Source organism: Leptosomus discolor, chromosome 1 (genome assembly GCF_034619465.1).
Source record: "Leptosomus discolor isolate bLepDis1 chromosome 1, bLepDis1.hap2, whole genome shotgun sequence".
Taxonomy (NCBI): domain Eukaryota; kingdom Metazoa; phylum Chordata; class Aves; order Leptosomiformes; family Leptosomidae; genus Leptosomus; species Leptosomus discolor.
In genome coordinates this window covers 74,784,461-75,023,437 of record NC_141391.1, presented here as the reverse complement: position 1 = coordinate 75,023,437, position 238,977 = coordinate 74,784,461, and the positions used below count along the sequence as shown (strand labels likewise).

The following is a 238,977-nucleotide window of genomic DNA, read 5'->3' as shown; positions in this document are numbered from 1 at the left end:
TGTAACTTTAACTGTGGTCATGAAATATGTTTTCCTGAGACTTAGTTGATACTTCAAAATAGCGGTGAAAGTACTGTTTATTGTTAAGATGCCAGAATTTTGAAATTCATTAGCTTTAAAGGCCTCTATTTTAGTGCTGAAGATCTCTTGCAATAAATGGTCCTGTCCCGATCCTCTGTCTCGCTGGAAGTTCTGGAAGTCAGGCCCATGCCCTGTCCTCCAGATTTTTTCTGTCTGCTGATGGAAAAACGCTGAGGTTTTTTTGAGTCTTAAAAGATGCAAAACCCCAAAACCTTAAGCAACCTCTTTTATCTTTGCTGCTGAATTTAATTTCTCATGAGGGTAAAGAGTGGAGAATCTAGTACAGAAGTGCTCATGTGGTAGTCTGCTGTCTTTTGCCATGGTAACACTGGAGCCCTGTAGGCATCCACCTTGATCAAAGAGATTCTGTAGTCAGCTTTTCAGGAGATGTGATGGATGAGTCACGCCCAAATGCCACAAGTCCAAGGGCTGAGACGAGGTTAATTGCCATTCTTGAGTTTCAAACCCTGTTTCAGGAGCATGTGAACTACTACAACACGGAGAAGTTTTATAACTTGATTAGGAAAGAAAAAGAATGCCAAAGAGTTTTTATTCCAAGAAAAGCAAAAAGGAAGTATCTTTTACGTAAGGAGGCCGTTTGTGTTGTTAATTAGTGAACTGTGTAAGAGAAGTTTTTTAAGCCTCCTCCTTTGCTTTTCCATCCTAACAAAGAGTCTCAGGCACCCTTTTACAATGTGAAATGCTTCTCACCTGTGGCCTGACTGACAGCCAGTTGTCCTTCTTGAAAAGCCATTGTTTCAAGAGGTCAAAAAATGGTATTTACTCTTAATTGGCTTTTAGATGCAAATTCCTAGTCTGAGAAGGAAAAAGACTCAACCCTGCAAGTAAGGAATGAATTGCTGGTGCTCGTTTCCCTTCTTACATTACTTCCCTGTAAAACCAAAGATGATGGTTTGATTTACTATAAAGCTTTACTGTTATGAAATTGCACAAGACTGAGGGAAAAATCCTTTCCCATGTTCGAAATTACTCTTTGTTGCCTGGCTAAATTCCTGATACTTCTAAAACCATGTAATGGCTGCTAAACGACCTGTGGATAAGGAGAGAAGGTCGTTGAGTCCAATTGGGGAGTTTAGGGGACACGTGCTGTTTATAATCATGATATTTGTTCTTTAAGACCACGTTAGTCAAAGAAGTCTTCAGGCCAGCATATACAGGTACTTGCCTCTCCTGCAAACATCTTTATCAGCAGACTATGTGCAAAACTAAACCATGCAACACTTCTAGAAAAAAGGGAAGCAGTGGCTTCCCAAGATCTTGTTGATACAATACTTTTGCTTTTTAGTTTACAGAAAATGTACAGATGCGTAGTTTCCTGTAGATGTTGCCTTTCAAGGTTAATCTCCCAATTAATCTTATAGTTAAACATTATGGTGTTAACTAAAAGATGCCAGCATGGTTCTTTTTACTCAACTGGGGTTCAAGGGTGTGATTATGGTGGACTCCATATTCTGTCGTGGAGTCATGTCCTTACCTTAAGCGAAAACTGCAGCAAACCACCACAACTGTGAATGCGACACACAAACTATTTGTGAATTGATGCACCTAATACTTGAAAAAGATTCTGCTGATTCGTGTGTTTGTCTCAAATATGAATGTTGATGGTATGTCTGCAAGGCACCATCCTTCAGCTTTGCATTTAGTCATCTGATGGCCAGCGAGTAAGATTGTGCAAAGATCTCACAGAAACACAGAGTAGAATTGTCTCAGTTGTTTCCTGACTGTGATCATCCTTGATCAGCTCTCTCCAGGGAGTTTGGGTGTGGTGCACTGGCTTTGTGACCTGAAAAAGGTTTCAGCAGAAGCATTTTGAGAAATTTGTTTGGAGGACGTGGAGTCACGCACGTATAATACAAATACAATACTTTACGATTCTCATTTGTAAATGGGTCAGTGTTAAGTGAAAAAACCCTTAATTCTCATTGGGCACTTGCATATACTCGCTACTGATGGTAAGCTTTAATAGGGACAGGGTACAGCGTCTCTAGAAAATAAAGTCTTTTTGTTTCACTGTGACAACTTTGTCAGTGTGTGGAGTCAAAAAGTGTCAATGTGGTTCAATCTCTGTGCTCAGCTGGGCTTTGTTATCCTATTTAGCAGCAACTCATAGGAAAAGAAAAGGCAAGGAAGTGTAAAATCAAAATGCACAGAATTGGGATGCTTGCAGCCATAGCAGGCTGCTCTGCCTTCTTGCTCCTTATGAAAAGTTTGCCCTGTGGCCAAGACATGCTTCTTCCTGAACCAGCGTGCCATTTCAAAGGTCAAAAGGGGGAGAAATTAAAAGAATGACCAAGTAGATGATGCTGTGATTTGTTTTCCAAGAAGATAGACCTCTGAATTAATCCTTCCCTGTCAAGTATTTCACCACTATTTTGAAGAGAAGGTGGTCATTAGCTTCAGAAACGGATCTGTTTTGAGCAAGTTCTTTCCATAATTTCTAAGTGATAGTTTTCCTGATGTTTGTTCTGATATGCTTGACATTTATGGCATGAACATGTGATTTGTCAACCACAAATTGTGAAACCATTCTAATGCTTTGACTTCGTAGTTAACAGATGAGCCAGGTTTGCTTTATTATGGCTTTTGATACTCTACCTTCCTTTGTAATGATCTTTTGTAAGTAAACTAAGACGACCTCTTGAATGAGGTGGAGGTAAAGCTGCAGGCAAAATATGAAGGTCCCTCCTTAACTGGAAAAACTTTTTGAGTAAGACTCCTTCAAGTGTCCTTCCTGATTCTGCTGCTTCTCAAGTTTTTCATCGGTTTCATCACATTTACTTAGAACTACCCCTAAATATAAACTAGAGAACAGGGTCCATGTCCAAAAATGAAGCTGACAGGAGAAGGGCTGTCTGACCTGAACAATGCAAAAGTCAGAGGTTATGAAGCGCTCTGCATAGAAGGAGGAAGAAATCAAATGCATGAAATACCTGTATGGGGAGGCCGGTGTGATTTGGGCTGGCCTGGGTGAGTTGTTCTTCCTCCATGTTCCTGTAGAGGATGTGGAATTCCAGGGGGGAGAGCTGGCTGGACAAAAATGGGAAAGAAAAGGACTTTTTGTAGTGCGAATTGGGCACTTTCCTTCCTATGATCCTTGGGGCTGCTGCTTCCTGGCCGAGTCACTGACCAGGCTCCAGTCTGTGTCACTCTGAGCAGTTACCCATGCAGGGTAGAGCCCAGCAGTATTTTTCATTTTGGAACGAAGGAAGCCATTTTGGTTGCACATGCAGATCTACTGTAAAATGGGTAGCAGGTAGCAGTAGGAGAGACTGGGGATTTAGGCTGGTGGTACCAGAGAACAGTCCACAATAAAGTAACTTCATTTACTAGCACAGACCTGTTGTGCGATGGACCATACTACAAGTACTAGAGGAAGAAAATACCCTGTACGATAGCCAGTATGGTCTAGAAGCCAGATACCTGGGAGGACATTGGTCCCCTTGGGTGCATGTGACCTTAGCAGAGTGACAGGAATGTGGTGGGACATTTTATGTCTGTTACAGTACTGTCGAGGGATGTTAAGAATGTGGTTGCCTCTTCCAGCCACCCTGGCCCAGGACCCTCCTGCCTAGCTGCTGAAGCCTGACCCAGGGGCAGCGATGCGGCTGCCTCTTTCCCTTTTGCAGGTTCAACCAGTGATGAAGTTGTGTGTGTATCCCAGAGATGCACATGTGGGCATGGACACACGCAGGATGCTGACATGACCAGTCCCACCCCAGTGGCTAGGGGTTAAAGACCACCACCCACTCCAGTAGCTGATGCTGAAACCCCACTTTGCCAGTGGCTGGCACCAATTTTCACTCGCACCCACGCAGGTATCACCGGTAGTTGGCACTCAGTCCTTGCGTCACACATACACGTGGGATAGTATGTGATCACACAGAGAAATAGTTAATAAAAGATTTAATAAGAAGGTATAGGAAGACAGGACAGACTACAGTGACCAGGTGCAGAGCTCAGCCAGACAAGCATGCTGACTGGCCCTGTTTTACACATGACCAGCCCCCTTCATACACTTTTGTGTCTGCCCCCTCTCTCCCTCCCTGCTTCCCTTCCCCTGTGTGTCCTTTACCAGTGAGCACAGTCCCACCCACTCCCTCCAACACGAGACCCTTAGGTTTGCATCCCTACCAGTTGCAAAGTCCCAGTTTGCTCACAGTTTCTTGCTAGCCCGTTAGTTACTTTCACTGACCAGCTTTATTTCTGTGTTTGTTAATGCTAACTGCTCAGGTTTCAGTGCTCTGTGTGTTTATATCCCTTACTTTCCTTATCCTCCTGACTAATAAAATAAGTGTTCCCATGCTCCACACATCCTTACCTATTAGTGTGACTGGCCAGGTTTGTTCTCATCCTGATCTTCCCTATCATGTTGGTCAGGTTTGTCTTTATCCTTGTTTATGACTTCTTTGACCAGATACCCTCCAAAGAGCAGACATTCTCCTTCCACATACCCTTGCAAGTGTGGTCAGACATGATTTATTAGTTGGCTGAGGAATTAGCTGTATGGTGCCCCATCTGGAGATGATCACTGAGGCGTGGAGAAATGGACATCCAAATGTCAGTATTGACAGCAAGCCTGCAAAGAAACAGATTTGTACCCAGAGGGGTGAAATGTTCTCTTCAAGAGCAGTTTCACAGTGCTGGTGTGTGCCTGACAAGAACTGGGTAGGCAGTTGCAAGATATGCAGAGAGGCACAAAAGTGGCCAGCAGACTGGATGTGTGTTTGGGGAGGGTATGGCCTGCAGGCAGTAGGCTAATTACTTGGGTCCTGTGTAATAAGACAAGCTCCTTCCTGCAGAGGTGAAAGCTATGAGGACAGGCTACAGGACCTCCAACCATAGCTCAAGGTAGTCTCAGGCTGACAGGATTTGTGTGAGGTCTGACAGACTTTAAGCTTTTTCCAAAGGTTTCTACCTGTGGGTGTAGTGGACAAATTTTTCTGTATTGAGAGAGGGCTATACTGGCAACTCACACATGGATACTGGATACTGGCTTTTCTAGATACCGTGACGTACATACATGAAGCTGTGGCCTACAGCTTCATGAAGTCAAAAATGTTTGTGGTCCCTTTATCTGTAGTCAGAGCCAAACAATGTTGCAAGGACTTCCTAATTAGGCAATGCTAGTGGACAGAAGGATGTGAGGACCTTCAATTCGGCAATGATGAGCAGTTACAAAAGAATCAAGTACTCCTCCAGGGGAGTTTCATTGGCACTCAGTGGCAGAAAGTTCATTTCTAACCTGATAATGAATAAAGCCTTGGCTGGAGTACTCCTGGATGTTCCCTAAGACACAAATGTTCTCCCTGGAGAAAGTACAAAGGGAAGCACATCTCTGGCAGTGTTAGAAAACAGAGACAAAGGAGAGTGGGAAAAGAAGAGTGGGAATGTCTGTTGCAGAAATGCTGGATAAAAACACCATAGTAGATCTTTCAATATGTAAAGCTTTGGGATGAAAAAGGGAATGATCAGTTGTCCACAAATATCCAAAGCAGGTCGAGAAGAAAAAATATCCTTACAGCCAAGATACTTGACACCGCACCCCACACCTCCCACATTCTAACTTGAGACACATTTAAGCACCAGTATGCCCAGTCTAGGCAGATCATGAATTTTGGTCAATAAAAGTTTTTAAAGCCTTGTTAGACATCTCTTGGTGATTACCTGAACATACTTGACCTACCCTCAGTCAGGCAGCTGCCCAAACTGGTTTCTGGAGTTCTCTCAGCTTATTTGTTACTCCTACAATGCTCTATTCATTATTAGCTTCTCTGAAAATGAATTTCTAGTAAGTAGAATAGACTCTGCAGTGGTACCATGCCCGTCATATTCTACCCAAGTTGCCTTGAAACATCCAAATTTACTTTAGACAAGACCCTTGAAATCTTTATCAGTTACCACAAGTGAACACACCAAAGCTTTTCAGCTGCCTGCTGTTCCAGTGTGGACCTGCAGTGGCTCAACAGGATCTTTTTCAGTAACAGCTTCCTTAACCAGATGCCAATTCCTCTGCATATACAGTTCTCCCTGACCCCATCAGGGCTTGCTCATCGTTTAGGGTAGAGACAGGCTGCTGCTCTGAGCTGCAAGAGTCCTCTCATGTCTTCCTGCAGCTCCAGCCATAGTTGTGCGTCTGCTGGGAGAATGCCACAGCTCTGGCTAAACCTAGTGTGGTGGGATGAGTGGTCTTCTCTCCCCGAGGTGAGCCTAGTGCCCCACAGCACCCCATGGCAGCAGTGTTTCTGGTTTATGCCCTTACAGAGCGACTGCTCACAGCTACATCAGCTAACGGCGGGTGCTGACCCTCTGTTGGCAGTGCTCAGTTTAGTACGGCAGTGTGGATACGCCTGTCGGCCTGGGGAGAGGAACTAAATGGTGGAGCAATGAAGCAGCAAATGACAGTCCTTCACGCAGCTCTGGAAGCAAGCGGTGAGCTAAGCTGTCTCATTGGCATTTTGTTTTTTCAAGGACCACGTCTGCACTAAAATACTGGTGAAAGCTGTGCAGAGGGGTTTCCCCTCCACCTGGCCCACTCCCTGGCTGGGCTGTGGTGCTGCTCTCTCTCTGGGCAGGGATGACCAGTATGTCAGACTGATAAAGTGATTCCTTCCTCACCCTCTGTCCAAAAGATGTTGGTGGCTGTTTTTAAATGGAATCGTTTCCTTTCTCTGCTTTATTAGGTGGCTCCACAAGCAGTCGCACTGGCCTAGAAAGATGAGGCTGGGAGAGCAAGGACCACTAAGCCAAGCCAGCTCTTGAGTCCTTATTGAGTTCATCGTTAGTAGTCTCCCAAGACTGCCTGCTCTCCTCCTGGATGCAGCATCTGCCTGCTGGCCGTGGTTGCTTCTTTTAAGGCCGCAGGGAATGAAGCCCTGCTGAGCTGTGAGAATGCTTCTTGTCAGGAAAGCACAACCTCATGGACAGCTGCCGCTTTGGCTGCTGGTGAACAGGATGTGTTGAGGCTGGAGGCTGGATGGTGTGGGGGGGAAGTGGTGGGAGCACGTGGCTGCATGCAGGGAATGGTGAGGAGGGAAGACTGCCCCTGTCATCCGCAGCATCTGGATCCTCCTGGTGCACCCCAAGAGGCGGGGAGGCCATGGACAAGAGATGCCCCCTTGTCCATCAGGTAAAGCAGGTGGTGCTGGGGGAGCCCCTGTAACACAGGGGGACCTGGGCACTTCTGGTGTTTTGGAACTGCCTCGTTTTATTGTTTCCAATCCATCTTTTTTTTTTTTTTTTTTTTTTCTTTCTTTCTTGGCATTTCTGTCTTGTGGAAGCCTTTCAACTTGATCTTGTTTGCAGACTCAATGTTTGCATCCTAGCCAGCTCCTTTGCTGGGATAATCCAGCATTGTTGGGTCAGTAGGCTGGAAGTCCAGCTTCAAGGCTTTTACTGCCAGATTAAAAATGCCATGGCCCCATGGCATGGATAACTAAGTGTTGTGTAACAATTTTTTTGGTTTTACCAATTCACGCTTGCTCAAATGATTATGTTGGTGGGTAAAGTAGGTGTTATCAAGCTCAGTGTAAGATTAATTATCATCTGTCCTGGAGCCGCTATGAAGCTGACCCAGATTTTGTATCGTGGGCCTTGGCTACTCCAGTGGAAATGCCATCCTATGGCCAGGTGCTTTGTCCTTCTAGTTTGTTGTATGCAAATCCAAATTGTTTGTTGTGAAAATGACGACTATTTTGAATGGCAGTAGTCTGTTTAACTGCTTTTGTGCACTGTCAGAAGACAAATATTGGGCATTATATGCGTCAGGGGAGGAAAGCCCCTGGGAGTAAGAAACGTGTTTGCTACAAAATTCTTCATAAAAACAGGCAAGTACAACTCCAGGTGACAGTCTTTCCTCCAGGTGAAATCGTTTTTGGCTTCAGACCCTGGGTTTGCCTCTCAGTCTTGGTTCAACAAATAAAACTGCCTGCATGCTGCAAGATGTCACCAACATTTGGATGTTTGCTTTCAGACTGGTCTTGCTTGGTCCCAGGCAGTTTGCAGTGGTGTTAAGATACCCATGTATAGGCATGACCAGGGCAGGAGAAGCTGGTGGGAAATTTTCAAGCTTCCTCTGTGGTTAAGGCACAGGACTGGAAATCAGGAGATCAAAGTTCTTGTGCTGTACAGAAAGGCTATTTCAACACATAGGCTGCATTGATAAAAGTGATCTTGTAGGAGTCCTGCCCATATTTCTTTGATGGGGCCAAGCCTTCAGTCTTGCCAGGCGGTGCACTGCGGAGAATTGGCTGATCCCACCTAGAAAAGGCTGCCAACCTGAAAAGGGAGCAAGGACAAACAGCAGGGATGCTCACTGGTTCGGTAAACTGTATGTTGCTATGTCCATGACAGTAGCCTCAAAGTGGCAAGCACTGAGTGGGAAGAGGAAAATTAAGCAAAAGTTGACTGTGCTTATTTGTGTTACACTGTATGAAAGAGCTGGGAAGGATGTGGTTAGCATAACCATGGCCAAGAAATGCAAGTAGGATTGCCCTTATATGTTTATAAACAAGCTAATGCTGATCTGGGTATTGTTTGCCAAAGATCTGAGAGTTAGAGAATGTAGAGATGACTAGTAGAAAAGAGTTTGATCAAATATTTGTTTCCAGTAGCTGGCTACAGAAATGGCTCACATGCTCAAAGGATGATTTTCAGATATCTATTTATGCAAGGCTTTGAGGGGAGAAGTGGGGAGGACAAAACTCCTAGCTAGAACTTGCTTACAGGCTGTTTAATTTGAAAGATATCTGTACAAGCTGTTTCTCTCCATTTGGGAGTGGTACAAACTGTCTTAAGACCTTCTCATCTCTTACACAGTAGTGCCAATTGCTGCTAAGGCCTTATAGGAGATGGTAAAACAACAGCTCTGTGGCACCTCTTTGAGATTCAGGTTACTTTATGGTCTCAAAATTACTCTGAGACAGCAGTGTTTGCGGGAGTAGTCAGTGCCCCCTGTACCCATAAAAGCCTACATCCAGCTTTCCTGCTGCTTTTAGCAAAGAAGTGAATTGCAGCTACTGAGCACTCATCTACTGATGTGGCTGGTCTTGGGGTCATTTAATGAGTTTTCAGAAACTTCTGTTGCCTGAAGAAGAGAGCATCTCCTAATAATAACATCATAACCATGCCACTGCTGTGTTGGGAGGGATTGCAAGGTATCTGCTCTGAGTTAAACATCAGCTAGCCTGAAAAGCCACCTTGGGGATGACAGACTGCTTTGAGAAGTGGCTATATTATGTGGGAGTGGGATTTTGGCACAACAGGGGTCTTTCATATGGTGAGTTATGAATTGTCATAAAGTGAAATGATGCTTTTCTGCCACCGAGATGCAATTTGAGCCAACATTGAGCAGTCCTCAGCACCTTTGTGATGAGACCCATCCTTCAGAGATGGGCACTTGCATGCAACTCAGAAAGTAAGGTCGCCGACGGTCCCTGGAGGACAGCCCTGGTGATGGTGCAGAGCTGGTTTCTTTTTGATATGGTTTTTGGTCTGATGGAATTACATCGGTGAATAGTGTTTTTACTAAATTGTTCATTGGTCAACATAATCCTGCAGTTTCTCTTTTAGGATACTGGACCCTTAAAGAAGTAAAAGGCACAACTCACCCCTGATGAGTTACCTCTTGAAGAGACCTGACAAAGTCTGTAGCCAGCACAGAAAACCAATATAGCAGGTAGAAAAGGAGAAGCCAAAATAGCCAGTGGGCATTAATGTATCTGAACCTTTTAACAGTCCTGTTGATGTTAATGTGGTTTTTCTGCCATTCCCAAAGACACGAACATTCCTTTCCCATGGAGAGTAAAAGGTCAGAAACAAAAGCTGTGAAGGGAGATGAAAGAGTGTCTTGTGAATTACACTTCTCCATTCAAGTCCGATGTGGAGACGAGGATTTATGGTGAGATGTTCTTATAGGTGAGCTTATGGGAGCTAGCTATGCTTTAAAGAGCCTGGAAAGAAAATTCTTTTCAACAGTTTGGCAAATGCCGAGTTAAGCCCTGCAGAGGGGTTTTTGCCCTGCCTGCAGAGATGTTTCTGCTCAACCAGACTAACACAACAGATTCTGTTAAATGGGGCTTGGACACGTTGGGTAATGTGTAATAAGGTTAAAACTTTCCTAGCAGAAACATATATAAAGTATGTGTGTATCATTAGTTATCATTATGTATTATTGTTAATTGTACACATACATGACAAAAAAATGGGAGAGGAGTATGTAACTTTGATGGGAAGAAAAAAACCTTGTGAACCACTACTAAACTTTCCTGAAAAATCATAACAAATACCTTCTTTTACGAAAAATTCAGAAAACTTTGCAGTTTAAGCGAATTAGTTTCATGTCTACTAGAGACATAGTCTCTGCTCTGTCCCGCACTCCCCTCCGAAATAACAGCTCCATAACCCCATTTAAGACTGAGGTTCGCCTCTGCATGGACACCAGCTTAACTATCCTGGAGTAATTATTTTTCTTGCTTCACTGCAGACCAGTGGAGGGTGGGGAAGTGGAGAGGGGGCACACGTGGTTACTCTGGAATACATGTGAAGACTGGCATAGGTGCAGAGAGATGTAGAGTTTGGAGCCACTCAGTATTTGTTTATATAGATGAGAGATCCGCATAATGATTTGTCTTTGTAATTGCCTCAGCTGAGTTACCATTAACCATAAGGATATGGGATGACTTTTGAACATGAAGCTCCTCTTGTGCAACAAGTACTGTCTCATGCTTGCTTTGATGTGTGTGATCATGCATAAAAGGGTATCTGCTCTTGTAATCGCATCTTCTTATACAGAGAGTCACGTAATGGTCCTAGTAGCCCTCCCGGTGTCACCTGGATGCTGCTCTCCTGTCCTTGTGCCCCTGAAGCAAGGTATAGATGTCCAGCAGCTCCCTGGCCTGCAAAGATGGGCAGCGTTTGGCATGCGGAGTGGCTGTGACTGCTGGGGGCTATGGCCGGGAGCAGGAGCAGTGTTGGGCAGGCAGTGAATGCTACCTTTCAGGGCCCAGAGCTGAAAGGGTACCATTGTTATCTGCATCCCTCCCTGACTGCATCCCATGACCTGGTGCATGGAGACTTTCACAGTGGATCCAGGCACAGACAACAGGGCTGGGATGTGCGCTCTTCTCCTTGCTGGTGGTGTGCTGTGAGCAAGGATCAAAAGTTTATGGGTTCTCTGCTCTTACTTGTGGACCCTCCCGCTACTGGTGAGGCAAACTTGGTGCTGGGCTGACCAGTGTGAAGAAAACTGTAGCTTGATATGAAACACTGAGAGACATCTAACATTAGCTGTATAGAGTACAGGGTAGGTTTTTTTAATATCACTGGGGACTGAATGACAGGACCATCAGTACTGTCTTAACCCTCACCCTGAAAAAAAATGTCACGAGATTGGCTGCCAGAGACGGATTTCCTCTGGTTTTCCTTGCTGCATTGTTGCCTGGAGAGGCTGCTTGTTCCTGTGTGCTCCAGAAGGTGAACCTTTCATTTAAGTTATCTGGTTAATTGAGTTTGGTTTGTTCAGCTCTGGCATACATTGGCACAGGCTTCTCAGATGCTCGGTTCTAGATGGCAAATTGACATCTGGCTATTAACTTGCCACTGAGTGGGCAGAGTGGCTGGAAAACTGCACTGTTCCTGTTGAGTAGCTACAGAGGAAGCCAGCCACTTGTCACACTCACTACAGCTAAACAGTTTGCAAGTATTAACTATAGACTAGATCTGCCCACCCCCCCATGTCTTTACCTTTTTGACTTTCCTTTCTGAAAAAAAGTTATGCAATTTCAGGTTGGTGTTCAGCAAATGGACTTTTCTGCCCCTGTGTTTTCACCAATTCTGCTTGCTCCCACTCCTCTCACCATCCTTCTCCCCTCCAGATCTCCTCCATTGCAGACAGGCCCTCACAGAGGTAGGAAACAAGAAGAAAAGCCAGGAGCATGCAAGTAGAAAAATGGTAACTATAGGAGAAAGGAACGGAAGAGACAGATGAGGAAAAAGCTGAGCCACAGCTGGATACAGGCTTGTCTGAAGCTGGAGTGCATTTGCCTAGTGCAGCTCCAGGAAACATGGGGAAACAGGGTGGTGTGTGTGAACACTTGCCTTAAGGGGATCAAATTGTTCCTGGTTAAAAAGACCCCTTGCAAAGGCATCTCCCTCTTCCTGTTCATTGTGCAGGAGATGTAGGCATCTCCCTCAGGAAGACTTCTAAACTGTATCACCTAAGGCTTCATCCATCCTAAATCTGGGTGTCTAAGATGGAGTTGTCCACATGTGAACTCAGTGTCTAGTCTCCCCATTTTGGGATGTGGAGGCTTAATCAATACAGTCGATACAGTCTGGAGAGTTTTTAATCTCATCCTGCAGAGGACAGCTGGTTGTGGTCTGGGTGTCCCTTCTTAGCCTCTGCTGACTGCATTGACCCTTCATCTCCAGGGACTACATGTGGGAGTTTAGACCTGGGGCTTTTGCATAGACATCTAAAATCTGCTGACACAAACCTCTGCCTAATTTAGGCTGGGATGATTTGGCCGTTAGAGGTGTCTCACTCAGCTTTCACAAAGCAATGGCAGAGGAGTGGGAGCAGTTAAGATGGTGGGTGGAGAAGTCACCCCTTCCATGAGTGGAGTGGACCTCCAGTGGACTTTCCCACCGCCATCCTCCACCCCAGCTGCAGGGGTTGGATGGGCAGTGCTCTCCAGCCTGGAAAGTCCATCAGGAATGTGAAAGCCTCTCTCTGATGGTCTGAGCTGTGCGAGTTTCACACAACAGCCAGCCTGTTTGCAGGCATGTTATTCCCTACTGAGAAATAGGTCTTTCCTCCACCTCTATACAGGGGAGACTTGCTTAGAATTCATGGGCTATGATCTTATTTATTTATCTATCTATTTATTTATCTATCTTAACTTCAAAACCAGAATTTTCTCCATAAAAGTCTTTATGGGGGTATTGGAAACCCTATTTTCGCTCTGAAAAGACAGATAATGAAACCAGAACCAAGCCTGCTTTGCCACCCAGCTCTGGTCAGTTCTGTGGTAACTGAGAAGTTTCAAACCTCAGTACTGGAAAAATGATCAGTTTGAGTCCAGACCCTAGTTAGCTCCTGTTGTGCTCTACAGATCTCTGGATGTGAAATCCTAAATCAAACTGAGCAACATCACACCTTCTCTTTGCAGTATTTTTAATATGTGATTTCATAATTTACCAGTATTTTTTGCGTAACTTTTTGTTCATGTTGCATATTCTTCTGCAAGTGCGAGGTATGATGTTCCATGTAGGGTATCAGAAGCATGTTGAATGTGTTATTTTCAGAGACTTGTAGCATATACTAAGCACCACTTTCTCTGGAGCAAATATATGATGTTACTTTGCCTTTTCTTTTTTTCTTTTCTTAAATCTACTAGTAGAATTAGGGAAGCAAAATAATTTTTACTAGCAATATAATCAAATCCAACAACATTTTGTCCCCAGCGTTCACGCTTCCTACACCCAGTGTATTCCTGGAATGAATGAGAACATCACAAACCCACATAAGCATAGCAAAGGCCACAGATTTGCTAATTACCTGCCTTAATTTGGAGTGCTTCTGCCAACTCCATCATCCATGTGTGTGCTAGAATGTGGTCTTCAGCGTCCTGTTCACCCCTGACAGCCTGAACGTCCTCTAGCCTTTCAGTGTTCATCTGGATCTTTTTGTTGACACATTGCTTTCTGCTTTCCAATGTTAATTTGTAAGCCTGTGTGGAGAAATGCCAGGGTTTAGGCAGAACGTTGTAAGGTTCGACTTAATCAAGTAAGGCAACATGCTTGTCTTGCCCCGTATAGAGTAAGGAAGAGAGTTGAGCAACTTTCTCATCTGACAAAGAACAGAAAAAGGTTAAGAAAACTTAAATATCCACTTATCCCTTGTACAAACCTTGCAAGTGGAGGGAACAGCTGAAAGAGAAAGCCTTTGCAGTGGCAAGATGGTTCTGTTTCAGCTATGGAGTGCAGAACCAAGCAGGGAAAGAGTTTCAGCACAAAACTTTGAAGGCCATGGTGCTCGCAGTGAAATCTTTGCTTAATTATCTAGAAAATGAATATTAACATCCCTGCATATGTTAATGATAATTATTGAGATAATGCTATACATATATGACTATGTTATTCAACTCTTCACCTAAATCGTGCTATATGTAGCCCATGGGAGGAGAAACAAAGAATTAGAGGATAAAAAGAGGAAAATATGTAGTAAAACTGGGAGAAAGAGACTGAAGATCTAGAAGAGATGGTTGATGTGCTGTGCTCCTCTTCTTCCACCCAAGATAGGGATGCCTTCTTGGTAAGAATTGTGCCTTTGCCCTATGGCGAGGAATAGCCGGGAAAACTTGGCCAGCATTATTATAGTATATTAGCACTATTGCAGTAAGTGCATTTATCAACGGCAATTCCAAATTTGTTATACCTGTCGACCTTAATAAATTATCTGTTTGTAACTTTGTGAAACTGTTTCAGTGAAAGTCCCTAAGAGGGCTCCGACAGGCAAAAGTTGACTGTAATATGTGGTTTGCAAAAATGTCCCAGCGAAAGTCCCTGAGAGGGCTCTGACAGGCAAATGTCAAATCCGTACTCTTAACACGATGGCCTGTCTGCCCCTGCTGTCCACTGGTCATATTCTCCTCTCCGCCCCTTCCCCTCAGCCAACCTTTGATTGCCTTGCTAGGAACAGACTTTTTAAACAACTGACTGGACTGGCTGTATTGATTCAGCCTTTATACTTCAGCCTCTGTGTCGATACCTGCATCTCTATAACCCATAAAGCCATTCCCCTGCTTCATGTTTCTGCCGCAGCTTTGATCAAGACCTGGTTGCTGGCCCTACAGCTCTGGGAGGTGAGCCCTGCCTGGCTTTGTACACTTTTAAGTTCCCATTGCTTTTGCTTCATGGATCTAGGAAAATAATAATAAAGCCTAAATGTGTTTTTCTCCCATTTCTCATCTCACTCAGACATCAGCCTCAGTTTCTCAGGATGTGACTCAGGGTACTGAAGTGCATCTGGTGTCTTTTTCTGAACTATGGAGTCTTTCAGGTCTACTCAGCTGCCGTTTATCAGGATCTGCAGCTAACCTACTTCTGAAACCCCTTTCTACCATAAGGTGCTCATCTGCTTCCCAATTTTGTTTTGCCCTATGCATCCTGAGTGTCTTGAGTTTGCCTTTATCTGTTTTCCCTAAGGATACCTTAGCTTCTATTTTTGATGCTGGGCAACTTTCTTCTGCTACAGACTGGTAAGAATCGCTTCAGTTAAGTTCTTCAGTACATTCTTCTGGGTAGACTTGGCTCTTCCAGGCTTTTTATAACCTGGGAGGGAAATGCTGCAGCTCCTTCCAACCCAGTGGTGTACGCAGCTTCAGAAAGCCTGGAAGAGCACGTGGAGTCCATGGCATCAGCAGGAAATTGCAGTTTCTGTGTGCATAGTGGCCTCCAAATTATCACAAATTTATATGCAGATTTTATGTTCATTCTACATTTACCAGAAAATGCCCTCACTTCTTTGGCTAGGTCTCCAGTTAAAGGGTTATAGGAAAAAGATGCAAAAGCATGACTTTAATTTCCCATTTCGTTAGAGTGCGTGAAGTTGCTTATCTAACATCTAAACTTAACAGGAAACTTTTATTTTGACTTCTTGGGATTTCTGCCTGGCCTTCCACTGTAATCTCAGTGGAATCAGTGGCTATCTCAGTGATGTAGCATAAATCTTAATGGAAATGTAGGTTAAGTGAGATGAGGGCATTTGGTAAACTCTTCTGGCAAACAGAATAGTCTGCATCTCTTTGATGTGTGTCCTCGTGAAATACTACAATTACTATGCAGATCAACAAAGACATTGAGGTGCTGGAGAGTGCAGAGAAGAACAGCAAAGCTGGTGGAAGGCCTAGAGAATAAGTCTTATGAAGGGCAGCTGAGGGAACTGGAGCTATTTAGTCTTAAGAAAAGGAGGCTGAGGGGAGACCTTATTGCTCTCTACAACTACCTGAGAGGACATTGTAGAGAGGTAGCTGCTGGTCTCTTCTCACAGGTAATTAATGATAGAACAGGAGGGAACCTGCTCAAGCTGCACCAGGGTAGATCTAGGCCTGACATAATGAAAAATTTTTTCACTGAAAGGTTTGTCAGACATTGGAACAAGCTGCCCAGGGAAGTGGTTGAGTGACCATCTCTTAATGTGTTTAAACGTTGTTTAGATGTGGTGCTTGGAGATATGGTTTAGGAGTGTACTTCATAGAATAGGGTTGGTGGTTGGACATGATGATCTCCAAGGTCTTTTCCAACCTGAATGGATGATTCTATGATGTCTTTTTCACTCCTTACCCTGTTTGCTGTCTTCTGTGTTTTACATCACCTGTATAGAAGGAAACATCATCTTTTTCTGTGTTTTTACAGCATCTCCTGCTTTGGGATCCTCAGCCATGGCTGAAGCATCTAAGCAATAGAAATGCAAACACATTATTATAAAGTTGTAGGTGAATGATTTATCTTAATAAAGGGATTCTTTTTCGTATCAGAATAATCTTTGAAAGGACAACTGGATTCGCTTGTATGCATAAAATTAGATGGAAGGACACCTGTACATTTATAATCTATGTGTAAATTAATATTTTCATGGAAATGATGTTTTCTGTGATTAAAAAGCCAGGTCTCATGCTGGCAGATCTATTGTCACAGTAGAGCAGTCAGGGAGCAGCTATCCTGTGATACTGGGGATAGTTGTAGATAGATTTGCATTCACAAAACGTGACCAGGCACTTCTTAAGTTACAGAGGTGTAAAAACTCTAGAGCCTAAGCTATTGTCACCTTGGTGTTTGTAGACAATCAGATTAAACTGGAACCTATTCTACAATAAAAGGTCATCCATTATATGCTCTCTACAGCCTATGGAGGAAAAAAAAAAGAAGCTTTGAAAAACACTTTTGGACAATTAAATACCTCCAGGAACAGCACAAATGGAACAGTTTAGTAGAAACTGTACAATGGTTCACCTTATCGTATTTCCTCAGCAGACTTGTGTGGTAAGCACCTCTGCCGAGCAGGAAGAGAAAAGAGACTTGATGGACATAAAATGAGAACGTTGGAGGTAACTATTGATGACCTTATGGATAATCCTGAGGGAGATGGAAGTACTCATCTCTGCCTTGAATCTTAGAAGGTCAAAAATGATTACTCATCTTTCAAGAACAATTGCTTCTTTAGGAAGGCTCAGCTAGTGGATACCATCGTTACTACTTAATAACATGCAGTTCTTCAAGGCAAAATGTCAATAGCATCATTCTCTTTGTGATGAATTAATTTTGTATTATTTTCCTTTGTGTTATTCTGCTTGTGGCTATGACATTAATGTGGCATCTGTTTCTCCAGTTGGCATATACTGTATGGGGAGTGCAGATTATATTATTTTTTATCAGTTTTTGTCTGATACAGGCAAAAAAATTTTGGCTGGTGTGGTGCTTAATTAACATTGCGTTAAGTACTGCAGTGTAATTTGTAAATCTTCAAAATTCCAGTATAAAGAATGAGAATGAGTGTTTGTCAAGATAATCTTTTTAGTACTTTCTGATGGCAGAAAAAGTGAATTCCCCCCCACCCCCTTTCAAATATGACCAGTTTTCATAGCAAGAATGGTTAAATCTGCTCTTTTATAACTTCTGTGGCAGTTTAACAACAACTCTGTTCTCCTCCTGCTTCCTGATCAAACTCAAGGCAGTGCCTGAAGTGTCTGCTCAGTGAAGCTAATCGTGATCTGTGTGCTCTTTTGCTCTTTGCCACTTGTTACAAACATCTCGGGCTTCGGAGGAGCTGTGTTTAGGCAGAGAGTAACGAGTGCTGGGAGTAAGTCAAGTGCTAGTTCCCCACCGAAATCACGTGATGGCAAATCTGGGAATTCCTGCTTCGTTTATGAGTGTGCACAGGATGCAATGTCACTCACTCCCCATCCAGAGATGCTTACTACAAAGAACTGAGCTGAATTCCACAACGACAGTCATTTACCGAAATAAACTCTCTGTTCAGAAAACACCAGGCATCTTGCAGCTCCCTCAGCTGAACCAAGTCTTTTATTTTTAACATCTGTGCACCTTCTTTTTTTTTTTTTTTTTATTTCAGAGGTTTCTATTTTCAAACAAAAGAACCACTTCAAGAATTCTTCAAAAGAGCAGGTAAAATGAATTTTTTTCTACAAGAAATGTTTTCTAGAATAGTTTAATGTAGTTCTGTTATGCTGAGAGGAGGAATTTTAATATGTGCAATAAAATATTACATATTAAAAGTTAGTCAAACTTTGGAAATCATGCAGGGTCTCTGGACAGCATTTATATGTACCTGAGCATTCAGCATTTTAAAACATCAGTGCGACACATCAAGTATATGTTATAATGTTCAATGGTTCTTTCAGTTACATTTCCTTTTACCTTTACATTATCTCAAATGTTAACCTTTCCCAGAATATTAAATATTTAAAAGATTGTTTTGACTTGCTTTGGATTATAGATTCTTTAGGGACTCAAACTCACTGTGATTTTTAATCTATATTTTTTTTTCCCCTCCTATGCTATTTACGTGCAAAGGAATTAGCTCAGGCTTTTTGGGCTAGATGTTCTGTAAACCGTGAACCTTTATGATTAAAAAGTATATTTAGGTCTGTGTCTTGAGATGATAGCACATTGGTGTTGTGGAGTGAATACAGCCCTCAAGTAAACTGATTTAATAAAAAAAATGAATGAAGCAGATATATACCCACATCACTTTTCTGAAGCATTCCTTTTCATGGATTTTACTCATGTTGGCTGTATTTGTAACAAGCTGTTGTGATATTTCCTATCATCTTGCTGGGGTAGTCTGCCAGCAAGAGATCAGACTGCAGACCAACAATGGACTGGACTGTTCTGCTCAGCCCTGCATTTGCTGCAGGAGGAAGAGGGTGAAACTCTCCCACTTACTGAGAGCTCGAGATTTTATGAATTAACTGTGAATGTTTGGTTTTCAACGAAACCTAAGCAAGAGGTCAGGGGATTATTCACTGAAATGTAGCTACATAATTTTTATGGGGAATTTTCATATATATTTGGAGGGCTTTTTGAGAATAAAATCTGTTACTCATATAAAACAGATGTTGAAGAGCTGCAGCTTTCAAGAGATGTGGTTCAGCTGATGTTTAGGAACTTTTTTGTATTTCTTAATGCACTCATAGACAGAAAACAGACAGTTGTTTGCTACCTGAACTCTTTCAAAAAATGTTGGTCTTCTCACATGGTGCCGTCAGAATTCCTGGTAGTTCGTGAGGCCAAGTCCTGAATTGCTGCTGAAAGCTTAGCTTTCAATGCAGACCTTGATCTATTTGTAGGAGGCTAATTTGGACCTCATCATTTCTCTGTTGAGGCATCCATATGCTTTCTTCTGAGTTAAGCAGGTCACTATGAGTTAGTCTTAAACATCACTGGAACAAAGAAGGGAAACTATGGATGACAGAATTGCTGAAATTTAGAGCTGAACAGATCCTGGTGAGTTAATAAAAAGAATTGTCTGGGTTACGGGCTTTTCCTACAGCTGCATCTAGGAGGAGAAATGGTTCCTCACGCACCGCAAGCCTTTGAGGATGCTGTTTGAGTAGAGACAGAGGAAAAATTTAGGCTTGTGGCCATGTGAAACTGATGTCAAGGGACAAAAAGGGAAGAGCAGAGTGTCAGTCTAAGGGATTTGCGTATGATTTTCCCTTCAGAAGGTGTGATAAATAAAGCTATAGCCTACTAGGAGAACTTCTGCCTTCCTTTTCATTGGTAGAGAAATAAAGTAGAAAAGGAATAAAATGTATCAGGTAAGAGGAGCCTTGTTAGTCCAGGACAATGCAACAATTATTTCTACAATGTTTCCCAATAACAATAGCTGCAGAAATACTGAGAAAAAACCCCACAGTCTAATGAATATGTTTTTTTTTCTTACTGTGACTGGGTGCTTTTGCCAGATCACATTTTCTCCTGAGGATTAACTTTGAACTGCTAATTAAAAGTTATTCCTAAATCCTGTTACAGCAGAAAGCCTTTAGTTTCTTACTGTTAAGATTTGGCCATTGGCTCTCTCAGAGAATAGATTAAACTGCTGGGGTTTTGGTAAATTACTTTTGTAGAATAGCCACATAGCCAATATATTTTTTAGGGGAAGGGTAGAGACTGTATTCAGTTTGGGTTATTTCAGTCAATTAAAAACAAAGGGAAAAAAATCTGAAATTGAGACAAGAGCAAATATTACCACATTGTGTTAATAGTGCAATAAAGTTTGCCTATCGATACAGTGGTGACCCAGTTTCTTCTTCAAGAGCTTTACAAAACCCCATCAGCCTGTTCCATTTGCAAAAGAAAATTACCGAAATCTGTGTACCAAAAGTTGGATAACCTTTCCTAAATTTTGGGGCAAAGGAGCTAGAATACTGCAATAATCCTACTATTTTCTAATGGGCACACACTGTGTGTGTCACTGCTATGAGCAGGGACAAATGGAGCATTATCTCAGAAACCGCCATGTGGAAATGGTTGGCAGATGTTTGCTTTTTTAATGTGGTCACTGTAGGATCATCATCTGCTCTAAAATCTATGTGTCCAGCTAGGAACAGATCAAACAGGAAAGAGGAATGAACCCACTGGTATTTTAATTTGCCTGAGAGAAGAAAGAAAACATTCTGCGTCCATTAGAAGAGCTGCATAGTGCTGCCAAAACCAACCAATCACTCTAAGATGTGTTGAACATGAAAAATGTATTCAGCCACAAACCAAGATTTGGGCTTTCATGTTACTTGCATTTCCATCCTTTATCCCTGATCCTAAACCGGTGATCTTGTTGAAAATACTGAAATTCTTGATCTCCGAAGGAATATAACTGTAACCAGCATTTTCCTATCAAAAAGGGCACAAAAAGGGGCATCTTTTCAGAGGAAAAATGATAGATAGAATGAAATGAAAGTTGCATTCCTGTTCAGAAAATGAACGGATGAACCTGCTTCTATGCAGGGTACAGCCTCTTATGGTTGATTGATGACTTTTTCTCACATGCATTACCTCATTTTGAAGCCATCTTCATGACACCTATTGAGAAAAGACTTAGGCTGGCAGAAATCCTTCTGCATCATTCAGTTCAGTGAGTGCAGGTACCAGGCCTGCAGTATTTCAGGACCCTATAAAAAAGAGTAAAACAAGTACTGAAGAGGGGACTTTGGTAACTGGTAGCATCAGCCACAGTGGGGATTTCCGGGGCTCCGGACTTCTCTCTCAGAGCAGCTGGCTTCTAAAACGGAGCCTCAGTAAGTGCAGATGTTCCCAATCCAGGGGCTACTGAAGTCTCATAAAAGACTCTCATTAACTATGTGGAGGACAAGGGTATGGAGGCATCTGTCCTCTACAGGCTTTTTTAGTCTGCTTGCCATTCACCAGCCTCCCCCCGCCGTTGACAACAGATACCCTTATCTTCTTCCATGGTCATATGTCACTTCAGATGCTCGCAGTGTCAGCTAGCTCAGCTCTGTAGAGGTCTCATTTGATGCTCGCTGCCTTTTACTAGTTTTCATAAACACATGACTTTTTTCACTCTTTTGGGAGGGCTAATTATTGTTGCATTTATTTGATCTATGAAACTACCAGCACACCCTGTGGATGCTGTGCTTGAAGTCTCCTCTGACCGTTTATCTTCTCTGACATCAACTGCTTGTGGCAGAGAACTTCACCTCTTTTACATGTATCATCACAATTATTAGTTTAATTTAACATAGAAAATCGATCTGCTACATTTCTGTTTTAATTAAATAAAGCATCTTGGCATGATGAGTGTTGTAACTTGTAATTTCAAAACTGACAATAGCATTGATTATTCTTTTTCAATAGATGGGGCTATGATCTCTCTGGTTGCTTCACACGAAGGGACAGGAGGGGTTTTTTGTTTGTTTCATTGTTTGGGGTTTTTTTGGTTGTTTTTTTTTTTTTGGTGTGTTTTTTTTTCCCAGTGATTTCCAGCTATTGAATCTTGCTTAGCCCCAACAAAATGGCTTTCTGCTAATATTGCTGTGTGTTGCAGCTTGCAGCTCAGCCACCAGAGGTTTGGATTTGGTGAATGAGGTAGTGCCCCATTCAGGTACTTCCACAGCTAGGCTGCAGTTCTCAGAGATTGCCTACACAGAGCTCTTCTCCAGCAGGATTAGAGTTGGTGCCACCACTTTTCCCTGACTGAAATAATGACCCCTGAGAAATGCTTAGTCAAATATAATGGAGAGAGACTTGCTCATGCTGGGGTGCTCCAGGGCTGCCCCAAAGCCAGAGGCTTTCCCTGGTCTCAGACCTTGCGTTGGACTGTGCAGTATTTTCTTTTCCATTGTTCATGGATCATTTGTTAAAAATCTGGTTTTTTAACCTGTCATCAGACCAGGAGGACTTGAAGCATACGTTTTCCTCTCAGTCCAGTGGCAGAAAGCTAATACGGTTGCGTGACTTCTTTTGGATTCGTGGATTTGTGATTAGCATGGACTTGTTAATTACTGAGCAGGGAAGTGGCTGTCTCACGAGGCACAAGGCACAGCTGGGATGTATTTTGTGCTCTGGAGAAGCAGCAGCAGGGTGAGCACAGCAAAATGTCTCTTCCAGCTGCACAATTCGGGAGCTGCTTCAGCAGGGGTGCCGGGAAGTTTACAGGAATGGAGTTTGTTTGAAACCAAATCAGAGTAGAAATATAGGTGTGACATTTGGCACCAGTCGCTGTTCCCTGAACACCCTCAAAGGGTGTTTATAGGTGATTTTCTCTCTGAAAGATGTTTGAGAAGTAATGAAATTCATCATTTTGAACTGCTTATCCTAGAAATACATTTTTGTTACAGCTTTGTACATTTATACGTCTGTAATTTGGTTTTTAAGCAGAACAGCTCAAAATTGGTTAAAATGCTTCATGAGAACAACTTTTAAGTCATAACACAAACACTGCAAATATTTAAGATTTTTTCCATTTTCTGGGGAACAGGGCAGTGTTCAAGGTGAAAAATGCCAAAAGATATAATAAGTACAAATTGGAGAGATGTCGCAACTGTTCAGGATCTAGCACTGCAAACTGCTCTCAAACTACTGCCTCTCCTATGTCAGAAATTAATCATAACATATAAGCAATATGCACAGTTGAGGCAATATTTCTCCATCTGCAGAGACATCATCCAAAAATTGTATGATTATGAAGGAGCCGTTTCAGTGCTTGCACATCTATCCCTAGAGACTGATCTTTACAAATGGTGTTGGTTAATTTTGGTCGTTGTGGCTCTTTACAAGGACACTTAATTTTAGTTCCTGGAAGAATTCCTTCTATAGAAACCGCTGCAAATTTCACAACACTGTGGAGCTCTCATGATGGATAGGTAATTTAGAAATTTGTTTTAATCAAGCTAACCCAAGTTCTGTAGGCAGAAATATTTGTCAAAACAGTATCATCTATTATCAAGAACGTTCATACTATAAAACACCTTTGAATACTTGCCATTTGTGTTTAGGAATGTGTGTGGGAAGATTTCTGGTTCAGGGGGCTGTTTAAAGCAAGAATAGTTTCTACCTGTTTGGTAGCTCTGGCAATAGGTTTTCTTTTACCTTTTCGAAGATACAATGCACCTTCATAAATCTCTGTTAATCATCTTCTAATTTCCTGATTAGGTAATTAAACTTTCTTGCTCTGTCTCCTCAGTAGCAGGGAGAATTTTACCTGGCAGTCGTGAAGGGTAGTGGGCTAATTACAGGGACTTGAAAACAAATATCACTGGAAAAATTGGAAAAAAACCCAAAGTGGGATGTACATGGATGAGACAGCTGTGTGCTTCAGAGCTAAAGCTCCTGAAAACTGGCGAGGGAGGGAGAGGCAGAGACACTTCAGCAGTGCTTCTGTAGGAAATGAGGCAGTTGAACACACTCACTCACTAATAGGCACAAGAAAAGCTATTGGGAGAGACTTAAATACCCTCAAACATGGCTCAAGCTTCAGTCAAGGACTTGACTTTTTCAGCAAGAAACTCAATCTGTTACAATCTGTTGAAAGCAAGAGCCCCTTAGTTTTTTGTGCTGGTGTTTTGTACTTGCTTTTATAACTGCTGATACCTTTTTTCAAAATTGTCAGTCTTGTGCTTGTGTGCCCTTTCTTGATTTACTTTAAAATTTCATAGTGCACCTAATGGGGTTAATTTAATTTATAAACCAGTGTTTCATCCTGCAGATACAATTTCCTGTTGAAGGTATTTTTCCTGGTGTGTTACACTAAGAAGCGCAGAAGCACAGGAGAGAAAGTGCTTAACTATAGCCAGCAGTGGACAGTTATCTTTTATCTGAGCTGGAGCTTGGTGAACTTGCTGCCCATGGATGACTCTTCATGCAACAGCTCGAGGGAGGCTCTGGAAGAGCAGGGAATCAGGGCGGGTTGCTGTAAGCGTACAGGGAAATGGGGGTGGGTGTGTGTGTATCTATTCATAAATCCCTGCCTCCTCCTGCAGTGGGTTTTGTGTCCAGCTATTCCTCAGACCATCTGTGTCTAACCAGGAATGCCTCATCACCGTCTGAGGAATTTTACATAACAGTCAGGCCAGTCAGCTGAGGGACGAACGTCAGCCAAACGTTCTCGCTGCTGTCATGTGTGCTGGGGTCTGGCCCTTGCCTGGAACGGTTTGCTACAGGCGTCACTGTCTTGTTTGAAGCAAACATCCTTCTGGGTGGCTGGGGCCCAGCCTATGGTGTAGTTTCAGGTGGTGGCTTGTGGGGATGGGGTGGAGGATAAACCTTTCAGAAGTGCCTTGATAAAATAAGGACCTATATTAGATTTGAAATCTGACATTAGGGATTGATAGGGAGATACCCAGTTCTGCCTAAACACTTCTGGAAAGGGAATTGGGCGCCTGGTTCTCAGAAACTGTGAAACTTCAGAAACATTTGCAATTGGTGTTGAGATGAAATAAAGAATTCAGGAATAAGAGGCAGTTGAAAACTCCCTGAAGGACAGTCTGTTTGTTGTGCTGAGCTCAGCCTTGGAATACACAAACTCCACATTTGTGTCTCCTGAGAGCCATAACCTACCAGTTACTGGGAGCCCATTCCCTTCTTATATTGGGTTCACCTACTTAGGGGATGCCTGTCCCAAACACTGAGCTGCTTTGGGTACCCCAAGTTATATATTACCTTCATCTATTATCTGCCTTAGCTAGCTTTGAAGCCAGGCCTGGCTTGAGCAGGAGTTGGACTAGGCAATTTGCAGAGGTCCATCCCACCCTGGACTGGCCTTGACTCTTTGTCCTCCTTTGCAGTGGGGCTTCAGGTGGCTTCATATCTTCAGGGGAAGAAAGAAACTTCAAGCTGCATTTTACCCACAGGAAATGAACACCCTGACCACAGGCTGACAAGTCTCTTTTTCTCTGACCCGAGAGATGTGTAGAAACTGGTATAGCTCCCGTAGCTTGTACTGGTAGATATTTACAGCAGAATACCCAAAGTCAGGTCAAATGCTGGGCTGGTGGGATATTCAGATGCAAATCCCATTTTGGGCCAGAGATTTTAATCCAGCTTCCCTGTATTCCCAATGAGCCCTTGGTCTTTCTGATGCTTTAAGGTCCCTCATTCAGATTTGTTTTAACCAGAATTTCTGCAGTTGTCCAGAAAAAAACCTTCTTCTAGTAAATTATCACTTGCAATAAAGCGTCATGGGCCAGGAGCTTTTTGTAACACGAAGTTGTGAGTACTTGACTTTTTCACGGGTTCAAAAGACAGCTGGACAAGTTCATGCCATGGAAGTCCAACAAGGGCTATGGCGAGGAAAGCCACCATCATCTGCTCAGAGCTGCAAATCCTTGGAGACTGGGGAAGGTAGGACACAGGACTTAGGGCGAGGGAGGGTAGCTCTGAGCTATCCTGGGATGGCCAGTCTGTAAGCGTGGCCATGGCTGTCTATGAACAGATTCACTGAGCTGTGCTTTAACCTTAATCTTGCTGCACTTCAGCAGCAGCACTATGGTTCTTCCTCCACACACCGCATTCCGAGTGATCATGTATCCTAATGAAAGTCTTACAATCTAATGTACATGTTTTGCAGAAGAAATGTTTTTGCAAACACTTCTATATCTCTGACTTCATCTGAGGAAGGGAATGAAAGGAAAGTTTCTTGTGTCGTTTTGTATTTACGATTTTGTTAGGCTGCAGACTGTTCATCGCATATGTAACTCTGGGCAGCAGCTCTTGCATCTTGCTTCTGCCTGCCTTTGAGGAATTTTCCTAGTTGAGTAAAAATGAAAAACAGGAGCTGGAAGGAGTTTAAAACAAGTAAATGTGAATTCAGACTGAAAGAAGCATCTTTGAAAAAGCAGATGTAACAGTCACACACACTCATAACCACTTACAATTAGAACTCCTACTTGCTTTAAGAATTTAAGGGCTGTTGCTCCACGTCTGTATTCTCCGTGACCCCTGGCACATTAGCATTTCATAGAGAGGGACTGTCAGGCTGTTACAGAGCACTCCTTCCATCCTGAGCACTGTACAGTGCTGTAACATTTTCCTCCTGAAGAAGGAAGCTGAGTAATTGCAGTGAACAGTATGGCCTTTGATATCAATGAATAATCTAAAGGATTTTTTTTTAAAGTACCATGTGGTAATGAATTTTCTTCTTTTTCTCCTTGACATTTTCTGTGCATCATCCTTGTTAGCTCTCGAGACCCACAAAGCAGTGAAATTTTTCATGCCATCCATGACAGTTTTATCTGGATCTGCCCTGGTGGAAAGGATGCCTTGCCTCAGTCCATCCTTGAAGAGAGTTGTTCAGATGTTCTTAATCGGTGGTGACTATAGCTGCAAGTTTGTCTTTGTAATTTTTCTCTTCGGGATGTGGGTGCTAATTTTTGCGCACATTTTCCTTTCCTCCATTTTATGTGACTACTCGTAGATGCCAGCTCCAGTCTTATTGGGCACATTTTAATGTGGATCAGAAGTGCATGTCTGAACCAAATCTCCCCACCAGCTGCCTGTGCTGTGCTTTAGTTCATGTGGTGGAGCAGTCTCAGAGGGCACAAATTTTACTTTTGGCTGAAATTAAACCAAGAGATGCACTCTCATGACTGATGGGCATTCAGTCCACTGGACCAGACTAGGGCTAGTCCACACTAAATCTTTCTGAGATGTGTATGGTGTGGAATTTAGGTCCTCAGCACCAATCGTTTGCCCTACAAATTCATTCCTATTGTGAGCCACACTGCTCAGTAATACAGATGTAGCCACAGACAGCTTGGGGAATACTTTTGTCTTCTTTTATTACTACTTGGGGCAACAGAGCCAGTCCAGGGTGATGTATGAGATATTGCAATGTGCTTCTGTTCCTGTCTTCTCCTGGTGTTTTTCCAGCCCGGAACAAATTTTGTGCTTCTTTCTTTACTAGGTCAGTTCTCTAATATCTTTCTTTGGTCATGTTGACAGCTGCTTGTGCTTCCCTTTTAGACTGGCTGTGTGCAATGCACTCAATCGCAGTTGATGTTTCAACTCCTAACAGAAAAATGAAGTCTCTGAAACTCCTCACCAGGCAAACCATGCTTTGCAGGGGCACTGGATGCTCCAGCTAGAGGAGAGAAAATCTCTTTCTCAGTAAAGTAAATGGTAACTGGCCATCAAAAAACTAGAGTAACTTTACATACAATCACACCTAACTTGGTCCTGGGTTGAGCAGGGACCTGATGTATCAGAAGACACTCCTCAAACACTCCCTTTTCTATTTTCAAGAGATTTCTCAGCAGCTAAGTACTAATTTATGCCGTGCATCACTTGGTCACTTGTCTTTGGCCAGCATGGGACATCTTTGGTGTTGTGTACACACACTCTAGCACCCATATGTGCCAAATATATGAAGGTTATAACTTCAGAGTGTGTATTTTTTTATAAAGGCTGCGTGGTCATAGCACCCCAAGAATACCACTTTCTGCTAACGCATTCTGTGCATCAGATTTCATTACACAGCCTTTTTCTAGTGGACATACAGTCTGTTCAAGCGCTAGAACCCTGTGTATTTGGTTTGGTCTCTGTAAGGAAACCATCCTAGGTGACATGTCCAAGATCTTCATGAAACTCCTCCATGTTGCTGCTGATGGACTTGCAATACTGCTGTGGCTTAAGACTTAATCTCAAATGACTACAAATTTCAAATGTCTGATGAGATAAAGTTTATTAATGTAATGTTTAAATACAGGAGATCTGAGACAGAAGTTTTAAAAGGTTTTCTTGGAGCAAATCAAGATGTTAGTGGCACTGACCAGAGGTGACATGTTCTGGCTGGTAGGGCTCCATTTTAACCCCCTGCCCTTGCTTCCTCAGGCTGCACATGCCAGTCGACGCTCATTCTCACACATGTAACAGGGATACAAAATGTATGATGTGCAGGCTTTTGAGTTTATGATCTCTGTCTCTCTTGAAAGAGCCTGGAAAAGGGAAAGCATTGAGGGGGTCCTTTTGTCTTCAACAATCAAGTTATAGACTGGTTATAGAGGAGACAGAGCAGGGCTTTTCTTAGAGGTGCACAGTAAAATGCAAGAGGCGACAGACACAAGCTACAGTAAGAAAAATTCTGCTTGCATGTAAGGAATTTTTTCTGATGCTGAGAGTGGGTTAGCACTGCAACAGGCAGAGGGAGGCTGAGGAATCTCCATCCTCAGAAATATTCAAAACCTGACTGGACAAGGCCCTGAGCAACCTGGAGCCAGTTTGGCATTAGCCTTGGTTTGGGCAGATCTCCAAAACTCCTTTCCAACCTGTGGTGGTTTGACCCTGGCTGGATGCCAAGTGCCCACCAAAGCTGCTCTATCACTCTCCCTCCTCAGCTGGACAGGGGAGAGAAAAATATAACAATAAGCATGTGGGTTGAGACAAGGACAGGGAGATCACTCAACATTTACCATCACAGGCAAAACAGACTTGACTTGGGAGGAAAAAATGTAATTTACTACCAATGAACTTAGCGAGGAGTAATGAGAAATAAAAACAAATCTTGAAACACCTTCCCCCCCACCCCTCCCTTCTTTCATGGGCTTAACTTTGCTGCCGATTTCTCTCCCTCCTCTCCCAGAGTGGTGCAGGGGGACAGGGGATGAGGTTGCGGTCAGTTCATCACGCTGTTGTTTCTGCTGCTTCTTCCTCCTCAGGGGGAGGACTTCCCCTGCTCCAATGTGGGGTGCCCTCTCACAGGAGACAGTCACAGAATCACAGAATGTTTTTTTTGTTTCCCCTTTTCCAGTCACTGGGAAATTCACTGTAATGCCATGACTTCTCAAATATGATGGATAGTGGCTTAGCGACTTCATTCACCAGTTACCTCAGGTCTTCACCACAGGCCACGGGGGACTTGCTGCTCTGGTGCCTGGAGCACCTCCTCCCCCTCCTTCTTCACTGACCTTGGTGTCTGCAGAGTTGTTTCTCTCACGTATTCTCAGTCCTCTCTCTCGCCACAAATAATGCCACGCAATAACTTTTTTCCCTTCCTTAAATATGTTATCCCAGAGGTGCCTCCGCTGTCACTGATTGGCTCGGCCTTGGCCAGCGGTGGGTCTGTCTTAAGGCTGGCTGGCATTGGACATAGGGGAAACATCCAGCAGCTTCTCATAGAAGCCATCCCTGTAAACCCCCTGCTACTAAAACCTTGCCATGCAAACCTGTTACACAACCTGAATTATTCTACAGTGCATATCACTTAGTTAAGTGAGAAAGCAGGTTGCTGTGAGCTTTTTACCGGCTTTCTGAGTATTCAAAGGAAGAAAAGCCACTCTATGTTAATTTTCTAGAATCCCTTATTATGCCACGCCATGAATTAAAAGAACAGCATGAGTTAGCAGCATCCTCCACAAGGCTGTTGGACAGTCCCTTCTTGTGCTTGGGAGAGCACATGTACACATGTGGGTGCTGAGGGGCAGAAGCCCACCTGGACAAGTGAGGCTGCCTTCCCAGCAGTGTAGATGCCCAAGCACTAGTGCCTCTGGGTCCCACTGACCCCACCGATCTCCCCTTGGCGCAAGGGTCCCTTTTAACAGCTTCCCAAGGAGAAGCAGGAGCTGAAGAATTTCAGGTTTGAAACAAGAGTTGTGCTGACAAGAGGAGCACATAACTAAGCTCCTCTCCGACATGGCCTATTGGAAGGCATTTCTGCCGTTTCAGCAGCTTGGGTCTGGGAGGGGAGCCTGCAGGCACAGCACTCATCGTTGTCAGCTTTCTCCTCTACAGGGTGGGTGATTGATCTGCTCCACTGGGGATGGAGTCATGAGCAACAAAGACCTGGAGATGTCCTGTTGGCTACAGGGCTCAGAGGAAAAGAGCGGAGTCATTCTTCTCCTCCCTTGGAGGGTTCATTTTGGGAGTCTTCTGCTTTTACTGCTGGAAAATCCAATTAAAATACAATGTCTGGCTAAACTTGGTATCTTCGTCGCAAAGGCATAATGAGCTCTTTGCATTTTGTGTGTCTCTCAGCTAATGAGTTCTCTGCTTTTGTACAGAAGCTCTGAAGACAGATTTTTATTATCTTTTTTATTATTATTAAGGAAAAAAACGATAGTCTGAATACTGTACCTCTCAGACATCTTGCCCATGTCAAGGGCTGCCAAAGCATGTGGAGTGTGATTACAGCTTCCTATTTCATTGCTGAAGTGGCTCTATAAATAACAATGTTCAATGAAAATTGCTGGCAGAAGCATTGCTTTTTAGGCATGAAAATGTACAAAAAAGTCTCAATACATGGATGCTTTTTTTTTGCCTAAGACTCCTAAAGGTTTTGTAAGTCCAAAAGGAACAGATTACTGTAAGGATTTTTGAAACAATTTTTTCTACAGTGATAACCATTTCTGTTTTCCCTGGTTGTTATCAAAGATCTGCAAAGCCAAGGTCTAAAACCACATTCCAGTTGATACTGACACTGATTTATTTCCTCAGCTGGAAAATTAATCTCAAATGATTTTGAGATCATGGACTGAAAGAAAATTTGTACAGCCAGACTTTCATAGCATTCAGGGCTTGAGAAGGACTCTTGACTCCAATCCTCACATTTTTATTGCATGTTTGCGCATTTTGGCCAGTTTTCTAAGTGTTGGACTGAGTGGCGTGCCGTGTCTAAGCAGGTGTCCCAGTGATAATTCTAGTCTAGAAGACATTGCCAGGCTGCTGTCCCCAGTAGTTTGTTTCAGTAGTTAATCAATATGACAACTTAAAAAAAGTCATAAAAAATGTGCTGTATTTCCTGTTTGAATTTATCTAGTTTCAGCTTCCAGCCATCAGTTTGTGTCATGCCTTATCCACTAAGTTCAAGAGCCTTTTAATACCAGATACTTTCTCTCTGTGAAGGTGGTCTAGTAACTGTGTCACGGGTCTTTTCTTTTTTCCTCTTTTTTTTTTTCCCCAAAAACAGTGCAGATTGAATACCTTCAGTCTCTCATGGTGAGGCATTTCTCCAGTCCTTGTGAATTCATTTCACTGATGTTTTACCCGCACTGCCTTTCTTCTTCCAAATTCCTTTCCAAAAGGGGAGGCCCAGCACTTGATGAGTAACAAATTCTCACATAAAGGGAAAACAAGAATCTCGCTTCTTACCCATTGTTTGGGCTTACACCTTCAAGGATTATATTTGTCTTTTTTGCTACATGGTGCAGGAGATTGTGGGCTTGCTTTTTCTGTTAAACGCTGGAACATTTTACAGGGCCACAGCTCCTTTCTATATAGTTCCATTTTCATAGAATGGTTTGGGTTGGAAGGGACCTCAAAGATCCTCTAGTTCCAACTCCCCTGCCGTGGGCAGGGACACCTTCCACTAGACCAGGTTGCCCAAAGCCCCATCCAGCCTGGCCTTGAACACTGCCAGGGAGGGGGCAGCCACAGCTGCTCTGGGCAACCTGTGCCAGTGTCTCACCATTGCCTATGTTGAGCCCATATCCAGGGCTAAACTGTAACAGTTGTTCTATTGTCCAACAAGCCCTTACCAGCCAGTAGGGGGTAATTGGGGGGAAAAAAAAAGAGAGGAGACCCAGGGGTTGAAGTAAAAACAGATTTAATGAAACAGCACCAATACCAATACCGGTATAGAAGGTTATACTGAACCAAACAAATACGCAGCCATCACAACCGACAGGAGAGCAGTCCTCAGGAGCAGGAGGAAGGCCAAGGAGGAGCCCATGAAGAACTCAGCCAGAAGCCCACAGGAGCTCCCCTCCTCAGCAAACCTTCCCCCTTTATAATGACCATGACCTTACGGTACAGGCTACACCTGTAGCTAACCCAGGTCAGCTGCCCTGGCTGACTCAAAACTGCTAATGGGCTGCCTGGCATATCTGGGCTGTGATTCTATCCCAGCCAAAACAGGACAACCACCCTCACAGTGAAGAACAATTTTCTGTAAATAGACTGCATTCGTTGCTCCTGTTGTTTGCATAGGTCTGTTTGCAGAGATGCTTGTTCTGAACGGGTCCAAATGACTGCCTTAAAAATAGTTTATGATTGTAAAAAATTCAAATGGCAATGCTGTCCATTGAGCAAATGGTATCTCAATAATTTTGGGACATATAACTCTAAGCTAATGGGAAACTTCTCACACCAGTTCCAGCAATAGTTGGGCTAAGCAGCTGTTACTGTTTCTCCTTGCATTTTGAAAGGAACAAAGTTATGCATTCTTTCACAAATGCTTTCCGTGTTTGTCCGTCATTCACAGATTATAGATACCTTTTCCCCTCTTCATGTGAATTGGTTTTGATTAGCCACCTATTCTCTGGTCTAGAAGGTTAGAGGTCCAACTTTTTGGCTTTAATGAAACAGAGGATAAACTAATTATTTCTTTTTGGTAAAAAAATTATTCTGCCTCTACCCACAGATTGCTTTGAAAGTCCCATAAATCAGAAAAAATGCTTAACATATTGAATGCAGTGGATTTCATGAACACTTTCAAAATGTTGAATGGAATAAACATAACTCTTTTTGGACTTTACTAACCAACAAATTAGTTCAGCTACAACTGAGCATCAGAGAGACTTGATTTACTTTCAAGTAACTGGTATTTATCTTTAAACAACTTGGATGTCAGAGTTAATAGTGCAGATTTTTTTGTTGCTCTGTTAACTCAGAACTATTTTTGCTGTGAAGTAACTTCTGTGAACTTTGATAAATGAAAAGAAGACTATTTTATCTAACAATTATCCATAATCTAGCAATTATCTTGTATGAGGCAAAAGAAACAAATGTCTGCAGTTTGATGTGAAATTCATACATATCTTTGAATAATATGTCTCCTGAAGTACAATCAACGATTAAATTAAAGACTTTGGGATGCACAAAAATATCTAGTCATTGTCTTCCACTTTCTTATGACTGCTAGGGTGAGATTTCCAAATTGTATCTGGCTAAAGAAAACTCTGTATTCCAGCGAAATTGCTGCAAAGTTTAGATAGGTCAAATTATCTCTTTGAAGATAATAGTCCTTATTCCCACCAACCCTAACATTCATTTACACTGCTGTGACAGTGAAAATAGGATTTAGAGTAAGTGTAAATGTGTCTTGCTCTAGCTTTATGGTAGTGAGAGGAGTCATTAGTGCAAGTGCCAGGCCCAAGAGTTCTGTCTCCTTTCCCCCTTCTTATTTGTACCTGTGTCCCACAGTGGGAACAGAGTGTCATGTCTAGAAATAAGGATAGGGACCAAAAGCAGAGTGGAGCCAACTGTCACACAACAAGGTGATAGTTTCTTCTAGCCCTCTCTTGAGCTCTAGGACCTGCAAATTACATTTTTCAGGGGCTATTTTTCAACAGGGATTTTTAAAGGGATAGTATGATGATGGAGGGCTAGAGCCAGAGATGAAGCAAACTCATCTGAACTTTTTGAAAGCTTGGAGCTGGCTGTGCCCGTGGGTCTGTCCTGACACAAGGTAATCACAGTGCTCATGCATTCTCAGGGCAACTTGCTCGCAGCCAGTGTGCTGCCCTGCATGACAGCCAGAGACACTGTGGGATGTTTTCACTTCCATCTGAGCTGTTAGAGGCTAAAAAACTTCGAATGAGAATAAAGAAAGAAAAGGAAAGGTGGGTGCATGTCTCCTTCCCCACTCTGTTTATCTGTCACAATGTCGCATTGCTCTGTCAGTCAATGGTGAGTTTTTGATTGTATAAGGCTGTCATGTCACGTTGGACTTAGCATCTGAAAGCCAAAAATACTCGAGGGACTGGAGGATCATGTGGCTATTCTTCCAGCCAAGTTTCCCTCAGATCTTTAAGCAGCTGCTTCAGAAATGCATTCTTGATGCAGACCTTCTGGAGACTTGGAGAGATTCACAGAAGGGCTCACTAATGACTCTTCTGTGCAGTGAACTTTCTGCCCAAGGACGCACTGTCTTCCATGAGTGCCAACAAACACAATCAGTCATTGGGCGGTAGTTTGCCTAACATAATCAGAACAGAGATGCCACCTTCATTCCCCCTTTCAGGGAAACACACTCAGGTGTACTCTCACACATAGGCCAAACATTTTGATGAGCAGAGGTTGTTTCTGTTACTACTGTGAAGTACTTCCTCAAAATACCAAAATAATTTACAGCTTTTCTGAATGAAACCTACTGGACAAATGTTATTTAGCAGGCAAGGCACACCTTAGCCCTGAGACAAGCTTAAATGCATAGTAAAGCTGGGAACAGAAAATCCCATCTCTCGTCTCCAGTTCTGTGGCAGCAGCTAGGCTGTGCCTTCACCCCCTCCTCTTAAATGCTTAAAGCAATCCTGAGTTGCTGGAATATTTAAATTGCTTGATCACTTTGGAGATTTTCTTGCTCTTCCTTTTTATTGTGGTAAGAAAGCTCTGTTTCTGCGTTATATTTGAAATATCTTCTTCCCAGGGATACTTAAACAAAATAATTCATATTCACATTCCCACCAACATGAAAAGAGTGTCTGCTGTGGGTGAGGGAGGAGGAAACACTGTGGTCTGCAAGGATCAGTGCCAGAAAATGGAAGTGCACTAGCCTCAGCATCACTATACATAGACCTCTTCTTCTGCTGTGGATTGGGGCTGGTCTGGTGTTCCTCACTTCCCACCGTTCCTATGCCCATGCTGCCAACATGAAGGGTGCAGTTTCTCTGTGTAATTTTGACCTTCTGGCCCTCAGATTGCATCATTCAGCCTTCCCCTAAGAGTCACAGACTCGCGCAACTTCTTTTTGTAACCAAATATTGCTCACAAGCTAAGCATTTCAAGCCTATTTCACATCTTTGAAGGGCTTGATCCAAAGCTGAGTGAAGTCAGTGGAAAGACTTTCACTAGCCTTGGTGCATTTTGGATAAAGCCTCGAGGCAAGGCTCACATTCCATACATTTTAGCTTGGATTTGGATTTTCATAAGCTTTAACACTCCAGAAAGCTGCCAGCTTCACAAGTCTACATCCCATAGCATGTGCTTTCAGCCTCTTTGTTTTGTAAGAATGTTTTAAAGCTGAGAGAGAAGTTAATGAATTTGTCAGGACTGTAACATGAACCAGTGCCATCAACAGCACGGAAACACCAGTATTCATTGAAGATGCTATCTTTCCTTTGTGCGTGATTGTTTGCATCTAAGAAATACGAATGTATGTAAAAGCAGGCTCATTTGCGACATCAGGCAGGCAAAAAAGCTGTGTAGAGCAGCAGGGTGCTAATGGGGTGCCAAATCCAAACCAGAAAGTTCTAAATATGCCTGTTTTCATTTTCACCCTTGCTTACTCAGTGTAGGCTTGGTCAATTTTTAATTCATACCAGAGCAGGTTATTAGAATAGCACTGAAATTTCTAATCCAAACTGAGGCTTATTAGCTCAATCAAGTCTGACCATGTCCCAGCTAAAATCAAAGCAAAACTTCGATAGGAACAGAACCAAATCCCTTTGGTTGTCTGGAAAGAAGAATAAGTACTAATGATGCCTGAAATCAGTATAGCTACGTCCATTTACAGGGTCACCGTCTGGCTCCTGGAATGCTTTGCTGTTTGCCATGACTGTCTCAGAAGAGTATTATTTTTGCATTCATTGCTTTGTAAAACAGGAAGCAATTTTGTCCTGTGGTGATGATTAATTTCTGAATATAGCCATGAAACTACTTGGTACAGGAAGGAAAAAAATTTTAAATAAAAAAAATATTTTTTACAAAGTAAATCACAGAATCACAGAATCACAGAATCACAGAACGGTCGGGGTTGGAAAGGACCTCTGGAGATCATCTAGTCCAATCCCCTGCCAAAGAACGTTCACCTACAGCAGGTCACACAGGACTGCATCCAGGTAGGTTTTGAATACCTCCAGGGAAGGAGATTCCACAACCTCCTTGGGCAGCCTGTTCCAGTGCTCTGTCACCCTTAAAGAAGGCAGAACTTCCTGTTCTCCAGTTTGTGCCCATTACCTCTTGTCCTGTCACTGGGCACCACTGAGAAGAGCCTGGCCCCATCCTCTTGACACTCACCCTTTAGGTATCTATAAGCATTGATAAGCTCCCCTCTCAGGTCTCTCAGCCTGTCCTCATAGGAGAGTTGCTCCAGTCACCTCATCATCTTAGTAGCTCTCTATTGGACTCTCCCCAGTAGTTCCCTGTGTTTCTTGAACTGGGGGGCCCAGAACTGGACACAGCACTCCAGATACGGCCTCACCAGGGCAGAGTAGAGGGGGAGGAGAACCTGACTCGACCTGCTGGCCACACTCTTCTTAATGCACCCCAAGATGCCATTTACCTTCTTGGCCACAAGGGCACATTGCTGGCTCATGGTTAACTTGTTGTCTACCAGGACTCCCAGGTCCTTCTCTGCAGAGCTGCTCTCCAACAGGTTGACCCCCAGCCTGTACTGGTACATGAAGTTATTCCTCCCCAGGTGCAGGACCCTACACTTGCCCTTATTGAACCTCATTAGGTTCCTCTCCGCCCAGCTCTCCAGCCTGTCCAGGTCTCACTGAACAGCAGCAAAGCCTTCTGGTGTGTCAGCCACTCCTCCCAGTTTTATGTCATCAAGAAACTTGCTGAGGGTGCGCTCTGTCCCTTCATCCAGGTCGTTGATGAATATGTTGAACAAGACTGGACCCAGTACTGACCCCTGGGGAACACCGCTAGTCACAGGCCTTTAACTAGACTCAGCACCACTGATCACAATCCTCTGAGCTCTGTCCTTCAGCCAGTTCTCAATCCACCTCACTGTCCACTCACCTATCCCACACTTCCTGAGCTTACCTATGAGGATGTGGTGGAGACAGTGTCAAAAGCTTTGCTAAAATCGAGGTAGCCAAAATCAACTGCTTTCCCCTCATCCACCCAGCCAGTCATGCCATCAGAGAAGGCTATCTTTTATAACAAAACTCTGACTCTTTTCGAGCATTGACTATGGAAATGGAGCTATACAAAATACTTAACTGGCTCCCTGAATGTCCCCTCTTTGGTTTAATTATCTTGGATGTATTATGGCCAGTGTCAACAAATCACATAGCAGTTATTTTTACCTGCAGTGAAATAAAAACTCCAGCAGGCTATGAAAAATTTACATTCATTTTGAAGACTATAATTGTATGTACTATACTGCTTTGTTTGCTAGTTGTAATAGTAGCTGCACCAAAGGGCATTTCACAAACCAAGCTCCAGTCTGGTAATACTAGGACAAAGAGACCAGATAAAAACTGCAAGTTTATCTCACTGCTACCTCCATTTGCACTTGGGTCCTGTAGGAAAAAGATCTATATTTTATTCTGCTTTGCTGCATGTTTGGAATAAAGGAGAAACCAGCAATATCATGAACTCTGCTCTTCTGCACCTGTTGGTATTATCTTTTTCCATGGTACAGCTGCCAAGGCATAGGAAGGCTCTAATTCCTTTGTGCAAAGAGACTTCTTATCATCATCTTTTCTGTGAAGTAAATTTAGGCTAACAGCAGACAGGAGAAATGTGACATAAATGCTTATTGCTTATCATTATTCTAGCTGCTGCAGCAATTTCAAGCACCTGCAGTTTATCAAGTTAAACTTAAGAACAATTGACACTGTAGAAATAACAATCATCTAGACATGTCATTCAGGAGGCAAAACCATGTTTTTTTACTGCACTTTGTTTTAGGGAGCTTGGCGGTCAGCTTGAAAGTCTGTAGAATAATTTGTTAAGAACTTGTATCATTTTTTAGTAGAGAATGGGCATAAAAATAATAAAACCCAACCCCTGATATAGGTATTCCTTTTCCACTTGGCAACCTGAATCTTTTTTTTTCTCTGAACCAGCTGAAACTAACCAGGCTTATTTCATGATGTCAAAATATAGTGTCAAGTGACCAAGCCCTTCCCACCATCTTGATCGTTACTAAAAAAGGAAGTTATAAAGACCTTTATATGCAGCAAATAACAGGATAGAGCACTGCTATATACTTAGTCTGACATGTCTGAAGTATAAAGAACCCAAAGTAAAAAGAACACCAATCTGCAGTAATCAATAAAGATCTCTTGGGAGACATTTAAGATTCCAGAATACTCTTTCCTGACAACCTTTCCTGCCTAGGTTGTTGTCATCCTGTGCTGCCTTCACTTGCAGCAGCTGGGGAGACCCAAGAACCTCACAGGGGCTGCAGGGCTGGGTGTTTCTTGCCTGTCTCTACCTCGAGACCTCAGCAGTTACCCACAGAAGCTCTTCAACGTGATCTGAGAATGTGAGATCTCATTGTCTTCCCATGACCAAGTAACGATGAGTTATGAAAGTGCAAAAGAGAAGCTTGTTGTGTTATTATTGATGTTCACCCTCCCCCTTTACTTACTCAGCTTACCAGCAAGAAGTCTACTTCAGCATATACACTGGTTCTGTGATGTGACAGCATTGAGTAAGTCTTCAAATGACCAAGCCCCAGAGTTGGTCTCAGTAACCGTACAGCATTACTTGGTGCTACACGTTTTGTGTTCCCAGTGACTGCAGTCCTTGATGCCAAGCTGGTGATATTTGCCGGAAATTAACTCACTGAAGCTGAGATGTCTTTACAACACTCATCTCACGCAGGCCCAGGTCCCTTGGTAGTCAGGGAGAGGCACAGGCACTTCTAAAACATGGTGCATTGGCCCCGTCTCAGCAGTCCACTGTAGCATGAACTGGGTGGGAGCCTGGTGGTCAGTGCCTGTCTCTCTCCATGGGCTCTACAGGGGCCTGTGATGTAAAGGTGGTGGTGAGGGGGAGGCTAACCTTACAATGTATTGCAACTTGGTTATCTGTATCTGATTAGACACTTTAAAAGGCTGTCTATTCATTTGAATGGGCTTCGTATTGACTGCTTTGATGGGTGCAATAAGAAAGGAAAAAGGAAATTACTGTTTTATCTGGATTTTTTTGGTAGCTAGCCTGTTTGGCATTATGACTGCAGTGCTCCCTGCTCCTAACAACTAAGCTGATAGCTCTTCACTTACATTCTTCCTTCAGCAAAGGCTCCTTCTAAAAGGCTCCTCAAACCAACTCTTTAGACTAAACACTGAGCAAGAGCAGGGCATTGGCACATAGACATTCAGGGACAGAGTGTTTTCTCAAAAAAAAAAAAAAAAAAAAGCTAATTTATGGGGATCTTTTGCATAGGGTAATGCTTACCCGGGGAAGTGAATCCTCAAACAGGATGACCACTTACTGTCCGGATGATGATGGGAATCTCTGTGTCAATACCATTTTCAGCTGAACTAGATGAGATTCCCTAAACTGTTTTATTTCTGGAAAATTCTTAAAATCCAGCTCCCCCTCCCGCAGCATACCAGCCCACACCGCACCGCCGGCGTGCGGCTTGCTCCCTGCGCCTCAGGGGCGGCCCGGGGCCGCGGACCCTCCTCTGACCCCCGGCTTTAAAAACAGGCTCGCCTCTGTGTGGTTCGTTGGTTTGGTTTGGTTTGGTTTGTTGTGGGTTTTTTTGTGGGTTTTTTTGTTTGTTTGGTTGGTTTGTTTGTTTGTTTTTGGTTTTGTTTTTGTTTTTTTTTATTCCCGAGGAAAACCCGTTTCTGTCCGGCGGTCAGGCCGCCAGCAGGGGTCAGCCTGTGCCCGCGGATGCTCGGGGTTGTCACCGGGGCCGGTGACTACCCGAGCCCGCCGGCGGCACTGACACTCTTTCGGCGATGTTCAGTGCTGCCCCGCAGAAGTAGCCCGAAAGCGTGCCCGGACGGAGCGGCCCACCGGTAGCCTCCCCCCTCCGGCCCCGGGACGGACGCGCTCTCCCTGCCGCAGTTTGCGGGCAGGATGGTTTTTAAAAGCGTTGCCACGTTGTGCCAACACCGTTTCCGTCTGCTCAGCCGCGCTTACTTGCCGTACTCACTTCTCAGCTACTTTACAGTGCAGCCTGATGGTTTTGCGCTTTCTTGGGATACAGCTGGATGGTACTTTTTCTTTCCGGGCTGCTTGCTTTTGCTCCTGTGCTGTGGTTTGCTGCCCAGAGGGTTGCATTGATGCAACCATCTGTGGGGCTGCACTTTAAAAAAGGAAAATAACACAGGGGTGTTTTTTTTTCTTTTGTCCACTAGTTTGCATGTGGTTTCTCCACAACGTTACTTTTCTCTTGTCTTGTGGCCAGCAAATGCTCTCCCCTCTGAAGCTGTTTGAATCATGGCTGTACAATAACGTTGTCCAGCCTCCCACTTACTTAATCGTTCTGACTCTCCAGCCCAATTTGCCCATCCCATTCCTCACCAAGGACTTTCTGGCCCAGCCACCACCTCACTGCAATGAAGGACCTCCATCCTGCAAGGCCTCCGCTCCCATATCTCCCCGAACTCTGCAGCTGTCTAGTGAACAACAGCTCCCAGGAGGCAAGGCCATGTCTCCAGGCACAGCAGGTGCTGGATTGCAGCATTGTCAACTGAGCGCAGAGGAGGCTGCGGACATCACCATTTGCAGCAGAGTCCAGATTTTGACTCTGAGCACAGTAAGGTTTTTCCTGTGTCCTGTTAAACTCAGAGTCCCCATGTGAAGCTATGGTACTGGATCCCCATCAGCCCTGTTGAGCTCTGTGAGCGGTGGGGGAGACAAGCAGCCCAAGCACTAACAAAGTCAAGGTCGTATAGGTGCACCAGGGCCTGCTGCCTTAACACAGCTGTAAGGTCTGAGCAGCAGTCTCAGGGCAGCAAGGTCTGAGCAGCAGGGTCCAAGCAGCAGGGTCTGAACAATAAGGTGTCAGAGATCATGCTAAGCTGGCAAGTCCATAAGAGCTGTGCTCCAGCACGGGCTGCCTCCCAGCTGCCGAAAGCCACCAAAGTGGCAGCAGAGACCATCTTTTCTGGAGGTTTAGGGATTTCTGCTAAATTCCTGCAAGACGCTGCAGCTGGAGCCCTTCCTCACTTTCCTAGACAAATGGGTGCCCATCCCAGATTGACAACATAAAACATGAGGCCATGGGAAAATGGCTCCATGTTGCCTCACCTGCAGATCTGTCCATGTGGTATACAGATTAGGAAAGCACATTCCTCTTCGGTAGATACCCTCCACTTGACTAAGGAAATGCAGCAACTTGCTGGAAGCAGTGAGGTTCTGCCAGGTCATAATTGTTGTATTTTAAACACTTTACGACTGATAAGAGAGAATATAAGGTATCTGGGCTTTAACGGTTTGTAGGGCCTGGGAGCCACCACCTGGCAACAGCTGTCATGGGAACAACTTGAAGCAATTTCTTCTTGGGCAGGCCAATGGAGACAAAGCTACTTATAGCCCACCACCATGTGTCCACCTGCCAAATAGCCCTCCCTGCAGCCCTGGGCCAAGAATTCATGGGGGATGTAAGTACGGAGCTTCACTCTTCTTAGACATGAGGTTCAGGCAGTCTTATTTGTACAGTTGGTGCATAATGATAAAGGTTTATCCACACCCTTCCTCTTGCTGATGATGGGTGGCAAGAAAAGACAATCCATGGAAGAGTCAGTAGTGACAACATGCTGTGGCCTGCCCTGCAGCCCCATTCTACACACCACGCTCTGTTGTCTTCCCACACAGTCATGTGAAGGAGGGCTGCTGTTGTGCATAGTGTTGGTCTGTGCAATCCCTAACACCACCCTATGGGATAATGGGGATCCTATATGTAGGATAGGCAGGGTTTTTGTGGTAAACAGCTGCACTGGAATATACTGTGAAATTCTGGATGTCAAAGTGATTTGTTACACCCTGTATGCCCAAACCAGTCTTACCTCCTGCCTATAGCTAGAAACACTTTCTGTTTACAAGAGAAAACACACCAATTAAGAAATACTGAGAATTCTTGCTTGCACATCACAGGATTAGACACAGTGGTACCCTTTCTTTACTCAAAATAAATAAATATAAATTTGTTTTGGCAGAGGTAGCGTGGGAGGATGTGTCTGTCTGGTGTCTTGTTTTTCGATTACAGCTCTAGGGATAGGTTTTCAGCCGTGTTTTCATCTACCAGTCCTGGGACACCACTGTCCCCAGGATGGCATGGTCAGGGATATGTGTGGCAATGGCTGTGCAAGGACAAACCTATGATGGGAGGATTTCTGAGATGTAGCGCTGAAGCCCTTCTCCGTTTCTCTGAGCCACAGATTAGTAATAACAACTCTCCTCCCTGCTGCTGAGACCATTTTAAGGTGTCTTTGCCATAGGAAGCCAGTACAACACCACCTGTCAGACTTGTGGGGAGGCTGTCGGGAGATGCATATTTGGAGGGAGATGCATATACAGAAAAGTGCCCCGGTCTCACGTCTGCCCTGGCACACTCTGTCAGTGCAAGGCTGTGGGAGGTTCTTCGCAGCAGCTCATACCTGTGGCCTCTGCAGTTCTTCTGGCACAGGGGCACACTGAGAGAGGAGTCAGAGCATGAGACAAGTTTATTTAGTCACAGGTGCTGTAGAGAGGCTTCCCAGGCAAGTGAGACTTGGCTTCAAATTTCCTTGGGAAAGAGACTCTCTGGCAGTTGTAAGCTCTCAGGGCTGAGTGTGAGTGTTGCTTCAAGAGCCATGTTCTCCTTCCCTTGGGTAAGGCAGGTGTGCGGGCATGCTGTGATCAGCAGCACCGCACCCTCCCTCTTCAGCTAGTTATTTTTTATAACTTGGGTTTCTGCTTGGTAATGCGAAGGTGACTTGGTGCAGAGGTAATATTTTGTCCAGTCTTGTTGGGAGAAAGGCTTTGATGGGTAATAAGGTGTGCAAGACAGAAAACATGCTATTTCTGGGCATTGCCTGGAGCAGATGTGATACTTTGTAGCCTCAAGGCCCCTGAGATTAAATTTTACTTCCTTTTTGATTGCAAAAATGCTATGCTGTGCTTATTGATATGCAGGAAAACAATGTTTTGCATGGTGATGTGTTACCAGCTACATTATTTGCCTCCAGCATTTTGTTTTGCAACCAAAAAGCAGGCTACAGAAAGCTTCTTAAATAAAAAAATGTGCCCTGTTGATCTTATTAGCACCTGAAAAGTTGAAGAAAAAATGAACTCTGCACCAGTACTTTAAAAGCGGATGTTCAACTGCTTAGATTGGGATGAAAGGGATGAAAAGGGATAACATACATGGCTTAGACTCTGTATTAGCCCTTTTATGTCAAACTCCAGATGGGTGGTTACTGGATCACTTTCTAGCTGTGGCTAAAAAAACCCTTGCTGGTGCTTGGCTCCAGAGAGACGAACCCAAAATAAACTTTCCCAGGCTAAAATCTCTCCTTGCCTTCAGATGATAACATCTCACCTATGTCTCATTGCTGATGGAGGCATTGCAAGATAAGAAAAATGAAGAAGAAATAAAAGTGAACAAAAGCTCTGTAACTACAGAGAAATATGATCATTTGAGAATTTCTTGAATGGTAAATGCACTGATGTCTTAGAAACTTAGATACCATGGTGATAGTTGCCTTAGCAATGTTTTAGCTACGTAGGTAATCACAATCAGACCTGTCTCTTGTGGCAAAATGATGCTGTATTATTTTATTCTTTTGCAAAGCTTTTGTGAATGTGCGATAAAGTGGTTTGTGGTTTTGTATGTAGGCATCAAGTTTTCCCTCAAGCTTCTTGTCCTTGACATTATTTTTTTGTTTCACCTATGTTAATTCTGAAGATAAATGTCTTTCATGCTAAGGCTTTTTACATATGAGTGCCTGACTAATTCAGTCCTTACCTCAGGATAAAAAATTCCCACTTTTGGAGTGGGACAGGATCAATTTTTAGAGGTTGCGTTCAGGTTTTCATCTTTTAAAAACTAGTACAGCCTTAGTTGTTGTAGGTTTACTGCTCATGTTTCCAAAGCCTGACATAAATTAAAAATATGTGTGTTTTCACAGCAGACACTCAGACAACCCAAATATTATGAAAAATGGAATAAGTGGGCAGATGTCTCAATTATGATTTATGGAGTCTTAATAATACCAGTATGTAAACATATAAAGTGATATTGAAGACAAAAGCAATTATCTATTCCATTTGGAATTGGAAGTATTCGCATTTCAAAGTTATTTATTAGGAAGGAAGGCTGTTGGGATTTTAGAACAGGCAAAATTGGCTGCCTGGGAGGGCAGCAGGCTACCAGAGGTGACAAGAAGGTGTTGGTGGGGCAGTGGTGGCCCCTGTGCGGTGCGCTTTGGCCCTCCCTCTGCAGCCTCAGATCCCATGGTGCAGGAGTGTCAAGTCTGGCTTTCCAAGACTTTCACTCAGGATTTTGTCTTGGATCACCAAAATTCAGTGCTTTCTAAGCCATGGAGAAGCCCTGGAACAGCTCAGTGACAGGGCATTTGGTATTACATCAGCCATGCTTGTGCTCCTTACACCAGGTGACAAAAGGGCTTGTACCTTTATGGAAATATCTAGGGGAGAGGTATTATCCATTGAAAACTGAAGTGTCTCCAGTGTTTCTTGATGTCTGCAAGCCATGTCTAAAAATGGGAGCCCTGTGAGGCCAAAAGCTGCCACCTTCTTTCTTTCAGTAACTTACCAGACTGTCCCTACATTCCCTTTCTTTTTTGTCCTTTTCAAGAAAACCAAGAAAGAACAAGTAAGAAGAGGCTTATTTATGCTGATGTTTTCCAGGCTGTTACTCAGACTCATAGAGCAGCCGAGGTTGGAAGGGATCTTGAAAGGCCATCTGGTCCAACCTTTCATCGGAAAGGGAGCCTAAATGAGATTACCTGGCACCTTGTCTAGTTGTGTCTTGAAAAGCTCCAGCGATGGGCACTCTGCCACGTTCCAGGGGATGTTGTTCCAGTGATTTTCATTGTAAACAAATGTCTTTATTATCGAGATGAATCCTATCCTGGTGCAACTTGTACCCATAGCCCCTTTTCTTCTTCATGTGGCTCCTTGTGAAGACAGAGCCTGTTATCTTTGTAGCCACCCTTTAAGTACTGGAATGCTGCAGTGAGATCCCCCCTGAGCCTTCTCTTCCTCAGGGAGAAAAGACCTGACTCCTTCAGTCTTTTCTCATAGGGCAGATCCTCCACCCTGTTGGTCCTCTTCGTGGCCCTCCTTTGGACTCCCTCCAGTTTACTGTCATCTTTTTTCAATTGTGGGGACCAGGACTGGACACAGTACTCCAGCTACTGTGTAATGATGGGAAGAGTCAAGTTTGTTGATCTACTTGTAAGGACAGGTGAAAAAGGTTAGGATATGAGAACTAAGGGCATTGGGAATAGAAAGAAAAAGAAAACATAGAATCATAGAATCATAGAATCATTCAGGCTGGAAAAGACCTTTGAGATCATCAAGTCCAACCCTCGACCCTACTTTACCAAGTACAGTCCTAAATCATATCTCCAAGCACCACATATAAATGAACGCAGGACTGGGGAAGGAAATGTTACCTTGGGAAATTCTGATCTAGATTTGGCTACCAAGCCTGACTTTGCTTGCCGTCAAGGTCTGCATTTGTGGCGACTTGTATGTTTGTCTTTTTTTTATCGCGAGTCTCTGTTCCATTCTAGCCTGCAAGGCCATGAGAGCTCAAAACTGCACAAAATCATTAGCTTTTTGTTATTTCTGTTCCTAGTGATTTCTCCTGCTGGGAGCAAAGCAGAGCCTCTTCCCTATTATTGTGCTATTTTTGCCCTGCAAGTCCACCTGTGTGTCTGAGATGTCTGCAGGGAGGAGCAGGTATGTGCTCCAACAGGGCTGCTCTCCCCCGCTGCAGGGATGTCAGAGGCTGACGGGCTCATTTCCTGAGCTCTTACTCTCCTCTGTGGTGGCTTCAGCACTTTACACTGAAATATTCCCGTGATTAGACTCCACAGCATGCGCTTAAGAAAGGCCGATCTTTAACTCAGTCTTTGTGTCTGATTTGTGCACTTTGTGGCATTCTGAAGTGTTTTTTATAATTTTTCATACTGAATTTTAATGATGAGAGCATAAAAGCTTTTTGACCATTATGCATTAAGTTTTATTATAATCACTGTTAATAATCATATAATAGAACCTAATTTTCATCAAGGTTTGATTCACATTTCATAAATGCCTCTGGCAACTGCTGGAACTGCACATTGTCTTCATAAAACTCGAGTATCTGCTCTGCTTAATGAGGGGCCATCAGCTGCGGCACAGCTTCAGTGTGACAGAAGCTTTACAAGGGAGCCCAAGGACTGGTAGGAGAGCAGTGGCTTTGGCGAGGCTACTGCCACTGCAGCTGCCAGAGAAAAGCCATGTCATGGTGGTGAAGCAGTGTTAGGAAGATGTTCTGCACCAATGGCTCCTATGCCTCTGATGTGTAGGTGATTTTGGCTTATTCTGTGACCAGTGCGTGTTGCTCTGAAATTTGTGGGAGAAAATCATTGTAGATATGGAAAAAGTAGAAAAGCAAATTCTTTATGTATTTCAATGCTTCTTGTAATGGCTAATTTTGAAGTTGCAAAGATGTTTAAAACATTGGAATTATTCCTGGTGGAAATAAACTGACAAGAGAAATATCCAAAGGCACACAAAAAAATCTTCTATTTGGCATTTTTAACACGCTTGTACTGAAGTAAACATCAAGTCAATTCAATTTAGTCCTAATATATTTGTTTTCACTTTCTTTAGGAGAACACCCCCAGGGACAGATGTACTTGGATAACAAAGATGACAGTATGATTTCTAGACAACAAGAGATGGAGCTAAATCAGACATCTTTACATCAAACCTGTTTATCTGTAAAGGCGGCAGCCAAACCTGTGACCAGAAGTTGCAATGAGCTACAGCTGTTAAAAGAGTATCATGGCATGGTAGCAAGTCTTGGAGAGCCACAGACCCTCTGTGAAAAACCAGCAATAGGGGAGGATGGCTGCATTGCTCTGGGGAAGGATTTCACTCCTGTCCCCATGCAGGGGAGGTAAGAATAAGGACAAACAGAATATTTTTTCTCCTAATCCAAATTAATTTTTATTTCCTTGCAGTGCAGATATATATGTTCATTAAGTGAATGTCGTTTCTCCCACCCACATAGAGAACAGGAAGCTTCATGGGACATCAGAGCAGCCTTAATTGCCACAGGGGGAGTCATGGATCACCAGATTTCTGAACTTATCTTGGCTTTAATAACAGCCATGGGCCAATTTTGCTGTGTTTTCAAGGTCAGATACATGGCTTTTCTTCCCTACTTGTTGTCACAAAACACACAGAAACAAAGCAGTTTTCATGTCCCACCCCTCGTGTCTTTCAGTAAAATGCATCGTAAGGCCGTAAACTGAATCACTACAGCTTAAGGCTGCGAACACCGAAATGGCACTAATAACGCAGCTGTGACAGTTGACACATCACATATTAAACACACAAGGAGTGTGTGTTTCTTGTGTATCCTCTCCTGCACCAGGAAAATTTCAGGTTTGGGGGTGGGTACGCTAGTCTTTCCTAGCTGTTGCAACAGATACATCAGCAATTCTTTTTCATGTTTAGAAATATTTTATAGACCTCGAAATGTTGCGGGGGGCTTTTTAAACATTTCTTGTTCACACGTTCGCTTTGTGAAACACCTTTGGTAGCAAGATGGAGCAAGCTTTTCACCAGCAGCCACCACAGTGTGTGGAAGGCAGCCAGGGTAGACTGTCAACCTTTTTGAGTAGTTTTGAGAATTTATAGAGGTCACTTCAAAGTGCCTAAGGCAAGAGGAGTGCTGTACCTAATCTGAGCTCCTGCAGAGCACAGGTCTTGAAGCGCTGCCTGGGGATGTCTGCATTGAACAAGATGGCTTACACTGCAGTGGTGAAGTAGAGTGCCAGCACAGTTTCCGGAACGTAATGCTGGAGATTTTTGTTGCGCTGCTACGTATCAGGAAAAAACAGGGTAGATTTCAAAGCAGTTTAATGTTTAAATCAGATTTTTTTTAAACTAATTAAAATGAAATAAAGATGAAAGTACAATTTATTTAATTATGTAATTAAAGTGGATCAGAAGCGTAACGCAGACCAGAATCCCGGGTCTTACCTGTAGTCAGTTAGATTTTTCTTTTGTGAATTCACAGGTTTGGGGCATTTTGCTAGGTTCCCTAATCTGGACAAGGGTGCTCCAGGCTAGCTGGATGAGCTTTGCTGCGCCCCTTACTTACCTGCAGTGTGTATCCTATAAGTCTACAGCAAACCTAGTCAAGGTTTTATATGCATCTGAAAGTATTTCTGTCAGAGTGAGAATTGGAAATCATTATAGCTATGCTTTCGAAATATTAAAAAAAATAATCGAATTGACAGCTTGACCACAAAAGCCATATAAATCCTTTAGAAATGATTTTTGGAGTATTTGAGGATTTATTGTGTTGACTAAGAGTTTTACTGACAGGATCAGATCTTGTAAAATTTCTTCAGTTCAGCATGTGGTGAGGGTGAGTTAATGTCACCTTGTTTCGAAAGAGCACAGTAAGTAGAACTTATATGTGAGGATGGGAGGAAGGCAGGGGAAGGGAAGGTCTAGGTGCATCTGGAGACAAGGTTTTTCTTTTGTGAATTCACAGATATATCTTGCTACCAGGTGTGTTTACCGGGGCTATTTACTATCTTGTTAACTATCCTGGTGCAGGAACAAAAAATACAATTGTGTTCTTATGGACCGGCTCTCACCCTTCTGGCTAAACTTCTTCCTGTTATTTTCCAGTGAGTGATGTGAATTTGTGTACTGGCAATACGCAACTTGCTGTCAACCTATGAACCACAGTTTGCAAATCATTGTCACAGGTGCCAGAGATGAAAAATACTAAATCACGGGGGAGCCCACCTTCCTGCAAGTGCAGGAAGATGCTTCTGCTCTTTTGATAACACTGTTTTCCTGTTGAGTGAACAGTAGTCACTGTATGTGATTTAGGAATGGATGTACAATTAAAGAGCCATCCCCATGCTCCCTTACAGAAAAATGTATATCTAATCTTCTGTATCAATATATTAGAGCTCAGGAAAGGATCTTTTGAAATATCTCCTTGTTGGTCTTTACCTCTCTTGCTCTTCCAATATGATTGGTTTTGCACGGAGATGAATCTTCTCTGGCTCTTCTTGGCATGTGTTTTAGCCAACATACATTAAGTGCAATTAAAATACTGGTGTGATCTGTGTGACCCTTCTAGTATGAGTAATTACCCTTAAATCATTGGGACTACTCAAGAGAATGAAGATAAAAACATGGATAAACCTTTGCAGACTCACAAGTTTTTTGATTAGTTTCATTAGAACGAGAATTAGCTTTTAATGTAAATTGTTCTTTTGCTTGCAAAAGAAACTACTAATGATTAAAAAACTAGGAGACCAAATTCTTTTTTTTTTTTTTCTCCCCATAAAGAGGTTCACTAAATTGGCATGTCTGTATGGTTTGTTTTAATGCATCTACTTAACTTAAATTGCTGAATTATCTTTCAGGGATAAGATTCCCAGGTTCTCTAAATTGTTTAAATGTACGCTGAGACAAGACTTTCCAAAGAATCTATTTAACAGAACAGGGGTTTTATCTTGGTTGCTAAATCTGCCTTTAAGCAAGAGTTCTTGAGTTAAGCAGGGCCGTTTTCCCAGCATAGATGTCCACCCTATTTGGACCGAACATTTCAATTTGACTGCAGCACAGTCCTGCAGGTATTTTGTGGTCAGTGTGTGTATTGTCTCGTGCTGTCTGTCAAAATACCTTCTCATTTACTTTGCATGTTGGAGAACAGCACCTTCTGACTCCAGCTTTTACTGCATTGCCTTGGGCTTACTGGCTTCTGTGTGAGGAGGTCTGGATCATCCACAGTGCTCACTCCAATGACTCTGTCTTTCCAGAACATCTTTTGCCCTGAAATAAGCCGGTCTACCTTCTTGTGAGCAACATACTTCCTTAAGTCTTGCTCACTGCAGGAAATGCAGGCATGCCTTCCTGAAGCGGCCTATGAATGAGCTCCAGTGGTGTCCAGTGGGAATGCACCTGGCCTAGGTGTACATTTACAGTGACCTGTGGTGCAGTTTGGTCTATCGGATATACAGGTTTTAAAGTACTGCAAAACAGCAGTGAAGTCTGGATTTTGATTTTACACTTCTCATTCTCCTCAGCCTTTAAACAATGGATTGACCAGGCTTTTTTTATATTACACTTACATGAAAGTGGCTTTTGCACTTGATAGGCATTGGTCCAAGCCACCTTCCTGAGCCCCTTACCTTGCAGGAAGATTTCATGCTGCTCTGTGGCAGCATGGGCAATGCTTTTCAGGTCAGTCCTGACATCTCCAAAAGCACAGGCTAATTCCTTCCATCATGTCTCTGGACGTACATAACGTGACCACAAAAAGGCCCCTTGGTTGCCTTGGTCTCGTCATCATCAGTATTACTTCCATGGGAAAAGCCTAATGGCATGGCTTTACATCAACCAAATATGAAATCCTCCTTTGTGATCCACAGGAAGGGGTTGAAGTCAGATTTTTTTGGTTTAGAAGTCAGTGAGATTCAAAGGCTATTTATAGAAATGAGACGAATGGTAATTCTTAATCCCATGTAACCAATTACTTTGTGCTGCTATTTAAAACTATGTTACTGAAAAAAAGAAGGGCTTTCATTGGAATATAAAAGTGGTGGAAGGTGGTGGAAAAGTGGAGTAATAGAGTAACTAGACCCTGTGGCATTCATTTCATATTGCCTTTTGGTCCCTTTCTTTGATGTAATTGCTGGTTGTACCTCCTTTAGGCGGTTAGATAACTTTTTCTCCTTAGGAAAAAAAAAGTTTGGCACTTGTGCATTCATTACGTTGTTAACTTTTCATGAGAAATTAGACTGTGAAAGCAAGATGATGAAACCAAGCCCTAGTGTTACTCCACTGAAGTTATATTTGGATGAATTTGGCCCTGGAATTTGCTGGTCATTTCATATGACAGTCATTGGAAGTTTTTTTCTTTAATCATCTCTGGGATAACAGAAAATAATCTCTTTTTTGGAATCTGCTTGAATTTGTGTTTCATCAAGCAAAACTGTTTCTCTCTGCATTTCTCGGGTCCCTCAGTTTCACTTACGTAATGCTCACTTATGTAAGAAAAAGTAAAAACAATCAATGAAATCCAACTCTTCCTTTGCCCTGAATCTGTGGTCCCAGGATCAGTAAGGAGATTAGTTTGCAATGAGAAGGTCAGTGAGTTAAAAACATTTATTGAATTCTCGGTTTGCAGCAATACAATGGAAAGATTGCCATTGTATTTCCTGTTAGTTGGAGAAGCTGGGAGACAATATGCTATTGTGTTGTGAAAAGTCAATATGAAAGTGAAGTTATGCCTTTAGCAGTGAAGGATTATAAATCTCAATTTTGATTTTTAATTATGTTGATGCATTGCTACTTTTAATGGACATTTATGAGACTTAGAATTAGATGTCAAAAAGACATGGTTACTGTCTAAATAAGTAGAATTTATGTGACAATTTAAAAGCTTCTGCAAACAGGGGAAAAAGACTGAGGGAAAAAACCCTCAAAACCAATCAGAACACATTTTTTCTGTGTTCTAAGACTAATTTTGGTCTTTGGCTGTTAGAATAAAATAGGATCATCTTCTGTTCAAGAGTCAAACAGGAGAAGCGATCATTTTCACATCATAATTGCATGTTTGTGTAGGAACCATTCTCATTATTCATGTCAATCACACAAACATTAGGGAAGAGTCCAGGACAGATAGATGACTTCACAGCAAACTGCCACATTCATCATTCTTGTGTGGCTTCTGGTGATGTTGCGTGCTGCCTGAATGGCGATGTTTCTGGCTTTCTTTCCATTTCTTATTTGTAGTGAATGTTTCTGTGTTTTGATTCCCATGAGGATTTTATTGTTTGTTCACTGCAGTGTATAGTATTTGAAACTCATATAAGTCATAAAAATAAAGTTTTAAAGTCAAGACTTTACTAATTGATTTAATTTGATTCATTTGGATTTGAACAGAGTCTCTGAAGCATTTGTTGCTAACATGGAGGCATGTGGCCTCCAAACAACTTGTCATGATCAAAATGTGCAGGGGCATGGGACTGCTGAGGCTCTTGGCTGTTGTCCCTCCTACATCACAAAATACCATTCAAAACCTGAAAAACTCAAAAGAAGCAATAAGAAGCTCTAGCAAACTTTTAGCTTGAATGGTAGGAAGCATAACAGAAATACAACATTATGTACAATAGGAAAATAAGTTATTGGATAGTTCTGCTGCCCCCTTCCAAGTCGCTGTTCCCCATTTCCTAGAAAAAAGCATCTTGGAGTGGTAACAGAAGGAAGACAAAAAATGTGTTTTTGTGGCATAATGTATGCAGAGTGTTTGGTTTAATTTAAGTAAAAGAGGTATGTTCAGCAAAAGACTGATTTTAACCTAGGTTATACTGTTAATGAAACATACAGAAACAGATCTCACTCATGATAAATTTCCCTGTGTTCAGAGTTATTTAATTTCTCTGTTGCTGTGTACTGTTCATTTTCTCAGCGCTTATTTTTTATATTTATTCACAATATCTCAGATTGGTCAGGCACTACAATTTCTGCTCTGTTATGGGTAAACTAAAACCGTAGCTCTCCCATGTAGCCACTCAAATGCTTTTTGATTCTGACAGGACATTTTTGTAAACAAAAATCTGCCACTATTTGTTTTTTGTTTCTAAGTGCTCAGTTGAAAGAATTAGGGGGTGCTAATTAACTGCTTCACACTTTTCTAACTGTCAGGCTAAAAACTGAATTCAGCATTCAGTGAAAAATTTGCTGTGTACCAACCTCCAAAGATCAAATGTTTCAACTGAGTCCCTGTGACATTGCACAAAACTGTTTAATTTTGCAAGCAGCTGCTCTCTTCCTGATGGTTAATAATATGGCTATGCGGGGTTTGCCTTCATTAGACCTCCTAGGCCAATTGTGGAAAGATGCCAGTAACATACAAGCTTCAATCCTCTTTGGGGTTGGACAGCTGTTTCCTCATGTAAACCTCTGTTTAAATGGGGGAAGGCTTTTAATTTCAGCAGTGATTTTTTTACATTATAAGGTTGAGGGGTTAAGCCAACCAGACAGCCAGACTTTGAAGAGAAATGTGTTGCACAGGACAGTCACAGTTGAGTAGGAGGGCATGCATGGGGCTTAAATAGAAGACATGAGGAGTAGCTCTCCATGTAAGATGAAGCAAATAACTCAGTCACTCAGTATCCCTCAATGAAGCTTTTTCTTTGAAAAGCCATTCTGTGTGCTTCATTCCCAGCTGATGTGCCTATGTGAGAGTGGCAGCTCTGACATACTAAACAATTTGTGGGAATCAGAACTTTGCTCTAACGGGTGGTAAAAATATACTAATTAATACTAACTTAATTTTGTCCCTGATTTTTTGCCATGTATGTGTGCAAAGCTTCACGTGGGGAGCAATCGAGTCTTTACTGACAGTGACGGGGGAGAAGGAAAATAAAGCACTGGAAATCCATGGCCCTTATATGTATCACTGCATTAGGTGGACATGCTGATAGGCAGTCACTGTGACACTGTTGTTGGGAGGTAAGTGGTCTGCATGATAACATGGCAACTTTTCCATGGGCCCAGACCCTGTGGCTGAAGGAGAGAGTAAGACAAAACCTGAAACTGCGGCCAAAAATAGTTGAGAGAGGGAGTCATGGACAGGAACCTGGTGTTTGACAGCAAGTTTGGACAATTTGGCTTTAAGGCTTGAACCTCAGTGAGCCTGAGGTAGGGCAGGAGCCTATGAACTTTGCAGAGCATAGGAGGAGAGAGCCCAGGACAAGGGCAGCTTGGTTTCACGGTTCAATCAAAAAATAAGTAATGCCAGTGGGGCTCCCTTACTGTAAATGTCCTGTAGGAAGTGGATGTACAACCTCCACTCTGCTCTGAGGGACAATAAACACACACCTTCTAACTCTTGAGTAAGTGTATGGACCACTAGACTTCAAGGCACTCTTATTTTTTTTTTCTATTTCAATTCATCACTCTAAAAAATAATGAAACATCAATTGAAACAGCAACGTAATTCAGGTATTCCATCTTCTAAGTTAATTTCTTGATAAACAGCATTGTTTTGTTTATCTCCTCCTCTTGCTTCTCCTTCCAGTGACTATTGTTTTGTTGAAAATACAAGGGCTTGAAGGAAGAGGAGAGGAAGGGTTGACAGGGTACTGTCTTTTATAGTAGTCGGGGTAGTCAGGTGAGAGCTTGGGTAGCTTAGTTCATGCTGAGCATTTGCCGGGAAATATTACCTCAGCCTCTGCCCAGGCTACTGGGGAGCTGCTGCCAAGCATGGAGATAGGAGAGAGGATTCTGAGACACAGATGAAAGGAGAAGTGTCTGGAAGGAGAGATATCAATAAAATTCAGAGACAGTAGGAATAGTGAGAAGGATGAATGGAAACCCTTCCATGAGGCTACAGAGTGACACGGGGTAAAGCTAAAATACGGCGTGAAATACGGAGTGAGAGTAGGGTGTAGTGAGCTATGGAGTGAATTAGATAAAAGCAAGTTAAAGTCGTGATTGTAATCCTAACTCCACCCAGAACTGTAGTTAATGAAAGAGTGCAAAAGTGACAGTCGCAAACCTTGGAGTGAGGCAGCAGAGTTAACGGCATTCCTTGCTTACCTTGAACGCCTTGCACTAATGAGTACTTACAGCTTGATTTTCCAAACAAAAGTAAGACATACTAACAAGATAAAAACATGGAAGGCCATGACCTCTCAAAAATTAAAACAAAACCAAAACCAATCCCACCCTGCAAGAGGTACTGAAAGAAACCCTTCCTTTTTTTTTTCCCCATAGCTTACTGTTAGGAGCAGATGTTTTACAGCATACTTCTGCTTGGTGATGGAAGTGTGTTTCAGTCTGCCCGACACTTTAAATGTCTTTCCCATTAGAATTAATTAACATCAGAGTGGTTTGGCCTCTTGTGTTAGAAGCACTGGAAATCATGCCTTAGCCACAGCAAAAATTTCTAGGATAGTGGTGGTCATATATTTAAAAACTGAAGTTCATGTTAAATTGAATGTAGTTGATGGAAAAATAGATTAATGCAGATGGAATAAATTAGCCAGTGAATTAAAAAAAAAAAATAGGGTCACAGTCTGTAGTCTGGCAAATCATTTGGCTTTTTTTAAAACCTGCTCTTCATAAGGAGCTCAAGTGATTTACTCTCTGAAATACGGCAAAAGCTGATAAATGAGTCACCAAAATGCTTACAGACAGTGACCAAGCAAGCAATTGTCTGCTTGATAGGTACTAATGGGACTGCAGGGGCAAGCTGCAATAATTGTGCTAATGGACCAGCAGAAGTCAGAGACCATGCCGAGCTCTGTCCACAGCAGGTAGGAGCTAAGTGAAGGACTGCACAGTGGTCTGGAGCCAGCTCTGTCAGAACTGGGTAGATTCAGAAGTGATGCACTGGGGTTTGGTGGTTTATTTTTTTTCCTTTGTACGTATTTTTATGATTTCTTTTGGGCAGAATGAAACAGAAAACAGATTGTCAGTTACAGCAACTCAGAGTTTTCAGAAGTGCAGGAGAAGATACTGACTCAGTACTGTCTCTGAATTAGCATCATTCAGAAGCAGCTGTGAAAGGCTGAAGATTTTACTTGCACTTTCTGAGCTACTCACTTTTCTGTGCTAGTCGATAAGGACAGTAAACACAGTCCATCTGCCATTCACTCCCTGGTATCCTCGAGCAGAGCTTCTAAAAGGACTCCCTTGCTTGAAGCGAAGCTCTGGCAATGGTGGAGTATGAAAGCATTTCTCTCAGGTGGCCATGCTGGCAGTTATATTGAACTGTATGTCTGGCAGGGCATTGCACTTGCTGTTTGAGGAGGAAGTGGTGTGCTATTGACGAATTTATTGTAGGAAGTCTAATCCTGGACTAATATAATGCTTTCTTGAACCGGGTAGGTAAACGTTTCACAGCGACTTTTCCACCCACTCTTGTGGTCTTATGTAATTTATTTTCTCTGCTGCTGAGAAAATAAAAAAGTAAAAGCGGCTTCAAATATTCTTTTGTCTCTGATCTTTCTAGGGGTGATACGAGCAACTCTGCCTTCTCAGCCACATCAGTGACATGTGAGCTGCAATCCTCTTTAGGAGTCTATTAACAGCTGGTTCATCACGTAAACCTCTTACTGTGAAAAGTATGAACCTGAATTTAGTGAATCTGTCTGACAAAAGGAAAAGCATACCCAGAATGGAGGATAACAAGGAATGTACTTCTGTTTTCTCTGACATGCCTTTAATTGTAAAAGCTAAAACAGCAGGGTTATGTCACAACATTACATAAATACACAATTTTGTTGCATTCATTGGCAGCCCTTGGCTTCTTTGCCGAGGCACTCTGTGTGCTGTATATTGTACTTCCAGTGCTTTCCGGCACAGGCCAACGAGAGCAAATGCTCTATGCAGAAATGGCACAGTGGAATTTGTGCATTTTAGACATTGTTTTTGGCTCTGTGCCCAAAAATAAGCTAAGCCAGAACTGTAAGGAACAGTGATGTTTCGAAGTAAAAACTTTGAACATTAGCATGTGGAAAACCATTGTTTTTAACCACAAATAAAATGGCAACAAGCATCTAGTACAAACCTTTTCATAGTTGTATGACAGTATTGAAGAGGGTTATAGGGCCAGAAATATTCCAGCTAGCCTATTTTGACAGAAGACAGACTGTCCTTGGCAGAAAAGAATGATAGATTGTCATAAGGATTTGTATGTATGGGTATCGTGCTAATCACATTTTGAACCCATAGGTTTATCCACAAAAGTTGAAAGAACTCCACTGATGTCATTAGACCCATCATGCTTTTCTCAGCTGGAAATCTGGTGTTTGTGAGACAGAACACACAAGAACTCCACATCAAAAGCAGTTAACAAATGTACTGATTTATTTACAATTTAGAGTAGGACTGATCATTTAATTTTCGTGATTATATCAATCCAACAAATGTTTCAGGCTCAAGCAGACAGAATAGAGAAAAGAGAAGTCTGGCTTTTCATACTTGTTAAACACTATGTGAATCCAGGGGGATTTAGGTCATACATATAGTCTTTTGAGATCCTCAAATTAAGTATTGACATCAGCTTCCTTATATACGATGGAATTTATTTACTTGCATGCAGAATTAATCATCAGGATCCTACCCGTGTTGCATATATATCTGTCTAGGGACAAGGCCTTCATAGTATCAAGGTCTACATCACATTTAGTCTTCATTAACATGAAAGTTGCAAGTAGGAGCATATCTTGTCTTATTGAGATTACGGTGTTTGGTTATTGACCCAAATAAATTAATGTATAATCTGGAATAACACTGGGAAGCTGAGACTCTAACCATATCTCTTGCAATGAGGAATAAATGTTGATGGAGTCCATCCTTTCCTTCTAAATCAATGGTCTTTTAAAAAAATTAATATGTCTACATGCTTTAGTCTTAAGTTAAAATCTGTTCTTTTAGCTCTGCCGTGTGACATGATATTTTTTCACTCCAGCCCACGCTTTTCCCTAATGCTTCTGGAGGAGATAATTCCTGTAGCTTTAGTTCTTCCACTATTCTGATTGACTTTCACATTGCATAACCTTAAAATAGTACAAAAAGATTTATTTTTTTCTCTGTGACAATGTGCTATGGACTTCTGCTTCTCATAAACATTTTTGTTTGTTTGTTTTTAAAACATTTCTTTGCAATTGTAACCTACTTCTAAGTGCCATGACTCAAATGTAATTCCATTATTTGGGCTTTAAAGTGTTATTTTTGTGTAGAGTAACAACCATTATTCTGTGTTGATTCTACTTGGCATATTGTAGTCTGTGCCCAAAAGCAGCAGAAGAGCTACCTCTACATTAACTTTTAAGAATAACGTCTGATTATGGGCATTTTAGTCTCTCTCTCTCTCTCTCTCTCTCTTTTTTAAATTCTTTTTTGTTACTTTGTTTATTGCTCTGTTGCCTAGAGTATCCACTTAGCTTTCTCCTTTGCATTTCCATATTATCAGAGTATCCTTCAGTTTTTCTGCTAAGTCACACTATACAGATAATTTATTTTTTTGCAAACTGCCTGTGCAGACTATGTTAAAAAGACATTGGTTAGTGCAGTGGCTGTTTATCTTAACAACAGTTTCTGGAGCTGTTTTATTCAAAAGATAAATGTGAGAAGTTGTGTTTTGTTAGTACTATACTTTACCCTGTGTTCAGGCATCTGATGTGTGTTTCAGGCTTCCCTTACTTGGTGGTGCTGTTGATTCAAGAGCACTAAACCTTTTTGATCAATTTGAGTTTATAATCAAATAGCTGCATAACTGCCTGCTCCAACACATAGCAAAGGACAAGCTTTGCACTTGTTTTGGATGAAAAGCCTTTTTTTTTCCCATGCTTTTTAAAATGCTAACAAGTGGTTTGGATTGAAAATGGATAGATTATTCAGATGCTATATCTACCTGAAGAAACAAAACACTTGTAAACTTTCTTCTATCTTTAACTGTCTGAATTATCTATGCTCCACAGCATCTCTGCCAGGCTGGGAGCAGTAATAGAGATCCTTCATCTCAATTCTTCTTCATATCTGCAGAAATATCTGTTATTGACACAAATATGTATCTGTCTTGCTTCTTTAATGGGATTCATTTGTAAGAACCTGCTGATTTTTTTCACCTGTCTCTTTGTATAGTAGCTTGGAGCCTTCTGCCTCAATAAGAGGAAGAAGACAGAAAGAAGCTGGTGACAATGGGCAGCCATGCCAGCATGGAGTTTCCCCTTTTCTGCAGAAATTGTCTTGCTGAAGAATTTTTTCTTTTGAAGTCAGCGGTACTGATATTTTTCCTTTTCTCTTTTGTTTTCCTTTGGGAGAACAGCATGAGGGTTTATTTATGTAACCTCATGTCTGGATGGCCAGAAATTTTCATGTGTATGTGAAGACTTATTGTCCATATGGCTACTGAGCAGAATCCTATCTTTTTTTTTTTTTTTTTTGGTGATCAATGTCCAGGATTTATTTAGCTTTGGGATGGTGATGCTTTTTAGAACATGCATAGCAAATATTATGGCATTTCTCATTAAGAATATGCTGTTTTAAGAGCAAGATGGAAGGAACTCACCTCTGTGAGATGATGGAGTAAGCAGTGTCACTCTGTAGAGGGCTAAAGGAAATGCAGTGTCTGAGAGGAAAGAGTCTGGTATCTGTGCGTCTGGGAGGGAAGACGTACATCACTGCTATCAAGAAATATGATGTATAGTTAAACTGTGTTGCCAGAACGAAACCATCTGCCATGTAGGAAAAAGGAATTTCCTTCGGAATGCTGAGACACATGATTTTGGTCTTTTGACCTTTTCAGTGCACAGGAGCATATTCTTACCTGGAGAAGGATTACAGCTTAAATCAGGAGGGAGGAAAGTGGAAAGTGGAAATGGATTTTTTTTTTTTTTTTTTTTTTTAGTGTGATCAGTTTCCCCAACTGGGGGGAGACTTGCTGAATATAGTTTGCCTGCATGAGAGAAGGAAATTCTCAGTGTTTCTTTAGAACATGTTATTTATAATCCCTGGGGGTTGGGGTTTTTTTCCTTCCTGTTTTTTTTTTTTTTCTTTTAGAATCTCAGTTGCATATGTTTATGGACTCAGATCTTGTGTTTCAAATTTGTCTCGCATTCGCACTGAATCAAAAATCTGTGTTTTAAAGCTGCTTGTTAATATAAATTAGCTGTTTCTCTGACATTGTAGCCTTAAAGTACCAATAGACATCTGAGGCCTTTCAAGGCAGAAAAAGATGGTAGAAAATCAGAACCCAACACTGGTTCCTGAGGCTTGTAAACTGCATATGTTAATATGTTACAGTGATCTTAATGAAGGGTTATTGCAGGGAAGACCACCATCTTTGTGCATTTATCCTGGTATAGTTTCGCTGAATGTTCTCCAAATGTAAAAGTGAACATTGTTTTATTATCAGCTACCTTTCTATTCTGTTTAGTTTCTTTAATTTGTTCCTCTGGGATTTTTAGTGCTTTAAAAATTTTTTTCCCTGGTATAATTCAGGGTGCAATGCAATGACTAGTGATGTGGATTTACATTGTATTGGCAGTTACTTGTTAGGAATTTATGAGGAAGTCATGTTTGGTAGGACTTGTTGATAGTTCTTTGTATTCCTAATCAACACCGAATGACTTTTCTTGCCGAAAAGTTTTCTGCATAAAAATTACATGAAAAAAGTACTTTTTGGTATGCTGTGATATAGACATTGTGTAAGGCTTATGCATTATATAGCGAAGAAGTCTTTCTGTTATCTCAAAGTCTATTCTTCAGGTTCCTTGTATAGTCAACATGGGAAACAGGGAGGATGAAAATGTTTTGGAAAAGTCTGTCTCTTACCAGGGACTGTAATTGTCCTAGACGGGACTTTTAAGTGGCAAAAGGTATATGAAAAACCTCAGTGTCGTATGCTCAGCCAGAACCTGAAAAGGGATTCTTATTACCTCCATTATAATTAAAATGATGAAAAAAATAAATATAGTGGAAGGACTTCCATTACAGCAAAAAAATACCCACTGTTTTATCAACTTAATAGTGTTATTTCAATATATGTTAGTTATATTTCCCCTTACAAATTATCTTAAGATTTTACTGCTCTTTCTTCTCTATCTACTCTAAGTACTGTGTTTCATGCACTAGCTTTAGAGCAAATTTTAGCATTTTTTGCTGGGTCCAGTCCACTGAGATCAGGATCTATATAAAGGCCATATCTATATCGTAATACCTTATGAGAACATGACTATTTACCAGATATGATGGTTCTTGAATTTTCCATGTTCATTTTGTTGTGACCAAAGGACAAAATACAAGTCCGAGCAAGCTTACAATAGTTGGGTTCATCATCTGTTTTTTTAAAACAAAGCTTAATTCGATGACAACTTGAATTTTTTAAGCTGTGTGGTGGCCTGCTGCTTGCATTCACTTCCTCTCTCTGTAACATGTCTCCAGGCCCAGAAATCCATCACATTCTTTCATGTTGTTAACAAGCTTTTTTGTACATCTGTCTGGCTTTTCTTTTTTTAACTCTAAGCAATGGAGACACTGTTTTTAGTGACGAACTTACTTTTTTTTTTCTCTAAAAGCTGCATCTATGAATAATGTTATCTCCAAATTCTTGGAATGAAACATATGAAAATACAATTTTTAAATAAATTTTTTAAGAAGAAGAAAAATAGCTTCTTCATGACTTCATCTTTACGTATAGCTCTCTAATTACTCTTTTCAATCTCCAAAAGTGGGGTGAGTGGCATAAGAGTGTATTATAAGACTATGCAAGGCCAGAAGCATAATTATGTGCGACAGCTTGTCAGTACATTGCTTGGATTAAGGAAAACTGTATCAAAATAATCCCATCTCATGGTTGTGTTGGAAAGCATTCCCTCATCTGGGAAGTGGTCAATGGTTTTCTTTTAACAGTGCTTCCTCTTCTTGTATCAAATTCAGCTAGTCTGAAAGTGAATCTTCATACTTCACCATAAGTTGCCCCAAACCTTTGAGACTACAACATCATATCACTGTGATGCTTGAAGAATAACCTTTTCTAGAGATGGTCACATCATTCAGTTGTTTCTTAGACCTACCCTTCTATTTGTGTTTCCATCATCCAAGTGCCCCATATTGTATCTTTAAGAGAGTCTGGTCAGATATAAAGTTAAAACATTAAGTTGTGACCACTTCCTTAAATTTTGAGATTCTTGCAATTGCCTCACAGACTGCAAGAATCTGTGAACCCCCCTTTATTTGTCATAAATTCAGTTAGCATCAGAGCTGGTTAAGCTAAAAGTGCATCGTGAATGCCAGAAAGAAATGCTGCCATTTAAAAGTCAAGCTTGCAGAATATGCTGAAGTGCTACAAGTCCAGTCGTGCTTCAGGCATTGCTGATAAATTGCTTCCCTATAGCGGAATCGTTTTTCGGTATGCCTCACAGCATTTGAGAATAATACCTCTTAACAGGTTATCTGTGTAATCCATAGAGAAACTGGTGTTTTTGCGATTTGGACCACTACCAATACTGGCTACTGCCACCTATTTCAAATTTGCAGCTTGCTGGCAGTTGCCAAAAGCTAAACTGATTTGGCGGCACCTGCTTCTGAAATGTATTTTCTCCTTCAGACTGTCTGCAGTTTTTGCATGCTCTCTCCTGTAGTTTTCCAATTTTTTTTTTGCTGAAGCAGAAAATGGAGAGGAGGAAACAGCAGCTATGCCTTTTCAGTGCAACTTCTCAGGCCTTCAAAGGGTAGGCTTGTAGGTTTTTGGACCTGCTCCATCACTGTGGCCCTGTTGGATAGTCACGAAGATCTGGGCTGGCTTGGGACCCCGTCCGTGTCCTGTCCCTGCTCCCTCACTGGGTGCTGTGGGACAGGCCCTGGCTGGGGAGGTCATGGCCCTGCCAGATTCACGGCCACCCTCTGCTCCTGGCTCCCTCCCACAGGGCAGCCATGGTGCCCTGACATGGGAGCAGAAAATGCATGGAGAATAGCTTAGTCCTCTCAGGCAGTCTAAGGAGCTTCAGGGCAGCTTATGGATTAAGTCCTTTCTTTTAGCTTCACCCACTGCAGTGAGGTCCTAGCCTGTTAATCACGTCCCAATGTCGTCTTGATGGAGACTTCCCTGACAGAAGCAGGCAAAAGAGGAAAAGGGTCTACCAAGTCCTGGAGATACCTGAAAATCCATTTTTCAGGAAAGTACAATAACCCTTCAAAGCCTGATTTGATTTAAAAAAAAAAGAAACACAGGAAGCACTCTATTTTCCAAGCTATTTCTGAACTTAAAATTGCCCTGCTTCTTAAAATAGCAGAATATTGCACAAATGAAGGAGGAGAGACCATTACTACATGCTCTTGCAGGATGTGTTCAAATCCAGCAGAAGTGAACGAGGAAAGCAAATCATGTGTGCCCGATACAAGGAACCATTTCTGTCTTGGAAAAGCTGAGCACACATTTCACTACATCTTTCTTAAGCATGTTCTTTATTTGCCTTGGGGACTTGGCATGGCAGACGCTTCTCAATATGAGATCTGCCAGATGGCTGTGCCTCTTGCAGTGTCTTGCTGTCAGGTAGTGCACATTGCCACAGTTCTCTGGGGAATCCTGTACAGTCCTGTCTAATAGAAAATTAGGAAAGTCAAAGAGAAAATGAGTCTGTATTAAGTAATGCTTTCATTGCTAAATTTTTCTGACATCTTAATGGTGCCTGCTTTTAAAGGGTCTAGAGGTTATTTGCTGATTTAGTTGAGGCTACATAAAGCAGTCATCAGAAATGTCTGGAGCCTGTTTAGAGATGTGAGCTCTGGAGTCTTCGATGCTTCCCTTGACTCTTTGTGTATCAGTTGACCATACTTCATTTGTGATGGCTAGTCATAACAGTTCCCCCATGATGTGCTACCACTGAGGAGAAAACGTAACAGAGGGTTGTGTCTCTCTGTGGGCACATATATATCATAATGTTGACAGATGCATGTATACAGCTGCTTAGTACACAGTAAATGTTTGAAAGCTGAATGCTATGGTGTTGGTCAGCACAGTTTGTACCATGTAATCGCTGTTCAAAAGTGGACTTCATCAGGAACTGACAAAAACCAAATGTAGCGGAAGATTGCGTATCAAGTGTGGTCAAAAACTGGTCTGGGTTTTTTCTGTGGTTTGTTTTGTTTTGTTTGTTTGTTTATTTTGTAAAAACTTCTCTGTTATTTTCAATTTATTTCTGCATTGTCCTTGTTTACAGTTACGGTAAGAGTAATTAGTCAGTACATACAATTTGCATAAATGTTCACTATTCAGGGAAGATGATGCTTCTGAAATTAGGCTTTAGCCTATAAGAATGTAGAAGTGATAAATTAAAGTCTTACTGTTGTTACTAGTCTCCTGTATGATTAATTATCTCTCATATTCTTACTCTGGCCTCCTTCTCCTCTAGGAAACTCTGCTTAAATTTTTATTGTATTTGTTATAATCTCTTAGCTTGGTAGTATCCCCAGACTTTTGTTTAAGAGGCAACCTCACACTTATAATGGTTTTAGCAATTACTAGTTCAGGGAAATATGATAATTTTTTTTTTTCTAGAGGAGATTCTGCTTTTAATTTTTTATACAGTGAAATTTCTAATAAGATATGTTCAAAACTGTTGATGTTCTTGCATAATATGTATGCTTCCATATTCACCTCTTCTTCAATTCTGACCAAATCCTTTCCGTAGAAACGAGAATTATTGCTTTCTGTTGTCATAGAAATAGCTCTTTTACTGATCATTGCGTGCATGATGTAGCATATGGCAGCTGAAGCATTATATTATCTGATGTTTAAAATGTATGCTTTTTATTATAGGGAGTGAAAACTTAATGCATTTTGTGGCATGATTAATCTTTTCAATACAAGGCTAAATAATGGGTTTCAGACAAACCTAGTGATTATTTTAAGTGTTTGCCAGCTAACTAGGATGAGTATAGTCTTTTCCTTTTTCAGGTTTTTGTAGGATGCTTACTTCTTTTGGTGTCCTCTGCTGTAGTGTATTTGGGATTGAAAGATTGCTTATTCCTCAGCAACAGTTCCTACCACAAAGTCTTCCTTTCCCATTTGTTTAAAGTGGCATGCGTAAACATATCAGGAAATGCCTGAAAATGTGGTCAGGGGGCAGGTCTGGTGCTCAATGGCAGGAACAGAGTTCACTCTTTAGACTTCATCCAAAGTCCCCTGAAGACTTTGGAATTTATCACCTGCAGGTAATGGGAAACAGTGGTGTGTTGTAGGTGGAACCTGCAGCACACTTCAGCCACTGACTCTGAATGATGTCTAGGGAGTCATCATCCCATCAGTGGGAGCAACTGGAGTTGTCTAAATCTCTTCATTCCCTCTCCTGCTCTCCCTGTACCTCTCCATGTGGCCAGGAGGGCAGGGGGAGCCTGCTTGTCCTTAAAATGCTCAAATGAGTGTAGGAGATTGGAAGTCATATCTCTTCTATACAGCTGTAGAGAAGTACAAATTGCCACCGCAAGAGTGTAAACCTTGTTCATCCATGGGAGCAGTGGCACAGCCACAGGTTGTGGGGGTTTCTTTAATAGACGCCAGGACTTGCATTTGGACCCTTCTATTTTTTAATGCTGCCATTGAGATCCTTCTCCAGCTGCTGTCAGGCAACTGGAGCTTCCTCTGTGGACACCTCCAAGACTTGGCAGAACCTGCTGTATCATCTGGGGTGTGGACAGCCCTCCTACAACACTGGTTCCTCTTCTGGGTTGCTATGGAGACAGTCAGAAATTGTAATTGCTTGAAAGATTAGTGATGGGGAAGTATGACTTTGACTGCAAGTAACCAGCTCAGAAAACACGCTTCCTCGGAACAAGCCTATACTGCTGCAGAGAGAAAAAAAATCTGTATATATGACTGTCACAGCATTTGCCATGCGGTTAAGAACACAATCTTCTGTTTGAAAGATTTCTCTTAAAAAAGAAAAAAAAAAAAGTCCAGTTGTAGCAAATGTGAGAATGAATGTATCCACAGCTGTGGTTGTACAGGAGGCAGGACATACTCTTCTTTTTCTGATGTCAGTTCTACATTGATATTTCCATATGAGTGATGCTTTGTAAGTCTTTGAAGAAGTCAGAGGAGTCCTTGTCAAATACTTTTTTGCATCACTTTTGGTTTTAGTTTTCTCCTATCACTTTGAATGAAAGGGAAATAAGAATATTTTTTTTTTTTCTGTGAAGATCTATGTGCATATCTACATATAGAGGTATACATCTGTAAATGCAATTATTTCATGTCTCTTCTTGTATTTGTTATATAAAATGTTAATAATTTTTGAGTCTGAACCATGAGAGAAGAACAGTGGACACAACTGGTGTCCAGCTTACCAGCTCCTCACCCGCACATAGTATAATTCCAAAGCAATCTTTTCATCCTATGAGTTTGTCTATCCAGAAATTTGTCTATCCAGAATGGGCTAAAGAACTTACCTGGTGATTAGCTCCTCGGAAATGTTGCTAAATTGCTCAGTAGAGATAGATTCCACTCCATTCTAGCATGTAGGTATAATCAAAGTTTTGAGCTCTTTTGATTGTGAGGAAAAATTCAAAGTGTAAATTGATCATAGGTTTTGAAATGTGTCACACTGCTTGCTTTCCTGTATTTACAAAGTGTCACAATTGCCAGCCACTTGCAGGGCACTGCCGACTTGCTTCTCTATTGTCAGGGGGGTGGTCTTTAGACTTTCCTAGGTTTTCCTTGCAGATGATCTCTGTCATATTTTAATTAAGTGGATGACCAAATCGCACTGATAATGTGGAGAAATATGAGAGGCACAGAGGCGCTTGCGCTAGATTCTTTGTTCAGGGATGACTTTCATTTTTATATTCTGTGCTATTTTTTCATGTTTTTCCAACTTGTCTTTCTAGAGCTTTCAGCCTTCAAGATTCTTTTATACCCTAATTAGCTTTATTGCTTATATTACTCTCGTTCTCTAATTAGAGTAATCACATCACAGGGGAGTAGAGGCTCTTCTGCTTTTCTCTAATTATTTTTGTTTTGTCAAGCCTGGCTGTTTCCTGCTGGTTATTCTTGTCCATGTGTTTTTACTCTCTGCAAATTGATGTTGTCATGTATTAATTGTTTTCACTTTATCTGAAGACCTTTTCCGTTTTTAGTGTATCGGCCGTTCTTGGCAATCTGTGAAGCTCTACAGTTCCATTTAAAAGTGTCAAGACCTATACCAGCAATAGGGGATAACAAATGTGCAAAAAGAAATTGAAGATGATGCCTTTAACTACCCTTCCAGATCCTTCATCTCAGGTTCTGTCATTGAAACCACCTTCCATCAAATCTTTATCCTCTCTTTCTGGTTGCCATTGCTGTGGCTGCTTTGCCCTTCAGCACTCTTTGCATACTGGTCACTCGCTTACGGTGGTGGTGAAGACCTGCTGTGGTGGGGGATTGTCAGTAGATATATGTATGCCAATGTAACAAAAAGCAGTCTTGGTATTAACCTCTAACAATTACAAGAAATTGTAAGTTTTTGTAGAAAGTTTTCTCTTAGCTAACCTCAGATTTTGCGCATGTCCTAGGAGGAAAAGAAGAAAAGTAAGTGTGGGAAGGTCAACGGTGTGTGCAACTGGAGGTTAGACTGGAACAGCATATGTTATTTGGAGCATTTTTTGTAGAACATGTGGCATCATTCTGTTTAAAAACAGAAACAGATGATTAGTTTTTGCTTAAGTTGAATTTCTGAATGTACAAATTCAATGTCCACCATCAGAATTTTTATTAAGAATGTCACTTTTGGATGCAAAATTTGAATGTAGTGGGATGCCAGGATTAGCCAGGAGAATATCAGTAATTCTCAGTGGGCACACATTTAAAGTCCTGGTAGTGTTTTTGCTATCCTTATGGATTCCATTTTGTAAAAGCTCTAGGTAATCTTTTACAACTGAGGCCATGATAAGATTAAAATAGCACTTGCTTCAAAATATCGGTTTTCCCACTTAAACTTTCTGTGTGAATGATATTCTCTTATTTAAAAAAGGAAGAACTTTGATAGCTTCAGAGTATGCAATCATCTCTTCACAGGTGAAGTGTTAGTACAATGTAGCACCTGAATTGTAATCTGCCCAACATTTGACCCAAAGTACTGGATAATTCAGTCTCTCTAACCCATTCATTCTCTTCCGTTGAGACTGCAAATACAGTGCTTACAGGAATTTGAATGAGCATTGTGGCCGCTCAAGGCCGAAATAACCGTGTCCAGATGCTCCACACCTGGCACGGCTTTTGAATGATAACACTACTAAACAAGCAAGCTGAAGCATTAACTGGAGGTTTTAATTTTACAAATCTGAGTTCACGCATGCCTCTAAATATTGAAAGAAATTCCACTGTCTTCCATTGTGTTATATGGTTACATGTACAGATCCTTCTTTTTGGACTGGCCTTGTATTTAGAAGATTGAATTACCAGTCACCTTTGTGTATTTATTTGGTTGCCTATGATTTCATAATTTCTTCCCCTTCACAGTCCAGCAATAGCTGAAGACATTTTAGGTTCCCTCCAAGTGTCTCTGGGAGTAATGAGATCTGCTTATTGACTGTATGGCTAGCAGATTTCTTTGGGACTTTCTGGTGGTGGATGGCTGCAGTTTTAGATAGAATAGATCTAAGCGCATCTGAATAATGATGGTTTTGAAGGTAGAGGTCTCTGGGAAAGCCCAGTCTTGAGTGTTCTAGAATTGCTCAATTATTTTATCTCTCCCAGAAGCCTGCTCCAGAGCCAGACCACTGTGTTTGTGCTTGATTCTCTTCAGCTGTTTCATAAGCTTTGAGATTTATATTTTGGCAAAAAGCTTCTTAACGATGCTAAGCTGCAATATGGCAGGAAGTATTGTCTGTTAATTGGCTGCAGCACCAGGACCAAGACTTGACAGAAACTGTTTGGAAGGGATTGTGCTGCAGGAACGAAGCACTTGTATTTCAGATAAAGCTCTCTTTCTTAATATGAAGGGTGCTGAGCTTGTTGTAGAGATCAGTAGATTTCTGGTGATCCATGTCTCAAAGGACATTTACAGGACAGAAATTATCCTATTATTTTGTGTTTTATGAAGTATATTGAGGTGAACTTTTATGAATATATGTAAATATTTACCTTAATAATTTTAGCTCACTAATTTTACAGCGCAGTTATTCCACTGTAAATTTAGGCATCTATAATATAAGCATGCGAGTGTGAGTTAGGTGTCTTGCTCTTTCGGCATTCAGAGGGAACTTAATTCACTATTTTAGATGCTGCTTTTAGGATAAGATAAATTTGTTTTATTTCATGCAGTAGAGTCACCCATGACTATAAGGAAGTAACTATCATGACTAGTTCAAACTTAATGAAAATCTTCATTTAGGTGAACATAATTCTTAAAGGATATTTAACTAGTTAGATGCACTTGTAGAAAAATGTTCTGAAGAACTGTAGTGAATCATTGAACTGCAAACTTACTGTTCTTTTTTTTTTTCCCTCCAAAGATATCACTTCAATTTTTCCAAATTGTTCAGCTCAAAGTCAAAAAACACTGGCTTTACAGAGAAGACACCACTACTGAAGGTTTCCTCAGAGGAAAATGGGTGAGTTACTTTCATTTTACTTGAAATATTTTTTTCTAAGCTCTCTTCTATTTAATTGTGCATGGTTCTTTCTTATATCCTGACACCAAACCTGCTGGGAAATAAAATGAATGGCAGAGACTGTGAGCAGAGAATTACTCTGGAGGACCTTGAGTGGAAAGAAGGGGCTGTAAATGGGGAAAGGGAAGGATGTAAGGTCTGAGGTCAGGGTGATTAGAGATCCCTAAGGATAGGAAACTGCAGGACGTACGCTTTGATTTCCTCCATGTGGTGTTACATCAGGTGCACTGAAAGATACAACAGACCTGTAGAAAGGGTCCTTATAGGGGATTTACACACCAAATCCTGAGGTACATCTGCCTGGTGCATCAGAGAGCTGGTTCCCCCAAGTGCACCTAAACGTCATGGGGTCTTTGTTCCCGCTCCCCAGTCTACCCAGCTGTGTCACAAAGGGGAGCTCCGCCTGTACTGAATAAATCTCTTTCTATGAATTTTTCCATTAAAATCTCTCACAGTGAACCTAAGGATATGCAAGGTCAGTTGCATCTACTACCTGTTGAAATAAACCCCTGTTTTGTTTTATTATGTTTACTGAAAATGTGTGACAGGTTGCGGTACATGGCTCTTCATAATCCAGATTTTACCACAGATGAAGATTCGTGGGACAACAGCTCTGCAGAATTTGAGCAAAGATTTCAATTGGAAAGTGAAATGACAAGTTTGTCCAGATCTGCTTCTTCTGAGAAATATGAAATCTTGGACAACCTTCATGTCAAGTTCAATTTATCAAAGATGAGGTCTGAATTCAAATATTCATCTATTTCCCCCCCCCCCCCCTTTTTTTTTAATAATTTCTCCAGGGACTAGTTTTTAAGTATAGATGTCTAGAAAATGATTTATTTTCTGCAAATGAATAAAGTAACACTCCATATTTAGGCCATATCTGGCCATAAATAAAGTCTAGTGAAACTGATTACAGCCTCTACCTAATGATCAATAGCCCCTTGTTCTTACAAGGATCAATCATAGCACCTATTCTAAATTTGTAACTAAATATCTTCTATATTGCTTTTCACATTTCTTTGAAACCATTTCTTAAAAGCCCTTTGGCTGATTCCACTGCTTTATTCTTCAGTGCTTTGTTGCTTTTATGAAATACTTCAATTAAAATATGGATTTAACACAGTCTTTCTGTAGTCATTATAGTAGCTTTTCACATACATGCAATGCAAAATCTGAGTATTTTTCTATCTTTAAGTACATCTACTCTTTACCTCGGAGTCTTTTGCTTCGTTTGAGTAAATCGAATCTGTTAATATATTAAAATATACCAATGTGATAAAAGCTTAAGTTCAAATTTTCTCAGAATGTTTTTGCCTGGGATTTAACTAGCAAACCCTTTAATCTTGGATACTAATTCACTCTGCCCCTTCCAGAGTTTCAACACTTTTTACTAGTTTGGTTTGGCCTCTGGAAATAGCTCTGCAGATTTGCTTGGACCCCCCACTGCACGTCTGCATCACCGTGTTAATCCATGGAGTCTTTCCAACAAGAGGTCTGGGCATCTTTTCCCAAACTGTATGTTGTCTTAGCTCGTCACTTCACAATTGTTTTCCTCCTTTCATCGTGCATATGGTATTGTGTGCAGCGCTGCTTTCCTGCTCTGCTGCTGAAAAAACAGAGCAGGAGAATTTCAATGGCTGCAATTAGTGCAATATGAGCAGATGTGAAGAAGTTTGGCAGGCGTCTTTCTTCATGCTCCTGGTAGCTTTCCCTGGTATTTGACGGAACAAAGGCATCGAGCGGGAGTGTAGAATCCATTGTTTCCAGTACAGCACAGGTTTGTAATCTGGGGAATCGCGCATTTTTCTGGCAGAACTTCCTGTGAAATATTTTCGTTGCTGTAGTGTGGGTTGTACATATGGGGCCAGCTTCTTGGCTGTTGTAAATCACCATAACTCTGCTGAGGTAACAAATGGAGCTAAACTGCCCAACACCACATGCAGATCAGACAAAAAATCCTTTGGTTTAGACCAGGGGGTGAAATCCTTCATAGATTTATACTTCATGCGTTTCCAACTGAAGACAAATAAGATTGAGCCAGAGGCATATATCAGCACAGGATTTGGCACAGGGTTTGTACTTGCATCACTGTGCCAGATTAGCGCTGTAGGAAGAGACAGATTGCAAACCACGGGCGAGTCAAAGGCTCATCACTTCTCGACTGTAAGCTGTTAAAAGCGCTGCTTTCCTAATACAAAATGCCATGAAAACAAACAGACAGGAGGAAAAGTGTCTTCTAAATTCTACATTTAATAAAATAACCATTTCCAAAAGCTTTTTTTTTAGATCTTGCCAGCTCCTTTAGATGAGCTTCTGTTATTTACAGATAAATGGCTATGAATTTATAAAGGATTAATTAATTAATTTTTGATTTCTCTTATGTCTTAAAATAAATTTATTGCTGTTTCTTGTTTCAATAATAAATTGAATTATTATTATAAACTATGATTTCAAAGTGCAAACAGAAAATATCAAGTACATTAAAACTAAACCAATCTAATCTGGGCTTTAGTAATTCATAACACAATAAATTCTCAAAAATTCCAGAGTAGAACCGTAATGTAGAGATGGGGAGAACAGACAAGCAGGATAGAGCATGCATGACTAAGCTTGCACTAGGTATTTTCCATAAATCACACAATACCAAAAGACATTCTCAGTTATGAGGTGCTGATAATGGCTTTTTGTTGTTATTCCTCTCTTTTAACATCCTTGTTATCTTCTTCTCCCTCTCCACCACCTTATTTTTCAGCAGAGCAGGGCTACCTGGTATTTCTGGAAGAAGCCGGGTAACTGGCTTCCTTCCACTCTTCCTCTGCCTTCTCTAGATGTTTATGCTGCAAAGTTTGTGTGAAGTTGCTCTCACTGGTATTTCATAGGGTATTGTAGAAACTTTGTGCCAGTTTGTCTGTGGCAACATATTTTTATTAGCTGCTTTTTTTTTTTTTTTTCCCTGCCTGGTTGGAGATTTCTAAAGAGAAAGGGGTCTTTAGAGAACAGTGTTTCAAAAATGGGTCTCCAGTCACTTATGTTGCTTTCAGCCAATGAACTTGATTTAGGGACTTATTTCCGCTGTGATTAAAAATTATTTCTGACTCTCTTCAGACTACTCTGCTTTAATATTTTGCTTTATAGCATTTGTCAATTCAGCTATTCATTGCACTCTTCCCTTCTCAAGTAATTATCCTGGTAACTTGAAATGTTTTCCTTCTTGGTTGTCATCAGGCTTAAATCAAACCTTACATTTGTCTTTCTGCCAGAAAAGCAATGTTTGAATGTTTACTTTTGAAAAAATGGAATACAAACATCAATGCCTCCAATTAATGAAAAGATGTAATATGGACAAATCACCAAAAAGAGTTCTGTAAATTAAGATATCTGTGTAATATACGGATGGGCATCCAGAAAATAATTAGTTAAGAGTTGCCTTTCATGGTAACATTAAAAAGCCAGTAATTTAAAAGTAATAAATCTTAAGATATCTTACACAAGAACATGCATTTTCAACATCCACATTTTAACTTAGAGTTATTCTTGCTTAACCCACTCAGTAATAAGCTCTGACACTTCAGAAAATTTGATGGCATCACATCTTCAGAACTAGGCATTCCTTCAAAGGGCACAGATGTGCTATGGAAAAAAAAATCTAGTTTTGCTAGTTGGTTTATCTAGAGATGCTCATGAAGTATATTTGGTTTAAAGAGTGTTAAAACCAGGAGATTCTTAAAGCTTGTTCTTGTCTTCAAACTGTCTTTTCCCAATACCTTTCAGGATGTATATTAGACGTCCTGTTTTAAGGAAGCCATTCATAACAATACCCCTCTATGCAACAAACTGTGCTTTCTGCTTGGCCATGCCACCTTCCTGCAGTGGCAATGCTCCTTTGCCTCCCTGGGAGAGACCAGGGCAAGCTGATGGTACTCTGGGCCTGTCAGGAGCTGGCAATAGCAGTGGAGAAGTGGCTCCAGGTCCCAGCACCACCTAGTGCTGCAGCTTTTATTCGGCTTTCCCGAGGCGTAAAACCTCCTTCCCGTGCAATGAAAACCACCTGGCAGCAGACTTGGGGCAGGAGCCCTTATAGTCACCAAGGCTTCCCAAGCCCCTTCTGACCCTGCATTGTGGTATCCATACTCTGTCGTGATATATTATTGCCCATGAGTGCTTGCGATGATGCTTCCGAAATGCCAGAGCTGTTAAGAGAACACGAAAGATTTGTTTTAAACTGGCTGTATAGTAAATACATGTTTCTTACATTTCAGATGCTGTTTAAAATTCCTAAAAGTTTCAGGCCTTTTTGTCTTTGTAGTTGTCTGCTCTGTAAGTATTGAATTTGCAATCCTCCCCTGGCCCCCATTTCCTTAGAATTAGTTCAAAATGAGGTGTGATATTTGATTTAGCTAGTAAAAAAATGTCTTGAGGGTGAGGGCAAGACAGTAAAAAATGAAAATACTCTGCAGTGCTTCATGCCTAGCCAGACTGCTGGTGCACTAGCCACCACCCTGGACAATATGGTCGGGTAAGCAGTTGAGTTTGAGGTGGCAGCTTAAACTCAAATTTGTATGTCCTTTACAGCTGGTTGTTGAATTTGGGACAAGGCTTTAGATGCTGGCGAACATCTGAGGAATGTTTATATGAAAAGCCGTGCTCAGGAGGATGCATCAGCAATGTCAGTGCTCCACAGTGTGAAAGGGAGAAGGCCACTGGGAGCTAGGCAGCTCCTTACTGGGGCTGCCGAAGTGCTGCCCTCCCCTAACAAAACCTTCAAAATCCGCAAAATCTTAGACTGCAAGACTGGAGAAACATTTAATAAAGTTGGAGTTTATCCTCTTAGATGCTGTGAGGAACTCTTTTTTTTGACTAGCAGGGCTTCTGTATCAGAGACAAAATAGATGACACTGCATTTCTTCAGATGTGGCTGTTGTTTTCCAGGTAGATCTTAAAGATTACAACTTTCTCCTAAGAGACAAACTTTAGCCATGAGTTTATGGAAGGATTAATCCTTATCCTTGTTAAGTATCCCAGGGCTGCTTTTCAGCTGTGGTGGAAACATACCTGAAAATACTGAAAGCAATCTTACCTTAAAGAGGTTTTTTTAAGTATTTGAGATAGGCTTAGCAGGTATTTTCCAGCTTTTGTGTTATTAATGAATGTCTGTCTGTTTTTGCTTGCCCTAGATTCTATTTGGCATTTATCCAGATCAAGGTGTGTCCTGGCAGATGTTGGCTGTATCACCTCTGGAAAGCTTCTGTATCCTTCTTTCATCGAAAAAAATCCTGAACCGAAGTTTGAACTGGTTGAAGGGGTGGGTGTTTTCAGTGATATACCCTGGGAGGACTGGGTGTCTTCAGAGCCTGAGCTGTACTTAGACCTGTCCTTTGACACAGGCCTTAGCCATCCTCCCTACCAAGTGATACTGAATAGTGCCTGTCTGGGGCACCTTGTGGTGCCCTTCCAGTCCTTGTGTCTAGCCTCTGCATGAAGCCAAGTGTGGAAGTCGGTTGCAGATTAAGTGGGATCAAAGCACAGCAAATATCTGGGAACACGGCTAGGACATGCGCCTGGCTGCAGCAACTTTACCCCTGACCAGTTGTATACTGTCATCTGTAACATATCTGTAGTGTATACTTGGACCACAATGTTACCCAGTGAACTCCTTCATAAGCAGGAACCTAGATGATTCATAGATATGTTTCCAGAACAGCTTAGCCCAGCCATATGTATGGATTTGAAGATCTGTAGATATTTTTTAGTGGAAGTGCAGATTCCTTTACAAATTTTCCATGTGAAATTGCTCAATGGTGAATTTAAGTCCACAGACCACCAAGAAAATGTTCAAAAGAGCAAGCAATAGAAAAACCCAAAATAAGCGTGATTCATCACAGGTGAAAAGTCTTTGATGGATGAACATTCAGTTAGTAAACAAACAAAAACTTTTGCAGATAAATTACATTTCTTGTTCCTGCTATATTTCTAGTTTAATCAGTCTGGTCTGCAATCTGCTTGGCTCTTATTTCACTAGTGTTAAAAGATGATTCATCTATAGATATATTTCACAAGCTCCTGGGAGGTGTGTTGTTTTGAAAAGGTGCTGTAGGATTTAATTTTTGAAATGCTGTGGTTTTTTTCTATTTAATTGGGCAGTTCCATGGCTTTTAGCAGGGAGAGTCCATTTTAAATAGCTTCGGTTATTAGCATTCTCACTGTCACCAATAATGACGCAATATAACATGATAATTAGTCGGGTAAATGAAGAAAATATTAGTGCTTGAGGGCCATTTATAATTAAAAGTTGAGACGGCTTTTTGGAGGAAAGCAAGTGTACATTTAACACGACCAGTGACAACTTCAACTGTAAACTTCCATCAATATCTTGCTCATGTCAATATTTTCAGTCCTCCTTAAAAGCTCCTATCTATGTGTGATGTTGAACAGCACCAGGGCTGTCATGGCCTAGTCTGCCAAATGAGGGTGTATTGGCAGTGAGCCTTTAAGTTCAAGTTTTAGTCAACTGTCATAGCATATCTTGAGGATTTCGTCTCTTTCTGCAGATTTTGGATTGGACCCATAGCTGCTGTGTTGTACGCACTGACTCTTCAACCAGTTATTCCTTTTGTTTGTTTCAGGGAAGTGCTGGTGGGACTGGGATTTGAGCACAAACAGGTGTTACTATATTTCACATTTTACCTATTTTGTCAGGATGCTTTGAGCCAGATAGCTGTCAGACAGTCAGAATATAGCGTTCCCCTTTCTTACCTGACAGACCTGGAGCTGAAGCTTCTTAGTTTGTGTCATGCGTGTTGAAAACTGTCCTGTCCCCTACCTGAAGTCACTGAGCTGGGGAAAAATATGTGAAAGGCAAGCAATCCAGCAAAGCAGTGTTTCATTTTCAAGGTGATTCAAGCAGAAAGGTCAAGGAGAATAATTGCTTTTCTAAAGGAGGTTTGGAAAAGGCACAAGCAATTCTGGGTGTCACCTCATTGTTGCTGCCGGTCTTCATTTGCACAGGAGTAAGCACATGTAGTTGTCCTCCACTTTGTTGCATAGTGGAGAAGGTATTCACCTTTTTGGCTAGGCTTGGATAGTGTTAACCATTCACACAGCAGTGTGAAGATGTGATTTACACTGCGGTATTCCCAGTGGAGGTTAGGTGCTACTCCCTGAATGTCTGCAAGAGTTTTATGGTAGGCTGGCAGGTGTGTTGCAGTAGTCCTTATCACAAAACCCTTAGAGATTATTATAGGAGATATATAATTGTGTGCTTCGGGTGGAAAATCAGTCTCTTAGCTCATACGATGCCAAATAATGCAAATGAACACTCTTTACCTCTTGCTTATACCTCAAAAGCTGTTAAGAAGTATTGAATGGATACTAACCACTATATGCTCTCTTTTTAAAATTCCTTCCTCTCATTTCTATTTCTTTCCAGAAAGGCCCATGCACATTGATGTGTGCGTTAAGGATGTGTGCTCATGCATACAATGTGTCTGCATACGCTAGAAAAATCAAAACAAAGTTTGAAATAATGTTAAAAACCAAATCCAGTGATGCTCTTTGGGCTTCATACCCTTTGTGATCCTGCTGTCACTTAGATGTTTGTGGTTTTTCTGTCATGCCCATTAGATCTCAGGCTTGCTTAGAAGCAGGACTTTCTGTCTCTAGTGCTGCAAAAAACCTGCATCAGCTGGCGTGGGCGTGACCTGCTTTTCATATGACATGTCTTTAGCACTTTTCCACTTGCTCTAGTTCCCATTTGTTTATGTTTCTGTACCTTTATGTCTTGTTTGGATTTACTTTAGCTGGTTTTCTTCCCATTATCTTACTTTTAATTGGCCCACTTGTATCTCCCTTTGCTTTGCCCATCCCTGTGGGTACAAACCTCGTATGTAGCACTGAGGTGTGTTGGCTGCAGTTTCTGAAAACATCTTGCCTTCTGTGAACTAAGAGATGTTTTTTGAGTCTGTAAGTTGTGGGATTTTTTTCTCTTCTTTTTTTTTTTTTTTTTTAATACTGATTTCCCTGTTGGTACCAGATACAAATTCAGTGGATTTAGTACACTGTTTCAAAATAGTGGTAATATTATTCTCTTTTGACAACACTTGGGATTTATTGGCTTCTAAATTCTAACAGTCAACTCTCTAATACCAGCAAGAAGTAAGTTTGTAATCAAGCCTGGCTAGAGGACCCTTTTCTGCAGGAAGCTAGATTCAATATCCCTAATGATGTAAATGTGTGAAGCATTTTCAGATCTTTTGCTCAAAGACTGTATTTTAAGTGGGGAGCATCAATAATTAACAAGACTATGTGCCTTTGGAAAGCAGATTACAAAAATAGAAGAAGAGACGTAGAGTCCGAATAAATTTCAGCGTTTCTTAGTTTAGTTACATGTACCTATTCTAAGACATGAACATTTATTTTTTCAGGAACTGTATGGCCATTCAAATGTTCAAGAAACTTCTCCCCATTAACTAGTTGACCAAAGAGTGAATAAGAAATATTGTTCTTCTCTACAGCTTACATAGGTTTTCAGACTTGAAGAATCTTCCAAAATGCTAAATATACTTTGTGTTCTTTCCTTTGTTTCTAATAAATTCTGCCCTGATCTAAGCAAAATTAAAGATTTTTCTCCAGCAATGGGGAGCAGATGGCTGGAGCAGAACTGTGCATTAGTTTTTTGAATTGAACTAGGCTTTATGAAATATAAAAATTATTGGGCATTTGTGGATGTTATTAAGGAATTACATAGTCAAACTCTATGCTACCTGTCATTTAAAGAAATAACTGTCTCCCTGATACAGTGCCTTCTCTTCTTTCACTGTACCTGATAAAAATATTGCTATTTCTACACTCCTCAATAGTAGAAATATTTTCTTTTTGCAAGAAAAGTTAAATCTTCTTCCAGTGAATTTCTGTGGAATGGGTCTCACACCTACCTCATTGAGCTGTGAATTTCCATCTTTACTCTGTCCCTGACAAGTATTTCAGTAACAATCTTGTTTGCTTTCCTCTCAACCTCTGTACTTGTGACGGTTCCTGTTATAAGCAGGGGAAAGTTAGATCAGTCTAGGTGAAGCAGTTTAATTTTCCTTTTTCAGACTGATTGTCAGAACTTCTTGTTCTTAGACCTGAAACCTGATAATAACTAGGGGGTGGCTTGTGAATTCTTGCTGAGCCTGGCCAAGGATCTTGCATTTTTATAAGTATATTTTAAAGACTTTCAGTCCTGATCTGATTTTTTGATTTAAATGTTTGATATCTCCACAGTAAAGTTTTTGGAGCAAGGTTTGACATTTTGCAAGGTGTATATTTGCACAGCACCCAGTGTGAAGGGTTCCTTACCCACTTGCTCTTTATGTGCAAAACAAAACTTAATGAAAATACATCATCTCAAGTCATGGCTGAACAGGTCCCTGGTCAGTACAAATCAGACAAAACTGGAGCTATCATATTGACTACTCAGTGGCCATTTTCACTGATTTACCTCTCTCCTCAGTAGCTCTGAGAGATTTCAGCACATCCAGTGCTGGATTAAGATCTCAAATTCAGAAATTAGAAGATGTGTCTCAATAGCAGTAATATGTTGAAATTTACATCATAGGCTAGACTTCTTATTTTGTTTGGATTCAGTGGAACTAGTTCACAGAATCACAGAACGGTAGGGGTCAGAAGGAACCTCTGGAGATCATCTAGTCCAACCCCCCTGCTAAAGAAATTTCGCCTGGAGCAGGTCTCACAGGAACGTGTCCAGGTGTGTTTTGAATATCTCCAGGGAAGGAGACTTCACAGCCTCCCTGGGCAGCTTGTTCCAGTGCTCTGTCACCCTCAGAGTAAAGAAGCTTTTTCCTCGTGTTGAGGCAGAACAAGAAGTTAGAACAATTCCACATATGGCAGTTGGTAGGGAGGCACTAGACCAAACAGACATAAGATGCATAAAAATGCTGAACTTATTATCAAATTCCTTGCTGAAGTTGCGTGAGTTTGAATGACTGGTGCAACTGTGTTAATCACGGAGTAAAAAAAGGTCACTAGGGAAACTCATAATCGTGCCATAACCACTAGTGACACTGAAAATTACCTTTCCTGCTCCCTAAGCCAGAGGTATATGTAGAAAGAAAGATTGTGAGACAAAGAATATAGTCAGGTCTTCAGTTTCCATTGAGGTCCTAAAAATGGGTTTTTCTCCCAGGGAGCATAAATTAACTTAATGAATAAAATAACCTCTGTAATCCCTTTAGTTCTTTTTCCCCTTTGATTTTTTTTAATTTATTTTGTAACTCTAGTTCTCTATTATCAGACACTCCTCTGTCATTTTTGTTTGCAGAACACATTTAAAAATTATTTATATTTGTTGATGCTGTTGGAAATGTAGTAAGCATTTTGGTCTGCAGGCAATGTTCAAGCTGCTAAGTAGATGGATGAAGATCAGGACCACATGCAGAGGCAGGGAAATAAGCCGAATCTCAAGACGTCACTGAGAAAATGCTGTAGAAAAGAGTTTACGATGGACTCGCAAAACTTCTGGAATTGGTGGAGCACAGAGAGAAAGGATGGATCCAGTGTAGGCAAAAATAGACTCAGAATGCTGACACTCCAAAAAGAGAGAAAAAAAAAAGTTATGGAGCATTCTTCAGATGGGGGAACCAATAGGTATAGAAAAACATGTGGTTCAACTTGATATACTGTTAAGGAATGATATAAAAACAACCTCATAAGCTACAAATAGGGATAGGACATCAATAGACCCAGTTAAGGACAGCAAGTAAAAACAGATGCTGAGACCCAGGCAAAATTCCTTCTTTAAAATGGTGATATCCTAGAGAAAGTAGCATGAGTGACCTGGTCATAAATCAGGAATAATAGTATATAAAGAAACTTGGTGAAAAAAAAATCAATAGACATAGTATTCTCAAGGTACATTTTACAGTAGGCAGAGTAGGTGATACAAGAAGATGTTAAAGAAAGCATAAATTCAACTGTATGCATGCAAATATAACAGAATCTCTGTCAGCCACAGCTTTTCAGCTGACTCTGCACATACTGAATTAATGGCATGATGGAGGGTAGAGCAGGTACTCAGTATTTAGGGAGTGACTCATCTCAGCTACACCTGAGTTAGTTGTCCTAGGCTCTCTTTACAGTTAATAGAGAGCAATGGTTCCTCTCATGAGCAATTCCTCTCATCTTTGGTGGTCTAAAATAAAGCAGTGAATTCCATTGTAAAATCACCTCTTTTCACTGATTTTAAGGGAGTAACCAACTCTGATGTAGATGTCCACAGTACAGAATTATAAACTGTGGTGAATGAATACCAGTTTAAATACTTAGCCACCGCATCCCATGCCACCATGTTGTCTACATAAGCTACAAAAAGTAAAGTGTCATGAAGTGACTCTCACACACCCTTCAATACCTTCTAGGAGCAACTAGTCAGAAAACCAAGATGAAAAAAAGCAGCTCTTGGTTTAGCTCTGAGCAGTGGACCCAATCTGGTACCAAATGTAAATACAGCCAGCCACTGTGTAATGGTGCACAAAGCATACACAAGCCCAAATCCCTTGACAGGATAATTCACAGGAGTAATATAATTTCAAGAATGGAACAACATAAAAATGAGGCAGCTTAGCTGAAGTGAAATAAAAAATAACAGCTCTGGCTGTAAATCTTGTCAGGGAGATTTTTTGCTTTAAAGGCACACGCTGGAGGCCACATTACAAAAAAAGTTCAGAAAAGAAAAAGACAAAAAGTCTCAGCATGGTTAAGTTGCAGAATGAAAGGTGATATTAGAAGTATAAAGATAATTTTCCCAAAAGTTAGTCACATCTGAATGATTAAAATATAGAGGAAATCACATTCTGGCAATTTAAGTAAGATACAAAACCAAGATAAGGCAGAACAAAAATATTCTGAAGAGCAGCTTGATTAAAAAAAAAAAAAATCAGATTTTGATTCATATAAGCATGGCTGAAGTTTTCTCCTGGTTTATTTTGATTCCACCTTTCATAAAGGCTGTGATCTGCTGCCATCTAACAATGGAATGATGGCAGAGGCTCTAAATATTTTTTGGAGAAACATAACTCTGATGAGATGTCAGGGCCTCAATGTGGACAGGTGAATGAAGTTCAGTTCCACTTGCAATCAAAGGAGAACCTGTTTTGCTAGGGCTCTTTCTGACGGTTTTGTAAACACACAGAAAGGAATGGAAAAACTTCTTCATTATCCCTATCTTTACAGGAAAAGAAGGAAGGAATTGTTTCTCTTGAAAATAAGTTTTAATTTTTTGCCCTTTCAATTTTAAGCATCCTTTATAATAGCTTCTGAATGTGTCATCTAGGTAATTATAGGATTTCTTTTAAAAGTATGGCTTAAAAGGAAGGTGCCATAATTATATGCACCTGAAGCTTTTCAAGACATAAATTACTTGCTACACTCCTAATAAAAGGCAGACTGTCAAGATGTGTCCTGAATCGTTGGGTTAGTGACTTTGGGTCAGCAGGCCTTTTAGAAAATATAATTGATGTCTCTAGTTAAAGGTATAGCTATAGGTCCAGTCAGGAATAATATTATGTAATAATTTGGACACAGAAAAACTGTGATGCCAAATCACCTTCAGAAGAAGAAAACTGTTGTAATTTGTATTTATGCTTACTAATGGCTGTGTGTGTAAATTCTCCTGACAGGGGCTGGTCTCCTGATTTGTTGCATCTGAGGTTATTTTTTTGTCCTTTCCTGTGTGATTCCTTTAAGCAAATAGATGCTTGGAAAGTTCATTCTTAATGAATGGCATGTGAGTGACACTGGTGGTGATTGTTCTGCTTGCTGTGGTAAGCAGGGTGAGATTTACATTACTTTGCAATGCATTGGCTGCTCATCTGCCACTAGATATGCTAGGGTCTTTTGTGGGTTAGTGTGAGAGACAGCTCTTTTCTAGATCCAGTTCTCCTGCTGGGAATATAGACAGATGGAACAACTCTTTTAAAGATGAAGGACCCCTTGTAATTTTACAAAGCTTTCCCTGTTAGAGACTGGTCTACTATGGTTGGCCCTACTGGGGCTTGCTGGAAAGTAGGGTACAGCACTGCCCTGAGTCCCCTCTAACTACACTGTGGTTTTTCCTTCTCCTGTTAAAACTCTGAGTTCTGTGGGCAACAAAATGTCTTTCTGGGAAAATCCTTCTGGTAATTATATGATCTTGTACATTTTTTTTGCAATAGATACACTCTTTGTAGTGTGCTCAATTAAATGTCTGATGTTAAAACTGTTAAGACACTCAAATAGGTAATGAAGTCACATGACTTCAACAGAACATACATGTGTAAAATCAACTCTTGTTTTTTTCCTTCTTAGGATTTCTTTTTTTTGTGTTCTGTTGGTGATGTCTTAGCTTTCTATCTGGTCACAGATAGCAAAACAATTACAATATTGATCTATTACAGTAACAAATGGATTGTGAAGGGTCGAAAAGCTCAGGCTTTCCCTCTTCCCCAAACTCTCAGGGATGCTTCTTTCTCAACCAGGCCAGAAGTGGACTATCACTAGTTCAAATAGTCCTAGATGGGACTACTAGGGCCAGACTTCCAATGCATATGTGGATCATGGGTGTCTGATTTCTCAGTTACATTAGACTAGGAATGTAGTTTGACCACACCTGATGCTAGATATCCAAGAGAGAAAGAAAGAAAAGATAGAGTCTGTGAGTACTGCAACTGAGAAGAGCTTGAAAATATGTCTTTCAGATGTTTGAAAAATTGTGAGTAAAATCTTTACCAGAAAGCAAATCCTCTGGCTTGAATAGGATGTTGATTCTGGTTTAGTTTTCCCATGTTTGGAGTTTCCTCAGTGTTTTCCCCAGTGCAAATTCTGTGATTAAATTGCTGAGTTAATGATGCAGCCTTTCATCTAATACAAGCACTCAAACAGCCTTACTTCTCTGTCTCTCTATATATTTCTGTAAGCTATTTTGGAGCTTTGGAACATCTACAGAACTGAAAGTACTGGTGATCTCAAAAGTCACTAGGAAAGGACAGTTGTATTTGTTCTGAATCAGTGACTCCTGTTTCCTTAGGAAATCTGGCCAAAACAGTGTTACTTGGTGAGGATGTGGACATTTATTTTGTTCTTTTTGTAGTTTCTTAAGCATTTTAGCTGAAGAATGTGTTTTTCAATATAAGTTGACTAGTCTTTTTTTTTTTTTTTTTCCCTTCTGGAGTTTGTACAGCCTATACTAATTTTTAATTGAAATTTACGCCTTAACAACTTTATTAACAGCTATGAATCTGACTGATTTTCGTGATTCTGCTCTGTTGAAGTTAGACATGGGAGGCCCATTTGTAGTAGATGTAGCAGATCAGCAAACAGAGGAATACGTTGTAGTACAAATCAGCCAGGCTGAAGATGCTGGATCAAGGAGGAGACGCCAGCAGCCGGTGATGGTCTTTAAATTTTTTTCATATTTTTGAGATGTGTTCTACCACCTGTATTTCCATCACCATTGTGTGGATTAAGTGGTCGTGCTTTTCCCTGCTGTGAAGTGTGTCAAGAGCAGCATTAGAAGGCTTATTCTCATAGGCATAAAGTGGCATTTTCTTTTGCCTCTATAAGGCTTCCTTTGGCTTCTTATATTAAAACTTTGTAAAACTTATGCTCCTTGACTGACACTTAGCATGGAAGTTCTTGTGTTTAAAATTGGTAACATTTCAAATGTTGTCTTGAAAGGAAGAAACAAGTGTGAAGCGCCTTTTTGCACCCACTGAAACACATTTGCACATTTTGTCACAAATTGTTTTCTCAGACGTGTCACATTTATTTGCTTTATTTCTCTTAAGGCTTTCTCATTGTTGATGCTGTTTGTAACAAGTTCCTGATGCTCCATCCTAGAGAACTTGGTGAAGGAGGATCTTTTAACAGCCTGTCATTGTATATTGCTGAAAAATAAAAATAAGCTTCATCATTTAAAGAACAGCATTGACATACAAACAACTGCCTCTCATTCTGTGTACGTGACAGGATAGCCTGCCTCTACCAGGGACTGCACAGCTCAACGATGCTATCAGTATTCACACTTACACACAATCTCACAGTCTGCAGCAAAAGATTAGGCCCACTACCTCAGCACAGTGAACAACACCGTAATGGCAATTACTTTCTTAAACCACCCACTCCCGTGATGAGGAGTCTGCTGTAGCCTATGATGCTGTCAGTGATCCCCAAGCAGCCTTCATGCTGCTGTGGGGCAGCCAGCGCACAGCTGGCTGCAGCAGCCCACCTCTGCTGGCACACCATCCGTGGTCTTGACATGGCTGAAGGAGTAGGTAGCCAAATTAACCTTTACTGCCTGCATGCTCCTCGGGCATTTCTCTGTGTCAGATATTCCAAGCTGCTGATCAGCAGTTTTTATTCTGCACTTTGTTTCCTACAGGGTCAAGACAGGCTTAGGATTTAGGCTACAATTAAACAAATTTGAAGGGTTTTTAAAGTTCATCTTCTTTAAAAAAGAGACAATATCTGTATCAACATTTAAATAGTGAATTTGGCTAAACTTGCATGACTACCAGTGTGTAGTAATGTGCAAAGTTTCAGAAAGTGTTTACTTTCTGAGATTTTTTTGTTTCTTTTTGCCAGAAGATCAGCAAACAAGAATTTTGTTTACTGAAATTCTACCGTGTCCTCATCATAATGTCTGTGGGTATGATGTTGTTCCTGTGCTTTTTATCATCTGTACCTCATACATGTTAGTTTTCCTCCCAGGCAGTCTTTGACAGTGAACCATATTGTTGTCTCTGAGCCTAGATGCCCTAGATGTTCCTTACAGCCAACGCAAAGTGTGATTTGGCGTTCCATCTCTGGAGCACCTCCTGGAGCTGTCTTTCATTTCATTGATTGAGTGAGGGATTGAGGATGAGTTTTCTCCAGCCTCAGTGCCTGAAACATACCTAATCATGTGGAATTAATTTAGGCTGGTGTGTGTTATGCCCTGTCCATGCAAAATTCTTCTAAATGGACGGGAGAGAGAACAAACGAAATAAAACCCGAGATCGGAGACAAACCGCTTTCATTGATTTTCACTAATATTGCCAAATGTGACTCTCTTGCAGATGGTATACAACTGGTCTCTACCCTTAAGTTCAAGAAGAAATCAGCAAATCATCACAACTAGAACCTTTCAGATATCAAACAGGTTGGCTAAGAGACTTAGAAACAACCCATTGAAGTAGTAATTTACATAGACTTGAATATGAAGGAATAGATAATGTTTTAAAAATAATCTATGATTGCCTGTTTCAGAGAGGCAGGAAAGAATGACTTTTTGCTGCTTTTTAAATGGATTTACAAGGCTGGGTTTTACTTGAGTTACTTTCCAAACAATGCTATTTAGTGGGATACAGTGAAAATGTTTGGAAAGTTGCTTGCAATTGTAAAGATATAACACATATACGTATATTTAAAGGTGTTAGTATAAAACTAATGCATAAATAAAACTAACGGCATTTCATTCCAGAAGTAAGCAGAACTTCTCTTTCTTTCACCAGAGGCACCATCTTCATAAACATTCAGGCTTTCCTACAGGAGCCTGAAAGTGTTCCTCTCTCCATGAAGCATCAATACCTTCATGCAAATATAGAGGCACAAGTAACAATTGCATCCGTTATCTTAGTAGGTGTCTACGTGCTGATCATATTGGAAGTAAGTGAGTTTTGTACTTTGATTTTATTTTCCCCCTACTTTGTAAATGGAGCACAAGGAAGGGTTACATTTTTGGGCTTTAATATACTTTAAAAACGCATATATGAATCCTTGCTGTGCCACCAGTGTTGCTAATGGCATGAATAAGATATATGTGAGGAAATTGTTCTGAATTGTAACTGATTTTGGCAAGTTGTCTTAATGTTACAGTCATCTTATGTATTTTCCTATGAGGACCTATTTGAGTTTTAGTATTTTAACAGGATTACAGTTTGGCTGTGAGAATAAGTTTGGGTAATAAAAGGTGTGGAAGATCTGGTTTTAAGCTAATTATTTTTTAAGATAAGGTAAAGGAAAAGAAAGCTTTGGTAATTCCCTTCTCTAAGGCAAATTCAAACTACGAATTTAGTGTACTTTTAAAAGGTTAAACTGTGCACACTTTTCAATGAGTGACATTTAGAAATTCTTTTACTGTGTTATTTAAAAAGGAAATGGAATCTGAGTTAATATGAAGAAGTCAAGGGACAGGGAACTTTAAATGTGTGTTACAACATCATTCTGAAGCCTTGAGGTACCAAACTCAATGAAAATGCATTGCATCAGCACCCAGGATGGAAAGCATGTCAGACACAGTGCAGGACTCAACTGACTTCTCTGAACTGAATACACTTACTGTCTGATTATCTTGAAACAGATATGGGGGGGAAACTTTTTTTTTAAATTCATGTGAGCATCCACACTGTCAAGGAATTCTCCAAGTTGAATCACACCTGATTTTTGCTAATACGAAACAGAGGAGAGAATCAAATCAAGTCTACAAGATGAACCATAGTAAATATGTCCAGCATGCTCATTTTTCTTCCACGTCCCTTGTGTATTTTAAGTTTTTCATCCTGTTACCCATTGAAATGGTAAGATAGTTGAACACGTTCTAATCAAATATCAATAACGGGTGCATACAACATGACAGATGCTTTAGACGTTTAGATTACATCGTTTAGCAGTGATGATTTATTTATGAGGCTTAAAATGCCTCTATGTACTTTATAAATGAGCAAAGAGATATAATACTAAATATGGAGGGGGATTGGACAAGATTTTACCATAAATACATGTAGGCATGCAGCACAGCACCAAAAGAATCTTAATAATTTTACATGCAGCTTTCATTTGCAAAAAAGAGCAACTATGCAATTGCAAAACGTCAGGTTTTTAATGTATGTAAATGGTGGTTTTATGTTTGCATCCTAGAAAGCTGCTTTGGAACAATTCATGTGTTGGAGGAAATAAAGGCTTGAAAATGAAAAGCAAAGCCAAGGAAAGCGTGCATTTTCCCGTTGTTTTTAAAAAAAGCGCTTTAAAACAACTCATTAACTTATTGTTTCTGTGAAAAGATCAAGGAAAAACTTCTGTTGTTTGCAGAAACATTACTTCTGCAAATTCAAAGGTAGAAACAGATACTTATAAGTAAACTTTTTTTAATTGTAAAATGTGGAAAGTCACCTATTGCATCATGATAGCTTCTTTCTCCACAGCATCTGAAGGAATGACAAATGCCACAACTCGAGTAAATTTTGAGCTATAAATATATGTGCTGGAAATAACTAACGTGGAAAAAAAACTTGACTGTTATTTGGTTCCCTCATGGATCTCTTGCAAGAGATGGATGTTAATATTGTTAAAATATGTAATAGTGGCTTACCTTACATTCAGTGTTTGTAACTTTAGTGTCTGATGTCTTGCTTTCTCAACACATTGCACTCCCTATTCCATTAGCAGTTATCACTGTTAGAGAAATCAATTGGTGTTGCTGCAGGAGCAATCTCTCATGGATTTTCATTTTTAGTGTTGCTGCTCCCCATCTTTTATCAGACTTTATTAGCTTCTTGTGTTTTATTCATTATCACTGGTCATACAGGTTCAACTTCAGACAGTGTGGGCACCCAAACAAGTTTTAGAGCAATATTTTCACGTATTTTCTTACTATGATGAACAAAGAGGAAGCATTTTGTCTATTACAACCCACAAGACATACCCGAAGGCATGCCTCTTGCCCCTCCTGCACAGCCCTTCTCCCCAAACATGATTTGTACATCTTGTGCCCACAACCTCCTTAATCCCACTGTCCTCATCTTTTAATCCTTCCTTCTCCTTCTCACTTTGCCCTTTGCTACCTTAGTCACCAGGAAGCATGCAGGAGAACAGGCTGCAAGAGCTTCTGCCTCCTGCAGATAAAGGTGACGGGAAAAGCTGATGAAGTGTGAGGTTGCAGTTGGAAGATGGAGTGTGTTTACTGCAAACTGTCATCTTCTCCAAAATTGCACCGCTGTAAAAACACAGGGTGAATTCTACTCTGAGGCAGCTGTTTGCCTCTACGTTGGGATCAAATTTCTAGGATGTCAATGTATGTCAAGTACCAGTCCTTGTTGGTGGAGAATTCTTACTATCTCAGGATGTGCTATTCTTCAGAAAACACATTAAGCTCTTGAACTTTGTTTCTTCAGACAGTTATTTGAAGTGTTATTTCTTTTGAAACTGGTTATGTGTTGCATATTCATAAAATACAAATATGTTTCTGGTAAAAGAAGATGTCTCCTTTTCGTCTTTAATTTCTAATGATTTCTTTTTTTATGCTTACCACAAATATGGGTATTTTCTTACTTCACAATCCTACCCTATCCCTTGAAATTTTGGTATATTGCTTTTAACCCTCTTTAGATGACATCTCTTAGTTACATCTTCTGTTTGAGATCTGTAGGGTTTTAAATTTTTTTTCCCCTGTAATCATCCTTTCCTTTAGTAACTAGACATTCATTCTCTTGAAATTGATTTTTTTTCAAAAATTCATCAGTTCTCTCTTTCAATTTCAGTCTTCTGATCCCCCTTCTCCCAGAGGAGAATTGAGAAAAAAATTCTGCTTCTTGTGGTATTTTTGAATTAATCTAATCTATATTATTTTATAGACTGTAGAAAACAATGAAGTGTTTCATTTTGGTCTTGGAAGCCTACACTGCACAGGAAATTAAAATAAGTGTATGTTAAAAAAAAAAAGTGTGCCAGGTTTACTTTTGTTGATCTCATCTCTACAACCTGACCCTTCATGATTACTGAGGCATATAGGTAAGATGGGCTATAAGTATATTTTCTTGTTGGTCTACAGAGACATCTGGTGTAAAGTGCTGATGTACAGAGTTCTATGCTGATGTTGTTGTACTAAATTAGTTCACAATATATTTCAAGATAGGTTCTTTCCAGTTTTGATCCTCAAAATGTGCAGCCTCTTTTGATTGAGAACTTAAAAAAATGCGAACAAAAAAAAACTTAGAAAATTTTATTTTTACACTTTTCTGGACCAAATATCTTTGTTCTTTCAGCTAAGTGTGCATTTTGTCTTTTGCCTTCTTTAATTTCCATTCTTTTTCCAGCAAAACCTTTTCGTATATATATAACTAAAGTGACTATTTACACCTTGTTTGCTCTGATACAATAAGCAGTGGTGTATGGTTGTTTCTGGTGGTACAGCATAGTCAAGGGAAAGTAGTGTGGATAAAATCTCACTGTTTCCTCTCTGCATTCCAGTAAGATATCTTTGATTTCTCCCCTTTTGCCTGTATTTGTGTACACAGAGAATGGGATAATACACTGGTTACCCTGAAAAGATATGTATCTGCCTATCTATATCTTAAAATATCTCTTAATATTTTAAACTTTTATTGGTATTTAGAAAAGTTTCTTGAGTTGTTAAAGCTCTTATTAGTGATTATTAACTTTATATTTGCAGCTTATGTTGGAGATGAATTAATTAGAAATGTTAAACATTTATTATTAAAGGACAGAGCTCACTGATTTGAATGAATAATTGTGTGCACTTGTCCAATATTTTCCTTTAATAATATTTTTTTGTGTTGTGGGTTAAAATGGAGTGTTAGGTGTTTATGATACTTAAATGAGCCAGCAGAAAACAATATGAAGGTAATGGCCTTTTAAAAGCTATTTTATAAAACATTTTATTTAGTCAGGAGAAAAGGCAGAATAACATTCATTTTATAAAATTAAAAAAAGAAAAAAAAAAAGAAACTATACCAGTAACATATCAATTGGCAGAAAAGGGATACCAGCAAGTATCAGAAATTCTGTGAGAGCCTCCATAGGGCTTGTTTTATCACAGTAGCTATCACTTAGTTTCATATCCTGTCTTATAGCCCCAAGGAAGATCATGCCAGGATCTTTCAAATGGCATTTTAATGATTTGACATCTTGAATAACATTTGCATGTCTGTATTCCTTCTTAAAACACAAATACTTGAAAGTACAAGATCTGGTCTTAAAAGTTCTAGCTTCTTACTAGCATGAAATATGAGCTTATAATCACAGTTTTTATTACTTTAATGGAAGTGGAGTGTCAGTTTCTCTCCATATTACTTTTCCCTTATTAACTAGCTTAAATTATGAATAAACATCCCATAAGCTTAATTTCTTTAACTCAAGGCAGAGTGATTTTTCATAGCATCTAACCAGCAGAAATTAGCTGCAGACAGCAAAACTCCTATGTGGTTCAGTCTGACCCTTTTTCTAGCATTGTGGGCTGGTTGAACCAGTGTTTCGTCACAGGAAGCATTTTTACAAATGAAATAAGATGTTTGTTATTACTGCTGTCTACGCTCACACAGTCCAGTTTTTGCTTATTTCCAGTAATGAGGCTATTTATTTCCACACGAAAAAATTATGCTTCAAAGAAGGAATAGGAGAATAGAAGAAATAGTCACTGGTATACGAAACACGATACTAAGTGATGCCAATAGGCTAATCTTAAGGGAGAATTTTTCCGATGAGGAAAGTCACAGAAACTAGTGATCAGCTTACTCAGCATGGTTTCTCACTTCTCATCCATTCTCATATTGATCTGTCTTTAAATATAGACAAAGAAGAGTGTGGATTAGAGTGTGCCCACCTTCACATACATCCTACCAAAAGATTGGTAGCGAAGGGACAGAAGAAAATCCATAGCCTTTATTGGAAAAGACAGTGTAAAACAGAAGATTGTGGCTGCTGCTCTCCCTGGCCTTTGTGGGAGAGAACATATTCCTTCTGCTATTGCTTTCATTTGTGCTAGGATGGAAAAATTGTGAAGAGGAATTAAAACACTGCTATAGGAGTTGGCACAAAATTAATGGCAGATAATCAGAACAAACCATCTATCCTCCCTGGTGAAGAGTCCAAACCATACTTCACTGGGGCAAGAACAAAAGTTTGCCCTCATCTGCCCTCCTGTCTGGGTGAGGGAGGGAGCAAAAGAGCCCAAGATTGGCGCAGAGTGGGAAAACCAGTGCCCCTGGGTGTGCTGGCCAGCTTTCAGCAAGGCAAGGATGCTCTCCTGCACACTTTTCCTTTCTTGAGAGACTACTGGTCCTGACTGGGGGAGAGAGAAGTCTGCCTTGATATTGTCTTGATTATATGCAGCGTTTTACAGTGAGGTAGAAATGGAGCCAAGAGGTAGGGCCTGGAGATCAGACTTCCCAGCCCAAGGCAGAAATTGTAAATGTTGTGAGTCTAGGGGTTGCACAGAACTCGAGTCCAGCATAGTGAAACCTAAACCATAAAATCCATTACAAGAGCTTAGCTTGAGGAAAAATCTGTCTCCCTTTGGAATAGGCTGGCTGCGTCCTTCCTAAGCAGCATGTGGTTGTAGGTCTGGTTTTGAATCCTCATAACCCTAAAGCAGCATTACCTTTCAAAAGTCTACTCTTTTTTTCTTCCTTTTTATTTCTTTTTTCCTCCACCTGAAAATGTGCAATACAATGAAGGCAGACTTGAAGTCCCCACAAATAGCACTTTTAGGCCATAAACTGATAGTGTGCATTGGGAATGGTATCAAGGCACGTGGAGCAGATGGAGGCAGCAAAGCCTGCTGAGACAGGTCCTGGAGGACTGGATTGAACAAGGTGATCCAGACGTAGGGTGGATTCATCTGTCCTGTCCCCCAGAGTGAATTATTCTCCAAACAGTATGCTAGATATTCTCCCAGAGACAGCAGCCCGTAACCGAGCTAGAGATTAAGCAGTATGGACTATCAAGGCTTACCATCATTCCCTGCATTTCTCTGATTTAGATGGAGGGTGTGACCTCTGTGCATTTTGAGAGGCTCAAAATTACTTTCAAGCAGCTGTGCAGCAGCATTACAAGGTGCTCCTTATGAGAAGCCTTGGATCAGTACCCCTGAGGTGCAAGGATTTCTACTGCTTGTGTAGAGCAGAGACCCTGCCACCAACGAGGAGGCTCCAACAGCACCGAGCCAGCACCAGTTACGTAAACTACAGTAATTTTTACCTGCTGCAACTGCAACAAAGCAAGTGTAAAGGAAGCAGAATGCTCTAAGACAAGGACAGGATAAATTTAAATTCAAACAAAAATACAGTATAACAGCACAAGCTGGGGCTTGTTATGTTATAACAATGGTTTTGTACTATTAATCCAACATGAATATTGACTTTACACTGGCTGTTTCCTGTCTAATTGTTAGGTCTATCTTGGTAGAAGTCTGGCTCTCCTCTGACTATGTGTGTTTAAGGAAAAATACCTTCTTTTGGGTGCTATAGTACTTCTGTAGCACATAAGTTGCCTTAATTAAGAACTTAACTGGAGAAAATTTCCACTGGATGGTGCTGCTTGCTATTCTAAGGACCTGGTAGGATCGTCGGCTTTAAAAGATGATGTCACCCAGGCTCCACTTTTTGCAGAATGTTATTTTTTGATATAATAGGAGTCATATTTTAAACACTAAAGTGTAAAAAATTATTTCCAAATGTCCATCTTCTATTTTCTATTGTCTTTTAAAACTAATTTTGATCTGTATTTTGTTCAATTTGTGAAAGACTGTCGAACACAAGTGTGTTGCCCTGCCTTGCATACTATGTATATTGTGGGTTGTTTTTTTTCCTTTCTGTTTGAGACAGGCAGTAGAACATTAAATTAGCTTAATTGAATGCTACTGTTCAGCTTCTACCCTGCCTAAGGCAACCAGAGGGGTAGAAAGCCATGAAGTCTTAAAATTTTAACAAGTTGTTAGAACAGACAAACACTTCTAATGCACAGAAACAGGGCCGAGAATCACTTAGCTTCTTTTGGGGTGTCAAATGATGTCTTCCTTCAGCAAGAGCAGGGGCAAAAGTGAATGAATAAACATGAGGGAGTGTAGGGGGCAGGCTTGGAGGGAGATGAGATGGCATGGTCTACAGAGGAAAAAAAAATCCAGAGAAGAAAACTGGAGTGAGAAAGAGAGAAGATGTCAGGGATGAAAGACTCACCAAATGAACTGTTGGCTAGAGCAGAAAACTCCCTGTAAATGTAATGTGAGTGCTGCAGTTTGCCGTACTGTTTTTCATTGTGCATGGCTATAATTCTGTATGGTCATATCACCCTAATATTAAAAGAAGGCTGACAAAGATTCGCACAGGAAAAGCAAAGTAATTTTGCCCTTTACTTTTGTGATTTTCTCTGTGCAACTTCTTTACTAGAGATTCACAATCTCATTAGTCTTGAGGATGTTGAGATAGCTGGGGAAATATAGATGGTGACATCTTCTTCAGAAAATATTCTGATATGGCAAATACAATGAGTGTCTTGCAGTCCCCGCGAATGATGCTTTTAGGACACAAAAAAGAGGGTGTGCATTGGGAATGATATCAAGGCATGTAGAGTGGATGGAAACAGCAAAGCCTGCTGAGTTAGGTGCCGCAGGAATGGACTGACCCTTGCAAAAGGGTTTTGCAAGACTGAAAGTTTGTTGCCAGGTTAGCCTGTTGATAAACAACAGCTTTGGTCATGTCAGCCCACAGCAGTAGTCTGGTTTATCATCTTCTAGGTAGCGATATTAGTCCTTTTCTGGCTCATGACCAGATCTCTCTACTGTAGTCATACAGCAAATGGGTTTTGTAGCTAAAATATTACAGGAGTGAGGTGCCTTGACACATAAAAACGATCACCATCCTGTCTTTCCACAGAGCTTCACTTTCTATTAATCTGATCTGACTCAAGGCCCTGATTTACAGAACATCAGCTCATTCATCTCTGTGTGCCTCTATCCATTTTCACATTAAGACAGAACCCCCAAATTCATAGCAAATAAAAAGACTCAGTTTTAAAATTTGACTTTGAGGGGCTCTCAAACTATCAGATGTTACTGGATATTCCCCTTCTGGTGTTTCCTGGAGGCGTATAAAAATAATTTTCTTACATCGGAGCCATCCCAACAGGTAGAGGCTGGAAAACTCCTGTCTGTGGCTGTAATAATATAGATATAGCAGACCCCTCTTTCCGATATAAATATTTGCTAGGTACGATGCTGTACCTTTTTCTTCCTAGTTCTCAGTAGTAATATTCTGATGCAGGAGGTTGTTTCAAAACCAGACACAACTTAGTAGTCAAGCAGTCATTTCAACCCTCACCACATAGGAATAAACCCTCTTCTGAGTCCTCAGGCCAACATCTGTACAAGTGCTGTTTCCCTCCTTTCTTCCTGGCTCTACACTTTTTTCTCCGGCTTTGCTTTTCCCCCCAAGTTTCCAAGGCATGAAAATGTAAGGGTTTCAATAGTCTTGTTCATCTCATACAGTAAGGGTATGTTTATGCTTGCATCATTTGAGGGCTACTTTGAACCAGTCAGTTCAACGTTCCATACCAGCATGAAGCTTTAGCCCATCCAGTTTTCTCTACAGAGAGCAAGCAGTGATATCACTGAGGAGGAAAGCTCATAGACAGTGAAGAGATTGCAAATTGTACACATTGTTCATTCAAAGCCTTTGATAGAGCTATGGAGTATCAAATACTTTTGCAGAATCTAGAATCGGCTTGTAGATTTTCTATATAGAAGAGGGGAATGAATTAACAGAAAATAATTTTATCTCCTTAAGTCTCTCTCTCTCTCTCTCTTTCCCCCTCTCCCCCTTCTATGCATTGTGTTTTACAAGTAGAAAGAATTGATGCCAGCTGGTGAAACTTACTGTAGTTACTTAATCATAGAATTTCAGTGCTCTTTCTTAGACAAAACTCTCAAGATATCCCTGCCTTCCTATTTCTTCACCTGTTCAGTGAACATACCATAGGAATAAAAGTGGACTTACACAGATATTAACTTGTCTTGGATACCATGTAGTATTACTTTTAATCACCTTCTGTTTAAGATAATCATCATGTGTAATGTCACCTTATACTTTGAAACATTGCATTAGGAAGTGGTAAATTGCTGTCTTCTATGCCTTTCCCTAAGGCAGAGTTGTTTATACCATGACTTTCTCCACTGACATTGAATCAGAACAAGTAATTTGGCACACTATCTGAGTGAAAATGGATGTTATAGCAGAATGTCACAGATGGGTGCTTTCTTACCTTGGGGTTGTGTAGATGTTCTTCAGGAGTTACACAGTTTGCTGTAAAATCTAATGTTTCTATTTAAAAAACCAAGTCTTTTAGCGTTGGGAATTTGCCTGTGAAAAGAGCTTATTGAATGTATGCGGAATGTTATTTTCACAGAGTTACAGGGAGCAGACATTTATTGTGCAATTAATAACAGTGCATGTTACTACTAAAATATGCAGGTAACGTTTCCAAGTCCACAGACCTCTCCAGTCGGTGCTCTTAACTGATCTTGGGCACATATTTCATGCATATGGCAGTACTATTATACTGAATCACCACTGAACTCTTGTAAAAGTGAGTAAGCTGTTGGTCCAGGTTTTTTTTTTTTCCGAAGTAAGACATATGTATGCACAGTGATGCAGTTTTGACATATTTTGACTTACAAAACTAGATTAATAATAAGATTCCTAAAAATTTAACCTAGCGTAGTCTCATTTTATGATTCACATGTCTGCATGTATAGAATACAAATAGATAGTGTCCTAACATACAGATGAAGATACAAATAGCTGTTCTTACTGTCACTGATTTTTGTGATGCTTGTGGTGACTTTGGGATCCTTGATGCACATCATCATTCAGCGGCTGAACCCTACATGCTTGCCTCAAGAGCTGCTTTAGTCCACCCCTGAACACTGCATCGGTATAAGACATACTTCTAAACTGTGTCAAGCATCTCTCTTTTGCTTCATTAAAATCCCTGCAGAATTTGCTTTCTACTGCTTAACTAAGTAATTCCAAGGCAATTAATTTTCTGTTACCATCCATTTCGCGCTAGTTGTTGAGATACATCCCCTCTAAGGGGTTCCCATGTGCTGGGAAGAGCGCCCTGTGGCTGCAGAAGCTGCAGAATTGCTTCTGCAGAGCTTGTGTAGGGAGCAAACTGAGGGGAGGAGGGTGAGGAGGTAAAGCATTAGCTGCCATCAGCAGCTGAAGGGGAGGTATGTTGCTATGCCTTCACTAACTGCTACTGGTTACACAGTGTCTTTAGTACACACGAGCACGAAAAACAAGGAAAATATGTTTGGCTCCATTGACCTTTTTCTGTTGTTCTGGTCTCATCTGTACCTGACTATATCCTGTATTTCTAGTCTATTGGTTTATATTCTGTCCAAATTGTGCTATTTTCCAGAAGTAAAACAAGTTTTCATGAACTGAGGATTTGATGCCATTCAGCTTTGAAGGGGATTTACCACGGGGCAGAGTTCAAAGTATTGCAAGGCTTTTTTGACCCATGATGTTTTCTAACGTAATCCCAAATTTTCAGTTATATTTCTTGACAGAGTTAGAAAAAATTACCTAAATTAGTTAGCTAAATTAACATTATTTTTCTGCAGATTTCAGTTTTGATTTCAGCTTCTCATATCAGTTTCAGACTTCAGCATTAATTTTCCAAACTGTAAGTGGATCAAATACGTGTAACATGAAAGACTGAATTTTTCTCTTTATCCTGCTAAAACAGCTGGAATAGTCCAAGGCAAAGGGGACGATCAAAATTTATAGAGTAAGTGACAGCAAGTGATAAGATAATCTCCATCAAGGGGTCTGACTGAGGAACATGTTTCCAGAGGCAGTCAGGCTAATACTGTCTTGATTATATTTAGGAAAAACAGCTTCTTTGTCTTTGAAAAAGAGCTCTTTCACTTCTGAGGATATCTTCTTTTAATCCAATAAACCCTTATTAAAAAGGAATAGACATAAAACATGAAGTCAGAAAAAAAGCTTTTCTAGAGCAAATTTTGCTCCCCTTCTCTCCCTCCTTGTCCCCTAAGAATAAAGAATTGAACTAGAGACTTGACTTTATAAAGTCTAAGAGGGATCGGCTGTTGATTTTATAGGGAAAGTCTCAGCTACTCTGGAGGTAGGTGAAAAATGCATAAAACACATATGTGGATATAGGCTTGGGAATAACGTCCTTCTGTTGAAATGCAGAAATGATGCCAGTCTATCAAATGAAAATTAATTTCTCTGTAAAATCAGTAGTTTAATGCCACAGGATTCACTGGAGAGAAAAATGGATAAGAAATGAATTGAGGCTGCATTTGAAGCTTTACATTAAAGTCACTGACAGTCATCTTTTAACAGCAATTTATCACTTATAAAGAAGGACTTGTGGAAATAAAATATTTGGTATGATGTATCATTTATCAAATATCTTCAGAAGCGGATTTTGGAAATATGCATACCCTGGATTTCGGCTGGGAAATGTATGCTCTGAAATAGCATACAGGTCACCGTTCAATTGGCTTCTAAATAATTTTCTTTTACCTCCTGGAGCACTGTACAAGACAGTGTTTGGAATTTTGTATCATTTTTATGATGACGCTGTTGCAGTCTACCAAAAGATTTGATGAACTTTCTGCAAACACTCCAAAGCACTTTCAGATAGACAATTAAATTTAAACCTCAAGAAGGTCTAGGTTTTCTAAACCGAGTTTGTATTATAGGCTTGGAAATGTGCATCCTTAATTAATATCAAGCACAAAGACTTTGTGGCATACATGATTTGAGTTGCTTTCATTTAAAGTTAACTCCTGAATTAAGAGTATAGAAACTATCATACAGAATCAACAATGACCACATTGTGTTTAGCACACAGCAGGCAATCATAAGACAAACTTTCTACAGATAATTATAAAACAAATTTGCTATAGAAGCTTTTCCCAATCTTTGTTCATTCTGGATTGACCCTGTAGCATGGCACTATGATGTTGCTATCACCATACCCACATTGTTGATGTTATTTTCAAGAGCCTCCATTGTTGCAGTTTTGGATGTTTTCACTACTTATATAAAATTCTGTAAATATCCATTCCGTTTTTTGAAATATCTTCAGCTCTCAGCTTAGTGATATCCTGTATCAGTGAGCTCTACGACTGAGTCATGCATTGTAAAGAGTGAAATCTAGGCTTCATTGTTTTCAGTAGTAATTTGGATTGAGATAACTGTCCATTTGTAAAAGGCAAGCATCATCATTCCTGTTTCATTAAGTCAGAAGCTAGGCATTCTTCAGATAAAAATAAAGATGATGTTGATGGTGAAGATGCCCCTTCTGCAAAGAGATATAACGTTTGTAGTTGCGCTGGGAGGTGGGGATCTTTAGCATGCGAACTAATAGATTAAAAGCTTTGTATCTTCCTCTTCTGTTCCGTCTTTTTTGTCTCAATGGCCATTGCTTGTCCTTTTATGAAAACTTTCCAGGAAATAAGGCCAGGAACTTTTATAAGAAGTGCTAAACTTAACTGAATCATTGAAATGTGGGGGTCCAATTGCGGGGTGGAAGACGTAAGAGCAAGAATAAAGTAAGGGATCACTCTGGCATGTCGCTTTGACAGAATGAGAAGGGTAAAAGAGGATGGGAGCGTGTGAGGAGGTATTTATATGCGAGAGAGTGGAAACAGAAATGCAGATAAGAGACAAGTTGGAGAGAGAATGAAAAATGGGACAGAAGAAGAGTTGTTATGAGATGTTCAGGATGGAAAGAATTTTAGTGTTGTTTTTTTGTCAAAGGAATGAGCAATGCATAGCTGAACAGTGGTCCAGGCAAGAGTTTATCAGTGCTGAGAGATGGATTTTGAAAAAGAAATGAGAGAGAGGAAAATCTAGGTACCATAAAAGATCCACAAGAGGTATTGATTACGTCAGTGTCTTTGATGAGGACGTGTTGTGCTGAGTCTTGTACATGAGTTCAGTTGCCCTTGCTACCGAAGTGACTTTTGGCACACCATTTCCTTTTGTTTCTCTTCCTAGCTTGTAAACTGAAAACTCTACCCTGTCTGACTGATGCAGCCAACCCAAATTTACGATCTTACAGCTAATTCCTATTTGAAAGAGAAACTTGTTATGAATTGAGGTTCTGTCAGTGTAGTTGTCTTTGCTTAGCAGAGAATGCACAAAGGTATCCACTTTCACAAGCATGAGAAGGATCAGGTGAATACAGTTGATTTGTCACTTAATCTTTCAAAATGTCTTTTCAGAAGTCCAACAAATTTCTCAGCTTTCCTGGGGTTAAATCTCTGTGTTGATTTATTTCTGAGCTCTTCCAATTCTGCCTGAGCTCTTGTTTGTGGATACATTCTGAGATTTCATTCTGAAATGATACTCAACATCCTATCAGGCTTCAAAAGGGTTTGGATCAGATCCGTACTATTTTTCAAAAGAATAATAATGGAATTTTACCTAATATAATGCCTTCCAAAAGTGTATCAGATGGAACTGTGGTTCGAAGCGTGTCACAGCTTATAACCTACATCTCTTAATTTTCCATTTGTAAGCTTTTAAAAATGCCTTTACAAATATATTACTTATTTGGGATTTGCTTTATGTGAAAAGAAAATTAAAGAGTAATTCATTCTTTCCTAAACCTTCCCAAAACTCAACTTTTGAATACCCACATGCCTCAGGGTTTACAGAAGTCTGCTTTCTGTTACTGTATAACTTCCACATGGTAGTTTGCCAGAATGAAGAGTTTTACATTTGACAAGTTATTTGTAATAGAGCTTTGCGCCTGAAGAGTCTTTGTTCATTCTTCAGGATATACTTTCGTATATTTGTCTTGAAAAATCACCACGATGACAGATGACTCCATTTGTACAGCATTTTTTCTCATCTTTCTGCAGAAATTAAAGCAAATTTCACCCATAGGTGACAGCAAACTCTTGGAACCTGAAAATGCAGTCAACGCAGTGTATGTAATTAAGTATATAATGGTGACATCAAAAATGCTTGTGTGGAAATACGCAAAAAATCCGAAGCCAACCAAATCTCAGAAAACCCATGATATCTTTCTGAAAACTGCAGAAGAGCTATCTAACATGGGTGGTGATTAGATGAGGAGAAAGCCTTCAGTCTGAGGGTGGCTGAGGATTCCCCAGTAGCTTCCCCTTGAACTTTGCCCTGCTAAGAAGCTTATCTTCCCTAACTAACATCTCTGCTTTGTCTCTTCTATTGGGAGAGAACTGTAGGGTCTAATTGCTGCACCTTGTCGGCAGCCACAAGAACTACTGAAAGTTATTGAATGCTTCCCATCTCTGCAGAATCAGAAGGGCCATACATATGCATTCATGTCAACGCTCTGAAGCTGGAAATCAAAGATAAGATAGCAACTTATCAGTCACATTTCTGTGGGAGCTGGTGGGAGCTGTAATCTGTGCTATGTGCTTTTGGGTCATTAGGGCATAAAAACCTTGGTCTGATCTGCTTTATCATTATGAATAAGTTATTTTCCAGTGCATGTTGAAGAAAAACATAGAAGAATAAGACAGATTTGTCTTTAGACTCATAAATTAGTCATTTATATATTTATTTTTCTAGTCATTTGGTAAATTGCTTAGTTGTTTACCATTTACTGTTGAAAATTTATTTCAAAGGAGAAACACCAAAGCCAAATCTTTCCTTTTTTTCTTTTCCTTCACTGGCAGGCAGGAGGGCCTTGAGATATCCACATCCTATTGTTTCTTATCAGCAAAATATTTCTTATAAAATTAGCAGCAAATGAAATATTTCTAGACTGCCTTATTTCTTTCTCAGAAATAGTTCTGACTTGTGTCTGAATAATATTTAAACACATTAATAGTAAATGCTATTAATTAGATTCAGTCTTTTGTAGTATGATTTTCATTAATTACATTCTTATTTTAACTGAGTTATTTTACACAATCTGTGATCTTCCAGACATGGTGGATTAAATAACTACAAATGAACACTTGGAGGAAAAAGCACATTTTCAGGGCATGCTTGCTCTTGTAGTTTCTCCTTGAAAATTTTAAGTGCAATCTATTAATTAGATACATAGATGTTGACAGATGTCCATATACTGCAATAATTGTTGTGTGTGAGATAGAAGGCAGGTGTACAGGCTTGGCAGATCTATCTGTGCCCCAGACCACAAACTGGACTTGGAAACTCAGTCTAGTATGTCTGGGTACATGTAGGATGTGTCTGCCCCAGGACTGAGCTGTTTGCTTGGGAATTGCTTTGTAGACATGAACAAGCACCTATGAAGAATGAGGTGGATCACCTCCTGGGCACAAGTCTTCTTCCCATGTGAAGGGAAGCCAACACAGCAAGGCTTTTTGATCCTTAAGTCAGGGAAGGGTCAGGGAAGGTGAATTGCTTTCCTTCTTGGGTGACCTGTGGGCAAATAGAAGAAACTGGTGCTGAAATATAAGAAACTGGTGTGAAGTCCCTTCTCTGCCTAGAGATTAGAGCTGAGACTTTCTAGCAGGGTTTCACACAGGCGTGGCTTTTTTTTTTTTTTTTAAATAACATCCTAGAGTGAGGCAAATTAATCAGTCATTCTCTGGTCAGGTCTTTTTGGATGGGAGTGGGGTCGAATAAGGAAAAAAAAAAACAACCCAAAAAAGTCAAGAAAATAATCAACTAGAGGAATTTTTATCCTTTTCCCTTTTCCTTTTTAATAGTAAGGAGATGTTTAGAGAAGTCTCTGGTCAATTCTTACCCTTTGTTGCAGATTGTTCACAGGACCCTCGCAGCAATGCTGGGCTCTCTGGCAGCTTTAGCTGCCTTAGCTACTGTTGGGGAGGTAAGTTATCAAACGGTAAGTGCTCACTTTGTTTCTGAGTTTAATATCACAAATTTCCATGTTTGCCCTGTTGTGATTGGGCATGTAACAGAGCAGTGTTTTTTGAGAGAGAGAAGTGGTAGGGCAGATATTGGGATGAGGAAGCATCTTGGGGAAAATAATTAAACCTGGGGTATATACCAGAACAGAAAAAAGTCAGTTGATGCTATTTTGTTCTGATTTGCAGGAAGCTGAGTACAATAATTTTCAGCTTAATTCAGAGTTGCTTTAACGCTGTTATTTTCAGTAATGTTAGGTTACCAAGCGAACTGAAATAGAAACGCATTACCTTATACTACCCTAAATAATTACACCTCATGATTACACCTTCCAATCCTTTTGTTTTTTCCCCTGCTTACTCTAGTTGATATTTAGTGAAACCTCTGATTGATCTTCTGTTTTTCTCATAACTGGTCACCATATCATTGCTAAGTTCCCTTAAATTCCCTCCAGTTTGTTACCAGGTGAAGTGGTATGCTTTTGGTCTTTTACCGAAAAGGAAACTGGGGTGTACCATGTAATCTGGTTATCTTTTATTTCTGTGACACTACATAAGGAACAACTAGATAAACCAACAGCCTAATGTAAGCTTTTGATAATGACCCACTTAGGATGCCAGCAGTACTTTAAATTAATAATAGTAATAATAGTAGCAATAATAGTAATAATGGCAATAAAGAATCCTTTTTGTGTACCTTGTAGGAACACTTATCAATTTCCATCATAGCTTATTTAAATGGTTCATCAATTAAGTGGAGTTTATATTTCATAGCTAATCACAAGCTAGCTGTTTCAAGGCATTCACTGGTGATTGTATTTTTTTGATTGCAGAGGCCAAGTATGGTCAAAGTGGTGGAGTGGATTGACTATGAGACACTGGCGTTGTTGTTTGGAATGGTAACTAAAATGTATATTTTGCTCTAAATGTGCTCAGTCACTTTCAACATAAAGATGTTTCCCTTTGAAACATTTTGTTAATTGTACTTTACTGAGATATGTTTTGATGAAAATTTGGGCCTTAAGACGTTTATCAAAAAGGAAGATGATCAGACCTCTGAAGGAGCCTTTTGAAAATGTTGATCCTTTTCTATTTTTTTCTTAAATCTGTAAAATCATGTTGATAATATTCTAAAAATAACCTTGAGGTCTATAAATGGAAAGACCTGTTTAAGTGCCAAGTATTATCACTCTCATTTATCTTGTTAATTCTGTTTACTCAAAATCTTCCTCAAACACACTCTGCTGGAAAAATGGTTTCCTTTGTCTTAGTCAGTGATATGAAAAAAACCCCAAACAAACCAACCAGAAATGGAGGAGAAATATCTGATTAGATTATAATCATACATTACTTTAATCACTTTGCACAGAGCTATTTATGGTAAAAAGAGTTGACCAAGGGCTATTAAACTCTAAACATGAAATATACAACACACAGAGACAAAACTACAATTATCTGTTGCCATTCTGAGCTTTTCTTATTTCCTGATGCTGCTCCCTGCTCCCCGCCTTCCCCACAGAAAAAGAAAGGAAAAAAATAGTCTGTTGGGGGCAAAGATGGAAGGATGGGAAACCTCTCAGAAATGTGGGAAAATGCAAGTAATCCTTGGAGCTGATATCTTCTCCACTCTGTAGAGTGCTACCGCAGAAAGCAAACACTTACTGGCTTTTCTTGACTAATAACATAAGTGAGATACATTGAGTACTTAATGTATGATGCCCATTTAGTCACTACAAACAAAATTCCACCAGACTAGTTTGCAGAACTGTTTAGATAGAGAACTAAATTTTACCATATGACGCATTAACAAGAGATATCTGGTGGTTGTAGTGGAAATCCTAATATGAAGCTGATCAGATTCTCAGAGCTGAGTAAGATAAGAAGGGCTTTTGTCAGGATTACAAACTATACCGCTTTGTTTTTGTGTAATAATTCAGCTGCAAGCTATTCTCTTTTTCTTTCTCTTTTGGTAGATGGTTTTGGTGGCCATATTTTCAGAGACTGGATTCTTTGACTACTGTGCAGTAAAGGTAGGCTTGTTTTGGTACTCTTAATTATCATTAGATTAATCAAGTTAGTGTTTAGTCAGATCTGTTACACCAAACAATACCTTTGAAGAACCTTTCTTAGAGCAGCATATACTTACCAGTTTAAAAATGACTGTGATCAATTTGTAATTTTGAAAAATCTCTTAGGGATGAAAGGAAGCCCTCAAGGCAAAATTCTGTTTTTACAGGAGAAAGGTAAAGGCCGCCAGCAGGGTACACAAGGATATGGACAACATAAAGCTGAGATATTCCACTGACTTCCCCAGCACTGCTGTTCCTCTGTAACTGAAATCTGTATTTGTGCCTGGCAGTGGGAGAAAGGAAATATGGGAACTATCATTAGTTTTATGATCACACATGAGAAATGGCCAACAGACCTTTGCACAGTAGCAGAACCAAAGATGGCATGAAAAGGGTAATTCCGATGGATTGGTTGTAAAACATGTATTACCAATGGTAAGGGATGACTTCACCTGCTGCAAAGCTTAATTTTCTTGAGAAGAGTGGAAAGAAATAAAACAAAAGTGACAAGGAGGACTGCTCTGAGCACAGAGAAAACAGGAGTGAACACAACCCCTGCCTACAGAGATGCCAGACTGTGTAGCCCCAGCAGTGCTGCTCTGATCACAGAGAAGGTGTCCCAGCATGTGCAGGGTATGGGAGGTCTGAAGCACATTAGTCCACCCAGACATGCAGGCAGAAGATGGGGGCTCCGCCCTGCTCCTGCCATAGACTCCATTCATTTCTGGAAGGGCAGCATGGTTTCTCTTCAGACTTCTGCCTTTGCATGATGCAAAAGTTTGCCCATTTCCACAATTTTGTTTTCTTGCTAAATTAATTAATGTGGGAGAGGGTGCTGTTGGAGGTGCAGTGCTCTGTAAATGCTCTGAGCTCACTGCTGCCTTATCTTTGGCGAAATTGTTTTGCCTGTAATTTTTTGAAAACTAAGCTGGAGCAATCTAGTCTCTTAATTTTGTTTCTATTTGTTTGATTTTATTAGGCTTATCGGTTCTCTAGAGGCAAGGTGTGGGCCATGATCACACTTCTGTGCCTCTTTGCTGCAATTCTTTCTGCATTTTTGGACAACGTTACCACTATGCTGCTCTTTACTCCGGTAACCATAAGGTACTTTACTGTTATGGGTTTGGACTTGTTTTTTTATAGCCAGCAATCAGTAGTAGACACGCATGCAAAATGCTTGTTTGGACTTTTTTTGATCATCTAAACGGAAATAAAAACTTCAAATACTCCTATTGTAGTAGGGTAAAGAGCTAACATTTTCAAAGGGATTGTCTGCCGTTTCCCTTTGTGTTAATAGCAAGCACATATCTGAAGCCTGTTATACTGCCTTGGCAGATAACTATTCTGTTTTTTTTCCCTATCTGAACTGCAATAGCATATTGCACCAAATGCTCCCTCATACACAAATATTTTTTCATGTAAGCAGGGAAAATTTTTTAATTAAAGCTGCCTTGTCCTTTACTGGATAATATCTATATACGATTCTAGATAGTAATTTATGTTTTAGTGAAGTTGTTATGCCTTCTAATACTAGTGACAAATACATTTTAAAAATCTCCAGATTTTGCAAGTGGAGTTTATTCTAGATTGGGAAACAGCTGGTGAACGAAAGTTCCATTTGTCTTCTGCCTAATTACATTTTAAAGAGATCACTTTGCCTTACTCCAACCAATAATTTTACCTCTAGCAGTAAGCAACACTGGAACTATTAAACACCAAGTTTTCTTTAGCTGTGTTGCAGAATATTTTGGATTAACTATAACTGGGAATGGATTGAAATCCAGATGTCAGTGCATCGTGAACCACCATTCACAGGCAGAGCTACTGTAGCATTTGTTCTGTTTTCAAAGAATTATAGAACAACCCAGGTTGGAACGGACCTTGAAAGATCATCTGGTCCAACTTTTCATGGGAAAGGGAGCCTAGATGAGATTATCTAGCACCCTATTCAGGCACTTCCTGAAAACCTCCAGTGATGGGGACTTTACCATGGCCCTGGGGAGGTTGTTCCAGTGGTTAACTGTTCTCACCATAAAAAAATATTTTCTTATGTTGAGATGAAATCTCTTCCAGTGCCACTTGTACTTGTTGTCCCTTGTCTTCTCCATGTGGCTCCTTGTGAAGAGAGCACCTCTGTCTTTGTAGCCACTGTTTAAGTACTGGAGTGTTATACTAAATTTTTACTAAGTACTTCAGTTTTACAGTAAATGAGTTTGCAACACTGAAGAAAGGGAAACTTACTATAAGGAAAACGTTTGTGTTTGAATCACTATCAAAGCTAAAATAAAATTTTATCTCACCTAGTAAAACCAAATAATTGCCTATTTCAAAAAGCTTCATGTTGGGGGTCACTTTTTTGTTTTTATCTTACTGCCATTGTTTTCAGCCCTTGTCTAAAGCTTCACTGTGTTGCACTGCACTGTCATTGCCATGGAGATAAAGCTTGCAGAAAATTCTACTGACTCTATGACTATAAGGATTTATATTTTCGTTAATAAGGTGTGAAACATGATAGTTGCTTCACTCTGCATTTTGTAGTAAGCTGATAAAAAATGAGTAACTACCCCTTTTTAGCTATAGTTTATTTTCAAGATTCTTTGTTATTGGGAACTGGAAAGGGCTGATGGTTGTTCACATGTGGAATTATATAACCAGGGTTAAGTAAACTGTTAAGTTTATATATATATATATATATATATATATATATATATATAAACTCTGAAGTTAAAAGTTAAGGTTGTATCTTGAAACATTCAGAAATCAAAGGCTGGAGAAGTTAAGATTGTAAGTGCAGTTGTGGTCTTGTCCCACAATTGGTATAATTGGGACAGTTATACTACAAAGTACCCCTTAACTGCATAATTTTATACTGTTGGGGAAATGGTGTATTTTTGCACAGTTATTTTGTTCTGGAGGTTTTGTGTGCTGATGTATGTGTCATCTGACTGTTTTTTCCGAGTTTTAAATTGACAGTCTTGGCGACAGCATAAATGTATCAAGTTAAGCTTTTATGCAATACACTCTTTTCTCTTGGAAGTGCAGGTTTTAATAATACAAACTGAGACTGAACAGTAAAGCTCAACTCTTCTGTCAGGGAAACATGTGACAGCACTACAGTGAAAGCAAACCTGAGGAAGCGTTCTTGCTGCCCACTCTTCCCCCCATCCCATATTAGGTAGAGAGGGCAATAATTTAAGAGTGGCCTCCATCTTTACACACTGGAGTAACATTTTGATAAGCCATGAGCAGGAAAGCAGTTGTTCTTTATTCTCAAGTGCTCAGGTGTGACTTTTACTTTCAGCCTTTAATACCATGGACCAAGTCTAGAGTCAAAAGTGTACTTCAGAAATGAGCGGATTGTGCAGATCTGTGCGTAAATGTAATTTGTGTGAGTTAAAGTAATCTGTGTGAAGATTACTGTGTGTAAGTGGGCTCTGAGTTGAAATGGATCATGAGGTTACTGAGTCAATCCCAGTTCTTGCCACAGCACGTTAAGATGCTTCTTATTAAAGAAGCATTTTACTTTTTCTTATTAAAGAAGCTTCTTACTAAAGAATCATTAAATACTTTTGAACTGCTAAGAATATTTTGCGATTTTTTTACCAATAAAGAATATGTATTTTCTACTCTTGTTGCATTACAAGTAGAAATACTCATGATAAAGCTTTAGAGAAGGTGAAAAATAGGAATAGAATAAACTGGGTAAACCTAGGCTGAAAGCTGAGGTCTCTAATAGACGATTCATGACTAATAGGCTGCCTGCGCAAGCCTATATCACTGCTCCCCACAAGAAAGTTAGTAATTGATGATGAGTGCAGAGCCTGTGGCCGCCCAGAATAGTTTTCCATAGGGCAGTATAGCCTGGGGACCATGGTTTAAAATGTTGTACGAAGCTGAAAATTTGAAACACTATTTTCTGTGTAGTTCAGCACTTGTAATACTTGATTACTTTTAACGAAACGCTTTTTAAAATGCGTCAAATTTGTAACGATTATTCATTGCATTAGAAATGTAAAAAAATCTATAATTTTTGCATTTATATTGCCACAATTACTGTAGCACATATCATGTAGAACAATTAAAACTTTAACAATATACACATACAAAAATATTATGTTTAAAATCCTGCCATTTTCAGTGAAATTCTGTATTTTGTAAATTTTATATATTTTAAAATTTAAGGTAATTTAGTTGTAGGGTAAGAGGTTAATTTTATTCTCTTTATACCACAGGCTCTGCGAAGTGCTTAATCTTGATCCTAGGCATGTCCTGATTGCAGAAGTAATCTTCACAAATATTGGGGGGGCTGCCACAGCTGTTGGGGATCCTCCAAATGTGATCATTGTTTCAAAGCAGGAGCTGAGAAAGAAGGTAGGTACTGTGAGCTGTTTGGCTACTAAAATTAAGTACTGATGTTTATTTATGCAGTGTTGAACCTTCTCTTCTGCCAGACAGCGATATAAACAGAACATAATCCACTTTTTCTGCCACACTGTTTCTTTCTTAGTAGGACGATCAGACAGAACGGAGTGATCTTTTGGGGACAAAATTGTGATGAAGAATAGATCTTTTGATATTGACTGAGAATACTGATTTCCTTCTTTTTTGGTGGTGGTGGTGAGGATTTCCTTGTCAACGGCAAAGTGAAGAAGGAAGCAAAACAATGTAGGGCTGAAAAGAGAGGGCAGCAAGTTGGGAAAAAAATGTGAAAATGAAGATGAAAATCCAAACATTTTTTTTTTCGGAATAGGCTTTCTCTGAAAAATTGAATATTTAAGGCAGACCAATTCCTTTTCAGAATTTTCAATCCAGAAATAACTGTCCATAAGCAAAAATGCAAAACGTGAGAGGCTGTGTTGCCCCTATAGACACATGTCATACACGACTTTGCTGTAGATAGAGACTTTGTCCTTCAGCCACAGCCCGAGGTGATGTGGAGGGTGAAAGGAGAGCGGGGTCTCCTCTCATGCAGCACAGGACACAGCTGCCAATGTTTTGGTACCCCCAGGCTGCAATGCCAGATTTTGACTTCCAACACTTGGCACTTCTATTGTTTCATTTTGCTGAGTGACTGGTGCCAAAGAGAAGGCTATGGTGGTTGGTGCTGAGTGAGATTGCAGGACTCTAGACGCCTGCCAGTGGGATCGTCCCAGTCCTGCCATCTCCTCCCATCCATATGTCCCTGTTTGTCCTGCGGACAGGCAGAACCACTGCTGGTGGGTGTTCACGTTTGCAGCCTTCAGCTTCTTCATGGAGCTGGCATTTGTGTGAGTATCCCATGCTTTCAGCTATCCCTGCCACCCTCGAACAGGAAGGCACCGAGTCCCACTTCTGCCTCTGACACTGTGCTCCCCAGTATCCCTTGGTGTGCCACCTGTCTCTGGTGCGCTGTGGGCAGCAGGGAGGCAGTCTTCTCAGGATGCAAGGGGCAGCCCCTTCTGGGACAGGGCAGCTCTGCTCTTCTGCTCCTGCACCATCGCTGCCAAGCAGCACGATAGAAGGGGCAGTAATGCAACAGCAAGTTTGTAGGGACACCAGGAATGTGTTTTCTGTTTTGGCCAGCTGTCATAAACACACAAAATAAATAAATTTAAATAAATTTCATGCAGTGTATGGGATAGTGTGAAAATATCTGTGCAAGTGGGATGAGGGAACTGTAGCATAAAATTTAGATTTTTTTAATTTAGAGTCAATTATGTTTCTATTGCTGTACCAAAAAAAGATATCTCCTAATTAACTGGATGCACTCAAATTAATTAAGTACTGTCTAGGTTGGAAAATGTCTTTGAAAGTTCGTAGTATTTAATAAATTGGATGTTTACCTTCAAAATACTTGAAATATGCTGAGATTAGGTCATTTGGATGATGACTTTGGAGACTCTGGCTGAGGATTTGATACCTAAATTTTACATCTTGAAATGAGAAATACATGCAACTATTTAAACATTCTTTTCTAAAAGCAAATAATTAACACCTGCCATGCAGGTCGTTTTCCTAAACACTCAGAAACTCAAAATCTCTGTAGAACCTTTAGAAGTGGCTATGAACATGGGAAGCAATTAAGCAATCACATTGAAAGGAAACAATTTTACATTTCTCTTGAATGAGATAGTGGTAATTTTAGGAGGACTCAGATGTATAAATACCCTAGCAAATGTGACATGGTAAATTCTGTATTTGAAACAAGCACAAAATCTTTCCAAATATTTTCACTCTGGTTTGTTTTCAGATCATTTGTTGCATCACAGAAATAAGGACGTAACAAAATAGGTCAGATTCAACACAGGACCATAGGACCTGTACTGCTTTTCCATATTCTGAAACGTTATACCTATGTATATAAATAAAAGATGGTCAAAGACCTATCCTTGGCTCTGAGGCTGAGTGATATGGACAGGCTTATGTCTTCAATGCTTAGGGCTCACCCCCTCTAAAGGAGATTTGCCTGGGAGAGCGCTGGCAGGAGTAACAGGATAAAGCCAAGAGTGAGGGCAGGGAGGAAGCTGGACCATCTGGCCTCTTACAGTCTGTGCTGTTGAACTAATAGCTCGATTCCTAATTTTGTCCACCTGCTCCAGCATGCTCTCTTTTGTTCAGAAGAAGAAACGTAGACACTGTTGTCTTGTTTCTGGAACTACTTCTAGCAAAGTCTGCTGTGAGGAAGGGTTATGTGGTCAACCACAAACGTGCCTCTAAAATGCATGGGGTGTCTGCTATATTTGTACCAACTAAAATGTATTTTTTTTTAAAGGGCTTCAAAGGTAAAAGTTCTTGAATGCAATAATGGCATTTTGGAAACAGCATTTTATGCAGTATTTTTTATAGGTTCTAGTACGATGTTTTCTACAGAAGATACCTGTTTTTTACCTGTTTTTAACATTAGGGTCATGTTTTTGCCCATCACGGTTTAGGGCTAGGCCGGCCACTAACAAATGACAGATGCTCTCTGTTAAACCCTCTCCCCTCCCAGAGAGGGAAGGGCGAGAGAATAAGTGGGAGAGACTTATGGGTTGGAAAGAAAACTAAAACAGCTTTAATGAAATGATAATAATAAAAAGAAAAGATAATAAAGCTAACTAAAAATGGTAAAATGTACATAAAACTGATATGGAACACAGCCCCCTCTGATGACGATACATCACAAGTGACGCCACAGGGCTGGCACTGGGGCAGTCCCAGGCTGGACTCAGCAGCAGATGGGAAGGGAATTGGATACAGGGGCTGGATTCAGGCACTGGATTCAGGGATGCATGGATCAAAGACAAAAGATCGGATGGAGTCCTCCTTGGATGTCGGCCATTAAAAAAAGAGAGGACTTGACCCTTGTGATGCCTCAGCTTTATACCGAATATGACACATACGGGATGGAATACTTAGCTGGTCGGTTTTGGGTTACCTGTCCAGTTCACTCATCCCCACAGGTGTGACCTTTCACTTAATTATGACACTTTCACTCCCGGCACCCCAACATGGGGCACAAGATTTAGCAGTGACCTTGGTTGCTATAGGAGCAAGTATAAGCAAGAGCCTTTCTGCATACCATTGCTTGGTATTAACTATAAACATTAAGCCCTGTCACTTCTAGAAGCAGCCAGTGTCTGGAAAAACACGCTGTTGATTTCAGAAAGTGCAGTTACTTAGAAGATACTTAACTGAAAAGTAAAATCACTGAACAGAATTGGTTCTTTTAGCTCACGCCAGAATATTGCCATTTTAGGAAATTCTTCTCCTTGATATTGTCATTGAAATTCCCCTTTTCATCCTCTTGCACTTCCTTTTCAGTGATATTTTTGTGTAGCGAGCACAGCAGTACTTTGACAACTGTCTATGTAGGAAACTGAGTCATGTATTGCACTATGTAGACGATCGTTTTTTCTGTTTTATTGGGTGTGATCAGGAGAACAACTTTACCAGTCTTCCCAAACTTTTACTGTTGTACAGCAACCTCTAAAAGCAGCTTAGTAAGATATTATGCAAGTTTACACTTTCTTAGGAAACCTTGCTTTTTAAATCAATACAAAATGAAGTGCAGCCCTTTTACTTTGAGTGCTGTTGTTGGGTTATAACATTAGAAACATTTTACTCTTTGTTTAGTGCTGGAGAGATTTTTCTCCCTAGTTTCTGGGGAAAACTGATGTCATATTAAGAATATTTTATTTGAAGTATGTTTGAATAAATAAGCTTTTTGTTACTGTTTACTTGTTAAAATGTAGGAATAAGTCTGTTTATTTGTCTTGAGATGCAAATGGACGCCAAAATGTTTTTTTTCTTTATAGCAGTGGCTAATTTATAATACTGACATATTCCCTACCATCATGCCTGGAATCAGTGGAACATTTGCATAACAGGAGAGGAAGATTTGTTGCACTCTTACTCGTTATTAGTTGGAAGAAGTTTCACAAAATAGCATTTATGTTGTGATTTTAGGGAAGGAAAATAAAAATTTTCATTAAGAGCAAATGGAAAACTCATTCAGTGTATAAAAACCTTTTTTTTATTACCTTCAGAGTACTGCTACTGACTGGCCATTGTTAGCAAAAATTTTTATCTTGAAGAGATATGTGCTTCAGGCTTTGGGAACCCCACTTTCGTATGCACAACAGGACATGAACTGGTTCGAAATGATCATTGCTTTCAGAAAGGTTGAACATTAAGTCCTCTGCATTTGGGATCTTCACAAGTATCTACAGTCACATCTTTGAAATCAGAAGTTGCTTGTGCTCTAAGCTTAGGTTTGTGCTTAGAAGTTCTTTAGAGAATGGGTGGTGAATAAATCTCCAGAGCAAAATGACGGTGTGAACACAGTGTGCACTAGTGTATCTAGCTTTGATCTGCCTAAAAGAGGTACTGATAAGAGCGAAGGCGGTTTTAGCATGTGCTAACTGCTGGATTATATCCTCTTATTTACTGTCTTTGTTAGCATGTCATAAAGTTTGTACTGTTAATCTGATATTTGCTGAGGGTTTTGGGGTTTCGGCATCCCACTGAAGAGTTATTCCTGCCATTTAACAGGAATTTCCTGGAAAACAGACAGCCATAAAGTTGTACTGTTCTGTCTTTCAGAGACTTTCAGCCTTCATGCTGAAATTTAGCATGATGTGATATTAGTTGTTTATACTTCATGAAAAATTGTGGTACCAAAAATTTATGAATAAAAGTAGGTAATTCTGAAAAATGGAAGAGACAAAATCCTATATACGAATCTATAAAGGTATTTCAAGCACTGGCAGACTGTGAAATGGATTCCCATAGTTTACTAGGCTATTTTTGTTGACTTTGCTGGATACAAGCTTGTTAAAACTCTTAATCAATTTGTAGAACTCCTACCTTTTCTGTCAATGTTTCATTGATTCCTTTTCTCAAGGAAAAATGAAATTCTGGGTAAGGTATATGAAATAAAATTTACGGGTTTATGGCTTTTTTTAAGATTTTTTTTTTCCCTGTCTCTGCGTGTAGTAAACATTAAAGAGCATAGAGCAAAAGAACAAAGCAGGTTTGACAGTGTCTCAAATAAGCATTATCTTCATTTAACTGTGTTAGGCCATCAGTGATTTCTGGCTCAGCACTGTCATGAGCAGTTCTCCCCCAAGACAATGTAGATCTCAGTCACTCAGCTGGAAGGAAGTTTAAATCAGCGTAGAAGTAATAAATTACTCTCGCTCTCCCTTATTTTATTAGTTTTAAAATATTAAGTAAAGAGCACTCTGGCTAGAAGCACAGTATTTTCTGCTCCCTGAATTGCTGCACCTTGCTGTAAGTTTTGCTTTCTCTTTGCTCTAAAATGGCAGATTTCTTCTGGAAAGGTCTGAATTACTGGAAGTTAATTTCACACCTTCAAAAACAATTAAAAATAATAATCAGGATGATAGAAAGTTAGTATTTTAGGAAAACAGTATGTTACTTCCTCCTAATATGAATTTGATATATTTGACTTTGCATTTAAAACTGTAAACCAAGGAAAGATGCCCACTCTGTTTCAGCTCTGAATCTGTACAGTGAAACCTTTAGGCTGCTGTCTTGTTGTAACAAAATCTTTAGATTTTTGGTCGACTGGGGAACATAGAAATTTAACACAATCAGCATAGCCTCAAGTAAGGGACATTTGAAGCATGTATTGTATTTGTCTGATGGATTGAAATCTCCTGGAAGAAAAGTATTTCTTGCCTATCATGCATGTCAATTCTATTTCAGTCTATTGTGCAGGAAAAAGAAAATCTTTATGAAAATGACATTTTGTTGTATGCAGCAGATACGTGGAGCACTTTAGTCTGTTTTCACAATGCTGAATCCTGGCCCCAGCAGTGCAGAGGACTCAGGAAGTATAAAATGTGTTATCCACAGCCACAAGGGGTATGAATGTAGGCTATCTGGAGACGTTGCATGCCCTTTCTAAGGTGCGGGAAAGGGAGCAGGAGCAACTGATGAAGTAACTGTGCCACTGTCTTGCTATCGTCTGCTGCATCGTTTGTATCTGTGGTACAATGTAAACCCTTTTAGTGTCTCCAGAGGCTACTGGTTGACTACCAGCTAACTGACAATCTCTGGTGTGAAATCTGCCTTCTCCTTCCCTGAAAGCACATTCTATGTGCTGCAGAGAGGCTGGTGCTAAGCACCCAGCCCAAAGCATCAGGATGAGCAGTGGTCTGTTTTTCACTGTGGGCCCTTCTGATACCAGCTGTAACAAGGAGTGCACTCAGTAGTTCTTAGCCTCCTCGTGGCTACAGGGTACCAGTTGTCCAAGGGTAGTGATCATCAGGATTCATTTTCACTTGCTAGTTTTTGTGGATCAGCGCGAGGAATTAGTGGAAGAGGAAAGCTGTGAGCAAGGGATGGGAAGAGTATTGAATCCAGCCTTGTGCTATCACAGGCAAAACTGTCATGCAAGCTTCTTCCTGAAATAAGCACTCTCTATGTTAGAAAACAATTTGTTTCAGCTGAATTGGAAAGCTGTTCTGCAGTTGCAGCAGAGCAGCATGTTTTCTTTTCCCCCAGGGATCTCAGAGATAAGAAAGAGCATTGGGGTGATATGAAGTTTATCAAAATCCTGAATCGCAGCCCAGCTACTCTCTTTGAAAAGTTTGGGTAAACTCCTGGATAGGATGTGTTAATCCTGATATATTTTACAGTATTCTGATCTTCATCTCATTTCAATTGCTTCCAACTGGCAGTCAGACCTGAGACCTCCTTCTTAACCTCAGTATTTTAGTTTGCCTTCTAGGTTGATGTGATTTTCCTTTTCATAGAGAAATTAGTTTTGTGAGTTTCAAATAACACATTTCTCATGGTGTAATCTGTGTTTGAGAAGCTTCTGCATTATGGCATTTCAGTAACAAAGCACAATCTTTTCACTCCTAAATTGGTGTGATATTCAAAATGTAGAGGCCAGTGACTTTGTAAATCTTTGCATTTGTTTGCAGCAAGCCACTTCCTTAAATTCAAGTTCCATTAACATGTGATGGAGACATCACATATTGAAACTTAAGATGTTTCCAAGGATTCTTCGGGTTCATGTTTCTCTTTTTTATTTCCTACATTAGCAATTATCTTTATGCCTGAGTGTCTCTGCAGAAAATTTCTGCCGGCATACTCTGCCTGGTAGCTAGCATCCTTCTTCCGATGTGGGCACATCGCTGCCAGCGTAAGAAAAACTTCATTTCTACTGCTCTTTACAAGACTAGGTTGGGTGGAAAAGTAGTTTTCCTAGTTCTGGTAATTCTGGTTTGAGTATATTCTGACCACCCCTAATTGCTTTATTGCTCCTCAACCAGCTGTTTCCCAGTCATTTTGTTCTGCAGAGGATAAAATTTTTTCTAGTCAGATTTAGACATTGCTATTTTGGCTGGTGTAGCTTCATTGTTTTTACAGCTTAATTCCTTTCAGCTTCCTACCTCTCCTTAGGTCATTTTAGAAACCATAAAAAATTGAATACTTATTTTGCATACTTCCCAAACTGTTTAGTGGCACGTTGTCAATACTTGAGAAATTTCTAAACCAAGGCCAGTTCACCTTGCTTTTAAGGATTCTGTTTTTTCTAGTCAAAGTTTTCTGATCTTTCTTTTCTTTTTGGCTATAATCTTAGAAGCAACCCATACATAAATTAGATTTATTGTAAATTTTAAATGGCCATAATTAAGAAAATATACGAGGGATGCAGAGTTTTTAAACTTTGGGGACAGGTCTTACTAACATTGAGCTTTTGCAGAATTTTTTTTTTTTTTCTCATTGCGATTTGTAAATTTCCTAGAGTTTTGAAAGTTGATTTCATCCTTCATAGAAATGTCTCCTGTAGCTCTGAATCTTGACTTGATGCCCAGAGGCCAATCTTTCTGAGCATTTATAAAAATTGACTTGTAAAGTCTGTCTTGCAGAGATGTCAGACATTTGACTGGCTAACCTATAATGTAAGCAAACAGAAAGAAGGTATATTATTTTCCTTTGTGGTATCATGTTTTTCTGTCCAATTCTTAAAATAATCTTATTCAAGTTCCTGAAGAGTCTTCTTTCTACTTTCATAAAAGAAATGTCAGTAACTGAGTTACAATGAAAAGCTAGGAAATGAACAGTTATGCAGTTTCACCTTTTAGTGGCTGGAAAGAAGAATAGGCAAGGAATCTACTATTAAATAGCAACTAAGGATGATTTTCTTCAGCTCATGAAGCTGAAACCTGTTTTTTTTAATAGGATCAAATTCTAATCCTAGGTCTGTGTATTTATGTTTTGGGATTTATTTAACTGTCTGCAAACTATAGATTTTTTTCAAGAGCACTAATCTTGATCTGGCTGTGAAAGTTCTTTACGACTTTAATCAGCTTTTTGTGTGTCTTTTTATTATGCCCTGTGGTACAATAGAGAAATATTTTTTCCTTTTTTGATTCAGAGACTTTTCAGCTGGGACATTTCCATATAAATTCTTTTAGTGGGAGACAATATAGAAGAGTACACATATAAGGTAGTAAGTTCCCAATAGACTTAACACACAGGAAGTAATATCAGCTGACGCTGCATGGGAAGCTGTTCTTAATATGTGTTGGCATTACAGAAGTGTCGAAAGCTAGCACATGGGTATTTGGTAACAGGCAAGAGACATAGAGGTGTGGCACAGGGAGATCCCATGACTTTCTAGAGTCTCTGGGAAGTCAGTGGATGTTCTGAAATTTTAATTTGGGCAATCTGAGTTATTGAGGGCTCAGACCATGTTTTCTTCTCAGTGTCACAGAGCTGCTCTGCTGGGATCACGGATTCAGACAGCCTGTGCTTTGTGAATATAGCACAGTTCCTTGCTACCAGAGTGCTTGGATGTGATCCCCCTTGGAGCTTCATGGACAACTTCTTTTGGACAGGCTAGTCATGACTACTTAGGAAGATCCCAGCCCAAAGGCTAACCCTGATCCACTACAGTACGCGTAACATGGAATCATGGAATAATTCAATTGAAAGGGGCCCTGGAGGTCATCTAGTCCAACATCCTACTCAAAGCATACCTAACTTCAAAGTTTTAGGGCTGGTTGTCACTATTCATTCTTATTGCTTAAAACAGTAGCTTTTTAATATATTGTGCTTAACCTTTTTGAGAATTCCTTAATTAAAGGGTTTCCTCATGTAAAATGTAAAGAAATGTGTCCATTTATTAATCAGGCAGAAAAATAAACAGAATATTGATATATAATACTTTCATTGTAGAAGAATATTTGTGAATTTAGATGAAATCCTAGTTCAGATAGAATTATTGTAAAAAATTTATGTTGTCATCAGTTTAAAACAAAAGCTGGTCATTAAATTTTAACTATTCCTGTGATTCAGTGTGATTTTAAATGAATTTACAGTGATTTAAGTGAAAAGTGAAAGTTAATGATCCAGTTTGGTGGGTTTTTTCTATCCATGTCAGGAGCACTAGATGTATTTCAGATTAACTTGTAATGCTATTTTTTTATTCTCTGGATTAAACTGTAATGTGGCTTGTCTCCTTGAAACAGGTGAAGTAGAGCATATACTGTATTTGGAACTTACTTTATTGCTTTATATTTATTATTGATTGGTAAAGTAAATAACTAATTTTTAATTTAGGTTTTAATTTTTATTTCCAGGGATTGGATTTTGCAGCCTTCACAGGGCATATGTTTGTTGGCATCTGCCTTGTTGTTCTGGTCTCCTTTCCTTTTCTCAGACTTCTTTACTGGAACAAAAAACTTTACAATAAGGAGCCAAGTGAAATTGTTGGTAAGTGTGAGTATAAAAGCATTTTTATTATCACTACATTCAACATGTGATAAATAGAAACTGAATAGTGCCTACTACAATGTTGTCCTCAGATGGAAGTACCCACTCTCCTTCAGTCTCTGCACGTTAATTATTCAACTAATAATTTAGATTTTATTTTTAGTCATGATATTTTTCTGACTTTTAGAAATTGAGGCTTTTCTGCTGCTAAGGTTGAGGTGTTGACATGTATTATTAAATATCTTTCAAAATTTAGAGGGATATTTTGCGTCATTTATAGCCATAGGATTGAATACCAGGGTGTTCTGTATCACAAAATATAACATCTGCTCAAGGTGCTGTGTTCACAACCTAGCTTTAGAAATATCCCAGGTTTCCCTTATGACAGGTATAGTGCACTGATGCATTCCCTCACCACTGGTTTTCTTCCACTGTTTTTTTTCAACAGTCTTTTCCTGGTCTGTGGGCAGTAAAGGGCATTTCATCAAGAGTAGAACTTTCCAAGTTCTTTCCAGCTTGCCTCTGTGGCCCTTCCAAACCTAAATTTCACTGGTGTATAATCTCCAAAATTCAGTAGGACTAAGTCTATGTCTTTTTCAGTTTGCTCACCTAAACAGGCTCTGGAAGTCTTCATAAAGCTATTTCAATGATTGTTGAGTATGTTGGTCCCTTTTTGTCTTCATGCTTTTATGCCTTTCTATTAAGTTGTTTTAAAGTTTTCACTGTTGTTTTCAGGGTTCTCTTTCAGTAATGAAACTTAATAATAACCCCCAAATGTTCACAATTTATTTATGAGTATGAAAGAATTCACTAAGTATAATTTCTTAACAAGCTTTTTACAAAGATAGTTAAGTATAACTGTTTCTTCCCTGGGACTGATATTTTTTTCACTTCTGGCTGCAGCAGACTTAAGATCCAGGCTTCCACTGACTGCAACAGATGTTTTAATGTGCTGTATGACATCTCTGAACCTGTGTGCATGGGATCTGTTTAGCAAGGGCAGGACAACTTTTTGATATGGTTGATATAACGTGGCTCTATTTATAATCTGTAGAGAAAGATAAGCCCTTCTAAACACTAATGTAGCTGTTTACAACAGAACAGATATATTGCAGCCCCATAAAGTTTACTTCTCTTTTTTGAGTGTAAGGGGAGTCCAAGATTACTAACTCAGTGGTAGAGATCTTCATGATAGGTAACCAGTTTAGGCAAAATGAGTACCACTTGTAGTGACTTGCCTTGTTCCAGGGAAAAATAGCTTTAAGACTATGGTTTTATCAAAAATACAGAAATCCTCTCCTCTGTGAATTGTACCGCGTCTCTTGAATCCTATCTGATAGAAAGGTCAGCGAAGAGACTTCGCTGCTTAGGAAGTTAGCTTTTATGCAGACATTTGGTTTTGAGGGTCTTCAGCATCCATTTAGCACAAAGTGCACTCAGCCTACCTAGCCTATATACATAGCTCTAGGGAACAAAGGCTTTCCCAGTATTAAGAACAAAAGTGTTTCTGAGGTCTAAAGGTGATACTACCTAACCATGTTCTAAGTGAATTGAGAATTTTCCTTATATATATTTTCTTGGTATGAGACATGCATTTTCATTACTGTGCCTTTGTAAAACAGCTGAGGCTTTCTACACCCTTAGAGATTTGATCCTAAGAGTAAGAGAAATGAGGCAATGAACTCAGTCCCCAAAATGCCTAGATATTTCCCTGAGACACTACAAAGTAAGATTTTTCAGAAAGCCATCAAGAATCTTCTTTTCCTACCTTCTTGTACCAGGGAATGTGCGGCAAGAAGTCTTCCTTACCTGTTAAAGGAATGTGTTGACTATATACTTCTGGGCCAAAGAGAGAATATACTTTATTTACCAATAGGACTCTTCCGGCTCACCTCAGTATATACTGCATTTGTTTCTACTCAAATAGCTAACATTTTATCTTGGGTGCCAGGAATGCCTTTAAAGAAAGTAAGTAACTGAAAACTGGCAGTGTTAACATGCAGAACGGGATGCTTTCCTCTCCTAGTCATAGATGTGCCATAAATTTGTCAATTTTAAATAATTAATGTCGAGTTTTGTCTTATGGTAAGACATCATTACCTAAAATAAACATCCATCAAAACCTTAATAGTATGCCTTGGAAACTGTATCGTGGGTGAGCATCCTCCTACTTGTCTGGTCAAAGTTACTCCTTTGAAGAGAGGTGAAAACTCTAGGACATAAACAATATCCACTCCCAAGTTGTCTTCAATAGACTACTGAAGTGCACAGTCTGAACAGGTGGGGAGTTGGCTCTGATTGCTCCTTCTCTTCATACTGGTGGATAAAAAGCTGGATGTGAGTTGGCAATGTGCTCTGGCAGTGCAGAATGCTGGCTGTATCCTGGGCTGCATCAAAAGCAGTGTGACCAGCAGGCTGAGGGAGGCAATTCTCCCCCTCTACTCTGCTCTGGTGAGATCCGCCCTGCAGTGCTGTGTTCAGCTCTGGAGTCCTCAGCGCTGGGAAGACATGGACCTGCTGGAGCAGGTCCAGAGGAGGGCCACAAAGATGATCAGAGGGCTGGAGCACCTCCCCTGTGAAGACAGGCTGAGAGAGCTGGAATTGTTCAGCCTGCAGAGAAGAGAAGGCTCCGGGGAGACCTTATAGGAGCCTTCCAGTGCTTAAAGGGGGCCTGCAGGGGAGGTGGGGAGGGACTCTTTGTCAGGGAGTTTAGGGATAGGATGAGGGGTAATGGTTTTAAACCAAAACAGGGTAGACTCAGACTACATAGTAGGATGAGGGTGGTGAAACACTGGAACAGTCTGCCCAGAGAGGTGGTAGAAGCCCCATCCCTGGAAACATTCCAGGTCAGTTTGGACGGGGCTCTGAGCAACCTGCTCTAGCTAAAGATGTCCCTGCTCACTGCAGGGGAGTTGGACTAGATGGCCTTTGAAGGTCTCTTCCAACCCAAACCATTCTGTGATTCTGTATCAGAATGCTAAAGATAGAGCAGGTTGCTACCTGTTCTACACAGGGCCCAAGAATGAGCATCCTTTGTAGAAGAGATCATCTCTGGGAAAGGAATTATCTTTTTGTTGGGGAGGAAAGGAACCTTTGCAACCCCCTAGATAAAACCTTTTGTAGTTATGTATTATAATAAAAGATAATTGCTTTTCTTTGTTGCCTGGAAATATATTATTAAATCTTTGGCATTCAGCATTTTTTTGTAACTTCCCGACTTTCTTATTTAAAAAGAATTAATTTGCTTTTATTAATTTCTTATTTTCTCATAAAAGTTTTACTTTCATGGGCATTTCCATGAATAACTAGAGTTATTATATACTTAAATTATCTGTAAAACTGCTAACTTGCAAGATGTCTTGAGAGAATTAATATCTAAACAGTCAGAGAATTCATTCTGCCAACTGTGAGCAATTTTGATCCTGACATAGTAGCATTATTTTGTGAATATATATTTTAGAAAATAGAATTGTTTTTTTTTTTTAATCTATAAAATTTTAAAGCATGTATTTTGGATTTTTAGGAAGTTGACTATGCATAAAATGTTGAGGTTTTTTTAATTTGAATAATAAAATTTATACACTGACATAGTATTTTTGCTAGTGAAACACTGTACTACTGAAACATTAGCTGGCACATTTCCCTCAATTCATCTCTCTGTGATCTTTGTTACTTGCAGCTTAGTATGTTCGGCTATATCAATCTCCTAATCAGTACACCATGTGCCCCTATAAACAGCTGCTCCTCCATTGCTGCAAAGCTAATCAGTAGCTGTTCATTTAGGGGAATTGCTGAAGAGCTAGTCTTTCTATTGAAATTTTCTGTGATAAGGGGAAGAGAAAGTGACCAACATAGCTCCATTAGGAAGTAGCTGTCATGGTTTGGATTTGCAGAATGTGCTCCAAGGTGCTTTCAGGACTCCTTCAATCTCAAGGTGCAATGATTCCATGATAACTTCAAAAGGCTTGTTTGAAGCAGCTCTTTTAATCGACTAAATAGCAACTTTACCTCTCCCTGCCCCCAATTAGCAATTAAACAAGGTATGTGAGACTTAATTTGTATATTATTCTTCCCAGATTTTTTCTCCTGTATGCCATGTGCTTTAAGATTTTTTCTGTTGCTTTGGGCTACACAGATTACTGAGAATGGATAAGCACTGATTTTCAGAACAGACAGTGCTGTTATTTTGACGATACATTGGCAGACTAATTTCAATGCTGCATGTTACCAGTGTCTTTAAACTGTTGGCTTTCAGACTGAGCTGCAGCACTTGTGCAGCAGAAAAAACTCATGATCCTTCCCCAGGAGCCACTACCTACCTGCAGTGGCTTGAAGTGGGGCATATTACAAAAGAAAAAAGAATCTGAAGAACTCAGCCATGAGAGAGAAAAGCAAATGTTTTTTAAGAATGAAGGGGTATATTGAAGATTTTTTGTGTGACTTTCAGCTGATAAACCTGCACCTTGTTCTATGTGATGCAGAAAAAGATGCTGGGGTTAGGGCAGTAAACTGAGAAGATTTAAGAAATATACGTATGTTATGACAAAAGAATATGTAAGGGGAAATAATAATATATGAGTGTAAGAGGAATTACTGTTCTCCCCCATTTGAAACCAAAGGTTTTACTTCTCTTAAGGCTTAACAATGCATTATTTAGTCCCTGGGAAGTGTGACAACACACTATTATGTGTATCCCTAGCTGTGGAGATGTGGACCTCCATGTTTGGGAAGGTTGCTATCCCCAGAAGAGTGGGTGGCCCATGGTCTAGTGATAAGTATTTGTATTGCTGTTTTTTCCAAAGAGGAAGAGCTTTCTCTTAGCACATCTTATTTGGCACTAGCTCCTCATTTCTCCTGTGTTGCTTGCTCCAGTTTCTGATTGTTTCACTGGCTGAAAGAGAGACCCACTGTTGAAGTAGGAGTGGTGATGCCAGGAGAGAGGGGAGCAAGTTATTTCCTTTGCCTGCAGCAGCTGGGAAAATACTGCTGTGGTAGTATGACAGTCAGCATGTAAAGCCGACAACAGAAGGAATTTTCTAGTTAATCATAGTCATGTGTAAAGTGCTTGATGTGTGAAAAACATGGTGCTGTTTCTCACAATGTGAAATGTGGTAACCAGATGAGTACGGAAATCTGTTCTTTCTTCCATGTGGAGCTTTACAGCTGCTTCTCTAAGAGAAGTAAAAGGAGAGGAGGAGAAAAAGAGGTACAAAACCAGCAGTGAAGAGGTAGAAAGTCTAGAAGAGGAAAGAAGTAGGGGAGTAATAATTGTTGGTTGTCGGATACGTGCAACTGACAGGACTGTGCTGCCTGCAAGATGTCCAGGCATTGTTCCTGGACTTAAGAGTGTGTAATGCTCACACCAGGCTTCATTTTGCATGAAACTGTGCACAGAATGGCAGAGCTAAGGTGGTGATCAAAAGAGAAAAAAACAGGTAAGACTGAAAAACTCATTTAGTGCTTAACGTCTGGTGAGTTTCCCCCTGTGTCCTATAGTGACTACAAATGCCTGCCATAGTACTTTGTGCTGCAGAGGCATTGCCAACTTCAATCGCAGCTGAACAAAAGGTATAGCTTGGTGCCATCATTATTATTTTGTCCATGAAAACCCCCTTGCCTTTTGCAGATCTGAGATGCCTGCTTGGGGGAATGGTCCGCAGGGCAGGTGGCTGTAGTTAAAGGGTTAAGAGCTTTGTTGTTTTCTTAGGGTATGGGATGCCTGGCTGGCCTCTGCATCCTCTAACCATGGTGCATGTCCTCATGCCATGCCCTGCAGCGTGATGCACAACCTTTTGGTTTGATGCCGGGGAAGAACTACTGTGATGACTTGCAAGACAACCCCAATGCTGCTTCAGATGTTTTGAATTGAAAAAAGCTCGCATCTAATAATAATGTCCAGGCCCACAAGGACACTGCAGGGGCGCAGAGGGGACCCAGGGTAAGGTGTTAAGTACCATCAGCACAGCTACATGTGCTGCTCAGAGTCAGAGAAAAGTCCTTAGCTCTATTTTAGTTAGTAACATATTTGTAACCGTAGGAACCATTTCTTGCTAGAATCAGTGAGAGGTACTTCAAGCACCCAGCTGGTTTAAGTACATGAACAAATCTCAATCCTGAGATGCATCCATACCTACATAAGTACTTTACTAACTGCCGGTAATTATTGATATTTTAATGTAACGTTGAAAGTAGTGGGCTGTCCTCACTGGAAAGTTGGTTCAGGTGAGGAAACCAACCGGCAGATTATGCAGAAAATAATGTCTGAAGAAAGGAATATTTCGAAATATTTTCAAGCGTTCAACTCCAAGCTCAGTCTGGATGGCAGTTTTGCAATATGCGTTGCACTCTACTGTCCTCACCCAAAATGCTAAATTTATGTGAATATATGGGAAGCATTTTTGAACCTTGAAGAACAATGTGGAACCAGTATTTTTTTTTTTCCTCTTCTCTGCGCTCCAGTTGTATATATTAACAATGAATAGTTAACATTTTAACTCTCCTGCTGTGGGTGATAGCACACTAAACTAAAAGATGCAGCTTTCTTAAGAATTATCTTGGGATCTAAGATCATATCTTTCTGGTACTTATTGTGTCTTTTATCTTAAAGAACTGTGAGACTATCAGTCTCAAAGGAACTAGGTAGTGATATGGTCCCTGCAGACTTTGTGTATACTCCTTTTGGGGTTATATATCAGGATCCACGAGGGTCATGGTTTTATGTTTGAAAATGTAAAAAAGAATAAATGTGACTTATTATTTGCATATTCAATACCTCTTCTAATGATCAGGAATGAAAATAAGTGTAGTCATTTACTTTACACAGATTCAAGATTTTTATATTTTTAAATATTTTTAGGTAATTTAATGTTTAAAATCCTTTGTATGTCCTTTGTACTGCTTTAGATTTGATGGAGTACTCCCCTTGGAAAGAGGAAAATGTTAATCTGTCTTTTCGTGTTTTCAGATGATAGAAATAGTATTCTGACATTGCAGAATAAGGGAAATATGACAATCTCATATTATTTACTAAGTACCTTGATAATGCAGCCACCACAAGAAAGCAGCTCTAACAATACTTTACCTGCCTTATGCAGAAAGTGTAATACAGTGGCATTTTGAATCAATAGAGCAGCACTTCATTATTTATTATATGCTTTTTTTTTTCAGGGAAGGAATTGGTACAGAAAAATCACTAAAGGGAGGTAAAAACCTAGGAAGTAATATCTCCTGTTTCTTTTACAGAACTTCTTCCCCTCGATTTTTGTATATGTACCACAACTGTGAAATTTTTGTAGAAATATACACTGTTTTGTCAAGACCTGGCCTTTTCATTAGCAGTATTTTGGTGAAGTTATGACAGCATTTTTCACTTTACTCTGATGGCTCTGAAGCTCGTAAGATCTTCCTGATATACAGAGCTTAAGAGAACAATTTAGGTTAATTTAACATGTGATCTGTTCGCTGCAGAGAGCTTTCACTGTGACGATATTTCAAATAAAAGTGTAACCTTGACGGATTTTTAAATTATTGCTGTCATTTTTATTTATCAAAATGACTTGAACTTATTAGTCACCTTTTTTACTTCTAAACCAGTTGCTAAAAGACATGGTGAGATGAAAGTGTGCTTCATTACTTTGCTTTTCATTTTGTTCTACTAAAAGCATTAGATGAGGCACTATCTTTTGAATTATGAGAGTTGTCCTCTTGAGGCTGTATCTTTTGATAATTCTTTTTTCCTTAATAGGACTGAATACTGCCAGGGAGGGAGCAGCCACAGCTTCTCTGGGCAACCTGTGCCGGTGTCTCACCACCCTCACAGGAAATAACTTCTTCCTAATACCTAATCTTTCTGTTTGAAACCATTACCCCTTGTCCTATCACCACACTTTCTGATAAAGAGTCCCTTCCCATCTTTCCTGTAGGCCCATTTTAAGCACTGGAAGGCCACCATAAGATCTCCCAGGAGTCTTCTCATCTTTGTGTCCCTCCTTTGGACCCGCTCCAGCAGATCCATGTCTCTTTCCTCTGCTGGGGACTCCAGGGCTGAACACAGTACTCCAGGTTGGGTCTCACTAGAGCGGAGTAATTAAAGGAATAACTTTGCTGTTCTAAGTCTGACTTATCCAGAGATGTGCACAGAGCCCATATCACCTGAGAGAGATCCCATCCCTCATTCAGGGACAAACCAACTGAGGGGTAACATATGTCTTTATCATCCACCCTGAAATGTTATGAAAGACCAATCCCTCTTTAATATCTTCAGATGACTCCATCTGAGTGTATGTGACCATCATAAAGGTATTAAATTGACTATTTCCATATAAAATGCAGGGGTAGGGTTGCAGTGTTGTAGATTCTTTCAGTAGCTAAAATTACAGGGGGAAACCCAAAGCACAGTGAGGAAAAATTCCAATTACATTTTGATAGTGAAGGATACTTGCTGTTTTGCAGCTTTCTGAACAGCCTAGCTACTGGGGCTGTGGCAGCCTGCCCCAACTTGGCCAGAAGACAACTCCTGGGAGATGACTTAGGTGTCTGCCGTCCTCTGAGATTTGCAGTTTTCTTCCCGGGCTCCAGCTGCTCTGCTGCAGGGATGTGGATGTACTGTGCTGTGGATGCAATCTCATGCTGGGCAACCAAACTGGCATTAGGGGCCTCGGCGACCAAATGGGGCCCCAGGTGCTGGGTTTGGAGTCAAAAAGCTAACAGAAATGCTCTGTATGGCTTTATGCAGCGTTGTGCAGATTTCTTGCACTCCTTTGCAATTATTTAGCTGAATAAGGTGAAGTGTGTTCTGTTGCAGTTTTGAAGACCTTGCAATGTTTATACCTCTGCTTATCTTTATCCACTATTGATGAACTGGACTACTCAAAGGAACAAAACCAAGAATATTTCAGGCATTTTTTTCCAGAGTTAGAGCCTTATGCTTGTGTCCTGTTGAGCTGGACTATCCCTTGAGGTAAATTTTTTTCTACACTTGGATTTCACCTTTCTGACTTAGTTTCCATGCTTTTAAAACAGAGATGACACTTACTTACCATCTAATAATGCTTAAAGGATTAATTACAGAATAGGAGGGATTAAAGAAATTACTGAAAGTTATAGATATTATTAGTAGTAGATTAAGCTATAATTCATGATACTTAATTTACTTTTTGGTTAACATTTAAACAGAAATATTCTTGTTTTGAGAAGTTAGCTAAGAAAAATAGTTGATTTACAGAAAATAGTTAAGCTACAATAGCATGTGGAGAAAAAAACTAAACCACATTCAAAGGAACATGCTTTGCATGTTGTTAGTCATAGTCCAGAAGTGCAAACTTGTGTTGCTTGCAAAAAGGTAGTTAACATATTTAGTGCACTTGCAAGTTAAAAATTGCCATTTTATGATAATTCTTATCATCTCATCAAGGTTGGTCATGGTCTTCTGAGTATCTTCAATTAACAAGACTGGTCTTTTCAGATTCTGAGACAGGGAATTAATTACACTCTGTTTTTGAGGATGTTGTCTTTGTTATACTGGCAGTCAAGTGGGAGGGAATATGTGATTACTCTAAGCGAAAATCAATCTGACTATTAATTGACAGACTGCTGAAAGAATATGTATTTTTAAACGAAACAATATTTTCTAAAATGCAGAAAATGTTTTCTAAAAAGTCACAGCTCAGGTCAGTAGCTGAAACTCCATTAAATTCAATGGGTCCAGGGTGTTGTATCTGTGGTCTCTATGGCAAAATACAATAAATGACAAAACCAGAACCGATTAGCAGCATAGGGTTTACATGTTTGCTGATCCTTTATTTGATCCTAGAACTAAGCCAAAAATTAGTCTTTTCTTGTTGGAAATGGACTTTCTGGGAAAAAAAAAGAAAAAAAAAAATTGTCAGATAGTAATGCTAGGAATATTGCTGTAGTGCCTTGTGGGCTTTATGAATGCACCATGTTCACAAAGATTTTGTTACCATTATGGGCTGAATTCCCTGACTGAGCTGCAGTTCTGCTGTCTTCCTTTAGTTCAGATCACTGCATACTAAACTTTATTTTGCTTCTATCACTTCAACTGCTGCTACTACAGTTGCAGTTAGATGTTAGCTGCTTTAATGACAAACTGCCATGAGAGGTACAGACAACACACACGTACCATTACAATTGTTAGCAATAGACCTAGCAGTGGTAGGATAAATTGGCTAGCAGTCTGATAAAGCTAACCCTGTGAAAACTCTGCAGATTGAATTTTGTTGGGTGAGTGAGTGGAGTGATCTCGCCCTGATGTAACATGATCGTTAGATCCCATCTGAGGAGGGTACAGGAACTTGTGGACACGGGGAAACTGTGAAACCTTCCCATTCAGGGGCAGCCAAATGCTGCCCTTATGCTGCCTTAGCCATAATTTCAAAGTGATTGATAAGACCCTGCAGTTAAGCCCTTGTCCATGTGTAACATAGTATGTCATAAAATACCAGATATTCCCAAACTCTAGGGGTTACTGCCTAAAAGGATTTGCAAACCTGAAATGGGAGAAGTACAGAAAGGTCCAAAGGTTTTTGGCCGTGTTCAGTGTTCTCACTGACCTCAGGGTCCTGCTTTATATTTCCTTCAAAATAAAAACTACTGCTAATACATATGTATCACCTGATGCCACAATGGGCTATTAGAATAACAGCATGAATGAGACAGATAAGAAAAACATTCTGTGGGATGATCTAGAAAACCTCTTCACAAATAATTACTGCAACAGGAATTGCAGTATAAAAGACGTATCAACTGTTCTGATTTTCAAAGGACATTATGCTCTGAAGTAAATTCCACAGCAGGTTTGATGTTCACATCCTTAGGATGTTTAGAAAAATAATGAATGAAAAATCAAAGGTGCACTTGCTGTACATAAAGGCAAGATCAAAGCCATACGAAAACACACACGTATTTTTTAAAATAGACCAGAAAGCACAAGGCTAACCTTGTTGAACCTGGAGACTAGACCTGTGGCAGTTCAGACATGGAACAGAAATGTGCAACACAAGCCATGCTGCTTTCCGCTCTGCAGGTTGGTTTGTGGCACAGATACAGTGTTGTTAGCTGACTTTTTCTGAAGGACAGAAGATAAAGATTTTTTGTATGAAAATACCTGCTGGGGGTCTGCATCTTGGCTAGATAATGAAAGATTCAGCTTTCCTCCATCAGCAAAACCCTTGGCGAAATTTCATTTGGAAAGGATAGGGGGAAGTGCTGTGGCAGGGCATGATCAGAAAATGTGTTGCAGCAAAGACAAGCTATCAGAAAGGAGGCTAGCGATCTGGATAATCATGCTTCATGACCATTTGCCAGAGAAAAAGGCAAAACCACACTCTTTCTCTTGGACTGATGATGAAAGACAGTTTCAAAGCCACAGTCCAATTGACTTGAAAATTTCATGAGAAAGCAGTACAGAAAGGACTGTCTACCTACTGAAGATGTTCTCCCCCTTCACTCACTTAAATTAAATACAAAAGTTTCTGTATCTTGTTCATTCTAGGACAGCATGTAGGATCATAGAAGTATTTTTCACCCCAAAGGGCTCAGATAACTTTTTCAAAGGAAAAAATTTGCCTGGGATGTTACACAGGAGAGTGTGCAAGAAAGCCACATTCCAACTTTTCTCCATCTGGTCTTGCTCATCTATATGGGAAGAAAAAACTTCCCATTTCACAATTTCAGATCAGTTTCAAGGTGGATGTTATAAGGAGGAAGTTGCCAACTGAAATAGCTTGTTGCCCCGTTGACCAGAAACTGTGGAGCTGAAGCAGACCCCAAACATTTGTTCACTAGTTTCAGAAATTACTTTGCAAATTCAGACTTGAAATTTAATCCTGCCATCTTACTAAAGAAAAATGTCACCATTTCTGAAGTTTAAAATATGGAGTTTTGCACAGCTCTCATCTGCTTTAATCCTCAAAAAGGGTTGTTTTGGTATTTTTTTTTTCTTCTGAGGAGCAGAAAATCAGCTGTGGCCTAAAGCTCTGTCACTTTGTTGTTTATATTCCGGAGGAGAACGGAAAATTACTGCTGATAAATTTGTACGTGTCACAAATGTTGATGGAAAAGTAAATGATGGCCAGGACAGGGTCTCCACACAAAGTCTTGTGGATCCTTTGATAAGCAGGATTTATTCGTGAGTTAATATAATTTAGTGTCAGATTATGTTCCTGGCAAGAATCACCAAATATATTACAAATTAAAGTGGTAGATTCTGAACTTCTTTGATATCTGTGCTTCAGGTATGAATCCCTTCTTTGAACAGCTGAGCATTAGTCGTTTAATAACCTGGGATAGTCATTGGGCTCTAGGGTGAATTTACATTTCTCGTCTTGCATTGTAAAGCTTAGGCAAAGATTACCATTTTGTTGCATGTGTGTTCATCTATAGACATGAACCATACAATATGTGAGTCAATTGCTGGTCAGATCCCTTTTTTGTGTAAACTATGCAGACTCTGGACATGCTTACTTTGGCTCTTAAATGTTTGAGTTCTGTCAAGTCTAACTCATTCTTATGGCAAATCTTTTCATGATTTAGTCTGTATTATCATTAGAAATACATAGTCACAAAGAAAGGGGGGGAATTAAATATATTTAATATTCTTTCTGATAGTAGATACCATGAACCACTAGGAATTTGCAGCGGTAAGTGTTAATGTTGCTGCCTACATCAAAATGTGTTTAAATATTTCCTATGTTACTACATAATTAATTTTTTTAATAAATAGTGCATATAGTTTGTATACATGGTGCAAGGACTTCCACATCCATTTCTTACGATAAGAACAATTTGATGATTGAACAGGGATCTTAAGATACAAAATCTTGAATTCCTGATACATTGTCTTCAACAACATGAAATTTGACGTGAACAGAAAAGAACGGTGAAGAAACATACAGTTGCTTCATCAGGAAGCATTTGCATGGTTTTCGAATGAATATTCTGCTTTTATTTCTTTAGTGATTTCCTGGAAAATCCAAAGCTTTTGTTTGACATACCTAGACTAAGGTCCTTCCTGAACACATGCATTTTTGGTCATTCTCCAAGGCCTTGACATTACTCGAAAAAACATGAATCCAAAAGTGCTGAAAACCCTGACAAGATTTTGGAGGCTGTTTTCAAGTGTTATTCAGTCTTGCCTGAACTTACACAGGATCAGTATCATTTAGGTCAGCACGCAGATGATGGCAGCTGTGTTTATGGATATTTTCAGTGCCTAAGAATTCAGTCCTCTTAGGAAACCTTAAAAAATATTATTAAAGATTATTCTGTAAGACAGTGATAAGTTTCAGTTTTGCCTTACATTGATAAAGTTGCTTGTATGAACATAGAGTGAGTGGAAGCATGTTGCCCATTCTGAATACAGTGACAGAGAATTTGCTGTAATTCCTAACTACAAAGTGACTAGTATCTTGTTATCAGTATAATAATGTATATTGGCGGGTTTTTTTTCTAATGAAAAATGAGTGTGCTACACTTTTGGCACTAAAGCTTGTGGAAGGCATGTGCGAACATCTGAAAACAGTACTTTTTCCTTGGACAAGGACTTTGAGATTAATTTATGCAAAATTTTGAAAAATTTGTGTTTCTTTTCCGTTCCCTTCAGCTCTGCAAAATGAATGGTAAAAGCAGCTTCCTTTCCCTGTTGGGAAATTGTTCAAATAATTTTAACAGCTTTGAGTCCAGAATGTTACACATATTTTGTGCATTTCTGGTTTCATACATATTATACCTGCACTAAGATAAGCGATTTTGCTTCTTCTTAGAGCTGAAACATGAGATCTATGTTTGGAGATTGACTGCACAGCGCATTAACCCAGCCAGCAGAGAGGAGACTGCTGTGAAATGCCTCTTGATGCAGAAAGTGCTGACTCTGGAAATGCTCCTGAGGAAGAAGCTGAGGACATTTCACAGGTGAGCAGGGACCAGCATGTCCCAACTCCCCTGCTCCGGCCCTCAGTGAGGACAAGCTGCAGGCACAGGCCATTTGCTGTACTGGTAGGGAGTTTGTGTTCATCTCAGTCTACAGCCAGGAGTGATGGTGTGGCTCTGCTAACATCAGGGGTAGTATTTCTGTTTGCTTCAACCAGCCAAGGGCTCACATCTAGTAATTTTAGGCAGAGCTGAAATTGAAGGCTTTCACGGATTTTTCACTGGGATGAGACCTATATTCTTAGCTGTCTCTTGATCAGACTAATGTCGGGGCAGATATGAAGAGACACCCTCATCCTCAGTAAAACATGAAGTATTTTAGGACATAGCTGATGTGTAAGGCCTGGAAAATATATATCAATAAGATACAAATGTAAAGGCATAGAAATTTCAGGTAGTTTTTCGGTTTAAAAAGGCCACAAATATGTTATTAGACTTTTCCTTGCAGCAGTGGCTTCAGCATAGTAAAATCATAGCATCATCATAGAATGGTTTGGGTTGGAAGTGACCTCAAAAATCATGTAGTTCCAACCCCCCTGCCGTGGCAGGGACACATCCCACTAAACCAGGTTGCTCAAGGCTCCATCCAACCTGGTCTTGAACACTGCCAGGGATGGAGCATCCACAACTTCCTTCGGCAACCTGTTCCAGTGTCTCACCACACTCAGGGTGAAGAACTTCTTCCTCGTATCTAGTCTAAACCTGCCCTCTCCCAGCTTCCAACCATTATGCCTCATCCTATCACCGCAGGCCCTTGTAAAACGTCCCTCCCCAGCCTTCTTGTAGGCCCCCTTCAGGTACTAGAAGGCTGCTCTAAGGTCTCCCCGGAGCCTTCTCTTCTCCAAGCTGAACAAGCCCAACTCTCTCAGCCTGTCCTCGTAGGAAAGGTGTTCCAACCCCCTGACCATCTTGGTAGCCCTCCTCTGGACTGGCTCCAACAGCTCCATGTCTTTCTTATGCTGGGGGCTCCAGAGCTGGATGCAACACTCCAGGTGGGGAATCACCTCCCTCGACCTGCTGGCCACACTGCTGTTGATGCAGCCCAGGATAGAGTTAGCTTTCTGGGGTGCAAGCACAGACTGTTGGCTCATCTTCATCTTATCATCCACCAGCCCACCCAAGTCCTTCTCCTCAGGACTACTCTCAATCCACTCTTTGCCCAGCCTATATCTGTGCTTGGGACTGTCTCGACCCAGGTACAGGACCTTGCACGTGCTATAATTTGTTTTTTTACCAAAAAGTTCAAGTGTTCTTCAGTGAACTGTCGCATTTGTAAAATAAGTTGCCAGTGACTTGCTGTGTTTTAAAACCATTTCATGATCAAATCTTCAGTTTGAACCTGAGTGCAGACATAGTTAACTGTTTGTGTATAGAAAAGCAGTTTATATGAACTAGGACTAACAAAAATGCTAATCTTATTTTGTTTATATTCTGGCAAAACCAGCTGTTATGGTGTGGCAATTGATGGCTGAGAGTAGCAGTGATAAATACTCTGAAAGTGAATTCATTAAAATGAAACTGAAATAATTACTCTTCATTAATAAACATGTTAAATAGGCAATATGAGCAAGGACATGCAAATATGATTTCTTAAACTATTCCAGTAATAATTTGACATTTGTTTACGTAATTTTTGCTGATATCGTGCACTTTGAATGGAGTGACAGTATTAATAGTTAAGGACAAAAAAGTCTATTAAAATCACCCTCTTTTAAAAAAATTATAACAGTTTATTAAACTTCACAACACTCTAAGGAAGACAATTCTGAAGTATAGATAAAAATTGTATATTGGAATGGGGATTGGAAAATAGATATAAATACAAATAAAAATTACATATTGGAAATGGGGATTCTTCCAGCACAGTACATTTACAACAATGTAAAAATTCATTAGCTTTAACAACAGTGCTCCTGAAGTGCAAACCCCAAGGCTTTCTGCTGGAGGGCTGACTATGCCGATAACACAATGAAGTTACTTGGATCTTAAACACTTCATTATAAAATGCAAATGTAAAATATATGTGTTCTGGCTAGTTGATGTTAACACACAACCCTTGTTTTATCACAGCAGGGCACACATCAACTCCTGAAACTATTAAGGGAACTACATATTGCATACACCCAGATCCTGTACTGAGGTCCATACTCTGGAAGCTAGCTTCTTCCAAGCCTGTGGCACTCTTCATGAACCGAAGGGTTTGTGTATTAGTGGAGCATGTTACAAAAGTGATCTTAAGTGAATACTCATGGGAATTCTGCTGCTGGCTGTAAGGTGGCCACAAATACTTTGTGGTATGAGTTACTCCATATGGGGGAAAAGGTGATCTATTTGTGATGAGAGCGATTTATTCCAACACTCTTGGCAGAGCTCTAATTTCATTCTGGAAAAAAGCAGGTGTCGCTTTCTTTCAGGCAAATTTCGCAAGAAGATAAAAACTGGGAAACAAATATTCAGGAACTCCAGAAAAAAGTAAGTAGATGGCATGTTTTCTCAGTATCCTTGTAAGTGGACCTATGCCTTTATACAGAAAGAGTGCTTTGAATCCACTGCAAATTTAATAACTCTTGTGATAGCAGAAAAGCTGGCAGGCAGGCTGGCTAGCTTCTCAGTGGGACAGGGTTACTGAACCACATTGTGAGGTTTTGTTAGTTTTTATGCTTTTGTTCCTTAGAAAAATATTGTTTAAAGGATCAATACATGATTTAGCAGTGTTTTCTTAAATTTTTAATCCATGTCCAGAAAGACTCAGAAGGTGTCAATAGGTTGTTTATAACTGTGATGCATGATGATAGAGTCCTGTACATCCTGCTGATGTACCGAATACCAACTCTAATTTCTACACTGTCTGTGACTTGCCTACTTTATTATTCAAGTAGGGATGAACCACTCGTACAAACACTGTTCTCTTTGCTGTGCACACATCAACACTGCCTAAGTCTTTATGCTGAAGCTGAGTTTGATGAGATGTAAACTCTGTAGTGGGATTAATTTCACCTAAATTTAATTGTCTAAATGTCAGATCCTCTCCACCTCACTGGCGTCACTAATGAATCCAGGCCTGTGTTTGGGAGCTCAAGTCCTTGACTGGGACTTCACTGTCCCATGTGTCACACCAAAACAGAGCAAAACTAGGATTTCTTATTAGGTTTTACGCCTTTTTCAAGGCATTGCATAAAAGACATTTTTAAAAACAGAGACTTGTACTTTAGTAGAGCTTTAAAATGTGTGAAACAAGAGAAGGACTCAGGCTGGGAGAAGATGATTCCCTGGGTTGGTGGCAAGAGTGAGATAAGAGCAGAGAAGCAGAGTTACAATGGAAAGCATTAGGTCTGAGAGTGAGGGCGTGAGGAGATAGGCACAGGGATGCAGGAGCTGGGCACAGAGGTGTAGAAGCTACATAGAGATTATGGGCTTGGCGTATCCATGAGAGTTGTACAGAAGGCATGAAAGATCTGACCTCTAGCCTAGTTTATAGGTTTTCAAAGCGTACTTGCGAAAAACGGTGATTTTGTCCAGTGCCATGAAACCACAGAGTGCCCAGAGTGCCCTCTGTAGTAGGAACTGTGTTTCAACCTTACTTCTCCTACTGAAATGAAGTTGTGAAGGGGGTAGCTGAGCACAGCTGAACGTATACAGCAGTTGCTAGCTACTTGTACCCCTTAGATCACATTTGGTCACATATTCGTGGTTTTTTATAGATATGCATGAAATGCTTCAATTAAAATATTTCTGTCTTTTATGCTGAAGAGGAATATACAGTACAGGAACAGAAGTATGCACTGCTTTTGTGAACTCTATGCATAAAGGATAGCTTCTTCTTTAATACAGTTGTTTGTTTTTTTTTTTTTCCTTCCTGTCTACAGCACAGAATAACAGACAAAATTCTTCTCATCAAATGCCTGACTGTGCTGGGATGTGTTATTCTTATGTTTTTTCTCAACTCATTTGTTCCAGGCATCAACTTAGATCTTGGTAAGTTTCATAGTTTTGTTCTACCTAAGTAAAACAAACAATATTTCTGAAAAAAGGGTATTTCTGAGTCTGGATCTTTTCAGAAAGCCATTTTGCATATGTCTCTGGCCTTGCAATCCCACCAGGTTAATCAGAACAGCAGCTTCTCAGAACAGGTTTTCAAAATGTAATCACGTTCCAGTCACCCCAGGAGGAATAACAGAGAGTGCTCATGATTTTTCTGACTTTCCAATACTAATGAGCTGGTTAAACATTACAGAACGAGCAAATTCGACCTTGGCATCGTTGTACTCTAGGTTTGAGTGAATGACCAATATGCGTTATAGAGATCAGAAAATAATCACTCCATGCAAGAACAAAAAAGTAGACTGGCATTATTTCTTAAGTATAAATAACTCTGTGTGTAACTTCCAGTCTCCATTACTTTATCACCAGAATAAATAATTTCCCAAAATAAAATCAGGAAGACACTGTATATGTGTGAAATGAAAGTAGCTGTAGTCACACTTTCTATGTATAGAAATATATATATGTGCAGGTTTTTATCAGCTAGTTGTGTACCTCTGTGAGGACAGGTTACGTGTATCCTGAAAACAGAACTAACTTAAAGCTCATATATAGCTGAAGGATAGTCATAAAACCTACCTGCGCATTGCCCTGTAAAAGGTTAAAAATATTTTTTTGTCTGCTAAGCACTTGAAGGTTTTGGAATTTCAGATTTACGTTTTTTCATGCAGTCTGAATTCTCCCACTGTGTACATGCATCCCAGTGGTTGAAAGATGCAACATGCTTGAAGAGGAATAGCTCATAATTAATAAATCATTGATTGAATCATCATATACAGAGATACTACATTGAAATCATTTTTTTTTTATGCACAATATAAAGCTAGTTATAGCTGTACAATTGTGATCAAGTTGCAAACAAGACCTTCCACATCTAATGCTGCCAATTCTGGTGAACTGACTGGCTTAGAAAGGTACCAGTAGCAGAAGGCTATTGTCTCTGCTGGGACCTAGGAAATCACCAGTGTTATGTGTTGCCAGCACCAGTGGGAGGATATGGGCTACTGTGTCTGTAGAAACGTTTTTTAATAGGTATAGCTTTGCTGCTAAATGCATTTTTTCCAGGGACTGATCTTCAGCCCTCAGGCCTTAAAGGCGCAGGATAGCTTGTGTCCACATTGCTCAGACCTTGTCCCTTCAGAGCAGACTGGCTGTGTCTCTGCCATACAGCAACTGGCCCTGTGTTTCCTCTTGACATTGTATATATGGGTTAATTAATTTTTAGATTTGCAGCAAGGGCAGTTTTATGGCCTGATAGAGTTGTGGTTTAAGATTGTGAAGCTGAGGACCTATGTTGCATTATCTGATACTTGTGAGTGAGTTTGAGCGTGTGAAACCACCAGGGATAATGTTGGAGTAACTGCACAGAGCAGAGAGACCCAAACCTCATCCAGGCTCATCCATGCTGCTGTTTGGGTGTGATCCCTGAAATGAATTGTCTCCAGAACTGCACCTTGGTTTATTTTTATCTTAGACGAAACAAGCTGGGTCACTGCAAAAGAGTCTGGGAGTAAAACAACACTTACACAAAGGGGACCAGGGCCTTGCTGTGAACTTGGGCTAAGCAGTTATTTAACAGTGTCAATACACCCAGCAAGATCTTGTTGGCAGGCAGTGGACATCCTGGTGCCCTGGAGCAGCATGAGGTTAGGAAAGGGGCCATGTCAGCCTCGCTTTCTTCCCCATTTCAGCCAGTGCCACAGCTGCTCTGCCAGCTTCACTTTCCCACAGTATTTGCCATGGAAAAAGGTGATTTCAGCCCATAAAGATTATTGGCTGTTAAGAAGTTGAAAGGTATACCGACATATTATAACAGTAAAAGTACTATATTACTAAGGTGTAGGAAGATGCAGAAATTGAAGACATTTGAAGGCATTTGAAGTCATGGTGGTTAAGAACATAAGAAAGGCGTTCACCCAGCAATTTAAGAAATCAATTTTCACCCTTACTTTTCTGTCTCAGATAAGTGGGCACTGAGCCATGTAGGATTTCTTGAATTAAACCCAACATCTATAAGTCTTTTTGAAAAGCCACCGACTGTCAGTAAAGACCACATAGCACTGATCGCATATGCTCTTGATGAGGTATTCTTTCAAAACAGTAAAGCAGTTGGAGTCAATACTGGAAGAAACTTAATAACTGATGATTGTTTTTTGCCCTACATTATGTCAGTAAAATAAATGAAAACAAATAGCATATTTGGTCGTACAGGTTTCTATTATTCACTAGCTGATCTTCAACTACAACCTTGGAAGTAAACAGGGGCTGTATGTGTTCTGTATAATTTCTCCCTGTTCTGTATTCATGGCAAACCTGTCAGATTAATGAATAGATGTTTTTAAAGCACACACATAATTTCTATTAACAATTAATGGAACCTGCAAAATTCTACTGAGATCTCATTGGCGATTCCTGAATTCCACGATCTTGATGACAGCTGTCATTTATTTATCATTACTGGAGTAGTGCTGCCGTGAGTCTCTATGGACTTTAGTCCTCCAGTGCATGGAAATGAATTTCCTAAAATACAGTACATATTATACTCTGATGGTTTGGGTAACTTTGCTCAATATGTTTCCCTCATGAAAATGAAAGTAGATTGTAGTGTTTAATTCTCTACCAGAATAATCTTTTATACAGAGGCTACAGTGTTAGAAATCTAATAACTTTTAATTGCATTTGGTAGAGTGAATTAGAAAGATTATAGAATTCTTTATCAGTCCCCAGCCTTGATACAATTTTTCCATTATGAACTCGGAATCATTAATATAATGTGAGGGAACTGACATTTTAATTTAAATAATAAAATTTGCATACTTTGCTTTTTAAAATGCAGAACACTTCCCTATTCAGTTTTCTTCTACCTATTCGTCAATTTATTTAATCTACTTCTATGAAATATCTATGTTAATGAAAGATTAGTACTGTGACTTTAAATAAACAGATATGTCAAACTTCAAGACTTCCATAGTGCTTTAATTTGGCCCCATGGGATTTTACTTTATTGATAAAGCATTGATAAAACATCTGAGAAAAGACAACAAAAGATGAAAGTAAAGCCCCTTTGAGGATTGCACCTGGCTCCTGTTTTGACTTTAACTTTTAGGCAGACATGTCTAGAGCTTTGAACTCTAAGGAGATATCCCAAAATAGAGAAAATATTTTAAAAGTACAGTAAAGCAAGATTTTGTTGAAATTTATACTAGATTTTTTTTTTTAATAGAGGATACTCAAAGTGAATGGGTCATAAAGACTACACAAAATCAATTTGTAACCTACTTCTTTCTGCTTCTGTGGGACAGACCCTTCCTCTTGCATTTGGTTTCAGTTAGTTCAATGAGTTGCTGAGCTGCTATGAACTCTATGCAGTTCCTTCTGGTATCCATGAGGAGGGACCCATTACCTCTATGGCCCTGCTTTTGTCTGCCCCTCTCAGTGGTCTCTGCATGCAATGCAAGCGCTCCGCTCCTTGCAGACCCCCTTGCTTTTACTCTCTTCCACCTCTGGACACCCCTTTCTCAGGTCCAGGCTCAGTAGTTTCTGGGGCAGTGAAGGTCTCCTCCTCCTGTTAAAGGGTTGCAACAGATTCTGCTGCTCTCATCTTCAAGAAACAAGGTGCAAATCCAAGAGCAAACAAAAGAGATATTGACTATTTCAGAGAAGAGATACTGTCTCTATTTTGAGTGCAGACTGATGGAAGCTATGCCAGGAGAAATGCAATTGTATGCTTGCCTTATTTGTATATTCATTCCCACATTATCATCACTACTTTCCCTGTTGGAGACAGGACTCTTGTGTAGGTGAACCTTTGGTATTACCATCTATGGCTGTTCTCATGCTCCTTTGATGAATTATTTATGCAAGGGGACGGGGAGAGAAGTTTGGACTCACAGAATTCTTCCATAATTCGGGACTGCTATTTGCTCCAGCCCCAGCAGAAGACAGAGTTTCACATTGTAAACTGTGAGGGAGCTATCTTGGCTTTTTTGCTTCTGCCAGAGGGGTTATGTCTTCACACTATTGCCTCAGCCCATTCTAGTATCTTTGGTGCCATGGATGTCTGTGATGTTTCAGACATCAATATTTAAGCTAAATATCTTCAGCTGCCCTTAAAATAATATCCGGAGGACGTCAATAATCAGTAGAGGTGATCAGCAGCTGTGATTCACCTGATTTACTTTAAAGGTCTAATTCATGAAATGATTCACCTTGCACTATGTCACTTGACTCTTTATATACCAGAGGGCATCATCTCAAGCTATACAAAGTTTTAGTCGGAGATACTTAAAAATAAAACCCACAACAGCTAAATAGACATTTGGCTTGATTATTTGGGGATTTCACTTCTAACTAAAATCAGCTTTGGTATTATTAACCAAAGAAGTGTTAGCAAATACTGCAAACTTAGGAACTTTAAAAAGATTTATGGTTTTGGTCTTTTAGCTAACCAATGTGATCACTATGACCTTTCTGGGTAGTAGGACAAGTTACATAATTCAGCACGCCATGCCACTTCCGTCAAGCAAAAATCCTAGGTATAAATTTTCCCTGTCATACTTTCTCTAAAGCTAAAATCTCTCAATATTTGCAGACAAATGTTACCTTGTTTGATGAGACCTCATTTATGCAGTTAAATCTAGTTTCTCTTTGAAAACTCTCTTGTCTTCTATATTCACTGTGGTTTAACTTCTGACTGTGGGCTTGGTCTGTAAATTCTGTTGCAGACACTTTTGAGGACTTGAAACTCTCTGTTTGCAATTTATCTTAACTAGTTATAGCTTGTATCGTTGAAACATTTTAAAACTGTGACTGAAGTAGTGGAAAAGTAGGGAAAGAGTTGTTTTCAATTAATTTAGCCTGACTTCTGTTTGTTTGGTAGGCCATGTTGTGCAGAGATCCTTTTTATTTTATTGCCAGGGCATTAAAGGAGAAATGTGTTCAGTTGCTGTAGACACAAAAGACTCTTGTTGTTTTGTTGCTCCTTTTGATACCAGTTGTCATGTTTTCTGACTCATTTCCATAATTTACAGAAAAAATAGTTGAAATTCACATGAGAAATTAAATGCCTTAATTGGAAAGAGCTTGAGCAGAACAACCCCCCCCAAATTATGTCTACAGAGATTGTTATGGAAATTATAGCAAAAAATTTTGTCTTAACCTGCAGAGAGGAGTGACAACACAAATTCAAGGAAGCAAACTGGATACGAAGCTTATCCCATATAATTTCTCTTGATTTTTGTCCTCCTTTTGTTTAAGTGGACATGCTCAACATTCAGCTTACACTGTGATTTACACAGGTGAACCAATAGTTATAATAGAGTTGGGACTGAGTGGCACTTGTCTGGTAGCTTGCTTAGTGATGAAGAAAGGGCTGCCCTGCCTCAGAGAACTTCACAAACTTGCTTAAACTTGCAGTTGAATCACAGAATGTCAGAAGTTCTGTATCAATGTTTACTTGGCTTAGAAACACTGAAGCTATTTCTCCATTACTGCAGCATACAAATATTTTAGCAACTAACTTAATCCATTTTCTTTTCGGCAACATTTTCAATAAAGAACTTGCTGCAGCAATGATTCTTCCCTAACAACTTTGACAGACATCGGCAAGGTTAGTATGTGTGAAAGCTTGTGCAAGAGTTAGCAATGCTGTAACCGGTTACAGAAGCCTTAAACTTGGAGATCTTTGACTAAATTATTTGATACTGTAAGCTAAAAAAGAGCTAGTCTTGCACAAGTGAAATAAATGTAGTCTGCATGGTTTTGTTCTGAACACGCAGCCTAGGAAGCTGCCTAAGAAGAATCCTAATAAGCTTTTTCCCCTGGCTTTTACACGGGCCCTGGGAGAGAGAATGTACGTGCCTTTGAACTTGTGTGAAGAGGTTTCTTTAGAATGGTGGATATGGTTTTAAACTTGAACCACTCCCCCACAGCTCTGTGAGAAAGATCGTGCCTTAAAGTATGCAGCAGAATGTCTCAGGACCAAAAGATTTATAAGTGGTTATGGAGAAGGAGCACAGGGCTGAGAAATGTGTGGACAGATCCCATTGGTCTGAAAGGGTTGTTAACATCAAAACATCAATAATACTCTTATTTTTACGCTTTAAAATGTTGTTCTGGAAAATTTTTCTCATCTGCTATCAGTGATAAATAGACTAAACCATGTTATGCTACTACCTTGTATGATGATGGAGTTGTATAAATCTGACACTGTTTACAAACAGTAAAATTACATGTGCAGACACAAACAAACTTGACTAAAAATTATTAAGTGTTTTTCACCCACAGAGAGAGAGAAAAAAAGAAAGTATTCGTATGTTGGAAATGTTTGGTTTCAGGTTAATTTGTACAATAGTTGAAATGAAAGGTTCATTACAGAGCTACTCAGTGTTACTGAGGAGTTGTTTTATAAAATGTTTGAAAAAACAGATCAGTTTAATAAGCTGGTGTATAATTGTTTAGTGCTTAAGAAAACAGAAAATCCTGATGAGGCAGACAGCTATTAAGCTATAAAACCTGGTGAATGACAGATTTAAGAAAGCATAGGCTTAATGCCAAAAGCCACACTGTGAAGTTTAGCAGATCTTATATTTCACATCCTGTATCACTATATCCTCACTGTAAAAAGTGCACATTTACACTTTAATTTGTCACTGAATCTAACATTTATCTCCAGATTATCTAGGGTCTGTGATATTAATCAGTTTTAGCTGAGGAGACCTTGTAGGTATTGACTGCTAAGTAATGGCTCAAATGACACTAAATTATCAAATGTATTTAAAGCTGTCACTATCAATATTTTCTTTTCCTTATGGGGTTTGGTTTTTTTTTGTCTCCTTGAATTGTTTATTTTATTTTATTACTTTGTGAAGCTTTCCAATACATCTTGATAAATTAAGGAACCAGATGCAAAACCTGGGAAGCAACATTTATGGACCTTTTCTATACTAAAAATATCAGCTTGAATAATGTGGTTGCCTAGAAACTCCTTCACATCTTTCAGTAAAGTACATGGTTTTAGTCCCCAAAACGTTTGGATTAGGAATGCCTTCTCTGTATACAGCAGTAGGCTCCTGCTTTTGAAGTATCAGTGGTGATGTCATGTTTGTGATATTGTGGGGAAAAAAGTGGAACATTCCTTATACCTGGAGCTAAGAATTTATTGTTAGTCTAATTAAAAGTTTTATCAGTGTAAGCAAAACACAATAAACAGATATTGTTAGTCCTCTTACAATAAGGCTAACATTTACAGTCCAAATTATCTAATTAATAGAAAACAAAACACATCAACAATATACAGTTAAAACCTGTAAAATAAAAAATGATGAAAACTAAAAAACCCCGAATGCTCCCAGTATCTCCCCTTTCTATCCTGATGTTAGGGTCACCCTTTGATGCTCTGCAAGGTTCAGAGGTATAGGCTGGGAGGAGTCACAACAAACTATTGATATCTTCAGGTCTTTGCTGGGATGAGTGTGATAGGTGTGTCTTCCTCTTCTTTACCAGGGGATGAAGAGTGTTGATGTGATGGTTTCTTTCTCCCTGTTCTTGGGTCCGCTTGAGAACATTTTTACAGATTTTCTAAAGATTTACACTTTTTCAAATTTGGTCTCCAGCTCTGCATTATAGCCAATTTTATCATATGTAGTGTGTTGTATGTATGTTACGTTCCTGTTTGTTTTGCTTTTTGATACCTCTAAAATGGGTTTTGACCATCTCCTAAGTTTGCTCTATCATCTATGACTAACCACTGTTGAGTCGGTGATAAACCTGGGGCCTTTAATATCATCCTATGCACCCCTTTTTAGCTGCAATTACTCATCCTGTGCACTCTCATCTGTGGCAACTTCTTTCTTCTCTTACTGTTTTCCGTTAATGCTCCACCTACGTGAAGCTGTGACACTGCTTTCTGTGACTAAAGTGGTTTCTTTAGTTCCTGACCTGGTAATGGTAAACAGAGCAACATACTGTAACATCTGACAAGTGCACAGTCTAATGTGGTAAGGCGTAGTAAGATTAGAGCTGTGGTTTTAAGCACTGGTCTTTGAAAGTCCTCAACCCTTTCTTGAGACCCTTCCAGGTCCTCACACTTGTGCTTGCAGGAGCTGATCTGCAGCCCTTTTCCCCAGGTGGCTTTAGCTACAACTGTCAGTGCGGTTTGACATATTTGAACTCATCTAGCGCTCTTCACCTCCCTGCTCTTGCTTCATTCATCTACTATTTTATCTGTTCTGGCATGCAATGGTGTTGGTTTAAGTTGTCTAGTACTTTTACACTGAGGTCAAAAAGAGCACTGCATGGGACTGACCTGCTGGCCTCTAAGTATGTAGTGTGGAGATTTGATTGCACCATGAAGATGTGAATTGTTGTTTTAAAATAAAAATGGACATAACTGTATTTAAGAAATAGAGTACATCTTTGATTCATAGTGATTTGAAAAAATTCCTGGTACAGTGTGTATGAATATGAGTTAAAAATATGAGTTAAATGTGACAATATACATTAAAAATAAATTTGACAATTATTTTGTAATAATGAGAAAGTTGGAATGGAGCTAAATTGATGTAGTCAGCACTGATTTGGACTCAGTTTGTTCCAGATCTTAGTTATACCTGCTTAGCATAACACTTAGCTCCTGAAAATAAGAGAACTCTACTTTCCATGATCCTTGCAGTCTTAATTTCATTTAGGATAGTTTTGAAAAAATTCTGCACTTGAAATTTCAGTCATCTTTACGAGCATGTAATTAAGCATGAAATATGTTCTTTGTCCTTGCATCTGCCCATACACTTGATAAAAAAAACCAAGAACCAGTACGTGTTGTACCTGCTAGTGTAGATTTCGTGCTTTATTGCTCACTTTTAGAAAAGCTGACCTTCCCTCTCTCTCGATATTTGCACCTTCTCAAATTACTTTTGGTTCATGAGAGTCCATGAGGCTATGGCAATAGAGTATGTTTATTTGCAGTGACCTCTACTGCGATAACTGTAAATTTTTTAGGCTTATGAATTGGTGCAATATAAACAGGTATATATCTGTCAACACATCTTTTCTGTAGATGCAGCGCCTAGCAGTGCCAGGGTTTCTTTCTTACAGTGTTCTATCTTGAATGCTGTTCTATCTCATCTATGAAATTGCATTTGGAGAATTAATGAAATTAGGTGTTGACATCGCAATACAACGGTGAATGTGATTTCTGCATTCTGACCTCATGGTATTACAGCTATGCGACAAAGTCAAGCCTATCCTTTCCTAATGCATGTGAGCTGATTTGTGATTTCAGAGCAGCTAGTTCTCTGCCTCTTTGTTTTCTTGTATGCTTCTGGTTTTTAACATTGCAGTCACCTTCTATCAACATAGGTTTCTGTTTTCTTTTGCCTTGCGTGGGGTTGTAGTTTCCACTAACATTTTTCATGTTATTTTAATCCTCTTGCATTATACCAAGCATTTCCTGTTGTGGTGCAAGCTGTCCCGGATTGTCACCATCAAAGTTCTTTCCCCAAGGAATACCCTTATACTGTACTGCTACAGATAGCACAGAACAACAGAAAATGATTTCTCTAAAGATAAGCCTATGAAAAGAGATTGCTTAAAAGGCCAGCAAGTTGCTTTATAAGAGGGCAACTTTATAAAAAGAGAATATTGAAGATAAAACAATGCTTATCAGTTGAGAGTAAGTATTACTTATAAACATTCAGCATGATTTCAGAACGTATGTTTTCAGATATGGCTGATAAAATAAAACAAAAAATTACAGAAACTGAGTTACAGGACATTTTCGTTCACATTCAGAACTACTGATGAAACACATTCCATAAGTAGAGCAAGCACTACCAGAAATATGTTTTTGATTTAACTTTTTCACCTCAATATTTCTATATGCTTGTATAAAAGTATGATTGAGTGTATGCTTTATACAACATTACAATTACACCATAGTATATAAACGACCGGCATACGTACCTATGCTAAATTTTGAGGGGTTGTGGAGTTAATCAGATGTCTTCTGATTAAGCTGTGGGAATGCAGCTTCAGTTGCTGCACAAACAATCATTCAAAAGTAAGCACCAAATGTGTTTTAGCTGGTGAGCCTGTAATGGACATTGTAGGCTAAAAGGGTTTCTGCAGTTCACAAAATGTTGCTTTTTTGACAAAAATGGCCCTCTGGAGCAGTCTGGTACCTACATGAATACTTGCCAGGACCCTTTTAATCTTCTGAACCAGATATCCTGGATCCTTTAATTTTTTCCTCAAAAGTCAACTTTTCTGACTGTTGATTGTGCTTACTTCTTTGCCTTGGTTTTCCTAATGGGTACATACCTTCTTTAAAATATATCTTCTCAGTGTTTACCACGGATGAAGAGAGCAGAGGTTGCTTCACAGGATTTACTGTTTATAGCCCTGGTTCTGTATTTCAGTGGGCCATTAGATTCAGTTGTGATCCACTGTATTTCTTGAGTCTTTTCTGTAGGACTGTTAGGCATCCAGTTTCTTTGTCACCCTGGATTTGTACTGTTTCAACTCTTCCTACTTAAATGTAGTACTCTGAGCCTGTCTTTCTTGAGCAGCATGCTGTTTTGCCCAGGCCTGCATTGAGATCGTGACATGCTATCCTGGCTTTGGTTTTCAGTGCATGTCTCAAGTGACTTTTCAGTTTCCACAAAAGAGAAATTTCTGTGTACCCTCAGTATTTATAAATACATTATTTCAAATTCTGTGTATGTAGAGCAAACATGCAGTGTTTACATGTTCACATTGTTAGGAAGAAGCTTATTATGCTTTTCAGCTGGTAGTAGGTCAGACAAAATTATTTTTACTAAGGAATACAAGGTTTTTTTAATGAGCATTTTAAAGGCCTATAGATTACACAGTAACTTTTTTCTTTTATTTCTTTCTCTTTCACCTACCTTCTTCCCACATATTCCAAACTTCTATTTGATTCTATTAGATTGTTTTCTATTTTCAAGTTCTTCTGCTTGATTATTTATTTTTTTTCTTTTTTCCAGTAGGATTGAAATTATATTCTGCTCATCATGAGATATTTATTTTTCTAAAGTTGCTTTCACCTACTGGGTAAAGTGTATGAGAAAAGCAGAGCACTCAAGTTATTTCTACTACACATTTTTTCTGGTCCCAAGCAGAAGACATGGGAATCTTTTTTATGAAGAATGAATTATAAATGTACAAGGTGCATTTTATAATAAAATTTCATTTTATTTTTCCTAAAATAAATAGAAACCATCACTGTCTTCAACAGGTACTATATCAGTGCAGAAATTGAATTTATATTCATTTTATCTCATTATGTTTCCAGAACATCAGCTGTTGTGAAACAGAAGCACTAAAAGGCCGTAAAGGAAGTGGTCTATGGAAATATAAATGGGCTGTGCTTTCACTACAGTAACAAAAAGATATTTTTTGAAATTATTTCTATTTCTCTTCCTCCTGGCCCTCTTTTGTGGCCTAGTAAGCTAGAAAATAAATGAACAGAGAAGCCAGTCTTTAACCTATCCTAGTACTTTCAATTCTTCAAAAGGAAGGGATGTTTCAAATTGAATCCAGAGCAAATGCAAAGATAGTCAAACAAATGAAACACTTATATAGTATGTTCACTATCATGAACGTACTTAGAAAGGCCTTGGAAAAGCCTTAAAGCTTGCACACTTAGAAGGCAGGCTGCTACTAACTTTGTAGTTAACTTTGATAAGCCCATCAGCAGAGAGTAGTTAATCAAGCACTTGTCGCATGCATTAACTACTGTGGCCTTCAGGCTTCAGAAGAAGACTTTTCTCTCGTCCAGCTGCGGGGTGCTTGAAGTCAGACCGTGGTACTAAAGGGCATCTTGCATTAACTCCTGTAAATTTCTCAAGAGACTTCCTCTTTCCTCTCCTCTTCTCTGTGTTCCTGAGAGATGGATAATAATCCTCCTTGCAAGAACAGCAAGGAAAGCAAATACACTCTGAACAGACTGTGTGTAGATTGAAACAAGCTCTATGTAGCCAGAACTGGCAACTGATGTGTTTGAGGCTCCAGAGAGCTGTACTTGCTGGAGCACTGTAGGAGAACACATCACTTGCCTGTCCATATTCCCAGGGAACAATATTGTTGGGCAGGGCACTGTTCTCTCATGCAAAGCTGTGTATGTGGAGCTAATGCATGCTGGTAATGCTTGTGGTGCTAGAAAACGCCGGACTCTGTCCCCCTCTTGTACAATTCAACTATATTTAATTAGCTTTAGCAAATAATTGTTACTTCCATATAGCATTTTCAAGTCGATTTGTTTTTGTTGGAAGCAGGAAGGTAGAAACAATGCCAAGATATTATCATAGTGTTCCAGAAATATTGAGAAATTTAATTCTTCACTTTGCTGTACTTACATACAAAATGTATGTGTTTAAATGTAATGGTGTCACATTTGTACAAAATAGCAGTGAAATTCTGCTACTAAGCTCCTGATCTGCACAAATCTACTTCCCCTTGCAGTATTCTTCTAACAGGAATTGCCATAATCTTTATTTATTTAAGGTGCAGTTGAGCCCACTGTTCTTTACTGAAATTCATAGAACAGCCAAGATGACAGACAGAAGAAAATTAGACAGTTCATTTCCATAACCCCTTTCTTTCCATTCAAGTATTTAAATTACATGGACAGCTTCACTTTGTTTTTGGAAAGACAGTAAATTAACTAGCAAAAAGGTGTGGTAGACTGGAACTGACAGTTCTCTCTTCACTTTTTTATGCTACTTTAGGAACTCTGGGAGCAATCCTGTCCCTGTCATTTGTAACTGTTTGTTGCAAAGTCTGTACCTTACCCAAAGTCCGGTGCACAAAAAAAAATTTATTATTTTCGGTTTATGCTAGTATCCAGCATTCGTACTGAGCAGCACAGAGTGTTACGACTCTTAGCTCAGTCCTGGATCTTTTCCAATGTGTGGAAAAGTACCATTCTTCACAAGAAAATTTGGGACCATCTATTCCTACCCTGCTGTCTTTTGTGGTGGTTTTTGCTCTCCTTCTCCCTTGCAGTATGATGCTTATGCTTGAGCTATTTTTGACCATGTGCTCTGATTAGATCACTGTGACCAAAGTAAGGAATAGACTTGCTCAGCTTGCAGCATGACAGCGTTTCTGTCTTTGGAGGTGAGCCGAGCAGGCTGAGACGTGGTTTTTGGATCCAGCGAGGCACTCAGACTAGGTTTTACTCAAAATTTCTATTGGGAACAATGTAGGAGCTGAAGCTACAAAATTTGGGATGCAAAATTCCTTTATTTTTAAGCTCTCTACTTAGCTTTGACTTTGTTTCCACCTATATCGTGGTGTTTCTACTGACAAGACATTAAATTTCTTAATTCTTCATATCTGCTCCCTTACAAGGATTTCCCTGCATATCCTTGTAGATGAGGTTTGTGCCAAGCTAAAGAAAAACCAGATGGCACTTGGAGATGTTTGAGAGGACAGAAAGAGGTCATCAGCTGAAGAGCTGCTGTCACTGAGAGCATTTGTTTTTGGAACGAGACAATGAAAGAAGTATGATTTCACTGCTGCACAAATACTGCAGCAGAAAACAAACCCACCTCAAAGCATAAAAGCTGGAGCTAGCGTCAAGCTAGCTGGTTTAGCTCTCTACAAACAGACCAGATGGAGTAACTCCTGAGCTGCTGGTTTTGGCATTTGGACACGTCTAGTTGACTGCACTGAGCTGCAATATTTTCAGGAGATGTTCCTTACTGATCACAGTTAACCTGAAATTCTCATTTAAATGTCACTGAAAGTTCCTAAAATGTACTTGAGCAAGCAAAATACATTTCTTCCATTAGGGAGTACTTATGTATCCTGGTTTGAGCTAAACCAGAACTAATTCTGTTCAGTGATTCTTTTTACTTTTCAGTTAAGTCTCTTCTAAGTAACTGCACTTTCTGAAATCAACAGCGTGTTTTTCCAGACACTGGCTGCTTCTAGCAGTGATAAGGCCTGATATTTATAGTTAATACCAAGCAATGGTATGCAGAGAGGCTCTTGTTTATACTTGCTCCTATAGCAACCAAGGTCACTGCTAAATCTTGTGCCCCATGTTGGGGTGCCATAAGTGAAAAGGGTTGCAAGCACGTAAAAGTCACACCTGTGGGAAAGAGCGAAGTGGACAGGTGACCCAAAACCAACTGAATGAGTATTCCATCCTATACACATCATACTCAGTATAAAGATGAGGGATCACAAAGGTCAAGCCCTCTTCTTTGATGGCTGACATCCGAGGAGGATTCCATCGGTTCTTCTGTCTTCAATCCCAATCCGTGCATCCCTGAATCCAGTCCCTGTGTCTGGTTCCCATCCTGTCTGCTGCTGAGTCCAGCCTGGGACTGGGCAGTGCCAGCCCTGTAGCATCACTGGTGACATATCGTCATCAGGGCGGTTGGGTTCAGTATTGACTTTGTGTATATGTATATATATATATATATATGTCTATGTTTCTTTGTTTTCTTATTTTTATTATTATCTTTTCTTTTATTGTTGTTTCATTAAAGCTGTTTCAGTTTTCTTTTCCAAACTTTAAGTCTCTCTCCCTTCCCTTTCTGGGAGAGGAGAGGGGTTAATAGAGAGCATCTGTCTTTTGTTAGTGGCCGGCCCAGCCTCGACCTGTGACACTGTATAGGATTCTTCTGAGAAAATATTTAATGTTTACAGTTTCATGAAGAGTGAGAACATTTGGTGTCTTTATTTCTTTTATATTTAAATAGAATTTAAATGGAATATAGCTTAATTTTAAACTGTTGGATATATTTGGATCTCTTTCTTCTTTTAACTTGAAGGAAAACCATTTATGTATAAGCTGTAAGTTGAATGGGCTAAAATTTTATGAATCAGTCTTCTATCTCTGAATTTTCTTACAACTGTTGAAGGCTTTTGGAAACTGCTCACTTTATTCATCTATCTACTTTGTAGCAGGGGCCCAGTCTCCCAATGTCACATTTGGTATTTGCTTATACGTTTGTGACTCAAAAGTTGTTTGCCAGCAAAGATAGTTATTCTTCTTTCTTCCTCACTTCTGCAATTCAGTGAATCTATCACTTTCTGACTGTGAATATATGAAATAGGAAGAGGCGTATGATATAGTCACAACAAGAGAGAGAAGTAACTTGAAGAGGTGGAAGGCTTTATTTCCACCCTATGAAAAAAATCTTAAACTATGCATCTTAGCCTTTTGTAGATATAAAAAAATAACCTGCTATTCAGGAAAAAAATAAAGAAGAAAGACAGAAAGAGGAGCCTCATTCTGAGGAAAAAAACACCCAACCCCCTTTCGTTTCATGTCTGAAATCCAATTCTATTGTTGAAGATAAATGTACCAGAGGAATTAAACAGCTCCAGAAAGCATTTTAACTGTGCAGATAGAAAGTGAGCCTTGCTCAGACAGGAGATTTGGTGATTAAGTTCTCTGGCTGATTGTGTGTTTGATTTGTATTTTCTCTCAATCAGATACCTAAATATGTGCCTTAAAACACTTCAGGCTGTATAGAGGGATCCGATATGGAGAGAGCCTGTTTTGCTATTTAAAGTCAGCCCCTCTTCTCTTCAAAGAAGCCCCTTTCCTCTGTTTGTCTTCTAGAGCAAAGTGAGTCTTCAAGGCCCTGGGGCTGCAGCCAGCCTTTTGGGAGCTTCAGAATCCTTCAGTCTACCTCCTAAACACCTAAAGTTTTCTCTGTGACTCAAACCCATTAATTATTGGGGGGAAAACAAATGCCTTATTTTCCTTTTTTTCTTTTCTATTTTATTTTAATTTCAAAGCAGAGACCATTCATCCTGTGGTATCTGTGAACCTTCCCTGCTACAGAGTCAGAGCAAAAGTGTGGCAAAAATCTTTGAAAATCGCAATACTGTAACTTTTATGTTGGTAGCACGTAACGAGTCTGTGAAGCGTAAAGTGTTCTCTCTTTTTCTCGTGCAGGCTGGATTGCCATGCTGGGAGCCATTTGGCTGCTAGTGCTAGCAGACATCCATGATTTTGAGATGATATTGAACAGGGTTGAGTGGGCAACCCTCCTTTTCTTTGCGGCATTGTTTGTTCTCATGGAGGTAAGATTCTCTGATTTCTAGAGCCTGAATTTTAAATGTGAATTATATTCCTGGGCAGAGGCCTCCTGTGGATTCAATCCTGATGGAATATTGTAGATTAAGTGTAGTTATGGTAGTACAGAGAGAAATTGTAGAGTGGTAGAAGTTGCCTGTACCTCTTTGATATTTAATTTTTCGCTGTAAGCTTGGTCTCACTCTCTCTCCTTCTGCTGCATTTGCTGAATATATCTGATACAATCATTTTCATGTAAGTAGAATTTTAGTTTCCAGGTTTGTTGGCCGCCTGTGTGTGCAGATAGTTTATATGTATTTATGTGTTTGTTTTGCAATTATTTAGAAAAGTGATAGAAAAAACAAAAGAACAAGAATAAACCACAGTTGAAAACCATTCCTAATGCTGTCTGCTACATGCTGGCTACCAAATGGCCTAAGCGATTTCATGGGAGTATGCTTTGAAAGGATAATATCTCTGAACTTCAGTTTGCAATTGTAATTTAAAAAGATGTTCAGTACTTGAAATGCCTGGATATCTTGCTGTGTAGTTTCTTTGTGTTTGTCTACTTGACTATAAGAAACAGTCCAACCATGTTTGTTTTTTATTTACTGTTTGGTGCTTTTGTATAGCCTGAGAGGATTTTTTTTACCCCAAATATTTGTACTATTCTTCACAAGAATAGTCACATTCACTTGTCAATTAGGCTTCTAGAACGCTCAGTGGTTTTTAGTTGTTATATGTTTGGTTTAAATGATGTAATAATGTTGTAGAAACATGACTGATAAAACCCAAGTGACCACTGGTACTGCCATGGCTAGTGAGTTGTCTGAGTAAGCAGCCTGGGAAAAGCCTGTAATAACAAATTTGCTTGCACAGCCTCCTCCCTCCTCACTCCTCCCAGTAATTGCAAAGAGCCCACGAATTTTTAAACTGGGATCTTTTAAAAAAAAATCACCAACAGTAGAAGGGACAAAATCTGAAGTAAATACAAACAGTGAATAATTCAACTAACTCTAATTAATGCCTAACTGGGAGTAAAAATCTTGTAACTTCCAAGAAGATGAATGGAAACTCTGATTATAATTAGGAGGCTTGTTTGTGAGCTACTAGGTCTAAAATTCATCAGGAAATGTTGATTTATTGTACTCCCATTAGTACAGGCAATTTTTAGTTCTCTATGTTATCAGGCTCTATACATCTTTGCATTTTCTAACTCTTATAAAGAATCCATATTGAAGCCATGTTTATTTTGTCTGTTGCTGCTGTAACAGTTTATTAGTTGCATTCCCTGATGTATTTATCATTCTAGCTTGGATTGAATGGTTTTGATTTGAGTGCTGTGTGACTGCACAATAACATAGTAAAACATGCAGGAAGTTATTTGCCATTTACTGCCAGACTTCAGATATGACTGTTGTAATTCACTGAACTTCATTTTTATGTTTTCTCAGGTCACCAATGAATAGTTTGCTAATGAAAGAATATTTTTCCTGGCTCTCTAGATAGCAGCACTTTAAGGTCATGAAAGAAATTTGTACACATAATCAAGAAAAAAGTGGGAGACATTAAATTTTTCCCCATAAACGAATAAGAAAAAATGTTCTAAGTTTCATTGTTGCTAATTTTGATCTGAATCTATTACCCTTTGGATTAACAGGAGATGACAGTCCTTGCCAAGGCATTTTTCTTTCCTTTAGGTTAACAATGTCAAGAAGAAACAAGTCAAAACAAAGATATACATCAAAGTATAAGAATCTTTCCATGATCTAGACATTCAGAAGTTGTCAGCTCATATTCTTCACCCTTGGTGATCCTTCACCTTGGATGGTTCCCAGCCTGAAGCTATTTCCTACTGCTATAAATGTTCCCTTTCCTATTACAAGACACATTTAAAAACTTGTATGGGACTTATCCTGCAAGTCATTTTGCAAAATGTGATTTGATTTCCAGAGTCACAGGGGTGGTTCTTGGAGGTTCTGTCTTTGGTTGCTCATGGGTCCAGTCTAGTAGATCTTTTGCAATGAAAAAGTTGGAAATCCTTCATAGCTCTCTTGTTTTCTATTGTGTCCTTCAGGTATTAGAATCATAGAATCACAGAATAGTTTGGGTTGGAAGGGACCTTAAAGATCATCTTTAACCTCCCTGGCATGGGCAGGGACACCTCTCACTAGACCAGGTTGCTCAAGGCTCCATCCAACCTGGTCTTGAACACTGCCAGGGATGGAGCATCCACAACTTCCTTAGGCAACCTGTTCCAGTGTCTCACCACCCTCAGGGTGAAGAACTTCTTCCTCATATCTAGTCTAAACCTACCCTCTCCAGCTTCCAACTATTATGCCTCATCCTATCACTGCAGGCCCTTGTAAAAAGTCCCACCCCAGCCTTCTTGTAGGCCCCCTTCAGGTACTGGAAGGCCACAATAATTCATTTCTACAACTACCTTTTTGGTCCTTGTTCACAGGTGGCTTTACAGGATATAAAATCATTCTGCTTTTCCTGTCTCTGTGACAGAAGTTCCTGCACCTCTCAGGGATAAAGTATTCTGTTCACTTTTGTAGTCGAAATCGACATTTTACCTGAATCCCTTCAGGCAGAGTTTATTTACAACAGTGATCATGACATAATGTCCATAACAGGGTTTCATGCAAATTTTTGTGTATAAATTAAACTTTGATCTAAAATGGTACATGCTTTTTTCTGCAGTAACATTCTGTTTTGAGCTGTCAGACAGGAACTATTATGCTTGAAGACACCAATTAATACAGTAATATTTATTCCTCTTAGAAGACACTGGAAGATCCAGGAGACCCTCTGTGCAGTTTACACCCAGGGGAGGCCAGTGGCAGGGTACTAATTGCTGACTTTCACTTAGGTGCTTGCAGGCGATTGGCCTAGGTACTGTAGAGACATGCTAAAGTTGGTTATGTGATTAGTACTGTCATCATCTCGAACTTGATGAGCTACCTGCAGACTGACTGTCTTGCAGGAGTGGTGTACATGTCCTTCATTTCCTTCCCACTTTCCTGAATATCTCTTTTGTAGTACCATATCTGGATTCCAGAACAAATTTTGAGTGTTACTGAAAAGTAATATGTTCTGTTAATAGATAATTACATAATAAGGCAGCAATGTTAACTGCATGTAACTCTGGCCTCTAATTGTTGACAACTATGTGTTAAAAAGTTTATTTTGAAGAATGAATGCAAAGCAATTGCAGAAAAAAATATTACTGTTCATTAAGAATATTGCTTTTACATACATTTAAAAAGTCACTGTTATAACCTGAGTTGATAAAGTAACACTGGTAGCTTAGAATGAAAATGGTAACCTAAAAGGCGGGCAATATTTTTAACAGGGCCTGTTATGATGGGACAAGAAATAATGGTTTTAAACTAAAGGAGGGTAAATTTAGACTGTATATAAGGAAGAAATATTTTATGATGAGGGTGGTGAAACACTGGAACAGGTTGTCTAGAGAGGTGGCAGAAGCCCCATCCCTGGAAACATTCGAGGTCAGGTTGGACGAGGCTCTGAGCAACCTGATCTAAAGATGTCCCTGCTCACTGCAGGAGGGGTTGGAGTAGATGGCCTTTAAAGATCCTTTCCAACTCAAACTATTCTATGATTCTACGAAAATTACCAACAAAAATTAATTTCTTCATAAATTTTCTCTTGGGAAGTTAAAGTAATGAAAAAATGTCCATTTTAAAAAAAATGTAAGGCGTATGTGTATGTATTTAAAAGTCTTATCACTTGTTTTCTATGTGCTGCATCTTTAAATGCAGATATACTTTTTCTTGTGAAATGCATTGTTACGTAATTTCTGGGCCAAATTAATATGTGGTGATGCCCAGACCACTATCATTCTGCTGTCACTTGAACGAGCTGCAGGTACAGGAATTGCTGTTCTGAATGACAGCCCCTTTGTCACTCTGACATTGCTGTGTCTTATACCACACCACTCGGTGCCTATTAGGATCTTTGTCCATCTCTGTCATGGAATTTGACAGCATGTGAGTTGAATGACTTTTTTTTCCACTGCTGTCTCTGAAGGGCTCTCTGTGACTGCCAGGTGTGTGGGCTAAATGGAGTTCTGTTGTGTGAATCCTGACTTCCGTGTCTCTGTGTGGGAATGGAGTCAGTCAACGAGGTGTTGCAGCTGAATGATTCTTTGTCATGGCAGAAAAAATGAAAGAAAGCCAACCAGCTTGGTCCAGCCTGAGCCAAAAATGATGTGATTTTCTCCCCTGAGAAACTGAAAATTAATAAAATAGTTATATCTTAATCAACCCGAAAATAGTACATTGTTCTGGACACCTGTGAGAAAAGAAAACAAAATCAAAGAGAATTAAAGACTAGTTCTCATGAGTTTAAATCACCCTTTAATCTTGTGGTTTGAGGCATTAGATCATTCTCCTGGGGTGTGAAGACTCAGTTTGTATTCTCCTGTCTGCCCAAAGAGAGATCAGGACCATCACCACTAGGCTGGGGTCTTCCTATGTCTTTTCATCCATGGTATTAACCATGGTTGTATGGGGTATCATCTAAGTATCCTGTACAAAAGGGAATGGCTCTCATAGGGAGGACAGAGCAGTCTGGTCCAGGCTGTCCCTCAATCCAATGCTTACAGGGCTCACCTCCTCAGTTCAGGTGCCTCACTTGGGCATTGGAGAGCTGGTTTTCCTCCCTTTCAGATGCTGCAGCCTCTGTGTCAATTTCCATTCACCCAAGATCCCTGGCCTGGTTTTAGCAGATGGATGCTGTTGTTTTTTTTATGGGTCAGAGAAAGCTGTTTAACAGAAACACGTATTTTGTTTTCCTATTTCTTCATCTGAGACTGAGCACAAGATGCCTGATAACATCTGACCTTTTAAAGACATGATATACTTCTATCCATATTGTGGTTTTGGGGAAGCTGTTTTAAAATCAGCTATGTTCAGGTGTTCAGAAAACATGTGTCCGCTGACAAATGTCATCTTTAAATTTGAGCCATTTTCTGATGCCTGTGCCCCACGCTCTTAGGTAATCCTACCAGTTATTCCAGTACAACTAACCCATTTCTGTAAAAACAGCTAGCCGATTTCTGCCACATCTTTTCTTTCCACCAATTGCAAAGTTGCTGTAGAAGCTACATGACATGAATATCAGTATCTTGTGAATGGGAAGAAATAGTTGTATTTACTTATATCTGCTGAAAAAAGATGTAACTGCATCATTGTATCATCACTAATGAGACACTGGCACAGGTTGCCCAGAGAAGCTGTGGCTGGCCCCTCCCTGGCAGTGTTCAAGGCCAGGTTGGATGGGGCTTTGAGCAACGTGGTCTGGTGGAATGTGTCCCTGCCCAAGGCAGGGGGGTTGGAACTAGGTGACATTTAAGGTCCCTTCCAACCCAAACCATTGTGTCATTCTATGATCAGGTACTTCACTAGTTGATATCAATGTCTTTTCTCTTTTTTTAGGCTTTGGCTCATCTGCACTTAATAGACTATATAGGAGAGCAGACAGCTTTGTTAATAAAGGTACGTTTAAAATATTTACAGTTTTTTAACAGGTAAGGAAAATAGTTTTACTCCAATACAATAATGAATAATACTTTCATTTTGAATTTAATGTTAATGATTGCATTCTTGCATCAGCAATATCAAGAAAGCATGTCATACTTTAGCATGGGTGATATTTCATGTGTATGTATCTGTCCACAGCCAGAACAAACACAGCCATAAATACAAAAGGGCAGCCTTTTCTGTAGTCTAAAACCCAAAAAAATACGAAGGTGATAAAAATGTAAACAGTTGAAGGTGAGAATTCACAGTTGCACAATGTATTTCATGTGTGAAATCTAGGTATGAGTATTAAAAATATCACCCTCTGTATTTCTATTTGTCCAAATTTTCTTGGAAAAAGTAGTTGTGTTACTAAATGTTGGACTATTTTGTTTAAGATGCTTTTTCTGTCTCAAAGCCTAAAGGAATAATAGATATTGACAAATTAAAACTGTGAAGAACATGCAATTATGCCATGATGAGGGGACGGAGCAATGCGGATCTCATCAAAGTTGTAATTTGATCTCTCTCATTTCCAGGTGGTTCCTGAGGACCAGCGCCTGGCGGTGGCCATCATTTTAGTGCTCTGGGTGTCTGCTTTGGCCTCCTCCGTGATCGACAATATCCCCTTCACGGCTACGATGGTAGGTTCTGTTCAGCACTTGCACGTCTCCTCCTGGTGCTGGCAAGGGAGTAGAGCTTGCAATTTATGATTTGCTCTTTTTTTTTTATCTCTGTTGTGATGTAGTTTACTTTATCCCCTGAGACCGAATCATTATTACAAGCTTATTCATACCATTTAGGCATCTTGCTGATAGCAGCCACAGGTAGCTGTGGAACTAGAGGCACTGTTTTGGTTGTGTTATTGTACTTTCGCTCTTACATCCACATCCATAGCTGTAAAGTAAAATTGTCTTTTTGATGGAAACTGTCACTATCCACCTGCTATAATCAATGTTTTCCCTCTATATGCTTTGTAGTTATGCTAATGCTTTTTTAGCACTTGAAACTTTTATTGCTAGCTTACTTACCTGATTACTTTAAAAACCAGGAAATAATGTTAAGCATAACAAACGTCTATCAGCCGCGGAGTTTTAATATCAGAAAAATATCAAATTATAACAAATCAGGGCATGGTCAGATATGTTTATTCAGTCAATTTATTTGTTTAAAGTGCAATAATCCCTTCATTATGCCATGAGAATAATTCATTGTTACAGCTTGTTCTCAGCTAAGTATAATTTTTTTGCACCTTTTTTCTGCCATTGTTATTGAATGGAACATATCCACCCTTAACGTGTGTCAAGGTTTAAGATGCTGCTTACAGGCACATGACTAACTGGACAGATTTGTGACTGCTCTATAATTATATGTTAATTTGGTATTTTGGTTTGATTACCGTGGCGTTTTCTGTGGAATTGTATTGATTTAACAACAACAGACCGCAAGTAACAGGCATGAAGTGAAAGATTGGTTCAGGATGAGTCACCTCCCAGCAAACACTTGAGGACTATTAAGCAATAATGCAGAAATCTTAGTTTAGAAGGTTTTGCCTTGTATCCAGCTAGTCTATGAAAACTGGCTTAGAGCAGTAACAAAAAGCTCCTACATGCACATTGATTAAAGGGTCTTTTACAGGTTTTGAAAGGAACTCTCTTTTAAAGGAATATGTTTTGGGGACTGGGATTGAAACACAGGAACATTTTGGGATGCCTGAAGACCAATTCTTTTGTATCTTTGAGGGAAGAAAATACAGATGGACAGGAAAGGATCTTTGCCAACATTTTGGACTTCTTTTTCATTCTGTTCTGGACTGAAACTAAGAGATTGCTACAATTTTTTTTCTTTAAAAATAGGCTAGGAGAAGACAGGAAGAAAGAAAAACGCTGGCATATTCTCACCTATGCAAAAGCAGTTATTAGCTGAGGTGTTAAAACATTAATGTGTCATATGGCAGACAAAAGTCGAGACCTAGCATCATCTAGCTCAGTGAATGGGCTTGCACTTTGGTCTTTGTCATTCTACATCAGATAATACAGAAAATTTCTAAGTAACTAAGTCCCAAGTTCTTATGTAAGATTGTATAAACTTTCATTTAAAATTCTTTCTGTTTCTTTGGCATTTGTTTCCTACTGTTAAAACAAGCACCATTTGGCTTTGGAAGGCTATTTATCACTATATATGTCACAGTTATGAACTTCTGATGAAGAGTATTACATGTATTGAACCCAGCTATTTTATAGAATGGCTTTTCACTGGTCAGGGTCTAAGTGTGTGTGTGTAATAAACACGCGGTGCAACAGGTATTTCTTAGATCTCCTTTTATTTATTGATGCTATTTACAGAACCAAGCTGTAATTATTAAAAGCAGATAACTAGCCACACGGGAAATTCTCTTATTCAGCCACATAATTCACTCACACATTCACACAGTTACCCAGTGGAAGCAACATCTTGGAGTTCAACCCCAAGTATGTACTCAGAAGCAAAGGATCATGTTGACAAACTTCTATATATGAGTTTGGTTTCATATGCCCTAGTGATATAGAACTGTGGGGCACCTCCTGTGATGTATCCATGAATGATCCTCTCCTCTCCTGGAAAAGAGTTGCAGCTTCACAGCTGAGCCTGCACTCACAATAATGTAAGACATATGTATTGAGCCCTGCAGGGCTCCATAAATCTTCGGTGGTAAATGAGTGTCTGCACGACAACGGGGCAATCTCTTTTGTGTTTTTTGTAGTCATAGACTCGATGGACCATTTTTTGAACCCAGAGCTACAAAAAATCAGGTTTCATAGATACTAGCTGTATGCTCTGACTGAACAAAGAATGTTTGGAGGATGGTTTCAGAGACCTCTGCCAATAGTGGATTTTCTCACCCCAAGGTAGTTAGCCACTGACCAGTAAGAGTTAGGGGAAACCAGGCTCACAGGGTGACTTTGTTTGACTTGTACATGGATAGGGATTCCTGAAATATCATGCAGAAATGATGAGAGGCTTGGTGGCAGCTCACAGCCAAGACACCAATGGTGTCTCTTCTGCCTTAGAAAGGTGAGCATACCATGATTTTTGTCCCATATTCCAGGGATAAGACAGTCCTGCCAGTCCCAGCTCTTTTGGTTGTGAGCCTCCAGCTGACTGTGGGCAAAACTACTGTCATGGCAAGTGTGTCTAGAAAGTCATACTGCTCTGTTGCTTCAAGAGTGAGGAGGACCAAGAAGACAGGCATCATCACTGGCTCTATTGCCCTCCTGTGGATGCATTCCAGGACATTTAACACTCTTCTTAAATTGTGGGGCCCAGAACTGCACACAGTACTCAAGGTGAGGCTGCACCAGTGCTGAATACAGCAGGACAATCACCTCATTTAACCAGTTGGTTGGTCTGTGTTTGATGCACTCCAGAATGCAGTTTGCCCTCTGGGCTGCCAGGACACACTGCTGGCTCCTGCTGAGCCTGCTGTCAATCAGCACCCCCAGTCCTTTTCTACAGGGCTGCTCTCCAACAAGTCCTCTCCCCATTTATACTTGTTCTCAATGTTACTCCATCTTAGGTGCAGTCTGGCATTTCAACTTGTTAAATTTCATCCCATTAATCTTAGCCCAATGCTCAAATCACTCTAGATCCCTCTGCAAGGCCTCCTGTCCCTCAAGAGAGTCAACAGCACCTCCCAGTTTGGTATCATCAGCAAACTTCCTAATGGTGCATTCAAATCCTGCATCCAGATCGTTATATTGGTAAAGATATTAATCAGAACTGGCCCTGGGACTGAGCCCTGAGGCACCACTGGTGACCAGTCACCAGCCAGATGTAGCCCCTATCACTATGGCCCTTTGAGCTCTGCCCTTCAGCCAGTTCTTCACCCAGCACACCATGTACCTGTTCATCCCACAGTTGGACAACCTGTCCAGAAGGGTGCTGTGAGGGTCAGTATCAAAAGCCTTACTAAAATCCAGAAAAACTACATCTGCCGCCTTCCCTTCATCCACTAGGCAGGTGACTCTGTCATAGAAGGATATTAAATTAGTTAAACAGGACTTTCCCTTTGTGAACACGTGTTGTCTGTGCCTGATGATTAGTTACCCAGTATAATCTCCATAATTGTTCCAGGAACTGAGGTTAGACTAACAGATCTGTAGTTCCTTGGGTCTTCCCTCAAGCTCTTTTTCTGGACTGGAATAACACTGGCTAGCTTCCAGTCAGCAGGGACCTGCCCAGACTCCCAAGAGCTTTGGTAGATGATCAAGAGGGGTCCTGCAATTATATCTGCTGGCTCCTTCGGTACTCTGGGATGAATCCCATCAGGACCCATGGACTTTTGAACATTCAGCTGATACAACTGGTACCTTACAATTTCAGTGTCCAGATTTTGAGACATACTTTGCGGGAAACTCTATGAACTCTGACTGTATGTAAAAGGCTATGTTGCCAGGAGCAAATCTAATATGCAAAGATACATTTGGGTGTTGCTTAAAAAACACCCACAAAATGTTCTGTGCACAAACAATTTGTAAAACAGGGGCTTAGTTATTAAGTTTCACACATTTTAATTCTTGAATAATGAGGGTTTTTTTTCATGTTGGATATCCAGCTCTCTTTGAAGAATAAATGTGGCAAGTTGTGTAGTGATGCTCTATGTGTCATTCCATTAATCCTCTGATATTTCTTCTCCTTTTTCAACAGGCTGAACTCACAATGATATTCTTTGTCAGGCAGACTTATTTGTTTTTACGCATTTTCCTAGTATTGCCATTTAAATAGCCACAGATTTCTGCCCTTAGAAAGTTAGGTGACATGATTTTATTACCAGTACGCTCTTTAGTTTAATTGACATGTTTTATCAGCTGTGTATGCTGGAGCCACCTGTATATAGTTTTTTTTTATTACCAGAACTAAAAATATAGCCGTAGTAAATCCCTGTTTTAGCTGAGTTTAAATACTATTTCCTCAATATAGGGTAACAAACAATTCCCATTAACCACCTGGCTGGCAAGGTGACTTAGTCTCTGACAGATCTTTGTTAGAAACCAGGTAATTTTTGTCCCACTATTTATGGCCTCTAAAACTATCAGATGCTTTTCATTTGCAGTACTGATTTTTTCTTATGTATCTCATGTTCTTAGTGCCAGTTTTATTTTTGGATCTTCTTTGCCTTCTGCCCTACCAGAGTTTTCTATGTCCTGCATTTCAGTGCTCGATAAAAGTGTAAGACTGGGTCATAGCTGTCTTCAGAGACAGACCAATCATCAACAATTTGGGAAACAACAAAGAGTTTGTTTTCCACTAACGCATATTCTCTGCAGTTTTCTCAAAGACATCTTTACCACATGCAGTTCTTAGCAAAGTGTGTGCTGTGTAATCCCATGGTGTAGAGCAGAAATGACTCCCTAAGATAAAGATATGAATTGTCATTTCATTGTCATTTTGCACAGAGGCAAAATAGGGAATATGACTTAATGCCTTCTACTTGCCTGCACAGGTATAAGATAAACTTGTCTAAGTGACTCTTCTTGCACAATGGCGGTGTGTGATTACTTGTACAAGTGTTATCTTTGGGAAGCAGAAGTAGCTGAGAGGGCTTCGCTCTCTCCTGAGTCTCCAGCCATAGCAGGAGGAGATGCTTACTGATAGAGCAGGACAAGGGCCCCTCCTCTTTGGTCTCCTCTCCTCATATCCAGGGTCCAGCTAGTAAAGCTAAATCATCATTTATGTTTGTGTTTCAGAAGAAGGCCGTCATAGGTTCAAAAGAGGTCTTCCTTCTCTCCTTGACTGGTGGAATGCCATGCTCATGAAAAGGTTTTGTTGTAAGAATAGGTGAATAGGACAAAGGTCTTGATTCAACTAGTTCTTTGGTAACTTGAAGTCTTGGAAAACAGGCTGTGACAGCAAGGTGCGAAAATGTTAACTCTTTGATCATGGTTTTGCTGACAAAGAAAGCAGTCTATGTATCAAAGTAAATGTGAAAGCAAATTATTCAAGACTCTTCATTCCACTTTTGTACAAACAGGACTGGAGGGAATAAGGCTTGAGAGGTGTCAAGTAGACCCCCTCTGTCAAGTAGACAGTGGAACTGAGATGTGCAAACATCACCATCAGTCTTTTTTAACAAAACGGGACTGCCTACCACAATATAAATGCAAGGATTGTTATGAGAAAACTAACAATATTTTGTGAAATTTAGCTTAGTAGTAATTGGTGTACGTAATTTTGGTCTAAAATCTCTCAGTTTTCTCTTTTTCAAAGACTTCATTTAAAGTAAAAATTTAGCTTCTTTTCTTTTAGATTGTTTCATCTGGCTTAAATTTTCAGCATGTTAGAGAGTTGAGAGGGATGAGAAGAAATGCACTGCCCTGCAGAATCATATTTTTTGAGTCTGAATTAATTTCTAATATTATTAATTGTTAATAGATATTTTCTAGGGAAGTTGGAGAGTTTATAAGAGTAATAAAATCCCATTCCATCTTTAAAAGCTTGCAATACTGATTTAAGATTAAAAACAATGTGGAAATGAAAATACATACATTTCCATTTTTATTCTTTTTATATTTGTAACGTATTCTATGTACTTCTACAGTATATGATATAAACAAACATTTTCTTAACAAGGATTGATTTTGATTAGGATAGTTATGGACAAATGTGCCAACATCTGCAGACGGTAGTGTTGTTCTTTGTGCATTAGCTTACATCCTATATATACAATACACATAACAAGCTATATAGTATCAAGATTAATGGCTACCTCCCTTCTGTACCAAGTCTTTGAGGACACTCCTTTTTCCAGGTTCAATCATTATTTCTTAAAATTATGTTTTTCTGTTTTAATACTTGGAGGCAGAGAGTCTTACAATGAGTGGGTGAGGAGGATTTGGCTTTGCTCTATTGAACTACATCACTCATTTTATCTAAACCCTGCCAATCAAGCAGCAATATGGGGTGCTTCAATATGGAACTTCCCATCAAAATTAGCAAGTTCTCAAGAAACTAGTCAAACAGAGATTTATCCTGGTAAGACTGTTGAAATACAGGGTATAAGAAATGAAAGCTATTTTCCTGATAAAACATTATTTTTCTTCTTCTAATATTGATAAATGTGCTTTTTATATAATCTGAAGAGGGAATAATGAAGGAAACATGAGGCTTCATAGGCTTTAGCGTTTGCTTTTTTCTCTGTTGAGGGGCAGCACTTTGTCAAACTATGAAAAAAATCTGCATTCCAAATAAGCTAAATCACTATGACAAAGATATTTGTACAATATGTATTACAGCCAACTATATCCCAGTTTGCAAAGTATCCTAGCTCGGAGTGCTTTTGATGCTATTGTAAATGCCTACAGCTTGAATGAGAAACAGTTGTGGAACCAATTCAGTTTTTCAAAAACGTTGAAAACTACAGTGAGAAGTTTCCTTCTAACTTTTTTATATTTTTCATTTCTGTTTTTAATGCTCAGGTTAATTATAATGGTAGATGAATCTGAGGTTTGAGATATTGATAGTGCAAAAATGTTGCCTAACACTTAATAGCATGAATGAATATGACAAAAAATGTTAAAGGTGATTCTGGGGGAAAACAGAGAGGCAGGTTCCTTTGTAACTGACCCTGTGAATGATCCGTATCTGTTTAAAACACAAACGCTAAAGCAATGAGAAAAGTCCGTTGGCTTTAATTGCTTTGCAACATCTTTTCAAGAGTTCTTGCTGCTGCTGAAGTTTCTTAATTCTTCATCTTTTTTGGAGCAGGAAAGTTCTTGGGATGGAAATTAGAACAATATTTTTGCATTGCGCCTACTTTTAGATGAAAAGAATTAGATGTTAGTGACTTTTGGAGACTCTGTGGCATGCAGTTGCCACACAGGATAATCCATAATGGTTGCAAAAAATTGGCATACAGTATGGATTAACTAAATATTTCTGTCTGAAACATCAGAAATGTGTCTGAATGTTTTACATTCATCTTTCATCTGGTTATTCAAAACTGGAACTTAACGGTGCAGCATTCCTTGTTAGAAATAGCTCTTATTTACGAAGGATATATGCGTGTTAAATCTAACTTCAAGCAGGTGTAAGACTTCCTTTCCTTTTATGACTTATATCTGTTATTATTTGGTAGAGATAAATTCCTTTAAATAGGGGAAACATTCAAATTTAATTGTACACAAACTCGTGTTGCTGAGGCGTGTCTCAAAGTTTATGCTTTGCCACAAAATCAGACATTTACAGGAGCAGAGATGCCTGATCTAGCCCTACTGCCTGTTAATGCACTTAGGAGCATGACATCACTGATAATATTCTTAACATAGATGATTAATTATTATGAAGCCTTTTAAAAAGAATTCACAGTATTTTTAAGTGGAAAAAAAGCAATGTTATGCCAAGGAGAGAACAATAAAACCAATGGCATCAAATGCATATTTGGACTCCTAAAATACTTTGTTCAGTTAAAAAAATTAAGAAATGGAGATTCAAGCACATTACACAATTGTGCCTTCTCTTGATACATTGCAATGTATCTTTGTGTTTAAAAGAAGACGCGGTGAGTCAAAACTTTTGTTCAGTAACTTTCTCCTAGGGGATTTCTGTGACTTCAATCAATAGAAATTTACAGGACACTGAGAGCTTCTGATGCTGAGCTCCACTAAACAGAGAACCGAATTTTCTGATGGGAGCATTATGTGGCCACAAATACCTAGCAGAGAATTACCTCGTGGACTTTCAGTCTGGGATCTCTGTTTTGCTTGTCGCTTGCCCTGTCCTTCGTAGTGCTGTAATTAGGGAGGGGGCTCCTGGAGAGCCGTAGGGCTCTGCACAATTCTCACCCATGGGGTGTGGCAATGGCACTGCTTGCTCTGCACTTAGGAGATGGCTAGCAACAACTTCAGGAGTGTCCTCAACAGCAGGAAAATAGGATTATCATTTTAATCTCCTCAGCCTGACTGCCTCCACCGAGCTAGGCAGGGCATACACAAGGTGGAGTGTAATTTTAAAAGATGTTCCTAGTCTGCATGGTTCAGGATTGTATCCTGCAACAAGTGAGTTACTGTAGTATGTCAGGGTACTTGCAAATAATTCTGAGTAACTAATAATTGGTTTTGGTTCTCTAGTCAAAATTATATAGTAGGAAAAAATGTTTTATCTAGGTTGAGCAAGATGGCTTATCCATGATTTCAGTATTTGTGTTTCAATTTTGTTTTATGTTGAAACACAACATTGTTTTGAAATAAATATAACTGCAGTTTGAATTGCATATCGTGTTCTAGCAGTGACGGTTTGAGAGAAACACAGTTTGTGGGGAGAAACAAAATCTTTCATGACTGTTTCGTGTTAAGAAACAGACAAGATGTTGGGCCTGCTAACTCTTCTTTAGGCCTTAAAATAGAGATAGACATCAGGTAATGTACAATTCAAGACTAATTGTTTAGACATTAACTTACCTAGATTATTCAATTAGAGGATTTAAGAGGGATGATTAACACCACTGGGAGGTGGAGAAAGGGTTGTAATTCTTCATAAAGCCTGTATATTTCTCCATACCAGAAGAACACACAGTCAGTAAAGGTGACCATCACTCAGCCATCAAAGTGAAAACATTTTTCAGGAAGAAGTTGTTTTATCTCTGAGATCATACCCCTTGAGTCATATTCAAATGACAAATTGGAGGATTAAAAGTCATAACTCTGTTCACTACTGAAAATCCTGGACTCTGAGAAAGCATTAATTTTAAGGCATATAACAGTTATTTTCACAGTTATTTTGATCTCTTGCTCTTCCATGTTTGCTTATTCTTTCTCTCTCCCTTTTGGTCCCATAAACCTCTACACACATTAAAAACAGGTTAATTACATTACCACCACCAACACCCCTCCACCCCCCACCCCTGCCCCACCCTGCTAATCACCTTTTCTCTACAGGCACTGATTACAACTTTCTTTCAAACCAAGTGGTTACACAATTAAATTGAACTCAAACCAGCTTTTCCCAACTAAAGTGAAAGTTCTTTTGCTTTGAAGGGTGTTACTGACTGAGATCTGGTGCTACTCGGAAGCATGCCTGCTGTATTTTCAGCTCTACACCAATTGCCTAATGAAGTCTATTATGTCTCCCTACAAATCTCATTTAACTTTTCAGGGGGGTTGTTTTATTTTATTTTGTTTACTAAAGTGATTAAATGAAATTCATAAAACTTGCAAATATTTCCCAGTGAACTAAATCTACATTTTTTGATAAATATAGTGTTAGAATTAAAAGTAAAACAGCTCTACTTATAAATTCGGAAGTCTGCCACATTGATCTTAATTTTTCCCTAACAAATCAGATACTTTTGATTATAACAAGGATTCAGGAATTTTTTAGTTACTGATACATGATCTACAGCCATCGTGATTCTGAAGGTCTGGCCATCTCTTACATCTCTTCCAGAAGGACGAGCAGATATAGGTCTATCTGTCAAGTTTCAGGAAAAAAGGGGAAATTGATTTATAGTCACTGTCAGTTCCCTGTTGAACTGGGAGGATGTAATGGAAGACACTTACAACCTTAAAAGTTTTGTTAGCAGTACCTTTGTCGGGCTTGGCCTAAAGTTGCCGATACCTTCTCTTTGGCTTGTGGGACTGGTACAGTCAGTGAGGAAAAATGAGCACAGATCAAGAATATGATGCAAAGATGTTAATTAGAAAAAAAAAAAGAAAAACCCCACAAGTTATTCTTTGGATTTGCTGGTGGTTTAAGTTGCTTGTTTAAATGAACTGTATTTATATTGTGCTGATGGTTGGATAACGTCTCCTGAATCTCTCTATCTTTTCTTCTTAAACCATAGATTCCTGTGCTACTCAACCTGAGTAAAGATCCTGATGTTAACTTGCCTATGAAACCATTAATCTTCTCGTTGGCCATGGGTGCGTGCCTTGGAGGTAAGAGTTTATGTGAGAAAGCTGACATAAGGTAATAGCTATGAAATTATGGCACAATAGATTCAATAGATTCAATGATTTTATTATGCAAAGCATAAGGAGGGCCTGATCCAGCTCCTTTTGACTTCAAAGGACTCCTGTATAAGGATCCCAGTCACTGTTTGCTGTTACAATGGGATTTTTGCAGTCCGTGTTTGAAGACCATATCTGCATAAAGTACAGATGCACAAAGAAGCAGTCCAGATGGTGCTCGTAGGATTCTGATATTTTGTGAGGAAAAATACAAAGACACATTTAGCTTTCAGAACAGAGACCCATAATTGCTCATTGAAAAGACACAGAAAATGTACAATAGCTGAGATCTAAAGGCATGATTCGAAGTGTACTGAAGTCACTAGGAGGTTTTCTGGCTGGCTTACAGGAACGGTTTGAGTATCCATTTGCTGACCTATTTGGCACTCCACACTCTAAGGAAAGTCTTTTTGAAGTCTTTGGGAAATGTACCTTCAATAATGAAAGCTGATATCCGTTCTCCTAGTGCCCATCTTGGTGTTAACTGGGATTTCTTGTATTGTCGGTGCATTAGCACAAAACAGCAGATGGTTTCATTACTTTTATTTTCAGTTAGAAAACGTACCATGTATGTATTTTAGGCTCAGTATTTCCTCTCTGTTTGTTGTAACAATAAAGGAGAATAGACATCTGGTAGTTCTGAAATTAATATTTATACTTGATTACTTTTTTTTTTTTACATTCTGTGAATGGCTTGAGAAGGTGTTAGAACACATTTCCAAATAGCAAGTGTACTAAGTGCAATTAAAATGTGTAAGTTTTTAATGAGAAATAAAGTTAACATTATTTTTTTACTACTGAGAATTTTAGTGCTAATTACATTATATTAGGCTGTGTTTTGATCCCTAAATATCTAGGTAGGTAGGTTAAACAACATTAAAATGATTAAAATCGTGTTCCGCCACGGATCCACCTCTTCTCCCCTCCATGCCCCACCTTGACTATATGGATTAAAACTAAAACCGGTTTCATGTGTAATATAAGTTCTGGTTTGTTTATATTTAGCTAAATGACTGCTAGTACAAGTGATCTTAATAACTAACAAAGATTATAATGATATAATTTACAGATTGAATTTTAAGAGCATGTTGCAAAGGCGGGACAATTGATACCTAACAACAGTTATTAATTTGAGGAATATCTTTTTGCACTCACCATTATATTGTGTCTTTAATCTATGTCAGTAATTTGAATAAGCAGCATATCTTTATACAGATGTTTGCCATAAAGAGCATAATCTTTCTTCACAATTTCCTAATGTCTGATTTCATTAAACTTTCAGATTAAAAAAAAAGAAGCATAAGGAATATAAAATTGGCCAGATTACACTGACATGTTCTGAGTGGGAGGCACTTCACCAGCCTTGGAGCCTTTTCAAGTCTCAGATGATTTCCTTAAAGTATCAGTTATCATCTTAACCCAAATTCCTTTAATTTGATTTGTTGAAGGGCTGCCGTGATTTTAACAGAGACTTCTGTGTGTATGCTTTATGAGACAAAAGTAAAATATAAATAGTACCATGGGAATTATTTAAATTAAAGGCACTAGAGATCCATAGCAAGTGCCCAGGTATTCAGATAGGCTCCATAGAAATATTGGGATAAAAATTTAGATCTTTATCATTATTAGCAAAATCTTAAACTCTCCAGACTGTGCTCTATTAGGATAAAGCTGAGCATATGGTGACTTATATTGACAAAGGTCTCATAGGAGTGTCAGCCTGAAAACTAATATGTTTCTGACTTTCCCATGTCGAAACAAAAAGCTAATGGACAGAGGCTTATTGTTAGGGCGCCCAATAATGCAGGGAAAGCGGCTTAAAAGAAGAAAGTGTGTATGGCCTTTAAAAATTGTTCCCAAAGGAGAAGTCTTATCAGCACTGAAGTGGTGTGAAGGAATCCTCAAGGTAGGCTAATCCTATTGTGGAAGGGGTAGATAAAAATTATACCATTGCTGCCTGGTGCTTAAGGCAAAAGGTTGGATCTTATCACTGCTTATGCAATGAAAGGAACTTGGTAAACAAGACATTTTATAGAAGAGTCTGATGAAATAATATAACTACATATTTTAGGGTTAGTTGTTTATTATGTAATGCAGAGATTCAATTCTGGTAATTTGATAGTATTTCTGGGGTTCACGGCAAACACTTCTGTATGCTTTTGTGTCTGAAGGGAGCATCAGCATCTGTGCCTGTCTTGGAAGATGCCATGCAACATTTTGTCCTGAAAAATTTCCAGTGGGTGCAATTGCTTTTTGCTACTGTCACAAAGTGCACAGGCAGCTAAGGATTTGGAAGGTGATATGATGAGAAAAGACAGTAATTTTCCTTTATTGCTTTAGCTGTTGTCCTGGAAATGAAAGATGGATTGAGTCAGTCTCAAGCAAGATGAAGAGACCTTTGCCAGTTTAACTGCCACATTGTTGTGATCTTCAGCAGTGTCTCAAAAAAGAAAGCTGCTGCTGTTAAATTTCTGTCTTTCATGGCATTGGATTCAGGCATAAGGAGTAACTGAATATTGCATAGATGCTCCTTGCTCTGTAAAAGGTGTCTCTGAAGGTGCGAAGGGGTGAAAAATCCTGTCTCTTAATATGGAAGCCAAGGACAGTGATAGCCATGAGTAGTTCCTGGTCACAATTTTGAAATCTTTGGGTCTTCCTTGGAGTTTGCCAGTTCTTTTCTGGCAGATGTTGTCTTGCTCGGGTCAGGTCAACCTTACACGGTTAAGAAATAAACGTGGCAATTTTTCAGGGAATCTGGTTCTGGAAATTTGTCCCAGCTATCTTTAAGAACTTAAGTTATAAGTTAGAAGTCTGTTTGCTCCAGGCTCCCTGTTTGGTGGTAGGGATACCAGCATATCTGGGAGGCAAATGTTTATTCATCCACAGAAATTGCCAGATGCTCTCTGCAGAGCACATTGGAGCCCTTCTTGCGCAGAGCTTCAGTAGCTGAGAGGGGTGCTCAAAGGCAGGTCAAGTGAATTCAGACCTTGGGGCCTTTTGGTTTCTCAAGTTTTCTGAATGCTTAATCGCCTTATTAATTCACATGTGTCTGGGCATTAATGGTCAGAATGGCTAAGTAACTGGAAAAATTGTATTGCTCACAAGGTTTTTTATGTGCTATTTGCCAGTATTTCAATTATGTTTTGATCATGAAGAGAAAGAAAATGGGAAATTTAAAAGGAACTAAAGGAAACAAACAAGGAAGTAACTTCACTTGTTTTCTGTGGTGTTCTGACAAATCTGCATCCTTACTTCTTTTACACAAGAGGACAGTGAATAAAGCTTTATTCATTAATGCTTCTTATTCTAGTACAGGATGGAATTATGGTACCTCTCGAGACTGAGTTGTATGTAAACTTTTCAATAGTGTCTAGGGAATGGTGTTCTGAAATTTTGGAGGACAAATAAAAATTGATAACTACAGCAATTTCAGAACAAGAGGATCTTTATTTGTGTTGCTTCTACTGGCTCATGAGTTTTTAAATAACATGAAGTATGGATTCAACTCAATTTGAGAAACTGCACAGTCAGAAATCCACCTGTTAAGACTATTCAATTGTGTAGAACTACATTCTTTACTTAGCTGAATAAGTTATAGCTGAGATATTATTTGAAGGTTTTTTGTACATTTCACATTTAATGACCTGGCATTTACTTGTGGTTTTATCTCTTTATTTTTTTCATGATTTATAAAAAGCATGTTTTTGAAAAAGAAGAAAAAAAGGAAGAGGGGAAAAAAAAGATTACATTTGTATTTGAAAGTCTTTTTACCTTCTCAGTTCTCAGTTGTCAGTGCACAAAAGTGCAAAAAATATTTCTTTGCTACAGTGACTACTGCTATGGTCCAAAGGGGTTACTTCCTACAGCGTATAGTTTTTCACTTTTTTTCTTCTCGGTACGTTTTCCTGGAGGACAACACTTGAAAGTTATAATTTTCACAATTCTGCAGAAAGAGGAAATCTCTATTATGCATACAGCTGCTTTACTCTGGCCACACAATGTCGGTTGTAGGATCTAGTTCAAGAAAGGAGGTAGGAGGAGGGGGCTGCTGATACTTTTCTTCTAACCTTACAGGGTCAAAACCCAGGTGTGAATAAAATCCATTATCCACAGGACATTGTGCTAATTGCAGCTATTAAAGAAGTGCAACCCACAGTGTAGCTAAACAGTGCGATTTCTCTCAGTGATCCTGTGCTATAGCTATTCTGTCTCTTGGCAACCCTCCTTAGGTCCCTGATGCAGATGGGACCTTGGCCAGTGGAGTATCACTGATTTATTATTCCTGCTGATTTTGCTCAATAAAATTCTAAACTAGTTCTAAAGCTTCAGACACACTGAAGTTATAAACCTAGAAATATTGTTTATATTCCTAAACCAACCTTCTTTGTTGCAATGTGAGGGAAGAGTAATAGCCTTTGAAAAAACATAAACTGTATAAAAATTTATAATGAAGAATATGATTATAATACAACTGTAGATCCTTTGAAGTTCTTTTATAGTTACGATAGATCAAATTTGTGTAACACTTTTCAATTTGAAAGATTCAAAAAGTCTATCAAGAATCAAATGTACGTTGTAGAAATATAGCAGTTATTTAAGAAGACCACTATTCAGCTTTGGTTTTGAACTTAGTATATACAATACGTAATTGAAACCGTGGGAAATTTTTTTTAGTGGAGAGAATATACCTACCTGAGCTTTGTTTTAATGAGGACACTGATATTGAAAGTTCCTATTGTTTTAAAACAAGTCTTTTAGTAACGGGAAATCCTGGGGCTCAGTTTTATGTCTTGTGGATGAGACAGCCCTGATTTAGATAAGAATTTTTTCTGTGGGTATAAAACTCATAATCCAAATCAAAGGGTGGTATTGTAGGGAACGAGAGTGACTTTGGATCTTTCAAAAGGAAAAGGGTATTGTTATTCTAGACTTTGAAAGGCAGGCAAAACCAATAAGGAAATTCAGAAAATATCTCACATTTTTTCTTTAAAGACCTCATTGCAGTCTTTAGCAGTATTATGTCTCTAAATTGTACAGATCTAGAAGAAAAATACAGTAGGTATATTGCATGTCTTACACTACTATCTAATTTACTTTCTGAGTATAATTTGCATTGTTTTTACGGTGTTTGCAACGGTAGAAATGAGTAACATGGACTTAAACTGTGATTGCTGTCCATTAATCCATTAAATGACAATACTACTTGCTTGTTCTTAAAGAAGAACTCATTCAGGTGTTAACTGAAAGTTTTGGGTTTTGTTGTGGCATGAAGAACAGCATCATCAGAAGTAAGCACAAGGAATCTTTTCTTTCCATCGACATTTGAGGGCCCAAATTGTCCTCTTGCTGTCTTCTGGAACAGCCAGAATATGTAACCTTCTATAAAAATCCAGCTGCTGTTTTCCTTAGCTCTGTCATGACATTCAATGGACTCTGGGCCATTTTCATGCTTTTTCAGTGTGAAGTTCTCAAAGCCCAGCAGCTCTGTAAAGCCATTGGTGTGAAAGCCAGGCTCATTACCAAAGTCCCTGCAGCTAAAGGAGATTCTCTGATCTTTAAGATTACCAAAGATAATCCTTTGTGGCATGGAAGATATACAGAAGAAAGTTGCGAATGTAAAATGTAAAAACAGCTAACTCTGACTGTGTACATGTGACAGACATACCTTTGTGTTAAGGCAGTATCAGAGACCTGCTTGGCTTTAGGACACTGAATTAATACGGAAAAAAATCACATATTGAACCTAGTCAATTTTTCTCAGGAAGGACGTGTTTCTAAGCTTGAAAAAAGTTACCTTGGTGAACAATCATATACAGATGTACGTATATTATTAAGGGTGAAATATGAAGTATATGGAGTAAAGGATGCCATTTCAGCTGTACGGATGAGGATTTATAGTTTGGATGGTAAATCTCAGATTTTAAAATGGAAAGGAAGAGAGCTATGTGTAATATGTAGAATTCTATTCTATTTTACATTGATTTAGAAAAAGAATTTATACCAAACATCAAGATCACTTGATTATAATGTTTGCATTACATTAATTTTAAATGCTTGCATTAATGGTTTTCAATCTGTGTAAAATAACTGCATGCTATAATGTTCTGCAAATTAGAGATAGGGTAATGATCAGAGATGACATTAGAGACTCCTACAAAGCATATGTAGAGTTTTGTTTGATTTTATTTACTTGTGTTGTGCATTTGCTTATCATAAATTACAGAAGATTATTTCTAGAAGCCTTGGCTCCTTCTCTTTTCAAAATTATACAGAATATACAAACTCATTATGTTGCATTGGTGAGTTGCTACAGGACAAGAATACAGCTTTTGCATAGCTGTCAGCACAAGAAGTATATTGTCAGAAGGCAGCACTTGGACTATCAGACAGAACATACAGGGAAGCTATTGCAAGCTTCAAAGCGCATAAGCACAGAAGACAATACTGGACTATCTACTTTCCCTCCTCTGCAAACACTTTCCAGACAATACCCCCTTTTCTTGAGTGGTGCAGCAGAGAAGAGGAAACAAAATCTCAGTCTTCAATATTAATATTGATTTATATTGATGAATCAGACACTCTGTATGATGTTAAAGAAATTTCTAATCATGCCCTAGATATTATTTATATGTATATTAATAAATATGTCCAGCACAGTTGTGGTTAGCATACCTAAACCAAAGCATGACAGGTAGGCTCCAATCAAAAGTCAATTTGATTAAAGTCAATCTGAATTTAAAGCAGCTGGATATTCTAAAACAACTTAATGGAGGGACAATTTTTTTTTTTTTTTTGTAATATTCAACAGTGTACTTTTATGCCAGGTGTCTATACACGGAACTATTTTTCAATATTTGGTCCCTAATACTGCCATGTATGGAGAAGCTGTGAAATCAAGCTGCCACAGTTTTAGCCTCTGAATCTAAAGATTAGAGATAAAAAATGTGCAAACCAGGGCTTGTGTGCAGCACGAAAAGCTTTAAATGGAACCTACTTGAATATGTGTTTCAAGGCATGAGAGGATGTCATCTCAGAGTACTCTGCTGACATTATCCTCCTTTAGTTTATTTCACCCTTGTACTGAGTAAGTTGACTTCGAGGAGAGAGGTGACTTTAGTGATCATCTCAGGTTTTATGTTTCTTCTTCAGATGCCTGGATTTGAAAGAAGTTCATGGATTTCTTTATGTCATTAAAATAACAAATGCAGGATGTTCATCAACCTGCCTTATTTACATCATACTTCCATTAAAAAAGTGACAAATTTAAATTTCACTTTTCCGTCTCCTAGCAAAAAGGAAGAAATGAGGAGCATTGAATAGTGCAATAATTACAGTAACTGTCCTGCTGGTCGTAAAGTAGTGATGATAAAAGATGGTGAAGTTCATCTGATTAAATGTTGGACTGAATGCAGTCCAATGAACTTTTGGATAAGTTAACTCAAAACTTTGATTCACATTCTTTTATTTTTCTGGGGTTTTTTGTTTTGTTTTGTTTTGTTTTTTTCCTGTAAAGTTCATGTGTATGCATTTGTGCAGAAACATCCCATTCAAAATGTTTCCAAATCAGTAAAATTAAAAAATGTTGGTATCATAAGACTGCAATCTAGAACATATAACAATGTTGAATGAGTTCATGCATGCCTTCTCCCCTTATTGCCTTTGACTTGAGGTTCCTTGTTATTTTAGAGACTGTTACTGATTTAATTGGCCTTGATTCTGTAGCTCTTTATTGACTACAAAGTTTGATTATCCAGGGCTTGTTAATTTTTAAGCATAAAAAATATTAAAAGATATTAAAAACTTGTAGACATTTAACAGATCAATATAAATAGTTTTGTTTAATGAGGCAAATCTGGATTAGTTTTGTGTGAAACAGAAAATTTCTGAAAACTAGGAAGGCTGTCTCCTGTAAGGCTAATCAAAACCATAACTGTTCAATTCTGCCGCCAGATTTGTTACATAAGCCCTGTTTGTGTATTAAGTAGACAAATGGAATACGCCATGGAAAAGAAAGCACACACGTCAGTCTAGCTTTATTTAACAATGTAAAGTGTATGGGAAACTAGACAGAGTTTTCTTTTGAAAATGGACAGGAAGCAGGGAGCTGGCTTCCTTCAACAAATTTTTCTTTGACACCGTAATGGGATGGTTTGATTACAGCAAAAAGCAGGGCTGAGAATCCTCACCCTAAAATTATTCTTGACTCCATAGCAAACTCCTTGTTTCAGAGTGAGAACCCTTGCCTGGGACCAAGCAATGCAAACAGCTGTGCCTGTGTAAAACTAGGCCTGTCACAGATGTCTGTCCAAAGACGGGGAAAAGCTGTTTTCAGGGCTTGTGTTGACATGAAAACAGCGTAGTCTTCTTGCTTCTGCATTAGCTAGCCAGAGACGCAGGGAAGAGAAAATACAGAAATACTGTTGGTTAAGCACGGGTGTAGCTTGTTATCCACCATCAGAACATGGGAACGGGAGGTGATCTGTAGTGCTCACAACAAAGCAAGACTTTTCTGTAAGCAACCCACTTTTAAGCTTGCTGTTGTACAAGGTACTCTCTGCTTTATATTAGAGGAAGTTACTCTTTATGAAGGCTGCTCATGCTAGGCCAAATAGCTTTATTAGTGATAATCCCTTCCCTTTGATTTCCCAGTTCTTTGAGTAATGAACACTAATCCTGCCGGGCAGTTTGAGATGATTCTCCAGGCATACATATTAATGCATCCAACCCAAGGGTTAGGCTTGTTCTTGAGGGGGCAACACCAAAGGGACTCCTGAGAGCTAACGGTATTTAAATAAAATAGATGTGCTGCTGACAAGTAAAAATCAACAGCTGAGAACGATGCTTAAAGCGAGAGGAAATTTGTTATTGATGCAAACTCTCTCCCTTTTCTTCTTATGATTTCACCCTGATTTCCCAGCCCGTTCCTTTAGTAAGCTTAATCAGCTCTCCCAGCATTGATTTGCAGTGCATTGCAGGTTGTGGTCACCCGGGCAAACTGTTTACTGAGGGAGAGGCTGTTTGGGCCCAAGGGATGTGTATTATGGGTGGTGTGCAGGTTCTGGGTTTGAATTTGGCAGCCTCTGAAGGAGTGATGTAGCAGAGGTTAATAGCTGAACATTGGGTTCAGAAGAAGCAGCTGCAAATGGAAGCAGAAGGTGCTGGTAGAAGCAGAGCTGGTGGATACTGCAGGTGTCAAATTAGGCTTATCAAACATGTCAACATCTTCCTGCTCGTACCTCTAAGTTAGCTGGAGATGCAAAGGCATGTTTTAATGTGTATGTTTTGGATCTTTCTTGATAGATTTATTCTTAACTGAAACTGTTGAATACTTTCTTATACTTGGAGTTGATTTCACATTCCCTAGGGATATTAGAAGTAATTTGCCTTGAGAAATATCAGAAAGATACTTTTATGTCACCTTTTCTGGACAGAAACAGTAGAAGACCTTCTACTGTGCTTCTTCAGTGACTGTGCGAAGCTAGAGCAGGTACATGGAAAAATGAGTATGCTCTGCGAGGCTTCCTCTGTTGTTTTCTTCTTTGTAGCCTAGGAGACGGTAGCTCTTTAAGTGACGTGCCTGTATCTTTCTATGAACACACTTCAAAATGAGAACTTTTCTTTTTTGTATGAAGAAAAAGGTCTTGATTTCATGCTCACAAATTATTAAGCTTAGTTAGTATAGACAATAATGCATGTAGTCTACCAAGAATAAAAGGCAGAATAGCTATGCAGAATAAAACGTATGGTTTACCTTATACATACTATTGATATTAGAAATGTAATATTTAATTCATTGTAATGAATCCAGTTTCTTAATAACCATCGGCCTTGTGATAAAGGATGAGTTACAGTAGGAGTCAAGAAAAGTTACAGTAGGAGTCACCAAAACAATTAGTTATTACAATGTAATTCTTTGATACAGTTCACCTGTGTGTTACTACATTTTGAGCATACAAACAAGCGAGTAAGAATCTTTGCTATGCTTTTTAAGCTTAATTATTCTTAAGATTGATGTGAAGTTGAAGTCAAGATTGGGCTAAGTCCTAGAAAACAGTTATTCTTCATTTGCATCAATTGGAATGAATTTAACATGTGTAGGTTTCCAGATACATTAACATAGTCTTGGGTTTTCCGTGATTCAGAGGTCACAGGGTTGCTGTTTCACTATTGAGTTAAACCTCTGCTGTGGAGACAGATGTTCCTGGGAGGAGAAACAAAAGTTTGCCTCTGTTGTTAATTTCAGTGTAGTTCTTTGAAGCTTGCTGAGCCAATACCTAATTAAACTGCAAGCACGCTCCAAATAAATAAAAAAGAAATGCTGCTCCTTTCAGACAGCATTTAAGGTGACAATTTCTTCTCAAGCGAAATCTACTTGGGGAAATCAATTCACTGCTGAAGCAGAAACTCTTTCTGTAATACTTCATTATGTGAAGGCATTACTATAGCCCATGTACAGTGTACGGGAGTGTGTGCTGTTTGGAGGTCTCGACTGTATCTAGTTACAGCCAGGGACAAGTGCAGTTTCAGTCCTTTTTCTTTCGTTTGAAGCCAGATCTATATTCCTTGTTTACAGTAATATTATTCTGATGGTGATATCTGATTGGACTGCGCATGGAGTAGAAACCTCTTATGAAATGTTTGGAGGCTGTAGACTACTGATTAGTTTTGGAATTGAAAACTTGTTACATGTTCCTGCTCGACTCCTCTAATAACTTCAGCTGTATTCATTTTGTTCTGTTTTTGCATTAAGCCACATGCTTTTTGTCTTGGCTTTCTCATGCCAGAGCCTACCAGGAAAGCTGATGTTCCAAGTTCTATTTCATATCTTTAAACATGCATTAAATTAACTAAAAGATGCTTTGAGGCAAAGAGAGGGCAAGTGAAATGGGGATGTGCAGTTCCTAATGACTAGTGTTGTTTTTCAAAGGTTTCTGGTCCTCTAGTAAAAGTAGTCATCTTTTCTCTCCACACCTGAAGTGCATGTGGGCAGGTGTGTGATTCAGCGTGTATGATAAGAAGCCTAGGTCACAAATAGCCCTTGGTGTCCATGTGAACCTCATGAAATTCAACAAGGCCAAGTGCAAGGTCCTGCACTTGGATCAGGGCAATCCCAAGCACAAGCACAGGCTGGGCGATGAGCGGACTGACGGTAGACCTGTGGAGAAGGACTTGGGGGTGTTGGTTGACCTTAGGAGTGTTCTGTTATATTTTAAGAATATTTTTAGAAGTCTGATCAGTTTGTGTGCACTTTCAGGTGCAGAAGGCCATATGGGTACCTTGTGTGAATACTTGGGAATAATCCTTCTGCCTTTATTCTGACTATTCTTTGGTAAAATGATCTCAGGTTAACCATTTACTGAAACATTTACTAAGTCAAAACAGTTAACTGGAGCATTAATTGCCTCTAATCTATTTCTTTCAAAGTCAGACAAGAAGAGTGTCCACTGAGCAGTTGTGTTTAACAGGGCCAAAATGAGAAGAGTAACTATACGCCAATAGATGTGCTATGCGCTTAGAATAATGGATTGTTAATGTAGTGATATATGGCAAAAGAGATGACTTGCCATAGTATAAAAAAATTTCTCCTAGATTGTTACCTCCTTTGTTCAAAATTTCAGTTAAGGAACAGAACGTAGGAGTCACTGTCACTTTCCAAGTCGTGCCTTAGATCAGAAACATTTGCTGAAGACATCTGCTTTGTGGAAGTCAAGTATACAGCATTTCTTAAGTCTGAGATATGACTCATGGGAAAGCTATAGAAAATGGGTCGGTCTCTCCGAGCTCCGAATACCTGACACTTCTACATTGCCAGATTGTTGAAAGTTTAGAGAAAACACAGGAATAAAATAGTTGCTGAAAAGGCTTAGAAGAAAAGTACGTAGTTCTTCCAAGAGGATAGATGTACATTATAAACATGGCATATTATTTTCCTTTGACATGTTCCTCTCCTAAGGGGACTTGTATAACGTAATTTGGTGAAGTTTACTGAATAAATTTATGTTCCTTTATGTATGAAAGAATCGTTGTGATTTGGTAAGTAAACCTGGTATCTGTGGTGAACCTTTTGCCTTAGCAGAGAGATGTGAAATGGGTCCATTCCCCTCCACTGTTCCACTTATTTTGTTTAAATTTCTGTTAAAAAAAAAAATCTTAGTAATTAATTACTCTCTCTATAAAGAAGTCAGTAACTTGTCAATGTCTACTTTGTGTAAGGAAAAAAGGTATCCATTTTTCTTAGTGTCTTCAAAGTATATCAACCTTTGTTTTCAGCTCATCTGATGACACCTTCTTGTGCGTAAAGCCAAAAATTAGCAAATTTGTCTGAATGCAAGTCTCTGGTGTCATTTTGACAACTGCTAGATTGGTGTTATGTTCCTTTCCTATTTTTCTGGCTTATGTAGACTCAGAGAATGATACCAGGCTTATCTTTCAAAGTGTGAAACTATTTATAGGACGCGGAGATACTTTTGTATGTTTCTTTTCAAGCCTATACAATAGACATTGATTTTTCTTTTCTAACTAGTACATCTTAGGGCTTTAGCACAGAATAAACAGAGGAAGAGTAAGAAACAGAGCACAGCTATAAACTGGTATTTGTTTTCTGAACTGCAGGTAATGGAACATTGATTGGAGCATCCGCGAACGTTGTTTGTGCAGGAATTGCTGAACAGCATGGTTATGGCTTCTCTTTCATGGAGTTTTTCAGGTATGATTTTAAACTTCTCACCTTAAATCTGTTTGGTTTTGGTTTTGTCCTTTTTTTTTTTTTTTTTTTTCTTTAGGCAAACAATGAATCCTCCAAGGGGAAAATCTGGAGAAAGGGTCTATAAAACAGACTTGTGATCCTAATTTGTTTTTGGCAACTCAAATGTCAGTGGAAGGCAGACCACTTTGGTTTTGCATACTGTGGATAGGATGCATAAATCTGTTGGGATCACAGTGGAACCCTAGGAGAAACAAAGCCTCAGAAATTCCTGCTTTGATCACCCGCAATCTTATCTTGAGTTCTGTAGTGATACCAGATTTTTGCTTTGTTGTTAAATACAGTTTAAACATAGTTTCTCATCTGTACATTTTCATGGACATTGCATCACCAGGAGAAAATGGGACGTCTTGGTTCAGACTGAGTAGAACTTTATATCATGATCCCATGAGTAAACCTATTTATCTAAAAGCAATTGCTTCTTTTGACCAGCTGCTTAGCACCTACAAGAGAGCATGTGATGAGCAGCTAGGAATAGTTCAAGTTATTGTTTAATAATTGTATAATTAATAATTGTTGTTTAATAATGGAAGATCCTCTGAAGATCGTTCATCAGCAGGTTTTTAAGGGACAAGGTGTACTTAACACATACAACAGGTCAATATTTTTCCAAACATTTCCAGTTTTTGAAGCTGTGGTTGAAAGGTGTAAATGGAAGTTCACAAATAGAGGACTAGACATGAAGTGTAGTTGATTTAACTAAAACATTGTTCCTCGCTTATTTTTCTGCATATTTCAGGCAAAGGCTACTGTTAAGTTCACACCAATATTTTTTTCTCTTTTTTTTTCTTTACATTGTTTATTTTAGTTTCTCAGCTTTATCAGCTTTCCTTTGTATTGTTTACCTCAAAGCCTTAAAACCTGCATAATTAACATGATTAATCATATGGAAGTGTCTGGAGCAGAGCCAATGATAGCCCTAAAAAGAAAGACGGTCTGAACTGTTCTTGCTAAACCTCTTGCTATAAGCATATGCTGCTTATGGCAGTTTATCTCTTCACTTATAGTCCTCTGATGTTATGTTTCCAAATGACAGAAAGACTATCAAATCAAAGTCTTGGTTGTATGGACCTTTGAGACTGCAGTGCAGTCTTACATAGTATACAGTGATAGCTGACAGACTTCTTTGAAGTCAAGCCCTTGTACAAAAAGATGGAGATACAGCAATAATGGGCTTGTGGATTGTTCTGTTCGTGTTTCACAGATGTTCAGCTTGTCATTTGGGGATTTAACTTGTGTGTAGCATTAACAATATGTCTTCCATGTAGATTTTGTAATGAAATGTTCTTAAAGCTTCCATGATACTGATTGAGTATCTAAGCAGAAACAAGGATGTAAAGCCTGACTAGTCTCTTCAGCAGTGCTCACTGGAATGTATTCTTTGGAAAGATTAAAGACAATACATAGATGTTCTGAAATTACCTTCTATACATGCTTTCAGTGGAAATTATTAGTGGGGAAGGCTGTAGCCATTGTAAGCAAAGATACAAGAACTGAATCCAGTGTGGTCACAGGAAGATAGCAATGGATATTCATTAGCAGAAAGAACACAAAACTCCACCTTTGCTGGCTTTTCCTGAATCACTTAGCAGGCAGATTATGAGCTACTTCATAATTTGTTTTAGAAAAAAATTTTTCAGTCGAATGTGCCAAATTCAACATTTTCTGAGGCTTCTCCTGGCATTAAGAGGTATTATATGTATCCCTTAAGGGTTTTGATCTTGCTTGCTTCTATTTATGAAGATTGCTGCCTCAAAGCATGAAGTGATTTTTCTGCATTTCTCCCCTGTTTGCCCAAGATCACTGGTTAAGTTTCACATACCTATGGTATGAATTCTGGTAGAACAGGTGCTTTTAGAATAGGTCTAGAATAGATACAGATTTTTACTCTCTCATCTTGCAAACGCCTATGAGTCACAAGGGAGAAATCATGGATACCATGTATGGGGAGATGATGGCCCTCTGCTGCCTTACTTTTGCTAAGATGTCTTCAGTGCAACCTGTGCTGGTCTTGTTTTGTCCTTCTCAAGTGTCTCTGTGCAGGAAACCCAAGACATGTCTGTCCTAGGTGGCATTTAGGGTCATACAGCACAGTATGTTACTTCTCATACTCTTCCTCCCTACCTGAATGTGGGAGCTGAGTGAGGACACTGACACGATCAATGTGATCTAACAAGTGAACATTTATTTCTGTGTTTCCAGTGCAATTTATAACCCTTGACCACACCCAATAAATACTGATTGGCTTCATTGCAAATAATGGCCCATAGTCCAACCTGATTGGCCACATTGCGAGTCATGTTCAAGTCACGTTCACAGATGTTCACACCCATCTTCTTCAAGAAATTAAAACTGCGTCATTAATGGCGGCTGTCTCTTCTCCTGCACCTGTAAGATGTTCATGCCCCCTGCACCAGAAGTTGTTTGTACTTTCAGCAGTTCCAGTACATCCCAGCTCAGATTCTCTGGAAAGGCTGGACTGTTCACATGTCCCTTATTTCGTAAATATCCTTCCACACCTGAATGTTAAGCCAAAATTATGCAACTATATTTAAGGGGGGCCTTTGCTAGAAGCAGCTCTTTTGCAAACCATGTTTTTGACATGGTGGTCTGAGGAGGAACTCTGGGCAGGGTTGTTAAGCCTGTCTGGTGGGTACACCTTCACACAACAGGGCTAGAGTGGCTCTGGAGGCTGTGTGTGCCTAGTGGTGAGAGGCATCATGACGACTCTCTGTGTAGGGAGAGAAAGGAAAAGGCAAGAACCAGGGTCTGTGTCCTGTAAGAGGGCTGATGTGCTCATGACTTTTCCCATGTGCGTCTTTGCACAGTGGCACTTGGTGCGGTATGAGGTTCCTCTTCTCTTTTTTAAGAAGGGAGCTGTGGCAGCCAAGCTGGTATGTTGTACAATGTTATTCTGCTGCCCAGCCATAGCCAGAGGTGGCCAAGTATGATAACTTGCCTTGAATGCTGTGGTCTAATCAGCCTGATGTGCTCTATCTGCAGTGCCTTCAGCAGAAGAAATCCTGTGTCAGGAGGGTGCATGCCTAAATAACCATGAATGCTATAGTCTGTCAGAAACCTAGCATCCTGGGGAACGTCCCCATTCAGAGCTACATCTAGTTACTTCCTTGCCTGGATCAAGATTCCTACCTCCCCAAGGACTTGGGGGCACTCATCTCCTTCCAAACTGCTGGAAATGGCTGGATGTAAGGGGAAGAGAGCCAGCCCCAGTGTCCCTATCAAACTGTATTTATGTGTTTTAATCTTTCCCTCTGAAAAAATCTTATCCTTCTAGTAATTCAGAAGACAGAGCTGAACACAATATTCCAGGCACAGTCCTCTTCCCTTTTCCCATTTTACAAAGATAAGATTAAAAATATGGAGCTATTTGCCTTTTTGTTGTTAATCTAGGCCATTTAAAATTCCTGTCTAATTTGTGGTTTTATGTTACCTACTTGAGTATATCTGTTCTGCAACTCCCCCTCCCCTAGCAAGTTATTATACTTTTCCTATATCGTATTTCTAATTAACATATCATCAATGGGCAGAGATAAAAGGGAATTGGTGTGCTATCTGATCTAGTAAATGAATTGGAGGATGGACACAAAGAGAAATATTTAAGTGGTAAAATTAGAAATATTTGTGAGTCAGTGGGGTTTGGAAAAGGAGACAGAGGGCAGTGGGATATTTGCTGTATGTGGTCAAGGGTAAACATCAAAGCAAACAAACGAGCATTAAGACTTTGGAGAGAAGAGCAGTTTTTTTGGTAGTCTTGATGCTGTAGAAAACATAAGATGTCTTAATAATACGAAGGTAGTTGCTTAGGGACAGCATATATGAGTAAGCAGAAGGCAGGGAAAGATAATATGCATACTATGATTTTTAGTCTAATTATCAAAGAAACATTAAATCATAAATAAGAACTTAACATAAAGGAAACCCCCAAATGTAGGACAGTACTTTTTCTCTAGGCAACTGGTCAGATAAAGACAGTATAGTCTTGTTGCCTGAATAACTTCTGGAGGTTAACATAGTGATTTTATATCAATTAAAACTGTAGAATAATCAAGAGCGCTTTGTTTTTCTTGAGGAATATGATAAAAGAAATAACATTGCAGATGTCTCTTCCAATCTAGATGCTGCATCAGTTTTTAAATTTTACTAATGTATCTCTGAATTTTTGTTGCAATATGACATTCCAGTAGATCAGTCCACCCTACGGAATACGAAAACGAACCGCAGAAATTTTTCGTTACCAGAGAAAAATTTGGTTCCAGCTTCATAGCATACGAAGGTCTCATTGTTGTAGGGGCTTTAATCATGTTTCCTCTTGCTAATAAAATTGCCAGACTGATTTTAATTATCTTTTTAAGAGAGACATTTGTAACCTCCTGAAAATACATAGTATTTCAAACATAAAATAAGTTGTGTTCCTTCATCCTATTGTGATTCAATACCAATCACCCCTGTGTGTCTGTGATGCATGATGTAATTAAAAAAAAAAAGGATCACAGGTAAATGCTGAACCTATTTGACACAAAAAGAAAGTGAGTATTATGAGAAATACTCTAATTTTATTTCAGATAAATTTTGGCTGACTGGGAATATATCATAGTGTGGGATATATAGGTAAGAGAAGAATGGATTGGATAACTCTGTGTAATGGGATAAGAATACAGGAGAAATGATTTGGTACATGAGGAAATCAGTCTGCCCAGAGGAACAAGGTATGAGCCTAAAGACCTTATTTAGATTACAGTGGTAAGGTTGGCTGGGCATGATCTGGAAAGCATTGTGCATATTTTCAGGTTTTGCACTTTTTTGTCATTACTCTCCCTTTACGTGTCATCCAAAGAGCTGAATTAATATTCTATGTCTTCTCTGGGAGTAACAATAATTTGGAAGTGTCAAAAACTACTAGTTTCTGATAATAGTTTAGGAAATGATTTGTTTTCATGATAGGATTTGTCTTGGGAGATATTGCCAGCAAAAATATTTACAGTAGGATATCCCATTTATCCCTGCTTAAGAGCACTCACCCATGAAGACTGCGAAACAGTGCTTCCTGTGAGAACTGTCAGTCATGCACATGGGAGGACAAATGTGATGTTCTTCACTATCGCCTGTGTATCCTATTTACACATTGTATTGTAAATAGCTGCTTAAAAAAATATTTAGCTTTGTAAAGACATATAAACGTCTCTACTTGATTATGTGTTAGACAGCTGTAGTCCTTCTAATTCCTGTTAATTTAGTGTCATTTTTTCCTGTTTTCTTGCTCTTAACACCACTCTATGCCAAATACTGTGGCTATTTTAAGGCTGATTCTAATCAGAATAAAACCAGCCCTATTATTTTGAGTGTGAATTTTGGTGATGGAGAAGTCAGCTGAGCAATGTGGTATCCAAACACCTGAACATAATTCGCCTGTGGGCTTCCCGATCAACTGTGCATCTCCAAAAGGTAGAATTTTTCTGATGTTCGAAGTATCATATGAAGATTCAATGAACTGTTGAGTAAAGGTTTAATGTTTATGGTGCACAAGTTAGCTCAATCTCATTTCCCACTACTACTCTTCTTATCAGTAGGGGATCTGAGGCTGTTTAGCCTGGAGAAGAGAAGGCTGAAGGGAGATCTTATTGCTCTCTACAGCTACCTGAAAGGAAGTTGTAGCGAGGCGGGGGTTGGTCTGTTCTCCCTGGTAACAAGTGGTAGAACAAGGGGAAATGATCTTAAGCTGCACCAGGGGAGGTTCAGGCTGGATATTAGGAAGAAACTCTTTACTGAAAGTGTTGTCAGGCATGGGAACAGGCTGCCCAGGGAGGTGGTGGAGTCACCATCCCTGGAGGTGTTTAAGAAATGAGTAGGTGTTGTACTTAAGGACATGGTTTAGTGGTGTTGGTAGAGCTAGGACAAAGGTTGGACTTGATGATCTTGAAGGTGTCTTCCAACCAAAACTGTTCCATGATTCTACGGGTTAAACGTTGATATTTGACATGATAATAGGATTGTTCTGTTCAAATAAGTGAAAATGCAACACTTGAAAATTCTCAACAAATGTTAATGTACAATTCCAATTTGGGCAAGTTTTAACTTTTCACAACTTTTTCTTCATAAAATTTCTGTCTCTGAAATCTGGATCTTTTAAGTTTATTGCATCAGCTTGTTTTCATGTTTACCTTGATTTTCTTACATGTGTAATGAAAATATTAGAATTTTTTGTGTTTTGGTTTGTGTTTTTTTTTTTTTTTAAAATAGCTCATTTTAATGTTAAATTTTAAATCCAATTACATATAAAAATCTCTTTATTATGAGACTTAAGGAACCGAGTTTAACACATGTAATTTAGATTTTAATGTCCCATTCCTTATTATGCTAGGAAGGGCAAAACTATAGACAACCTTAATTTTCAGCTGATCTCTCAACAAAGTAGAAAGGTAGTTCAGCATAGATTCATCTTTCAATGTGAAGTTCTAGGCTGGGTTTGTTAAGAAGAATGTCAGTTTTCTTTTGGCTATCCAAATGCAATCATTGAAAGATTTTTAAATTTTTAGTGTTGATCTAACAACTGCTCTCAAACAAGCGTTATATTAATATATCTGTGGCAGCTGAATAAAGTGAATGCTGCTTATTTTAAACAGTTACATAGCTTGTGTAAAACGCCGTGAAAGTAAGTATTCTTGCAATAGTGTGGTACATACAAACCATTATCAGAACAATTCCTGAGTTACAGGTGGGTTTTTGTTTAAAGTTTCTTTTGTTTTTATTTAAGGTCAAGAAACACTCTAAGTGGAAATCTAAATGAACGTGGTTTTAGCCTCTTTATTTTTAGGGAGAAAGGAGAAAATAGTATTTTGAGCCCTTAAATATGGGGATATTTCCTTTTCCAACTTGAAATAAAATTTCTCTGTATCATGTGAAGTGTTTCATGGAGCTTAAAATGCTCTTATGTCTTCTAAGTAGAGCCAATGTCTTTGAATTGTTTGGCCTGTGGACATGCAATTATTGCTTTTTTCTTCTTTTATTGCCGTGAAGTCCCTTGCATTAGCAAATTAATTTCCACTAAAGGTAGATGGGATTTAAATATTTATCATCTTACCTAGCTTAAAATAAGGTTATGTGATTCAGGTATTATAATTTTATTACGGTTTTAACTTTTAAAGTCTATGAAATGTGTGTGTTTCATCCTCTAAGTTTTTGAAAAAGGACATTTAAAATGCAATTGCAATGATCCAGTGTTTCCCTGGGCTCCATGGGAAGCACTGATCCTCCAGACACATTGAAAAAAAAAAAAAAGGCAAGCTGAAAAATAAATCCACGCTCTATCAAGATAAGGCTGCATCAACTGTTTCCATGCTCAAAAAATATTCTTGTTTTAAACTCTGAAGTGTTGCACACCATTTAGGACATCTGATATATAATCTCTGAAGTGCCTTGTAGGACTTCCCTTATATCCTTCCCTTCCACTAGCATAAAGCTTCTGTTCCCAGCCTCACATGACTACAACATATTAGCCATGAAATCCAGACTATCTCCTGATATAAATGGTTATGAAAAAATAATGAGAAAAGTCTAAGCCACCCCTTGCATTCCAAAGTCTGTTATTTTGCATACGTACTGACTCTCAAAAACCCTTGAATTGAACTTTGCTTGTGTGGGTTTCAAGAAGTTGTAAATTGGGGGAAAGTATGCACCAAACGAGACAGTGACAGTCTGTGGAGAAGGCTGGATTTGTTTGCAAATAAGTGGTTCCTTGGAATCTTTGAGGTGTTCCGAAATTCATAAGTTTGAAAGCTTAAATTCAGGAGGATTACAAGATAAGGTCTGTCATGCAAATGAGTAATGAATGTGATTCTAAAAGCTCTTCCCTAAATGTTGCATAGATGAAAATTTTTCACATTTTTGATGTATTTGCAGGCATATTTTTCCTTTTGTGCATATAATATGTATACATAATATGCATAAATTTATCCATTCAGTTCTTGCAGGTATTTGTAGTTTACTGACATTACATACCACTAAAGTGAGTAAGGAAAATAGATACATGTATAAAAATAGAGCACAAAGAGACAGACTGTTTTGGATCATGCTAAAACCAGCTGAGAACTGGATTTTTATTGCTAGCTGAAATGCAGGATCCTGATCCTGGTTTATTCTGAAAAACATAATAGTTGCACCCGGTAAGGATGGAAGAATTAGGTTTGTTACTAGAGAATTTATGATCTCACTAGCACTCCTACTAGATGCACAGGTTATAGGAGTAATTGTGTTTACAGAGTATCCTGTAAGAAATTGCATGCAATGGTTGTCATAAGTCCCAAACAATCTGAAGTAATTTAGCACTTTAAAACCGATCAATGAACAATGAAGAGAGTGGTAAATGTAATATATATCTGTATTTTTGTAACATTGACTATAACCCATTCTTGGTTAGCTTTTCTAAATACAGGCTACCAGCTGAATCAATACCTAATAACTTCCCAACAGCACTTGGAATGAAAATAATTTTAAGAGTAATGATTTCTAGATATTTTTGGAAGTGTTAGAAAGCAGATATCCTACTGGGTTTCTACAGTTTTACTCCTATACAAACTATTTTATGCAAAGGTTTTGAAGATAACTTGGATTGTGTCTTCCCTCATGGAAGAAAAGTCATAAAATTCTCCCCCAATGCATCTGTACTAATTATGTCGTATATACGGAGACATCTTTCAAGACTTTATATGAATCTGTAGTATTCTACAGTGTCAATCTACATTAAACAAATCTGCCTAAGCACACCTGGAAAGCATTACATTCCAAGCTTTGTATTTAAAATACATGGGAAGGATTTTAACTTGTGTACATACTTCTAGCTGTATTGAGTATAGAGGGAGTCTGGAACTCCTACACAGGTAAAATCTGGCAAGATGAACCTCTTTCTTGTCTATTCCGATTATTAACATTTTCTAATTTTAGTTCATGTGCAGTATAGATGTCAAGGGGGGAAGCTAGAGGGTAGGAAAGAAAAAGCCAGATTAAAGAAACTGGGACTACGCCGAGACATTCTGGAAACATGAAGCGACAGCTTTCATGCAGTCTGGCATGAAAATACTAGTCCTTTTTTCCTGAAAAAAGAAAAAGCAAGGAAAAATCAGCAACATCTTTTGTATTTTAGCAACAGACACTTTTCTGAAGTATTTTGAAGAAAAGGTATCATATTTTTAATAATAGAACAATATATTCATCTGCTCAGCTAACCTCTGTCCAGTGTCACCAGCTTATAAACACGTATCTGCTTTTTTCAACTTCCAACACACTTAATAACTACGTTCTTCTTGTTCTGTCTTCTCCACTACTCTGTGGTACTCTCGCTGACAAGACCCATCACCAGGATCCATGCAAATAGAAAAAAATGCATTCCTATCATGAACTTTGTCTTGTGTCTGCTTATAGCAAACAAAAATGTTAAATTGGTTTCACAGAAAACTCCATACTTGCCTGGTTCATATTTTGAAATGATAGGACAGCTGCAAAACCAGGAAGAGAACAAAATTGTAATTTTTTGAGTTTTAGAGAAAAACTTGACTGTACTTGAAGTGACTTAAAGTTGCATGGTGCAGATGTGAGGTAACATGGTCCATCACCTCTGGGTCCTTGTTCCTGAACCTTCCAGTTTGAGAAATGGGTTGGAATGTGCTGCATTTCCAATCTAGCATCTCTAATTGCATTTTCTTCCTATAGAAACCAGGGCAGGGAAAGAAGGAGTAGGGGGAGAAGAGGTGAAGCGAGAGAATGAAGGATGAGAGAGGTGGCAGGGCACTCAGGTCTGATTTCCGGTTGGAGCTGGTACGTGGCTAGAACATAACCCGTTTAGACTCACTCTGCTCATGTTCTTGGAGCAAGGCTTCTGTGCTGCTATTAACGCCTAACTTCTTATTCTTCACCTGTATGTGTCTTGGCCATTTTCTCTATCGCCGTTGTGTTGAACTGTTAAATTTAGTGAGTTTTGACATGCAGATGAATATTGAAACACATGAACTAAATCAGGTGCGTATCAGGATGGGATGATTCCTGCAGCTAACCCACAGTTACTTTGCTCCATGGGTATGTGTTCTAGCTTATACATAAGACGTCACATTTATTGTCTTTTTATTAGAGCAGTCCTGAATAAAACGTGATCGCTTTTAAAATGGGGATTTAAACAACAGCTGCAAAGGAGAAGTTCATTCCTGCCTTGGCCTGGCATTTGTGAAAGATTCAAATTCTTGTCTTTCTTTAGACTCTAGTTTAATGCTGTTGTTTCCATAGCCGACTTCCTGCATATGACAAGGCTGCACAAATTTTCTGAATTAATTCCTCTTTCAAATTGCAGAGCTATGATGGTTGCTACATAAGTGAATATTGCAGTAAGAAGATATTATTTCTTTATAGACTTTTTTGTTTAGACCACTCAAGTGTTTTTGCATTTCTTTTTCTAATAATCTGTAAAGGAAGCTGAAGAGAAGAGAAAGTCTTACTATGTTTAGGCAGGTGAGATAGGTAAGTTTTGGAAAGGGCTTTGTGAAACTTTCACGCCATACTTTTTTTTTAAATGAACAGAATGAAACTTTTATGAAAAGATTCTTAAAGTATCTCCACAGCCCAGAATTTTAGTAGCAGATTATGATTTCTGCTGAAAAGTGGATTTGAAAATCAGAATGTCTGCTCCAAAGAACAGTGTAGTGCTTCTTCAGTGTCTCTTTAAATAGCAGTCATGTAAAAACTTTAAAAAAAAATTACTAGAAAAATCTACAGGGAGCAATTTTTCACTGGTAGGTGATGGAGTTTAAACAAAGCCTCTTTCTTTGCTGACATGTCTGGCCATGAGGATTCATATTTTACCACTACTAATATAGGCGGAAATAAGCTAAGAATGTTCACCTTTCTAGCAATCTTTTAAAAGGCAAGCAAATTACCTCATTTTTCATTTCCCTGAATTTGATTTCCACTAGATCCTCTAAAACTAGTTTGAGTGGTACTGTATCTAAATGTACAGAATTTCATGGTTAGGTATAAGATACAATTAAAATAGGTGTTATCTAGTTTTAGGGCCATCTAGAGTGAAAGTAGGAAGGCTCTGTGGCTGATTAAACACCTGCAGCATCAAGGCAGGAGTTAATTTGCAGCCTTTCTGTTTTGCATTGAGGTAAATATTCTTTCCTTAAATGCTAAAAGGCACACAATGAAGGTCATATGAACCATTATGCTGTTAGGCTTGTTCATGATTGTGATTTAAAAATTTAAAAAAAAGATGGACTTATTAAATCAGAGAGATTTTCTGTAGTTAAAAGAGGTCGGTGCATTATTTTCCTAGATAACTTATCAATGTCAGTAGTGCTAATGAGAATGTGGGCCATGTCTCAAGAGTTAGTGTGTCCGTGTCTCTGCTGCCGTTGTGGTCTAGCATTTGTATTTCATTGCAGATCATTAAATGAGAGGTTTTCTAGTGCCTTACAAGCTGTGAGTAGGTCCATGTGACAAAAGAAGAGAGAACGTCTAGTCTCTTTTGAGTGACTCCACTTACTGATGATCATGCCCATCTCATATTGCTGTCTTGTTTTGCTAGCTAAGATTAGAGGAATATTTCTGGCAAGAAGAGGTGTAGGACTGAAATAGTCTTTGCTGCTTTCTGCACCATGTCTTGGAGTAACAACTGGGTTCAATTTCTTCTTGTTACCATCTCAGTTCATGTAGTATATGGAAAAAGAAAGGGTCTGCTTTTGATAGATGTGGTGCCCGATTGACCTATTTGTTGTGTAGTGGTAAAAGAGCTGTATGTTATACAAAGGGAAAAAAAAGTATCTAAAAACTCAAAATCTTAATCTTAGTTAATTTGGTTTAGCAAATATTTATAAAAAGGAGATGTTTGTCACAAGTGCGGGAAGCCCTTGGTGTATTTTAAAGTACAGTGGTTAAATATAAGATATGGAACAGAAACCTTAAAAAAAGAGCAAGCCCATGCTATTACAAGAATAGTTTTCTGAAATGTATGTATTACTTTGGAGATCACATCAGCTGTTTTTCTCCTCTCCACCTCTCCCTGTGACCACCAGGCTTCAACTAGTCCAGACTGGCTTTATTTTTCACTGGAAACTCCTATTCTCTCTTTAGGCAGGAGATAATCTTTTCTTCCTTAATTAGGGTACAAGTTGTTTTCCTTCCATGATATTTGTTATTCTAGGAGTCATGCATCTCCTGTGCTTGATGCAATGTAAATAAGTGCTTCAGTGAGGTACAAAGCCCTTTCCTCTCCCTCTGACTTTCTGGGAATGAAGCCATCTTTGTTGGGGCATTATAGTCAACACTATCTGGCAGGTTAAAAACATAGGGTCACAGGCAACTGAACAACTTAACTGTTTGTGGCTTGTTGCTCTTGTGTGACACCTGGTCCAAAAGTAGTTAATCATATTGAGGATAGCTTTGGGGTTGGCATGGCTGAACCCAAAGCTCTTTCTCTTACGCAAAGCGTAGGAGCTGTGTTTTCTGTCATTCAGGTGGTCAGATCAGATCCCGCCTTTGGGCAGCCATGTGTTATGGCCATTAAGGCCAGTGTAAATAACTTACCTGTAAAGAAGAAAAATGGGCCAGTTTATCTGTGTATAAACTTTTGTATGGAATAGGACTTGTTGGAAGGCTTTTTGTCTTTTCACACTGGTTTCACAGCCATGTGTATTTTGTGACTTTTGCATGTTTAAGGTTTTTTCATCTCTTTTCCAATGTCTCTGTCAGAAAGACAGTGGTGACTGCATATACTTCTCTTGATCATACCATTTTTGTTTTATTCCTGCAGTGTCTTCTGGTGAGGTTCTAAATTGTTACCTTGTGCCTAAATTCTTGCATTTTGAAAAGGAAATGCAGAAGCTGTTATTTAGTTTGTTAAATAGCAGTGAAAATTTGCCTTACCTGGGTGCTGGATGGACTCTGAAAAAATTAATTTAGTTGCTGTTCAAATGCTGTCCACACTATTCATGGGAACCTTGTTGGCCGATTCATTTAACTGTGACTGAGACTTCATCTGTCTTGAAGGGTACTCACTTTGAAATAGACTAAATTACGTTTTTATTTCTCCCAGTGTAATGAGGAGCATTTTAAGTTTAAATGTACTCTTCTCAGCAAGAGCAGTTTGTCTGTAGTGATAGTGATAAATGAAATGTTGAAACAAAGAAGGTGAGCAGTATAGCTATGAATAATCAAACCAGGGAGAGAGAAAACAAAATTGAGACCATTCCAAAACAGCAAAAGCCAAAAGCAGCAAAATATTTAAAAAAAATAAATCTGTTGTATTTCTTAAGGCCGTTTATAGTAAAGGCTATTTGCACAGACTGGGAGAACAGTCAAATACAGGTTTATTGCTCATGGAATCCTCTGCTTTTGCCGCTTCAGTGGGAACCCACTGGAATCAGCAGTCTCTTTCATTCAAATTCAGAAGAATTTGTATTGTTGACGGTGATATTTCTGTGTGCTATTCCTATTGACTATTGCAACCAGCAGGTAGTCATTAGTATATTAATAAAATATAGTATTTTCTGTATTATACAGTTAAATAAATTGTATGAGAATAAAGGCGGCTTAGATTATGTCTTGGTTTTAGACCTATCACTATATGGATTATTTGGCCTAGTGGCTGATATGATGAGAAACATGGTAGTATTCCTGTATAGTACATAGCCTGTCACATTTTATTACTTAAATGTAAATTATTTTTTTTTTAAAAAAAATCCTTGTTATCTCTCACGGTTGTGGGACCAAAGTAGGATATTTAATTTTGGAGTTAAAGCCTGCCACATACAAATTGTGCCTGTTTGACAAGAAATTTTTTCTGTTTGAATCTTTTACAAGAATATCTTTCTGACAGATTGATTGTATAAGTCTTCCCGTTGCTCTAATAACTCCTTTTTAATGGGAGAACTTTAATTGATGTCAAAAAAGTTCAGTGACAGATAATGTGCCTTCTCTGAGTTTAGAGGATAAAAATAATTGACATTATTGTATGCACAGAATAAACTGCCATAAAAATATTAATTTCTGTGATTACTCAGATAGAAAGAGATAGAAATAAATTCAAAATGAGTGGTCAGCTTTTCTGTAGATTTTGAGACAGCGAATATGACTATTAATACATACAATCAACAACTTTTACTGAAATAATTAAGAAAAGCTTAATAAGCCAGTGCTTGTCGTAATTACTGTTGCAGATGGCGTAGAATTACAGGTTTTGAAATTTTTAAGTTTTCTGATTATGTAGAAATTTCAAAAATACTTTCTAGAAAAGCAGCTAATTTCTGAACTATCTTAGTATAGAAAAATTATTAAAATTCCTTTTTTTTAATGCAATGACTATTAAAAAAAATCCACCATTTACTAAAACACACTGCTGTCTCATGTACAATATGGTTTTCTGCCATTAAGAACATCTGAGTGAAGGAGCCCCAGAGTGGGCTGAAACGGGATATTAGTCCATGAGTGGAGGGGAGCTCCAGGGAGGTTGTGCAGGGACAATGTGGTCCGTGGGTTCCCTCAGGGCCATGGCAGCTTTGGAGTGTATTTGAAAATCAGGCGATTTACCAACATGAGCGGTGTCTTTTGGTTGTTCTGTCTGGTGTATATCAAAGAGTGAGGCGCAAAAAACTGCATACCTAAACTCATGAGTATGAATTATATGGTATTATTTTAAAAGATATTTGGCCTCGTTAGTGACTTTTTGGGTCACCTTTTGGGTGAACCTTCACCTCACAGAATTTACAGATTTTTCCTATGGTCGTGTTACCTCAGAATTTTCACCATTATCCGTGTAAACTACAAGACAACTGTTAGAAACAGGATACTTGGCTTGAAATGTGACTCTTCATGCCTGAGTTCATCCATTTGATTCAACTTATTCATTTATATTCCTTCTGCAGTCAGTGGAGAGGAAAAGGGAAGACTTGACCTGACATCTTAAAGATATGTCCTGAGATAGGAAAAATTACCTTCCTGAAGTCCCTTTCTTTCAGCTGACTAAAACCAACCCTATACTGTTGTGTCTTAAAGCTAAATAATGCAAATTGTACCTTAGGTAAACATATTTATAGTTAGTTTTTAGCAGCTTTTAGATAAAACTGCACTATGGCACACATACAAAAGAAATATTGATACATGACACATTACTTTTACTATCTCCTGATTCATGAGATCTAGAGGGTAAAACTATTAATTTATGTTGACAATTTTTAGTGGAATTTATGCATGAATATGCGTATGTCTATGAAGGGCATAGTAACTGAGAGTAATTCTACATTAATATACTGTAATTAAAAGTTAATATTTCAAATTTTTATTTAACACTTCAATTGAAAAACAAGTAGATCAAACCCACATAAATTTAAGAATAATTTAATCTTCAAACTATTCTAATGCGATCTTAAAATTTTGTTGACCAGTGCAGCACTAAATTTTCAGGTTATTTTTATTCTGGAAAAATGTAGAACAAAAAAGTGAGTGTATGTGCTATTTTAATACAATTTTTATTCTGGCTAATCTTCATGTAACAAAAGTATCTTGATTCTCAAGACAATAGTTTACCTGAAGATGGGATTCAGCTCCATTTACAATACCTCATGTGATAAGATCTAATCGTCTACTCTCCCATTGGAGCTCCCAGTGGAGATGTAAGTCTTTATTCACTTGCCTAAACACACATATTTATCTAGTCCTGTATCCAGGATATCTTCATGGGTCTCATGAATATGATATAAGATACATGGACTGATGCCATCCTCAAGTGACTGCTGGAAGTTGAGTGGGGCTGTCTTCAATGGCACTGCATGCCTTCATTTAGGCAACTGACTTGAGCATCTCACAACAGACTCAATGGAATCTAATGTGTGATTTTTCTCATCCTGCAGTAGACACATCTATTCTACACACTGCTTACTGTGTTGGCTAAACTCTCCACTGTCTCCCATGGGAACTTGTACAAAAAATCCTTTTACGTATAGTTCCCATCTGCATGTGCCTGAATCTGGGGCTGAATCGCAGCATAAGTTTCTCACCATACATGCATTGACATTGTGTAAAATCCTCACATGAAAATGCAAAAGAGAGAAATAAGCAATAAACAAGACAGAAACATATTAATGTAGAAATTATGTATAATGAGAAAACATATACACTGAAACTCAATTTAAGGTACTGCAACACATTAATCTATGTTCATTTTGCTCTCTACTCTTTCTTCTTGTCCCTTACTGTTCCTCCGTTTGTATCTCCGACCTTGCTATTTCCCGCCTGGTAGCAAGTAGTGTTTTCCTCTCCCATAGACATATGTGAGAATGAGAAAGGCAGAGAAAAAGACCTAGTGCTTCCCAGGCTTGTGAGTTGGCTATTAGGTAAACGTTCAGGGCTTTTCAGAAGGATCTGGCTGAGCTGTGTTCATATCTATATTTCAACTGGCTAAATAAACGAGAGGGGCTTTCAGTGGTAACCTCGTTCTTTAGACAACCACCTGCTGTTTCAGAGCTGATCACGGTGGCGTTCTGATTTTCACATGTAAGATACTGGGACTCTGAGCCCAGTTTGCTGGTGAGCAGAGGACAGCAGTGAAGGCACTGTCCTTAGCCCTGGAGGAGGAGGCCGGAACAGGACCTTGGCTTCAGCGGACTAGGCGGCTCTCCTTCCCTTGTATTGCTTTCTCTCTGTATGCAGTTTCCCCCCCAAACACTGCAATGATCATAAAACGACAGTTCATAGAGCAGTGCAGTCACAGGCCAACAAAGGTCTCGTTCCTTGGGAATACAAGGTCTTGAAAGGTATTCTCCTACTGTGCCTTATTGTTGCAGTCTTGGTGAACTTTCTGTGTGAATGCTTAAGTGACCAGTCATAGTTGTATTTCACTTTCAATAAAAACTGTATGTGCAGCAAGCAGGCACCATTTGTCCAGTGTATTTAGGAGCTAAAAATGGAAGGACACTGACTTTTTTTTGTACTGCCAAATGTAAAGTACATCTATTTAACAACCTGCAATTCTTTACCGGTCAGCCATTTAGTCTATTAGAAATAATGCTTTTCCTATGTTTGCTTCACCTTAAAATTGTCATCCCAGGGAAAACTTTGAATATATTTTCATGTTTCTGTTGTCACGTAACATATTTTTATTTAAGTTTCGCATTTATCAGATTTAGACCAGAATATATTAAAATAAAAAGCTCCTGATGCACACCTACTGCAAATTTCAAACTCAATGAGAATAACTTTTGTTTTTTTGTCATAACAATCATGCATTTTTGACAGACGTAATCTGTGTAATCTTCAAGTCTGACATTGCACAAAATGGGAACCTTAAAGTTTTATTGGCTAGTGGGAATTTTTGCTGCACAAGAAATGCAAGATTAGCGTATTTATGTTTGTAGCTCATGGAGACACCTGTGGTCCCAGAATTATGCTTCTCCATGGGACTCGTAATATTCTTACACTTTTTACCCTGGCTTTCCTTTTTAATGGTTCTGTGCCTGGCTTCATATGTCCATTTCAAATTCCTAAAGAAGTGGTCTAGGATCATGCAGTCAGTTAAACCCCAGATAGGAACCTAATATTTGCAGACTTCATCATTAAATATGACCATTTATGTATAACTTCTTATTTCATTGAAAGCAGCTGAAATTTTTCTGTTATCAAAAATAAATTCCTGTTGAAAATGACACAGTATTTTGAAATGAAAGCATTCTCATTGCTATGTACGTGCTGATACTTGTCATAAATCACAGAAGTCATAGAAGCATGATATTTGTCAAAAGGGAACATATTTTGTCTTTATACACATACAGATATGTATTCCAAAGTCAAAGACGTTAGGGATTTAATTGATGTTTAACATTAGAATTATCAAAAACTGCCTGGTGCAAGAACAGTACAGCAAATATTGTCTGGATATTTCCTAACATCTTCATGATGTAAACTGTGATCTTTCTTTTACATTGTCAAGACTTGTTATAGGTAGTTCAGAATCACAAGAGTCATTCTAGCTTGTGACTGCAGTGAAGATTGCTTTTATTAAACCCAGGCTAACTAGAAATATTTTCATAAGAATTTTGAAATTAATGAAAACGGTGACTGAAGAACAAATTGGAAGAATTTGAAGTAAAGAGCAAGTCCGCTCAACAAAAGCTCTGCTGAAAGTCAAAAGTAAATCCGAAATTAAACTTTTCTTCTGTTCTCATGAGCTTAGTCGTATAGATTGCATGACATCATTTGTCTTCACAACTCAAATTGATATTGATGCACAAAAATAAGAAAAGTTCCAGATCCCATGGCTGCCCACTAATATGCCTAATTTTAAGCACGGGAACAGTCTATTAAAATAAAAATGAAACAGGTGGTTTAAGTACTTTGCTAGATTGGGGCCAAAAATATGAATTGGTAAATACAAGACATTTAAAAAATGTTTTTCCCTACATGGTGTGCTAGCCACACCACTGAAATATTTCATTTGATGGGTTTTTCATAAAAATTTTCTAATGATTCCTTCATGAATATTTTAGCTTTGCAGCCTCTTCAAACAGCATCCTAAAATGCTCCACAAGTACAAGGAAATTGTTAAGTCAAGTTGGTTTTTTTTCATTATGTAGTAGTTTCCTTCTGTATCATTGTTGCAGTTCCTAGTGCTGAATCTTAATAAAGTGAATCTTGAATTTGCAATTAAGCATGTATAATTTATGACATTTTCCTGTTCAGCCAGTTCTGCATTTTAAAAATTTCCTTACAATTTTCTTCAGCTGGGAAGGTTTCCACATACTAGTGTCCACAAAGCATGTTTTGCTAGCTGGGTGCTGTGCTATTTTGGCTTATAAAAATGGTAATCTGAAATGAAAACATCTGTTCTTTCTAGAATCTCTGACAATAACCTCTGTTTACTTGACCAGCTTTGAAGGAGTATGCAACCTTAGAGAATCTAATGGAGACATTAATATATCAACTTTATTATTTCAATTAGGTATTTTATTTCTTAAAACATTTTATCTTATTAAAAGCAAAGTCTGTTGGAAATATTTCTAGCTCATTAGCTAGAAATAAAACAGAACTATTTTGCTAATAAGAAATTAATATGTATTTAAAAAATATTTTTAGCAGTATGGATCAGGATTTATCAAAAAAAGGATTTAATTTTTATTTTCCATGAACATTTGATGCAGGAAGTGTGATGCCAAAGAGGTTAAGATTGGAACTAATTTTCCATTTAACAGCTGATTTCTCCAACTACACTAACATATGCGTACTTACTTGAATTGGTCTAGAACCTGTTACTTTTTTTTTTAAATTACAATTAATTTAGCAGCCCAGGGAAAATTTGCCAGAATAATCTTTGTGCAATTCAAGTGCCACATATGTATATCTCAGAAGATCAGGAGGTATGTAGTTCACAGTAAACACAAGAAATCCTTGATATGTAGAGTTATAAAATGAAGACCTCCTTTGCTTTAAAAGGAGCTAAAGTATCTACATTTAAAAGGGTTTAAAGGGTTGTTTACTACTTTAAAGATGAGTGATGAATGGGATTGCTTTGCAAGTAAGTCTTAGACAATACTAGGGGCACTTGGATGTGGTGACAGTGGGAGAGAATGCACTGGTCTGGCTTATTTTTTAATTTTGCTGTCATAAAAGGTGGCTTTTCACAAAGAGATAACCTGTGTTTTATGCCTCTCTATAGAACCTCATAGTGGAAGAAGGGCATGATTTAACTATAGAAAAATAGTGAAAGTTGACATAAATACCCCTTGAGTTTAACTTTGTGAGTCTATTTAAAAATTTTAAAAGAAAAGAAAATCTCTTTCTCCTCAGGAGTTTTTTTGATATCTCTGAAAAGCTCTCTATCTTACCAAATACAGGTATCAGAGCAGGATGAGACAGACATTTCTGCAGTGTCCATTTGCTGTATTGGCTGGGTCTCCGCTGACTGCAGTGAGAACTTAGCCACCTCCCATGCAGACGTCTATACTGTAGGCACCTGAGTTCAGGTGGATGAATCTGGAGCTGAATCCCTCAGTCCAGGACATGTCAGGTGACTTCAGTGTGATGCAGATGTTCCTGACCTTGATCAGCTGTAACAGTGTAATCACAATTAACATGCCTAATGAAGCAGAATGCACTGAGCTCCATGATGCTGGGACTCGACTGCTGCTGGTACCTCTGCTTGCAGACATAGTGCTAGCTCAGCCCTGTCCACACTGTCTACATTGGGCTATGATCTTTGATGTAACTGTGGTGACATATATCCCAAGAAAGCTATCTTGCTGTAAAAAAAAATAAATACACCCCCCCCCCCCCCATTTAATGGCAGCCACAGCAGAATGTGGAAAACCAGCAAGCCTGTGTTTTCTTGCCAAATGAATGATTTGACTCATTTTAGATTAGGGTACATGTTAACTGCTGTACATCCAGGGATGAGCAACCTGGAGCTAAACAATGGAAAACCCAAACTGGCAGCATATCCACACCCTGCAAGCACCTTCAGAAACAACAGAACAAATCCTCAGACTGGCAAAATATCTGTTTTTTCAGGAGCCCTCAGCGTTGGAGATGGCAGAGTTTAGAATTTTAAGGCAACAGCTATTGCCACTGTCCAGGAAGCCTCAGGCACTATGTGGGCTGGCAAATGATGGGGACTAGGGCCCATGACCTGGATTGGCTGAAGCAGAGAGGAGATGGAAAATGTGCTCTGGATGAGGGAACTCCATTTAATTCATTGTGTTGAGGTCCGTGTCACACACTGTTGCTCTTAACCTTGTTTCTGAGATATATGGGAATATCAGAGGCTGAACTGGTTTTGATTTGTTGTTGTTCTTACCAAGGCTGATCCTGTCTCATTTTTAAAAAAAAAAAACAGTGAGGACTATGATTGCTGAAAGTGTACATTGGTGGTCTGATGAGTCTCAGTTGAAGATAATGGGCATTCCTCAGAGAGACTGGGGGACAACACAACTAGGCCAGACTCAGCTGTTGCTCATGCCTCTTTAAAGGTCAGGCATTTATGAAGTAAATATGAGTCCTGCTAATGGTAGTGTTGAACAAGAAAAAATATTTTCCTTGCAGTTTAATGATATTTCCAGAATCTCTTGTACATTTGTTTTATCTCTTCCTGTGAAAGGGCATTTTTTTTTCTTAATGCAAACGTTTAGACTGTGTTCTGTCACTGTAGGCACTGTTGGACTATATACAGAGTTTATGAGGTAGTTCAGTAATGTGGTGTAAGCCAGGAGGTGATACAAGAAATCTAATGCCAGAAATTGTCTTCTGCCAGATAGAGCTGTATCTTGCTGACAGGTGATTACAAGGCTGCTTATAAACCAGCAAATGGGTCTTGGGCATTTGTCAAGCTTTGGGACAAAAACAACCTGGCTGATCTAGCAATATCTGCATCTGTTGGTTGTTGATACAACCTTTTTTTTTTTTCTTTCAGTGTTTGTTTAATTTAAATGTAATTCACAGAAACATACATTATCAAATAAGATGCAGGTATATAAATTCATGCAACAGAAGTTCACTTCCTCAGACAGTCAGAGTTATCTATTATTTCCTGAGGCTAGCATAATGTTTGGTAGCTAAATTCCTCTTGATTGCCAGGAAACAGTCAAGGCAAAAACTTTCAGTATTGCAGAGCATCTCATTGTTCTATTGATACCAACTCAGTTTGTGGAGACTACTGTGTTTCTTCTGGTAAGCGCTTCTTTTGGCTTCCTTCAGAAAGATAGGGCTTCTGATTTATGCTGTGCTAGTTCAAGGTTATTGTGCAGGTAGTTACGTGAGGATTGCATTAATGTGCATGTTCTCAACCCAGAGCTGCCTACTCCACACAGATTTGTGGTGCTGATTCAGGCAGTTGCTGTTACCACAGAGCCAAGTTCTTGGCAAGGCCCAACACAGTAAAAAGGTGAGGCATTGTAAAAGTGCTGATCAGAAACATGGTATCCATCTGGCCAGTTGTTATCTCATCTGTTGTAATCTGAGTGCCACAACTCAGCTGTAATCACAGCTCAGTTGTAAACTGAGTATGAAGTTGTTCGATAGTAATGAATACAAAGAGTAGGCAAATTTAGGCCATCAAAGTGAGGTATTTAACCTACCCTGTGCTTTGTGTGTGGTCAATGTAAACAGAAGATTATCGTAGATGTCATACTGTATCTTGATGGATGCTAATTTAGCACTAAAATATCAGTAACTGTATCAAATTAGAACAAAACCCACACCTGCTTAAAGTGTAGTTTATTTAGCCCAGTTATGTAGTAAAAGATAAAATGCTACAAATTATTATGGAGATGTGGCAGGAAAACTTTGTGAACAGCAAGCAGAAAAACAGATCCCTTTCTCTACCAAAGGTGAAGAAGGACCTGCTACAGATAAGTAATGGTGTTGATCAGACATGGGGGATCCCGTGCTGGAGCAATTTTCTTTCTGCTCTTCATTTGCTATCAGTTGCATTGGAGCTGTATCTCTTTTTATAACTTCTTGACTTGTTAGCATTTTAACCATACATATGGTGTTTTACGTACTCTGGGTACATCTTCTTTGCTCTCTATTATGCCCTAAAACCAGTTCTGCCTGGCACTGAAGGTGGCTTCCCTTCAGTTATGAATAACTGACATTTTGTAATTTGTGTTTATATGTGTAGATGTCTGTCGTCATCCAGTGCTTGTTCTCTTGGAGGATGTTCCTACATGTTTTGAGGACAGAGCAAGCACAAGGTTTGTAGAAAGAAGTAACCTCTTTTATCAGACTAGCTAAGTATAATGGGAAAAAAAGTGCTGGTTGAATGGAAGATAGATATCTCAGTGCTCGTGTATGCATGTAAGTGTGTATCTCTCCGATAACTGCACAGACTGCTGTCTAGTTCAGAGTCTCAGTTTTTGACACCGCATGTCAGGTGATAATCTAACTGAGAGAGAAACAGAAAGAAGGGGCACAAAAATGATCAGGGGATGGGAGCACCTCCCCTATGAGAACAGGTTCAGAGAACTAGGGTTGTTCAGCCTGGAGAAGAGAAGGCTTCAGGGAGACCTTACAGCGGCCTGCCAGTGCTTAAAGGGGGCCTGCAGGAGAGGTGGGGGCAATCTTTTTAGCAGGGCCTGTTGTGATAGGACAAGAAGGAGTAGTTTTAAACTAAAAGAGGGCAGATTTAGACTAGATATAAGGAAGAAATTTTTTACAATGAGGGTGGTGAGGGTGGAAGAGGTTGCCCAGAGAGGTGGTAGAAGCCCCATCCCTGGAAACATTCAAGGCCAGGTTGGACAGGGCTCTGAGCAACCTGCTCTAGCTAAAGATGTCCCTGCTCAGTGCAGGGGGGTTGGACCGGATGACCTTTAAAGGTTCCTTCCAACCCAAATTATTCTATGATTCTATGAAATGTAATACTGAGATTGCAAGGAAGATGACTGTGTACTGGCAATTGTGCCAGGACAAAATTGAATGGAGGAATACTGACAGGTCACTTTACAGGCAGTTGTAGGGGATCCCTAATAGCCCTGGGAAGCACTGTGGGAGTAAGGTGCTAACATAAAATATGATGAATGGTGGTGAGGGCTGACACCAGATGTGTCTGAAAACATTGCACTGTGAATAAACAGATAATTAATGAGATGCTAGTCTATGAAAGGTGACAAATCTTCTGCTTTCATCAAAAGAGAACTAGTGGAGGGATGCAAAGAGAGTCCTGCTATAATCAAACTTTTGGAGATGGAGAACAATGCTTGGTATTTCTTGAGGCCAAAGAAAAGGACATTGAGAAACTGAGGTGAGAGAACCCTAGGTTAGCATTTTAGTTATGTCAATAGGTAGGAAAGAAAAATTATCTAGAGCTAATCTGCAAGAGCTTTAGATGTAGGTGGGGTGTGAACAGAGATGTGAATCCAAACTGACTAAAATGATGTGTGAGGGTAAGGACTACAATGATAGTGCTATGAAGAAAGGAAATAAATGGAAAGATTTGCAGGGGAAGGAAATTAGAATGGTAATGGCTGGCATGGAGAGTAAACTAATAGCTAGACATCAGTAAAGACCTGGCAGAGGAGTGCACCGAACTTTGATTTGAAGAGAGTGAGGTTAGCTTAATTGGAGGTAACGAGATCAGTGAATTGTCAGCACAGGGGACATTGCTGGATTGTATGTAGTCTGCAATGAAATTGCCCAGCGATGGGAGGCAGGGGAAGAAGGAGATCAAGGACAGCATCTCTTCAGCAGAACAACACAGTGACACACATATGAAGAGAGATCAGCGAGCTGGAAGATGGAGAGGCCACCAAAGCCAAGAATAGTACAGGCAGCCATGTCAAAACCAGTGACACTGCTGGGAGGATGAGGAAAGAACATTGCTTCTAGTTTCACTTAAGAGGTCAATGGAGTGGACTTCAGTGAGAGTGATTTTGTTGGCAATAAAATGAAATGCTCTGGTATTATAAAGTGGTTTTAAGGTTTCTGTCACTGCCTGAAATAGAAAAAAAGAAATAGGTTGAGGGCCAAACTGTGGTCTGAAATAAATTCTATGCTCGACTGTCATAGTTTGCATTAGAGCTTAGTTGAGGAAAATCCTATTTTTGGATACATATATATATATACACTAACATGGAGGAGAACTACATGACCTGCATTAGAGTTTAGAGCTGACCCTACCAGATGCTGTGAATATTGCACAAGATTTATGCTCGAGGAGAAATAGGCAAAACGTAATGTGTATCTTTCTCGTTGCCCCTGCAGGGCTTTTTGACTCACAGCATAAACTAATTTCCTTTCCCTACTGTAAATGCATGCACATACATACCAAGGAAAAGAAGATTTATGTCTGGTACGCTGACATTCAAAAAGCTGTGGTTAAATCTGCAATTGCTTCATATGTTTACATGGACTTTGATGTTCTGTCATTGTACTAGTCAGACTGCAGAATAATTACCTCCTCACTTAAATGGTTACTAAGATTATCCCATGTTTTGAATATTGTACAGAGAATCTAGTGAGTACATTCTTCTGACACAAAGTATATTTAGTAAGTGTATATTCCGAAGTGCTAGCAATTAGTATGTCAATGCACAGAAGAGTTTGAAATACTAAATGTGTGCTGAAGCTTATCACTAAATAAATTACTTCAGCGACACTTGTGCAAGTTGTTTATTTCCATTGTAACTACCAGAGCACAGTGTGTTTGGTGCGAACTAATGATGTAGATACATTGTGGAAAAAACCTTCAAATACATTTTTCATGTTTAATAATTTCAACCAAGACATACAAGCAGCTCACTTGTTCTTTGTATTTTGGCAGATATTATTCTTCATCACAAGAATAATTAGACTTTTCAGTTATGAGGTACACTGCTGGAATATTAATTTTTTGCTTTATGAGATTTCTGAACAGTATTCAGAATATGTAACTTCAGAATACAAACTGCATGCAGAAGTATTATCACTTTGAGCAATAATGATAAATTATTCCCTACTTCAGCAATGTTTTCATGTTCAGTGGGTATGCATCTGTGTAGTAAACTCATTATAATGCTCCTTTTATCTAAACTTTGTTGAGATCGTTCATTAAGTCATACAGCTGTTTTAAAATATTTTGGTAAATGGAACTTTACTTTTCTATTTCTTATTAGAGTCCTAGATATATACTATGGGAGTGTGAACAGCAGCATACTAGTTAGGATTGCCTTGAAATTCACAATTGAATTGTGCTAATAGTTTTTCTTTCTTGTAACTTAGTAACTGAATTTTACAGTTTTTTATTTAACGTATCAATTCCTTAGGGTTTACATGAAATTTCAAATAAAAATGTATGCTACTTCATGCTGATTTTTAACTTCACATTTCTTTCTCTTCACTGTTATTTTCCCACGTCTATAAGCATTCTGATAATTAGTTGGAGACTAGAACTATATAATGTAAGCACGTGCAAAGCTAGGTCCCTTTCTTTAATCATTCTTGAGTTATATCAAGGTAAGCCTTTGGCACATCTCAATATCAGTTAGCTACTTGTAACAAATATATTTCAGAAAAAAAGAAGCTCTTCAAAAGCTTTTTGTTCCTCTCTTCCCATCAAAGCCTAACTTTTCATCTACTTTCTGTGCAATCATACTGCTGTGAATGTGTGTCTGTATTTCCCACCTAACAACTTTTAAATGTGCTTATCAGCTTCAATCACTTTCAGCAGGGGAAAGGATGGTGGAGAAAGGGGGCTTGATTTCTCATATATATAATTAAAATCCTGAAATTTCATCAGAGTTGGTGGCTGGAAAGAGGACAAGAAACACTTTTAATATTCCCACTGATGGGAAGTGCAGTCTGAGCCCACACTTCTTTACACACTGAAAAAATCCGTGCAGGTGAGCATCATAATAAGGGATGGAAGAAAGCTTCAGTTGGAGCTTTCTACTTAGAAAGTAAATCAAACTTAAGACACAAATTGGTAGGAAATAAGGCTTCATTATTTTCCAGTGTTCATAGAGCTGCTTGTATGTAAAAGAAAGATTAATCTCACTTCACTTTTCCATTCTACAGTGTTGATATCTTTATTTCCACACTCAGCTCTCATTGTAGTCAATGGAAAGAACTTTTAGAAGGTGATTCATTTCAGACTGTGAGCTGTATGCCCAGGAACAGGGTTGAGCTCATAAACAGCTGGGTGGAAGACACTCCTATTCTGACAAGCTGTGTGTTGTAAGCTCGGGATAAGTGAGTTGGTGGGAGAAGGGAGGAAGGTAAGTTTGAGAAGGAAACAAGTTCAGCCAACTAGAGATGACTGTAAGAAGAAAAGAACTAGTGAAGTGCTTTTAATAATTTGACCTGGAGAGATAAAAAGACAAACCAAATTAACTAATTTTCTATTTTTATTCCACCTGGGAGATGATATAAAATTAATAAACAGTCGTTTGTATTGAGCAAGACATATACGAATTCTCACATGTGTAACGTAATATGTGTTTGTATAAATTGCTTTTGTTATCCAAAAATTTCCTACTGTTCATAGCTTCATATAGATATCACATGAAGTGCCAAGTTTTCAGTTAATTACAACATGCTCAATTTGATTAGACAGTCACTATAGTTGCTGAACAACAGTCTTATTAAAACATTGTTGATATTAGAAAGTGATTTTCTAATTAAATAGGGTACTTTGGCAATTACTAGAAGTAGTCGGAAAGTGCTGGATTGAGAATATTTGCTTGCAGAAATTCCGTATCTCTAAACATTGTTTTGAAAAACAATTTGCAAAAGATCCAAACATAAAGATAACTCAAATGTCAGAAAGAGACATGAAGTCTGGGAAACTCAGAGATCTCTGTCAGTATGAAGCTTATATACATTTGCCATATAAACCCTGACTAATAAGCCTTCTGAATAGAATATATTAATTCTCTTCAGCCTGAGCTTGCTTTATCCTGTGCTTCATGTTTTCTTGCCAAAGCATCATACAGACATTTGGAATTTCATCAGAATCATAGTTTTACATGGCATTTAATTTTCTCAAATAATTTGATATTTTTAACAGAACTAGCAAAGTGATCTTCCCTCTGTTACTAAACAATATGTTAGACAGACTATTCTGGTGTCTCCCAAGATGATGTTTTGGTTTGAAAGACAGGTGTCTGCTGAGGAAGGCAGGAGCCTCCCTTGAAATGGAAAATGCAATCCCCTTCCCTCCAAATTATTATAATTTTGTAATTAAGGGACCTTCAGGCAAAGATATGGGGAATAGGAATAACAGTTCTTTACTAATATATATATATATATATAACACAAGGCAGGAATAAAACCCCAACCCACTGGTTTACACTGACAGAGTCAGAAATACAACCTGACACCCTGTTAGGGTGGCAGTAGCAGTCCGATAAGATGCTGGCTGCAGTCCTCCTGAAGCGATGGGTGTAGTTCTGTTGAAGCAGCGATCTTGTAAAAGGGTCTGGTCTTCCTCGGAAGGTCCAGTGGTAGGTAGGTAGCTCTTGTCCTCTGGAACTCCAGTGAGGGGAAAAAACTCCTCTGGGAATCCAGTGGAAGAAGGCTGCTAGGGTGTTCGAAATCTCAGTTTTTATGTAGCATGGACTGCTTGGCTCCTTCCCCCCGGGCGGAGCATCTCACAATGGGATGGGGAGTCGTGAGGCAGCTCCTTGATGGGCCATTGACAGGAGATAGTCCAGGAGCGAGTTATCGATGGGTCAGGCGATAAGGCATTGTTGTGCCCAGTAACGGGAGATAGTCCAGAGGGGGGAGGCAGGGAGCACCGCCCCACCTGGTCTCAACAGCTCCTGAAGATGGTAATAGAATACTTTTTTTTTTTTTTTTTTTTTTTTTTTTGGGCACATCTTACACTGTAACGTAGGACAGATGATCAGAAGAAAGTAGGATTTAATGTTTACATTATTTTCATTATTATGCCTTTGAAATTAGAACTGCTCAAAGAAAGTACTGTTTTTCATGGAATAGTAACTAGATTGTTATTTTCTTGTGTAAGCTAGATGTTATTTGCCACACAAAAGATGTGGTAGTGTTTAATATAATGTTTGCTTTTTTTTATTGCTTGAACTTGGCAGTGATTTCTGATAACTAAAAAATTATTGTCTTCCTGATTATATTTACACTCAGAGGTGTTGCATTAATTTAAACAGCACTAGTAAGCCACTTGAATAATAACTTCGTGGTCAACTCTTGCAGTTGTTCAGCTTCATTGAGGGTTACTTAAATAGGGATACTGTAATGTTTTAAGCAGATATACAGCAATTTAATAGGCTAAAGTGGTAATAGTTATGTAATGACATTAGTTTTAAACTGTTATAGTGACCAAGAGCTGCTTTTTTTGGGCAAAGGTACAAAACCTAACCTTGAAAAATAGATAAGGTTTTGCAGGGTTGTGTTTTTGTGTGTGTGAGGGTTTTGTTGTTGTTTTATTTTATGGTTAGGTAGCAATTTTATTCTACTTTCCTTGAAAAAGTCTAGTAAAGAAAAAGGGAAGAATTTATCCTGTGAAACTTTGAAAAGGAGTTCTGTTGTTTATTTGTTTTTCCTTTGTAGTACTGTGCAACATATATTACTAAATAATTTTTTAAATATTTTGTTGGGTTTTTTTTTCTGGGTTCATTTGTTATTAAGCCTTTTCTTTATTACGTGCTGATAATGAAGGCTGAACAAAAACTGTTAGAGGCTTAAAACTGTGTGACATCCATACAGGTAAATTGTTTTCATAGTACTATGGAAATTATCTAAAGAATAGACTGTCTAAAGGCAAAGGGGAAAAAAACCCTTATGTTATTCCAAACAGTCAAGAAATACTCATATTCCATCTCTGCCACACCAAGGATATTAATGCCAAGCTTTTGCTTAAGATTTTTTTTCATAATGCTACAGCTGAAATGCATTAGAATGCATCGCTGTACCTTCTGTTTCTAAGACAGGAAATTCAAAAGTCTATTGCCCTCATCTGGAAAGGTCAAATTCAGAGAAATATACTGAAATGGAAGATGTCTTAAACATATCTGAAACAACGATCCTGATATTTTAGAAATTTAATGATGTGAATCTGTGGTGGAACCTAGGAATGATTCAGAGTCACTTGACCACACTTAAACCAACAATTTGATTGTTCAAGCTGTTCAAAAGAAAATGAAACAACTAAAACAATAAAGAAGGAAGACTGGGGTAGGTGTAGCATTGGTGTAAATGGTTGGCCCAAACCTTCTGGTGTCCTGAATAACCCACTTGCTGGGGAACTTCCACAACATTCCTGTGTCATGTGCTAAGTGTAGGCCCAACCCAGAAGAGCTCCTGGTGCGTGCTTGCATTCCTGGAGCAGAAATCCACCTCTTCCACCGCAGAGGTGGAGATGGGAGGAAAAGGGCAGAAGACAGTGAAGCAACCAGCTTAGTTTTCACCCACTTGTTGAAAATATGAAGATAGTAAAATGGCTTTATAGTTTAAAAAAAAAATTAATTCCTGTTTTTCCCTCATTTCAGTCACTCTGTAATCCTTATTCCCAATGTAGGCCTTGGCAACACTCATGATGGTGTGGGTTAGATGACAACACTGGAGCTAACATGGTTTCTCTCAAAGAAACTTCTGAAAATGTAGTGCATTTTTAGGAGCTGAGAACCGGAGTTTCTCAAGCTCTTACCTTTCAATTTGAAGCACCTTGATGATTATCTGCCTTTTATAACAATTCGACAGTGAACTCCAGTTGATGATTCTGATTGACTTGCAACACCTGTGAACCGGCCATGTAGCTAGCCTGTGTTTAAACATGTTGCTAGTGGTACTTACCTGCCTCTTCATGCTATACCTTTTCTATCTTGTCTATCTGTTAGGTCTCCTCTTTCATCTCATAAGAAATGTTGTTACATATCTGTGACAATCTGAAATGATATGTTTGTACATTATTTATTGTTCCAGTGTTTTGTATATAGGAGTTTTAACTTGCTGAAGAACTGATGCACTTACAGTAGGATTCACTTTGTTTAACCTTAGTTTGCTAATGTATGTAAAATTAGACTTGTGGTTAATAAAACCTTGTAGTGAGCACGTAAAAGCTCAGATCTGTGACTTCTCTGGGTTAGGAAGACCTGTACACAGCAGTGCACTATCATGGTGGAGAGGGCTTGGGAGATTCCAGTTGCCTCCTTATTTGTCTTTGGTTGGCATTTCACGGTGGCTGGAGAGAAGCCTCCAAGTGCACCTTGCTGGAATGAAAATCTCTGCTCTCCTCTTAGACTGGGTGGCCTAAAGAACAGGGTTTGTGACAGAAAGTTTACTGGCCTTAAAACATCAGTAATCTTTTATCAGGAGGCATCTGCTGAGTTCATAATGAAAAAAAATAATTAGTGCATAGGAAACATCCTTCTACTTTTTAATTAAAAATGCAATTACACCGCTCCTTTGTCCCAGTAAACTGCTGTACATGAGTTCTCTATCATCACATTATATGGCACATGAATGGGAATCTCAAAGCTGGGAGAAAGAGGAGAGGCGAATGAGGTGGAACATTTTCTTTCTTATGTAGCATCTGGCCTTTTAGCAAAGTCCGGGCTTTTAAAATAGTTGAGAGGGCTCTGTTGAAATTATTAAAGAATTGACTGATTAATCTCTACTGTAAAGTGTCATTTTGCTTTTATCTTGTGCTTTAATCAAAATAAAAGAGCACATTGGGGAAAAAAACCCAACCAAACAAGAAAAGTGCCCAAAGATACTGTTTGTAAGCATTGGGATTAAGGATATTAATGGAAATAACATTCAGGCAACTTCCATTCCTGAATCCTCAAGGAGAAAAATCAGGATAATACAGTCAGTAAAGTTCTGAAACATTTTGGAACTAAAATAAATCACAATTAATTTTTGCCATATCCATTATTTTTGATTTGTCTAGACTATGTAGAAAAATAATGTAGTCTAAAAATTCTTTGTAGATACAATTTGTTTCAAAAATAGACAAACCACTTTTTTTTTAATGAGAATTTTCTATAGCAAAGAGGTTTGAGCTATAAAAAGGTATTTTAACAGAAATGTAGGTAAGCCTCGAAAACGAAGCAAAAAGCATGTAATCATCAAAAGTGAATTTAGAATATGTTGTTTCATAAAATACAGAAACACTAACTGTAAACATTGCAAAACCTATTTCAGCATTCCTAACGCATTCATTTTTGCACAGTAAATATGACTAGTTTTGTAGAAATCTAGTAGAATATTAGTAGAATATTTGTATGAAAACTGTTCAAAGAATTCATGAGAACAATTCACTACTAGGAATACTGAGGTTTGTATTCACAATCAGTACATGAGTCTCTTAAAGCACTGTCAGAGAATATATCACTAATTTTCTCTTCTAGTAATCCACAATGATTTTAATCTTCTTAAGCTCAGACTCACAACTACACCTCATTACACAGATGTGTATGAGAGGAATAAGTAAGCCTTTCCCAAGGTGCTGAATCAATTACATATATTTGCATTTCCTAGACTTTAGAATGGCATGAAGGTTTCATAACAAAACCAGAAGCAACAAGTTGAGGGCTAAACTTGATTTGGGGTCTGCCTGAAGGATATGGAGAGTAAATATATTGTTAATACATGACGATAAATCCTAGGGTGACATGAAGTTGTGATAAACTCAGAAAATCACTAGCAGATCATCTCGATTGTTTATGCCACACTTTATCATGGCAGGTCCTACTTCTGTAGTAGGGCATGAAGGGAACTAGTCTATCTATATAGAAGATGTTCCCCTAATAATGAATGGAAAGTTTACTCTACCTCTAGGACTTTCATATTAAAGCACCAGGTAATGGGTTTTTAGGGACTATTTAGGAACTCAAATAGTCTTGGCAATAAAATACATTTTGTCGTTAGAGGACCAGAAACTCATTGGAATTGAAAATATTTAACCTAAATTTACCAGTAGAATTTGCTGGAATGTATGCAAATTTAAGTTTGCAGAATTTATCTCAGCTCTGGTGAATGTAAAGGTAAACAATTTGTCTAGCTGCACATCGGCAGTAACAATAAACACAGTGTTTGCAATTCTTTGGTCTTTTTGGAGAACAAATGTCAGAAACAAAATCAAGTATATTACATTGTAACATGGGGAAAAATCATCTTACTAAAATTCAGTCTTTGACATTCCTTTTTGCCAACATAGAGCATGTAAGGTCATTTGTTTTCAAATAGTCATAACAAAGCTGCCTGGCAAAGAATGGGGTTATTACTTTGATTATGAACTTCTACAGTTTTGACATCCCACTTTGGAATTTTAATATTGTATACTGTGTGTTTCTTTGGAGTATCTGTTAATGGAAAAAAAAGTTAATATACTCTTTTAAATGGACTGTACAGATAGAATTACTGAGAAAAAGTAGATACAAAGCGATTTAGGTTTTAAAGGGATATGTAGATTTTAGCAGTTTTAAAACTTAGGGGAAACTGCTTAGATACAAAGCTGTCTAGTAAAATTGCTTGAAGGAACTTTTATCTCTAAAGAGACTGTATGTATGATAGAAAATATAATGACTAATAAAAAAATGGCACACAGTTTCTTCTATTTGCAATAGAGGTTTAGAAATAAAACAAGGTAAAACATAAGTGAATTAAACTTCGATTATGTTTGAAGGGAAAAATCTGAACAAAAACAGACAAAAGGTGTTTCCAAACTATTTCAGTCCATCCAGTTGGACTGGAATTTGGAAAACAACTGGTGTAGCCTAAGATCTTTTCTGTAAATAGTAAATAATTTAAGTATTTATCTTGTTGCATTGGCAACATTTTTTTTTGTTTCAGGCTATCAATTGTTGCTTGTCATTGGAATACAACACTGGTGCTCTGAGCTAAATGCAAATATTGTTCAAATTGCCAGCACATGAGCACTTACCCATTTTTAAAAAACAAAACAGAAAAGGCACATGATTTTTTTTCAAAACTCAAGATTTATCAACACTGAAACTCAGTTGCTGCAATTATCTGTTTAAAGCTGTAAAGGTATAGAAGGTCTGAATGCACAGTTCCCCCTGTAAATGAGGACTTATAGTCATAGCCTTGAGTTTGCAGAGGTTTCTTTCTGTTTATCAAGGTGTGGGTTTAGTTAGTCCTTCTGGGAGCCAGAATGTTGTACTGATGTCTACAAGAGTACTTCTGGAAACTAAGGAGAGATCAGCCCTCTTCAAGTATAGGTGTGAACAGATGATCTCTTATCCGTAGTCTAGTATGTGACAGTTTGTTTCAGCTGAGTAAAGTGGATGTGTTAGGTTGTCATGGTCACCTGATACTGTCTTTCTTGTTATACAGGTAATACTAGCTATACAGTTCTTAGGAAAAGGAAAGTGTTGAGAGCAGGTTCAGCTGGCCATCCTCAATGTGAGAGAGGTTCCTCCTCTCTTTGTTTTCCTGGCTCTCACCTTGGCTGAATGTTGGTGCAAGCTTTCTTGGGGAAAGGATGCACCTGTCATGTTCAAACATGCTAGGTTCACTCTTGACATTGGTAGTCAGGTTGAAAGTGGTGTTATCTTGGGGCAATCTTGTGAGATGCTTTGGGTAATTGTACCTTTCACATCAAGTGTAACAACATTTTTACTTGAAGCTGCAATTTAACTATTGAAGACCCTGACAGGCGTTTCATGCCATAGGGCAGATAGATGGAGAAAAGCCAAAACTTCTATGGGTGAAGCAAAAATGGGTACACAGGGGAATCATATTGTCATCTTATCATTATATTGGCTTTTCTGCTTTTGGAGATCTTCCAAAAGAGACTATAGATAAGATATCTAGGGTCACGTGATTTGTCTGTTTGACACTTAATCTAGCAAAACACTTAAATGTATTTTCTAGGTAAGGATGGAATTTTTCCCATGTTTAAACAAGTGATTTAAGTTTAAGGCATTTTTCAGGCCATTGGCTTGTGCGTGTCTATCTGATAATATCCCACCAAAGCCTAATCAATAAAGCCAGGTAATCTGGGTTTAAGTGGACTATATACATTTAGGAAAATGCATCTCAACATGTGCAAAGGTCTCAATCTAGCTTCCTTTCCATCCTGTCACATCAATGAGCTCTCATTTAAATGTGGAGTATTTAAGTTTGCCATGGGGCCCTTAAGGCTAAATGTAGAAAGTTACTGTTTTTTCCCCCTTTGTCACTTAAATATAAGGTTTTGAACACCTTGTGCATGTTGCCAAATTATTAATACAGATTTGTTCACTTAAATATTAGATTCACAAGGATAGTAAGAAAAATAACTTCCACAAATTTATCAGTGTTATGTTGCTCTTCCCCAGTAAAGTACCACATTTAGTTCTATCTGTGTTTTCATGTTTGGTTCTGTACTTGACCTTCTGTTCTCCCCTGTTGTGCTACAGGATTTTGCCATTTCTTATTGGAGTTGTATGTTTAAATAATCAATTACAGTATTTTTTTACTGGAATTGATTTGATTTCCAGTTTTTAACATGGTGTTTCATATAGATTGCTAGCTCATCATGTATGAATAGGTTTCGGAGAGTTATCAGAGTCGCTTGTTCTAACAATCCTGTATTTCATCTCAGTTGTAACACAGAGACCTAGACAGATGCTGCAACAAATATTCTATCAATGGTCATTTGAATCTGCCAGGTGGAGGGAGCTAGGAGACCAACTATTGTCTTACAACGGAAGTATGCACTTTTTTCTTTAGATAATTAGAAATTTGGAAAACCAAAGAAAGGCTCATTGCTCATTATACATGTGGAAGTGGTTACAGCAAAACACCTTTAGGAGGATATTCTAGACTGTGGGAATCAAAACCTAACACCTTTACATTTTCTCATTCAGGTTCTGATTTTCCCTATCTCAGGTTCATTCCTAGCAGTGACTCTATGGGAAATCTTGGCATAGACTCAAATCAGACAGTATATCATGAGAAATTATTATAATTTCAACAATCAGAAGAAAATAGGATTATACAGTTTGTTCTGTGTTTTAAATTACACAGTAACTCCTGTGTATGGTAACTAGCAGGTAACCACACTGTAATTTTTATGTAATTCCAGACTGTATGAAATTCATAGCAATTTATTGTTGAATTAATGATCACTTGCAGCTTTAGCCACCTGGTTTCTGAACTACAACAGGTGTCTGGATTTGAAGGGATCATGAGCATGTGATAAACATTTTGAACCTATTTTCTTTAAGCTGTTAGTGAAGTCCATAATTCCTTTCAGGTAAACTGGATCAGTATGTCAAAGACTTGGAATGATGGAAAGGTTGACACAATCAAAATGACAGGAGACTCTTAAGGTAGTCTGCATTGAAAGAAAGGGAAAGAAGAAATAGGATGACAGGAAAGTGACCACAGATATAATAAGAACAGAGAAAATGAAGAGCAAAATTCTTAGTGGCCTTGAGAATAAGGTAGACAACAAATTAAAAATCTTTCCTTTCAGTTTCCATTCCTTCCCAAAGCCAAAGAGAAAAGCTAGGGAACTAATCAATAGGGCTAATAAAAATGGATTCCCCCCCCCAAGTATTCTGGAGTTTACTTTTTTTAACGGTTAGGATGAAAAATAAAAATAAACTTTTGAGAAAATCTGTCCTATGGAGAAATTGGCAGCAAATAATCACAATGAAAATGAACTATATCTAAGAATGGTAGTACGAATAACTTATAAACTGTTTTGTATAAATCTGAAAAAATATGGAGAACTTCAGAAACTACAATATTCACAAGCAAGTATCTCCTTTTCCCCCACAAAAAGGATTTAGCTCTGCTAGTAATTCTACCTAAGGTACAGAAAAAGAACATGCTTACAGAGCTGTACTGCATTAGACTACAACTTCTGTAGACCTATATAACTTTCGTTAACTAGTCAAGTTCTGTTTATCAAGGTAAAATTGTCCTATCTTCCATTAAAAAACCCCAGCCTTCTACAGTTCAGTTCATGAGGGTTACGATATATTGTTTTCATTAAGTCCATGAATATTGTGGTTATACCCTTTTGTTGAAAAGAAATGTAAATTAGTTACTTTGCAAATTGAATTATGACACTTCATTAAAAGATGTAAGTTTTCTTTCATTCAGAAATAACCTTATATACCTTCTAAATATACCCACACGTGAGTCTCTTTTTTGAGGCTGCTTTCGTAGGTATTAAGATATTACTTTAAAAATGAGCTTGTGATTATCAAACTTCCAGAGCAGAACATTGCATATGATGAGAGACTGTCCAAAAATGAGAAGAATTATCTGTTGTCTGTCCTCTGTTCAATATTTTTGGATGACATGCCAATCTTCAGATGTTCAGGTGATGCTTTATTATCCTGTGTTGAGTAACAGATGATCAAGTAGGTGGGTGAGAATCACAGAATGGTTGAGGTTGGAAAGAACCTCTGGAGGTCCCCCTCAAGCAAGACCACCTTGAGCCAGCTGCCCAGGACCACATCCACTCAAAATTATCTCCAAGGGTGGAGACTCCACAGTCTTCCTGGGCAACCTGTGCCAGTGTTCGGTCACCATCATAGTAAAAAAGTGTTTCCTGATGTTCAGAGGGAACTTCCTGTGTTTCAGTTTGTGCCCATGGCCAATGGTCCTGTTACTGGGCACCACTGAGAAAGGCCTGGTGCTGCCTTCTTTATACCATCCCTTCAGGCACTTATACACATTGATGAGTTCCCTCCTGAGGCTTCTTCAGGCTGAACTGTCCCAGCTCTCTAGCCTTTCTTCACAGGAGAGATGTTCCAGTACCTTAGTCATCTTTGTGGACCTTTGCTGTACTCTCTCCAGAGAGTCCATGTGTCTCTTGTATTGGGGATCCCAGAACTGGACCCAGCACTCCAGATGTGGCCTCACCAGTGCTGAGTAGATGTGAAGGATCACCTCCCTTGACCCACTGGCAATACTTTTCCTAATGTGGCCCAGGATACCATTAGCTTTTCTTGTTGCAAAGGCACATTGGTGGCTCATGTTCAACTTGCTGTCCACCATGGCCCTCAGGTCCTTTTCTGCAAGGCTGAGGTTATAACTACCACAAAACTTGCAGTATGAAACTGATAGGTCACGAGAAAAGCAAAATTTCAATCCTGGTGCAAACTCCACCAGTCGAGTTTAAATTGTGCATTAAATTGGAAATAAAAGTAGGAGTAGAAGTTAGCTTTAACTTTTGTTTAACTCTTACCCCTGGCTACCACCAGGCTTCTTTCACTGCCAATGGTTTGGTCTTGGGAGATTTCTGCTATCGCTTTTCCACTGAAGAACAACTGAATTTTCCCCATTTTCTTGGAGGCATGGTTCTTCCACAGATCTCCCCAAGGATGCACAGGCTGTATAAACAATGAGCTGTCAAGGAAGGCAGTGCCTGTAAGTGTGCTTTTTATGGGTGAGAAAGTTTTGTATGTCGTGTCCCAAACCAGGCAGAACAGTGCACTGAAGCTGGGTGTTCTGTATCCTGGGTCCTGCCAGCTCTCAAAGCATTACAAAATAGAGCTGCAAGGTACTATGGGAGATCAAGTTGTCCAGGAAAACTCAATTCATACCCCAAAGGCTTCACTATTTTTATTTAGCAAATAATATTGGATAATTTATAACCTAAGAAAACTGTGATATTCACATCTGCAGATACTCATTAAAAATGGGATTTATTCCCAGAATAAACATACACCAGTTTCCTTTTCTTCTAAGTAAACAAAGGGGCAGAAATCTTGCAGTGGGGCAGGATCAGAAAAAATTAGGTCATTACTAGTGAAAAGCTTCACTTTCCTTGCTCTTCACAGAGTTTCATTTTGTTCATTTCAAATTCTCATTTTAGTTTGTTAAGAACATGCTGAATTCTGTTCTCCACAGAGTATAACGTCCCTCCTGCGCTGGGGCGTTTTGCAAACTTTTCACTGCTGGATTGCTGAAGTTATTAATAAATAAAACTTTGTTAGAGACAAATCCCCGGGCTCTCACTTGAAATGCTCTCTCTATCTCACACTGAACTAACATCTGTATATTTAAGCTGGGTGATTTCATTTAGACCTCAGTTTTATGTGTCATTTTCTAGTACAAAAAGGAGGAGGGAAGAGTGGGCTAAATGCTAGATCCTGTCATCCATCCCTTCCTTGTGTCTGACCCCGCTTCTTCTCTACGGTGGTGAAAACTCCCTAAGCTGGCCGTGGAGAGTCAGGATGAATCTTTGGTATTGTGCAGGGCTTGTGTATGTCCCTCTCTGCAGGGAGAGGGACGAAAAGTCTGCCCAGTGCAGAATACAAAAATGAATTTTTATGCCAAACATGATAATTAGTGTTTCTTATGAATCTGAAGTTTCAGCGCAAGAAAGGTTTTTACGACTTCTAAAATCTGCTGTTCCTTCTTCCTTGATAGCAGCAACTGAGTAACATGGTGCTTTTTGACTCCAAAGATTATGCTGAAAATTAGAGTTACTGGAAGTAATATTTACATTGTTAAAGGGCGTTCTTAGATTTGATATAACTAAATAAAACATAGGTACCTAAACATTGTGTTGTATGTGGTCTGTGCCTGTGACAGGATCTTTATCTTCCTTTGGGGGAGGGCAATGTGTAGTGTAGTAGCATAATAGGGCACTGAACCAACTCAAGTAATCGATTAACTCTGCAGTAACTAATACTTACTGTCTGAGCTTTATCTCCCCTCTCTCTGGTACACAAATTCCACATTGAATTTGATCCAATTACATTAGTGTTCAGGCCAATGAGCCTGAAATTCAGGCCTCAAGTCGAGGGTTAATTGTCCATGCAATGAGAATAAAGGCTTCATAGTTGTGCCCTATGCAAGCATCCACACTAAATTAAATGAGATTCCTCCTCAGACTGGCTATGTCTGTCTCCAACTATACATTTGGCTGGCACTGTGATAGCAGGGGTATGATCACAATTCCTGCATCTTTATATGTGGCCCTATATAATTCATTAATTTTCTTGCATGGACCTCCAAAGAGCTAGCTTTTCTGTTCTCTTTTCAATGGTCGAGTAGCCTTTGAGTATTTTTGGATCCTTCTCTCCCCTTGCAACTCTTCACAAAGGCATTATATTGCCATTCACTGCTGAGCTGCTCCGCGTTCTCCAGAAAGGTTTGTTAGGTTACATTAGTAGATTAAAATTTGCACTGTCCCCACTCCTCCCAGCACCAGCACATTTTTTTGCTAACTATGAGGTCAATAAAATTCTGTTCTCTGCCAAACTAGAGACAGTTTTCTTACAGGAGTTGTAGCAACCTCCAGTTCACTAGCCTGTCATGTGGATACACCTGCAGGGAGCATTCATTAGATATACTGAAGGATGTAGGAGGATTTTTTAGCCATTGTATTTTATTCCTACAGTTGTTACTTTTTTTTTTTTTTTTTTTGGTCTTAGCTGGACAGTTTTGCCTAAGTGAGATTAGGGAAGGCCAGAGATCAGATTTGCTGAGAGAAGGAAGCAAAGGGTCTGAGAAGCAGTTGGATAGCCATTAAATTTATTTATTTATTGCTTTTTCTAAAATAATTCCAAGAGATGCTTTAGCTCTGCTGTTTTACAAGATTATCAGCTTGGTCATAGTTTAGTGACTGAGTAATGATTCTGCTCGTTCAAGTAATGAGTCATTCAAAAACAAGGATCCGACCAGCCAGGCTAGAAAAGAAATAACACTTCTCTGTAGTGTATATATCTGCATGTTCATATGAGCAAAAAAGAAAAAGAAATCTTCCAAATGCATTTCAGACTTTTCAGGTAATATTTGAAAGCTGTGACAATCCTATGACCTTTTCTAACAATTCTTCATACCTTTCACCACTTCGACACAGCTGGTCCTTCTCTCTCCTCCTCCCCCTTTCTCTTTTCCCAAGTCCAAATGCCAGCTCAACATTAACACTTTTGGAGCCAGAATAGCAATAATAATGCCTGTTACCAAAATGACAGAATAGGCCAGCACACTAAGTCCTAAATCTCAGAGAGATGGAGGACAAAGCCTCTGGAGCCACTCATGGGAACTGTCCTTCCGGGGCAGACTTTGCAGGCAATATTGGGTCATCAACACAAGGACATGCCAGCTTCTTCTGGGGGATGTCAAAGAAACAGAAACAAGATGATCTGTCAGCCCTGACAGTCTTGCCTTTTGTACGTTTCCAGGCTTTCAAGGGTTTCCTTTTGTTCTTGGTTTGCTTCTATATCTACCGGTGTTTGAGACGGGCTCACTTTAATAGTGGATCGAGAGTGGCCATGAAACAGGCATTAAGGACAAACTTGTTCTTCACTAAATAATTCCAACATTTTCTTTAGAGTATTTGGGTTTTATTAACTTCCTAATTTTTCTGTAAACTTTATAGGTCAGGGCTGATTATTTTTTGTGTTTGCAGTGACCCTCATTCCTGCTAAAATTCCCTTGTCAGTAACATGAACCAAAGGCTGTTAAAGATGAAAGTACCTCTGATCTGCTGATCACATCTATGCCTCCTTCAGTCAGCTTTTCAGCAAAACTACAAGGAAGGAGACATGACTCACGAGGATATCAGGGTTTAGAGTAACGTCACAGCTGCAGGTAGAAAAAGCAGACTGCAGTCAGCTTTTGAGAAGTTAATTTTCATTATATGCATGTGTTTTCATACCCTGAGGAAGCAAAGACCAGACTTAATGCACCAAGAGGTCCCTTCTAACCATAGCTTCCTAAGGAAAGGACCTATTCATCCACCCGTGCTCAGAGAATGGTGTCCTCCTGTCACTTAAGAAATGGACATGTCTTCATTAGTGCTTTGATCAGCAATGGCAGAGGTGAACAGGCTCAAGAAGCCTTCCTAAGGACTCCTAACAAGCAAGGCAAAAAGGCACAACTAATACACCTACATATAATAAGTAAGCATTACTTCAAGGAAGAACATAAATGAAATGCTGTACTTCAGAGAACATAGCCATGCTTTGGTGAGGTTTATGGAAATTCTTGGCTGAACTTGACAAAAGAAATTACATAAGGAGGGTCGTTTGTGGCATGATCATTTCTCATCTCTGTTTTCCTTGCAATTTTAGTAACATAAAACAAATGAGTGTGGTTACAGTGGTTCTTCACAGCCCCTCAGTATCATACAATAATTTTAAGTTTCAGAAAATTTGGTTTTCACATATATGGAAGACCTACAAATTTAGTAGAGTAAAACTTGGCCAAATCCACAATATCCTTTCTGGTTTTCTGTCTCTGCTGCCTGTGTGTGTCAGTCTAAAGAAAGGTATAGAATCTGGGCGTTGTCTGAAAATCTTGTTCTGTGGTGAAAAAGAAATAACTGTTTTGATAGAACAGCAAAATTTTATCATTTTTACAGCTGCCTGGGTTTTATTTCCAACAGGCCATTAATATTCAAGTCCATTAGACCTGGTGAGAGGTATGGAAGAGGAATACTAACTCTATGTGACCACAGATCAACAGGGAAACAATTTAATGAGTTTCAGCCATAGATTAAGTTATAAAGTGCCATACCAGGTTTGCACACCTAATCTGAAATGATACACACTGGATAATCTATTCTAATGCTACATAGTTTGTAAGAATTGTTGTTTTACCCATATAATTGCATGTTGTCTGGGGGAAAAAAAAAAATCAATAAAATTGTGCTAATTTTGACCTTCTATCTCTTAAATAATCCAGAAGAAGGAATGTGAGCTTGAATATTAGACTTCTAGATTCTGTCATATTCTTAATACATCCGTGCTTTTGGCAGTGCTACAAGCATATTCAAGGCTTGGAATGTGTAAGATAACTTAAATTTCCTTTTCATCATTGTTTGGAGAATAAACTATTGTATCCTAAATAATCTTTCCTTTATTTTATTGTTGTTTCAGGTTAGGTTTCCCCATGATGATTGTGTCCTGTACCATTGGGATGTGCTATCTTCTTGTTGCTCACGTTGTAGTAGGTTGGAACTCATAGTAATTTATACTTTCGAGACCCAAAGAAGCTTTCTCTTTCATTTAGTTTATATATCAGAACACTAAGAACACGTACAAAAGGAGAAAGATGTGTAAAACCCCAACATACGGTATCAATCAAAATGATTGTCAGCGTCAGCATTAGGTTGGGTCATTCTTAACCTTCTGTTTTGTGAACAATTTGCAGAACTAGACAATCAAAATGCGAAGAATACATACATTTAACTATGAATGCAATAATTGTGCAGATGAAAAGGCACCATCACAAGGGAATATGTTGTGCCTGAATGTGTGTACTGACACAATATGAGTATAGTCACAGATGAAAAACTCATTCACAATAGCAGATGTTCAGTAATTTCTCTTTAGGGCTTCATTTGTCTTTGTCAATATGTTTAGCTATTTGTATTAAAGTAACTAATATTCAAGTTGTAATAACAGACATTTAAGCAGAAAGTCTGTACACTATGAAGAATGTATCATTACCTATGTTAAAAAATAAACACTCCTCAAAATGTGCTGTGGAAGGAATTATTTTGGAACTGGGACTGCATTCTATGGAGGCTTTGTTTTTTTCATTTTAAAGCTCCCAAACAGTGTTAAGCTACTTTTTTCTTAAAATAAACTAGTGTTCCTCTTAGAAAGTACAGACATAAAACATGATGAAGCACCGGACATCTTCCATTTAATTATTAATTCACTTCTGTGATGGAGGACTCTAAATCTTTTAGCAGGTTAATACACTATATGGAAGAATGAGATCATACTTTGGCTTTGATTTTCCTCTTTCTGATAATAATGTGTTAAACCACATATATTGTTTTGTATAATTGGCTGCCAGAACAGGTCAAAATTCTCATTATGAATATTAAGTGCTGTGAGGCATTCAAGGTCTCAATACCCATCTTCCAATACCTTTGTGGGATTGGTCTGAATTACTGGCAGGTCTGTTTTATCTTGAGTCAGAGAAATTGGCAACCTGGTGAGTGCAACCCAAGCGAACAAGGCTGAATTACAGTGCGCCAGTAGAGATGATCAAACGTGGCTTTTACTTGTGCTTAGTCCTTGAGATAAGCTGGTAAGTGAGAGAAGCAGTATCTCTCCCACAGAGGGTGTGAGGTTAATCATACATTCCGTTTTACTCATATGCAGGTTGTATCTCTCACCTAGATATTTTTTTTTAAAGTCTGAAATATGATGTTAAGAGGCTAATGGAAATGACTCACAGCACCCACTCTAAGAAAGGCTGGCTCACAGCACTCCTAGTAGATTCAATGATAGCAGAGGAAGCATGTGGAGCAGAAGAGGAAGAGCTCTCTCCATTGCCCCAAAACCTCCCCCCAAGACTTCCAGCCCCAACCACACTCACACCCCCTGGATCAGTGAAGTCCCCTGCGGAAAGGCTGAGTTTTGCAGCACTGTTGAGAAATCTCGAGGTTGCTTTAACAGTGGCTAGCTGTAGATCACAAGATCTTCTCCCAGAACCAGCAAAACCTCAACTTCCTCTTATATCAAGAAAACCCCACCAAAATCAAACCCCTGCAAAAAGTCTGGATCAAAACAAAAACAAAGAAGATGGACAATTTGTCCAAAACTGAATTTGGCCTGTCTCACTATCAATGTGGAGATTTCTTCTTTCTAAGAGCAGTTTACTCTCTAATAACTGGAATTCTGTTTCAATTAAAGAAACGTTTATGCTAATCAACTTAACATTGATCCCTGATTAACAATATTCACACAGTATTTTATAGCCTTTGACATTTCTCACGTTGGAGCAATGTTGATGCAGTCACTGGTTGTGCAAGAACTGTCACATTAAGTCATAGAGAATGCAAAACCTGCCTATGCTAAAACATATTTGGTTTTATCTGTTTGGGTGGGATTGGCTTTTTCTTTTCTTTTTTTTCACTCATGATTTAAGGTTATATTTTCTTTTCTTGTTCATTAAAACACTCCTGGCATATAGGAGTATACAAACTGTGGTCGCAAAACACAACTCGCTATTTCTTTTTCTATTAAACTTTTAAAAGGATAAAACCCCTAAACAAAACCTAGTCCTGCTCCTGAGACCTTGAAACTCTCCTGCCAACTCTAATCAAACTCATGCTAATAATGTGCCCACATTAGCTGACATGAAAATGCTTGTCTGCATTTACAGTTTGCTGGAAGGAGGAAGACAGAAGTGCAGCAATTCATTTCCACTCACTCGTCTTAGCAAATACTCTGGAACAGTTTGGTGCGAGACAGATCTCACTGGCTTCAGAAGTGATCCATCAACAGGAGTCAGATGAGATTTTCTTTCTCTTATGTTACTTGTCCTGTCAAAAGCAGGCAAGTAGTACACAGGGAGTATAAAATCATATTGATCACACTTTTAGGTAACCAAAGTTAAGGCTAAATTCATTCTGCTTCTAGGAAATTTTTATACGATACACTGTTTTCCTGAGGATTTCCTTCAAATAAACTGGCTTTCCTTCCTTAAACAACCTTGTTGCTTCTTTTGCACAGCCAGGAAGAGCTCAGTGAGGCTCATATGACAAAGCAAATTGTAAAAAGAAGATAAAGTTTGCACAGGGCCATACATGAGTGTAACCTAATGTTGGATAACTAGAGAAATAACAGTGATAAACATGTTTTTCTGGCCTCTTGCTGCTGTTTCTCACATTAGTAGACAATCTGCTAAAATGAAAATTATCCAGGTACGTCAGATTATTTCAAGGTAATGAAGTATATTTTTCATTGACTTCCATTATAGTTATCAACGTAACCTGAACATCAGAAGGGCACAAGTTACAGTGACTACATCCTTGACAAAACTAACTTATAGGATCCCATAAAAATTGAGTGAATTTGAAGAGTGGGTGGAATTTATTTTTGCAGTGAAATTCTCCCTAAAAGGCTGAACAAAATATTAGTTAAGTAACAAATTATGTGAAAGTGTATTATCTTTAGTATGTTCATCGTTAATACAGAGGATGGGATTCTCATTTTCATTGACATCTCTTTAGGCTAACAGTGATGTTTGTTTTAAGCCATAGAGTAAATATAAATATGACTACTCTGAGATACATTTACCCTTTCGGAATGGTGTAAAATGCAGTGAGACAGCAACATAGGAATAACAGCTCTACAAGACAATCTAGCAAAGCCCACTAATATAAACTATCTCCAGTAGATAAGCAGGGCAATTACTGAAAGCAAGGAAAGAAACAGGGACATACTAGAACTTCACCAAATACTGAGCTATCTAGCAAAAACCAGCATTGAGAGTACCCAAGGGGCTGCCCAGCCTGGCATCTGTCTCTGACAACTGGGCATAGTGGGTGCCTGCGAAGAACGCAAGAGTAGAGCAAACAAAATGATGCTTTCCCAGAATATTGTCTCAAATTTCAGAGACTTCTGTGACCCACAGACTTCTTGAATGAAAGATGGCATCTTTATATTGCATCGCACTGACGGATTGTCCTTCCGCAAGCTTAGCAAGCTCCGTGCTCAACCTGCGTAAATTCAACATCTGTCACAAGGAGTTTCACGGATAAACTATATACTGTAGGAAAAATATTCCAGATGTTTGCTAATTTAATTTTTATGACATCTTTCCCCCAACACCTTTCCCAAATCTTTTGGCTGGGAATAATCACACTTTTTCTAAATCATTATTATATCGACCTATTTCCAGACTGGAGATCACAGTTTATCTGCTCATTTGTTATATGGAAATACTCTCATATCTTTGCTCATTCCTTTTTTCACTTTCTGGAGTTTCGCCATAGACTCTTTGAGTCGAGAGGATGAGAAGGGTAAACACTAGCCCAGACACAAGTACACCATGGATTTACACAGCAGCCTGCTGATTTCTTCTGCTTTTCCATTTTGTTCCTAACAGTTGTTAAGATCTAATTCAATTATTGGGCTCCTATTGACTAATAAGCTGAGGAATATATTTTTATAGAAGAACATATTATAACAACAAGCTGCATTTCCTAAGTGATAATTATTAGCTCACATTGTTTTTAGTATGCTAAGTTAAGGTTATTTTTGCTCCTCTACCTACAAAACTTTACAACAGTCCACAGTGAATGTCACAGGCCAACTTTTCCTGGTCACTTGCTCTTGTAAGGGTTTTCTGTAATGTTTTACTGTTTAGCATGTTCTTTTCTACCCTGAATAACCCATAGACTTTCCCATTTAACATTTTACTTCAAAATCTAGACCGTTTGAAAATATGTTGCCAATCACAGAGCCAGCCTGACTCCCTCTAGAGCTTCATGGGAGGGCCATACCCTTTATCCTGTGGTAGTTTAATTTCTTTAAGAGCTGTTGAACTGTATATGTTTACTCTCAATTATAGCTACAGATCAAATCAAAATGAGTTTAAAAACTGGAAATATTTTGCTGTACTGCACAGTGAGCTTTGTGAACACCTTGCTGGCAGATATTATTGAGGTGTGATTGAAAAAGCATTTCTCGGTTCTATGGCACTATTTGAATTAAACTGTAGGATTTAGAAACACCCTACTCTCTTGAAAAAGCTATGATGATATATTCTTTGGGCAATATCCAACTCCAGATCATATCTATAAAAAACTTGCCTAATTGAATGGATTGTTCCACAGCTACTCATATAAGCTTATTTTAGATGATACTGAAGCTTCTTGTACCATATCTTGGTTAACACCAAGTCTAGTCCTAGAAAGTAATTCTGGTTTTCTTAACAAAAATCAAAATAAAGTGTATTGTTTCTAGTAAACTGAATTTTAAAGGTTCAGTTAGAAATGAAAATTATTTGACCATCCAGAAAGAGTAAGGTCTCATCTAAGAAATGAAATGTTATTTGCAAAGTATTTGCAAAATCTGTCTTAAGACAACTTGCACTGCAGATTTCCTCCAGTGCCTCAGAATGATTTTATATTTAATGTATGGGAATATATCCATTCAGAAAGAACAGGCTTCTATTTCCTGCTTTGTTGCTAGCTTTCTGTGTAACTTTCATAGTCAACGGATTTGTTTACATATTTTTTTCCTGATTTTACCCAACTTTCTGAAGTGCTTTTAAAAAGTACATTTTCTATATGGATGCTCTGGGCTTTATAAAAAAAATAAATACTGTTGATCAAATAGCAGGGAATTAGAGTAATATGCAAACACTATTATTTTAAAGACACTAATAAAAAATGTAGAAACATCAGCGTAACAGCTATCAGATGGTTACTCCCTACATTAACCACCATCAAAGAATTCATAGGTTCCAAATAGCAGAAAACCAGTGGCACCTGAAATAGACAGAAAATAAATATGCTAAGCATCAGCCTCTGTGCTTGCTGTAATGGGATGCTAAGAAAACGATTGGGAACTAAGTCAGGAAAAATAATGAAATAGCTGAAGCATTAAATTAATATTTCTGAAGTGAATTTACAATAGGAAACCCTAGCAATTCAGAATAAGTGCTAACCACCTCAGATGAAGTCAGCATATGAAAATCTGAGTGATTTATTAAGGACAACTGTAAATCAACAAGCGTTGAATATTTATTGACAGAAAGATTAAAATCTTCCTCCATAGACGCTCTAGAGGGAGAGGATGAGAGAGGAAACCTTTTCTCAAACATTTCTTATTAGGGAGAATATTATAGGATTAGCAGTATCTTAGTGCTACTCAAAATAATAAGAAGCAAAAGTGGTTTTGCACTATGTCTAGTGTTGATCACATGCTGTTTTTTCCTTTTTCAGATTGCTGTTACAACTTTGATAGAGAGCAGTGATTTATTAGCAGTAGTTTCAATTAGTGCTTTGCCTAATGAATCACTAATGGAAAGAAAGCCCTCTCAAGATGTGGTCTTGGCCATCATTACTATTATCCTGGCTGGAGTAAATACCTACTGCTATTTTTAAGAAAATCAACACACGTTGGTTTGTCCATGATGTATGAGCTGCCCTAACTGTGCGAGGTAATAGGGGGAAGGGAGCCGCAGAATGCTATGAACAAGAGGCACGGTCAGTGGGGAGTTATAGATTTTTCTCTTTTTCTTCCTTCCTCCCATGGCTCCCCCTTCCTTCCCGAATTTATTGTCCAGCAGATATTTTCCCTTTATAGATATCCGCTATTTTATACCATATTCCTTCTTCTTTCACATTCTGTTCCTCCAGTCCACCAGTTGCCAAATGAAAACTCTAACTCATTTGTTTTGCCTCCAGCCCTTTTGTCCATATGTCCTGTGCCTACTTATCCTTAATAAAGTTTGGGGGTGGGGGGATGGGGATGGACCCCTCTTACCTAACAAACAATGTTAAGAAGAATAGGGAAAAGGGTTATTTTTTTCCTAAATTTACTAATGTCAGTGATGTGCATAGTCTCCTTTTTTTTTTCTTCATCCTTCTGTTTAATATATTCACATATTGCACTTTCCAACTTATAACATCTTGTGTGCATTTTATGCATTGGTTGTGAAAAGAGTTACAGACACTGATTTGAAGTAAAGCGTTACAGCAAGTCTGACAGAGCTGGGGCTCATGAACATAAATTGAAAACTTAAGATTCTCCCCAGATTGACTCAGGAGTGTTAATGCTTCAAGAAGTTTTGCTTCTCATTGTCTTTCATGCATTCACTTTTGAGCTCAGATGACTACAGATTATAGCTAGCGAATTCACTTATTAAGCTCCCAGAATGCCTAAGAAAACAAAACCTGTGAAGAACAATTCCATTTTTTTTAGTTTTATAAATAAGGAGTAACTTACCTGCCAGATGGAAATGAATCAAACTTTATGCTACTAGTTTGATTATAGCACGTTATTTAATTTTGAATCAGATTTTTAGCGGCGGTTAAAACTGTGGGTAATATAATCTATTTCATACATTCTCTTTCTTAAAGATATGTGCATTTCCATAGAAAAAGATCAATCCATGATCTCAGGAAACACATGACTGAATACTTACTTTTAAGAGCTTGTTGGAAAACCAGTTTTAAGCGTTAATGTGGGCATATACTCTGACCTCAGAGCAAAATATTCGGTTGCAGATCAATCAGCTCTGTGCCCAAACAGTGCAACTTGACTGGCCAAAATGTATGTGAAGATATTTTTCTGTCTTGACTATGTGAAAATGGGAAGAAGTGTTAACATGAGACCGAAGAATAATATTAATAACACGCTGAGGTTTTGAACCATACCAGCTGAAGTCTGTGAAGAGTCCAAATGCAATTTACTTGAGCTCAAAGACCTCTGTTAAACTACTACCTGTGATGTAAGGTGTGTGGATGCACAACATGCACGGTGAGCGCCAGCAAAATCTTGACAAGATACATTTCAGATAATAATTATAGGCACAGTTTTCAGTGTTGTCAGTAAATAAGGCCACTTGACGGTTCAAGTTATTTGTCAAGAACGAGACTAAGGGAAGATGAATATTAAACACATTATCACACAATCCTTTCTGTTGAAGAGCTTTAATGCTTTCACGTTTCAGAGACAGACTTCAGGGTTTCAAACATGTCAGAGACCGAGGTACGGTCAGAGACATAGTTTTAGGTGTCCTATAAGAAAAATCCTCCAAGCTGACCTTGTCATAAGCTTTTGAAAAATCTTACCTACTGCTTAGCTGGCAGTTAAAACCTTTAACATGGCATCAGCAGTGCATATACTGCATCTGGGAGCTGCTGCAGGCTGAGCAAGCCTTTCCCCTGAGAATTTACTACCTAATTTTTCTGACGTGCTGACTAGTCACAGTTGCAAATTGTACACTGCAAGTTAGCCTAAAGTTTTACTCTTAAATTTCTCTGTCTCACTTCAACTATCTCACTGAAAGGCTCTTGAAAATAAGTTGAGTGAGGTTTGTGAAATGCTCCAAAGATGTCTGTGAGGAAATCTGCTATTCAGATTTGGGAAAAGAGCTTGAACAACATTCAATGAATAATGTGTGGCTACATCATGAATTGATGTAAAGCAACACACCAAACAGATAGTCATAGCAATTGCCGACTAAAGATGTCTCTGTTTTTTTCATGAAAACATTGTGTAATTGTGGAAGTGAAAACTGTGTGATGAAGTAGATGAATAAAGAAGCTGCCTTCAACTTGAATGTGAAATTCTAATTTGGTATTTCTTGACTCTACAGTCTTTGTAAATTCTTGCTTGTTCTCATGTGCAGTGAGATACTTGCGGTAATCTTATTTCCACTGTTAGACTGGAAAAATAAGTAACTGGTCAGATTTTCTCCAATGCAGGCTAGATCTAGAAATTTGTTTCAAAATAAGGACTCAAAATTAATATAAATATTCTACAGTACCAACAGAAACTGGAAATATTTTTTGTGTATTAATTACTGTAAACAATTTTAGATAACAACAAAATCCAGAGAACATGTGTTACATATTATCATATAAACAGATAGGAGATTTAAAAGTATTTGTATTTGTAAATATTTGTATTTTAGGTTTAGCATTTTTTATCTTTACTGTACATTTCCTTTAACATAATTAAATGTCACATGGTTTTTCCATAGGCCATACTAGACATGATCTTTTTTGTTGCTTTTGCAAAAAATTTACCAAATTTAGCATCTCTGCACTGAAACGAATTTAAGAATCAGCTTATCAATGAATTTTTCTACTCATGGGATGGATATAGGCATGCAATGGATATACTTGTTGCATACATAAATATTAAAAGAGTGTCCTGGTTTGTCTGGGTTAGAATCACGGGCCAGTCATGCTAGGCAGGCTGTTAGCAGGTTTGAGTTAGCCAGGGCAGTTGACCTGAGTTAGCTACAGCTGTAGCTCATCCCATAACAGCACGGTCATTATAAATGGGGAAGGATTGTAGGGGAAGGGAAGCTCTCATGGGATTCCTCCTGCTCCTCCTCTTGCTTTTCCTTGCTCCTGAGGACTGCTGTCACGTTGATTGTGATTGATGCATATTCATTTGGTTGAGTATAACTTTGTATACCTTTGTTGGTATTAGTGTTGTTTCATTAAATCTGATTTCACTTCAACCCACAGGTCTCCCCTCTTTTTTTTGTGATTCCTCTTCCTGACTGGTGAGGGGCCATTGGGTGACAGAGCAATTGTTCTAGTTTAGCCCTGGATATAGGTTAAACACAGACAAAGAGTTTGCAAGGCAAGTGCTCAGGAGCTGGAGAACCGGAATAAAAGTTATATACAAACTTTAGTATTTCCTTTGTGGTTTACAGTTGAAACAGGGCACTACCTTTGTGATAGATGGCTGCATTTATTCTTTTTGCGTAGTGTTGCCTGCAGCAGTACTCCTTGGATTTCAACTGTGTGATTTATTAATAATTATAACAGAAAACCTAAAGATACCAGATAAAACTGGACCTCACACAAAGCTCAAGTAGGTTCTGGTGATGATTCTCCCAACGTGATGTATTAACCAGATGTTCTTCAGAGAAAGTCCTTAATTCAGGACATTTTTATTTATGAAATATTTAAGGGATATTTTGTTTCTAAAAAGGCATTTGTGCCACTCTTGAATTGTGAAACACTTGCTTAACTGCTTTTCTGAACTGGGGCATAGATTGAATGTTTAAGATTATTTATCTTGGTACTACTACTTTGACCCTCAACCAGTGGAGAAAGGGAAAGTGTTTGTCCCTGAAAAGGTGCTGAACTACTAATATGTGTATCTAATTACCCCATTTATACATGCAAACCTGAATTTGGAGGGTTGCAATATAATGTGTCCTCAAAGGGCAAGCATTCAATAAAATAAACCTATCTGTCTGAAGAAGTGGAAAGAACAGCTGAATTTATTGGTAGAGAAGCCTTCATAAAATCTTTAACAACCCATGGGATTAGCAACAGTGAGGACTGTGTGTAAGCAGAGTACTGAGAAAGTATGACTTCTCCAAAAAGAAGTGCAACTGAGGGTAACAGGTTGTCTGAAGCAGACAGTACTCTTATTATGTTAATAGGTTTTGTGCTAAAACAAAATCTGCATGAAAGGCCTGAATTCTGTAAACAAGCTGTCAACAACACTTTTTATTTATTCACATTACATTTTGGCTTATTATTTTTAGTAAAATTGGTGCCAACTTGCATTACATTTGGTTGTGGCACGCTAAACACATCCCAGAGATAGAACATAAAGGGATTCATACAGTTTTCTCCTCTATAATGCTAAGCGAAGTATCTTGTATACCATAAATACACATTTAGTTCTTCAATGCGCTTAAAAGGAAGGTAAACAACTGTGAAGACACTGTGACTCATGTCTAGGACAGCTCTGCATGGAGACAACTCTATGTGGGTCTGCAGACTCCATGGGTCCTCCCCAGCGCTCAGTGCCATGCTGGTCCTTCCTTGTGCAGGGCCTCCATGCTATGAATGGACTGCAGTGGTACGGCAACACCCCCCTCCCCAACAAAAAGAAAAAACAACCCAAGCCGAGGCAAATAAAATGTCAGGGTTTCCTGCTAGGCAGCACTCAGGTAACTGGCTTCCCCCTGCACTCAGAGCTGCTCCCGGAGCTGCTCACACCACTGCTTCCTCACTGCTCACCCCTTTGCCTGTGCGCATGTCCTCCTCCACCTCCTAACGCAATGCACACTGCAGGCCTAGCAGGAACGAGCTGGAGGGTGGTCCCCATCTCCGCCTTCCATGAGAGACTGCTCGCTGCCAGGCGCTTGGGGCTCCCATGGCACTGCCCAGAGCCCCCACCAATGTTCAAGGGCTTTGCGGAGCTTGCCGTGTGGTGGGGAGACCGGTGGAATCTGCCGACCTGTGCAGAGCTGTCCTATTCTGCTGTGTCTCATTACAACTCAGAAGATGATAAATGAAAGGGATGGCAAGAGGTTTTATGCAGCAGATGAGAAACGTATGCTCAGTTTGCAATCTCTGTGACATTTAACAGGGCATTTGAAGCCAGACTTGCTCTCTTTTCTACATTTCTAGTTAGTCAGTGCCTAGCAGCTGGTTGTGAGCTCTTTGCTTGTATTGGCTTTATCATAATTATATATTGGAGAGAAGAATTAATCAGAGCTGCTTCAAACAGCACAGCAGTGACATTTGCTTTGGAAACAGAAGGATGACAAAGCTCAAGGGAGGCAATGAAAGAAGAGAGGATTTCTTCGGCCCCTCTCATGAGCCAAACCAACCCCTCAGGGTGGAGCCATTGATTCTGACACGAGACATATTTGTACCTGCATTTTGGTGGGCTTTGCAGCTCCCTTCTGAGAGGACCTGATTTAGGACTCTGCAATGGATTCTCCTAGGCTTCAATGGAGCAAGGAGTAGGACTTTGCCATCAATGGGAAGCAGTTCTGACTGGCAGCATGAAAATAACCTCTCCATCCCAAACCATCCTGATATTCACAGATCCCAGTGGCTCCTGATAGTAGTTTTATTTCACACTGAGCTGTTTTGTTTTGCTGGAACTTTATAGTTAGTCATTGCTTCCAATGACAGCTCAAAACATCTGCTCAGGAGAGCCAAGGGGACCATCGCAGGACTAAAAGCAGAAAACAGCAAACACAAGAAAAGCTCCCCAGGGAAGATGGATGCAAAAGAAGCACCAATCAAGTCCTGGCTGCACAACTTTTTCTGCTTCCTAGAAAGAAACTATTTGAGTTATTTGGCCTGCTGGAAGGATCTGCTCTCTGTTGCTGGTGTAGTTGCAGAGGCTGTGGAGGGTGAGATGAGGCTTCATGGCTGTAAATAACTGTCTTTTAAGGCAATTTATCTCGTGTCACAACTGATATGGAAGGGAAAGGGTAACCAAGCCACGATCAAAAAGCCTGCAGGGTACCCTAGCAGTTATATAGTTGTTTATGTCATTGCAAATGCTGTTATGTGAGTTTTTGTGAAGGAGTAGATAGTTGTGCAAAGGAGAAGAATTCCCTTGTCACCCACAAAATCTTGTGCAGAATTGGCTCTCTTTCTGTGCACGCATCTAGGGATGGACCAGTGTAAATGGTAAATAAAACGAAAGAAATGTGAAGGAAAAAGAAATTTCTGTGGTACAAGGATGTCTCATAGCCTACACTGATCTCAAATCTGGAACTAAGTCAAGCAAGTAAAGTATAATACGCGCAAGTGAGTTGAGTAATAGTTTTGAGCCAGTACTCTAGCATGCACAGAGCTTAGTGCAATCCATACCTCGATGGCATTCTCTGTTTAGGAGATGCTTTGATCCCTGTTAGTTCTAATTCTAATCCTTCTGCTCAAACTAGAGTAGTTTTTTTTTTTTTTCAACGTAACTTTATGTCCTGACCTTTTAAACCTGGCTCAGCTAAGTATCTGAAGCCCTGATGTGGTACTGTTGAAAATTTTTGCTAAATGCTCATTTTCTCCCCATGTAGCAAGAGCTTTTTGATTCCTCTTGTTTATTTCTGAGGAGGAACCCTCTCAAGTCTTCCAGCAGCTTTCTCACCTCTACAGTATAAACGGGTACCTCTTTAACATCTCCTAAAGTAGTGATCTTGTTCTGTAAGCTAGCAGCTTTGGAAATGTTGTAGATTTGTGCTAGTCTTAAATAAAATTATACTTATAAACCTAAGCCATAAACTGAAATTGAGATTTAGTTTCTTTTCTGCAAACCTAGGAGCTCTTCTGATGGAATGTGCAAGCCAGTATACTAACTTAAAGTGACTGACTGCACATACATTTATAGGCAACTCATAGGGGAGGGGTCAGAGAAAGCTGACCCATAAAGGTCTGCTTAAAGTTTACCTTTGTCACACTTGGTAGTAACACTTTTGTGACTCAAAATGTAGAAGGATCAGCCTCTATTTCTGCCCAGAGAAATGCTGGCTGGCAAATCTATTGTGCCTGTGTTATAAGGCACCTGTCTTTTCAAGAGAAAGAGAAAGAGATGTAAAGCTCCCTTTACCCATATCTCTGAGACAACAGCTGGTTAGCAGCCTGATGGAGGCAGAGATCTGCCTCTCTAGCATTATTTTTTCTCTAATAGTTACAAGCTTACCTGTCACTGTGTTAACATCCACTTAGCTCTGTTATTAATGATTTCAACTCTTCTGATTATGCTTCATTGGGAAATTTCTGTAATATGGGAATGTCTGGCTCTGCTGGACTGGGTTTATCAGTACATAACGTAGTGAAGTGGAGCCCTGTCACCTTTAAGACTGACTTACCCAGGATCTTGCTCCAGATCCGTTCATCAAGATGGGCTTCTGTGGCTATGTGCCTGCTCACACTAGAATTAATATGGATGCTCTGTATTCACTTGGTGTGAAAAAGAATACAATAATTACATGTCTAACTTTCCTTTGTGTCGGTTTGTTAAATGTGAAAAATTGATATAAAAATCCCTTTTAGCTGTGAATACACAGTAAAAGAAAACCAATTAATTAGAACTTGGATTAACTGAACATCATTGTTTAGTGCGGAAGTGGTCCCTGCTGCTATATAGAAAGCGTTAGCCCTCAAGAGGCTGTGGCTAAAGGACACCAGACTGAATCACTTAAGTAGTCATGCTGTCAGTAGACATTAATGAAGGTTGCTTTTGCATACTAATAATAGAGGTCCTGGTCTATATCATGTGAGTCTTTATTATCCTCTATCTAAGAAAGCAAACCAGCTGCAAAAATATTAGTAGAAAGGAATGAGCATAACAGTAACTGCTGTTCATCTGTGCATGAATTATCTGGCATATCAGATCTACCAAGACACCCTTGGTGCCCAGGCACTGCTTCAGCCAGCTGAAAACCACAGTGTCTCAAATACAGTGTAATTGCTCTGAAACTCAAGGGAAGAGAGGATTAGTTTGTACAGCAATCTCGTTCTCTTTGATGTGATTCATAACTGCATTTCAAAATGTGTTCAAAATATGTGAATATCAGGTTACCTCCCCAGAGTTCAGTTTTAACTGCAGTGGATCCCCGCGTGGTGTACAGGTGGGTATTCCTGCCATCTGCCTTCAGCCTTGAGTTTAGGTGCAGCGAAGAGGACTGATGTTAGAAGCCCAACACTATAAGTCTTCCCTCAGAACCTCAACTGTGTGTCCAAGGGGCAAATGCAATTGCCTAAATTGGATGAGGCTTTGAACAACCTGGTCTAGTGGAAGGTGTCCCAGCCCATGGCAGGGGCTTGGTAACCAGATGCTCTTTAAGGTCCCTTCCAACGCAAACCATTCTGTGACTCTATGATTCTATGAAGCTGATGAGAATATTCTCTGTAAAGCAAATATACAGTCTAGTGTGCAGTCTAAGTCTGTGTCTGAAGTATCTTGGCATGAGTGGGAACCATGTGAGGTTTGAAAACCTTTGTTTGAAAGCTGAATCTATTGTTTGATTGCAGAAGTAAAACCTTTCTGCAATAAAACTTAAGAGGCACCATTAAAACTCTGCTCTGTTGTTACTGCTGAGTAGAACTTGCAATTCCTTATCTCTTTTTTCCAACCTGACCATTGCTTTGCCTTTGCTGCTATTAGCTGTATTTCTGCCCTGCAGATTTTCCATTTCTTTTATGAATACTGATACAAACACATTTAGATCTACACTGCTGAGTCTATGCTCAGGGGGTTTTAGTAGTGTAACTACATAGCATGATTAAAGCACTATGGCTTTTGTGTCCTTATTCTTTCTCTGAGGCTCTTTTGCCTCAGATAGATGATCATTCAGTCTCAGTAGAATTCTACTTTTCCTCTTTTTTTTTTTTTTATTTTGCCTTCTAAGATGTGTACATTTCCCTCG

At 39.2% G+C, this 238,977-nt stretch overlaps 1 protein-coding gene across 1 annotated transcript; it reads left to right on the top strand.

Moving 5' to 3' along the window:
* The first annotated feature begins 47,117 nt into the window (after window positions 1-47,117).
* On the top strand, window positions 47,118-224,316 carry OCA2 (OCA2 melanosomal transmembrane protein). The gene is made up of 23 exons (XM_086482209.1): window positions 47,118-47,386; window positions 69,478-69,576; window positions 70,185-70,373; window positions 73,899-73,956; window positions 74,814-74,886; window positions 83,902-84,059; window positions 85,728-85,810; window positions 86,163-86,316; window positions 102,202-102,273; window positions 103,144-103,209; window positions 104,284-104,340; window positions 105,359-105,483; window positions 108,612-108,750; window positions 118,464-118,596; window positions 132,378-132,525; window positions 134,958-135,015; window positions 136,410-136,518; window positions 152,525-152,652; window positions 158,110-158,169; window positions 158,733-158,837; window positions 169,010-169,103; window positions 181,788-181,881; window positions 224,229-224,316. Exons 1-23 carry the CDS (start codon window positions 47,118-47,120, stop codon window positions 224,314-224,316), a joined length of 2,559 nt encoding a protein of 852 aa, XP_086338335.1.
* The last annotated feature ends 14,661 nt before the right edge of the window (window positions 224,317-238,977 follow it).

What these genes read in the sequence shown, in the direction of transcription:
- OCA2 (XM_086482209.1), top strand. Translation starts at nt 47,118, where the DNA reads ATGTACTTGGATAACAAAGATGACAGTATGATTTCTAGACAACAAGAG. An exon ending in ACCTTTCAGATATCAAACAG is followed by an intron (nt 85,811 to 86,162) that starts GTTGGCTAAGAG and finishes TTCTTTCACCAG; the next exon opens with AGGCACCATCTTCATAAACA. An exon ending in GGAGCCAAGTGAAATTGTTG is followed by an intron (nt 118,597 to 132,377) that starts GTAAGTGTGAGT and finishes GCTTCTTCTTAG; the next exon opens with AGCTGAAACATGAGATCTAT.